Consider the following 288,358-nt stretch of genomic DNA (forward strand, 5'->3'; position numbering starts at 1 on the left):
CAGTAATATCCTGTCATACAACATTGAAATCTTTATATAACAAACGCAGTGAATTGTGTCACACAATTGTCTGATGACCCTTCAACAGTTATTACTCTTCAACCATCATGATCTTGGATAATTTCACTCACCTCAACACTGAACTGATTCCACAACCTACTGCCTCAGACTCTACAACTCATGTTCTCAGTATTACTTATTTGTTTGCTTGTCTGTCAGTCTATCTATCTATATTTATTTGTCATCTGCTTTTTATTGTATTTGCACAGTTTGTTTTTATTTGCATGTTGGTTGTTTGTCAGTCTTTGTGTGTAGTTTATCATTGTATCTATTGTATCTCTTTATTCTACTGTGAATGCTTGCAAGAAAATGAATCTTGGGGTAGCATATGGTGACATTAATAATATGGTACTTTGGTAATAAATGTACTTTGAACTTTGATTAGCTTGATTAACTTCCACAAAGACTTAAGGTAAAGGGTAACACAAGGAGCAGCTTAGTCAGGGTCAAGACTAAGGGAAGTCATCCTAGTTAGAATAGAAAGTAGTCTAAAGGGGTGAAGGTGAATAGCCTGAAGTCGTGGTACATATTGGTATCTGGCAGATGAATGTGTGGCTGAGGAATTGCTGCAGGGGCAGTGTTTCAGGCTGGTTAGCACTATGCTTTACAGTACCAGCGACTCAGGTTCAATTCCCGCAGTCTCTGGGAGGAGTTTGTGTTTTCTCTCTGTGACCACATGGGTTTCCTCCGGATACAATGGTTTCCTCCCACAGACCAAAGATATACCAGTTAGTAGCTAATTGGTTATTGTAAATTGTCCTGTGATCAGGCTAGGGTTAAATTGGAGGTTGCTGGTCAGCATGGTTCGAAGGGCCAGAAGGGCCTATTCGATGTTGTATCTCAATAAATTAAAAACAAAATATCGATTTTTGACACATGAACTTGAGGGGGCAGATACTTGCGGGCAGATTTGCTAGAGATGATGGAGAGAGTTTCAACTACCTTGGCAGGGGAGTGCAAACTGGAATGATAGGGCTGAGGATGGGGCAGCTGGTATACAATTAGATGCAGTGTGTAGGGTGAGACTATGATTAAGGACAGGCAGATGATAGGGCACAATTGCAGTCAGTGGGAGCAGCTGAAGTGTAAATTGGGGCAAAATCAAAAAGGGTGATGAATACTAGACTGAAGGTGTTATACTTGAATGCATGCAGTATACAGAATCAGGTCGTGCAGCCAGAGATTGTCAGATACAACGTCGTGGGCATCACTGAGTCGTGGTTGAAAGAAATTGGGAGCTGAACATCCAAGGATACACATTGTATCAAAAGGACAGGAAGGTAAGCAGAGGGGATGGGGCGGCTCTGTCGACATAAAATGAAAACAAATCCTTAGAACGAGCTGACATAGGATTGGAAGATGTAGAATCTATGTGGGTAGAGTTAAGAAACTGCAAGGGTAAAAAGACCTTGATGGGAATTATATACAGACCTCCAAACAGCAGCTAGGATGTGAGGTACAAGTTACAACAGGAGATAGAAAAAGCATGTAGAAAGGGCAATGTTATGGTAATCATGAGAAGTTTCAATATGCAGGTAGGTAGACTAGGAAAATCAGATTGGTGCTGGATCCCAAAAGAGGGAATATGTAGAATGCCTATGAGATCAATTTTTAGAACAGCTTGTAGTTGAGCCCTCTAGGGAAAAGACTAGTCTGGACTGGGTGTTGTGTAATGAACCTGATTTGATTAGGGAGCTTAAGGTAAAGGAACCTTAAGAGACAATGATCATAACATGATAGACTTCACCCTGCAGTTAGAGAGGGAAAAGCTAAAGTCAGATGTATCAGTTTCATGTGGAGTAAAGGGAATTACAGAGGCATAAGAGAGGAGCTGGCTAAAGTTGATTGAATGGAGACACTAGCAGTGATGATGACAGAATGGCTGGAGTTTCAGGGAGAAATTTGGAAGATGCGAGATAGATACATACCAGAGAAAAAAAAGTATTCAAAAGGGATAATGAGGCATCCATGGCTGACAAAGGAAGTAAAAGACAGCATAAAAGCAAAAGAGAGGGCATATATATAGCAAAAATGAGAGAGAAGTTAAAGGACTGAGAAGCTTTTAAAAACCAACAAAAGGCAACAAAAAAGCCATAAGGAGAGAAAAGATGAAATATGAAGGTAAACCAGTCAATAATATGAAAGTTTTTTCAGATATATAAAAGAGGTATGGTTCTGGAAGAGGTACATAGCTGAAGAGATTGTGGAGACATTTTTAGTGATCTTTCAAGAATCACTAGATTGGTTCTGGAAACTTGGAACATTATAAAAGTCATTCCACTCTTCAAGAATGGAGGGAGACAGGAGAAAGAAAATTATAGGCCAGTTAACTTGACTTCACTGGTTGGAAAGATGTTGAAATGTTGAAAGGCCTAGACAGAGTAAATGTGGAAAGGATTTTTCCCATGGTGGGGAGTCTAGGACAAGAGGGCATAGCCTCGGGATAGAGAGACATCCATTTAAAACAGAGATGCAGAGAAATTTCTTCATTCAAAGGCTGGTGAATTTGTGGAATTTGCTACCACAGGCAGCTGGGGAGGCCAGGTCGTTGGGAGTATAAAAGGCAGAGATTGATAGATTCCTGATTGGTCATGGCATCAAAGGTTATGGGGAGAAGGCTGGGGAGAGGAGAAAAGGATCAGACTTGATGAGTCAAACAGCCTAATTCTGCTCCTATGCCTTATGGTCTTATTACTAAAGATGAGGTTTCGAGATAGTTCAAGGCACATGATAAAATGGGCCGAAGTCAGCATGGTTTCCTTAAGGGGAAATCTTGCCTGACAAATCTTTTGGAATTCTTTGAGAAAATAAGAAGCAGGATAGACAAAGGAGAGTCAGTGGATGTTGTTTACTTGGATGTTCAGAAGGCCTTTGACAAGGTGCCACACATGAGGCTGCTAAACAAGATAAGAGCTCATGGTATTATAGGAAAGATACTAACATGTATAGAGCAATGGCTGATTTGCAGGAGGTAAAGCGTGGGAATAAAGCGAAATTTTTCTGGTTGGCTGCCAGTGACTAGCGGTGTTCCAAAGAGGTCTGTGTTGGGACCGATTCTTATTACATTACTGTATATGTCAATGATTTGGATGATGGAATTTGTGGCCAAATTTGTGAATGAAACAAAGAAAGGTGGAGGGGCAGGGAATGTTGAGGAAGCCGGGAGTCTGCAGAAGGACTTAGACAGGTTGGGAGAATTAGCAAAAAAAGTGGCAAATGGAATACAATGTAGGAAAGTTTATGGTCATGCACTTTGGTAAAGGAATAACGGCATAAACTATTTTCTAAATGGGAAGAAAATTCAAAAAAACCAGAGCTGCAAAGGGAGTGGGAGAAGGAAGTCTGAGAATCGGAACGGGAGTGCGGAGGAAGCCATTTACGAATTTTTCTTTTTTTTCCCATCGGCGTTCAGAGAGGCGGGACTGCGCAGGCGTGTGACGTCGGGCAGTGAAGCGCGGAAGATTTAAAAGGACAGAAATCCTGCTTCGGATTTAATTTGGAGAAGGAAGTCTGAGAATCAGAGCGGGAGGGCGGAGGAAGCCATTTTTGAATTTTTCGTTTTTTTTTCCATCGGCGTTCGGAGAGGTGGGACTGGCGCAGGTGTGTGACGTCGGGCAGTGAAGCGCGGAAGATTTTAAAGGAACACAGCCTCATATAGCAGGCAGCGTAGTTTGCGGGCGGCGGAGTGAGCCGGGAGCAGAGTGAAGGCTTAAGGGCTTCGGCTCGACGGGCTTAGGCAGAAATGGGCGAGGCAAGGCAGGTTTGATATTCATTTTTTGTTGTTATTTGAGGAGAGGGGCAGTATGAGTGTGAGGGCAGTTTGTTGTTCTCGGTGCCGGATGTGGGAAGCCCTAGAGTCTCCAAGCCTCCCGGACGTTCACATCTGCGCCAGGTGCGCCGAGATGCAGCTCCTAAGGGACCGCGTTAGGAAACTGGAGCTGCAGCTCGATGACCTTCGTCTGGTCAGGGAGAGTGAGGAGTTGATAGAGAGGAGTTACAGGCAGGTGGTCACACCAGGGCCACGGGAGGCAGACAAGTGGGTCACGGTTAGGAGGGGGAAGGGGAAGAGTCAGGTAATAGAGAGTACCCCGGTGGCTGTGCCCCATGACAATAGGTACTCCTGTTTGAGTACTGTTGGGGGGGGAGACAGCTTACCCGGGGGAAGCGACAGTGGCTGTGCCTCTGGCACAGAGTCCGGCCCTGTAGCTCAGAAGGCTAGGGAAAGGAAGAGGAGGGCAGTTGTAATAGGGGACTCGATAGTAAGGGGTCAGATAGGCGATTCTGTGGACGCAGTCCAGAGACCTGGATGGTAGTTTGCCTCCTTGGTGCCAGGGTCCGGGATATTTCTGATCGCGTCCAAGATATCCTGAAGTGGGAGGGTGAGGAGCCAGAGGTCGTGGTACATATACGTAGCAATGACATAGGTAGGAAGAGGGAAGAGGTCCTGAAAGGAGAATATAGGGAGTTAGGAAGGGAGTTGAGAAAAAGGACTGCAAAGGTAGTAATCTCGGGATTACTGCCTGTGCCATGCGACAGTGAGAGTAGGAATGCAATGAGGTGGAGGATAAATGCGTGGCTGAGGGATTGGAGGAGGGGGCAGGGATTCAAGTTTTTGGATCATTGGGACCTCTTTTGGCGCAGGTGTGACCTGTACAAAAAGGACGGGTTACACTTGAATCCTAGGGGGACCAATATCCTGGTGGGGAGATTTGCGAGGGCTACTGAGGTGACTTTAAACTAGAATGGTTGGGGGGGTGGGAATCAAATTAAAGAGACTAGGAGAGAGGAGGTTAGTTCACAACAGGGGGATGGGAACAAGTGCAGAGAGACAGAGGGGTGTAAAATAAGGGTAGAAGCAAAAAGTAGTAAGGTGAAAAGTAAAAGTGGCAGGCAGGCAAATCCAGGGCAAAAATCAAAAAGGGCCACTTTTCAACATAATTGTATAAGGGCTGAGAATGTTGTAAAAGCGAGCCTGAAGGCTTTGTGTGTCAATGCAAGGAGTATTCATTACAAGGTGGATGAATTAAAAGTGCAGATTGTTATTAATGAATATGATATAGTTGGGATCACAGAGACATGGCTCCAGGGTGACCAAGGATGGGAGCTCAACATTCAGGGATATTCAATATTCAGGAGGGATAGACATGAAAGAAAAGGAGGTGGGGTAGCATTGCTGGTTAGAGAGGAGATTAACGCAATAGAAAGGAAGGACATTAGCCGGGAGGATGTGGAATCGATATGGGTAGAGCTGCATAACACTAAGGGGCAGAAAACGCTGGTGGGAGTTGTGTACAGGCCACCTAACAGTAGTAGTGAGGTTGGGGATGGTATTAAACAGGAAATTAGAAATGCGTGCAATAAAGGAACAGCAGTTATAATGGGTGACTTCAATCTACATACAGATTGGGTGAACCAAATTGGTAAGGGTGCTGAGGAAGAGGATTTCTTGGAATGTATGCGGGATGGTTTTTTGAACCAACATGTCGAAGAACGAACTAGAGAGCAGGCTATTCTAGACTGGGTATTGAGCAATGAGGAAGGGTTAATTAGCAATCTTGTCGTGAGAGGCCCCTTGGGTAAGAGTGACCATAATATGGTGGAATTCTTCATTAAAATGGAGAGTGACATAGTTAATTCAGAAACAAAGGTTCTGAACTTAAAGAAGGGTAACTTTGAAGGTATGAGATGTGAATTAGCTAAGATAGACTGGCAAATGACACTTAAAGGGTTGACGGTGGATATGCAATGGCAAGCATTTAAAGATCGCATGGATGAACTACAACAATTGTTCATCCCAGTTTGGCAAAAGAATAACTCAGGGAAGGTAGTGCACCCATGGCTGACAAGGGAAATTAGGGATTGCATCAATTCCAAAGAAGAAGCATATAAATTAGCCAGAAAAAGTGGCTCACCTGAGGACTGGGAGAAATTCAGAGTCCAGCAGAGGAGGACAAAGGGCTTAATTAGGAAAGGGAAAAAAGATTATGAGAGAAAACTGGCAGGGAACATAAAAACTGACTGTAAAAGCTTTTATAGATATGTGAAAAGAAAAAGATTGGTTAAGACAAATGTAGGTCCCCTACAGACAGAAACAGGTGAATTGATTATGGGGAGCAAGGACATGCAGACCAATTGAATAACTACTTTGGTTCTGTCTTCACTAAGGAGGACATAAATAATCTTCTGGAAATAGTAGGGGACAGAGGGTCCAGCGAGATGGAGGAACTGAGCGAAATACATGTTAGTAGGGAAGTGGTGTTAGGTAAATTGAAGGGATTAAAGGCAGATAAATCCCCAGGGTCAGAAGGTCTGCATCCCAGAGTGCTTAAGGAAGTAGCCCAAGAAGTAGCGGATGCATTAGTGATAATTTTTCAAAACTCTTTAGATTCTGGACTAGTTCCTGAGGATTGGAGGGTGGCTAATGTAACCCCGCTTTTTAAAAAAGGAGGGAGAGAGAAACTGAGGAATTATAGACCGGTTAGCCTAACATCGGTGGTGGGGAAAATGCTAGAGTCAGTTATCAGAGATGTGATAACAGCACATTTGGAAAGCGGTGAAATCATTGGACAAAGTCAGCATGGATTTATGAAAGGAAAATCATGCCTGACGAATCTCATAGAATTTTTTGAGGATGTAACTAGTAGAGTGGATAGGGGAGAACCAGTGGATATGGTATATTTGGATTTTCAAAAGGCTTTTGACAAGGTCCCACACAAGAGATTAGTGTGCAAACTTAAAGCACATGGTATTGGAGGTAAGGTATTGATGTGGATAGAGAATTGGTTGGCAGACAGGAAGCAAAGAGTGGGAGTAAACGGGACCTTTTCAGAATGGCAGGCAGTGATTAGTGGGGTACCACAAGGCTCAGTGCTGGGACCCCAGTTGCTTACAATATATATTAATGACTTAGATGAGGGAATTAAATGCAGCATCTTCATGACACGAAGCTGGGCGGCAGTGTTAGCTGTGGGAGGATGCTAAGAGGATGCAGGGTGACTTGGATAGGTTAGGTGAGTGGGCAAATTCATGGCAGATGCAATTTAATGTGGATAAATGTGAGGTTATCCACTTTGGTGGCAAAAACAGGAAAACAGATTATTATCTGAATGGTGGCTGATTAGGAAATGGGGAGGTGCAACGAGACCTGGGTGGCATTATACACCAGTCATTGAAAGTGGGCATGCAGGTACAGCAGGCGGTGAAAAGGGCGAATGATATGCTGGCATTCATAGCAAGAGGATTCGAGTACAGGAGCAGGGAGGTACTACTGCAGTTGTACAAGGCCTTGGTGAGACCACATCTGGAGTACTGTGTGCAGTTTTGGTCCCTAATCTGAGGAAAGACAGCCTTGCCATAGAGGGAGTACAAAGAAGGTTCACCAGATTGATTCCTGGGATGGCAGGACTTTCATATGATGAAAGACTGGATCAACTAGGCTTATACTCTCTGGAATTTAGAAGAGTGAGGGGGATCTTATTGAAACATATAAAATCCTAAAGGGATTGGACAGGCTAGATGCAGGAAGATTGTTCCCGATGTTGGGGAAGGCCAGAACAAGGGGTCACAGTTTGAGGATAAAGGGGAAGCCTTTTAGGACTGAGATTAGGAAAAACTTCTTCACACAGAGAGTGGTGAACCTGTGCAATTCTCTGCCACAGGAAACAGTTGAGGCCAGTTGATTGGCTATATTTAAGAGGGAGTTAGATATGGCCCTTGTGGCTAGGGGGATCAGGGGGTATGGAGGGAAGGCTGGTACAGGGTTCTGAGTTGGATGATCAGCTATGATCATACTGAATGGCGGTGCAGGCTCGAAGGGCCGAATGGCCTACTCTTGCACCTATTTTCTATGTTTCTATGTTTCTATGAGTGGGGAGTCCTGGTGCAGGATTCCTGAAAAGTTAACTTGCAGGCTGGGTCAGTAGTGAGAAAGGCAAATGCAATGTTAGCATTCATTTTAAGAGGACTAGAATATAAACTGGGTGGTGGGGCGGATACCAGAGGAGGTATAAGTTGCTCCTTCCCTCCGCTAGCCTGCAGGCCACCCTTGGACAAGGTGTAGTACCTGCTTAGTCCCCTGTTCAGGGTCATGTGAAGCCATGAGAACAGGTAGTGGATGGTCGTATGAGCAGCTGGTGCAAATCACAAGTTATAGTCATAGTCATAGTCACAGTCATAGTCATACTTTATTGATCCCGGGGGAAATTGGTTTTCGTTAAGTTGCACCATACATAATAAATAGTAATAGAACCATAAATAGTTAAATAGTAATATGTAAATTATGCCAGGAAATAAGTCCAGGACCAGCCTATCGGCTCAGGGTGTCTGACCCTCCAAGGGAGGAGTTGTAAAGTTTGATGGCCACAGGCAGGAATGACTTCCTATGACGCTCTGTGTTGCATCTTGGTGGAATGAGTCTCTGGCTGAATGTACTCCTGTGCCCAACCAGTACATTATGTAGTGGATGGGAGACATTGTCCAAGATGGCATGCAACTTGGACAGCATCCTCTTTTCAGACACCACCGTCAGAGAGTCCAGTTCCATCCCCACAACATCAGTGGCCTTATGAATGAGTTTGTTGATTCTGTTGGTGTCTGCTACCCTCAGCCTGCTGCCCCAGCACACAACAGCAAACATGATCGCACTGGCCACCACAGACTCGTAGGACATCCTCAGCGTCGTCCAGCAGATGTTAAAGGACCCCAGTCTCCTCAGGAAATAGAGACGGCTCTGACCCTTCCTGTAGACAGCCTCAATGTTCTTTGACCAGTCCAGTTTATTGTCAATTCGTATCCTCAGGTATTTGTAATCCTCCACCATGTCCACACTGATCCCCTGGATGGAAACAGGGGTCACCGGTACCTTAGCTCTCCTCAGGTCTACCACCAGCTCCTTAGTCTTTTTCACATTAAGCTGCAGATAATTCTGCTCACACCATGTGACAAAGTTTCCTACCATAGCCCTGTACTCAGCCTCATCTCCCTTGCTGATGCATCCAACTATGGCAGAGTCATCAGAAAACTTCTGAAGATGACAAGACTCTGTGCAGTAGTTGAAGTCCGAGGTGTAAATGGTGAAGAGAAAGGGAGACAAGACAGTCCCCTGTGGAGCCCCAGTGCTGCTGATCACTCTGTCGGACACACAGTGTTGCAAGCACACGTACTGTGGTCTGCCAGTCAGGTAATCAAGAATCCATGACACCAGGGAAGCATCCACCTGCATCGCTGTCAGCTTCTCCCCCAGCAGAGCAGGGCGGATGGTGTTGAACGCACTGGAGAAGTCAAAAAACATGACCCTCACAGTGCTCGCTGGCTTGTCCAGGTGGGTGTAAACACGGTTTAGCAGGAAGACGATGGCATCCTCAACTCCTAGTCGGGGCTGGTAGGCGAACTGGAGGGGATCTAAGTGTGGCCTGACCATAGGCCGGAGCAGCTCCAGAACAAGTCTCTCCAGGGTCTTCATGATGTGGGAGGTCAATGCCACCGGTCTGTAGTCATTGAGGCCGCTGGGGCGCAGCGTTTTCAGTTGATTCTGTGACCACTGGTGCAAGGCAGGCAATCTCTGAAGAGTATTGATAATGGCTGGTGTCACCCATCTTGTAAAGACACACACTGCCCAGAAGAAAGCAATGGCAAGCCATTTCTGTAGAAAAATTTGCCAAGAACAATCACGATCCTGGGACCATGATCGCCCATGTCATACGACATGGAACATAATGATGATGATGATATAAAAGTAAGGATGTAATGTTGAGAGTTTATAAAGCATTGGTCAGACCACACTTGGAGTATTGTGAGCAGTTTTGGGCCTCTTATCTAATAAAAGATGTTCTGGCATTAGAGAGAGTCCGGAGTAGGTTCATGAGAATGATTGCGGGAATGAAAGGGTGTGTTTGATGGCTCTGGGCCTGCACTCACTGAAGTTTAGAAGAATGAGGGGAGATCTCATTGAAACATATTGAATATTGAAAGGCCTATATAGAGTAGATATGGAAAGAATATTTCCAATAATGGAGGAGCCTAGGACCAGAGGGCAGAGACTCAGAATATAGAGATGTCCATTTAGTACAGAGATGAGGAGGAATTTCTTTAACCACAGAGTGGTGAATCTGTGGAATTCATTGCCACAGATGGCTGTGGAGGCCAAGTCACTGGATATATTTAAAGCAGAGGTTGACCAGTTCTTGATTAGTCAGGGCACCAAAGGTTATGGGGAGAAGTCAGGAGACTGGGTTTGAGAGGGAAAATAAATCAGCCATGATGGAATGGCAGGGGGGACACAATGGTTCGAATGGTGTAATTCTTCCCCTGTGCCTTATGGTTGTATGGTCTTAAAAGGCATATGGTCTTGTGGTCTTAAGTACATGCTAATGGAAACTGTATGTTTGTACTGGCTGAGCCTCGTTCCATGTAGTTTGACTGATTCTGTGAATAAGAGTGCCAAATCTAGAAAAGGTGCTTAAAATAACCATCACCAATGGTGTGGAACACACAGTAACAAACATAATGAAAAAAAAATCAATATTAATTTTAAAGCTTTATCTGCTGTAAAAGGTTTTTTTTCCATTAGAGATTCACCGCTTGTTAGAAAAAAGATCATTCTTATAGGTCATGATTTGTCACCAGATTAACAGCAACATAAATGCCACTTTGTGAAAATCTAAAACTACAGATGTTGAAAATCTGAAATCGAAACAGACACTGTTGGAGAGACAGATTCAGTGTTTCTGGTTGAAGGCTCTTCATCAGAACAAAAATATTGAGAAAACAAGTTAGTTCAAAGTTGCAGAGTGTGTGGGGGAGGAACGGAAGGGACATAGGGAATATCTCTGATAGGCTGAGGCCAAGGTTGCCATGGCGACATGTTGTTTAGGAAACAGTATGGTTGATAGAATAATGAGGATTGTATGAGAGAAGAAAAAAAACACAAAGGGGCATGTAAAAACTCTGAAATGCAGGCCAGATCATTGCACAAAACTGAAAAAAAATCCAAGTGTTGGAAATGCTGAGGATCAGGCTGTGTCTCTGAAAACACACGAAACTAAGTTAGTTGGGAAGATTTAAACTTCTTTAGGGTAGCATCCCTGGAAGAGACTTCGCGGGGTCGTAACCCAATCACAAACAAGAGAAAATTTGCAGATGCTGGAAATCCAAGCAATGCATAAAATCTCAGCCCAAAACGTCGACTGTACACTTTTCCATAGATGCTGCCTGGCCTGCTGAGTTCCTCCAGCATTTGTGTGTGTTGCCTGGATTTCCAACATCTGTAGATTTTCTCTTGTTTGTGATTGGAAAGTAAGTTACTTACAGATTGATAACCTTACAGCAAAATTGGCCAATTCTGATAGAAACAGAGAAAGTAGGTTGCTATAATAGATGCTGCCTGACCTGCTGAATTCCTCCAGAATTTTGTGTCTGTTGCTCAGGATTTCCAACATCTGCAGGATCCCTTGTGTTTGTGGGTTGGTATAATTGTTTAATCTGATATTGAATCAGCATCAGAAGCATTATTGCTGACTTATAAGATGTGAAATTTGTTGTTTTGTGCCAGCCATTCAGTGCAAAGACCTAAGGTTACTATAAATTACTAAAAATTACAAAAAAAGAAATAAATAGTGCAAAAGAAAGGGAACGACAAGGTAGTGTTCATGGACCTTCTTGAAGGCTGTCACATGCTGAATGGAAGATGAGATGCTGTTCCTCAAATATTAGAGGCCATAGACAGTTAAGTCAGAGTGGGAGTGGGATGGAGGATTAGTGACAGACAATCAGAAGCCCAGGGTTGTTCCTATTGATTGGGTGAAGGTACTCTGCAATATAGGCACCGAATCTGTATTTGGTTTCCCCAGTATTGAGGAGTTCACATCGTGAGCGCCAAATGCAACACACAAGATTAGAAGGAGTACAGATGAACTGAAGAGCAGCTGGATGGTGGGAAGGGAAGAGATAAAAGGAAATGTATTTGCATGGGAAGCTTCCATGAAATGGGGAGTTCTTGGGGCAAAGAAAAAGCAGTATTGGGAATCAGGATGGGAACCAAACCCTTTGGAATGTTGAATAAGAGGTAAGAGGAAGATATGATTGGTACTGGAATCTGTTATGATAGTGGAAGTTGAGGAGGGTGGTTTATTGAATATAGAGGCTAGTGAGATGGAAAATGAGAAGCAGGGCAGCTGTCTCCTTGCTCTGACCAGGTGCAGAGTGGATGACAGCAGTGATATGGAAAATACATGAAATGCTGTCAAGGGCTCTATCTCTTATGTTAAATCGGAATCCATGGAGATCAGGAGGAAGGGAAACCTCTGACAATGATGGAGGAACTGGGAGAATGGAATGACATCTCTACAGGAGGCAAGTGTAGTTTCATGTAAACAACTTGCCTGTGTAGACATAGCACAGAAAGTTCCAGTGAGAGCAGGTGGACAGGTAACGTTGGTTGTCCAAAGGTTGCTGTCCAAACTGTACCACCTTCCATCTGTGTAAAGCTGGCATCTTACTACTCTTTTATATTGCAAATTTGTTTGTATATTTACTTTCTCTTTCTCACTTCCTACAATCAAACCTTTCAATGTCAAAGTTCTTTATATGGGATAAACGTAGACAGTCCATAAAATTGCTTCGTTTATTTCAGTCCATATCCATTTTAAATACCGCCTGCCAGCTCCCTGGCATTCAAATTCATTGTTATGCCACTTCAGTCACATCCCTCAAGAACATAATTATTGTTGGATATTTTTTAAAAATGTTAACTTTAAAATGTTTCTTTTTAACTTAACTTTTCTGCCTCCTTTCTCTTTCTCTCTCTTAATCCGCACTCTTCATTTGATTTTTCTTGATGTATCTCTTTCAACATCGAATTCACTTGTTCTATTCCAGACTTCTTTTCCAATCCTTACAATGTTCACTTCACAATGCTAACATTTAGTGGTTAAGGAAATAGTAGCTTGTCTTGTCCATGCAATTCAAACATTCTGATTCACATACTGTGTTGTTATCTATATACACTCAGTGGTGACTTTATTAAGTACCTCCTATACCTGATAAAGTGGTCACTGAGTGTGTGTTTGTGGTCTTCTGCTGCTGTATCCCATCCACTTCGAGGTTCAACATGTTGTGCATTCAGAGATGCTCTTCTGCACACCACTGTTGTAACACGTGATTATTTGAGTTACTGTCGCCTTCCTGTCAGCTTGAACCAGTCTGGCCATTCTCTGACCTCTCTCATTAACAAGGTGTTTTCGCTCACAGAATTGCTGCTTACTGGATTTTTAAAATGTTTTTCACACCATTCTCTGTAAACTCTAGAGACTGTTGTGCGTGAAAATCCCAGGAGATAGGCAGATTCTGAGATACTCAAGCCACCCCATTTGCCACCAATAATCATTCCATGGTCAAAGTTACTTAGGTCACATTTCTTCCCCTTTTTGATATTTGGTCTGAAGAACAACTGAACCTCTTGACCATGTCTGCATGCTTTTATGCATTGAGTATCCTCCTCCATGTGATTGGCTGAATAGAGTTTTGCATTAATGAGCTGGTGTATAGGTGTACATAATAAAGTGGCCACTGAGAGTATATTCATTCAAAGGATGTCAACTTTGCCCGGTGAGCCAAAATTCAGATGCTTGTTGCCTTTGAGAGGTTGTCGGGAGTTGTGTTCTTGAACTGCTGTATTCACTGAGAGGTGGGTATACCCACAATGCTGTTAGGGAGAGAGTTCCAGGATTTTGACCCAGTGAAGGTGAAGGAATGTCTATTTTCAAGTCAGGATGGTGTGCGACTTGTACAACAGCCTCTATATGGTGGTGTTCCCATGCTTTTGCTTTTGATGGCTTTGACCTTCTCGCTTGTATGTAAAGAGTCATGTAAAACCTGTAAAAACTGCAATGTACAAGTCTAACTACAGGCAGATGCCATCAGATCTCCTGCTGGAGGTAAAATATGCTCAGATCTTTTGTAATGTTGCTAAAATCTTAACTGAATTCTTGCTTATTTCTATTGGAAGAGGTACAGTTGACGTTTCGGGCAGAGATCTTTCGTCAGGACTAACTGAAAGAAGAGATAGTAAGAGATTTGAAAGTGGGAGGGGGAGGGGGAGATCCAAAATGATAGCAGATGACAGGAGGGGGAGGGATGGAGCCAAGAGCTGGACAGTTGATTGGCAAAAGGGATATGAGAGGATCATGGGACAGGAGGCCTTGGGGGAAAGAAAGGGGGAGGGGGGAATCACCTGTCCAGCTCTTGGCTCCATCCCTCCCCCTCCTGTCTTCTCCTATCATTTTGGATCTCCCCCTCCCCCTCCCACTTTCAAATCTCTTACTAGCTCTTTTTTCAGTTAGTCCTGACGAAAGGTCTCGGCCCGAAACGTCGACTGTACCTCTTCCTAGAGATGCTGCCTGGCCTGCTGCGTTCACCAGCAACTTTTATGTGTGTTGCTTGAAATTCCAGCATCTGCAGATTTCCTCGTGTCTTGCTTATTTCATTTATTTATACTTCCTGTTTATAGTTGCAAGAGATTCTGCAGATGCTGGAAATCTTGAGCACCGACACAAAATGCTGGAGGAACTCAGCAAGTCAGGCAACACCTATAGAGGGGAATGAACAGTCACTGTTTCGGGCCAAGACCCTTCGTCAGGACTCAGAAGGAAAGGGGCAAAAGTCAAAATAAAAAAGGAAGCCATCCATGTTAATTCCCACACCAACATGTCTGTCCATGTTCTCCTGCCACGATGAGGCCAAATGCAGGTTAGAGCACACCTCATATTCCGTCTGAGTAGTCTCCAACCTGATGATATGAATATTGATTTATCTAACTTCTGGTAACCACTCCCATGTTCCCTGCCCCACTTTTTGCTGCCTCCATTCTGGTTGCCCTTTCAACCCTTCTCTTTTCCTCCCCTGCACTTGTGACCTGTCCACTATCTCCCTCAGGTTCCCACCTCCTTCCCTTTATTTCTAACTCTCTTATCAGACTTGTTCTTATTTAGCTTTTCCACCTATCACCTCCCAGCTTCTTACTTCACCCACCCCTTCCAAACCCACCCATCTTGCCCCTCACCTGGTCTCACCTATCACCTGCCAGCTTACCCCCATCTTCTTATTCTTGCTTCTGCCCCCTTCCTTTCCAGTCATGATGAAAGATCTCAGCTGGAAACATCAACTGTTTTTTTTAACCTCTCCGTAGGTGCTCCCTGATTTGCTGAGTTCTTCCAGCACTTTGTATGGATTTATTTGTCAGGTACGCATCAAAATAGCGAAGCATTGACACATACAGTGAAATGTGTCATTGTCGTCAATGGCAAACACAATGTGAGGACGTGCTGAGGGCAGACTGAAGATGTTGCTGTGCTTCAGGTGCCAACATAGCATGCCCACAACTTACTAACCCTTATTAACCCATACATCTTTGGAATATAGGAGGAAACCGGAGCACCCAGAGGAAACCCACGTAGTCATAGGGAGATTGTCCAGCGGTGGGAATTGAACCCCGATTTCAGGCACTGTAAGTTGATACACTAGCTGCTGCGCTACTATACTGCTAAACTGTGGTGACTGGAGTTTTGCTAGTTGGGTCAAGAACTGTATGGTTGAAGGAAAGTAGCTGTTCCTGAACCTGGTGGTGTGGGGCTCTCCCAGATAAAACTAGGAATGGCAATAACTGAAGAGCAAAAAAACTTCAGAAGCTGAAAATGTGAGAGAGAACCAGAAAATGCTGTAAATGCTCAGCAAGTCAGGCAGCATCTGTGCAGGGAGAAGCAAGTTAAAATTTTATGTCAGTGCTGCAATTGTAAGATACAAAACAGAACAGTTGCTAGAAATTTGAAGAAAATAGAATGTTGGAAATACACACACAGCAGACTATTTTTGCATTTGTAGAGAAGGAGAAGTGGATTTAACATTACAGATTGTTAGGTTAGCACCATACAGTACTTCACCTGTTTCCATGACAACTGGAGCTTCAAGAAGCAGAGGCAAAGGTGTGCAGTTGGCAACTTGAGCGTATAGAAGAGAATTGAGAGGAAATTCCAAAGGACAATACTGGCCGAAGTCAACCAAGGAGAGAAGCTCAATACAAGAGGGGGAAGCAGAGTCCAGGGAATGTATCCAGCAGATACATTCTTTGCAGAATGTAATAACTTTGTGAAACATAGGCATTCAGAAGACAGTGAGTTTCTTGGTGAGAGTGTGCTGACTGGTCAGGGATAAAGTAATGTCTTCAGCCTGAACTTTACAGTCATTGGGAGAAGTCGGTCAGAAGTTCATGCACAGAAGATCTGTAAGATTGGGCTCTCTTCCTGGGAGTTCTGGTTATAGATCCAAATACCTTTGCAGGGGCACGTATTCAGCAATATAAGACCATAAGCCCATAGAACATAGGAACAGAATTAGGCCTTTCAACCCACTGAGTCTGCTCTGCCATTCCATTATGGTTGATCCCAGATCCCATTCAATCCCATACACCTGCCATCTCGATGTGGGGATTGATGACCTTTCATCAAAAGTGTCCAACTTTGACTCAAATTGCAATTAAAAACCTGATGAATGTGAAGTACCTGGAGCCTACATTGGATTTCGCTGCAATTTCACAGAAATCCAAGTGGCATGGGATCGAGAATTAAAATGTTAGGCACCTGGAATGGGATAAGCCATTCATCACTGACAGCAAACTCATCCAAAGATTCTGATGAAGGATCTTCAACCTGAAACATTTCCACAGATGCTGCTTGATGGGCTGAGTTCTTCCAGCATTTTTCTTCTTATTTCAAAGATTTCACTGATCCTCTAGAAATATGAGAGCATCATTTAGACTGACAATTAAGAGGAATTCTGATGGAGTTCTGTGGTGATGGAAGTGCATTTTTCAAATCCAATATTAAACTGCTGCGCTGCCTTCTCTCTCAGAAGGGGAAAAAACAACACAAAGAGAGTAATATGTCCATTAGACCATAAGATATAAGACATAGGAGCAGAATCTCCCAGTGGCCACACATTTTAATTCCACATCCCATTCCCATTCTGATATGTCTATCCACAGCCTCCTCTACTGTCAAGATGAAGCCACACTCAGGTTGGAGGAACAACACCTTATTTTCCGTCTGGGTAGCCTCCACCCTGAACATTGACTTCTCAAACTTCCGCTAATGCCCCACCTCCCCCTCGTACCCCATCCATTATTTATTTATATACACACATTCTTTCTCTCTCTCTCCTTTTTCTCCCTCTGTCCCTCTCACTATACTCCTTGCCCATCCTCTGGGCTTCCCTCCTCCCCTTTTCCTTCTTCCCGGACCTCCTGTCCCATGATCCTCTCATATCCCCTTTGCCAATCACCTGTCCAGCTCTTGGCTCCATCCCTCCCCCTCCTGTCTTCTCTATCATTTTGGATCTCCCCCTCCCACTTTCAAATTTCTTACTAACTCTTCCTTCAGTTAGTCCTGACGAAGGCTCTCTGCCCAAAACGTCGACTGTACCTCTTTCTAGAGATGCTGCCTGGCCTGCTGCGTTCACCAGCAACTTTGATGTGTGTTGCTTGAATTTCCAGCATCTGCAGAATTCCTCATGTAGGAGCAGAATTACCCCATTCTCCTGCCTTCTCCCCATAGCCTTCAACACCCTTATTAATCAAGAACCTATCAACCTCCACTTTAAATATACCCAATGAATTGCCCTCCTCAGCTGCCTGTGGCAATGAATTCCACAGATTCGCCACCCTCTGGCTAAATAAATACCTCATCTCTGCTCTAAAGGGAATTCCTTCTATTCTGAAGTTGTGCCTTCTGTTCCTAGATTCTCCCACATTATGGTAAACACAAGCGATTCTGCAGATACTGGAAATCCAGAATAACACACACACAAAATGCTGGAGGAACTCAGCAGGTCAGGCAGCATCTGTGATGGAAAGAAATAAACAGTCAACGTTTTGGGCTGGTTAAGTTCATGTCATTTATGACATTGCTAAATGTGGGAGCTTGGTATGCATAAAATTGGCCGCTCTTTCTGGATTTGTTACATTCCAATATCTCTTGCAGTTGCTGGTAAATGTTTCCTGACTCCTCTCTTCCTTCCATTCTCCACCTCACCCCTATTTCCCCACAAGCCGAACAAGTAAGAAACAGTCTCACTCAAGGCAGAAAAAATTATGCCGTCTATGCCATTTGAATGATTACTCTGGGATTGAAGCAGTTAGCTACAGCTTGGATATTGACTGCTCATGACAGGAACTCGCCCTAGTTTACCACCAAATATCATTGAACAAGCCGAGGGCTAAATGGTTCGTTGCTATTCTCGTTTCTCAATTCCTCTTTAGGCATCGACACTGCTGGTGCGGCTACGACTGATGAGAACATAGAACATTACAGCGCTTCGGCCCACCTTTTAACATACAGTATTCGTAGATCAATCTAACCATTCCCTCTTACCTAACCCTCCAATTTCTATCATCCTTGAGCCTATCTAAGAGTTTCTTAAATGTCCCTAATGTATCTGAATCTACCAGCACACCAGGCAGGGCAATTCTATTTTGAAATAAAATTTCCAACATTTTTCCCTTCTTTCCTTCTTTACCGTCCATTTTAAATCTCCAGTTTTGAAATTATCCCAAACAACAGGTGTTTAAACTGCAAATTCCTAAACACGAAAACCACACGCGCCGGTAAACTCACAGCCCCTGTCGTCGTGAATGGAACTACTCTGATAATCTGCTGTGAGCGAAGAGGGAAGATACTTGGAACGACGAATCTCTCTTAGTGCAGAGAGGTCAATCAAACACCACAACATGTTTAAAATATATTTATTTTAACCTACAGAGAAGTATTTCAAATATGTACCAATTCTCCCACTCGAATTTTCGTCAATACTGCGGTAAAAAATCCAAAACAAAATGAACAGATGATTTTTCTAAATGAACTGCTTTTTTAAAAACATCCCAACAGTGACAATGCCTCTCATTGTTTTTTTAAAGGGCCACGGTCCTTGTCGACAAAGTGATGAGCTGCATTTTTTTTTGGCAAGTGGACAAAGATTAATTTTCTGACGATAAAATATGCAAAGAACCCATAATATATTAACAGTTTTGACAAGCGACCTAAATCCGAACATGAATATGGTTTTAATGCTCTACTCTTTATTTAACAATAATTGGTTGAGGAAAATTATGATTTAAATAAATTCTTTAAAGCGGAAATGCTTCTTTAAAAGAGGGATTGCTATCCAGAACAGTCTTGGAAATCCCTGATGTAAACAAACCGCCCACTTGTAATCAGGATGCCGAAGATGGCAGCGCGCTGCCCAAACGAGCTGTACAAAGCAGAGCTTTTGCCAGAAAACTGGTGTGCAAGCAACTCGCTGAGTTAATATTTCACCTGCCGATCTGAGTAGCCACTGGGACTGTCATCATCAGCGAGATACATTTTAAAGGTAAATTACTATCAGAGAAAATAATGTTGCCAGTGTGGAACTGGGATGGAAAGGATACAAAGAGAACCTCTTGGTAACATGTCATGAATTGATACTGTAGTGTAGAGGTTTGCGCCACCACGTGGTGCTTCTGCGGGGAGTGAAATCGCAACATTGTTCAGTTTGGTGTAAGTTACAAAGAGAACAGCCTGGGTAGAAGTGAGACAAGCACAACCAGATGGGGTCCCAGGATCGACCAACAACACGTGAGTGCAACCTTTCGCGCACACACCCACACAGACACGAACAGCGGGTTAGAACAACAATCAATCTCTCTTTCTATCTTTCGTCCTTCACACTTATGGCACAAACACTCAGCCATATTTTTTTTCGTCTTCCTCTCTCGTTTGGACCCCGATTTAATTATTGCTCCGGCTGCTTAAACTGTGCTTTCTGACATTTACTCAGCTAGTTAATAGGTTTACTTGACAATCGTGTTTTAAAAATCAGCAACATTTTTTCTTGCCTTGTCTTACTGTTCGAAGCGAGATGCTGGGCTGGACGGGAACAAGTGCGCAGGCGTTTACATACGCCGAGAAAATCAGGCTGATTCCGTGCAGTGGCGAGCAGCCAGCTTTAATATTTTCTCAAGTCTGGTTTAGTATAGATTACTCTGCGGGATTTCTCGATTCGGAAATCCAAATATTTAAAGGAGCAATTTAGTGTTTTTTTAAAAAAAAATCGGTTGTTAATGTAAGTCATTTCTTTTCAACAATTAAGAAACTTTAGATAAATTCGAGCTTTACCTTTTTTATTTTTGACGTCGCAATGATTAAAAAAATTGGCAAACAGTGCGGCTTTATATAAATTTTACTTTGTAAAAGTTCCAAGATCATAAACGTGCATGCTTCACTTAATAATGAGCTCCCCACACTATTGTAATCCTGAAGAAAATGTTTACATTTTTAAATTGAAGAACATACCCTATTGATCTTGCATCTAATGGTTGAAATGATCGATAGAACGCAGAGCGCAATTGATGTCAATAAATGCCATAAACACTAGTCGGCCCCGCGGGGTTTATCCTGGAGATGTTTTCTTGACTTGCATCCAATTCCACATTCAATATCGTCATGAGTATGAATTTACTACCTTATCTGAGTATTAAAGAATGTTCCAGATTTGAGCTCTGATCTACTGTGCTGAAGAAAGATTTACATTTAGCTAGCACCTTCAATGCACCTCTCAGGATTGAAGCAAGTTTACACCCATGAGTAAGGTTATTAATACAAAAAGCACACCAGTCAATTTATGAACAGCAGGTTCTCATAGATTATAATGTAATAATGATAAAAATAATCCATCTTTCAGTAATGTCTAATAATAAATCACTGCTTCCCTTCTGTGGTCTCTTGTGTGAACACAACACCAGAAATCACATTGCTCTTTTGAACTAATGCAATAGGGTTGCTTACTACATTCAAACTGAGAGTTGATCTGACCTCGATCTTGCATCTTGTCTAGAGGGCATTAACTCAGCCCTGCATGAATGATGGCCTAGAACTTTGTGCTTGGGCCTCCAGGGTGGGGCTGAATTTTAGAACTCTGATTCTCATGGAGCCTCAGCTGATAATGGATATCCTTGAGGGTTAGGAGTGTTGTCATTTGCCTTCGTACCATGGTGTGTAGTATTTCCGAGTTCTGATTGCTATCAAAGTTCAAAGTTAAAAGTAAATTTTATTATAAAAGTACATATATACTACCATATACAACCCTGAGATTCATTTTCCTGTGGCATACTCAGCAAATGTATAGAAGAGTAACTATAACAGAATCAATGAAAGATCAACCAGAGTGCAGAAGACAACAAACTGCGCAAATGGAAATATAAATAAATAATGAGAACATAAGATAATAAGATAAAGAGACCTTAAAGTGAGATCATTGGTTGTGGGAACATCTCAATGGATGGGCAAGTGAGTGTAGTTAACCCCTTTTGTTCAAGAGCCTGATGGTTGAGGGGTAGTAACTGTTCTTGAACCTGGTGGTGTGAGTTCTGAGGCTTTTGTACCTTCTACCTGATGGCACCAGTGAGAAAAGAGCATGGCCTGGGTGGTGAGGATCTCTGATGCTGCTTTCTTATGGCAGTGTTTCATATAGATGTGCTCAATAGTTGGGAGGTGCTCTGCCCTGCTAACTGTGCTTGTGAGCGTATATGTTCAACTCTGCACACTCTTCACTTAGGCTCAAGATTCATTGTGATGACCTCTCTGTAAGATGGGCAGCTGCTGATAGGACGCTACCCATTCAACTATGTCTCATTATAGGTCAGCCACGCAGGAATGGAGAGGTTGAAATGGCTTGTTTTCCATTGTTTAGCTGGCATATTGTTGTTTCTTGTGGTGTTCTGCTAAACATCGCGAACATGTTATGTTGGTGCTGGAATTCTTTTGATTGTGTTGGTTGTTAAGTCAAATGACACATTTCATTCTATGTTTCAATGTACTGTACATGTGATAAATTAATGAATCTAAACCTGGAAAAAAATGGCAGGAGTGTCTTGAGATTTTAAAAAAGAGCTGTGCTTTCACAATGTGAACTTCACTGGGAAAACCAGTACTTATTACCTGTCTTTAATTGCTCCTGAGAAAGTGTTGGTGAGCTGCCCTGTTGGACTATTATGATCTATGACACAAGAGATTCTGTAACTGCTGGAAATCTTGGAAGCACACGCACAAGATGCTGGAGGAACTTAGCAGGTCAGGCAGCATCAATGGAAGGATATAAACAGTTGATGTTTTGGGCCAAGACCCTTCTTCGGTGCTTTATCTTAGCTTGAAATGTTGACCGTTTGTTCTGCTCCATAGATGATGGTGACCTGCTGAGTTCCTCCAGCATTTTATGTATTCTGCTATAATCTATATAGTAAGGGGACCTGTACCGTGCTGTTGGGGATGGAGTTCTGGGATTTAGACCTACCTATGAAAAAATTACTATATATTTTCCACTTAGGATGGTGTGTGGCTTGGACTTATCACTGGTTGTTGGTGAGATTTCCAGCTGTCTATTCTCCTCTTCCTTCTGGGAGATAATTTCAAAGAAATCTTATTGAGTTCCATTCTGTAGATGGTTTACGTATTGTTATTGGTGCAGAAAATGTGCAACTTTAGAATAGACTGGGTACTATACAAGTGAGCTGCTTTGTCCCAGATGGTGATGAGTTTTGCTTTAGAGTTTTTGGAGCTGCATTCCATTCTTATCTTGTTTCTTTTAGCTATTGGAAAAACTTTGTAGGGTCAGGAAGTGAGTCATTCATTGCAGGATTCTCAGTGCTTGTCCTGCTGTCATAGCTGCATTATTTATGTAATGTCCAATTAAGTTTCTAGTCAGTGATAAACACACATTAGAAAACAAACCCTTTGTCTCCAATCCTGCAACCAGAGATCAGTTGCCAATCCAGCAGTATATGCTCTAGAGTTGTAGAAACTGGCTCTTTGGCCCATCTAGCTGACACCAACCATCGACCACTGATTTGCACTAATCCTACATTAATCTTTTTTTTAAGCTTCTCTCTGTATTTGCATAAACACTGCCCCCAATTCTACCACCCAACTGCACACCAGCGACAATTTACAGTGGCCAAATATCTCGCACTTTTGAGACTTTGGAGAAATCTGTGCCACAGGGGGAAGGTGCAAACCCCAAACAGACAGTACCCGAAATCAGGATTGAACCTGAATCTCTGAAGCTGTGAGGCAGTGGCTCTACTAACTGTGCCTTGGATGGGGATTGGCAGTTAAGCACCTTAAGTTTACTTAATAATATACACTCAATGGCCACCTTATTAGTTACTTCCTGTACCTAATAAAGCGGCCGCTGAGTGTATGTTTGTTGTCTTCTACTGCTGTAGTCCATCCACTTCAAGGTTCAATGTGGTGTGCATTCAGATGCTCTTCTACACACCACTAAGGTAACGCGAGGTTATCTGAGTTACAGTTGCCTTGCCATCAGCTGGAACCAGTCTGTCCGTTCTCCTCTGATTTCTGTCATTAACAAGGCATTTTCACTCACAGAACTGCAGCTCACTGGATGTTTTTTGTTTCCCGCATCCTTCTCTGTAAGCTCGTGCAGTCCCCGGTAAGCCTCAGGCTCGCTCAGCTCGCTTCCGACGAGAGGGAGCAGCCTTTGGCTCTGCCAAGCTGGGTAATCGAGTTTGTGTGGATGCTGTGTGATGTACCCCACCCCGCCAAATAACAGACAATACACCATATGCGATTAAATGATTACACTTTATAGATTTCACTGGAACTATGTAATTAATAGAGATAAAATATAAAAGGAAAGTAAAAGGCGCCAAACTTATCAAAGTTCAAGCACTTTGTGCACAACAGTTGGAGCTCAATTAACGGAGTCCTCTTTCTACCATTCGGTCCCCTCCGACCCCCTCGGATCAACCATGGTGGTTGACCAGACGCTCCACACGAGTCTGCCTTCGTCTCCTCTCCTCACCGAAGACCCTGGGCCTTGGACTCCCGCTCGGGATCCGTCCCGCTGCCCAGTTTACAGCATCACGTCTCCTCTCTCTGCCCCCATCTGCCTCAAAGCCCGTGGAAAAACAAGTTTACAGACACACAAGAAAGAGTAACATCTATCCCAATTGAAAACAACAGGAATTCTGCAGATGCTGGAAATTCAAGCAACACACATAAAAGTTGCTGGTGAACGCAGCAGGCCAGGCAGCATCTTTAGGAAGAGGTGCAGTCGACGTTTCAGGCCGAGACCAGTCCTGACGAAGGGTCTCGGCCTGAAACGTCGACTGCACCTCTTCCTAGAGATGCTGCCTGGCCTGCTGCGTTCACCAGCAACTTTTATCTATCCCAATTGGTTTGTTCCCTCTCTTATCAATAATATAATCTAAACAAGCTGCGAAAGAGAAGCAGTTTCTCAGCAGCTAACGTAACAAAGAAGCCATTTTATTGTAACACAACAAAGAAGCCTTTTTCATTAGTCTTAGCAGTAACATAAAAGAAGAAACCCCTTGCACTCGTTATGCATGAAAATCCCAGGAGATCAGCAGTTTCTGAGATACTCAAACCACCCCATCTGGCACCAACAATTATTCCATGGTCAAAGTCACTTAGGTCACACTTCTCCCCCATTCTGATGTTTGGTGTGAACAACAACTGAACCTCTATATACAAAACAAACAACCAAACCTCTTGAATATTTTCCATGCTTTTATGCATTGAGTTGCTGTCACATGATTGGCTGAACTGATATTTACAGGTGTACCTGATAATGTGGTCACTGAGTGTAATTTTTAACTTATAATTTGCAGAGTTCATATGGCTAATGTGCAACTGAGAATGAGACGAGCATCATAACTACACTTGTAGCAGTAAATTTACCAATTTATATTCACTACAAAAGAGACTAATTGATTCAGCCACTGAGTAGCGAGGAACTTCTGCATTGTTAGAGTTGCTGCTGTCTTTTGCGTGAAGCTCTGTCTCCCCTCTCAGATGTATATTATAAGGATAATTCTGCTGGCGTCCCAGATGATATTCCTCGATCAGTGCCACGAAAATGGATGATCTGGTCATTTATCTCAGTTATGTTCTGTCTCTTTAATGGGCTGATAATGTGCCTGCAGAGCATAGAGTGCACTTCAGAAAGATCTACCTGGCTGTGACAACTTGGCATGTTGTAGAACGTGAACAATCTGTTTTTTAAAAAAAAAATAATAATAGTTCATTAGATCTTTCATAGCAGTGTCTATTAGATCAGTTTTTTTTTGTGCTTATGTCTTTGAGTAATTCCTGTGTTAGGTGAATAAGACCACAATACCATAAATCATAGGAGCAGAATTAGGCCATTCTGCCCATCGTCTGCTCCGCCTTCCAATCATGGTTGGTTTATTATCCCTCTCAACCCCATTCTCCTGCCTTCTCCCCATAACTTTTGACACCCTGATTAATCAAGAACCTATCAAACTCTGCTTTCATATACCCAATGATTTGGTCTCCACAGATTCATCACCCTCTGGCTAAAGAAATTCCTCCTCTTCTCTGTTCTAAAGGTATTCTGAGGCTGTGCCCTCTGGTCCTGAACTCCCCCACTATAAGAAACATCCTCCCCACAGCTGCTCTATCTAGGCCTTTCAATATTCAAATAAGGAAGTGTTGAATGATTCTCATGTTAGGCAAAAAGGGATATGTTGAATAATTCTCATATCAGGTTAATGGGGAAGGGTTGAAAAATTCTAAGGCTATCTCGGAGTATAATTTTTATCTCTCTTGAACTTGCATGAGAATTGCTTATCTTCTTGATAACTTTGTGCACATGTATATTATATTTAATTTATGTTTATGTGAACTTGTGTTTGTCCTTGCCTTGTAACGTATTGTGATGCTGCTGCAAAGAGCTTATTTTTATGGCATTTATACTCTGTGCATGTATTTTTAATGAGAATACTTAACCCAAACTTTGAATAATTCTCATATTAGGCAAAAGGTGGAGGTTTCAGTGGTCAATTAACAGCACATTCTATGCACAGTAATTGCATTTCATAAGCAATTAATTAGCTGTAAGGTGCTTTGAGAATGAACTGAAGCCGTCGAAAACCTTCCTCATTCACCTAACATGAAATTACATTCAGTGGCCACTTTATCAGGTACCTCCTGTAACTAATCCAGTGGGTCCTCTTGTACCTAATAGAATGCATGTTTATGGTTTTCAGCTGCTGTGGCCCATCCACTTCAAGGTTCGATGTGTTGTGCATTCAGAGATGCTCTTCTGCACATCACTGTTGTAATGCATGGTTATTTGAGTTACTGTCACCTTCCTGTCAGTCAGCTTGAACCAGTCTGTCCATTCTCCTCTGACCTCTCTTGTAAACAAGGCATTACAGCCCAGAGAACTGCTGCTCACTCTTTTTTTTTTGCATCATTCTCTGTAAACTCTAGAGACTATTGTGTGTGAAAATCCCAGGAGATCAGCAGTTTATGAGATACTCAAACCACCCCGTCTGGCACCATTAATCATTCTATGGTGAAAGTCACTTAGATCACATTTCTTCCTCATTCTGATGATTGGTCTGAACAACACTGAAGCTCTAGACCACGTCTGCATGCTTTTATGCATTGAGTTGCTGCTACGTGATTGGGAGACCACACTTGGAGTATTGTGTGCAGTTTTGGGCTCCTTATTTTAAAAAGGGTATACTGATATTGGAGAGCGTTCAGAGGAGATTCACAAGAATGATTCCAGCAGTGAAAGTGCTACTGTATGAGGAACATCTGGCAGCTCTTGGACTGTATTCCCTGGAGTTCAGGGAAATGAGGGGGAATCTCATAGAAACATTCCAAATGTTAAAAGGCCTGAACAGACTAGATATGGCAAAATTATTTCCCATGGTAGGGGATTCTAGGACAAGAGGGCATGACTTCAGGATTGAAGGACGTCCATTTAGAACAGAGATGTGGAGAAATTACTTTAGTCAGAGGGTGGTAAATCTGTGGATTTTTTTTGCCACAAGCAGCTGTTGAGGCCAAGTCATTGGGTGCATTTAAGGCAGAGATAAATAGGTTCATGATTAGCCAGAGCATCAAAGGGTACGGGGAGAATGCAGGGGAGTAGGAATGACTGGAAGAATTGGATCAACCCGTGACTGAATGGCAGAGCAGTCTCAATGGGCCGAATAGCCTACTTTTTCTCCTATATCTTATGGTCTTATTTGCATTAACGGGCAGGTGTACAGGTGTACCTAATAAAGTGTCCACTGAGTGCATGTCTTGATGAAGGATCTCAGTTCAAAACGTCGACTGTTTATTCCCCTCCATAGGTGCTGCCTGAGCTGCTGAGTTTCTCCAGCATTTTGTTTGTGTTGCTCTGGATTTCCAGATTCTGCAGAACCTCGTGTGTTGAATGACGTCTTCAACCATAAAAGGCATTGTAAATAAACCAGTATTGAACTTTCTTTAGCAACAGACACAAAATGCTGGAAGGACTCCGAGGTCAGGCAGCATCCAGGGATAGCTCTGAACTGATTCCACATCCTACAGACTCGCTTTCAAATAAATAATGCTGAGAGCATTAGTTATAGAGTCATTGGAAGGGAGTACATAGCTTGTAAAATCAGTTCAGTGTTGAGGTGAGTGGGGTTACCTACATTTGTTCAGGTGCCCGATGGTTGAAGGGTAATAACTGTTCCAGAAGTCGAAGGCTCCTGTACCTTCTTCGCAATGGCAGCAGTGAGATGAGAGAATGGCCTGGATGGTGGGGCTTCTTGAAAATGGATGCTGCTTTCTTGTGGCAGTGTTCTTCATAGATGTGCTCGATGGTGGAGAGGGCTTTTCCTGTTATGGACTGGGTTGTATTCACCACTTTTTGTAGTTTATTCCATTCTTGGGCATGGCGTTTCCATACCAAGCCATGATGCAACCAGTCAGGAAAATTTTCTCTATGCATCTATAGAAGGTTGGCAAAGTTTTAGATGACTTTCCAAATCTGCACGCTTCTAAGAAAGTAAAGGCGTTGCTGTGACTTCTTTGTGATGAGACTTGCGTGCCTGGTCCCAGGACAGATCCTCTGATATGATAGCACCAAGGAATTTAAAGTTACTGACCTCCAATTCCTTAATGAGGACCGGCTCTTGGGCCTCCAGTTTCTTCCGTCTGTACTCAGTAAGCAATTCTTTACATATGTACCACACCACTGCCCTACCTCCCTCACACTATCTTCCATCATTAACTCCAAAAGATGTTGTAGGTTAGTTACAATGTAACTTGTTGGGCAGCAATCCAGCTAGATAGGGTAAAACATCAGCTTTTAGCTTCACCTGCCCAGAATATGATTGGACAAAGTAGAAAATTAGCAGTTAAACCAATGCTGTTGCATTATCAATGTGCAGGCTGAGTTAAATTGCTTGAAGGTGTGAATGTAAATCTTCAGCAGTGACTCTGCATACCTCTTCAGTTGCTTGTTCCGTGCAGTGAGCTCTATTTTTATACAGTAGTTAGTCCTGGATAGATGCCCTAATCCTGATATTGTTGGTTAAAGGCATGTAACTTTTTTATTATTGCTCTTTACAATAGACAATAGATGATAGGTGCAGGAGTAGGCCATTTGGCCCTTCGAGCCAGCCGCCATTCACTGTGATCATGGCTGATCATCCACAATCAGTATCCATTTCCTGCCTTATCCCCATAACCTTTGATTCCGCTATCTTTAAGAGCTCTATCCATCTCTTTCTTGAAAGCATCCAGAGACTTGGCCTCCACAGCCTTCTGGGGCAGAGCATTCCATATATCCACCACTCTCTGGGTGAAAAAGTTTTTCCTCAACTCCGTTCTAAATGGCCTACCCCTTATTCTTAAACTGTGGCCTCTGGTTCTGGACTCACCCATCAACGAGAACATGCTTTCTGCCTCCAGCGTGTCCAATCCCTTAATAATCTTATATGTTTCAATAAGATCCCCTCTCAGCCTTCTAAATTCCAAGCCCAGTCGCTCCAATCTTTCGACATATGACAGTCCCGCCATCCCGGGAATTAACCTTGTGAACCTACGCTGCACTCCCTCAATAGCAAGAATGTCCTTCCTCGAATTTGGAGACCAAAACTGCATACAGTACTCCAGGTGTGGTCTCACCAGGGCCCTGTACAGCTGCAGAAGGACCTCTTTGCTCTTATATTCAATTCCCCTTGTTATGAAGGCCAGCATGCCATTAGCTTTCTTCACTGCCTGCTGTACTTGCGTGCTTGCTTTCAGTGACTGATGTACAAGAACACCTAGATCTCGTTGTACTTCCCCTTTTCCTAACTTGACTCCATTTAGATAATAATCTGCCTTCCTGTTCTTACTACCAAAGTGGATAACCTCACATTTATCCACGTTGAACTGCATCTGCCCACTCACCCAGCCTGTCCAAGTCACCCTGCATTCTCATAACATCCTCCTCACATTTCACGCTGCCACCCAGCTTTGTGTCATCGGCAAATTTGCTAATGTTACTTTTAATTCCCTCATCTAAATCATTAATATATATTGTAAACAGCTGCGGTCCCAGCACTGAACCTTGCGGTACCCCACTGGTCACCGCCTGCCATTCTGAAAGGGACCCATTAATCACTACTCTTTGTTTTCTGTCAGCCAGCCAATTTTCAATCCATGTCAGTACTCTGCCCCCAATACCATGTGCCCTAATTTTGCCCATTAATCTCCTTTGTGGGACTTTATCAGACTTTACAGCTGGCAGATTTTGACTATAACTCAATCTGAAATTCATGGGCCTTTTGAGCAAATCATCTAATCCACTAGGACCATTTATCAGTCACTGGTACAAACTGGTGTCCAGGGATTACTATTCTGAATTTGTTTACATTAAAACTTTGAATAAATACTTCAGCTTTTTAATGAAGTTTTTAGGCAGTTGTTTCCAGTTGCGTTATACATCTTGGGGTGTAGTGTACCAGTAAGCACTCTTGACTGGGATGTAATGCTAAGGCTTTAGAAGGCATTGGTCAAACCACTCTTGCCATTGTGAGCAGTTTTGGGCCCTTGTCTAAGAAAGGCATTGGAGAGGGCCCAGAGGAGATCCATGAGAATGATTCCTTTCAGGAAAGAAAGGGTTGAACGCATGAGGAATGTTCGATGGATATTGAAAGGCCTAGTAGACTTGGAGAGAATATTTCCCATCGTGAGGGAGTCTTGAACCAGACGGCTCAGCCTCAGAATGCAGGGACATCCCTTAAGAGCAGAGAAACTGAAGAATTTCTTTAGCCAGATGGTGGTGAATCAATGGAATTCATTCCACAGATGACTATGGAGGCCAAGTCATTGGGTATATTTAAAGCAGAGGTTGATAGGTTCTTGATTTTTAAAGGTTACAGGGAGAAGGCAGGAGAATGAGGTTGAGAGGGATCATAAATCAGCTGTGATAGAATGGTGGAGCAAACTCGATGGGCTGAATGACCTAATTCTGCTCCTATGTTTTATGATCGTGTGGACTTGACAACTCTCACGCCAGTGAAAATGGTCTTTGCTTCTGCAGTCGGATTTATCATCAGCAAGTATTTGCCACACACTTCATTAAACTCGAAGACTGATATCAAATTTGAAGATGTGTGAAGGAAAAGATGAGAATTTAAGCTAGTGGGGATTCAAATAAGATGGGAAGGTTTGAGGGTCAGCATGACACAGAGGAAAAGGGAAATGCTAATCTTGTTTGCAGTTCAGTCACCAGATGGGCAGCTGAGGAGAAGGGTGAGAGTGTAACCAAAGTGTTGGAGAACTGTGATCTGGAAATGAATATTCAGATTCTCTCAGCTAGTTGTTCACCTGTCCTATCCCTCTCACCACTCTTTTTATCCATCTGTCAATCATCCTCTCCCCAACTGGTTCCACCTATCACTGACAGTGATTATTATCCCTAGAAACCGACAATCTTCCCTCTACCCTCTTTGTGCTGCTGCAGGGTCTTCACCTGGCTATATTTTGACAGACTGCATCTCTGTCTGGTATGTGAGGTGGAGTGGGGGTACTGTACAGGATTGAAAGAAGCTACAGGAACTTGTAAAATTAGTCTGCTCCATCTTGGGTATCAGCCCCTGTAGTATCCAAGACATCTTCAAGGAGCGGTGCCTCAAAGGCAGCGTCCATTATTAAGGACCCCCAGCACCCAGGACATGCCCTTTTCTCACTGTTACTATTAAGTAGGAGGTATAGAAGCCTGAAGGCACACACTCAGCGGTTCAGGAACAGCTTCTTCTCCTCTGCCATCCGATTCCTAAATGGACATTAAACCCATGAACAACAGGAATTCTGCAGATGCTGGAAATTCAAGCAACACACATCAGAGTTGCTGGTGAACGCAGCAGGCCAGTCAGCATCTGTAGAAAGAGGTGCAGGCGATGTTTCAGGCCGAGACCCTTCGTCAAGACCCATGAACACTACTTCACTTTTATTATTATTTCTGTTTTTGCAATATTTGAATATAACTAATATATATATATATATATATATACTTAATGTAACTCATTTTTTCCTATAATTATCATGTATTGCATTGTACTGCTGCTGCTAAATTAACAACTTTTGCGACATATGCTGGTGATATTAAACCTGATTCTGAAATATTGACTTGTACTATTTGACCCAGTGTTCTGTATTTGGTTTCAGTTTCTAGCATCTGCAGTCTTTTTGGCCTTCCCTCAAATAGTGATTTCTACTTCAGATGGCTAGGGAGGCAAAGAGTGGAGGGAAACAGACAAAGTGCATTAAACAAAGCAACAGGATGCCTTTGATGAAGATGCTGAGTTTTTCTTTCAAACATATTGGCTGAACGTGGGGCAGGAGGAGACCATTTGGCCCCTCAAGTGTGCACAGTTAATCAATTAGATTACAGACAATCCTGTGCTTCGCTTCATCTGAAAGTTTTGGTTCTTCACCAAACAACACACACAAAATTCTGGAGGAACTTAGCAGGTGAGCCAACGTCTGTGGAGAAGAATAAAGAGTCAACATTTCGGGCTGAGACCCTTCATCAGGACACTAAAGGAAGGGGGCAGAAGGCAGTTGGGGGGAGGGGAAGTTGTACAAGCTGGCAGGTGATAGGTGAGACCAGCTGAGGGGGGAGGTGGGTTGGGATGGAGGAGGAAGAAGTATAAAGCTAGAAGGGGATCGATAGAAGAGATAAAGGACCAAAGAAGAAGGAATCTGACAGGAGAAGACATGGGATAAAGGGAAGGAGGAGGGGCACCAAAGGGAGGTGATGGATAGTTGAGGAGGTGAGAGGGTAACCATCATGGGGAACGGTAAAAGAGAGAAAAGAGGAGTTGGGGCAGGAAGTAGCAGGGAGAGATTATGGAAGTTTGAGAAATAGATGTTCATGCCATCAAGTTGGAGGCTATCCAGGTGGAATGTGAAGTGTTGCTCCTCCAACCTGAGTTTGGCCTCAGTGTGACAGTAGAGGAGGCCATGGACAGATATGATGTTGCAGGAATAGGAAGTCAAATTGAAATGAGTGGGCACCGGGAGATCCTGGCTGTTGTGAAGTTCTTTACCTTGCCTTGTTGTTAAGTGACAGTAACTTAGTAACCTATAATTACAATTGTTCTGTCAGAACTGTACTGCAATACCCAGTTTTTGGAGGCATCCCACAGACAGTCACTGGTTCTACTACACTGCAAACGATGTGAAAGAAATATGATTTATTAGAATAAAGCCACAAATTTAATGGGGTGACATTGTCTTAAGTCACTGGGCAGTGTGCCAATGGTATCTTGTCAAGCAATGGTCTGCCTTAGAGTGATTAGTTTACGGTAAAACTGAACAAACTATAAAACAACATTAAAAAAAATTCAGACAGGCAGGTTGAGTTAAAAATTCTTGGAATTATTATCTATGAATCGGTATGTGACTTTATAACGTTGGGAACTTTTTGCTTGACGTTCCTGCACCCTGTTTATAGAATAACCCTACACTGTAACAGATGTGGAGAGTTCTTTGTATAGCATTTGGTTCAGTGCCATTTTTAAAAATTCAGACATGGAATATAGATGTTGGGAATGCTGGCATTTATTTGTCCATCCCTTGTTGACCCTGAAGTTAAAAGTCAACCGCTACTCTCACATATAGGCCCGACTGGCACTGTCTCAAGAAGGTAATATCGATCATCAAAAGATCCCCACCATCCGGGCAGCTACCATCAGGCAGGAGATACTGAAACTGAAGTCCAACACCACCGGGTTTAAGGACAGCTACATCCACTCAGTTTTTGAACTGACTGGCATAAACCTAATCATAGGTTTAGCTGCACTCTGGCCACTTTGATCACTTTGCACTAAAATGGGCTTTTACTGAATTGTTTTTTTTCTTGTTAAGATTGTGCATAATTTTGGCAGATGGAGCTCAATGCAGATAAGTGGGAAGTGGTTCATTTTGGTAGGTCAAATTTGAAAGCAGAATATAATATAAATGGTAAGACTCTTGGCAGTGTGGAGGATCTGAGAGATCTTGGGGTCCGTGTCCATAGGACACTCAAAGCTGCTGTGCAGGTTGACAGTGTTGTTAAGAAGGCATATGGTGTGTTGGCCTTCATCAACTGTGGGATTGAGTTCAAGAGCCATGAGAGCTCTATAAGCTATACAAGACCTTGATCAGACCCCACTTGGAGCACTGTGTTCAGTTCTGGTCACCTCACTACAGGAAGGATGTGGATACTATAGAGAGAGTGCAGATTGGAGGGTGTACCTTATGAGAATATGATGAGTGAACTTGGCCTTTTCTCCTTGGAGTTTTGGAGGATGAGAGGTGGCCTGATAGAGGTGTATAAGATGATGAGAGGCATCGATCGTGTGGATAGCCAGAGGCTTTTCCCAGGGCTGAAATGGCTAACACGAGGGGGCATAGTTTTAAGGTGCTTGGAAATGGATACAGAGGGGACGTCAGGGGTAAGTTTTTCACACAGAAAGTGGTGGATGCGTGGAATGCACTGCTGGTAGCAGTGGTGGAAGCGAATACAATAGGGTCTTTTAAGGGTCTCTTGGATAGGTACATGGAGCTTGGCAAAATAGAGGGCTATGCGGTTGGCAAATTCTAGGCAATTTCTAGAGTTGTTTACATGGTCGGCACAACATTGGGCCGAAGGGCCTGTAAAGTGTTGTAGATTTCTATGTTCTATGCTAATGTATGTTTTTCTTATGAATATTGTTTATATGATTCTGTGTGCCTGTGATGATGCTGCTGCTGTAGGGTTTTCATTGCACCTGTGCAGACATGTATTTCTGCATCTGACAGTGAACTCAACTCTGACTTTGACTGGGTAAGAACAGACTTCCTCCAGGAGGAAGTGAACCAGATGGGTTTTTATGACATTTATGTAGATTCATGAGTATTGATATCGAGGTGAGGTTTAGGGAGCTGTTGCCAGAGAAGTATAGGTATTTAACTCCAGCATACTCTGTAGGTCAAAGTCAAAAGTAAATTTATTATCAGAGTACGTACATGTCACCATATACAACTCATTTATGAAAAACTATACACAACAAAAACTGACAAGCAGCCAATAAGCAAAATAAGAAAAATAGTGCAATTAATAAAAAAGTTAAAGTGAGAACTTGTGTTGTAGAGTCCTTGAAGGTGAGTCTATAGGTTATGGAGTCAGTTCAGCGTTGAGGTGATGAGAATTGTCCACGTTCGTTCAGGAGCTTGATGGTTGTAGGGTAATAACTGTTCCTGAATCTGGTGGTGTGGGACCTAAGGCTTCTTACTCTACATCCTGCCCAATTATAGTACTGAATGAGGGCACGGCCTGGATGACTGGGGTGCTTGATAATAGGTGCAGCACTTTTTGTAAGTGTGCTCAGTGACGGGGAGGGCTTTGCATGTGATAGACTGTGCTGTAGCCACTGTATGCCAGTGGGGTTGGGAAGGAAGGCTTGGGAGGTTGACAGGCTGTCAGTCAAGCAGTTTGATTTGCTTGGAAGTCTTGACGGCCGGTGGCATTGCACTTGTCTTACTTTAGCAGTGGATCACCTCTTGCACTACCATGGACTTGTCCTTTTTGTTGCACAGATGTCTATTTGTACACTTTTTTTTCACTTCACTTTCTGATACAGGGCCTTGTAAAAGTATTCAGCCCCCAACCCTTTGTTCGCATAAATGTGTATTACAACCAGGGATTTTGATCAACTTAACTGAGAACTTTTATTTGTGAATCACATGCTCTTTATTTCATAGCAGAGCCCCCCCAAAACAGGGAAAATTGGAAAGAATGAAAAAAAAATTAAAAACTGTAATGGCAGCATTCATCTTCCTTTCAATTCTAACCAGACTTCCAGTCCCTGCTTGTAATACTCATCTATGCGAACAAAGGGTTGTGGGCCGAATACTTTTTCAAGGCATTGGATAAATGATAAATATTTACGTTCTGCGTGTTGTCTGAACCTATGCACCTGTAATCTGCTGGAAGTCAATTTTTCATTGTACCTGCATCTCACTGTACTTGCGCGCATGACAATTGATCCAGGCAAGTGGAGAGTTCTCCACTGTGCTCTTGATTCCACCGCAGGCTCAGGATACTCGACCTCTGACCTGTGTTGCTATTGATGTAGTCCCCACCATTTATACCGGGATATTAATGGTGGGAACTTAGTGATGATGGTGCTATTGCTGAGGTAAGGAATGAATAGTTAGAAACTCTGTTGCTGGAGATAATTATTACCTGGCACTTTTATGGAGCTAAAAGAACATAGAACATTACAGTACAGGCCCTGTGGCCCACAATGTACCGACCTTAATAACCTACTCTAAGATCAATCTAACCTTTCCCTCCTACATAGCAATCCATTTTTCTATCATCCATGTGACCCTTAAATGCCTCTAATGTATCTGCCTCTGCAATGTTACTTGTCACTTATTAGTCTGTGCCTGACTGTTGTCCAGGTCTTGCTATGTGCAGGCATGGGCTACCTCATTTGCTGGGAAGCTGTTAGTTTAATTAATTATTGTGCGATAATCAGTGAACATCCCTACTTCGTTAGTCAGGGGATTGAGTTCTGATGCCGCAAGTTAATGTTACAGCTCTGTAAGGTTCTGGTTGGACCACACTTGGAGTGTTGTGTTCAGTTCTGGTTCCCTCATTGTTGGGGAAAGATGTGGAAGCTTCAGAGATAGTACCAAGGAGATTTACCAGGATGATGCCTGGATTAGACTGTGTACCTACATCTATTGATGCTATATCTTATGAGGATAGGTTGAGTGAGCTAGGACTTTTCACTTTGGAGTGAAGGAGGATGAGTGGTGGCTTGATAGAGGTGTACAAGATAAGAGGCATAGATCGAGTAGGCAGCCAGAGATTTTCCCCCAGGGCAGAAATAGTTAATACAAGGGTGCATAACTAAGGTGTTGGAGGAATGTTATGATGAGGTTGTATAAGGCTGGAATGTTATGATGAGGTTGTATAAGGCATTGGTGAGGCTGAATCTGGAGTATTGTGTTCAGTTTTGGTCACCAAATTACAGGAAGGATATAAATAAGGTTGAAAGAGTGCAGAGAAGGTTTACAAGGATGTTGCTAGGACTTGAGAAACTCAGTTACAGAGAAAAGTTGAATAGGTTAGGACTTTATTCCCTGGAGCGTAGAAGAATGAGGGGAGATTTGATAGAGGTATATAAAATTATGATGGGTATAGATAGAGTGAATGCAAGCAGGCTTTTTCCACTGAGGCAAGGGGAGAAAAAAACCAGAGGACATAGGTTAAGGGTGAAGGGGGAAAAGTTTAAAGGGAACATTAGCGGGGGGGGGGCTTCTTCACACAGAGAGTGGTGGGAGTATGGAATGAGCTGCCAGACGAGGTGATTAATGCGGGTTCTTTTTTAACATTTAAGAATAAATTGGACAGATGCATGGATGGGAAGTGTATGGAGGGATATGGTCCGTGTGCAGGTCAGTGGGACTAGGCAGAAAATGGTTCGGCACAGCCAAGAAGGGCCAAAAGGCCTGTTTCTGTGCTGTAGTTTCTGTGGTTCTATGGAAAGTATAGGGGGGGGGATGTCAGGTAGGTTTTTTATACAGAGTGATTGGTGCGTGGAACCATTGGACTCTTAGATTTGGCGCATAGATGGAAGAAAAATGGAGGGCTATGCAGGAGGAAAGGGTTAGATTGATCTTGGAGCAGGTTAAAAGGTCGGCACAACATCATGGGCCGAAGGGCCTGTGCTCTGTTATACTGTACAATGTTCTGTGTTCTGACTTTGCGATAGAAGAAAGGTCATTCAGCTGCTGCTTCTCCTCAGCAACTGAAGATGGTTGTGCCTAGGACACTGTCTTGAGTAATTTCTGTAGAGATTTTCTGGGTCTGAACTGACAAGCTTCTGCCAATGACAACTGTCAATGCCACTTACAGTCCAAACACTCAAAGCCCCACCTTACTGAGCACCAAGAACTCAAAGGCAGCAAGGCTTTCAGAACCCACTGAAGGAACACCATGAATCCTTGTATGACAACGGTGAGCTGGCTGTAATTTGGAAGAGGAGTCACAAAGGCACTAAGCCTGAGATCTTTAATATTCTGACTAAATGGAAGGTGGCGATTTGCAGATGTTTGATGATCTGCATACAATCTAGTTGCTGGGAAGGCAAATGCTTTTTGGTGCTCAATCTGTGCTACTCCAATTTGCAAATAGAAATGTTTCAAAGAGAAGAAATAACTTGGCTCATCATAGCTCTGCCCAGTCTTTGAACTATGTATCCAATTAGTCACACACCCTGCCGTTTCTCCTCAGTGTTCCAATGTTTTCCTTTTCAAGTTTAACAACCAACCTTGACATCTCAGTCGTGATGAGCAGATGAATTCCTAAACTGTACGCTGGAAAGAAAAAGAACAAGCATCTCTCACTTCCAATCCATCAGACTATTCCTTTAGGGCTTTGAAATTTTAAATTAAATGCAATTAATTTGCCACGCCTGAGCACTGCAGAATTCTGTCATTTGATGATCAATAAAATAATTATTTATAATTGACTATTGGGAAAAACCCTAAATGAACAAAAGGTAGATAATAACACTGGGGGAAAAAAAAGGTGGGTGTTTTTCCTTTCTCTACAACTCAGGTGCCTGGGAACCCAATTATTGCCCTGTTTAAGGGCAAGTAACAGGGTTAAGTTCTCTCTCTGAATCTGAGTCTCGTTTGTTCTTGTATTATCTATTAACCCATCAACGGTAAGAGCATAGAAGCTATTCAACCTCTCAGGCCATGAGATCAGGGATTGGGAGAACTGTTCATTGTACAGTAGACATCCTTTAAATAGTTCAAATTCTCTGTGAATTGGCTGCTTCAGAAAAGAACCTGGTCAGCGTTCTACAGAAGAGACTGAGAGAAAAAGAGACAAAGACAAGCACTCCACTCGAATTCAATCCCAATCGGAATGCGTAAATATTCTCACTACATTGGGTTTGAGTAGGACAGGTTAGTAGTGACTGAAGGTGACTGCAAGACCCCTTTGGACATAGGTAATATAACATTCTGCAAGTCCGGTGCATCAGTCCATTGGCGAGACTGATGGTGCTTGGCCTCAGTTGTTGCGTGGACCAGGCCCCCATGCCACGGCGTTGCCTGTTGCAGCCACTAGAGGGGAGGAGGCGCTGGAAGCAGTGTGGGAGAGGACAGAGGCGTGGTGGGAGTGCTGGAATCTGTGCTGGTCCCTGCAGGCCAGCTCTGCTGTCCAGTGTTCACTCCCTGGAAGACAAGCAGGATTACCTTCATCTGTGACTGACCCAGCTGAGAACAGGCTCTATGCTTGTTCTTGAAGAAACATGGCTCCAGGACAACATCCCATCCACTATCAACCTTCAGTCCATGTCACTCAGGGACTTGTGTTGATATTATTTTGTGACTGCATGTGCTCTCATAACTATACGTGCTGTGTGTGACTGAATGTACTGTATTTTGCACCTTGGATACAGAGGAACGTTGTTTCATTTGACTGTATTCCTGTGTATGGTTAAATGGCAAATCTAAACTTGAGCAGTTTGATCCTGGGGTCAGTGCAAGCTCCTATTTCCTTTCTGTTACACCCCACCCCCCGCCATCACCGCCACTACAACACTTTCATCAGGTTCAATGCATTGGCACCCTTATCTTTGCTTTTATTACGTGTAGGCCTGTTTAAATTAATACAAAAACAGCAAATGCTGGAAGAATGTCATGAGGGTGTAGATGCATTGATGCTCGCAGTCTTTTTCCCAGGGTAGGGGAATCAAGAACTAGAACACATAAGTTTAAGGTGGGAAGGAAGAGGTTTTATCAGAATGTATGGGGCAATGTTTTTTTTTTGCCCATAGGGTGGTCCAGGAATGGAATGAGCTGCCAGAGGAAGTGGTATCTAAAAGGCACCAGGATAGGTATATGACCTCCAAGAGGTCCACAACCTTGTCATAGGGTTTGGAGGCTTGCGTGCCTCAATGACTCGGAGAGCTATGTTGGCTGGAGTCAGGGATTTATGCTTTGGCGCTTGGTAGGGTTGCCCGTGCAAAATAGGTCAAAAGGTAGAGGCCAGACTAAGAGTGGTCCACCAATCCTCCAGGTTTGGAGGTTCAGCTCAGGGCTAACAACCCTGACTGGTCAAACAAAACTGTTACAGAAACAGCAATGAAGAATCCTTCTACATCTGTGTGCGACGGTATTCCTGGGTCTCCACCCGAGACTTGCATGATTGACAGTAAACCAAAAGGAAGCTACTGACACGATGAAGGAAGCATGAACGCTGCCAGAGATGGAGGACCTTCAGTGCTGCCCTAAACAGGCAAAAGAAGAAGAAGACAAATATATGGATAGGAAAGGTTCAGAGGGGTATGGACCAAATAAAGGCAAACAAGACTAGCTAAGATGGGAACCTTGGTCGGCATGTAGCAGTTTGTGGTGAAGAGTTTATTTCTATGCTGCATGAGTCTATGAATCTATAACTAATGCCATACCTGTGGAAAGCAAAAAGCAGTTAATATTTTGTGTCCAAAGACTAGACTATCTACATTATTTTATCTGCAGTTTTATTATTCCCCATTGTTTAAATGAATGGCAGACCTTGATATAAGATACGAGAAACTGATTTCATTGGCAGAAGGGTCGGTAATCGGAGGGCAGAACTTGAGACAACAGAACCAGTGTGCTGAATTACTGTGGTCTAGAATACGAAGGGAGGTGGAAGATTTAATGGAGATCAGAAACTACAAATGCCAGAAATCAAAAAGTAAAAACTGAAAACGCTGGAAACACTCAGCAGGTCAGCGAGCATCGGTGGAAAGAGAAACAGAGTTAATGTTTCAGGTTGAGGAAGACCAATCATATCTGGGTAACAGAGAAAATGTTAGGTTAAAATTGCAGAGAGGGTGGGGGAGGGCTCGTTTGGGAAAAGGGAACATCTAGATCTAATGAGCACTTGTATGTTTCTTTGTTGATTTTTGTTCTCTCTCCCTCTCTTTCATCAACACCTTATCACCATGGCAACTCCAGACTCATGCTACCAGGGATGTATCCTTTTTGATGGATGTGCTAATCTTATTGAAACATATAAGATCCTAGAGATTGATTTTGAGAGGTTTTGAGAGGTTTCAACACGTAGGAGAGTCTTGAACAAGGGGCACAACTGCAAGATGGGGGACAGAGATGGTCATTTATAAAACTGTGGTGTGTAGAAATTTCTTCTTGCAAAGGGCGGTGAATCTCTGGAGCTCTCTATGCTGGCTGGTTTTGGTGGCTTGATCTGTGGAAGGATTTAAAGAGGAGATGGATACATTTTTGGAAGGTCAGTGATTCCACTGGTGGACCAGGCTAGAGGGACCAAGTGGCCTACTCCTGCTCCAGGTTTTGTTGTGTTCTTATGATACGGAACTACATTGGTATGGAGTGCCACTGTTGCATAGAGTTTATAGAGCCAGCGTCCCTGGTTCAATTCCTGCCGCTGCCTGTAGAAGTTTGTACGTTCTCCCTGTGACTGTGTGGGTTTCAACTGGCTTCCCCAGTTTTCTCCCACATCCCAAAGATGAATTGGTCCCATGGGTGTAATTGGACGGCGCAGGCTCCGTGAGCCAGAAGAGCCTGTTATCATGCTGTACTTCTAAATAAAGTAAAATTAAAACTGGCCAGTTCTGACACAGAAAAAAATGTTACCTGAAAATGTTGAATTTATTATTGTGTCTGGAAGGTTACAAAGTGCTCAGATGGAAAATGCGATGCTGTTCTATATTTACATTGGGCCTTGTTATATAAGGGGAACACAAGAGATTCTGGAAATCTTGAGCTTCCTTTTCCTTTCATCCCTCCCAAATGACCTCCCTCCTGGCACTTATCCTTGCAAGCATGACAAGTGCAGCGGCTGCCCCTACACCTCCTCCCTCACCACCATTCAGAGTCCTAAACAGTCCTTCCAGGCGAGGCGACACTTCACCTCCTCTGTCGGGGTCGTCTATGGTATTCGGTGCTCCTGGTGCAGCATCTTCTACAGCAGTGAGACCTGGTGCAGACTGGGGGACTGTTTTGTCGGGTACCCTCACTCTGTCCGCCACAAAAGAGAGGATCTCCAGTGGCTACCCATTTCAATTCGACTTTCTATTCCCATCCTGACATATTCTCCAACCTGATGGCATGAATAGCGATTTCTCTAACTTCTGATAGTTTCTCCCCCTCCCTCTTTCTCCCTTTTTCCATTCCCCATTCTGGTTACCTTCTCCGCCCTTCTCTTTTCCTCACCTACCCATCACTTCCTTCCCTTTCTTCCATGGTCCACTGTCCTCTCCCATTAGATTACTTTTTTCTCAGCCATTTATCCTTTCCAGCTATTCTTTCCCAGCTTCTCATATCATCCCTCCTCCCCCACACACCCACCTTTTTCTCCCCTCACCTGATCACACCTATCACCAGGAGCCTATATCCTCCTCCCCCACCCCCACCTGCTTTCTGTAGCTTCCTAGTCCTGATGAAGGGTCTCGGCCTGAAACACTAACTGCTTATTCCCCTCCTTAGATCCTGCCTGACATGCTGAGTTCCTTCAGTATTTTGTGTTGTATGAGGGGAGCGGTTGATTTACTTGGAAGAGCGGACTAGGGAGTTGCAAAGGAAACTTCCCCTTCAGAAGGCTGAAAGGGGAAGGGAGGGGAGGATGTGCCCATTTGGTCTATCATCCTAACAATGACTTCCTTTCTTGTTTAATCCTTCACAAACTCTCAAGCACAGCTGGTTACATTAACCCTGCCACCCTCTTCCCACTCCTTCCTCATGATAGCAGAGAATTCAGCTGCTCTTGATTCCTGTCTCTGACACTCCTTCAGAGCTTCACTTCCTTCTCCTCCTCCTTGTCTCCGTCAGCATCCGATTTCTCAGGCTCTACTTGGCTCCACTTCCATCTAGATCAATGTATGTGTAAAATTACTAACTATGTTCAGTCACTTTAGTGCTTTGGAGTTTCAGTGTGCGAGAAATGACTCATTTAAAATTTCTAACTAGAAAGTGAAAGTGCAGTAGGAATATATTCATAGCGACTGAAACCACAGTCAATATCAAAGCCTGAGCCAGGCCTTCTGCAGTGAAAAGCATTTGCTTATTTTTATACTAAAGCACACAGAAGGTTTGAAAATCTTGAACATAAACATTCCACAGTTTTTGTACAGATCGATCACCAAGTTAAGGGTAACTACAAATAGTTTGAGTTTTCGGATTAGGTCTTAATGTCAGAATGGGAAATCAGTGGAAAGGTTCGTTTTTAATCATCACAAAGAGAAAGAAATTGTCAGTGAGGTCAAACAGAAGCTGAATCTCTGCTGATCCTGGTTAACCCTTTTGTTACCAAAGGATTTTACTTTTAACTTCAGGAACCTCAATCTTGTGCAAAATTTTGGTTATGCAGAGTAAGGGAGTAAATCAGACAAGGTCGTGTATGGTTAATAAGAAATCCAAATTGTAAAGGATTTTGTTCTGATTAGTAATTGTTCATAGAAGAAAGGGAGGTGTGGAGGCCGGTTGGAGAGTAGGAGGAAGAAAAGAGGAATCAATTAGAACATACAGTACAGCATAGTACAGGCCCTTTGATCCACGATGTTGTGCCAACCTTTTAACCTACTCTAAGATCAATCTAACCCTTCCCTCCTACAGAGCCCTCCATTTCTCTATCATCCATGTGCCTATCTCAGACATCCCACCCTGCAAAAATTCATTTCAGGGAGGTAGCACCATCAATTTGCGGGAGACTCGCAGAACTTCCGGGAGAGGTGGGATGTCTGCAATAGAGTAGCTCCTTAGCAGCCAGCCAGCTAGTTTAAATAACGTTAGCTATGCTAATGAATGAATGACACCTGTTAAACTCACCTCAACATGTCTTTTACAGTCTTAACCCACCATGGGCAACAGAAAAGTCATTGTTGCAAACAGCGCAGTGAGCAACACTGTCATTATTTTGACCCCTATTAGGCAGGGGTACACTTTAGTGTAGTCTGGGGTGATGTACGTTTTATATATTTTTTTGGAACACTGCCATGGTGTGCGCTCGCTCTCTCTCTTTCGTGGTCGCTCTTTCTCTCGCTCGCGCACTCTCTCGTGGTCGCTCTTGCGCTTTCTCTTTTGCTTTCTCTCTCATTCTCACGCTCTCTCGCTCGCTCGCTCGCTCTCAAAAAGATCAATTTCCAGGACATTGTATATAATTTGCGGGCATCAGGGAGCCACTATTAATAAGCGGGAGACTCCCGGAACTTCTGGGAGAGGTGGGATGTCTGCTATCTAAGAGTTTCATGAAAGTCCCCTGCCTCTACCTCAACCCCTAATCCACACACTCAGTACTCTCTGTGTTTAAAAACTTGACCTCTGACATCCCCTGCTATATTTTCCTCCAATCACCTTAAAATTGTGCCCCTCACATTATCCATTTCCACCCTGGGGAAAAGTCTCTGGCTGTCCACTCTATCCCTCTTATCATCTTGTACACCTTTATCAAGTCACCTCTCATCGTACTTCGCTCCAAAGAGAACAGGTCTAGCTCACTCAGCCTATCCTCATGAGACATGCTCTCTAATCCAGGCAGCATCCTGGTCAATCCCCCCTGCATCTTCTCTAAAGCTTCCACATCCTTCCTATAATGAAGCAGCAGGGTAAAATACACCAAGATAACATCATAGGCTCATTGGGAGGATATTTAATATGTGCCTTCTGTCATTTGAAGATAGATATATGAAGATGTTGAAATGTTTCCTGGAGCACATCGCTAGGTTGTGGAAGGATAGGATGAGAGTGAACCAAACAAAGCAGATGTACAATTTTCGCCCTGGAAAGGAAAGAGTTAAAAGCAGCAGGCTGCTTTATGAGCCTTGCTTTCAATTTGAATCTCGAGAGACTGGCACATTACTGAGGGGAAGCTCCACCATTAGGTCTCCCAGTCTTAAAATGGGATGCTGCTGTCCCATAGCTCACGAGACTCTGGTCCGATCCTGTCTCTTTTTCCCTGTGGCTGCATGGGTTTCCTTTGGCTGATCCGGTTTTCACCCACATCCCAAAGACATGTGGACTGGTAGGTTGATTGGCCAGTGTCATTTGCCTCTAGTGTCTGGGTGAGTGATAGAACCTGGAGAAATTGGTGGGAATGTGGGGAAAATAAAATGGGATTAATGTGCTTGATAATCAGGATGGACTCGATGGGCTGAAGAGCCTGTTTCCATCTCGTAGGACTTTATATCCCTAAAATGAGTCTCCGTCTCTCTCTCTCTCGGGCACAACGGGAAGATCTGGAACCACAAGAGACTGCAGATGCTGGAATTTGGAAAAACCTCCAACAGATTTTTTTGTTTCTAAGGAAAGACCTCATTGTCTAGGTTTGTAGTAGGGAAGGACAAAGAGGTATCCTGGTCAACATACTTCCCTCAATGAGCTACATCCTAAGTTCTAAAGTAGTTCATTCTAGTTATGGGAGCTTGCTGTGTATAAATATGGTGCTGTATTTCCATTGAGCATTAGGTTGGACAGACTAGCCTTGTATCCATGGAGCTTAGAAGGCTGAATACTGAACTGTATAAGCTTTTGAGGGGTCTTGATGGACTCCGTGTGGACAAGATGTTTCTTGTAGGGGAGTCTAAGATTAGCTTTATTTGTCACATGGACATTGAAGCATGTGGTGAAATGCGTCTACAGTTAGAGATCACTCTTTCGAAATGAGGATTTGTCAATTTAAGGCGATGGTGGCCTTCTCAGTCAATAGACTGTGAGGCTTTGGAAGTCTGTCTTTAAATGGAAGCAAGGTATTTGAATATATTTAAGGTGGTGGTAATTAGATTCTTGATAAGCAATGAATGAAAGATCACTGGGTTTGAGTGTTGAGATCGCAGTTGGATCAGCCAAGAACGTTAATTTGCGGAGGATCCTAGGGGAGGGTGGGGGTAATCTGGGAGGATGGGAAGGAGGTTCTGTGGTTTGTATAACAACTGCAACTATGCTTCAAAGTTACATCATTCAGTGACTCTCAAAGTCAGCATGAACATCAATTTCTAACTTCTGGTAATTTCTACCTTCTCCCCTTTCTTTTTTTCCATTCCCCATTCTGGCTCCCTTCTCACCCCTTCTCTTCACGCTGCCCATCAGTTTCCTCTGGTGCCCCTCTTCCTTCCCTTTCTCCTGTGGTCCACGGTCCTCTCCTATCAGATTCCTTCTTCTTTAGCCCTTTACGTCATCCACCTATCACCTTCCGGCTTCTCACTTCACCCCTCCCTCACCCACCCCTTTTCCCTCTCGTCTGGTCCGATCTCTCACCTGCCAGACTTGCACTCCTTCCCATCCCCTTCCCTCACTTTATTATTTTGGCCTCTTCCCCATTCCTTTTCTGTCCTGATGAAGGGCTTCAGTCCAAAATGTTAACAGTTTATTCCCCTCCATGACCTGCCGAGTTCCTTCAGCATTTTGTGTGTTACTCTGAATTTCCAGCATCTGAAGAATCTCTTGTGTACATCAATGAGTGAGACACTAATTGTCTGAATGTTCTGTTAAATATGATACTTATTTTCTGCTTGAATAAATGGGCAATGATACATTTTTATCTCACTTGTAACAGTTTCCCGATGACTGCCTACTATGGATTCTTACAACTTCGAAGAAGATATCAGTATACTGACACAAGAAGGACTGCATGATGAGGAGGACTGGGTTGACACCCCCAATACAGACCTGACTGGAGAGGAGCACTCCGCTTCCCACTTTGCCCTGATCACTGCCTACAACGATATCAAACAGAGGTTGATTGGGATGGAAAGGGACAACTCCACTTTGAAGAGGAAACTCAGACAGTATGATCTCAAGGTAAAACTTCGCATCAAATTTTGTTCCTGGTAAAGCTGAGATGTGTCCCAGTCCTACCTTGGAAAGTGACTCTGACTGGAAATTTCTCTGTGGAGAGGATGTTTCATACAGTTGGGAGTCTAGGACCAGAGGACACAGCCTCAGAATAGAAGGACGCCCCTTTAGAACGGAAGAATTTCTTTAGCCAGATAGTGCTGAGCCTGTGGAATTCACCCACAGATGGCTGTGGAGGCCAAATCATTGGGTATATTTAAAGTGGAGGTTGATTGGTTCTTGATTAGTCAGGGCGTCAAGGAGAAGGCAGGAGAATGGGGTTGAGAGGGATAATAAATCAGCCACAATTGAATGGCAGAGCAGACTCAATGAACCAAATGCCCTAATTCTATGTATTATTGCCATAATAAAGTCTGGCATTCCCCTATGGTTCTGTGTGAAGCTGCAGGGTGCTGATGCCCTAAGATGCTAGGTGTGCAGAGAAGTACTAGATGGAAGAATTGCATCTCCCAGCAGCTGAGAGCTGTGATATCCCTCCAGAGGAGGAGAACTTAAGGAGGCACTGCTTCAAGTAGTGAAAACGGCTCGGGCAGGTTTGTTCTTGAGTAAAGGATGCGAATGGGTTCCACATATGTCTTCCAGTCAGTGGGAAATGGTCAGGAGTCCCCTAGCAATAAAGAACAAATAATCCACCCTTTAAAGGGGCGATACCTGGGCTGTAGTGCTCTCTGACTCTTACCACGGTGATGTGGTGCAGTGCAGTGGTTACGTTTCAGGGCCAGCAGTCAGAGTTCAGCTCACTGATCCAATTACTAGTGAAATTAAGTCCAAATAACAATAAATAAATGACAAAAAGTAGCGGCAACCACAAATGGACTGAATAAAGAACAAATGCCACTGATCCAGATAAAGCTTTAAGGAATGCCGTTGTGGGATGTAACAACCTCAAAGACATGAAATTGATGAATTACTGGTTTCTGTACAAGTATAAAAATGGTTTGTTTTGAGCTGTAAGATTGAAGCTCTTTACCAGCAACTTAACATATGGAGGTAGGCTTTCCTTTGCAAGTAATAAGAATGCGTATAATTTGATCCACTCTGAATTGCTTGTAGTTTGTTCCTGTTAGAAGACCTAGCTGAACGGTAGATTACAGGTAAACTGGTTTATTATTGTTGAATGTAACTGAGATGCATTGGAAAACTTTTGCATGCCAACCATATCTGGACGCGTGTGGAAATACATGGTTTTGACCCAGAATATTGACAAATCATCTCCTCACTTAGATGCTGCTCAACCTGCTGAGTTCCTCCTGCAGATTGTCAGTAGTTTGGATGGGCATCTTGATCAGCATGAACAAGATGAGCCGATGGGGTGTTTCCATGCTATATTACTAGTGAGGATCTTGGCGATTGAAGGGATGACTTGCAGCAGACTGTAAAGCTTGAGCATGTAGATATTAAGAAAGAGGATGTGCTGGAGCTTTTGGAAAGCATCAAGTTGGATAAGTCACCAGGACTGGATAGGATGTACCCCAGGCTACTGTGGGAAGCGAGGGAGGAGATTGCTGAGCCTCTGGTGATGATCTTTGAATCATCAATGGGGACAGGAGAGGTCCCAGAGGATTGGAGGGTTGTGGATGTTGTTCCCTTATTCAAGAAAGGGAGTAGGGATAGCCCAGGAAATTATAGACCAGTGAGTCTTACTTCAGTGGTTGGTAAGTTGATGGAGAAGATCCTGAGAGGCAGGATTTATGAACATTTGGAGAGGCATAATATGATTAGGAATAGTCAGTGTGGCTTTGTCAAAGGCAGGTCGTGCCTTATGAGCCTGATTGAATTTTTTTTTTGAGGATGTTACTAAACACGTTGATGAAGGTAGAGCTGTAGATGTCGTGTATATGGATTTTAGCAAGGCATTTGATAAGGTACCCCATGTAAGACTTATTGAGAAAGTAAGGAGGCATGGGATCCAAGGGCACATTGCTTTGTGGATCCAGAACTGGCTTGTTCACAGAAGGCAAAGAGTGGTTGTAGACGGGTCATATTCTGCATGCAGGCCAGTGACCAGTGGTGTGCCTCAGGAATCTGTTCTGGGACCCCTACTCTTCGTGATTTTTATAAATGACCTGGATGAGGAAGTGGAGGGATGGGTTAGTAAATTTGCTGATGACACAAAGGTTGGGGGTGTTGTGGATAGTGTGGAGGGCTGTCGGAGGTTACAGCGGGACATTGATAGGATGCAAAACTGGGCTGAGAAGTGGCAGATGGAGTTCAACCCAGATAAGTGTGAGGTGGTTCATTTTGGTAGGTCAAATATGATGGCAGAATATAGCAATAATGGCAAGACCTTGGCGCTGTGGAGGATCAGAGGGATCTTGGGGTCAGAATCCAGTGGACACTCAAAGCTGCTACGCAGGTTGACTCTGTGGTTAAGAAGACATACAGTGCATTGGCCTTCATCAATTGTGGAATTGAGTTTAGGAGCCGAGAGGTAATGTTGCAGCTATATAGGACCCTGGTCAGACCCCACTTGGAGCACTGTGCTCAGTTCTGGTCGCCTCACTGCAGGAAGGACGTGGAAACCATAGAAAGGGTGCAGAGGAGATCTACAAGGATGTTGCTTGAATTGGGGACCATGCCCTATGAGAATAGGTTGAGTGAACTCGGCCTTTTCTCCTTGGAGCGACGGAGGATGAGAGGTGACCTGATAGAGGTGTACAAGATAATGAGAGCCATTGATCGTGTGGATAGTCAGAGGCTTTTTCCCAGGGCTGAAATGGCTAGCATAAGAGGGCATAGATTTAAGGTGCTTGGAAGTAGGTACAGAGGAGATGTCAGGGGTAAGTTTTTTACGCAGAGAGTGGTGAGTGCATGGAATGGGCTGTTGGCGGCAGAGATGGAGGTGGAAACAATAGGGTCTTTTAATAGATTCCTGGATGGATACATGGAGCTTAGACAAATAGGGGGCTATGGGTAAGCCTAGGTAGTTCTAAGGTAAGGACATGTTCAGCACAGCTTTGTGGGCCGAAGGGCCTGTATTGTGCTGTAGGTTTTCTATGTTTCTATTACTCTGTGACTCTATCTTCACTCTCCTGTTCTCAGTTCCATAGCAGTTAATAAATAAGGGGATACAAGATATGATAAATTTGATGGAAAGACGCATTGCTTTTAAGAGAAAATATTTCAAAGTCCATTGTGCACGTCAATTTATATTGAATTGATTTGATCTGGTTTCAAGGTTTGAACGTCTGGGAAAAATTGGTAATAGGACAGTAAAATTAATGGAGTGAATCACCAGCTCCACTTAGTGCATGTGTAGTGTATTCACACCTCTGTCCTCCATGTGGAGCTGCTTAACACAGAGATTTCAACCTTCCTGCTTCATCAAAAAGTTCCTTGAATAAAATTGGAATCCACTGAGCTACAACTGAAGCAGTGAGCAAGCAGGGGAGTTTGTACTCGTATCTAAATATAGCACAGTGTGAGAGAATAGGTTACAGTGTGAGCATGTGAAAGTGGGTCAGTTCTTGTACTCTTCAATCATCTCAGATGTGAGGGAAGCCCAGCAAATGTGGGCAGTCAGCCAAACGGAAATTTAGGTTGAAGTAGGTAAGGTAAGAAAGAATTAGCAGAGGTTTTTGGGGACTGGGATAACAATAAAAACACCCAAACAGAAATGTTTTAATTTACAGGTATATTCTTGTGTGAACAGCCAAAAGGTGCTTATGGCCACCTGTTAATGTTGCTTCAGATTATAACATTAAAATTGTCAGAGTCTATTTTCAAACTGTGCTTATTAATCAATAACAAACTTCACAGCAGAATCACCAATACCTGCCTTATTTTCTGATCTCCCAATTGATACTCATATCCCTGAATAAATAGGGCTTTTGGTATCTCTGTATCCTCCTTCAGCTCGCTAACTTTTCCAAATGCTCTCTTGTTTCTCAATCCTGGACTTTTGTATGACCCTACTCATTTGTCTGAACGTTGCTGTCTGTTCCTTCATCTGTCCAGGACTTAAACTCTCGAATTGCAACTTTAAATCATTCATAAGGCATTTGTCAGATTGCACTTGGAGTACTGTGAACAGTTTGGATCCTTCTTACCTAAGAAAAGATGTGCTGGCATTGGAGAGGGTCCAGAGGAGGTTCATGAGAATGATCCCAGGAATGAAAGGGTTAATGTATGAGGAATGGTTGACTGCTCTGGGCTTGTACCTGCTGGACTTCAGGAGAATTAGGGGGATCTCATTGAAACAATCAAGATGGCGCTGGCAATGCGGTGATGTTGTGTGGACAGCTAACAAAACTACTAACAATTCTACTAATATACTTTTTCTGGACTGTGGTCACTACAATCCGCAAGCTGTAATTTCCCTTTGGGGGTTGTGCTTTTAAACCATTTGTATTGCCTGGTTTTTTTGTGGTAACCTGAAGGATTTGGCGAACTGGTCTCTCAAGAATGCAGGTACGGCTGTGGCACCCATTGCTGGAGCGTCCTTGGGGCTGGATTGAAACTTCGGGCTAGATTGATGCAGTGGGGCCCAGACCTGAGCAGAAAATGAACTGACTTTTAGCCAATTCAAACACTAAGGCAGGATAAGAGAATTAAGGCATGAAGGCCGAGGGTGAAGGTTGAGCCAGAATTCACCTCACTACTCTGTGAGGCTTTACTGGCCTCAGCATTGAACTGGCTCCGTGGCTGCGGGCCCACTTTCGCCAACTCTCCCATTCACGTCCTGTGTATTATTTGTTTACCTTTTTATTGTTTGCACGATTTGTTCTTTCTTTGTTCGCACATTAGATGTTTGACAGTAATGATATGCGGGACTTTCGTGAATTCTATTAGGTTTCTTTGTTCTGTGGCTGCTGTAGAAGGAGATGAATCTCAAGGTTGTAAAAGGTTGTACTTTGAACTATAAAATATTGAAAGGCCTAGACAGAGTGGATGTGGAGTGGATGTTTCTATAGTAGAGGAGTCTAGGGTGTGAGGGCACAGCCTCAGAACACAAGGATGTCCCTTTAGAGCAGAGATGCTCTTCAGGACCCTTACAAATGCCAGCACCTCTTTTCTTAGGTAAGGAGGCCAAAACTGCTCATAATAAACCAGGTGCTGCCTGATCAATGCCTTATAAAGCCTCAGTATTGTATCCTTGCTTTTATCGTCTAGTCTCTCAAAATGCATGCTAACTTTGTATTTGACTTCCTTACCACTGACTCAATCTGGAAGTTACCCTTTAGGGCAGCGGACCCCAACCAGGCAGCAAAGTGTGTGCTACCAGGCCGCGAGGAAACAATATGATTTGGCGATATGAAACGATATCAGTCAGCTGCACCTTTCCTCATTCCTTGTCATGCACTGTTGAACTTGAACACCACCCCCCCCCCCCCCACCGTCATCCAGTCTGCAAGAATATTGTCAATAGTAAACCGGTCTGCGGTGCAAAAAAGGGTTGGGGACCCCTGCTTTAGGGAATCCTGCATAGGTACTCCCAAGGTCCCTTTGCACCTCTGAATTCTGAGTTTTCTCCCCATTTATAAAATAGTCTACACTTTTATTCCTTTTACCACAAGTGAATGACAACATACTTCCCTATACTATATTCCATCTGCCACTTCTTTGTCCATTCTCCTAAGTCCCTCTGCAGACTCCCTGCTTCCTCAACAGTACCTGCCCCTCCACCTATCTTTGTATCGTCTGTAAACCCGGCCACAAAGCCATCAATTCCATCATCCAAATCATTGACATATAACGTGAAAAGGAGCCGCCTCTGCACCGACCTCTGTGAACACCACTAGCCATGGCAGCCAACCAGAAAAGGCCTCCTTTGTTCCCACTGTTTGCCTCCTACCAGTCAGCCAATCTTCTATCCATACTGATACCTTTTCGTAAAACCATAGGCTCTTAACGTGTTAAGCAGCATCATGTGTGGGACCTTGTCAAAAGCCTTCTGAAAATCCAAATAAACAACATTCACTGACTCTCCTTTGTCTATCCTGCCTTTTGTTTCCTCACAGAATTCTAACAGATTTGACAGGCAGGATTTCTCCTCTAGACAACTGTGCTGACTTTGGCCCACTTTTCCATGTGCCTCCAAGTACCTGAAACTTCATCACAAATAATGGGATCCAACATCTTCCCAACCCCTGAAGTCAGGCTAACTGGCCTATAATTTCCTTTCTTCTGCCTCCCTTCCTTTTTAAAGAGTGGAGTGACATTTACAATTTTCCAGTCCTCCAGAGCCATTCCAGAATCTAGTGATTCTTGAAGGATCTTTACTAATGCCTCCACAATCTCTTCAGCTATGTCTTTCAGAAACCTGTGGTGTACATCATCTGGTCCAGGTGACTTGCCTTCATTCAGACCTTTCAGTTTCCCAAGCACCTTTTCCCTAGTAATAGCAACTTCTGCCCCCTGACACTGTTGAATTTCTGGCATACTGCTAGTGTTTTCCACAGTGAAGACTAATGCAAAATAGTTAAGTTTGTCTGCCATTTCTTTGTCTCCCATTACTACCTCTCCAGCATCATTTTCCAGAAGTTCTATATCCACTTTCACCTTTCTTTTTCTCTATATATAATCATCCCACTGACTGCAATTTTGCCCTATCATCTGTCTGTCCTTTCTCACAATCTCACTACACACTGCATATGCTCATGTACCAACTGCCCCACCCTCTACCTATCACTCTGGTTCCCATTCCCTTGCCAAATTAGTTTGAACACTCCCTAGCAGCTCTAGCAAACCTGCCCATGAGGATATTGGTTCTCCTCAGGTTTAGATGTAACCTGTCCTTTTTGTACAGGTCATACCTTCCGCTGAAGAGATCCCAATGATCCAGAAATCTGAACCCCTCCCCCCCCCCCCGTGCCAGTTCCTTAGCCACACACTCATAGACATAGTCATACTTTATTGATCCCAGGGGGAAATTGGTTTACGTTACAGTTGCACCATAAATAATAAATAGTAGTAGAACCATAAATAATTAAATAGTAATATGTAAATTATGCCAGGAAATAAGTCCAGGACCAGCCTATCGGCTCAGGGTGTCTGACCCTCCAAGGGAGGAGTTGTAAAGTTTGATGGCCACAGGCAGGAATGACTTCCTATGGCTCTGTGCTGCATCTTGGAGGAATGAGTCTCTGGCTGAATGTACTCCTGTGCCCACCCAGTACATTATGTAGTGGATGGGAGACATTGACCAATATGGCATGCAACTTAGACAGCATCCTCTTTTCAGACACCACCGTGAGAGAGTCCAGTTCCATCCCCACAACATCACTGGCCTTACAAATAAGTTTGTTGATGCTGTTGGTGTCTGCTACCCTCAGCCTGCTGCCCCAGCACACAACAGCAAACATGATAGCACTGGCCACCACAGACTCGTAGAACATCCTCAGCATCATCCGGCAGATGTTAAAGGACCTCAGTCTCCTCAGGAAATAGAGACGGCTCTGACCCTTCTTGTAGACAGCCTCGGTGTTCTTTGACCAGTCCAGTTTATTGTCAATACGTATCCCCAGGTATTTGTAATCCTCCACCATGTTCACACTGACCCCCTGGATGGAAACAGGGGTCACCGGTACCTTGGCTCTCCTCAGGTCTACCACCAGCTCCTTAGTCTGCCAAATCATCCTATTCTTACCTTCACTGGAACATGGCACAGGCAGTAATCCAGAGATTACTACTCATAAGTCCTGCTTTTCAGCTTTCTACCTATAATTTCTCTTCAGGACCTAATTTTCCTATGTATGTCGTTGGTATCAAATGTACCGCAATTTCTGGCTGTTCACTTTCCCCGATGCTATGGACCTGATCTGAGACCTCCCTGACCCTGGCACCTGGGAAGCAACATACCATCTGGGTGTCTCTTACATCTACAACATCTCCTGCTTTTCTAACTATTACTACTGCACAGCTCTTCTCCCCCCTTCCCTTTGAGTCACTGAGTACCAGAGACCTAGTCACATGTAGGTTGACTCCCCCTCCCCCAACAGTATCCAAAGTGGTATACAGTGGACTCTGATTAATTGGGACACATCAAGACCCAATTAATTTTGGCCCAATTAAACTGCTGCTCCAATTAACTGAAGTTCATGGAGACAGCTAAAAAGGACAAATTACTGTTCAACTGAGCAACAAATAACGTATTTAAATGAAATACAGAATAAGTTGGAACACTACCAATACTACTACAGTACTATAAAACTGTGTATTAGTTCCTAATAATTATTGATGGAGGAATTCATCCACTGTACACTAGAGCATTCTTTAGATTGACTGTAAATGAACAAAATCAGCGCAGACACCTAATGCAGATAATCGACTGCCTTCATACAATGCTATCAATGATTGCATCCTCCAAATCTTCATTTTCATTGTAATATTCAAGATGATTGTCGATATCTTCCAATTCTTCATAATTCCTAACTTGCTGAAGTAGTGAAATCGTTTTATTTTTACTCACAGCCATTTCCGGACTCTCCAAGCCTGAATGCTTGAAACCGCAGTGAGCGAAACAGTTCTGAGGTGTCTTATTCTTATTTTTTTCCAACTATCAGTGACAAAAATCACTGCTTTTTGAACACAAACACACGCAAGTGATGCTATTTAAAAACAGTTTGCTCTAAGCACAGTCTGACGCTGGTTAGAAACTGTTTATCACCAGTCTCCTGCTTCAATTAAGCGGCATAGTGTCCTAAATAAACTAAGAGAATCCCGGCTATTTTCTCAATTTGTTTTTGTTCTTTAAGAGTTGTCCCAAATAGGTGGCTTATCCAATTAGCCAATGGCTTAGTTTACCGGCATTCACTGTACTTATTATTGAGGGGAATCGCCTCAGGGGTAATCTGCATTGGCTGCCTATTCCCTTTACCTCTTCTGAAAGTCACCCAGCTACCTGCCCCCTGAAACTTAGGGATGACTACCTCCTGTACCTCCTGTCTATCACCTGCTCATTTTCCTGTATGAGCTGAAGGTTATTGAGCTACAGCTCCAGTTCCTTTATATGGTGTCCAAAGAACTCCAGCTTGATGCACCTCATGCAGCTGTAGTTATCAGGGAGACTGGAGGTCTCCCAGCATTCCCACAGCTGACATGAAGAACATACTACGAACCCTGGGCCCATTCTTCCTGCACTACCTATGTACTAAATACACAAAGGAAAAAAAAAACTTATTAGAAACTTACTTACAACTTTCACCCCTTTCTCACCTAAGCCTCTTGAGCTAAAGTCTGACCACTCTAACACTGGCCCACTCCAACAATAGCTATTCCCAAAATGGCTGTTCCTCTTATACCTCACCTTTTTTTAAAAATTGGCCTGAAAAGTCCCGAAAGGCCCTGAGCTCTTTTTAAACCTCGTGCTGTCTCTCCCACAAGTGAGTGCTCATGATGATTGAAGGCCGCCGTAAAAGAACAGAGCTGAGGAGGAATTTCTTTAGCCTGAGGATGGTGACCTGTGGAATGCATTGCCACCTGTGGAGTCCAGGTCGCTGGGTATATTTAGAGTGGAGGTTGATCAGTTGTTGATTAGTAAAGGTGTCAAAGATCATGGAGAGAAGGCAGGAGAATAGGGTTGAGAGGGATAATAAATCAGCTATGATAGAATGGTGGAGCAGAGCTGATGGGCTGAATGGCCTAATTATGCTCCCTTGTCTTACAGTTTATGGCTTTATGACCCCACCCTGTGTCTTATCATCTGGGATCTTTGAAACTTAGGAAAACCTAGTCATCTGTCCTAAGAAGATCAGGGATGTTGGCCTCAAATGTTCTGCTCAGCAGTTGTTCTTCAAATCACATTTCCACACAGGTGGTTATTGCATTGCTTCTTGTGTGAGCTTGATATATGTAAATTGGCATTTCATACATTATAATAATGACTACCTTTCAAATGGCCATGAAACAATTTAACATGTTCTAAAAAAAGGAGTCAGAATGGCATGTAAATGTAGTTCTTAACATGTTCTTGTGTCAAACCTTGATTGAAAGGGTTGGATTTTTAGAGGGAAGTGTAAAATCTGGAAGAGAAGGTGAAGAGGTGGATAAGTTGGGGGATGGGTTCCTCAGCAGAGTACAAGATAGGTGATGGTGGGATGAATGAAGGGGCAGGGTGATGTGTAAGTGATCAAGGTACAGGGAATTAGATGTGGAGAAGGAGTTTTGTAGGCCATACCCTCACTTCAATGCTCACAGGTCTGATAGAGCAACTTACTTTAGGAGAAGGAATACTAATATAGGACTGAACTGCATGGCTTAGGAAGGGAGTGACTAGATCGTCTATCTTTGCCTGATTGTTGGGCAAAATGTGACACTAGGACGATAGTTGAGATGTTTTTGCTGAAGTCTCCTGAGTGTGATTTTAAACCTACAACTCCCCCCTACAGGCATAGAACTGTTCCTAGCTAAGCCATACTTTAGTAGCACAACTCAGCTAAATCTGAGTGACAGAGAGGAACAAAGAAGGAGGGTGGACAGTGTGTGAAGAATTCTCTTTCAGATGTCTGTGGATGTTCAGTAAACCAACCAAAAGTATTTTGGACAACGAGACATTGGGGTTGAACGCTATAGCAGCCGAGATCTTACTGAATAATGGATCTAGCCTGAGGATCTGATTGGCTGATGGACTCTATTCCTTTATTTTGTTTATTTCCCAGTTTTCCTTCTCCAATGAATGCGGGGATGATCGGAAATCACCCCAAGGCCTACTCGACATCATTCTGCTGCGCAATGAGAACAGACGTCTGAGGGAACAGCTGGGCCATCTCAGGAATCAGGTTCGGGCTTTATTTTTGCTTGCTTTTCTCTTCAACCAACTGGCGCAAGTTTAAGTTGAGGAGGAAGAGGTGTGGATGGGATCTAAGGAAGAATAGTTACACCAAGAAAATGGTTGGAATCAATGCAGATTTATGCAAAGACTGGTGGAGGGGCAAGTAGTGTTCCATTCTCCTGACTTCTCTCTGTAGCACATACAAAATGCTAGAGGAGCACAGCAGGTCAGGTCAGCATTTATGGAGAGAAATAAGCAGTTGACATTTTGGGCTGAGACTGTTTCCTTCCATAGGTTGTATCTGAGCTGATGAGTTCCTCGAGCATTTTGTGTGTGTGTGTGTGTGTGTGTGTTTTGTTGCTTTTCTTTCAGGAGCTTGTATTTTATGTGGAACCCTGTAATTAAATTGACCTCTGCTGTTGTTTCTCCTGGAGGGGCAGTCCAGATCCTAACCAAAATCTCTATTGCGAATATTTCCCTCAATGCACTATTCAACCAGAATCGCGGAACCATGGGTGTGCCTTTTGCACTAGGGCTGCTGTGGTTAATGATGCTGGCTCACAGTGGGCAAAAAATGTTGGCCCACCCAGAGTAATGCATACAAAACGCTGCAGGAATTCAGTAGGTCAGTCAGCATCTATGGAGAGGGATAAATAGTCGATGTTTTGGACTGAGAGCCTTCGTTGGGACTGGAAAGGAAGGGGGAAGAAACCAGAATAAGAAGGTGGGGGGATGGGAATGAGTAGAACTTGGCGGGTGATAGGTGAGATCAGGTGAGGTAGAAGTGAGTGGTTTGGGGAGGGAGGATGAAGTGAGAAGCTGGGAGGTGATAGGTAGAAGGGCTGAAGAAGAAGGAATCTGATAGGAGAGGACAGAGGAACATGGAAGGAGGAGGGGCATCGGGGGAGATGATGAGCAGGTGAGAAGAAGAGAAGGGGTGTGTGGGTAACCAGAATGGAGACCAGAAAAATAACGAAGGGGGTAGGAAGGAGAGACTACCAGAAGTTGGAGAAATTAATGATCATGCCATCAGGTTGGAGGCTACCCAGATGGAATATGAGGTGTTGCTACTCCAACCTGAGTTTGGCCTCATCAGGGTAGTAGGCCATTTATCGTGAATGCTGATGAAAGGTCTCAGTCTGAACCATTCATCTCCATAGATGCTGCCTGACCTGCTGAGTTACCCCAGCATTTTGTGTGTTACTCTAAAATAGGGTGGCACGGTAGCATAGTAGTTAGCACAGTGCTTTACAGTACAGCCAAGCCGGGTTCAATTACTGCCGCCGCCTGAAAGGTTCTCCCTGTGACCGCATGGGTTTCCTCTGGGTGCTCCGGTTTCCACCCACAGTCCAAAGACATACCAGTTGGTAGGTTAATTGGTCATTGTAAATTGTCCTCTGATTAGGCTAGGGTTAAATGGGGGATTGCTGGGCAGTGTGGCTCGAAGGACTGGAAGGGCCTAATCTGCACTGAATCTCAATAAGTAAATAAAAATCAATAAATAAATCTTGCGCTTCAATATTATAATAAAGGAAATATTAGATTCAGTACTGTACCACATAACTGGCCAATCCTCTCGTGTAGGTAGATTCCCTTGTGTATTTCATCAATTATACGATGACTTTTAATGAATTTTCAGCTTCAAGACAGCAAAGAGAGGGAGGATCACCTGGATGAGGTCATTCAAGCCTATGAAAAGATACGTTTGGAGAAAGAGGACTTGAATCACCAGCTGGAAGAAATGGTACATCAATCCCTCTAATTCAATGTAGCGACTGATTGATGGCTTTGCGTCTGAGTGAGTTAATACTCCTGTCACTTTCTGGTTGGGTTAATTGGCAGCAGGCCTCCAGAGAGCTGCCACTGTCTACTTAAGTAACGATGGCCTTTCACAATTATCTGCAAAGGTTGCTATCAAAATAAGGATAAACTAGTGTGGCATTGTATTACTGTACAGCGAGACCAATCAACTTATTGGAGTTATTTTGAAGTAACATAGAGGAACACCGAACTGATTCCACAACCAATGGACTCACTTTCAAGGACTCTACTACTCATGTTCTCCATTTATTTCTTATTCATTTAATTTTATTTATCGTTATTATTATTATTACTTTTTTTGTATTTGCACTGTTTGTCTTTTGCATATTGGTTCTTTATTTGTCTTTGTAGTTTTTCATTGAGTCTACTGTTTTTCTTTGTATCCACTGTGAATGCCCACAAGAAAATGAATCTCAGGGTAGGATATGGTGGCATATAGGTACTTTGATAATAAATATACGTTGAATGGGTACATGCACTGTAATTAGATGCTGCATAAAAGATTATAGGGGAAAATAAAAGTTCATCTAGGAGGTAGAAAATTGGCTGGCTAATACAAATCATATTTGGCATAAATGTTTTTTTTCCTCTAGTTGGCAAGATGTAATGAGTGGTGTACTCCAGGGATTAGTGCTTGGACCTCAACTTTTACTCCTTCATTATGTGCTGTGTTGTTATGTGGGCGATCATGGTCGTTCCATGACCATGATTGTTCTTGGAAAATTTTTCAACAGAAGTGGTTTGCCATTGTCTTCTTCTGGGCAGTGACTTTCCAAGATGGGTGACCCCAGCCATTATCAATACTCTTCAAAGCTTGTGTGCCTGGTGTCAGTGTTTGCATAGCCAGGACTTGTGAGATGCACCACCTGGTCCCATGGCTTCACTTGATCCTGATCGTGGGTGGGGGGTGGGCCTAAGCAGGTGTTACACCTTGTCCAAGGGTGACCTGCAGGCTAGCAGCAATTATTATTATTATTAATATCAATAACTCAGATGAAGGTGCCAAAAGTTATTGAATTTGCTGATGGTACAAAGCTAGCTCGGAAAATAAATTGTGAAAAAATGGGAGGCCACAGAGGGATGATGATAGGTTAAATGACATGATAAAGCTCTGGCAGATGTAAAAGTAATGTGGCAAAAAGTGAAATTGTTCATTTTGGCACACAAAATTGAAAAAATATATAAAATGTTGAGAGATTGAAGAGCTCAAGATACTGAACAATCTGGGTAACCAAGTGTATGGTTCTAAAAAATAAAGCAATAAATAATTAGCACCAAAATCCAATCCAAAGTTCAAAGTAAATTTATTGTCAAAGTACATATATATCACCATATACAACTCTGCGATTCATTTTCTTTCGGGCATACTCAATAAATCCATAGAGTAGTAACCATAACAGAATCAATGAAAGACCACACCAACGTGGGTGTTCAACCAGTATACAAAAGACAACAAACTGTGCAAGTACAAAAAGAAAGAAATAATAATAATAAATAAATAAGCGGTAAATATTGAGAGCACTAGTGACCCAGATTAAATTCTGCAGCTGTCCGTACGGAGTTTGTCCGCTCTCTCTGTGACCGCATGGGTTTCCTCTGGGTGCTCTGGTTTCCTCCCATATTCCAAAGATGTACGGGTTCGGGTTAGTAAGCTGTGGGCATGCTATATTGGCGCCAGAAGCACAGTGACACTTGCAGGCTGCCTCCAGCACATCCTCGGACTGTGTTCCAAAGATGCAGGTGTTAGTAGGTTAATTGGTCACGTGGGTGTAATTGGATGGTGCGGGCGCGTTGGCTCTGAACGGCCTGTTACTGTGCTATACCTCCTAAATAAATAAAATAAGTACTCAACAGAATGTCATTTATTGCTCAAGGAAATGAATGCAAAGGCTCAGAGGTTGCTCTTCCATTGTCTAACTCTTTGATGAAACCACACCTGGAGTACTGTTGTCTTATTTAAGGAATGCTGTGAATGTTTTGGAAGTAATCCAAAGGAGCTGCACTAGACTTGTACCTAGAATGGCTGGGTTGTCTGATGAAGAACGGTTGCACAGGCTGGTTTTGTATCATCAGAAGATTTGAATTACAGAACGGTGCAGAAATAGACCCTCTCAGGCAACATTGTCTTGCTGACAGGATGTCCATCACATTTACCCACATAGGCCTCTTCTATTCGAGTACCTGTCAAGTACCTCTGAACTGTTGTAGTTGAATCTGCCTCCACTGCTTCCTTCCGTAGCTCTTTCCAACTATTCACCTTCCTCTGTGTGGAAAACCCTACTCTACAGATCTTCTTTAAGCTTCTACCCTCTCACTTTAACCCTGTGCCTTCTAGTTCTAGACTTCCTTGCCCTGAACAAAGATTCCAACAATCTAGGCCCCTTATAAATTTATAAACATCTACATGGTGACTCCAGTGCCTCCTGCATCTGATTGAGAATAAACCCAGCCAATCCAATTTTGCCTTGTAACTACATCCCTCCATTCCAGACAACTTTCTGGTGAAACTCTTCTGCATTCTCTTTACCGCATTCTTTCTATCGTGTGATGACCAGAACTATACACAATACTCCAAGTGTGGTCTAATCCATGTTTTTTATACAGTAACTGCAACATGATTTTTTTATTATCTCTGTTCATCGCATGTACATCAAAACAGTGAAATGCATTGTTTTTTTTTCTTCAACGACTGACACAATCCAAATATGTGCTGGGGGCAGCCCACAAGTATTGCCATGCTTCTGGCACCAACACAACTTATGAACCCTAACCCTAACCCATACGTTTTCAGAATGTGGGAGGAAACTGGAGCACCTGGATACGGGGAGGCTGTACAAACTCCTTCCAGACAGTGGCGGGAATTAAAACCTGATTGCTGGTGCTGTATATTATTGCACTAACTGCTGTGTCCCAAGTCTTGTACTCAAAGCCTCATTTTATGAAGGCAAGCGCATTGAATGCCTTGTTTACTGCCATGCCCACCTGTGTTGCCACATTCATGGACTTGCACCACAGTGCCTCTCTGTATATCAGTGCCTGTCATTTGCTTGGCACGTCCTAGCAGAATGTGGAAGGGCATTAGATGAATGTGAAGGGATGTTGCTGAAACGTGCAAGATGCTAAGCAGTCTTAACAGGGCCAGTGTAAAGAACATGTTTCCGTTGTAGAAGAATCTAGAACCAGGAACTACTGTTTATAAATAAGCCCTGCTCCATTAAAGATAATGATGACGCAAAACCTTAGAGGGTGTGAGACTTTGGGAATTATTTCCCTCAAAAGACAGTTGTTGGATGTAGAACCTTTGAATACTTCTAAGGCAGACGAGATAGATTTATAATGTGCGTTATCTTACAGAGGTGTATAAAATCATGAGGGGCATGGATAAAATGAGGTCACACTACCTTTTTCCCCCAGAGGTGGGGAATGAGAAATAAAGGGCTTAGATTTAAGGCGTGAAGGGAATGATTTAATAGGAACCTGAGGGGCAAGTTTTTTTACCCAGGAGATGATCAGTATATGGAATAAGCTGCTGAAACAAAGTGGCTGAGGCAGGTACATTAACAACATTCAAAAGGCATTGGGTCACGGGGGGACGTAGGCCAAACGTAGGCAAATGGGATTAGCTTAGATAGGAATCTTGTTTGGCATGGACCACTTGAGCTGAAGGGTCTGTTTCAGTGCTATATGACTCTATGATTTTATAAGAGTGCAGCTATACTAAAACCATGGGGAAAGTTGTATCACCAGACGGAGAAACAGCAGTGTTCGAGCTCCTAGCTGGTGTGCTGCAAGGAGACACTCTGGCACCCTACATCTTTATAATCGTCCCTGATTACGCTCTACGTCAAGCTACCACAGATCATGACAAGCTTGGTTTTACCATACAACCAGGACAAACCTAAAGGGTCAGACCAGTTACGCTCACAGATCTCGATTTTGCAGATGACATAGTCCTGCTCTCTAACCAGATGGAGGAAGCATAGCAGCTACTGACAAAAGTGGAAATTGAGTGCAATAAAGTTGGACTTCACGTAAATGCTAAAAGGACAGAGTACATGGTGTTTAACTGCGACGAAGGTACTCTCAAGACCGTAAAGAATGATACCATTAAGAAAGTCTTTGACTTCAAGTACCTCGGGTCAAGAATGATGAGTTCAGAGAAGGACATAAAGATACGGAAGGCGCCGGCGTGGAGGGTTAGGAGCGACATGAAGGAAATCTGGAAGTCGAACCTGACCAGAGGGCTTAAAAAGAGGATCTTCATAGCAGTCATAGAGTCCATCCTCGCGTACGGTTGCGAGACGTGGACACTCAACAAGACTATGTGAAAGTCTCTAGGTGGTTGCTATACACGAATGCTCCGGATGGCTCTTGACGTGAGTTGGCAATAGCACGTGACGAACGTCGAGTTCTATGACAACCTACCGATGCTCACCACTAAAATCAAAGCGAGAAGACTGCAACTAGCGAGGCACTGTCTATGCCACCCCGAGCTACCTGCCAGCCTAGTCATCATATGGGAGCCCAAGCATGTGAGGATGAACCCTGGGCACCCTCCCAAGACTATGGTCAACACGCTCCTAGAAGACATTGGCGCGGCTAATGTAAAACAATTGAACACACTGATGAGGGAGAAGTGGAGAGTCCTTCAACGTGCCTGACACCAGCCCCCTAGGCCTGAGTCGACGTAGTAGTAGATTTTATAAGCAAGAGAATGAAGAAACACTGTGGGTAGATGGAAATGGTGAATAGAGTTTAAAATCAGATCAGCCACAATCTTATTGAATGGCTCAACAGCCTGAATGGTCATGTGGTCTACTCCTGACTTCATTTGTCTCTAGTCAGTGTCCCTCTTTTTTTTTATATGGAGTCACAGAGTCATAGAGCACTACAGCACAGAACCAGGCTCTATAGCCTGTCTAGTCTGTGCTGACCTGATCTTCTGCCTAGTCCCATCTACCCGCACCCAGAACATAGCCCTCCATACCTTTCTCATCCATGTACCTATCCGAACTTCTCTTCAATGTCGAAATCGGACCCACATTCACCACTTACGCTGGCAGCTCGTTCCACACTCGCACCAGCCTCTGAGTGAAGAAGTTCACCCTTAAATATTTCACCTTTCCCCCTTAACCTATAACCTCTACTTCCAGTCTCACCCAACTTCAGTGGAAAAGCCTACTCGCACTTACCCTATCTATAATTTTGTGTACTTCTATCAAATTTCCCTACTCTCCAGGGAATACAGTCCTAACCTATTTAGCCTTTCTCTGTTACTCAGGTCCTCAAGTCCTGGCAACATCCTTGTAATCTTTTTCTGCACTGTTTCGATCTTAGTGGACATCTTTTCTGTAGGTAGGTGACCAGAACTGCACACAATACTCCAAATTTAGGCCTCACCAATGTCTTGTATAACTTCAACATAACATCCCTACCCCTGTACTCAATACTTTGACTTGTTTCAGTCATAGGACATACGCATTGCTAGCAAGGTCTAATTTATTGCCCACTCCTCTTTGTTCTTGACCTGTAAAGCCAGATAAACCGTTTTAAAGTTCCGTATACAGCCAGACTTCGTAAGAATAGCAGATTTTCTTTCCAGAATGACATTAGTGAGGTGGGTTGAGTTTTCTCAGGAGCCTGGTAATTTCATTATTATTACTACTATTTTCATAATAAAACATAACTATCATTGCCAAGTTGTTATTTCAGAAGTTATTTGAATAATTCAGACTAAATTTTGAATTGCATTGCCTGATTGACAATCCAGCCCTCTGAGCTGCTAATCTAATGTCATCTCAATGCCATCATATCCCACTAAGGAGATGGTTAACATGTTGAGATAAAGATCTTGAGCAGCTGGTGCTCTTTCCACTATTCTTAGTTTAATTTATTTGCAGTATTCATAGTTTATCAAGGATCAACTACAACTCATGTTTTCAATATTATTTATTATTATTATTACTGTTATTTTCTTCTCAGCTCAAGCTGGTAAAACCTGAAGTACGGGCATAGCCAAGCACACTCATTTATTAATTGATAAGAAATTTCGGACTATTCTAGTAGTGTTTAGTATTGTGGCTCTCTGAAGATTTGCATAAATATTACAATGTAGGCCTAATTTTTAATGTTATTGTGTAGTGCCTTTGGGATGATACCAGTTGTAGATATCACTATTGGGACAATTTATATGCTGTTCATATTCCAAAGTCTTTCAATTTCCTCTTTTAATTAAGCATATTTCTGGTGTTTTTCACTTATTGATTTCTGTATGTTGTGTGTTTGGAATGGTTATATCTATTAAGTGAGCTGTTCTTGCTTGTTTATCCTGTATTATTATATCTGGATGTTTATTATGGAGTAATAACAGATCAGTCCTTATATATTTGTGGGACTCTGACTCTAAAACTGGATCAGGCTTGTATTTATAGTAAGGTGTGGTTCCTTTTATGAGCTTGTATTTTAAAACAAGTTTCTGGTGAATGACGTTTGCCGCTTCATTGTGCCTGTGTTAAATAATCAGATTGAGTTAAACTGCTGCAGGATCCTGTAATGTGTTGGAGAGTTTCTAGTTTCTCTTGGCATTTTTCTGAATTTATTGTCTTGAATTTCTTGGTGTTTATTATGTATTTTTGACAATTTTTTGTGATAATAATGACAAATATTTTTGTACTTGCACAGTTTATTTTGTGCACATTGGTTGGTTGTGTATGGTTTTTCATTGATTCTATTGTGTTTCTTTGTTCTACTGTGAATGCCTGCAAGAAAATGAATTTCTGGGTTGTATATGGTGACATATATGTACTTTGATAATAAATTTACTTTGAACTTTACTTGGCATATACATTTACATGTAATAGGAAATTGATGTGATGTGTTGGTGCTGCACGCACCCAAAAACAACAGCCTTCAACAATTACACAGAATGAAGGATTACATAAAAATAAAGTTAGGAGTACTGATAGGGAATAAAATGTACCTAAATACATTAATGCCAGCATGCATTTACAATGTCACCAGCATTATAAAAAGTGGTTTAATGTATATAGTGGCATCTTGTGTTTATAATATAGCACAGTGATGGGGGGGGGGGTTAAATTTATTATCAAAGTAAATAAATGTCACGATATACTACCCTGAGCTTCATTTTGTTGCTGACATTCACACTAGAACAAAGAAATACAATAGAATCAATGAAAAACTATATACAAAGATGGAAAACAACTAATGTGCAGAAGAAGACAGATGGTGCAAATGCAACAACAATAATAAAAATCATAACTAATTAATAAATAATATTGAGAACATGAGTTGTAGAGTCCTTGAAAGTGAGTAGACTGGGGGGGGGGGGAGGTGTTATATTGTTGTTTCCAATCCCTGACACCAGTGCATGTGAAAAACAGTTTTCTCTTTTTTCTGGGTCTATTTTTAGTAGTTGATGCCCAGAGGGTGTTTCTGAGCAATAGTTTCAAAGTGTAACACATGCTTCCTGTGATCACAGGGCACGCTGGGATTTTAAGATAACCTGCTTCAACAGTTCAGCCCATGAGCTTGTCAGAGCTGTTGTGCTGAATCTAGCTGACCCTGAGGCAACAGAGGCTGTAAAAATAATGCATCTGTTGTCAAGCTGAAGTCAGTTTCTCTGCTTACCAGCCTGTAATTTCCATTTAGACCTTTTGAACTGACTGTGTTAAGGGTTCTGTACAACACTTTGATTGTTGATTTCTTTTGAGATGACACAGTTTAAGGGTGCAGTGGAAGTTATTCCTGAAATCCTAAGGGATGTTAAAAAAGGTTCCAGTCTCCAACATATCTTCCGCTAAGAGACGAAGTTTACTTTAATATGAAGGTTTTCCGTAGTGATCTTCACTAAGGAAATTGATGTGGACGTAGTTTCTTGACACTGGTCTATACTGTGTGAAATGCTGATTTGTATTTTTGTTAAGTTTGACTTCCCCTGACAGTTTAGTGAGTACACAGAAGGTATGTGTTTCTCCTTTGCCTCTGTGGCTTCTCAAATGGTGGATGGGTCCACTGTGGGCCAGGTCGAGCTCACAGGATGGGCGTGGGGGTCACTTATGCACACCCGCTAGAGTATTAAAATACTCAGTGTATTCTTTGTTGGGGTAGTGGTGGAGGCAGATACGACAGAGGCATTACAGCATGAGAGAATGAGGCAGAAGGGATTAGTTTAAATAAGCATTTAATCACTGTATTGCTTTCATTAATTTGGCAGAACATCATGGAGGGGAAGGACCTGTTCCTATTTTTGTCTCTGTTTAGGGGTACAGCACGGTAACGGGCTCTTTGTGTCCAATGAACTTTTGCCACCCAATTTCACCCTTGTGACCAACTAACCTGTCCATTTTTGGAAAGTGGGAGGAAAACCAGAGCACACAAACACCTAACAGACAGCGGCGGGAATTGAACCTGGGCCACTGTAAAAGCAGTACACTAACTGCTATGCTACCATACCACCTCTATGTTCCCAGGTGCTTCTTCATCAGTTTGAGCTGCCCTTTGCTGGTAATGTATTTCAATGAGTCAGGAAGGATGTTATGTCCTTTCAGAGGGTTTGAGAAAGTCCTCAGGACTTTTTATTTCTTGCCAAAATGGAACTTGGAGTAGAGTGCTTTCTTCAGCAATCTGGTGTCTAGTGTGCAGGTCATACAGCCTGGCTGTTGGAATAGATTGAGGGTGATCAGAGCTTCAGTGGTGTGGTTGTTGGTCTGGGAGCAGGTGCTGACTTTGGTTTGCCTACGCTATTGAAAGAACTTTGGTGGAATTTCGCCAGTCAGTTGTAGTGATAGAATTGTGACAGGCCCTTCGGCCAACTGGTCTGCGCAACCATGATGCCCCATTTAACCACCTATACCTAGTAAAGTGGCCACTGGGTGTATGCTCATGGTCTTCTGCTGCTGTAGCCCATCCACTTCAAGGTTCAACATGTTGTGCATTCAGAGATGCTCTTCTGCACACTGTTGTAACGTGTGGTTATTTGAGTTTCTGTCACCTTCCTGTCAGCTTGAACCAGTCTGACCATTCTCCTCTGACTTCTCTCATTAACAAGGCACTTTTGTCCATGGAACTGTTGTTCACTGGATTCTTTTTTTTTGTTGTTTTTCATAACTATTCTCTGTAAACTCCAGAGATTGATGTGTGTGAAAATTCCAGGAGATCAGCAGTTTCTGAGATACTCAAACCACAGTGTACCCACAGCTCTGTCCGCCAGAGGAAGCAGGATCTCTCCGTGGCCACACATTTTAATTCCACGTCCCATTCCCATTCTGATATGTCAGTCCATGGCCTCCTCTACTGTCGAGATGAAGCCATGCTTAGGTTGGAGGAACAACACCTTGTATTCCGTCTGGGTAGCCTCCAACCTGATGGCATGAATTTTGATTTCTCTTACTTCCGTTAATGCCCCTCTTCCCCTTCTTACCCCATCCCTAAATTTATTTATTTATTTATCTATCTATCTATCTCTCTTTACCTCTCACAATAACTCCTTGCCTGTTTTCCATCTTCCTCTGGTGCTCCTTTCCCCCTTTCTTTCTTCCAAGGCTTTCCGTCCCATGATCCTCCCCCTTCTCCAGCCTTGTATCCCTTTTGCCAATCAACTTTCCAGCTCTTAGCTCCATCCCTCCCCCTCCTGTCTTCTCCTATCATTTTGGATCTCCCTCTCCCCCTCCCACTTTCAAATCTCTTACTATCTCTTTTTTACGTTAGTCCTGACGAAGGGTCTCAACCTGAAATGTTGACTGTACTTCTTCCTATAGATGCTGCCTGGCCTGCTGCGTTCCACCAGCATTTTGTGTGTGTTGCTTGAATTTCCAGCATCTGCAGATTTCCTCGTGTTTGCTATCTTTAATCAGTCCATGTCTATCCAAATACTCATATACCTTCAAACTCATAATACCTTCCAATAACTTTCCCACTACTGATGTCAGGCTCAGTGGCCAATAATTCCCTGGCTTATTTTTAGAGCCTTTCTTGAACAGCGGAACAACATTGGCTATCCTCTAATTGTCTGGTACCTCACCTGTCACTAATGATGATCTAAATATCTCTGCTAAAGTGCCCAGCAATTTTTGCATTTGCGTTTTGCAGGGTCCACCTTGTTAGGCCCTGGGGATTATCTACTCTAATCTGTATGGGGTCCATGAAGTTGCTGTCACTTTGCGTCTCGTCTGTAGACTCTGAATCCATCTCCTGAGTAAATACAGATGCAAAAAAAAAAAGTATTTAAGATCTTGGCCCATCTCTTTTGGCTCCACATATGGATTACCATTCTGATCTTCCAGAGGACCAATTCTGTCCTTTGCAATCCTTTTGCTCTTAACATATCTGTAGAATCTCTTGGGATTATCTGTCACCTTGACTGCTAGGGCAACCTCTTGCCTTCTTTTAGTCCTCCAGATTTCTTTCTAAAGTGTTCTCTTGCATTTCTTATACTACATAAGCACCTGATTTGTTCTTGCCTTCCTATACCTGCTATGCACCTCTTTTTTTTTTCCCTTAACCAGGGCCACAGTATCTCTTGTAAACCAAAGTTCCTTACACCTGTTATCTTTACCTTTTATTCTGACAGGCACATATCAGTTTTGTACTCTCAAAATTTCACTTTTGAAGGCCTCCTACTTACCAAGTGCACTTTTGCCGGATCCTTTCTGATATTATTAAAATTGACCTTTCTCCAATTTAGAATCTCAACCCACTGACCAGACTTATCTTTTTGCATATTTACTTTGAAACTAATGACGTTGTGATCACTAGATGCAAAGTGTTCATCTACACAATCTTCTGTCACCTGCCCTGTCTCATTCCCTAATAGTAGATCCACTATCGCACTTTCTCTCATTGGGACTTCTACACACTGATGAAGCAAACTTTCCTGAACGCATTTGACAAACTCTATTCCATCTAGCCCTTTTACAGTGTGGAAGTCCCAGTCAATATTTGGAAAGTTAAAAATCACCTGTTTAACAACCTTATGTTTTTTGCAACAGTCTGTGATCTCTCTGCAAATTTGTTCCTCTAAATCCCTGGGACTGTTGGGTGGTCTGTAATATAGCCCCATTAATATGATCATACCTTTCTTATTTTTCAGTTCCACCCATAGTGCCTCACTGGATGGGATCTCCAGTCTGTCCTGACTGAGCACTGCTGTGACATTTTCCCTGCCTAGTAACACCACCCCTCCCTCCTTTAATCCCTATCTCTCTGTTGCATCCAAAACAACTGAACCCCAGAATACTGAACTGCCAGTCCTGCCCCTCCTGCAACCAAGTCTCACTAATAGTTACAATATCATAATTCCATATGTTGATCCATGCCCTGAGCTCATCTGCCTTTCCTACAATACTACTTGCATTGAAATATATGCAGCTTAGAACATTAGTCCCACCACGCTCAACCATTTGATTCCTGTTTTTGTCAGAGGTCCTAACAACATCAGTCTCTACAACCTCCCCACTGTCTGTTCTGGTGCTCTGGTCCCCATTCCTCTGCGGCTCTAGTTTAAAGCCCACCATGCAGCATTAGCAAACCTTCCCACTAAAATATTAGACACCTTCCAGTTCAGGTGCAAACTGTCTCTTCTGTACAGGTCCCACCTTCCCTGGAAGAGAGCCCAATGATCCAAAAATCTTATGCCCTCCCTCCAACATGAACTCCTTAACACATGTTAAACTGTATAATCTTCCTAGTTCTGGTCTCACTGGCATGTAGCACAGGTAGCAATCCTGAGATCACAACTCTTGAGGTCCTGAACTTTAACTTTAACTCCCTGAACTCACTTTGCAGGACCTCATCACCCTTCTGACCCATGTCATTGGTACCAACATGGACCACAACCTCTGGCTGTTCCCCCTCCCACTTGAGAATGCTGAGGACTTGATCTGAGATGTCCCGGACCCTGGCACCCCAGAGGCAACATATTATCTGGGAATCTCGTGCTCATCCACAAAACCTCCTTTCCCTATCCCTTATCACCACAGCTCGCCTCTTCTCCCCCCTTTCCTTCTGAGTCGCAGAGTCAGACTCAGTGCCAGAGACTTTCCTCTGTTAGGCCAAACCCCCCTCCCCCCAACAGTATCCAAAGTAGCATACCTGTTGTTGACGGGGGTGACCACAGGGGTACTCTGCACTGGCTCTTTAACCCCTTTCCCCTTCATGACTGTCACCCAGTCTCTTGTGTCCTGCACCTCTCTATATGTTCTGTCTATCACCTGCTCAGCCTCCTGAATGATCCGGAGCGCATCCAGTTCCAGCTCCAACTGCTTAATGCAGAGTGTTAGAAGCAGTAGCTGGCTGCACTTCTCTTCAGGTGTAATCATCAGGGACATTGGAGGCCTCCCTGCTTTCCCACGTCCCGCAAGAAGAGTATTCCACCATCTTGCCTGACATTCTCACTGTTCTAACTGAGCAACTATAAAGAAGGACAAACAATAAACTGTGAGTGGGGCTGCTTTTTTGCCTTCTCTCACTGAAGCCTCAAAGAGCTCAAGCCTAAAGAACCTTCAGTCTAACTCCGGCTGCTCTGCTTGCCCCTGCCTTATTTTAACTTGTACTTGCCAATCGATCCTGAACGCCGATTGGCTGCTGCTCAAAGCTCCAAACTGCTGCAAATCACTGCCTTTACTACTCAATTGGCGAACCGGAGTGAGCGACGTTTCCTCAGGCTTCTGATCTCCGATTGGCCGGCTGCTGAAAGCTCCAAACTGCCGCAAATCACTGCCTTTTGTACTCAATTGGTAAAACTGAGTGAATTACATCTTCTTGGGTCTCTGCTGTCCAATTTGCTGCTGCTCAAAGCTCCAAACTGCCGCGAGTCGCTGCCTTTTCTACTCATTCGGTGAACCTGAGTGAACTACATTCTCTTGGGCTTCCGATCTCTCCAATGGGCGCTGCTCAAATTATTATTTTACTATCATTATTATTATTGATGGTGGCAGGGTGGAGATACATCTCTAACGAAGGAGGTGTAAGGCGCTCCTTCCCTCCACTAGCCTGCAGATCGCTCTTGAGCAAGGTGTAGCGCCTGCTTAGCTCCCAGATCAAGGTCACATGAAGCCATGGGAGAAGGTGGTGGAAGGTTGTCTAAGCAGCTGGTGCACATCACAACTACATGGTTATGCACTGACACAAGTAGACAATGTCTGAAGAGTGTTGATAATGGCTGGGGTCACCCATCTTGTTAAGACGCTGCCCAAAAGAAGGCAATAGAAAGCCACTTATGTCAAAACTTTTACTAAGAGCAATCTATCATACAGATGGAAGACCATAATCACCCCCGTCATACGACATGGCACATAACGATATTATTATTTGATTTTTTTTTGTATTTGTAGTTTGTCTTTTGCACATTGGTTGTTTGTCCATCTTTGTTGGAATTTTTCATTGATTCTGTTGTATTTCTTTGGTTTACTGTGAATGCCCACAAGAAAATGAATCTCAGGGTTGGTATATATGATGATATATATACATACTTTGATCATAAATTTAGAGTCCTGATGAAAGGTCTCAGCCCAAAACGTCGACTGTTTACTCTTTTCCATAGATGCTGCCTGACCTGCTGAGTTCCTCCAGCATTTTGTGTGCGTTGTTTGGATTTCCAGCATCTGCAGCATCTCTTGTGTTTATAATAATTTTTTTTGAACTTTGAAATTTGGACAATATTGTAAATAAACAAGGGTGTTATGCAACCAACTAAGATGCAGCATCATTTTCCTGATGGTTTTCTCCCCCACAGTCAGTCCTGGTGGAAGATCACGTCTCGACAATTCGGAGGCTGGAACAGGCTCTGAGACTGAGGGACAGTTCCGTCCAGATCCTCAGCGACCAGCTCCAGGAGAAGGATGAGCAGATTATACAGCTGAGCCCACTGCCTGGTGGCCCTCATGGTGAGCGCCATCGTCTGTCCATTTATGGAGACACAGGGGTCCAGCTCCAAGGTCTATCGGGAAGAACAGTCAGCAGTTGTGAGGGGTGATGTGCACTGACCGACAGCTGGGGCTCTAAGGGAGTCAGTACCCACTTGGAACTTGCTCTTTGTTTAGAGAATGAGTAGACTGAGAGTTGACCCAACAGTAGGCTTAATAACTGTGAATTTTAAGTTTCCACTTGTAAGAGGAGTCATTCAAAAATCCATTGGGGAATTCAGAAGATACTAGGAAGACTATGAAACTCACCTCCACAGGCAGTGCATGGTGTGAATAAGGGGAAAGCTGAACAATATATGAGTAAAACAGAGATAATGCAATTAGATGGGGAAGGATGGGAGAAGGCTAGAGCAGAGTATGAATGGACTGCTTCAACCCTTTCTGTGCGATATTTTCCATTTAATTCATTACCAGACCATCACTTGGAACAAACGTTGGGGATAGGTGATAAGACATAGGAGCAGAATTAGGCCATTCAACCCAGAGAGTCTGCTCGGCCATTCCATCATGGCTGATTTATTATCCCTCTCGACTCTTTTCTCCTGCCTTCTCCCCATAACCTTTGACACCCTGACTAATCACGAACCTATCAAACTCTGCTTTAAATATACTCAGTGATTTGGCCTCTACAGTCATCATGGCAATAAATTCCACAGATTCACCAGCCTTTAGCTAAAGAAATTCCTCCTCACCTCACCTCTGTTCTAAATAGACATCCTTCTAGTCTGAGTCTGTGCACTCTGGTCCTAGACTCTCACACCATAGGAAACATCCTTTCCACATCCACTCTATCCAGGCCTTTCAATATTTGATAGCTTTTGAAGAGATCTCCCCTCATTCTTCTAAACTCCAGTGAGTACAGGCCCAGAGCCATCAAACATACCTCACATGTTAACCCCTTCATTCCTGGAATCATTTTTGCAAGCCTCCTCTTGACCTCTCCAATGCCAGCATATCCCCTTTTAGATAAGGAACCCAAAACTCCAAGTGCGGTCTGACCAATACCTTATAAAGCCTCAGCATCACATCCTTGCTCTTGTATTCTAGACCTTTTGCAATAAATGCAAACATTGCTTTTGTCTTCCTTATCACCAACTCAACCTGCAGGTTAACCTTTAGGGAGTCCAGCACAAGGACTCCCAAGTCACTTTGCATCTCTGAATTTTGAACTTTCTCCCTGTTTAGAAAATAATCTAAGCCTTTATTCCTTCCACCGAGGTACAGGCTCATATACTTCCATGCACTGTATTCCATCTGCCACTTTGCCCATTCTCCCAATCAGTCTAAGTTCTTCTGCAGACTCACAGCTTTGCCAACACTACCTGCCCCTCCACCTCTCTTTGTATCATCTACAAAGTTGGCCACAAAGCTGTCAGTTCCATCATCCAAATCATTGACTGCTTGTGTCTTCCACAGTGAAGACAGATGCAAAATACTTTTTATGTTCATTTGCTATTTCTTTGTCCCTCATTACTACCTATCCAGCGTCATTTTCCAGCAGCCTGATATCCACTCCCTCCTTTTTTAAAATTCTTGATATATCTGAAAAAACTTTTGGTATCCTCTTTTATATTATTAGTTAGCATACCTTCACATTTCATCTTTTCTGTGCATATGGTTTTTAGTTGCCTTCTGTTGATTTTTGCTTTTTCACTCTCTTTGACTTCGCTCGTCAGCCATGGTTGCCCTGTCTTCCTTTTAAAATACTTTTTCATCTTTGGGATGTACAGTGTTTACCCTGCATCTTCCAATCCCCCCCTGAAACTCCAGCCACTGCTGTTCTGCCGTCATCCCTGATAGTGTTGCCTTCGAGTCAGCTTTGGCCAGCTCCTCTCTCATGCCTCTATTATTCCCTTTACTCTACTGTAATACTCATACATCTGACTTTAGTTTCTCCCTCTCAAAGTGCAGGGTGTAATCTATCATATTATGATTACTGTCTCCTAAGGGTTCCTTTACCTTAAGCTCTCTAATCAAATCTGATTCATTACACAACACCCAATCTAGAATTGCCTTTCTCCTGGTGGACACAACCACAACCTGCTCTAAAAAGCCATTTTATAGGCATCTACAAATTTCCTCTCTTGGGATCCAGCACCAACCTGATTTTCTCCATGCACCTGTAAACTGAAATCCCCCATGACTATTATAATATTGCCATTATTGCATGCCTTTTCTATCACCCATTGTAATTTATGTCCCACATTCTGGCTACTGTTTGGAGACCTGTATATAACACCCATCATTGTCTTTTTACCCTTCCAGTTTCTTACGTCTACCCACAAGGTTTCTTCGTCTTCTGATCCTATGTTACCTCTTTCTAAGGATTTGATTTCATTTTTTTATCAACAGAGCCACTCCAACCTCTCTGTCCTTTCGATATAATGTGTATCTTTGGATGTTGATCTCCCAACTCTGATCTCAATGATGCCCACAACTGCATACCTGCTAATCTGTCACTGTGCTACAAGATCATCTACCTTATTCCGTACACTGTGTGCATTCAAATATAACACCTTCAGTCCTGTACTCATCGCCCTTTTCAACTTTGTCCCCATGTTGCACTTTAACTCATCCCACTGACTGCAATGTTGCCCTGTAATCTGTCTGTCCTTCCTCAGTCTCACTGAGCATGGCATCTACTTGTATAGCAACTACCCCATCCTCAGCCCTATCACTCTGGTTCCCATCCCCCTACCAAATTACTTTAAACCCTCCCCAACAGCTCTAACAAATTTGCCTGCAAGTATATTGGTCCCTCTTGGGTTCAGCTGTAACCCATCCATTTAGTACAGGACATACCTTCCCCAGAAGCGATCTGTATTTGCTCCATATTGTTCATTTTCCAGGATTGGGGTGGGAAGCATATTAGTTGCCTGTGATGTGAATAATTTGCATGAGTAGAACTAACTGCTGCCATGCAGTGGTTGAGCTCCATTTGTTTTTTTAATAGTATCTGGCTCCAGTTCCAGCTCACTCCAATACTCCCCATATAGTTATGTTCCAGCATATACAGTCACAAAATAATACTAGCGCAAGTCCCTGAGTGGCATGGCCTGAAGATGGATGGTGCATAGAATGTTGTCCTAGAGCCGTGTTTCTGCAAGAACAAGCATGCAGCAGTTCTTCATCTCACTCTGGGTACTCTTCTCCCCTCTGACCTTAAACTTGTGTCCTCTATATCTAGAGTCCCAGGTCCTGGGAAACAGATTCTGACTATTTGTGCTTGTTTAAGAATCTCTCCTCATAACTACAGCCCATATTCAAGGAAACATCCTGATGAATCTTTTCTGCAGTCTTTCTATTGCTACCCTATTACTTCCTTTCTGTAGTGTGGTGGCTGGTAGAAGACTCTATAGTATGGTCTAACTAACATTTTGTTCAACTGCCACGCTTCTGGCGCCAACATAGCATGCGCACAACTTATTAACCCTAACCTGTACATCTTTGGAATATGGGAGGAAACCGAAGCACGTGGAGGAAACCCACACCGTTACGAGGAGAACGTACAAACTCCTTACGGACAGCGCCGGGAATTGAACCCGGATTGCTTGCGCTAATCGCTATGTTACTGTGCTGAATGGTACTTGTCAAGATGTTTAATTGTTGTTGCCATTCCTGCCTCCGTCACCTCCTCTCATGGCTCTTTATGCACCAATAACTCCTTAACACTAAGTGGCCACTTTATGAGTTACCTCCTGTACCTAATAAAGTGGCCACTGAGTGTATGTTCGTGATCATCTGCTGCTGTAGCCCATCCGCTAGAAGATTCGATACATTGTGTGTTCAGAGATATTCTTCTGCACACCACTGTTGTAGCATGTGATTATTTGAGTTACTGTCGCCTTCCTGTCAGCTTGAACCAGTCTGACCATTCTCCTCTGACCTCTCTCATTAAGAAGGCATTTTGGTCCATTCACTGGATTTTTTTTGTTTTTCACACCATCCTCTGTAAACTCTAGAGACTGTTGTGCATGAAAATCCCAGGACAGCAGCAGTTTCTGAGATACTCAAACCACTCCATCTGGCACCAACAATCATTCCATGGTTAAAGTCACTTAGATCACATTTCTTCCCCATTCTGATGTTTGGTCTGAACAGCTGAACCTCTTGACCATGTCTGCATGCTTTTTTTGCATTGAGGTGCTGTCATATGATTCGTTAATTAGATACTGTATTTGCATTAACGAGCTGGTGTACAAGTATACCCAATAATATGGCCACTGAGTGTAGATTCTGTTTGTAACTAGCTTCAACAGATGTGTGTGGTGTTTAGGAACTGGGTTGTTTTGGACTCTAAAGGTCTGCCTTTGCACTGCAGTGCTGGAGAGCCCACGGCATCAGCAGAGCTTGCGGGACCCAGGCCGGCAACTGGATGAGCAGCAGGTTCAACTTCTGCAGGACGAGGTGGACGAGCTGCAGAGGAAGCTGCGTAATTGCCAGTGGAGGGAGGGGCAGTACAAGGAGGAATGTGACCGTCTCCAATCGCAGCTGAGCCAGCGCAGTCTGCAGGAGAGCTGTGCGCAGGTCAGTAGATCCTTTCACAAAGAGCTGAGTAGTACGTAACAGGACGGCAGCGGTTTCAGCCCAGTCCCTGTTGTGCTAACCTTCTCCCGTGAAAGACCTTCACCAGCATCTGGGGCTTTTAGATCAGAGAGCGAGTCCACGTGTTAAACAGCTTCCGAGCAGGAATATGATTGCTGGTTCTTTTCTCTAATGGGTCCAGTACTGAATCTGAATCCGAATCAGATTTATTATCACTGATTTAAAAACAAAAATAGTGAAGTAATGTTCATGGATCATGGTCTGTTCAGAAATCTGATGGCAGAGGGGGAAGAAGCTGTTCGTAAAACATTGAGTGTTTGTCTTCAGGATCCTGTACCTCCTCTCCAATGGTAGTAATAAGAAGAGAGCGTGTCCTGGTTGTGGGGATCCTTAATGATGGATGCTGCCTTTTTGAGGCATCACCTTTGATCCTACCACCAAACATATCTTTGCCTTCGCCCTCTCTTCGTGTTTCCCTTGTCCAGTCATCCCTCCTTACTAATCTCCCTCCTGGCACTTACCCTTGCAAGTGGCCAAATTGCTGCACCTGCCCATTCACCTCTTCCCTCCTCTTCATTCAAGGTCCCAAACGGTATTTCCAGGTGAGGCAACACTTCACCAGTGAATCTGCTGGGGTCACCTATTGTGTTCGGTGCTCCCGATGTGTCCTCCTCTACATCGGTGAGACCTGTCGTAAACTGGGGGACTGCTTTGTCGAGCATCTCCGCCCCATCTGCCGAAAGCAGAACTTCCTGGTGGCCAAACACTTTAATTCCCATTCCCATTCCTGTTCCAAAATGTTGGTCAGTGGCCTTGTCTTGTGTCACGATGAGGCCACCCTCAGTGTGCAGGAGCAATACTTCATATTCTGTCTGGGTAGCCTCCAAACTGATGGCACGAATATTGATTTTACCTTCCAGTTTAAAAAAAAAATTCCTTCCCCCACCTCTCTTCTTGTCTTGCTCACCTGCACCCTCTCCCCGGTCCCCTCCTCCTTTCCGTCCTTCCCCGGTCCTCTCCTCCCCTATCAGACTCCGTCCTCGCCAGCCCTTTACCTTTCCCACCCACCTGGCTTCACCTATCACCTTCTAGCTATCCTCCCCCCCACTCCCCCCACCATTTTATTCTGTCATGTTCCCCCTTCCTTTCCTGTCCTGAGGGAGGGTCTCAGCCCAAAACCTCAACTGTTTTTCATTTCCATAGATGCTGAGTTCCTCCAGCATTTTGTGTGTGTGACCTTTTGAAGATGTCCTCAGTGGTGAGGAGGCTGGTGTCCATGATGTAGCTGGCTGAGTCTACGACCCTCTGTGGCTTTTTCTGATCACGTGAAGTGGCCCCTCCATACCAGACGGAGATGCAACCAGTTAGAAATTTGCTAGAGACTTCGGTGACAAGCCAAATCTTCTCAAGCTCCTAATTGAATATATCTGCTGGCATGCCTTCATTATAATTACGTCAATATGTTGGACACAGAAACCAGCCCCAGTCCCTGTTGCATTAAGCTTTTGCCATGAGAGACTTTCAGCAACGTTTGGGGTTGTTAGTTCAGAGAGCAAGTCTACAGATTGGGCAGCTTCTGTAAGTAGTTCCCAGCAGGAGCCTGGAGATTGGTCCTTTTCACTCATGGATTAGATTAGATTCAACTTTATTGTCATTGTGCCAAGTACAGATACAAAACCAATGAAATGCATTTAGCATCTGACCAGAAATGCAAAGAATAGTGTTCAGTACTGGTTAAATTATTGGGCGGAAATTCAAAGGTCTGCCCCACTAATCTGCGGATACGAGTTAGATTCCTACTGTAGAAACTGAGGAAATTATATTCAAATGATAATCTGGAATGAAATAATAAATTACGGTGATCCCAAACCTGTTGAATTGTTATTAAAATCCATCCCTACTTTCCTTCAGGAAAATAAATCTGCCTTAACCGTATATGAGTTCAGAGCCCTGGCCATGCCTTGACTATCTGTACGTGACCTAAACAGCCACTTGGGTTCAGGAGCAATCAGAAATGGATTATAATATTAGTCATTCAAATGACAATTACATTTAATGAATAAGTAAAGATACAGCTTACATATTGTGAAATATAACCACACCTCTGGTTGTTCCTTTTTCTATGTGTTGAAATCTTAGTAAATCTCAAGGAGGCTGAGATATTTTCTTGTCTCCCAGAATATATGCCTGTGGCTGAATCTCGGGTCAAAGGAATAGAAGTGGGCTAAAATGTGCAGGCTTTTGATGCTGTTGCAAGGGAGCAGGAATAAATTTCTACCCTAGGATAATCAGCTCAATAACGGGAGATGCGTGTTGCAGTTTAACTACAGACAAAGTTGTGGGCCTTGTGAGCAGCATTCGAAACAAGGTGGTGCTGATCTGTCCCAAGAACCGCCCGTCATGATTGTCACACCCAGAAATTGGAAAGAGGAATTCGACTGACCAAACAGTCTAAGACAAAGGATTGTCTTCCCGTCAGTTTGTTTTTTTAAAAAAAATTATGGTCCTCCTTCTCCCCTGCAGGAGCTGAACTGTGACCTTCATGACACAGAATGGATAAACAGTACGGAAGAAGAGCAGTAAGTATTCCATCAAACGCGTCGGTGACCTGCGTGAATTACTGTTTTACTATGCGTTGCGTTTTTTTACCTCCTCTCTGTAGTGTTCTGCCGTTCAATGTCTAGAAGTTAAACCAAGCCTTGGTTTTAAGTTTAATTTTTCTTTTAAAATCCCTCCACTGACCTCCTCCTTCCCTAAATCCATCAGCATACGGATATATCTGTGCTCATCTATTCTGGTCCCTTGACCACCCTCGGGTTTAGTCACTCCACCACCAGTAACTGTGTCTCCTGCTACCACAGTGATTTCAAAGTTCAAAGAAAACTTACTATCAAAGTGCACATATGTTCCATATACTACCTTGAGATTCATTTTCTTGCAGACATTAACAGGAGCAAAATGCAACAGGATTTACAGAAAGCTATATGTAAACAAAGACTGACAAACAACCAACATGCAAGATAAGACAGACTGCAAATAATAATAAAAAAATCTTTTGGGAGCACAGTAGTGTATCAGTTAGCGTAAAGCTATTATAGCACCAGTAATCCAGGTTCAGTTATCGCCACCGTCTGTTAGGAGCTTATATGTTCTTCCCCTGACCATGTGGGTTTCCTCCCATATTCCAAGGATGTACGGGTTAGTATGTTAATTGGTCACATGGGTGCAATTGGGCAGCATAGGCTTGATGGGCCAAAAGGGCCTATTACCATTTGTATCTCTAATTAAACTTGAAAGCGAGTCTGTTGGTCCTTGAATCAGTAGTGGTGCTTGAAGTTGCCCATGCCAGTTTAGGAACACTCATTTTCTGGCTACTGAGTAGAGACAAAACCCTAATAGCCTCCTGCTTCCTCCTGAACCTCTCCAGGCCTTGTCTCATTGTCCTCCAGCAACATCAGCTATCTCCTGCTGGTGTGGTGGTGCAGTGGAGCCTCCACGTTGACCTGTGAGGTACTACAGAGCACCCTCAGACTGAGGCAGTCCCTGAGCCTCGCCTTCAGGATACCACTGGCATTTGCCACTTCTCCCCTGCTCGTTTGTCGGCTGCGATATCAGTGCCGAGCAGCTGTGGTTGGAGAGCCCACTGGAGCAAGATGCTAGGGAAGTGATGGGTAGCCCGTGTCTCACGGGATCGATTCCACAAATGAGCCAGCTGCCAAAAATATCCATCAGTGCAGACTCCTTTATCGTGCATGAGCCGTCTGTTTTAGTGAACAAAGCAACAGGCAACAGCAAATTCTCCTGGGTACTTGGAAGAACCTGCATGAGGAAGGAATGGAAACCTTTTGTTGTGGATGGAAAAGTACCAGTTGTTAACTAGAACCTTTGGGGCCTCTCTGAACATAGAACATTACAGCACAGTACAGGCCCTTTGGCCCATGACGTTGTGCCAACCCTTTAACCTACTTTAAGATCAATTTAAACCCTCCCACATCATTCTTCATTTCTCTTTCATCTATGTGCCTATCTAAGAGTATCTTAAATGTATCTGCCTCTACCACCAACCCTAACAGCATGTTCCACACTTAGCACTCTCTGTGTAAAAGAACCTACCTTTGTCATTCCCCCCTATACTTTCCTCCAAACACCTTAAAGTTATTCCCTCTTTTTATCAGCCATCTCTGCTCTGGGGAAAAGGTGCTGGCTATCTACTATATCAATGCCCCTTATTGCCTTATACACCTCTGTCATATCACCTCTCATCCTCCTTCACTCCAAAGAGAAAAGCTTGCCCAACCTTTCCTCCAGATCACTCCTTATTTTCCTTCCTTTGGGCTGCTTGCTTTATTGTGCTTTCTAATGGATGCAGAACTCTGATATGGCTGTGTTACACATATTTGGTGTGAAATGCCTTGGGATGTTTTGCTGTCAGTGAATTCAGAATCTGCTTTATTGTCACTGACATATGTTATGAAATGTGCTGTTTTGTGGCAGCAGTACAGTGAAATACATTAAAAAATTACTATAAGTTGCAATAAGAAATATAAATGTAAATTTAAAAAGACCAAAAAAGTGGATGATGTTCATGGTACAATCTCGATCACTACAGTTTAGCAACATCTTGACTACTATGAACAGTCTGCACTAAAATGGACTCTTTTTTTTTCTAATTGTGTTTGTTCTTGTAAAAATTGTGTATAATTTATGGTTAACCTGTTTTCCTTGTGGATGTTTCCACTTGCATAAACAGGGCAGCATTGTGAGAATCATGTTTTTTGATTTCTTAAGTGCCTTCAATACCATACAGCCCTCATTGCTGGGGGAGAAGCTCCATTCAATGCAGGTTGGCACTTCCATTGTATCCTGGATAATGGACTATCTGACTGGCAGACCACAGTTTGTGTGGCTTCAGAGCTGTGTGTCAGACATGGCTATAAGCAGCACTGGGGCCCCAGAGGGGACTGTATTGGCTCCCTTCCTGTTTACCCTATATACCTCAGACTTTAGCTACAACACTGAGTCATGTCATCTGCAGAAATTCTCTGATGACTCAGCAATAGTTGGGTGTATAAAGGGAGGATGGAGGATGAATACCTCTTTCCTGGTGGAGGACTTTGTCAAATGGTGCAAGCTGAATCATCAACAGCTCAACATCTGTAATACAAAGGAGATGGTGATGGACTTTAGGAGGACTAAGCCTGCACTGCTCCCTGTTACTATTGATGGTGAGGACGTGGGTGTGATGAGGACCTACAGATACCTGGGGGTGCACCTGGATGATAGACTTGAGTGGAGCACCAACACAGAGGCCGTGTACAAGAAGGGCCAGAGTCACCTCTACTTCCTGAGGAGACTGAGGTCCTTTGGAGAATGCAGGCCTCTCCTTCACATGTTCTACCAGTCTGTTGTTGCCACTACAACCCTCTTTGCAGTGGTGTGCTGGGGCAATGGCATCATCACGGGTGATGCCAACAGGCTCAATAAACTGATTAGAAAGGCTGGCTCTGGTACAGGAGTCAAACTGGGCACACTGGAGGCTGTGGTAGAACAAAGGACCCTACAGAAAATCCTGTCAATTCTGGACAATGTTTCATACCCTCTGCATGCCATCTTGGCTGAACAGAGGAGCATGTTCTAAGACATAATAGACTAAGACAACTGTGCTGCTCTAAGGAGCGTTATATGGGGTCATTCTTACCCTCGGCCATTAGGCTCTATAATGAGTCAACGTATATCTGGGGAAGTGATAACCCCCCCCCCCCCGTTAGACTGTTTGAGGTAACTTATTTTTTATTCTTTCTTCTCCTCTAATATTAGTATATCTGTGTGCTTGTAATGCTACTGTGACACTGTGATTTCCTTTGGAATCAATAAAGTGTCTATCTATCTACCTATCTATCTCTATGATGTCATGTGCCTGTGATGCTGCTGTAAATAAGTTTTTCATTCCACTTGTGCATGTCAGAATTAGATTTAATATCACTGGCATATGTCATGACATTTGTCATTTTTCTGCAGCAGTACAGTGCAATGCATAATAAAGATAACTATAAATTACAATCAGAAATGCATAGCGCAACTAGAGAGCGAAGGTAGTGTTCATAGGTTCATTGTCCGTTTAGAAATCTGATGACGGAGGGTGAAGAAGCCGTTCCTAAAATGTTGAGTGCGTGTCTTCAGGCTCCTGAACCTCCTCTCTGATGGTGGCAATGAGAAGAGGGCATGTCCTGAAGAGTGAGGGTCTTTAATGATGGATAAATCCAAATTGTTGGATCTGTTGCTCCAGATTCCAGCATCTGCAGTATGTGGTGTCTCCTTTAATTTGTTGCTTGAGGGTGTGATTGGCAGCTTGTTGTTCCAAGGCACACCTGGAGGTGCAGTGGGCCTCTGGCAAGCCACACCTACTGCCCACACCAGTGAGGGAGAAGGCACAACACTGAGAGGAGCAGCGGCATGTTATCACTGCAAGTGTGGCTGTGACAGGGTGCAGAGGAGATTTACCAGGATTAGAGAGCTACGGATTTTATGAAGACAGGCTGAGCGAGCTATGGATTTTCTCCTTGGAGCATTATAGGATGAGAGATGATTTGATGGAGGTGTACAATATGATAAGGGGTATAGATTGAATGAACAGCCAAATACTTTTTCCCAGGGTGGAAACGGCCCGTATGAGCGGGCATATTTTTAAGAACATCGGAAGAAAGCATGCGGGGCGGGGGGGATGTCAGATGTAAGTGTTTTGTTTTACACAGAGAATGGTGAGCGCATGTCATGAGCTGCCAGGGGTGGTGGTAGGGCAGACACGTGAGGGACATTTAAGGCACTCTTAGATAGGCACATGGATGAAGGAAAAATGGAAGGGAATAATTAGATTGATCTTCGAGTAGGTTAAAAGATCACCATAACATTGTGGGCCAAAAGGCCTGTTCTGTATTCTACTGTTCTATGTTTCTATGAGTGATCTGTTCATCAGTGTCTAGTGCCCCCTTGTGACTACATTGTTTTACTGCAGCTCATCCCAATATTTTTTCTTCTCTATTTAGAGATACAGTAGTCACAGGACCTACCGGCCCAACAAGCCTGCGCTGTCCTATTACACCCACGTGACCCACTAATCCATATGACTTTGGATTGTGGGAGGAAACCGGAGCACCCGGTGGAAACCCACGCAGTCACGGGGAGAATGTACAGACTCCTTGCAGGCAGTGGCAGAAATGAACCTGGGTCACCGGCATTGAAATGGCGTTACGCTAACTGCTATGCCACCATGCCACCCTAAATGACGTAATAAATTCTCTGAGGCAGGTTAAATAATACAATATTAACACCACAGTGCGCAAATTTAGCACTAGTGAGTTATCTGATAGCTTCAATCAGACAATTGAAAATTAAGAACCTTTGGGAATACCTGGCACTAAATGGCTGCAATTTATGCATTATCTTGCTGATACTAGGATCCTAGAGAGATTTTGTTTAAAAACTGCCAGTTTTTTTTTTTCCTGAGTGCAGCCCTGTAAATTATAAAACAGATGTGGTCCTGTCTTAAATAGTGGTTCTGAATTTAAAGCTGGTATTAAAATAAGTCCCACTACAGAGATTTGATAACAAAAGGTCAGGTTGACACTGAGGGACCTTTCAGATGCTATGATAGGTTGAGGACACAGTGAGTATAAAAGGTGGTACTTATTTTGAGGTAGAGCATAAGAGATTTCCCCATTATTTGAGCCAGTGTTATTCCTCGGTCTGTATCACTGATAACCAGGTGACTTAAAGATTAAAGATTAGCTTTATTTGTCACATGTACGTCAAAGCATCGAACCATGCAGTGAAATGTGTCGTTTGCATCAACGACTAACACGGTCCGAGCATGTGCTGTGCAACTGTGTTCTCGTGTTTCTGGTGCCAACATGCAACAGGAAACCAAAGCACCCGGAGGAAACCACACAGTCACAGGGAGAACGTGCAACCTCTTCACAGACAGTGGCAGGGTTGAACCGGGGTCACTGGCACTCTAATATCGGTATGCTAACCACTACGCTGCCACGCTACTTTGTTCACTGCCCCTTGGGAGCTTGCTGTGTGGAAACTGTTTGCCCTTTCGGCTCATTACTATCTCGACAGGCAAGGAGTTATGGGGGTGAAGTTGGCATCCTGCTGCTCCACCGCATGTCTGAGGCTAGTGCCGACCTCCGACTGTCCTTACAAGCCAGCAACAGCCCAGCGTGGAGAGGGGCACACTGAGTGTACCTGGCAGCCGGTCAAGCCTGCTGACTGCTCTTGGCACACCAGTGAGGGAGAGAGCACATGGTGACTGTGGTCAAGTGTCGATGAAGGACAGTATCAATTGAGTGATAAGTAGTGGCCCAGAGACACTGAAGTGACTTCTAGTACTGTTCCTCACAAAAGTGCCATCAAAGCTTTCAAACCCAACTAAATAGTGTGCCCTTAGCTTAACATCCCATCGAAAAGTCACCCCCTATGGTACTCAGCATCAACAGAAGTTTTTGTGATCAAGCTTTCAATTCAGAATCACCAGTCGTCTATCATGAGTGCAGTATTATAGTTGGGTTAACAGACCCTGGCTGGTGAGTCCACACACATATTGTCACTGATCCGTCGCTGCGGATGAAACTGCCCAGCACTGCCAACGCCCAGACAGGCTGCAACAGTCCAAGATGGCAGCTCACTGCCACCTTCTGCAGGCTGTAAATGCTGGCGATGCTGATGACAATTTTTCTTTTAAATTCATTTCCCCCCCCCCCCCCACCACCCCAGTAGCTCTGCACAGTCCTTATCAGCTAAATATTTAGAGTAACACGCACAAAATGCTGGAGAAACTCAGCAGGTCAGGTAGAATCGATGGAAAGGAATAAACAGTCAATATTTCGGCTGCCTGACCTGCTGAGTTCCTCCAGCATTTTGTGTGACTCTGGAGTTCCGGCATCTGTAGAACCTTTTGTGTTTTTTGAATTAAAGATCTGGTTGTTCAACCCCCAAGTTGCCTTTGAAAAGGCAATGATGAGTCTCCTTAAACCATTTCAGTTCTTTTTTAATATATAAAGATTTATTCAAAGGATTACAATGTCAATCGAAATCAGGTTTATTATCACTGACATACTGTATGGTTATGAAATTTGTTTTATGGCAGCAGTACAGTGCAATACAAAAAATTGCTATAAGATACAATATGAAATATAAAACAAACCTGTAGTGCGAAAAGGGAGCAAAATGGTGAGGTAGTCTTTATCAGTTCATGGATCATTCAGAAACCTGAATGGAAGAAGCGGTTCCTAAAGCATTGGGCGGGTGTCTTCAGGCTCCTGTACCTCTTCCCTGATGGTAGCAACGAGAAGAGGGCATGTCCTGGATAGTGAAGGCCCTTAGTGCTGAATGCCACCTTTTTAATGCCTGGTAACGCACTAAAGGCTGCAAGAACTCAGCAGGTCAGTCAGCATCTATGGAGAGGAATAAACGGTCAACATATCGAGCCACGATCCTGCATCGGGACTGGAAAGGAAGGGGGAAGAAGCCAGAATAAGGAGCTGGGGGAGGGGGAGGAGTATAAGCTGGGAGGTGATAGGCAGCAAAGGTAAAAGACTGAAGAAGAAGGAATCTGATAGGAGAAGAGAGTGGACCACAAATTAAAATGTGGTTATTACTGTTCACAAAACACTTGAGCCCTGAGGGGCCATCACTTCCCGGTTCTTTAGTTGAAAGTTCTCTGATCAGGCTGTAGTAGAGGGAGCTCTACCTTTTATACCCTACATAAATGCAGGACAGGCATTCTCAAGGCACTGTTGGATCCGGAGACCTTAATTCAAAGGTTCTTCACAAATCAAGAATGAGGATTAAAACTGGGTGGTTACAGTCATTTTGTCAAGGTTACAAGGACAAAGAACAAATAAAGAACAGAAGTCGTAGTCGTCTCATACTTAGTCTAGAGATAAAAGCACATTCCATTGAGCAGACGTAACCTATGAAATAGCCAGATTCAAGTGGCATGACACTTGCTGCAGAAACACTGAGAAGCTTCTAGAAATTACACAAGCAGCTATACTACGATTACGAAGGTGCATAATTTTAAGGTGATTGGAGGTAATTATAGGGGGATGCTAGAGGTTTTTTACACACGGTGGTGAGTGCATGGAACATGCTACCAGGTGTGGTGTTAGAGGCAGATACATTAGGGAATTTTAAGAAATATTTATTGAGGTACATGGATTGTGGAAAAATGGAGGGCTTTGTAGAAGGGAAGGGTTAGATTGATCTTAGAGAAGGTTAGTTGGTTGGCATAACATCATGTGCTGAAGGGCCTATACTATGCAGTAATGTTCTATGTTCTATTTGCTAGAAAATGTACTGAACAATTGTATGTATATATAGGTGATTACATAAAAATTATAAGCAAGTATAGGAAAGTTGAACGACAAGAAATATATTAGAAAAATAATAACAATTGTACATCCTAATCTAGAATGGCGCACTGAAAAGGGGAACTCGCAAGTGATGGTGTTCCCATGTGCCTATTGCTGTTGGTCTTGGCGGAGCCTGTAACCGAGTTGGAAATAACCACTGTTGTGATGACTGGACATTGCGGGCAAGAAGTGATAGACTGGAGGTGTTGGGATTGTGCTTTTTCTACTTCTTCTGAGACTGGTGGGTGGCTGAGATATTTTTGAAATGAAATGACTTGTGGGGAGAGGGGGTCAGGAGAGAGAGCTTTGCACTCTAACAAGTCTGTGATCTTTCAGTTCTCTACTCACTCATACTCTTCTTCCTCTTGTGGTGAAAGTTGCTGTAAGGGTTTTAAGATGACAGATGAAAACCTTGTGGCTGTTTTCAGGATTAGTGATTGTTCCCCCAATAAACTCGGCAAAAATTTTGTTTTGGGCAACCCAGGAGGAGCAGGCTGTGATATTAGTCTTGAAAAGTGAAGGGGCAGTGGGAGAGAAGGACCAATATCTTTATCAAACTTTTAAAAAAAAACACAAACTCTTCCAGTGGTGTGAGGAGGAAGGGAGGAGCTGTGATTGCAGAGAGCTTGTGATTCTGACCCAGTCCGGGCAGCAACGGGTTCAGGTAGGTCAGTGTGACTTTCAGTGCTGTCATTCAGGGCGCTTTAGGGAAGGGGCGAGAGTCGGGATCCGCCCTGAAATGGGGGAGGGTGTATTAAATGGGAGAAACCACAAAGAAAGGTGGCAGCTTGCCAGGCTGAGGTTGACTGGAGCAGTCTGTAAAGCAGCTGACAACGTTGCTGTTAATGAACATTAGCTGTGGCCATCTAGTACAGCGTCAAGTTTGATCCACTCTCCGCTGGAGTTGTGGAAAGCAGAGATTGAGATGCACAGATTCCAAGTGGGAATGAGTGGGTAAACTGGTGGTGGTGCGTCTCACCTGTGAAGTGGAAACTGAGCTTTTGATCACTGGTTTTGACTGGTGGTTTGACTTTATCTGTGACATTAGTGATGAACAGTGGTTCTTTGAAAGATGTGTCAGACTTTCCCACTCTCACTACAGACCCTCACTCTTTCCTCTAGGTCTTTGCTTGCATTCCTGCCAAAGTCTCCCACACTTTTTCTTCAGGCTCCCTTCCATTCCCAAGACAGCTCCTTCCTGTCCCCCTCTCTCCCCAGATCTACCTAGCCAATACAAATCCTACGCCAGCCCACTCCAGACCCCTACCCACATCTTTGCCCTTGAACATCATTGCACTTCCTCTGCAGATCAACCTCACCCTCTCTCCAGATCCTTCCACACCTCTTTCAGATCCCTCTCCCACAGCCTACCGACTCTCCTGCAAAACCCTCCCCCACTGTGCCTATGGCTTCTTACCCTCACTCTCACTCTCTCACACTCCTTCAAATCGTCCCTTGTACTCTCCACACACCTCACTCTCCTTCAGTGATTGGATGCTTTCCCTCAATGACCAGATGCTCCTCAGTGATTGGCTACTATCCCTCAGTGATTGAATGCTCCTCAGTGATTGGATACTGTCCCTCAGTGACTGGATGTTCCTCAGCTTTTGCCATGAGATGCCTTCAAGTTTGAATTTGCTTCTGTGGACCAGAAGCCTTATTCTGATTGGTTGAATTGCTGGACATTTTGGGAAATCTGATCATTTGGCTATCCTTCTCCTACCTGTATACAGGCAGAGGCTAAAGAGCAAGGCAAGAGATAAGGACAACGAAGAGGTGGTTGTGGGAGGCAGAGGAGTGGCTATGGGATTGCTTCAAATTGGTGGACTGGGCTGTGTTCAGGAATCATCAGTGGATCTGAATAAGTACACAACGGTTGTCACGGACTTTATAAAAACAGTTGTAGACAAGTGTATCCCCATAAAATCATTCAGAGTCTTTTCCAACCAGAAGTCCTGGATGAACCAGGAGATCCGCAGTCTGCTAAGAGCCAGCTCAGCAGTGTTCAGGTCTGGTGACCAAGTAAGACACAAGGTCCTGGCATAATCACAGGAAAGCCATCTCACAGGTGAAGTGGCAATTCTCCTCTCCAATTTGCCTACTGGCACAACAGGTCCATAGTCGATGACATCTCATTGGCTCTTCACTTAACCCTGGAGCATCTGGACAGCAAAGATTTGTACATCAGGATGCTCTTTATTGACTACAGTACTTGACTACAGACTCTTCAATACTGTCAGCCCTTAAAACCAATCAATAAGCTTCAAGACTTTGGCCTCAATAGCTTCTTGAGGAATTGGATCCCTGATTTCCTGAGTTGCAGACCCCAGTCAGTTTGGATTGGCAACAGCATCTCCTCCACAATCTCCATCAGCACAGGTGAACCACAAGGCTGTGTGTTTAGCCCCCTGCTCTACTCGCTTTACACTCATGACTGTGAGGCTAAGCGCAGCTCCAATGCCATATTTAAGTTTGCTGATGACATCACTGTCATTGGCTGAATCTAAGGTGGTGACGAATCAGCATATAGGAGGGGGATTGAAAATCTGGCTGAGTGGTGCCACAACTACAACCTTTCATTCAACGTCAGCAAGACCAAGGAGTTGATTATTGACTCCTGGAGAAGGATATCAGAGCTCCAGGAGCCAGTTCTCATCAATGGAACAAAGGTGGAGAGGGTCAGCAACTTTAAATTCCTCAGTGTTATCATTTCAGAGGATCTGTCCTGGGCCCAGTGCGTAAGTGCAGTTATGGAAAAAGCACAGCAGTGCCTCTACTTCCTTAGGCATTTGTGGAAAATTTGGCATGACATCTAAAACTTTGACAGACTTCTATAGATGTGTGGTGGAGAGTATATTGACTGGCTGCATCACAGCCTGGTATGCCCTTGAATGGAAAATCCTACAAAATGTAGTGGACATGGCCCAGTCCATCACGGATGAAGTCCTCCCCACCATTGAGCACATCTGCATGGAGTGCTGTCGCAGGAAAGCAGCATCCATCATCAGGGACCCCCACCTCCCAGCTCATGCTCTCTTCTCTCAGCTGCCATCGGGAAGGAGGTACAGGAGCCTCGGGACTCACACCACCGGGTTTGTGAGCAGTTAACATCAGAGTCAGGTTTATTATCACTAAGGTTTGTCATGAAATTTGTGGCAGCAGTACAGTCAAACACATAAAATATGCTATAAATTATAAAAGAAATATATAAAAATAGATACATTAGCAGTGCAAAAAGTGAGTAAAAATAGTGAGGTAGTGTTTATGGGTTCATTTTTCCTTCAGAAATCTGATGGTGGAGGGAAAGAAGCCATTCTTAAAACTTTGAGTGTGTGTCTTCAGGCTCCTGTGCCTCCTCCCTGATGGTAGCACGTCCTGGGTGGTGGTGGCAGCAGTAAATCAGAGAGAAGTCCTGAGAAAGGTCTCAGCTCAAAACATCGACTGTTTATTCATTTCCACGGACGTTGCCTGGCCTGCTGAGTTCCTCCAGCATTTTGTGTGTGTTGCTCTGGATTTGCAGCATCTACAGCGCCTCTTGTGTTTACGACAACAGCAAACAGCTGCGTGCTCTGCCTTGTGCCTACCTGCTGCAAGGTTCACTTGTTTATGCCAAATATCTGACACAGAGGAAGTTATGACCGATGATAATGTGTGGAGTGTAATATCTATTAACAGAGCATTTCAATTTGAGTCATTAAGGCTGAAAAACATGAATTTCTCAAAGAACTGCAGAAGCTGGAAATTTAAAATAAAAATAGAAAATGCCAGAAACAATATGCAGGTCGGGCCACATCTGTAGAAAGAGAAACAGAGTTAATACTTCAGGATAAAGACCCCTCATCAGAACTGGGATGGAGACAGAAAAATCCTGTTACGCTGCGTGAAAGGTGGGAAAAGAGTGATGTCTGTGATGGGGGCAAAAGCTGGGGTGACCATGAAGGTAAAGTGGAAACAAGGTTATCTGTTCAGCCAATGTGTGTGAGCAGTTATAGAGTGCGAACATAGACAAAAGAATGTAAGAGTTGTGAAATGCAGAACAGGAAGACATGCCCAGCAGGTCAGTGGAATCTTTTTGAAGGTGGCACAAAGTGAAGAGAGTGATCTGTTGGCACATTCTTCCCTCCCCTCCTCTTTCAGTCTTTTGCAGGTTCAGCTCCCTCTGCAATTCCCTGCTGCATTCTTCCATTCCCACCAACCACTTCCTTCCTACCACACCTTTGCTTGCAATCGCAGGTGATGCAACATTTGCCCCTTTACCTCTCCCCTTCCCGCCATTAAGTTACTCACGATCTATTTGGTAGGGCAGGCCTGAGGAGCTATGTGGTTAACTTCTCCTCCTGTTTCTTATATTCTTAGGGATGCCTGGCAAGTTGGTAACCCAATGTTGATTAGATCTGTTCATTGAGTTGGCTTTTATTTTAAGAGTATGGACCTGTATTTTCTGACCTTGTGCGATATTAATGCACGATAACACGGATTTAACTGCCACAGCTTGTATTTATTGCCCAACCCTAGTTCCTTTTGAATAGAGAGGCTTGATGGTCCATTTTTGACATAAATCTCAACCACACCAGTAGGATCAGACTGCGAATGAATTGGGTATTTCCTTCTCAAGTCATCTTTGTTTCAGCAAACTGGATCCAATCCTGACTTTGGATGCCGTCTGTGTGTGTGTGGTAACGTCACCGATTGAGGTTCGATTCCCGCTGGAATTTGTGCGGTGTTTTTACGTTCTCCCGTGACCGCATGGGTTTCCACCGGATGCTCTGGTTTCCTCCCACATTCCGAAGACATACAAGTTAGGGTTAGTAAGTTGTGGTCATGGTATGCTGGCACCAACATTGGCTATGTTTCTGAATTTTGGTGTTTACCTCTTATGTTTACTGTAGGCTGTGGTGAGGTGTATAATTTAAAACTGTTTCTCCATTTATTGTAATTGCATCCTAATAACACTTGAAGGAGCCGATGAGCTTGAATTGCATACAGCAGGAAGCTTCAACATCCTGTAATCGCTGATCGAGTCAGGATGCACTCAGAAAGAGGTCACAGCTTTCTGTTCCTACAATTAATAGTGACCATCCTTAACGACTCAGAACATGTACAGGAATAACAGGGCACAAAACAGGCCATTTGGCCCAGCCTCTTCATGCCAGCCTTTTTACTCCATTTAAGGGCATTACAGTAGCGTAGTAGTTAGCTATCGGGATTCAATTCCTGCCACTCTCTGTAAGGAATTGTACGTTACCTCCATGACGATGTGGGTTTCCTCTTGGTTCTCCAGCTTCCTTCCGGATCCCAAAGAGGTACAGGTTCGGGTTAGTGAGTTGTGGGCATGCTATGTTGGCACTGGAAGCATGGCGACACTTGTGACCCCCCCCCGCCCAAGAACATCCTTGAACTGTGTTGGTATTTGAAACAAGTAACCCATTTCACTGTATGTTTTGATGTTTCGATATGCATGTGACAAATAAAGTGAATCTTTATCTTTAATTTCCCAGCTTCCCTCATTTAAATGGCCCTCCATTCCCATCTCCCTTATATTCTCATCCAGTGTCCCCTAATATACCTCTACACTCAGTGGCCACTTTATTGAGTACACCTGTTCATTATTAATGCAAATATCTAATCAGCCAATCATGTAGCAGCATCTCAATGCATAAGAGCATACAGGCATGGTCAAGAGGTTCAATTGCAGTTCAGATCAAACATCAGAGTGAGGGAGAAATGTGATAGTCATAGTCATACTTTATTGATCCCGAGGGAAATTGGTTTTCGTTACAATTGCACCATAAATAATTAAATAGTAATAAAACCATAAATAATTAAACAGTAATATGTAAATTATGCCAGGAAATAAGTCCAGGACCAGCATATTGGCTCAGGGTGTCTGACCCTCCAAGGGAGGAGTTGTAAAGTTTGATGGCCACAGGCAGGAATGACTTCCTATGACGCTCTGTGTTGCATCTCGGTGGGATGAGTCTCTGGCTGAATGTACTCCTGTGCCCACCCAGTACATTATGTAGTGGATGGGAGACATTGTCCAAGATGGCATGTAACTTGGACAGCATCCTAAGTGACAGATCCTAGACAGGATCTAAATGACTTTCACCGTAGAATGGTTGCTGGTGCCAGACTGGGTGGTTTGAGTATCTCTGAAACTGCTGATTTCCTGGGATTTTCAGACTCAACGGTGTCTAGAGGTTACAGAGAATGGATGCAATAAACAAAAAAAAACATCCAGTGAGTGGCAATTCTGTGGGTAAAAATACCTTGTTAATGAGAGAGGTCAGAGGAGAATGGCCAGACAAGAAGGTGACAGTAACTCAAATAGCCATGTATCACAACAGTGGTGTGCATTTCTGAAAACATAACATGTCAACGTTGAAGTGGATGGCTACAGCAGCAGAAGACCATGAATGTACACTCAGTGGCCACTTTATTAAGTACAGGAGGTAAAGTGGCCACTGAATGTATGTTAAATACTTCACCCTCTTCCTGTGACAGTTGGTTCCACATAGAACAGGCATAGAGTCAGAGAAAAGTACAGCACAGAATCAAGCCCTTCGGCCCATCTAGAACCATTTAAACTGCCTACTCCCATCGACCTGCACTGGGGCCATAGCCCTCTATACCCCTACCATCCATGTATCTATCCAAACTTCTCTTAAACCACTTGTGCGGGCAGCTTGTTCCACACTCTCACGGCCCTCTGAGTGAAGAAGCTTCCCCTCATGTTCCTCTTAAACGTTTCTTTCACCTTTCACCCTTAACCCATGACATCTGGTTGTAGTCCCACCCAACCTCAGTGGAAAAACAAACAACAGGAATTCTGCAGATGCTGGAAATTCAAGCAACATACATCAAAGTTGCTGGTGAACGCAGCAGGCCAAGCAGCATCTATAGGAAGAGGTGCAGTCGACGTTTCAGGCCGAGACCCTTCGTCAGGACGAAGGGTCTCGGCCTGAAACGTCGACTGCACCTCTTCCTATAGATGCTGCTTGGCCTGCTGCGTTCACCAGCAACTTTGATGTATGTTGCTCAGTGGAAAAAGCCTGCTTGCACTGATTTATCTATACCCCTCAATTTAGTATACCTCTATCAAACCTCCTCTCAATCTTCTACGTTCTAGAGAATACAGTCCTAACCTATTCATTCTTACTGCATAACTCAGGTCGTCCAGACCTGGTAACATCCTTGTAAATTTTCTCTGTACTCTTTCAACCTTACTTACATCTTTCTTGTAGGTAGGTGACCAAAACTGCACACAATACTCCAAATTAGGCCTCATTGGCGTCTTATAAACTTCAACATGACCTCTCCCAATGTGCCAGAAGCTCTCGTTCAACCCTATCTACCTGTGATGCCACTTTCAATGAATTAAAGACTGGTATTCCCAGATCCCTTTCTTCTACCGCACTCTTCAGTGCCCTACCATTCATTGTGTGAGACTTATCCTGGTTGGTCCTATCGAGGAGCAACACTTGCACTTGTCTGCATTAAATTCCATCTTCCATCTTTCATCCCATGTTTCCAGCTGGTCCAGATGCTGCTGCAAGCCGTGGTAGTCTTCCTCGCTGTCCAATGCGCCCCCAATCTTGGTGTCATCTACAACTTTGTGCATCCTTGCAGCTCTTTAGTTGGCAAAGATTCTTCTGGTTTCTACAGAAGATTTCTTGGTGAATATTTTATAATGAGACTGTCCATTCATGCTTTTCCCTACAAGTGGAAACATTCCTTTGGCTCCCACTTGTGTCAAAATCTTAGTAGTTTCAAAAAACACTCAACTTTCTATTTCCTGAAGAAAGGAGGACCCCGCTGTTGAACATAAGATGAGAAGATCTAGTTCCTTTAACAAGCTTGTGGTGTGCAATGTTTACTTGATCCACATTTATTTTACTCACACCCTTGATGGAATGTACAGACTGGGGAAGTGTCTCTGCCTTCGGTTACCCTGATCCCGAGCTCTGGAATTCCTTCGAGAGCCTCTCCACCTCACTAAATTGTCTATTTTCCCTCTTTGACTGCTCTTTCGGTTATCTTTCTTCTGTTGCCTTAATATCAAATATTATTTATGATAACTTGAAGCCTTTTGACATTAGTATGTTAAATGTTTCATATACTGTAAATCTTGGCTATTGTTGCATGTGCAATGTGCAGGCAAAAGGAAACAGCGAGTGTTTACTTTCCTCCATAGATGCTGCCTGACATGCTGAGTTCCTCTGGCATTTTGTGTGTGTGTACCTCAAGATTTGAAGCATATACAGAATCTCTTGTGTCTAAGATTTCCTTTAATTGTTATTCAAATTCCAATGGGAAATCTTGGGAACCTGCATGGAACTTTAAATTCCTGTTTGCCTGAACTTAAGAGTTTGTCATTCTGTCATTGAGTTTTGAGGCAATTTTTTTCTTGTTGGCAACTCCCAGTTCATGGGTTTTGGTATGCAGAGAGGCAGTGGTGGACATTAAGCAACTTAGCCAATGTTACAACCCTTTCATTGATATTAAAAGACGCAAATGGTCGGACTTACCAATATACATTCCATGCTGAAAATGTTCAGTGCATATAATCATTCATCATTTCTAGTATATTGTAATTTTTTGCATAGTTAGAGACTGCTACACCTTTTACAAGGGTCAGAGTGCTCATCTAATGACTAGTATTGATATATCTTAGTGTTTCGGATCCCTTTAATGTACTATGGGGAGGCACAGTAAGGTGGCAGTTGGCATTCTGCCAGCTGCACCATCTGGGTTCGATTCCCATTGCTGTCTGTAAGGTGATTGTATATTCTTCTCGTTACCACATGGGTTTCCTCTGGATGTTCTGGTTTCTTCCCACAGTCTAAAGGAGTACGATTAGGGTGAGTTGTGGGCATGCTATGTTGGCATGGCGACACTTGCAAGCATCCCAGCATAGTCCTCACTGATTTGATTTGATGCATTCCACTGTATGTTTTGACGTACGTGGGCAAATAAAGCTAATCTTTAATTGTTATTGCTGTGTAATTGGGGGAAACTCAGTAGCCAAGCAGCCACAACAAAATGACAGGGGACAGTTAATCTCTTTGTGTAATGTTGATTGAAATCTTTGCCCGAGATGCTGAAGAGAATGACACGCTGCTTCAAAGGGTTCCCAAGGAGCATGTTGTGTCATCTGAAAGAGCAGAGAGTAACTGAATTTAACATCTCAGCTGAAGCCTAGTATATATCTGTCAGTGCAGCACTCCCTCACTTCTGCAGTGGTATGGTAGCATTGAGGATAAAGATTAAAGATTAGCTTTGTCTGTCACATGTACATCAGAACATTGAAACATGCAGTGAAATGCATTGTTTGTGCCAACGACCGGTACAGTCCATGGATGTGCTGAGGGAAGCTGCAAGTGTCACCACACTTCTAGCACCAACGTAGCTTACCTACGGCTTACTATGTTCTTGGAATGTGGGAGGAACCCCGAGCACCCGGAGGAAACCCACGCATTCATGGGAAGAATGTACGAGCTCCTTACGGAAAGCAGCAGGAATTAGCTTAATGTGTCACGTATGTTGAAAAATCGAAACAATCCTAGGGTGGCACTGTAGTGTAACAGTGAGCAGAACGCTATTGTTTCTGCCTGGTTTCGAACCAGAGGTTTTCGCATGTTAGGTGAATGTGCCAACCACTACTCCATAGAAATGCTGACGTAAAGGGGGTTTGAGGATCAATACATCAAACCAAGCCCAAAATGTATGGTCAATCATCTGCTCCTATGCTACTTAGGGTGATAAGGTATCCCTATCTCTGTCTGTCTCCATAAAATCCTTTGAATTTATTAGTAGGATAAACAAACCACTTTCACCAACATAAACCTTCACACTCACCTCCCACCATCTTGCTCCATCTGCCTCTCATTTTAAATGTTTTTTTTCACAGCCTGCCTCGATCTCTTATCCAGCTGCCACTGTCTACCAGCATTCCCCTACCTAGCATGGCCTGCCCGTCGTCTTTCAACCGTCATCGGTCCACCAATCTCCTGGAAGCCCAGTTTGAACTGTGAAAGGAGCATACTAGTCCTAAGCTGTCCACCTGTCAGATAGCCCCTGCCCACACCGTCTGCAGAACCCACATTTGGTCAATCAGCTACTTCAGACAGAACTGGAGGGAAAGTAAATCTTTGTATTAAGAGCCATCTCTCAATGAAAGCAGGTGTTACTGAAGGGTCGACCAAAGAAATTGTTCCTGGATCCGTATCAGAGGAGTGGGGTTTTGATCGTTGCTTAAACCCTCTCAGGTTTGGTAGAATCAGAATCATGTCTATTATCACTGAGGTATGTGATGAAGTTTTGTAGCTGCAGTACAATGCAAGACATAGAAATTGCTGTAAATGACAATAAAAAGGTATTTAAAAAATTGCAAATAGAGAGCAAAATAGTGTTTTATGGGTTTGTGGACCGTTCAGAAATCTGATGGCAGAGGGGAAGACGCTGTTCCTAAAATGTGTCTGTGTCTTCAGGCTCCTGTAACCCCTCCCTAGCGGCAGTAATGAGAAGAAGGTAGTGATGAGAATGCGAAGATACTATGTGGTGAGGAAAGATTTGTCCCGTGTGTGAGGTCAGGCCCATAGTGACAGCAAACAAGGCACTTGATTCAAGGCCATCAGCGATGGACAATAAATGTCAGGGGCACTTTTCCCTCTGAGCAAATAATCGTTGTGCTCAAGACTGTGCTGTTGGGGCCCCAAGCTTGCTTGGAGTCAAAGGCACCATTGACTAAACCAGGGCTGATGCAGGTGGATGGCTGGCAGCGTGGTCAGAGCTGCCTTGCGTAACACACTGCAGGTCATTGCCAGTTTTCATGGCTGGCTATGTGCGGAGAGTTGCTTCATGTGGTAATCAAGCCGCTGGCCACGTCCTTTGCTCTCCACACCCAACTCACCGGTGCAAGTATCTTGTGGCACTGATCTGTGGTCAGTCGCTGTGTGTGTTGCAGCATGGGTCGGGGTACTCTCTGTGAGCAGCTGTAGCTTGAGAGCGAGGATTTGAGAAGCGATGAAGAAAGTTCAGTGAAAACACCAGCTTTAGTTTGACCACAAATGCAATGAAACCTTCTGGCGGAAGAGCACACAGCAAGGTAGACTGGAAGCAAATGCAATGTATTGCCTGCTGTGGTATGTATCAAACTGATTTACTTAACCAGATAACTTCTCAGCTACATTTTAAAGAAACAGTAAATAATCAATTACTGGTGCCAAAGCTCAGTGGATAACAATGTCTCCTCTCGCAGTGACAGGGTTGAAGAGTGGTTTAAGTCCTTTGCAAAGAATCCAGGCAAGTAACACTGGACAACAAATTTTTTCAAAAATGTTGCTTCCTCAGAATTTTTTATTTGTTTATGATAGACCGCTTGAAGCTGAACACAAATATAATTTCAGACTCAAACAACAGGAATTCTGCAGATGCTGGAAATTCAAGCAACACACATCAAAGTTGCTGGTGAACGCAGCAGGCCAAGCAGCATCTATAGGAAGAGGCGCAGTCGACGTTTCAGGCCGAGACCCTTCGTCAGGACTAACTGAAGGAAGAGTGAGTAAGGGATCTCCCCCTCCCCCTCCAGCTTTCAAATCCCTTACTCACTCTTCCTTCAGTTAGTCCTGACGAAGGGTCTCGGCCTGAAACGTCGACTGCGCCTCTTCCTATAGATGCTGCTTACTAAGCTAAAATGATTTGTTGATGATTTTCATTTGTACTCAGTGTCTGAAGCTTCTCGCTTTAGTGTCCAACAATAATTAGCCGGCATCGATGGATTCCGGTTGCCCTGATACCATTTCTCCATGACCGCAATGTTCTGGTGAAACCTTTCACCGTGCTCGTCACTGACAACGCCAAGATTTACAGGGAAGAAGTCTAAATGGGAATGCAGAAAGTGAATCTTTACATGTTGCATTTCATAGTTTTGTATGCTTGAAGCATGTTGTTAACCAGGGGCATGCAGTTTAGTGCTCTGTAGTTTAGTTGCCAAGAAACTTTTCACCAACATCTTGAATGCCTTCCATGCGATTTTCTCCAGTCCCACTAGAAGTTCTTCAAATTGGCTGTCATTGATAACCTGCTTGATTTGTGGACCAACAAAAATGCCTGCCTTAATCTTGGCATCAGTTACTCTGAATTGAATTATGAATTGAAATAAAAACTATAGGCAATTTTTAAAAAAATAGTGTATGATAGGGAAATTTCATGGTGATTTGTATGAGCAGCAGCCCAAAATCCATAAGATATGCCCAAAAGTTCAGGAAGCAAAATCTTTTTGTCCAGAGTAATTAGACCATGAGACATTGGAGCAGAATTGGTGCATTCAGTTTATCATGTCTGCTCTGCCATTCAATCATGGCTGATCTGTTTTCCCTCTCCATCCCATTCTCCCACCTTCTCTCCATAACCTTTGAATCCTTTATTAACTAAGTACCTATCAACCTCCACTTTAAATATACTCAGATATAATCCTATTGCAAGTCACTGAATGCAGATTTGGGTTTGAGAGCGACAGATTTTGAGACAATAAGGGGTTAGAGTCCCTGAGGCAAATGGTGGAAATGGTGCCAAGTGCCAAGAGGCTTACTCCTGTTTCTAGTTCTCAACCAAGGTGCTGCCTACCCTCTTAGAAAGAAAGATGAGCTTTATTTACCACATGTACATCACAACATACAGTGAAATGCATCTTTTGCGTCAAATCAAATCAGTGAGGTTGTGCTGGGCAGCCAATAAGTGTCACCATGCACCCAGCACCAACAGAACATGATCACAACTCACCCGTACGTCTTTGGAATGTGGGAGGAAACCAGAGCACCTAGAGGGAAACCCACATGGTCACGGGGAATAGCGTATAAACTCTTTACAGAGAGTGGTGGGAATCAAACTCCGATCTTCTAGCTGGCACTGTAAAGTGATAGGTGGCTGTAAATAACAATTAAAAATTCCCAAGTGGTACCTTGAAGATTGCCAAGGGTGTTCTTCTCTGTGGCCTGACCCAGAGGTGGGAGCTGACATCGCTAAAGCAAGGTATTTGTCACTGTCATCACTGCTCATGGTGTCTTGCTGTGTGAAAAATTCCTCTGAATACATCTGGCTATGGAACCCTTTGGCATGTGTTGAGGCAGTAAACAGACAAGAAGGGCAAGTCCTCCTTGACGACCTGGTACGGTGTGAGTGCCTCGTGCAGCTGCAGCTGTGCGTACCATTTCTGTTGGTGCAGTCAATGCCGCTGCAAGTGTTTGGACGAAGTCAGTGGACTTCAGTCCACCCAACATAGGGCACAGCACTCAGAAAGTTAATGGTGGGAGTCATGTGGATCAAGTGAGTTCAGATCTAAAGCTGCAAAAGGTCCAAGAGATAATGATCTTCGTGTGGGTCTATTTCATTTACACTCTCCTCTGGCTAAGTATTTGGTATGAGCTGGCTCCCAGGCAGCACAGGGTGAGCTACAGTTACTCACAGGAGCCCAACCCAGGCCAATTCCAACACCGCCCGCTGCTTGCGGGGTTGATTTGAGTGCGGAGAGCAAATGTCAAAGCTTCAGCTTTTGTTCCCTTCTCGCTGACTACATCCCACACCCCAGTGCTACCATTGAAAACAGCTTTTTCCGCAGCTGTGATATCATCATGTTCCTCCCATTATCTGGTGAAAACCCCATTGACACTTTGTAACCTCTGCACTTGTCTACCCCCACATACCCAGCCTCTTTTGTTTGGCTCTCTATAACCTTGCCAGCCAAAATTCTGCTACCTGTATCTTATAAACTCCGCCTCCTGTTGCTGTGATGTCCACTCACCTACTTTGACTTCTGGTCAAGCAACAGCTCTCCTCTTTAGTTTCAAATCTGTCCATGATCTTACCTCCTCCATGATCTCTAATCTCCTCTGGATCTGTAACACTCTAAGGCATCAGTGTTTTTCCTGCTTCTGGACTCTTGATTAGATTATCCAAATTCTAATCACTGAACCAGTGGGGATGATGGCCTCAGCTGCCAAGGTCCTAAGCTCCAGGGTTCATAGAACATAGAACAGTGCAGCACAGTATGGGCCCCTTGGCCCACGATGTTGTTCAAAGTTCAAAGTAAATTTTATTATCAGAGTACATACATGTAACCACATACAACTCTGAGATTCACTTTTCTGTGGGCATTCTCAGCAAATCTATAGAACAGTAACTGTAAACAGGATCAATGAACAACAAACTGTGCAGATGCAGATATAAATAAATAGCAATAAATAACAAGATAAAGAATCCTTATAGTGAGACCATCGGTTGTGGGAACACCAGAAATAGAATGAGTGTAGTTATCCCCTTTTGTTCAAGAGCCTGATGGTGGAAGGGTAGTTGCTGTTCTTGAACCTGGTGGTGCGAGTCCTGAGGCTCTTGTATCTCTACCTGATGGCAACAACAAGAAAAGAGCATGGCCTGGGTGGTGAGGATCTTTGATGGATGCTGCTTTTCTTAAAGCAACGCTTCATGTAGATGCGCTCAATGGTTGGGAGGGTTTTACCCTTGATGTACTGGGCTGAATCCACTACGTTTTCCGCTCAAAGGTACTGGTGATCCCGAACCAGGCTGTGATGCAGCCAGTCAATACACTTTCCACCACACATCTATAGAAGCTTGTCAAGGTTTTTGATGAGATGTAGCGACCTATACCAACCTACTCCACTCCCTTCTTTGTCTCTCCACCTTTCTATTGTCCTTTGTTATCATCCATCCTAGCATCTGCTAGTGTGGCTTGTTTAACGATGCTCTTCTGAAGGGTTTTGGAACTGCTTTGATATATTGTGTGTGTTTCTATTGGCCTCCTTGATGTTTAGGAGTGATTCAGTGAAGGAGAGTCTTTCTGTGTGGTATGGCTCAGAAAATTCCAAGCACAGGAAGGGAGGATTTACCTCTTAAAGTACATTCCCCACAACATATTGAACACAAATTCACATCTGTTTCACCAAGAGGCGATGAAAATATATTGAAGTGAAAGCTCACTTTATCAGTGATGGATGTGAAACTTCAGAGCATCTGATAATAGATGTGAACAAAAAAAAACAATTCATTTATGAAGATTTGCACTGTGACCCTTCAGCGGTTGATATGCTGCTCAGAAGTATCAGTTTAGCAGAAGCAAAATGCCAAGTAAGTGTTCCAATGCCCCATTTACTGAGGTGTGACATTCATGACATTCATGGTTTTAGTGGGGCTTTATATCCTTGCCATGCTTAGCAAGCAAGGAACTACATTTCAAACCAATTCACTGCACATGAAGTCGATTGGAACAATTGTAAGGAACATACATTTTTTTAAAAAAATCTACAGGATTTTATATTTGAAAAGTGCTCCTTTTACCTAACTCTGAGGCATACTCAGCTGGTGTTTAATGTAGTTCATCTAAAAAGTCAGAATGCTGGGCAAGACAAAAGTTGGCTTATAGTCTCGTAGGCACTGACCAGCGTATGCACAAGTTCAGTCAGCTGCAGGAGCTCAAGACCACACCCTGAGCAAAGCACCATTGTTTTATTTTAAACTAGGGGCACATCTCTGCTTTCTCTCAGTGCAGTAGGGCTCAGCTTGCTAGGTCCATTCCACATTCATCTTTATTCACTTAGATTCAAATACCTTCTGTTTACCAAGTCCCTGTAGAACTGAGCATACATTAGAGCACTTAGCTATTTTAAGTTGCACTGTGGTATTCATACTGAAAGAAGAAAAAAAAACTTGTACTTTCAATAACCTTCAGGGGCTTGAGCAAAGACTGCTTCTGAAGAGGTACTTTAAACATGCAAATATTGTGTACAGGCATGTGGTCTTTAATGCGCTTAATGGCAGTAGTTGGATCTGAGGCCACAACTCTGTTGATAGCCATAAACACAAGAGATTCTGCAGATATTGGAAATCCAAAGCAACACACACACAAAATGCTGGAGGAGCTCAGTAGGTCAGGCAGCATCTACAGAGAGGAATAAACAGTTAATGTTTTGGGTTGAGACCCTTCTCAGCCTGAAACGTCAACTAATTGTTCTTCTCCATAGATGCTGCCTGACCTGCTGAGTTCCTCCGGCATTTTGTGTATGCTACTCTGTTGAAAGCTACATCTCCATTCTGCACAGCCCTGCCATCTGCAGAATGTGTTTTATACCAGGGATGTTTTGTACTGTAAATGTTTACAATGGCTGCTTTGTGACAGCACATTTTGTGAAATGAGTTTGTCTTTCTACTTGTTAAATTTACACTTACAGAACATGTATTTATTTACAAAATAAAAATGTTAAAAAAATATGGCAGGTATATTTGCATAGCAAGCTCCAGAAAGCAAAATTATCTGCCGATAGCCAAGTAGCACACACAAAATGCTGGAGGAACTCAGCAGGCTAGACAACAGTAAACAGTTGATGTCTTGGGCTGAGACCTTTCACCAGGTCTTTTCCATAGATGCTGCCTGACCTGCTGAGTTCCTCCAGCATTTTGTGTGTGTTGCTTGGATTTCCAGTATCTGCAGATTTTTTTCTTGCTGCTGATAGCCATGTAATCAGTTTTTACTGACTTTTATCAGGAATAAATATTGACCAGGATTCTTCTGCCTGTCTTTGAATTAATGCCACAATCATCTTAAGGCCACGTGGTCTAACAGTTCCTTCCGAAATGCCGATTACGACACTCCCGATGTAATGGCGCAGGCTGGACCTGGTTCCTGAGGCCCATCTGTTCACAGCTACGAAGGTCCAGAGGGCGTTAATCCTGCAAGACCTGCTCAGTTTCTCCGGCATTTCGTGTGTTGCTCTGAATTTCCAGCCTCTGTAGAATCTCTTGTGTAAATATTGATAGGCCTAGATAGAATGGACTTGGAGAGGAAGTTACCAATAGTGGGAGAGTGTAGGACCAGAGGGCACGGTCTCAGAATACAAGGACATCCCTTTGGAAAAGAAACGAGGACTCCTTTTAGTCAGAAGTTGGCGAATCTGTGGAATTCATTACCACAGATGGCTGTGGAGGCCCCGACATTGAGTATAGTATATTTTAAACAAAGGTTGATAGTTTCCTGATTAGTAAGGGTGTCAAAGGTTACAGGGAAAGACAGGAGAATGGGGTTGAGAGTAAAAATAAATCAGCCATGCTCAAATGGTGGAGCAGACTTGATGGCTGAATGGCCTCTCCTGCTCCTGTGTCTCATGGTTATATGGCAACTGGCAAAGGGTATGCCTTGCTGGAGCATGCACATCTACTTACTACAGGGCCACTGTTGGGGATGTGGGCATTAAATCACAGAATCTCAGGGACTGACAGCACAGATGGAAACCATTGAGCTTTAACCGATCCCTCTCTGCAGCTTCTGGTCTGAAGCTTTGTAACTCTGCTCCAGAAAGCAGCCTGAAGGCAGAGGCAGTCAGGTGAGCTTTCACACGTCTGTCAATCACTTTCAACTCTCACTGGTGAGACTTATCACCTTCCATGAGTGTGAATATCAACAACACCTGCAGTTGTCTAGAAAGCGTCCCATTCTGTTGCTTAAACCGCCTCTGTGTATTTCTATTGTGATGAACTTTTATCCTGGATAGGAGTTTGCTGAGAGAACACCACAAGGACTTTGGAATACATCAAGCCTTCATCAACAAGGACTGGATGGCTTTGTGATTGGTCTGTACACTACATCCTTGGCAATTTTCCTTTATGTCGCCTTTATCAGAGACAATTTTGTGTTAATTATGTGACAGTTATCCATTTTGGGTATGTGGTCTCATTAGTAAGAAGCAGCATTTACTTCACACCGCTAGTTGTGCCCATGGAGATGGTGTTAATCTGTTAATGTGGGCGCCATAGTAGCATAGTGGTTTGCATGATGCTATTACAGCTCGGGGCATTCCAGAGATTGGTGTTCAATTCCGATGCGGTCTGTAAGGAGTTTGTACATTCTCCCCGTGAGTCACATGGGCTTCCGCCCACAGTCCAAAGTAGTTTAATTGGTCATTATAAATTGTCCTGTCATTAGGCCACTGTTAAATAGTTGGGTTGCTGGCTCGTTAGGCTGGAAGGGCCTGTTCTGTGCTGTATCTCAAAATCAAAAAGTGCTTTTTTAAAAATGCAACTCAATCCAAAAAATGAAAGAAGCAAAAAATTACAGAAGCAAATCTTTCGGTTCAACAGAGTCTGGAAATTCCAGTCTTTTCTGTGACCCTGACCTATCCTCCACCACTGTGTTTGCTTCTTAGCTGCCTCCTCAGTTCCGTTAAGGGTGGGCAATAAATGCCAGTGGCACCTCATGCACAAACAATAACAATTAATTCAGATTATTCTGCATTTTACTTCTTTTGTTGCAAGATAAACCAATTCCTTTCTGGCTCAAACTAAGAAGCGACAGTTAGGTTTATTTCATTTGCTTGCGCAAATTAGTGGCCATGTTGAGAGCAGGGGTGAGGGTGTGGAGAGAGAGAGAGGGGTTCCACACGCCTGGCACTGGTCTAGGTAAAGCAGAATGAGCCTGTGACAGAGGAAGTTTCCATTTTGCAGCCTTTCACACAATCTGCCTGTTAAACTGCTCACAATGCATGCAACGCGCACAGTACCTAATCGTCAGAAACACAGCGACAGCCTGTGGATCTAGAATAATATTTTTTATCGATAAATAGTGATGGAAAGGTTGCTCTGCAAGCTGCAGTGGTTACTGTTACATGCCCAAGAGAAGATTTTACCAGCCTTACAGAAAGAGAGGAAAAAAAAGAAGTGGGGGGGGGGAGAGGAGGAAGAATTAAAAATGTATTTGTCTCTAAAACGGCATCCCCCCCTCCCTGTGAAATTTCACATTGCACTTTAGATGGTGTTACTGACAAGAGCAAGTCAAGTCATACAGTACTTGCCTTTGTAGATATACTGTAACATTCTTCTAACTAAAACCTATCCTTTTACGCAACATCCAACACCAGTATTTTAGAAAGAATGAAATCAGCCTGAAGGAACACTTCAGCAAGAGTCTTTTCAAGGCATTCTAAAACACTTAAAGCTTTATCATGATTCAAAATCCAAGATCCTCTCTAAATAAATAAAAATTCTTCAGTGCATGACTGTAAATGAGAACAAGATGATTATCACTCTGCATCCAATTCACCATAAGAAATAGACACAATAAGTATAAAATGCACAATAAGTATAACTATAACAGCAATCCTATAAATCACAATGTAGAAGTAAAGTGGCAGAGCATTGGGGGCGGGAGATGAAAGCTGCTGGAGGAACCGTGAAGAGGAGTGGCTGATGTGTATGTAGTGGTGATGGGGTGGGTTAATGGAGGTATTGATTAGCCTGACGGCTTGGAGTAAGCAACTGTTTTTGAGTCTCGTGGTCCTGGTGAGGATGGTGCATAGCTTGTTCCTTGATGGGAGTGGGACAAACAGTCCATGAGCAGGGTGGGCATAATCCTTCATGATATTGCTGGCGTGTTTACAATGGCCAATTAACCTGCTAACTTGCACGCCTTTGGGATGAGGGAGAAACAGGCGCATCCGGAGGAAGCCTGCGTAGTCACGGAATGACAGTGCTGGAGGACAGGTTTGAACCTGAATCTCTGACGCTGTGAGGAGGCAGCTCTACCATCTTTGCCAGCCATTCTGAGCTGACTACGGTAGCACTTTGCCAACGCTATGAGAGGTTGTAAATTTGTAACAGAATTGTGCTACAGATGCACAAAATTGCAATTTTAAACATTAATGGCTCTCAGGCTATGCATCAAAACTAGTTGAAAGAAAACTTTGGACCAACATCATGGCACACTGCCTCATCAGGTAGAATCTGCTGCCTCACGCTTGTCAGGGACCTGGGGTCAATCCTGACCTTGGGTGCTGTCTCTTTGTACCATGTGGGTTTCCCCCAGGTGCTCCACTTTCCTCCCACGTGCCCAAAGACTTGCAGGTTGAAGGGTTAATGGGCCGCTGTAAACTGCATCTTGTGTGTAGCCCCGTTGGTGAGTAGTAGAATCTGGGGATTGAAGGGAATGTGCAGAGAATAAAATGGGATTAGTGTAGGATTAATATCTAAGTCAAAAATCAAAGTGAATTTATTGTCAGAGTGTGTATATGTTACCATATACAACCCTGAGATTCATTTTCTTTCAGGCATTTACAGGGGAAAAAGGAATTTATGAAAACTACACATAAAGAAAGTCTGACAAATAATCAATGTGCAAGTAAAAACAAATTGTGCGAATAGCACAACGGTGTGCCAAACTAATTAAATTAGGAATCAAATGTCCAACTAAACTAATCTCCATATCCTTCCATTTCCCTCGTGTTCATGTGCCTATCTAAACGTCTCTTAAAAGACCCTTTAAGTGTCTCTTAAACATAAAAAAAAATGTATAGTACTGAGAAGATGAGTTGCAGAGTCCTATTCAGTGAGTCTGCAGGTTGTGGAATCAGTTCAGATTTGTGGTGTTTGAAGTTATCCACGTGGTTCAGGGGCCTGATGGTTGTAGGGTAATTGTTCCTGAGCCTGGTGATGCAGGATCTAAGGCTTTTGTACTTCTGGCCTGACGGTAGTAGTGAGATGTAAATGGTGCTTGATGACTAGCATGGACTCGGTGAGCCGAAGGGCCTGTTTCCATGCTGTATCTATCTATAACCTTTCATATCCTCAGAATATCTTAAAGATTTGTACAAATCTGTTTTGCTGTAGGAACTGACAGCCAATTTATATACCAGAAACTCTCACAATCACTAACAAGAGCCACATAATCATATAGACATTGACACTGGTTGAATGTCAGCCTAGACACCAAAAACATTCTTCATTGAAATGGTTCCAGGCTCTTTATGTTCATCTGTGAAGGCAGACATTGCTTTTATGTCACATTTTACCCAAACAGTGGAAACTCCAACAGTCCCTCGGTGGAAGAATTAGCCTGAATTTTACACTGACTTCTGGGCTCCAGCTTACGTTTTTGTGACTGATGAACCAGATTCAATTTCCGTGTTCAAGAATCTTGTGTTTAAAATTTGAAAGGTGCCTGGAGTTAAGTCACAATGCAGCTATCCTAGAAAACCTTAGACTGCATCACAATGAAATTTACAGCAATGGCTTGTAAGTCAATGGTTACTATGAGTTTGAGAGGGAGGTGAGAAAGTTAAAATTCAAAGAAAAATCCTTACAAATATTACCTTATGAAGTGCTGGTCATCATTAAAAGCTGAAACCAGGTTATTTATTTTGGTAATTGTTGACTAAGCCAATTGAATAATTTTATTAACCTAACTTTGGGAGAATGGTCCTGTGCTTTTCAAGCTACTGCACTTTTGAGTTGGTATGGGTTTGCAACAATATGCACTGACAGCGCATTCTGTCCCATTAAACCAAGGATGTTAATTTCCTCAGAGGGCGTATTTTGTGCAATGTGAGAAACTCCTAATACCCACTATTGCACTGCCTTTGAAGATTCAACACTTCACAAAGTAGCTACCATTTTTTGTGCTTGTAGAAAACTGTACATAAGCAATTTGTATTAAAAACATAATCCTGCCCGTTCAACTTGTATTAAAAACACAAACCTGTACACGCCAGCCATAGCTTCAGTCGGAACGCCATCAGCCCTCAGTTAAAAGTTTCTGGGTTTGAGTGCCTCTGCAAAAGGCTGAGAACAAAAAAAATCAAAAAGTAGTATCTTAGTGCTCCAGTGTCTTGCCTGCTGTTCTTCACATGTTAAGCCAAGGTTCTGCCATCTCATGCAAATGTAAAAAATTCCAAATGGATTTCAAAGAAAGCAAGAGACCCTTCTCTCAACTTTACAGTAAAGGAGAGCTGTTGGTTGAAATTTGGCGCATTTTCTACATTACAACCACTCTTAGGTAGTACTTCACAAGCTGTGAAGTCCTTTGTAATGATGCTAAAGTTGCTATCTAAATGCAAGATATAGCCTGTAGAAATTCACTTCTTTGAAAATACAAACCCACCTTTCTGTAGCTGTGAGAATGAAATAGGTGTGAATTACAATCCACATAAACATCTTGCTTGAAAACTTTATGAATATTAAAATATTATTTAAACATTAAAAACTGTTAGACTTAGTTTAAAGCTTCATTACCTAATTACTAAAATCTCAGTTTCATGAATCCAAGACACAATATAAAACACTAAATGTCTTATTTATTGCTCTATTATTCTATGGCTTTAAGCAATTTAGTGTGGGAGTATTTTTTTAAATAAAATGTTCTCGCTTTTATTTTTGCAACAAGTATGCAAGCTGCCCCGCTTTAGGTGTTAGTTGGCTCTTCCTGTATCACTGTGTTGGTCTTTGTGGTTATCAAGACCATCTGAAATAATGAGATAGATATCAGAAACATTTCCCTTAATTTACACCTTTCAATATAGGATTAGACCGAGGCGCCGTCCCTGTTATGAGAATTCATCATAAAATGTTTTATCTTTTCAAGTCCCACTCTCAGTGCTTTCTGCATGTGTGAGGGAGTCTGTGTGTGAATAAATTTATATACAAAACACTTTTTACACTTAACATGCTTATATCATTTTCAGCATAAACTCTAGGAAGATGCATCATCAATGTTGACTCCCTACAGATGAGACATTAATCAGAAACTCCTACCTGCCCTCTCAAGTGTATGTAAAAAGATCCCAAAATTCTATTCACAGGAGGGCAGGATTTATCCATTTCAAAAAAATAATCAGCTTATCTGGCCAATAACTTTAGATAGGCACATGAATGTGAAGGAAATAGAAAAATATGGACATTGTGTAGGCAGAAAGGATTAGTTTAGTTAGCAATTTGATTACTAATTTAATTGGTTTAGCACAGCATTGTGGGCTGAAGGGGCTGTTCCTGTGCTGTACTGTTCTGTGTTCTATAACTTGTAGCTATTGTTAGACATTGGATGATAAATAACAGTCCATAGTATAATCCATAATCAATCCATACAACCCCATAAGCTTAGTCATCTGATAATAAAACCATGTCCACTTCTCTACCCAATCCCCATATTTCCTTACTGTCTAAATATCCATAGTTTTCAGCTATGAATATATCCAACTGCTCTTAGAGACAGGAAATTTCACAGATTCATCACATTCTAACTATGTTTCCTCATGTATGAATCTTCAGCCAGTGGAAGTTACTCAGTGTGTATATGCTCAATCCTAATAGGAACCTTGTATGTTCTAATCAAATTACTTCTCATTCGTCTAAGTCTTGTGAAAGTCAATCAATTTTACTCTGTGCTGTTCAGCATTGGACTTGGGTCTTACACCAAGAATCAGCCTTGTGAACATAACTGCCTCTCAAGCTGCAGCAAAACTCCTGCATCTTCTGAGAATCTGAATCAATATGTTTAATATCATTTTCTGTACACAAGAGGAAAGGAGAACAAAGTAATTGTTACTCTGGATCCGATGCAGCAGAAAAAAACCCCACAAAGGATAAAGAACACGCTAATATTATTAAAAACACAACAAATATAAATACATAAGATAGCTTATATATACAGATTGATTGTCTGTCCATAAAGTGATGCTAGGCACGGGAGTGTCTACACACAAGGTGACTCTGACAAGAAATGATAAAGCAATGGTGGTTGGGGGTCTGGAGGGGGAAGTTAGTGGGTGGACATGTTGATCAGCCTTACTGCTTGGGGAATGTAGCTATATTTAAGTCTGGTGGTGCTGGTGTGGATGCTACGTAGCCTCCTCCCTGATGGGAGTGGGACAAACAGTGTGTGAGCAGGGTGAGTGGGATCCTTCATGATGTTACTGGCCCTTTTCCGGCACCTTTCTGCATATACATCCTTGATGGTGGGTAGGCTGATGCCAGTGATGCGATGGGCAGTTTTGGCTATCCGTTGTAGAGTCTTCCTGACCACCACAGTGAGTTTCCTTACTGTGCAGTGATGCAGCACGTTAGGATGCTCTCCACTGCACGTTTGTAGAATGACGTGAGTATGGACAGTATGCATATCTTTGGGCACGTGGGAGGAAAGTGGAGCACCTAGGGGAAACCCATATGGTTCGAGGAGAGAGCACCCAAGGTCAGGATTGAACCCAGGTTCCTGACAACCATGAGGCAGCAGATTCTACCAGACGTGGCAGTGTGCCATGATGTTGAGATCCAAATCTTTCTTTCAACTAGTTTTGATGCATAGCCTGAGAGCCATTAATGGAAGTCCTCAGGAAGCAGAGGTGTTGGTGAACTTTCCTGACTGTGTAGGCTGTGTTCTGGGACCATGTTGTGTGTGATGTGCACTCCCAGGGGCTTGAAACTGCTGGCAGTTTCCACTGCTCTGCCACCTATTTAAAGTGAGTGGTAGGAGTTCTGAAGTCAACAACCATCTCCCTTGTCTTCACAATCACAATCGAGTTTATTAGCACTTACATATGTTGTGAAATTAGTTGTTTTGTGGCAGCAGTACAGTGCAAGACATAAAATAATACTGTAAGCTACCATAACAAAGTAAATGAACAATGCAAGCGAGGAATAGCGAGGTAGTATTGTGGGCAGCTTGAATTGCTGCTGATTGAATTTCCTGCTCTTCGTGAATCAGCACACTAAGACTCCACTATGTACTAATTTCTTCCCACCAACATGGATAACCTTGCCGTTTCCCTCTAACCTTTCTTAACGTACTTTGCACGGTCTTGCGTTGTATGGGCAGTAATCGTGGATAATTATACACTGTGCTTTCATCTGAGCTGACAAAATTGGAATTGGTTTATTATTGTCACATGCACAGAAGTACAATGAAAAGCTTGTCTTGCATACTGTTCATACAGTTCAGATCATTACACAGTGTGTTGAGGTTGAACAAGGTAGAACAATGACAATGCAGAATGAAGTGTAACAGCTACAAAGAAAGTGCAGTGCCGGGTAAGTGCAAGATCATAACAAGGTAGATTGTGAGGTCAAGAGTCTATCTTATTTCAATAGTGGACTGTTCAATAGTCTTATATCAGCAGGGTAGAAGCTGTCCTAGAGCCTGGAGCTTTCAGGCTTTTGTATCTTCTGCTAGATAGGAGAGGGGAGAAGAGGGAATGAGCAGGGTGGATGGGGTTTTTCATGATGCTAGCTACTTTACCGAGGCAGTGAGAGGTAGAGGTAGTCCATGAGGCGGGGGTGGGGGGGGGGGGTAATGTGGTCACAGCTCAGCATGATGTGCCAAGCTGTGACCACAACTCTCTGTAGTTTCTAGCAGTCATGGGCAGAGCGGTTGCTGTGCCAATCAGTGGTGCATCTGGATTGGCTGCTTTTTTTTATGGTACATGCCAAATTTCTTTAGCCTCATGAGGAAGTGGAGGTGTTGTGAGCTTTCTCGACCATGGCATCTATATAGTTGAACTAGGACACACTGTTAGTGATGTTCACTCCTGGGAACTTGAAACTCTCAAGCCTCTCAATCTCAGCACCATTGATGTAGACCGGAGAGTGTGCACCACCCTCCTTCCTGAAGTCAATGACCAGCTCTTTTGTTTTGCTGACATTGATTGTTGTCATGACATCATGCCACTAATCTCTCTATCGCCTTTGTAATCCAACTCATCAATATTTATGGCTCACTACCATGGCGTCATCTGCAAATGTTTAGATGGCGCTAGAGCAGAATCCAGCGACACCATCAGAGAGTAGAATGGGGGTGGGGGGGGCAGTTGAGGACACAACCTTGCAGAGCACCAGTGGAGAGAATAATTGTGGTGGAGGTGTTGCTGCCTTTCCTTACTGATTGCGGTAGATTAGTCAGTAAATCCAGAAACCAGTTGCAGGAATTATCGTACTGAAGGTGGAGCAGTAATCCAGAAGCATTTGATTGTTTCTAGGTTCTTAAACAGATATTGTGAGCTGATTGACTGTTATGTTACCTATATTGTAACATTGATTACACTTCAAAATGCACTTCAGTGAAAAGATTCTTCGGATGTGCTCATACTGTGAAGGACGCTTGATTAATGTAAGTCTTTGATGATCTCAGCTGGAGTAGTGCTGCCGCCCCTGCACGCGCGTTGTAGAACAATTCATACAGAAAGGCTTAAGCAGCATTCGTGGAGGTAAAGGAATATTGCAGGGTATCGACTTGAAATGAGGAGAATTCCTTTCCCACCACTGACTCCTCCAGCAGATTCCAGCACCTTTACTTACTTGCATCAACAATTCAGACATGTTTAGTTCGTCGTAATCAAGTAACCCTTTAGAATCATAGAGCGTGGAGACAGGCCTTTATCCCTTCAAGTTCATGTTTACCATCAACTGTCCATTTGCGCTAATCTGACATTGGTCCATAAGACCATAAGATTTAGGAGCAGAAGTAGGCCATTCAGCCCATCAAGTCTGCTCCGCCATTCAATCATGGGCTGATCCACTTCACCCAGTCATCCCCACTCCCCTGTTTTCACCCCATACCCTTTGATGCCCTGGCTAATCAAGAACCTATCAACATCTGCCTTAAATGCACCCAATGACTTGGCCTCCACAGCTACTCGTGGCAACAAATTCCACAGATTTACCACCCTCTGACTACAGCAATTTCTCCGCACCTCAGTTCTAAAAGGGCGTCCTTCAATCCTGAAGTCATGCCCTCTTGTCTTAGAATCCCCTACCATGGGAAATAACTTTGCCATATCTAATCTGTTCAGGCCTTTTAACATTTGGAATGTTTCTACGAGATCCACCATTTCATGCTCTCCATGTTCTCATTTACTCCCAGATTCTACCACTCACCTAGAGGCAACTTAGAGTGGCCAGTTGAATTTACCGACCTGATAATCATTGGGATGTAGGAGGAATCCCACACAGTAACAGGGAGAATGTGCAAAATCCTTCCAGACAGCAGTGGAGGTCAGGATTCAACCTAGGTCACTCACCAAGCCATGGTTCTGTTATTTCTGACATTCAAAAGGCCTTAGAAGGCCTTGCCTTAAGAGGGATTAAAAAAACATTTCCTCTGTATATTTGCTATTCCTTGGTGCCATTCAGTATTCCCAGAACTGAAGCAGCCAGGTTTGGGTGAGGGCATGAACTGCGTGAGCAGGGAATGCCTTTACAACTGCCCTAATGTCAGACCGGCTCACACAGGAGAACACATAGTAGTCCTCATTGAGGGGTCAGTGGTGGAAAGAGTGAGCGGTACTAAATTCCACAGCATCAGCATCTCAGAGGATCTATCGTGGGCCCAACGTGCTTATGCGATCATGAAGAAGGCACACCAATGGCTATACCTCATCAGGAGTTGAGGAGACTTGGCATGTCACCAAAGACTCCAACACATTTTTACAGATGTACCATGGAGAGCGTTCTGACTGGTTGCATTGCCACCTGGTATGAAGACTCCAATGCAAGCATCGAAAGAAGCTGCCAGAAGGTTGTAGACTCTGCCAGCTCAATTTTGGGCATAGCCTCTCAAACATCAAGGACTTCTTCAGAAGTCTATGCCTCAAAAAGACACCATTCATCATTAAGGCTCACCATCCGGGACTTGCCTTCTTCTCATTACTAAGGAGGTACAGAAGCCTGAAGGCGCACACTCAGTAAGTTAGGAACAGCTTCTTTCCCTCTGTCATCAGATTTATGAATGCTCCATAACTCATGAGCATAACCTCACTATTCCTCTTTTGTACTATTTACTTTTGATTGAATCATAGTAATTTTCATGTCTTGCACTGTACTGCTGCCACAAAATAACAAATTTCAAGACGTACTGTATGCCAATGATAATAAGCCTGATTCTGATTCTGACTGGCTGGTAGGCACTCAGTGGTTGGGCTTGTCAATGGAGAATTCCAGCTTTCTGAGATATCTATGTGTAGCTGTAGCTGGTGGACGTGTCATCACCAAGTACTGAAAATGTTCAGCAGATCAGGCAGCATCTGTGAAAAATGAAATAGGGTTAATATTTCAGTCATTTCATTGTTTTTATCATCAGTCCTGATGAAAGGTCATTAATGTGAAACATCAATCCTGCACAGATGCTGAGTATTTCTAGCATTTTCAGTTTTTATTTCAGATTTTCAGTCTGTACAGGATTTTGATTTTGGATAAAAATTGTTGTTTGTCTCAGTTAAAAGTTCAGTATAAGCTGGCCGGTGGTGTAGTATCATCCACACCAGACTTTGAGGCAAGTGGTCCCTGGTTCGAATCCAGCCGGTCCCATGCACACTTTCCATCCATGCTAGGCTGAACATTGAGCTAGCATCTCAGCCTCGTAAAATACAGACAAACATACTAAAGAAAAGGCAAAGTTGCCACCCAATGCACCACAAGGCCTGGAAAGGAACAAGTAACAACAAAAGTTCAATATGGTGCTTTATCAAAATCTGTTCCACTGATTTCCATTTCAGAAACTGAGTACAATATGTATTTGATATTCAATGCAGGCAGGCAAAGATGAATTTAAATTGTAATTCTCTCAAGAAAGTTTTGACCAAAATGAGAAATGAAATAAATGCTTTTGATGCCCATAGGAACAAATGAGTTTGCAGGACCTAGTGACCCAGCAATGAGAGAGAACCAGTTACTTATCAGCCAAAATACAGTTGTTAACAGCAATCATAATGCAAGTGGTCCTTTGGGTTTTCCAACCCAAAAGCATCCAATAAAATAACATGTTGGTATTTTTTATCATATGTCCAAGATACAGTGAAAAGCTTGTCTTGCATACTGTTCATACAGATCAAATCATGACACCGTGCATTCATCTAGAATAAGATAAAACACTAACAATACAGGATAAAGTTACTGAGAAGCTACCGAAAAGTTCAGTGCAGGCAAATGATGAAGTGCAAGATCATAATGTTGTAGATGGTGAGGCCAAGAGTCCATCTTATCGTATATGAGGTTGGTTCAAGATAACTAGGATAGCAGCTGCTGGTACATGCTTTCAGGCGTTTGTATCTTCTGCCTGATGGGAGAGGAGGGAAGAGGGGATGTCTTGGGTGCCTGGGGTCTTTGATTATGCTGGCTGCTTTACCAAGGCAGTGAGAACTGTCAACAAAGTCCATAGAGGGGAGGCTGGTTTCTGTGATGTACTATATGTACCTGTATGTTTAAGATAATAGTTCAACTAGTTAGAGGGCTTTCAGGTAAACCATGAAATGGAGGGGCTTTCTGTCAGTTCAGGTCAATGTTCTTCCAGCGGAACTTAAGAAATAATTTAAAATCTCACTGTTGGTTGTAGGTCTTCCTGTGGAGAAAGAATGACATTATTTTCTACTTCACCCAGAGTGTTTGAGTTATTTCTGAACAGGTGCACTAATCTTCTGACAGATATTTCCTTGCTATCTTGTGTAGCATGCAATGAAAGTGTGAGTTTGTCGGTCTTCTTCCTTCCTTCTTTCTTATCAGATGCTCTACAAAAGGCAACTCTTTCTGTCATGAAGGTTCCTTCTATGCAGTGTTTCCAAAAAAAAACATGGATATTTTCACTCTTAATCAAAGCAGTGAACAGGGAGAGCCTAGATCCTTGCAAACAGATTTAAAGTTAGGCTTTCTGTGCAAAAGAGTTTGGTTAGTACATCCCTTAGGCTGGGCTTCACCAAATGGTCCTGCACATGTGTAACTTTTCTAGTTTCTCATACAACACTTGGTGGGGTTACTAACTTTGGGCCAATTTATAACATATCACATGTATAGGTGCAACCACTTGAAAGTTAGCAGACACGTTCTTTGTACCTTCACTGTAAGATTTAATTTCACACCTAGATTTTTTTATAGTGTGAAAGACACTTTCCTAGCCATGCCATTGAACTTCCTGTCTGCTTTGGCTATTCTAGAGATTAATGGGAGAAATCTATTGGAAAATACCCAATGTGACAATGAGATGTACAATTGCATTATCTAGAACGTTTGTCTGGGCAACTCCCAGAGAAATCGCAGGCCATTATTTCTATAGGCAAGATGGAAGTAAGAAGACTTCTGAGTTATATTAACAAAGATTTAAAAAAGCGGTAAAATCTGTTGAAATTGAAATCAAATTTACTTGATAGAAGCCTTTGTTGGGACTTCTTGCTGGAATGAATGAAAAGCAACTTTACATGTGTACAACTTGTGCTGTAGGTGATTAGAAAGCGTTGGGACTTTGTGCAGGCAGCTTTACATTCTGGATAACTTTATCTGATCCATGAACCATTATTGTTAACATATTGAGGCAGAATTTTGACCACATTTGCTTGCAACATATCAGCTGTGTGTTTGTTCTTCTCTGCTTCAGAAATTCAGCTACCGCCCATCAATTGCAATAGGAATGAATTTCTGAAGTGGACTGCAGTATTCATCTGCACTCTGATATTCTTTCAGTTGGGACAATCAAAGAAGAACTTTAACATTGGCTTTAGGTGCTTGGATGATGCCAGTTTTAATGAATCATTTCCTCGCCAGCCTAGAGGCTGGACTGGTGGAAGTTCTAGCCCTAATGCAACATCAAAAGTCACAGAAGAAATTTCAAACATGGGACATCCTTTCTTTAAGAAATCATTACTGTGGTTTTTCTTCTCATTCAGGGTGTTATACTGAGCCTGCATGGTTCAGAGATGCAGCTGCACTTGTGCACTGCCCATGAGCTGGCATGGAGATGAGGGAGAAAGAGGAGGTGATGGGGGCCACTATCACAGTTAGTGGGGCCCGGTGGTCTAGAGGGGGCACTGGAACATTTAAGTGACTTAAGGTGCATGAAAAATTTATTGGAAAACATCCAATGTGCAGGCAGGCAGTTGAGCAAGTCAATCTCATCGTGCCAATACTAAGAAATCTTCCTCACTTTAATAGAGACCTTCACCTCTACCAAGCATGCTATTAGATTGGAGTTAACGGACAGTATGTAAATACTGGTTCACAGAAGCCTTGATCTTTGCACTGGTTGCCTGCAAGAATTGATTTTCCCAATAATAATTTCATGGCCAGATATTTTTACGTATTGCAGGGGCAGACACTTCCACCTCGTCTAACTGTGAGTTAATTAAGAAGGTCATGACCTTTTGATTTAGGTAACTTGCGCACCGTGTTTCAATTGCTAGTCTTGAACACTCCTTTGCTCAGTTGGGCAAAGGCTGTGGTAACACACTGTCAGGGCTGAGAACTTTGCACTGGTGTTAGTTATCACGAGCTATGGAAAGCAATCCACATTTTCCCAAGTCTTCTTGTGGATATGGTGTTGTGCAGCCAAGGCAGGTCGCTAGATCTTTTATCTTTTGGATGTTTAATGTCAGGCCCATCCTTTCTTGTCATTCACCGAAGGGGTTCACAATGATTTGGAATTTAGCTTACAAAGGTGCACAGGTACAGGCTGTAAGCTGGTGGCTGAGGTTGTTCGTTGAGTAGAGACAATGCCATTTGAACAGTTCCTCATAATTTGAATCTAATGCTTGTTAAGATGTGGTGCAGTATGAAGATACGATAAGTTAAAACTTTATTTATCCCAAAAGAAATTATTGTTGCAAGGTTTCTCCATCAGAATATATACTTTGAAATACAAAATGTAAGCATTGAGGTGTGAAAAAAATACAAAATATGCATTAAAAAGTTAAAGTGCAGAATACAGATGTGCAATGAAACTATATACTTACATACGTAAGGAGGAGCAGTTGTAGAGTTTTATAGCCACAGGGAGAAAGGATCTCCTGTGGCATTCGGTTATGCTCCTCGGTGGAATCAGTCTGTTACTAAAGGTGCTCCTCTGTTTGTCATGGAGGGGGTGAGAGGGATTGTCCATAACGCTCCGTAACTTCTGCCACATCCTCCTCTCAGACACAACCACGGATTCAGATTCAGCCTCCTCTCAGATTCAGATTCATTTATTTATCATTTGTCCATCAAAACATACAGTGAAAGGTGTCTTTTGCATTTTCAATCAAGACAGTGAAAGATGTGCTGACGGCAACTTATCTTGAAGATTGACAGCATTTTAGAAATGACCAGGAATGTAAATTTTTAAAAAAATTAAAAAATAGATGTTGGTAATATAAAACAAAAATAGAAAACGCTGGAAGTACACAGCAAAGCTGGCAGCATCTGTGGATGGAGAAGCAAAGGGTCAAGGACTTACTTATCCAACCTAGGGACTTACAGAATTTTATATTTTACCATTAACTCTTTCTCTGCTAACTTTCCTCATTCAGCTAATCTTCCCTTCTGACTGCTCCAGTCCTGGCATCATCCTTGCAAAGCTCCTCTGTATCTACTGGGAGGACAATTCCTTAACATTTTGGGCAGCATTCCTGCTATGGCCTGTTAGTGTATTACAAGATAAGGTTAGCTTTACTTGTCACACGTACAAGCTGTGAACTGCATCGTTTGTGTCAAATCAAATCAATGAGGACGTGCTGGGGGCAGCACACAAGTGTCGCTGAGCTTCTGGCTACAACATAGCATGCCACAATTTTACTAACCCTAATCTGTACATTTTTGGAATGTGGGAGGACATTGGAACACCCGATAGAAATCCGATTATTTGCTTTAAATCCCCAGATAGGTTAATTCACCTAAAATGCAAATTGCTATGTAATGACTTAGGCTGACTAGGAACATGGGAGTATTTTTTCTTCAAAATGGTCAGTGTTACACTCTTCAACCTATCACATAGGTTTGTGGTTACGGGGGGAAGGCAAGAGAATGGGGTTGAGAGGCATAATATATCAGCCATGATGGAATGGTGGAGCAGACTCATTGGGCCAGCCTAATTCTGCTCCTATGTCATGGTCTTATAGCCTTTTGATCTTATGATCTTTAGAAAACTCACAAAAACAGGTAGGAAATAAATCACAAGTGTTCTAAATGAAAATTATGGTAGCATGGATCTGCTTTTATAAATATCTGCAAGCACAAACAGTTGAGCTTTCAGGTCACGATGATCTTTTGCAAAATCACCAGTACTATTATCTTACATTGTGCTGACAGCATGTGAAATTCTATTTGCAGTCTTAACCAATGAAAAATAACTTGTGCAAAGAATGTAATATACAAATTAATGTTATTCCTCACTGTCAACATCCTGCAAGATCTCTACTTGTTTCATTGTTCTAAGTATGCCCAGGTTAAACATGATTTATTTTCACAACTTGTTTCTGTGTAACAGCTGTCAGTAATGGCTGTGGTTTCAAAAGAATGTACTCAGCAATTTTGCTTGCAAATTGCAATTGTGTTTGATTTCTGAAGGAAGTAACCTGACCGGTATCCGGTTATGTTTCAAGCCATTTCTTCCCTTGAAGAGCACCTATACATAAAAATCTATTTGTTTTCTGCTCCCCATCCCATCCTTGTTTAAGATGATGATGAGGGCAGGGATTGAGAGATTGGAAAATACTCATTTGCAGATTAGCTCTAAACGCAGGGAAGATTAGGGAGTCAAGTAGGATGGAGTTTAACAACAACTTCTTACATTTACATAGCGCCATTATGAAACATTCCAAGGGGATTCACAAAAGAGATGTTTAGTAAAAGACTTTAAGACTATAAGAAATAGGAGCAGAATTAGGCCATTTGGCCAATATAGTCTGCTTCGTCATTCCATCATGGCTGATTTATTATCCCTCTCAATCCTGTTCTCCTGCCTTCTCCCTGTAACCGTTGATGCCCTTACTAATCAAGGACCTATCAACCGCTGCTTTGAATATACCCAATGATTTGACCCCCACAGACATCTGTGGCAATGAATTCCACAGATTAACCTCCCTCTAGCTAAATGAATTCCTCCTTTTCTCTGTTCTAAAGTCACGTCCTTCTATTCTGAGACTGTGTCCTCTGGTCTTAGACTCCCCCACTATAGAAAATTAGATGGTGAGTCAAAGATGCAGATATTTGGATTGATGTCCTAAACTTGAATGACAGCAATAAATTTTTTGAGAAGCCAGCGACTGATGGGAGAGAGAGCTGGGGAGAAGGTAGGGAAGTCCAGCCCAACCACCAAAGGTGGGTGGAAAGAGTATTAAAGAGGTATGATCGGGTGCACAATCTGTGTGATGTCAGATGTGCTGGGTTATTTTTTTCAGCTTAGTTCATTATTAAGAACTTGCAGGCTGGACAGTTACCAATTCCTAGATATTCATCCCAGGTTGCTGGGTCTAGATCCCTATACTCTGAAATCTAATGGCATCAAAGTTAATAAAACCATTAAAAATACTCACCACTACTTGCAGAAATAGATTTGTATACCACAGCAACAAGCCGTGATGTCCAGATGATCTGTGCCATTGACTTACTCCACACACAAACTTCACCCTTTCCGCTTCTTCCTTCTGCATTGTTCTGGTTTTCTCTTAATTACACCCATGTCTCTGCTGCCAGTGCAGCGAGTTCTTAGTGCTCCCTGGTTGAAGAGATTTGATCTGAATTCTTTCATGGCTTCATCGGAGATCATCTTCTTAATTTTAGACTTACTCGCATCTTGATGAAAACTGTGGCTTGTGGGTTTGAGGTAGTGCTGAGCGAGTGTTGCTTTGGCAGAAGTGCCATGTTACAGATGAGATGGTAAACCAAGTCTGATGTTTCAACTCGAGGTTTTAAGATCCTGTTACGGTATGCAAAATGGAGCAGGATTGTCTGGTGTGTGACCAATTATTCTTCATTGACAATCATCATTAAAGATGTTAACTGCTTTTACCATCAGGTACATCACTCTGGTTTGTGTCCGAAGCACCTTGGGGACCCTGTCCTTCGAGGAGAATGCAACAGAGTTTTTAGGTTGTTGTGTTTTAGTTAATGGAGTAATGAGGGAGTATGGTAGTGTCGCAGTTGGCGTAGCATTTTACGGCGCCAGTAACATGGGTTCAATTCCCACTGCTGTCTTACTTACTTACTGGTGTTTAGGGCAGAAATGAAGGTCCTCCATCCCTGGTGATGTTCAGGGCTTCCTTCATCATGTCAGTAGCTTCTTCTTGGTTTTGACTACTTTCAGTCATGCAAGTCCCTGCTAGAGACCCAGGAATACCGTCGCACTCAGGCGTAGAAGGATTCTTCATTGCTGTTTCCATAATAATTTTGTTTTACCAATCAGGGTTGTTAGCCCGGAGCTGAGCCCCCGAATCCGGAGAACCGGTTAGGCTGGCCTCTGGTGTGTTTGGCATGGGTGGCCTTACCAAGAGCCAAAGCATAAAATCCTGCCAACGTTGCCCTCCAGGTCATTGAGGCATGCAAGCCTCCAAACCCAATGACAAGGTTGTGGTCCTCTTGGAAGCAACTGCTGTCTGTAAGTAGTACGTATGTTCAACCCGTGACCGCGTGGGTTTCCTCCAAGTGCTCTGGTTTCCTCCCACGTTCCAAAGATGTACGGGTTAGTAGGTTAGTTGGTCACATGGGTGTAATTGGATGGTGTTGTCTTGTTGGGCTGGAAAAGCCTGTTACCATGCTGTATCTCTACATAAAAAAACTTAAAATCATGACTTCTTGAGAGTCCAGTGGGAGGTTTGAATGTAAACCCAATTTGAAAATTATTTGTTTCTTCGTCTAAGGCATTCCCTCATGGTTGAGGATGGCTTGCTTCCATTCCACGTCTGTGGGTTCTAGTACAGCTAGGGAGTCTGATGTGCAATCTATTCACTCTTCTACAGGTGGCACTTGATGGGATGGAAGGTTTGATCCATCCGCTGTTTGTGTATCACAGAGACTGAGATGCTCAATGCCCTCCGAGACAATCCTCTTCCATTTTGACTTATTGGTAATTGCTTTATTATTGTCACATATTTTCATGCAGTGAAAAAGCTTTGTTTTACATGCCACCATACAGACCGTTTCAGAACATCAGTACATAGCGATAGCGCAAAGGGAGAACCACTAACAGAATATAGAGTAGAGTGGTAGAGTTACAGAGAACCTGCAGTGCATGTAGATAATAAGGTGCAAAGGCCAGGCCAAGGTAGACTGTGAGGTCTAGAGTTTGTGTTTATCATACAAGAGGTCCATGTGATAGCTTGTAATAGCAGTATAGGAGCTAGCTTTGAGCTTGTTGGTGCACATTTTCAGGTTTTTGTGTCTTTTGCCCAATGAGGGAGGCGAGAGAAGAAAATAACCAGTGTGAGGGGCCTTTGATTATGTTGGCTGCTTTCCCGAGACAGCAAGAAGTGTAAACAGAATGCGTGGGCGCTAGCTGGCCCTTGACCAAGGGTTCCCACAAGCTGATATGTCAGAATTTTCCTGGATCATCTGCTGGTCACGTATTGCCAGGCGATAGCTGTCCCCACCTACTGAGTGAGTTTTCTGCCATTATCCCGGTTGCAGTGCACATCCCAATCCAGCAGAAGTCAAATCTGGCACCGGAGGTACTGGGCACTGTGATCAACAGTCACAAGACAGCACAACCTGATCATCAGAGGCAACTTCAACCAGGCTAACTTGAAGGAGTCTCTGTCCGAGCTACGACCAATGTATCACCAGAGGAGCTTGACCACTGTAACATTGCCATCAAGAATGCTTACCGTACCATTCCACAAGTGCAGAGACTGAGGGCCTCAGCACCAGTAGTGAGTTCAGCGAAGGGAGGCAGAGGAGCACGTACAGGACTGCGTGGAATCATGGACTGACCGTATTCAGCAATTCATCTTTGGATCCAAATGAATAAGCCATGACCATTGTCAACTTCACCAGGACCTGCATGGATGAATGTGTGCCTTCGAGAACTTATGAACATATCGAAAGGATGAACCTGGAGACTGGCATTCAAAACCAGGGAATCCAGAATCTCACAGTAGGTCCAGGTATGACCGACAGAAGGCCATGCTGAGAGCAAAGGGCAATTCTGAATGAGGCTAGAAGCAGAATCGGATGCACAACAGCTCTGGCAGGGTTTGCATGCGATTACGTCCCACAGGATGAAACCTAATGGCGTTAATGGCAATGATGCTTCACTCCCTGATGAGCTCAGTGGCTCTTATGCATACTTTGAAAGTGAGAATAAAACGACGTCTGTACAAATTCCCACAGCGTCTGGCAAGTCTGTGATCTCTGTCTCGGAGACTGATGTCAGAACGCCCTCACAAGGGCCACGTCCTGATCGTGTACCTGGCCGGCTACTGGAAACTTGTGCTAGCCATCTCACGGAAGTGTTCAAGGACACCTTCAATCTCTCACTGCTACAGTTGGAGGGAAAAGTGACATCCATCACTGAGGACCTTCACCATCTGCGGCATACTCTCCTCTCGTTACTACCGTTTAGGAGGAGGTAGAAGAGTCTGAAGACCCATGCACAATGATTCAGGAATGGCCTCTTCCAGTCCACAGTCAGATTTCTGAATAGTCCATAGACTACCTTGCTATTCCTTTTTTGGCACTATTTATTAGTTGTAGTTTATAGTAATTGTATGACTTGCACGATAGTGCTACTGCAAAACAACACTTTTCATGATATACAAGTCAGTGATAGTAAATTTGAATCTGATTCTGAGATATCAAGAACTTTGTTGCAGGATATTCTGTGGTTACTGGAGATCTCTTGTTGTACACTGCCTCCAGTTGAGCAGCAGAACTTGTGTTCAAAGGCCTAAGACTCAAATCCAGTGCTGAAGCTCATGGTTTCCCAAACCGCAGAGATCCCAGCTGTCCTAGATGAGGATAGCTTACAGCAGGCTCCTCAAAACTCTGGAGTGGTGCTTCAAATGATACTGATTTAGAGTCAGATTAATTTATTTATCATGCGTACATCAAAATATGCGTCATTTACATTCACAACCGACACGACCTAAGGATACAAATGTCACCACATGTTCTGGTGCTCAGAAAGCTCAGCAGAACAACAGAAACAACAACATCAGCAAAAAAACGACAACAACAAGATAAACTCCTTTCCCACCCACCCACCCACCCACTCACTCACACAGATGGGCTTCCAACACCAGGTCAGGCCCCACCCAGAGCCCTTGGCTCCAAACTTTCAGACTCACAGACATCGGGCCCCCAACTTCCAGTCCCTGGCCCAGACTCGGAGCCACTGACTTCTGGAAATGCCGACCCAGGGGCTTTGATATTTGGGATTTGACCTCCACACTCATTGATCACGGGACATTGGATTCCGGGTCTTGACCTCCAGACTCGCATGGAAAATCAAACACAGACCTGGAGCATAATAAATCGTAATTACTGCACTTTTATCAATTCTAAGCAGAATCAAATCTTCCAAATCCTCCAAATCCAAAAACCACAAGACCATAAGACATAGGAGCAGAATTAGGCTATTCAGCCCATCGTCTGTTGTGTGTTGCATCATGGCTGATTTATGACCCCTCTCAACTCCATTCTCCTGCTTTCTCTCTGTAACCTTTGACACCCTTACTGATCAAGAACCTATCAACCTCCACTTTTAATTTACCAATGACTTGTCCTCTACAGCTGTCTGTTGCAATGAACACCACAGATTTACCACCTTCTGGCTAAAGAAGTGGCAGGATAGGTGAACTAATGTCAGTGTGGTTTCCCGCCATGCCTAAGATTGAGGCTCTTATTGTGTTCATCCGGCTCCAAAGGATGGTCTATGCTGTCTGCTTGCTTGACACCAGAGCAGGTGAATTAATGAACAACAGAGCAGTACTTGGCTTCAACTGTACGCCTAGTGAAATTCTGAACTTGATTGTTTTCCTCAAGAAATCAAACTAACAAAGGTTTCTGCCCTCAACAAATTATTCATAAAACATAATTATTTTCCCTTCATATGGTGCAATAAAATATTGTATTTGTATAGAACTTTTAATACGCAAATTTCTTCACAAGAATATTGATCAAAGAAAATTTGAGACCACCCACTTCAGATATTAGAGCGTGCAAACAGTAACTAGGTCAAGGAGCAGATATTAAAATGACTTAAAAGAGGATCTAAAAACAGAGGGCAGAGCACCATAGAGTTGTGCAGCACAATTTTGCTCCTTTTCACACTTTTTAAATATTTCTTATTGTAACTTACAGTAATTTTTATTTATTGCATTGTACTGCTGTTGTAAAACAGCAAGTTTCACAACATATGAGGGGTGATTGATAAGTTCGTGGCCTAAGGTAGAAGGAGTCAATTTTAGAAGACCCAGCACATTTATTTTTCCTACATTTACACACTTAGTCCAGCGGTCGTGGAGCATACGGATCCCTTCTTTGTAGAAGTTGGCGCCTTGGACCTCCAGAAAGTGGGCCACAGCAGGGGTGATTGATAAGCTCGTGGCCTAAGGTAGAAGGAGATGAGTCCCAATCCACCACATAATGGACAATGTCTCCCATCCACTACATAATGTACTGGGTGGGCACAGGAGTACATTCAGCCAGAGACTCATTCCACCGAGATGCAACACTGAGCGTCATAGGAAGTTATTCCTCCCTGTGGCCATCAAACTCTACAACTCCTCCCTTGGAGGGTCAGACACCCTGAGCCAATAGGCTGGTCCTGGACTTATTTCCTGGCATAATTTACATATTACTATTTAATTATTTATGGTTTTATTACTATTTAATTATTTATGGTGCAACTGTAACGAAAACCAATTTCCCTCGGGATCAATAAAGTATGACTATAATTATGAGTATGACTATTAACTTCAAACTTTCTGCATAATCACTCAAAGAGTTGACCTGCACGTGCATGTAATGAGAGCTGTATAACTTATCTCCTTCTACCTCAGGCCACGGACTTATCAATCACCCCTGCTGTGGACCACCTGGAGGTCCAAGACACACTTGTTACTTGCACGTGCAGTTCAACTCTTTGAGTGATAATGCAGAAAGTTTGAAGTTAATAACTTGTCCTTCTACCTTAGGCCACGAACTTATCAATCACCCCTGCTGTGGACCACTTCTACAAAGAAGGGATCTGTATGGTCCACGACCACTGGACTAAGTGTGCACATGTTGAAGGGGACCAAAAAATAAATGTGCTGGGTTTTCTAAAATTGACTCCTTCTACCATAGGCTAAGAACTTATCAATCACCCCTTGTATGTCAACGATTTTAAACCTGATTCAGAAAGGAGCCTTTTCAGTCCACTTGTCCATGCAGACTGTGGGGCCTGTCGGCACTAATCCCATTTGCCTGTATGAGGTCCATATCCCTGCCTTATCTAAGTAGCTTCCCAGATACCTTTTCAATGTATCTGTCTCCACTTGCTTCAATATTCACTACCCTCTGTGCAAAAAACATACTGCTTAGATCTCCAACAACAGGAATTCTGCAGATGCTGGAAATTCAAGCAACATACATCAAAGTTGCTGGTGAACGCAGCAGGCCAAGCAGCATCTATAGGAAGAGGCGCAGTCGACGTTTCAGGCCGAGACTCTTCCTATAGATGCTGCTTGGCCTGCTGCGTTCACCAGCAACTTTGATGTATGCTGCTTAGATCTCCTTTGATTTTCTCCCTCTCTCCTTAAACATGTATTCCTAAGGTATGGACACTCCTACCTGGGAAAAAGATTCCGTTGATAATATCTAAGCCTCTCATAGAATCATCGAACACTACAGCACAGAAGCAGGCCCTTTGGGCCATCTAGTCTGTGCCAGACTATTAACTTGCCTGGTCCCATCGACCTGCATCCTGGGCCATAGCCCTCCATGCATACCCATCCCATCCATGTACCTGTCTAAACTTCTTTTAACGGTTGAAATCAAACCTGGATCCACCATTTCTGCTGACCTCTGGTTCTAGTCTCGCCCAATCTCAGTGGACTCCTCCCTCATTGGTGTACTGTCAAACATACCTTTACCTCCCCCCTCTCTCCACTTTCCGCAGGGGATGCTCCCTCTGTGATTCCCTTGTCCATTCATCCCTCCCCATTAATCTCGCTCCCTGCAAGTGGCCAAAGTGTTACACTTGCCCATACACCTCCTCCCTTATCTCCATTCAGGGCCCCAAACAGTCCTTGCCGGTGAGACAACACTTCACCTGTGAATATTCTGGGTTCGTCTATTGTGTCCGTCCTCTACATTGGTGAGACCTGTTGTAAATTGGGGTCCGCTTGGTCGAGCACCTCCGCTCCATCTGCCAATAGTGGAATTCCTCGGTGGCCAAACTTTTTAATTCTGGTCCCCATTCCCATTGCGACATGTCAGTCCATGGCCTCCTCTTGTGCCAAGAGGAGGCCACCCTCAGGGTGCAGGAATAACACCTTATATTCTGTCTGGGCAGCCTTCAGCCTGAAGGCATGAATATTGATTTCTCCTTCTGGCATTTCCCCATCCCCATCCCCCCTTTTTGTATTCCCTACTCTGGCCTCTTACCTCTTCTTACCTGCTTATCACCCTGCCCTGTGTTCCTTCCTTCTTCCCTTTCTTCTATGGGTCCACTCTCCTCCCCTATCAGACTCCGTCCTCGCCAGCCCTTTACCTTTCCCACCCACCTGGTTTCATCTATCACCTTCTAGCTATCCTCCCCCACCTCCCTCCACCTTTTTATTCTGGCATCTTCCCCCTTCCTTTCCTGTCCTGAAGAAAGGACTTGGCCTGAAATGTTGGCTGTTTAATTTCCACAGATGCTGCCTGACCTGCTGAGTCCCTCCAGCTTTTTGTGTGCATTGCTCAGTAGAAAAAGCCTGCTTGCATTTACCCTATCTGTACCCCTCATAATTTTGTATACTTCTATCAAAGAGTCAATGATTTAAAATAAATTTATTATCAAAGTACATATATGTCATCATATACAACCCTGAGATTTGTTTTCTTGCGGGCATACACAGTGAATACAAGACACACAATACAATCAATGAAAGACCGCACCCAACAGGATGGACAGACAGACAACCCATGTGTAAAAGATAACAAACTGTGCAATTATATATAGAAAGCAAAATAATAATAATAATAAATAAGTAATAAATATTGAGAACATGAGATGAAAAGTCTTTGAAAGTGAGTTCCTAGGTTGGGGTGAGTGAAGTTGAGTGAAGTTATCCCCTCTGGTTCAAGAGCCTGATGGTTGACGGGTAATAACTGTTCCTGAACCTGGTGGTGTGAGTCCTGAGGCTACTGTACCTTCTTCCTGATGGCAGCAGCGAGAAGAGAGCATGGGTAGGGGAGGGGGCGTTCCTTGAAGATGAATGCTATTTTCCTGTGACAGCGCTCTGTGTAGATGTGTTCAGTGGTGGGGAGAGCTTCACCTGTGATGGACTGGGCTGTATCCATTACTTTTTGTAGGCTTTTTGTTTCAAGGGTATTGATGTTTCCATATCAGGCTGAGATGCAGCCAGTCAATATACTCTCCACGGTGCATCTACAGGAGTTTGTCGAAGTTTTAGATGGCTTGCCAAGTCTTCACAAACTTCTACAAAACTAGAGGCACTGCCGTGCTTTCTTCACAATGGCATTTGCGTGCTGGACCCAGGACAGATTCTCTGAAATGATAACTTCGAGGAATTTAAAGTTGCTGACCTTTGATCCCTTGATGAAGACTGGTTCATGGACTTCCGGTTTCCTCCTCCTGAAGTCAATAATCATCTTCTTGGTCTTGCTGACATTGTGTGAAAGGTTACTGTGACATAATTCAGCCAGGTTTTTGTTCTCGCTCCTGTATGCTGATCCATCACCACCTTTGATTCAGCTATTGACAGTGGTATCATCAGCAAACTTGAACATGGCATTGGAGCCGTGCTTACGCACAGTCGTGAGTGTAAAGCGAGTAGAGCAGGGGGCTAAGCACACATCTTTGTGGCGCTCCTGTGCTGATGGAGATTGTGGAGATGCTGTTGCCAATCCAAACTAACTGAGGTCTGCAAGTGAGAAAATCGAGGATCCAGTTGCATGAGGAGGTATTGAGGCCAGGGTCCTGAAGCTTATTGATTAGTTTTTAGGGGATGATAGTATTGAATGCTGAACTGTAGTGAATGAAGAGCATCCTGATTTATGCATCTTTGCTGTCCAGATGTTCCAGGGTTGAGCGAAGAGCCAATGAAATGACATCTGCTGTGGACCTGTTGTGCCGGTAGGCAAACTGGAGTGGATCTAAGTTGTTTGTCAGGCTGGAGTTGATATGTTTCATCACCAGCCTCTCAAAGCACTTCATCATAGTGGACAATAGTCACTGAGGCAGGTTACCACGTTCCTCTTAGGCACTGGTATAATTGAAGCCTGTTTGAAGCAAGTAGTTACCTCAGACTGCTGAAGTGAGAGGTTAAAGATCCCAGTGAGCATGCCAGCCAGTTGATCAGCACAGGTCTTTAGTCCTCGGCCAGGTACGCTGTCTGAGCCAAGTACTTTCAGTGGGTTCACCCTCCTGAAAGGTGCTCCCATGTTTGCCTCAGAGACTGAAATCACAGTGTCATCAGGGGCTGTGAGAGTTCATGAGGGTGCCTCCATGTTTTGATGATCAATGCAAACATAAAACATCTTGAGCTCATCGGGCAGTGAAGAGGTGGTTGCAGGAGAGAGAGGATTGCTTTGAGTCGGTGGACTGGACCGTATTCAAGGGCTGTGCAGAGTATCTGAACGAATATGCAACGGTTGTCATCAACTTGATAAGAACAGTCGTAGACAAGTCTGTCCCCACAAAATCTCCCCTCATTCTCCTCCGCTCCGGGGAATAAAGTCCTAATCTATTTAACCATCCCCTACAACTCAGATCCTCGAGGCCCTGCAATTTTCTTTGTTCTCTGTAAACCTTATTGATCTCAGAATTTTATAACCTCTATAATGTCAATTTACATTCCTGTGAGGATAAACCCAGCCTATTTGATCTCCAGAAGTTTACAAGGGGAATATCAGAGCAGCTGACGGTAAATCTATCTGTGGTGGACTGATGAGAATCAGACCAGAATGGGAGCAGCTCGGAGGAGCTTGAACTGCTGGAGGAAGTTACAGAGGAAGGGAGGAGGCTGAGAAGAGGTTTCAAAAACAATGTGAAAAATTTAGCTGGGTCTGGTATTACCATCTCTAAACACTAAAGACGTGGAGGAAACTTACTAAAATATATTGTGCACCATCTTCGAAATGTAGATGAAATTGAGATGACCATACAATAGCATCTCTTGCATTTACATCAACTGTTGTTATTGTCTTGAATTCATATAAATAGACTCAGTGGCCACTTCATTAAGTACAGGAGGCACCTTCTAAAGTGGCCTCTGAGTGTACATTTGTCATTAAACTTCAAAACTTGCTTGTGTGTTCATGCCTAAGCAAGTGCCAATCTTGGAAGGGGAGCTGAAGCGGTTGGTAACTAGGAGCTCAGGATGACTATTCCAGACTGACCATAGGTGTATTGTGAAGCGGTTACTCGGTCTTGCCAATGTAGAGTATTCACAGGCATCCCTTCCAACCCTGTCTACTGCATTTGATGCTCCCAGTGTGGCCTCCCCTACGAGGAACATTAGGATGCTACATAATTTATGTGGGATATTTATGTAAATGCACAGGAAGTGAAAATAATGAATTAATTGGAGTATTAATTTTAAATTAATTGAAATTGGACTATTTATTAATTAATAAAATGCATGGCTATGTGGGAGGGAAGGGTTAGATTGATCTTGGAGTAGGTTAAAGGGTCAGCACAACATTGTGGTATGAAGGGCCTGTTCTGTGCTGTAATGTTCTTTGATCTATGTTTAATCTGTTCAATTAAATAGAATGACACTTAAATAGAAGTTTTTCAAGCGCCTTGTCCTTTGAGGCAACACTTCTGATTACTGGAAATAGCAACGTCTAATACACACAGATACAATATCTAATACCCACCCTTCAGAAGAGCTAATGGCTGCCCTGTAGCAGTGAGGGAGGGAGCAAAAAATTCTTAGCTTTCCTCACAGTGATCACCTGTCTTAAACTGGCTGAAGAGATGTTGATTTTTCACAGATGCATGTGAAAGATCCCATGAGCTTTCAGAAGAGTGATGAGATTCTCCCCAAATTTCTGGTTTTTAATTATCTCTCAGTGAACATTTCCCAGCCACTGTTTGTGAGAGGTTGCTGTGTTTCTTGCATTGCAATGCTGAGAGAATGTAAGAATTAGAAGCAGGAGTAGACAATTTCATCCCTTATGCCTGCTCTTCATTACGGTAGTGTAGCGGTTAGCGCAACGCCATTACAGCTCGGGGTGTCGGAGTTCAGAGTTCAATCCCAGCAGCCTCTGCAAGGAGTCTCTGTATTTCCATCCTGTGGAATGCGGGGGTTTCCTCTGGGTGCTCTGATTTCCTCCCACAGTCCAATGACCTACTGGGTAGGTTAATTGGTCATTGTAAATTGTCCTGTGATTAAGTTAGGGTTAAATTGAAGTTGTTGGAGGTTGCTGGGCAGCGCGGTTCGAAGGACAAGAAGGGCCTAATCTGCACTGTGTCTTTAAATAAATAAAAATAAAAATCAATATGATTATACCTGATTTCTTACTTCACCACCACTTTCCTGCGATGCTCCCATATCCTGAGACTACCTAAATATCAAATATCCAGCAATTTTTGTTTTGGGTTTTACAACGAAGGAGACCAATCAGACCATTGAGCTCGCAGAGCAGTATCATTAATTCCATTCTCCCACTTGCTTCCCAGTAAACCACTCTCTGTTGTGTATCCATTGCTGCCCCAATCCCCCAATTACATGAGGGGAAAGTTACAGCAGCCAAAGAAACTCCTTGGGATGTGGGAGGAAGCTGGAGCACACGTGGTCATAAGGAGAACGTGAAAGCTCCACGTGGACGTTATGGGCAGTCAGGACTGAACCTGGACCATTGAAGTTGTGTGTCAGCAGGTTTACTAGCTTGTAATTGGGCACCACCATGGCACAGCTAGTTCAGTGCCAGAGTCCCAGGGTCAATCATGACCTTCGTTACTGTCTGTGTGGAGTTTGCATGTTTCCTTCTGACCACACTGGCTTCCTCCATATGGTCTGGTTTTAGACCACAAGGCCATAAGACATAGGAGCAGAATTAGGCCATTTGGCCCATTAAGACTTCTCCCCCATTTCATTTCAGCTGATTTATTATCCGTCTCAACCCCATTCTCCTGCCTTCTCCCCATAACCTTTGATGTCCTTACTAATCAAGAACATATTAACCTCCACTTTCACCACCCTCCTCATCTCTGTTCTAAAGGGATGTCCCAGTATTCTAAAGTCTCTGGTCCTAGACTTCCCCACTATAGGAAACGCTCTCCACATCCACTCTATCTCAGCCTTTCAATACTCAGTAGGTTTCAATGAGATCCTCCTTCATTCTTCTAAACTCTAGTGAGTACAGGCCTAGATCCATCAGATGCACCTCATACATTAACCCTTTCATTCCCCAGATCATTCTCACAAACCTCCTCAGAACCCTCTCCAATGCCAGCCTTTCTTAGATAAGGAGCCTAAAACTGCTCACAATACTCTAAGTACAGTCTGACCAATGCCTTATAAAGCCTCAGCATTACAATCTTGCTTTTCTATTCTAGTCCTCTTGAAATGAATGCTAACATTGCATTTACCAAGATAAGCTTTAGGGAATCCTGCACAAGGACTCCCAAATGCCCAAGCTGTGTGGATTGCAAGATGCAATGGCCATTCTAAATTGCCCTTGGTGGTAGGATCTACAGGGGATTGATAGGAATGTAGGGATTACTGTGTGGATGGTTGATAGCTGGTACAGGCTTGATGGATCAAAGGGCCTGTTGCTGTGCTCTATCTCTAAGACTTCATTGCACTGTGCCATTCCAGTGACCAAGTTTTCACAACCCACTTGGGGAGAGAATTCCAGAGATTCACTGTCCTCACTTTCCTGTATGTGAAGAACTCTCCTTTGTCCTCAGTCCAAAACAGCAGACCCCTTTGTTTTGAGGCTGTGATCCCCGTTTCTAGACACCCTAGAAACATAGTTCCTGCAACTATGCTGACAGACCCCTTAACAGTTCTGCTATTTTTTTTATGAGATTGTCACTCATACTTCTCAATTCAGGAGAGTTTATTTTGAAACACACATTAACCAATTTTCTGAGAATCGAGTTGTTTCAGAAATCAGCACGGATGCAAAATCTCCTTACCAATGGCCACAAAACAAAGAAACCCAATAGAACCCATTTTAAAAAAGGACCGTCAAACAATGTGCAGGAAAAAAAAATCAAGTGGTACAAACGATTGAAGCAAGCAAAAAACATTCAGAACTGAAGTTCACAAAAGTGAGTCTACAGCAATGAAGCCGATCATCACTGCAGGCAATTCAGGAGACTATTAGTTGCAGGCCAGGGCCTCCATTCAGCACAGAGGTGAGTAAACCTCGTGGAGCAGCCTGCTGAATATTGGCCTGTCCCTCGCCTATGGCCCTGATACCCTAACCTTTTCAATTCGGCCCGGCGTTTAAATTGGTCAAACCTCGGGTCTTTCCTTGCTCTTAGGCTGGGCCTGGGCCCTGCCGTCTTGACTCTGCTTCGCCTCGGTACTGCTGCATCAAATCACCTCCAAGTCCACTTCAGCAATGGCCCAACATTGGCTCACTCCCTGCTCTCAGGCCCAGGCCTCGCCGCCACGATTTGGCCTGTACCTGCCACGCTGCAACCGTTCTGCACCTTTAGTTCACACTGCAAAAATACCAGGTTGCACAGGCAGTTCGAAAGCTAAACTCTGAAAGGAAAGTTAAAGGCTACTAATTCCGGTGATCATATCTGAGAAAAAGTGTGATTAATACAGTAATTGACAGTTTTGCTTGTTTTGTATGCTACCAGCAAATCATTGCTGCGCTTCACCAGTGCCATCTTACACCGTTCATCTGTAAATCTATTCATCTGGTAGATAGCCCTATTTGCATAATCATTTCACATTTGACAGTCCCCCCCATCAAAGGGATCAATTCTTGAACCTTTGAGTTGTGAGGTCTTGAAATTCACGGCAGAAATGCAAGTATGAAATCACTGCCAAGAAATTTGAAATAAACCAATGAATTCAAAGTCTATAGCTGAAAACTGAAAGTATGGTATTTCAATATCTATTTTCTGGAATGATTTGCATTTCACAAAAGTAAAACAATATATAGTGAGGCATGGCTAAATATTTTCCTTGACATGTGTCAACATTTTTTGATTTGGGGCAAGAAGGCTGTGAGTAAACAATTAAGGATTTCTGGAGCGAAGGCAGTTTTACTACTTGGGGTAAAAGAGGGGCAAGACTGCGCAGGCGCGTGACGTCAGCCAGTAGAGCGGGACAAGTTTAAAAAGAAGACTGCCATATCCAGCAGGCAGCAGAGTGATAGGGCTTTGTCTCAATGGGCTTAGGCGGTAACGAGGCGAGGTAGGTCTACCTGTGTTAATTGTGGAAAGGAAGTAGTATGTGCTTGAGGCTGGTGTTCTGTGCTTGGTGTCAGATGTGGGAGGTCCTGGAGTCTCCTAGCTTCCCGGACAGCCATATCTGCACCCAGTGTGTTGAGCTGCAGCTCCTCAGGGACCGCGTTAGGGAACTGGAGATGCAGCTCGATGACCTTTGTCTGGTCAGGGTGAGCGGGGAGGTAATAGAGAGGAAGTGGTCACACCAGGGCTACAGGAGACAGACAAGTGGGTAACAATCAGGAGGGGGAAGGGGAAGAGTCAGGTACTAGAGAGTACCCCTGTGGCTGTACCCCTTGACAATAAGTACTCCTGTTTGAGTACTGTTGGGGGAGACGGCCTACTTGAGGGAAGCAACAGTGGCCGTGCCTCTGGCACAGAGTCTGGCCCTGTAGCTCAGAAGGGTAGGGAAAGGAAGAGGAGGGCAGTAGTGATAGGAGACTCTATAGTTAGGGGGTCAGACAGGCGATTCTGTGGATGCAGGAAAGAAACTCGGATGGTAGTTTGCCTCCCAGGTGCCAAGATCCGAGATGTTTCAGATCGCATACAAAATATCCTGCAGTGGGTGGGGGAGCAGCCAGAGGTTGTGGCACATATTGGTACCAACGACACAGGTAGGAAAAGGGAGGAGGTCCTGAAAAAAGACTACGGGGAGTTAGGAAGGAAGTTGAGAAGCAGGACCACAAAGGTAGTAATCTTGGGATCACTGCCTGTGCCACACGACAGTAAGTACAGGAATAGAATGAGGTGGAGGATAAATATGTGGCTGAGGGATTGGAGATGGGGGCAGGGATCCAGATTTCTGGATCATTGGGACCTCTTTTGGGGCAGGTGTGACCTGTACAAAAAGGACGGGTTGCACTTGAATCCCAGGATTCCAATATCCTAGCGGAGAGGTTTGCTAATGCTACTGGGGAGAGTTTAAACTAGAATTGTTGGTGGGTGGGAACTGAACTGAAGAGACTGGGGAAGAGGAGGTTGGCTCACAAATAGAGAAAGCTTGGAGACAGTGTGTGAGGGAGGATAGGCAGGTGATGGAGAAGGGACGAGCTCAGATGGACGGTTTGAGATGTGTCCATTTTAACGCAAGGAGTATTGTGAACAAAGCGGATGAGCTTAGAGCGTGGATCAGTACTTGGAGCTATGATGTGGTGGCCATTACAGAGACTTGGATGGCTCAGGGACAGGAATAGTTACTTCAAGTTCCAGGTTTTAGATGTTTCAGAAAGGATAGGGAGGGAGGCAAAAGAGGTGGGGGCGTAGCACTGTTGATCAGAGATAGTGTCACAGCTGCAGAAAAGGTGGACACTATGGAGGGATTGTCTACGGAGTCTCTGTGGGTGGAGGTTAGGAACAGGAAGGGGTCAATAACTTTACTGGGTGTTTTTTATAGGCCCCTCAATAGTAACAGGGATATTGAGGAGCAGATAGGGAAACAGATCCTGGAAAGGTGTAATAATAACAGAGTTGTCATGATGGGAGATTTTAATTTTCCAAATATCGATTGGCATCTCTTTGGAGCAAGGGGTTTAGATGGGGTGGAGTTTGTTAGGTTTGTTCAGGAAGGTTTCTTGACACAATATGTAGATAAGCCAACAAGAGGAGAGACTGTACTTGATTTGGTATTGGGAAATGAACCTGGTCAGGTGTCAGATCTCTCAGTGGGAGAGCATTTTGGAGATAGTGATCATAATTCTATCTCCTTTACAATAGCATTGGAGAGAGATAGGAACAGACAAGTTAGAAAAGTGTTTAATTGGAGTACGGGGAATTATGAGGCTATCAGGCAGGAAATTGGAGGCTTAAATTGGAAACAGATGTTCTCAGGGAAAGGTACGGAAGAAATGTGGCAAATGTTCAGGGGATATTAGTGTGGAGTTCTGCATAGGTATGTTCCAATGAGACAGGGAAGTTATGGTTGGGTACAGGAACCATGGTGTACAAAGGCTGTAATAAATGTAGTCAAGAAGAAAGGAAAAGCTTACGAAAGGTTCAGAGAGCTAGGTAATGTTAGAGATCTAGAAGATTATAAGGCTAACAGGAAGGAGTTTAAAAAGGAAATTAGGAGAGCCAGAAGGGGCCATGAGAAGGCCTTGGTGGGCAGGATTAAGGAAAACCCCAAGGCATTCTACAAGTATGTGAAGAGCAAGAGGATAAGACATGAAAGAATAGGACCTATCAAGTGTGACAGTGGGAAAGTGTGTATGGAACCGGAGGAAATAGCAGGAGTACTTAATGAATACTTTACTACAGTATTCACTATGGAAAAGGATCTTGGTGATTGTAGTGCTGACTTGCAGCAGTCTGAAAAGCTTGAGCATGTAGATATTAAGAAAGAGGATGTGCTGGAGCTTTTGGAAAGCATCAAGTTGGATAAGTCGCCGGGACCGGATGAGATGTACCCCAGGCTACTGTAGGAGGCGAGGGAGGAGATTGCTGAGCCTCTGGTGATGATCTTTGAATCATCAATGGGGATGGGAGAGGTTCCGGAGGATTGGAGGGTTGTGGATGTTGTTCCTTTATTTAAGAAAGGGAGTAGAGATAGCCCAGGAAATTTTCGACCAGTGAGTCTTACTTCTGTCTTACCTCAGCCCTGACGAAGGGTCTCGGCCCGAAACATCAACTGTGCTTCTTCCTATGGATGCTGTCTGGCCTGCTGCGTTCCACTAGCATTTTGTGAGTCTTACTTCAGTGATTGGTAAGTTGATGGAGAAGATCCTGAGAGGCAGGATTTATGAACATTTGGAGAGGCATAATATGATTAGGAATAGTCAGCATGGCTTTGTCAAAGGCAGGTCATGCCTTACGAGCCTGATCGAATTTTCTGAGGATGTGACTAAACACATTGATGAAGGTAGAGCAGTATATGGATTTCAGCAAGGCATCTGATAAGGTACCCCATGCAAGGCCTATTGAGAAAGTAAGGAGGCATGGGATCCAAGGGGACTTTGCTTTGTGGATCCAGAACTGGCTTGCCACAGAAGGCAAAGAGTGGTTATAGACAGGTCATATTCTGCATGGAGGTCAGTGACCAGTGGTGTGCCTCAGGGATCTGTTCTGGGACCCTTACTCTTTGTGATTTTTATAAATGACCTGGATGAGGAAGTGGAGGGATGGGTTAGTAAGTTTGCTGATGACACAAAGGTTGGGGGTGTTGTGGATAGTGTGGAGGGCTGTCAGAGGTTACAGCGCGACATCGATAGGATGCAAAACTGGGCTGAGAAGTGGAGTTCAACCCAGATAAGTGTGAAGTTGTTCATTTTGGTAGGTCAAATATGATGGCAAAATGTAGCATTAATGGTAAGACTCTTGGCAGTGTGGAGGATAGAGGGATCTTGGGGTCCAAGTCCATAGGACGCTCAAAGCAGTTGTGCAGGTTGACTCTGTGGTTAAGGAGGCATACGGTGCATTGGCCTTCATTAATAATGAATTTAATGTTGCAGCTATATAGGACCCTGGTCAGACCCCACTTGGAGCACTGTGCTCAGTTCTGGTCGCCTCACTACAGGAAGGATGTGGAAGCTATAGAAAGGGTGCAGAGGAGATTTACAAGGATGTTGCCTGGATTGGGGAGCGTGCCTTATGAAAACAGGTTGAGTGAACTCGGCCTTTTCTCCTTGGAGCGACGGAGGATGAGAGGGGACCAGATAGAGGTGTGTAAGATGATGAGAGGCATTGATCGTGTGGATAGTCAGAGGCTTTTTCCCAGGGCTGAAATGGTTGCCACAAGAGGGCACAGGTTTAAGGTGCTTGGAAGTAGGTACAAAGGAGATGTCAGGGGTAAGTTTTTTACACAGAGAGTGGTCAATGCGTGGAATGGGCTGCCAGCGGCGGTGATGGAGGCAGAAACGATAGAGTCTTTTAAGAGACTTTTGGATAGGTACATGGAGCTTAGAAAAATAGAGGGCTGTGGGTAAGTCTAATAATTTATAAGGTAGGGACAAGTTCAGCACAACTTTGAGGGCCAAAGGGCCTGTATCGTGCTGTAGGTTTTCTATGTTTCTAAACCCTGTCAGGTAGATGCGGCATGTCACCTAAAACTTTGATAAACTTCTATAGATGCACGAAATGGCAGCAAAAAGTGATGAATATGGCCCAGTCCACCACAGGCAAAACCCTCCCGCCATTGAGCACATTAAGTTGGAGTACTACCACAAGAAAGCAGCATCCATTATTAAGGACGCCCACCATCCAGGCCATGCTCTCTTCTTGCTACTGCCATCAGGCAGGAGGTACAGGAGCCTTAGGTTCACCAGGTTCAGGAAGAATAATTACCCCTCAACCATCAGGCTTCTGAACTGGTGTGGATAACTTCACTCACTACAACTTTGAACTGTTTCTACAATCTGTGGACTCCCTTTCATGGCCTGTACAACTCATGTTCTCAATATTATTTATTTATTTGCATAATTTGTCTTCTTTCATTTTGCCAAGCTGGCTCTGGTGATATAGAGCGACATATATCCAAGCATATTCAAGATGGCATTGGCGATATATGGCGATGTTTTACGAGCAGCTTTCAAAACTACTAACTATTCTACTAAATATACTTTTTCTGGACTACAATCACTGCAATCTGCAGCCTGCACTTTCCCTTTGGGAGTTGTGCTTTTGAACCGTCTGAACAATCTGGCATTTTTGCCGTAACCTGAAGGATTCAGCAAACTGGGCTCTCGAAAATGCAGGTAGAGCCACATCAGCCATTACTGGAGCAGACTTTGGGCCAGACTGAGACTTCGGGCTGGATTGCGGCAGGGCCCAGGCCTGAGAGTGAAAAATGAACCGATGTTCAGCCAACGTAAGTGCCAAGCTAGATTTAACAAATTTAAGGTGTCAAGGTGTTCAGCTCACTACTTTGTGTCAGCTAGGGTCCCCCACCTGAGTTTGTCCTGTCTGACTCGTCTCCTTGTCTTCTCGTGACTGCCATCCGGTGCGAGGTAAACGAGTCTTGACCAGTTGCACTGGCCTCAGTGCTGAACTGGCTCTGTGGCTGTGGACTCACTTTTGGGAACTCACAGTTCATATTCTCTGGGTTATTTGCTTACTTTTTTGTTGTTTGCATGGTTTGTTCTATTTTTGCACGTTGGATGTTTGACAATCTTTGTTTTGTGGGCTTGTTTTTGTGGATTCTATTGTTTTTCTTTGTTTTGTGGGTATGTGCAAGAAGATGAATCTCAGGGTTGTATATGGTAACACATATGTACTTTGATAATAAATTTTCATTGACTTTAACTTTGACTTTCAGTGAAATCTATTCTGTCAGCAGTGAAAATTAGCACTGGAGTGCAAATGTGGTAGATGTGGATTGGGGTGAGCTTGATTTGGAATGGAAAACAAGAATTCGTCCTCGCTCCATTTTGAATCTAAATCAAGTCGGGCTCTGATTCCTGCGGTTATGCTGAAATTGTTATCATCGGTGTAAGGCTGTAAATAATGGAACAAAAATAAAATTGCAAACGTATTGGAGAGATGAGTGTAACGATTATATTTTGGTGGGTAGATCAAGAAAGTAGCAGGGCAGGCATAAATCTGAAGGGATATTGCAAGCCACACTAATTGTTCAAGTCTTGCATGGGAACAGTGGAGATGTTCCTCTTGGCCAGTCTATTTGTTTATTCACAGATACTACATGGCAACAGACCGTTCCAGGCCAACGAGCCCACGCTGTCCGATTACCCCATGTGACCAATTAACCTACTATTCCATGTGTCTTTGGAAAGTGGGAAGAAACCGCAACAGCTGGAGGGAACCAACGTGGTCACGGGGAGAACACACTAACTCCTTTCAGATAGTCTTTAATTATTATTTTACCAAAGGTGTTTAAAATGGGGGCATCAAGTAGCCATTCCGAGTGTTCCTGGGAAATGGTTTATAGACAAGCTTCATCCCACACGCACTAGAATTGTCATTGTGAAGGTCATCGCCAGCTTAGAGAAATTGACCGAACATTGATAAGGAATTGTGTCCAGGAACACAGTTTTCCAGCAGTGGAGGGCATTAGCTCACAGAGGAAAGGATTAATTTGACCAATTCCAAAAAAAAAGTCCATGTTGAATTTTGTCAAAGGTTGCAGATTCTGGAAGTCTGAAGTGAAAGCAAAAAATCCTGGAAACACCAGTATGCATGGAAAGTGAAAAAGAGTTTAAGTTTCAGTTTTAAAGCCCCTCATCAGAACTGGAAAAGAAAGAAAGCTGAAGCAAAGGGCAATATTTCAGAGAAAAGTCAGTTTAATAGAGTGAGAAAATTAGTCATCAAACCAAACCAGTGAGTAAATACAATACTTAGAGGTTGAAACAGTCCAAGTCTGTGTTCCAGAAAGGCACTTGAGTTTGTATCAGAAATATTCATATAAATTAATAGATCACAGCAAGAAACACTTCTGAAGATACTGAAGGAACGTATGATAATGAATTTATTCCAAGCATAAATACAGAATCAACAATTCTTCAAGCACTACAAAATAATTCTGAATCTAATACATGACTGAGAAGGTTGAACAGTCTAAGGAATCCATTCAGTATGCTGAATTTTTAATGACTGCGCATCACCAGACATCCCACCTCTCCCGGAAGTTCTGGGAGTCTCCCGCATATTGATAGTGGCTCCCTGACATTCGGAAATTATATACAATATCCCGGAAATCGATTTTCATTAGAGGGAGAGGGAGAGCGAGCATCCTGATTGGTCTCTCTTCGTGCTAAATAGACCTATCAGTTTTCTCTGTGGGCGGGCTTTACAGTCGACCTCAAAAATAATGACGGTGTTGCTCGCTGCACTGTTTGCAACAGTGACTTTTCTATTGCCCATGGTGGGTTAAAATGTAAAAGACATGTTGAGGTGAGTTTAACAGATGTCATTTGTTCATTAGCATAGCTAACGTTATTTAAACTAGCTGGCCGGCTACTAAGGAGCTACTCTATTGATGTCCTACGTGATGAGGCCAAACTCCCTGTAGACTTGCTTAAAGTTGTAATAGAATAAACATGATAATATAATATAATATAAGTACATATTTCTGCATATACCCAACTTGGTTTACAGATTAGACAAAATCACTAAACAAAGTATTACATACACCCTTGGAGGTCGACCGGGGGTTGGGGGGGGGGGGGTTCTACCTCCCTGAAATGAGTGTTTGCAGGGTGGGTTGTCTGCATCACCCTGAAAAGTATTGACACATCTTTTCTTCAAAGAGAGAAAGTCGTGTAGTGTATAACTTTGTGTATCATCGTGCAAACAAGATGTGATCAGGGAAGGTAAGAATGTAATCTTGTATTCAGTAGAATGTAAGCCCCATTTGAAGTGTAGTAACACACACAAAATGCAGGAGGAACTCAGCAGGTCGGGCATCACCTACGGAAAAGAGTAAATGGTCGGCATTTTGGGCTGAAACCCTCCATCAGGATCATTTGAAGTAGGTCTCTTGCTATTAGAGCATAATAAGTAACCTAATTTGAATCTCTGAAATCTAGCACTGCCAGTGGTCTAGCTTACAAACACAAAATGCTGGTGGAACGCAGCAGGCCAGGCAGCATCTATAGGAAGAGGTACAGATTTCGGGCCGAGACCCTTCGTCAGGGCTAGTGTCTAGCTTAGTGCACATTGTAGCTGCTGTATGAAGGAAAGTAGCAGGGAACAGTAAGATCCTACAGATAACAATGAGATAATACAAGACTGTGGATTAAGGGATACATGTTGGCCATAACTGTCCTGCTCTTATTTAATTATTCAAGGCAAATATTTGGAGATAGCTGAGGAGGTAGATGGCGACTTTGTTTTTTGTCCTGTTGGAAAGATCCTGACAATACAGCAGCCTCTCAGCACTGCTCTGAGACGGTTGCATAGTTTATGTGGTTACAGAGTGGCAAGTGAATATCCAATGCCTGAAAGGTAAAGGTTAGTTATATTTGTCATGTGTAGATTGAAGCATACATTGAAACGCGTTGCTTTGCATCAATGGCCAACACGGTCTGAGGATTGTGCTGGAGGGCAGCCTGCAAGTGCAACATAGCAGAATGTGGGAAGAAACTGGAGCACCTGGAGGAAATGTACTCAGTCACAGAAGAACAAACAAACTGCAGCGGGAATTGAACCCCAATTGGTGATCGCTGGTACTGTAAAGCAATTGTGCTAACCATTATGTGTTGTGCATCCGAATCCGAGTCCAACACCGAACCACGACTAGAAGACAATCTCAAATATACCTGACTGGATCTAGGTTCCTTCTCCATCTCTCCTCCCCCCGCAGAATGTGAATGAAAATTTGAGGCAATGCAATATTTTTCTAGGTCTGCAAAGTTACTGTTTGATTTTGACTTGTAATTCTTAAATCCATGCAGTGTTGACAAGTGGGAAAGACTAGCAAGCTCAAGCTCAGTGGATAGCATAGGCAGAGGCATGGGTATCAGAAGTGGCTAAGGGGATTAGATCTGTTTTTGTTAGAGTTTAGATCAATGAGTGATGCTCGTATGGAGACATACAGTATAAGATCCTGAAGGATCAAGACAGAATAGATGTTGAGATTTTTCCACTGATGGGAGAATCTATAATGAGGGGACTTTATTACAAGATTAGAGGGGGATCATTTGAAGAGGAAGAAGAGCCACAGTAGCATGGACTTTGGAGTTCAATTCCAGTGTCATTCTGTAAGGAGCCTCTGTACATCCTCCCTGGGGAATGCGTGGGTTTCCCCTGGGTGCTCCGGTTTCCTCCCACAGTCCAAAGATGAACCAGATAGGTGAATTGGTCATTGTAAGCAGTCCCGCGATGAGGTTCGAGTTAATCAGGGTTGTGGGGTTGCTGGGCCGGTGTGGCTCAGAGGGCCAGAAGGGCCTACCCAATGCTGTACCGCAAAATAAAATAAATCAATAAAAATTTTGATAGATCAGGGTATTGAGGACTATGGAGAGTGAGCACAAAAGAGAAGGTGGGTCAGGGGCATGTCAGCCACAAGCATATTATTTACTCCTGCTCCTTTTTCGTTATATTCTTCAGCAAGAACACAGATGTGGACGGTGATCTTCTCATGTAATTCAAAACATAGGAAGATCCTTTCCCCTATCCCTGTACGAAAGAAAAATATCAACAGCATAATAAGATAGAGGCAAGTAAATAGTTTCCACTGGTAGGCGAGGCAAGACCTGGGGATGTTACTTCAGGATTTGATTTAGGACAGAGATGAGGAAAAACTGCTTTTCCCAGAAAGTGGAGTTCTCTACCAGGGAAGCAACCTCATTCAATTTATCTAAGACACAGTTGGATAGATTTTTGCATAGTAAGGGAGTTAAGGGCTATGGGAAAAGTTAGGCAGGTGGAGCTGAGTCCATGGTCAGATCAGCCATGATTTTAGTGAATGGCAGAGCAGGCTCGATGGGCCTGATGGCCTACAGTACTTCTGCTCCTATTTCTTATGTTCAGATGTTCTTACGAATCAAGTGCATTCTGGATGGAGATATTTACGATATTCATCAGTAATGAGAATTTTGGCATTCATTGCTGAAAAAGAAATTAGTAAATTGGTTCATTATTGTCATTTATACCATGAAAAGCTTTATTTTGCATGCCATCTACATAATCATTTAATCGCATCAGTACATTGAGATGGTAAAAGAGGAAACTATATAACAGAATGCAGAATAAAGTGTTACAATTACAAAGAAAGTGCAGCTAAAGCAGACAATAAGGTGCAAGGTCCCCTTTGATCCTCTCAATTTTTAGCCTCCTGAGGAAGTAGTGGTGCTGGTGCACATTTTTGCCTGTGGTGTTTACATGATTGGATCAGGACAGGCTCTTGAAAATATTTGCATTTCTACAGTGTTAGTTGCAACCTCAAGAATACACCACCTATGAAATCTTATTACTGTTACAGGACTAGCTTATGCACAGTAAGCTCCCATAAACAGCAATTAAATATATTAAATAAAGCAGAAATCGTTGGAAGCTAACTGAAGGTTAGGCAACAAATGTGAACAGATGAACAAAGCTAATAGCAGTGTTCACTATGTTTCTCCCTCCACAAATGCTGCCTGACCCATTGAGTGTTTTCAGTAACTTCTGTTTTATTTCAGGTTTCCAACATCTGCCGTGTTTTGGTTTTAAATTAAATGAAAGATCTGGCTTTACGATGTAGGTGGCTGCTAGGGAGATAATGCTCTAAAATAGCGCATGCCAACTTTCATGTTCACTTGTGAGGATACGTCATAGGTGCTCAATGGCTGGCACAGACTTGATGGGCTGAAGGGTCTGTTTTATTGCTGCATCTTACTGTGACTCTATGTCTGAGGAGATGGCACCTCCAGCAATGTGGAACTCTCTCAGTACAACACAGGAGAGTCAGTGTCCATATAAATATCTGCCCCAGGAACTGAGCGGGCCAAGCAGCATCTGTGGAGGGAAATGGACAGTGGACATTTTAAGGTCAAGACCCTTCATCTGGACTGAGAGATAGGAGGGAGAATCCCTTCAGTTCAGATAAGGGTTTCAACCCAAAATGTCAACTGTCCATTTCGTCCTATGGATGCTACCCGACCCACTGAGTTCATCCGGCAGCACGATTTCGTTTTGCTCCCGATTCCACCATCTGCATTCTCATGTTTCCAATGATGCCAAAAGTAGGGTGAAAGTAGGACTGAGCTTGGGAGAGTCCGGTTTATTACCACTGACATATATTGTGATAGTTGTTACTTTGGGGCAGCAGTACAGTGCATTACATAAAATATGCTTTAAGCTACCATAAGAAATATGAAAAACATAGACAGGTAAAGAAATAGTGCAAAAAGAGAGTACAATAGGAATAATGAGGTATTGTCCATGGGCTCATGGACCGTTCGGTAATCTGATTGCAGAGGGGAATAAGCTGTTCCTAAAACATTGGGTGTTGGTCTTTTTTTTTTGGCGTGTGCCTGCATGCATGCGAGTCTGTGCGTCTGCGTGTGCGTGCATACGTCCGTGATGATATCTTTTTCATGGCTTTTACAAGGCGTGGAGCGAGAGAGAGAGACTGTGTGGCGCGCCACTCTTCACACAACCGTTTTCGCAGTATTTTCCCTTTTATTTTTACGAGGTCGAGTTGCGATCTCGACACTCAACCCGGCACAGATGGAAAGTGGACGCGGGAGCGGACCTGACTAGTTTTGAACCCGGGAACCTCCGCTCCCGGGTCCGGCGCCGATGTTGTTGCGCCACCAGCCGGCCTGGGTGTTTGTCTTTAGCATCTGCATCTTCTCCCTGACGGTAGCAATAAAAAGAGGGCATGGTTGGTGAGGATCCTTAATGACAGATGCCACCCTCTTGAGGCATCGCCTTTTCAAGATGTCCTTGATGCTGGGGAGGCTAGTGGCCATGATGGAGCCAGCAGAGTCTACGAGCCTCTGCAGCTTTTTCTGATCCTGTGCAGTGGCCCCTCTGTACCAGACAGTGATGTACCCAGTCAGAATGCTCTCCATGGTACATCTGTAGAAGTTTGCTAGAGCCGTTGGTGGCATATCAAATCTCATCAAGCTCCTTAAGAGCCAAGAATAGATCCTCTGAGATGCTGACGTCCAGAAACTTGAAGCTGCTCACCTTTTCCACACCTTTGGCCCACAATGTTATGTCAAACTAATTTAGCTAATGACACCTCATTTTGGGTGAAGGAAGGGGCGGCTTTTTAAAATGATTCATAGGATGTGGTCAATGCTGTCTATGCCAAGATATATTACCTGTCCCTAACTGTCCTTGAGTAAGTATAGGTGAACTGCCTTCTTGAGCTGCTAGAATATTCTTATATTTCAAAAGTAAAATTTATTCATGATAAAAACTATACACAAAAGGGAGATATAGTGCAAAACTTTTATATTCACGGCCATTACGTTCAGTAGCATTAACTTATTTTGGGAAGGAAACCTATCGCTATTGCCAGTCATGTGATTCCCCGGGGTGATGCACCCTTTCAATGTTTGAGGGGCTTCCCCACTCTGACTCAGCCACTTCATATGCGGTTGTGAGAGGAGCCTCGACTGTTGTCCTTTCTCACAGAGCCACATTGGCTGCACCGAGCTTCAACATCCCTCAACACGATTCCTGCAGCCTGGAATGTGCCGGTCGGCAGCATTCCCTTCCGGTCATCTTGCTGCGCCCAAAGTTCAAAGTAGATTTATTATCAAAGACGTCTATGTTACCATACACTACCTTGAGATTTGTTTCCTTGCAGGCATTTTACCGGAAAAAAATGAATTACAATAGAAATTATGAGAAACTATACATAAACAAAGACTGACAAACAACCAACGTGCAAAAAAAGGCAAACTGTGCAAATAAATACAACGATATTGAGAGCATGAAGAGTCCTTGAAAGGTAGACCAGCAAGTTTCGGGCAAACCAAAGGGTGTATTTAACTGAGTTGATCTCCTTCCAGCGGCACTTGGGTGTCTGAATTGGTGGTCTCACACAATGAGGATCCATGTGGTGAAAGTACTTCCTCAGTGTTGTTAGACGGAGTACCAGCGTTTAGGTCCCGCAGCGATAGAGGAGTGGTGATACAATTTCCAAGTCAGGATGATATGGGACTTTCTTTTTCTTTCCATATAGTGGAAGTGTGGGTTTGGGAGGAGCTGTTCAAGAAAACCTGGTGAGTCTATAGACTGTACACACTGTGGTGACTATATAGATGAGGGAGTGGATGTTTAAGTTGGTGCCAGTCCGGTGACCTCCCAGTCCAGTGAAATCTATCTGGTTTCAAGCTTCTAATTAGTGCAATAATCTCACTTTGAAAATAGGTTGTTCAAATTCCGATTTCAGATTCAAATTTAGATTTATTTATCGTCAGTACATTGAAACATACAGTGAAACGGTAACAACCAATGGTCGCCTGGACTCTCAGACATAAGATCTCCAACCTCCAGCCCTGGTCTGCACTCACAAACATTGTACCTCTGCCCTCCAGACAAGCCAGCCTAGGGGCTTTGATCACTTGAATCAAGTATGATGTTCTCTTAAGGGGATGTCTGTTCGTGATTCCCTTAATGGAGTATGCCTGTGCATGACTTAACACGGGGAAGCTGATGCATAGGCAGCCACGTGGTCCTTGACAGATTGGGGTCAGGGTCCAGTGGCGTTGAATGCAAGGTGATTGGGGACCCTTCACTGTTACAGTCTTCCTCTGCCTTCACTGTCATTGCAATGTCTCATCATCTTCTACCAGCTCCACCGTTGAGGTCTTGGTTGGATCGCTCTTTGTCTGGGACCTCCTCCTTGATCTTCCCACCTTGAGTGACCCTACCAGGAGCTAAGCACCAGATGGCTAAACTACATGCAGCATCGTTCTCGGGATTTTGGACTTGACGAGCCTCTCCACTACAATAAGGTGACGATCCTTGCAGAAGCCTACATTACTATATGTGCAAGATCTTTAGTTTCTGTTACCTTAAGAATGCTAAGGATGGTGGGGTATTGTGAGAGGCACTGTATGAATTATCCTTCGGTGGCATTATGTTGAAGGGAGAGGAGTATGGCAGGATCTTCCAGATCTATTTATTTTATTTAGAGATGCAGCATGGAACAGGCCCTTCCAGCTGCACTGCCCAGCAATCCGCCAATTTAATCCCAGCGTAATCACGGGACAATTTACAATGACCAATAAACCTACGAACCAGTACATCTTTGGACTGTGGGAGGAAACCGGACCACCCGGAGTAAACCCACGCGCACCCGGGAAGGAACGTACAGACTTGCGCTGGAATTGAACCCTGAACTCCAGCATCCTGAGCTGTAACAGCGTTGCGCTAACCGCAACGCTACCGTGGCGCCCCTAGCAAATTTCTACAGGTGTATTGTGGAGAGCATTCTGAACTAGGGTCACGTCACTGTCGGGAACGGAGAGGCCATGGCACAGGATTGGAAAAAGCTGCAGAAGGTTGTAAACTCAGCTAGCTTCATGATGGGCACTAGCCTCCCCAGCATCGATAAAGCTGATAATAAACTTGATTCGGGTTCTGATATGATTCTCTAAAGGGATAGAGGGTTTAAATTTGCATGGGTACACTTTTAATCTAGGTGAAGGTCTTTTGTTTTCCACATCTGAAGGATGAGGAGTCAAATCTGACCCACAACAGAAACCCACTGTCTGGGGCATGATTAGTAACAGAGACAATGATAAGTACAGCGTGTTAGAGACAGCCATGAACGAATGACTCATTCTCAATTTCTTCTAAACATGTTGGATTCTTTGAAACATTTTCAGAAGCTAGGCACCTACTGTTCCTTCCAGTACTGATTTGCTTTTTTCATCACAGTGTTTAAATTAATGCAAGGACCTTACAAATTTAACCTCAACCAGCCACAGTGCTGTTCCTACTTGCAGGAACCAATAGAGAGGCAGAAATGGAAACAAGATGAGATTAGAGTCAAAATTGCTCATGGATTCATTTGTTAAAATGCATACCTTAAAACCAATAATGTCATTGATTTTTTAAAAATCAGAAATCAAATTTATTCGCCATATACATTTACATGTATTAGAAATTTGCTGCAGTGGGTTGGTCAGTGCACGACAAGCAACAGAATTATATAAAAATAAAGTTGGAGGTTTAAGTACAGATATGGAATAAAATGTACATAAATACATAAATACCAGCATGTATTTATAATGTAAAGAGCATTATAAAATGTGGTTTATCACGTTTGTGGTGCAGTGATGCGGGTGATAGATAGAGGGGGTGGGGGTGGGGTCTAACTTGAATGGTTGATCAGAACAACTGCCTAATAACTACTTTTAAGATAGCGTGAATAATGGAAATGGCATCTAAAATTTCTCTGTAACTTCCACCACCTCCAACGGGATCCCACCACTAAGCACATCTTTCCCTCCCCATCTCCTTCTGCATACCACAGGGATCGCTCCCTACACGACTCTCTTGTCCATTCGTCCCCCCCATCCCTTCCCACTGATCTCCCTCCTGGCACTTATCCTTGTAAGCGGAACAAGTGCTACACATGCCCTTACACTTCCTCCCTTACCACCATTCAGGGCCCCAGACAGTCCTTCCAGGAGAGGCGACACTTCACCTGTGAGTCGGCTGGGGTGATATACTGCGTCCGGTGCTCCCGAAGTGGCCTTCTATATATTGGTGAGACCCGGCGCAGGCTGGGAGACCATTTTGCTGAACACCTACGCTCTGTCCGCCAGAGAAAGCAGGATCTCCCAGTGGCCACACATTTTAATTCCACGTCCCATTCCCATTCTGACATGTCTATCCACGGCCTCCTCTACTGTAAAGATGAAGCCACACTCAGGTTGGAGGAACAACACCTTATATTCTGCCTGGGTAACCTCCAACCTGGTGGCATGAACATTGACTTCTCAAACTTCTGCTAATGCCCCTCCTCCCCCTCGTACCCCACCCATTATTTATTTGTTTGTTTGTTTGTTTATTTATTTATTTATTTATTTATTTCCCCTCCCTTTTTCTCTCTCTCTCTCTCTTTTCTTCCCCCTGTCCCTCTGACTATACCCCTTGCCCATCCTCTGGGTTCCCCCCCTCCCCCTTTTCCTTCTCCCTGGGCCTCCTGTCCCATGATCCTCTCATATCCCTTTTGCCAATCACCTGTCCAGCTCTTGGCTCCATCCCTCCCCCTCCTGTCTTCTCCTATCATTTTGGATCTCCCCCTCCAACTTCCAAATCCCTTACTCACTCTTCCTTCAGTTAGTCCTGACGAAGGGTCTCAGCCCGAAATGTCGACTGTACCTCTTCCTAGTGATGCTGCCTGGCCTGCTGCGTTCACCAGCAACTTTGATGTGTGTTGCTTGAATTTCCAGCATCTGCAGAATTCCTGTTGTGACTGTTAGGGAAATTAATTTGCTGAGGAAATTCAATTAGAGTTGGTCACTAATAAATTGGACACGGACTTTGAAGTGACTAGGGAATACCTTTACAGTATTCATGAATAAGTGAAGAATGACTCACCAATGGTGTGATTGTTAAATCTTCCAAAGAACAATAGTCACAGCCTTTTTTACACATGCGGACAGAAAGTCAATTACATCAGTCAGAGTTAAAATATATTCATTCCTGTGTGTCTTATCAATTCCCACAAAAATGCCAGAGTGTATCTTTTCTGCCCACAACACACAGCAATAGGTTGTTAAACATCCTTGAGTAGATTATTGCAAGTGTGCTGAGAACCCAGTCTGAATGGTGACTCTTTATTTATGATATATAGAAGGTTCATTAAATCCTTAGATCCAGTAAGTCGTTAAAGAACAAAAGTATAATTTGTTTTATATGTTAGTACCTGACAGGTGAAGGAAAAACCAGTATACTTTTTTAATTGTCAGAAACTTGACAGTCCACAAGGTCCTCTCTACAATTTACAACTATTACTGCCTTCATCTTGTTTACGCAGCTGGGCTGTGCACTAAGGCCAGCACTAGGCATGTTGTTAGTTAAAGGAAGACAGAGTGTTAACAACACAGATATTTTAACCCTTTATTCAGAATTTTCTTCCCCCATTACCTTCCCAATAACTCCTGGAATCCATACCTGCTCAAAATGGGGAAGGAGCATTTTTGCAAAGGCATTGAGCACATCAAGTCTTGAAAAGATGAAATAGTCAAAGTCGAGTTTATTGTCATTTGCACAAGTACTCGTAGGAACAATTTAATTGCAGCAGCTTTATGGGCACATAGCATCACAAAAGATATATATATACTTCATTGGGTATTATTTAAAGCAGAGATTGATAGGTTCTTGATTAGTCAGGGTGTCAACGGAGAAGGCAGGAGAATGTGGTTGAGTGAGATAATAAATCAGCCATGATGGAATGGCAGAGCACACTTGATGGGCTGAATGGCCTAATTCTGCTCCTATCTCTTATGCTCTCTTATTATCAGCATTCACAAGAAAAACATAAATTATACACAATTTTTACAAGAAAGAACACAATTTGAACAAGCAAAAATGCGAAGTTCCTTTCAGTACGAAGTGATCAAAGTGATCACAGTGTTGATAAACTATAGTGATCAGGGTTATACCAGTTAGATCAGGAATTGAATGACTGAAGGAAAGTAGCTGTTCTTGAACCTGGTGTTATGGAACTTCAGGCTCCCGTACCTCCTGCCTGGCGGTACAGAGGTACACCCACCCCATCAAGGGCCTTTTACTCAACCAAGAGCAGATTATGTGAATCCCACATGGATCTGCTGAGCTACCTTGGAGCCGAACTAGCGCAAATAAATTATCACTAATCCCAACTGATTGCCAAGAAGTAGGCACATCAGTGTAGCTGTAACTCATTTGAAATTTTCTCTCCTTTTGCTAGATTTGCACACTACAAGTCGTTTTTGCAAAGGACCTTTCTGGCGATTTATATTTCCATGTCGTTCAGCGTTAAAAGTGAAGATCAAGAGAAACCATTTTGTTTCCCTATTTGGCCAAACCTTTGGAAGCATGTTTATTTCAGGAGGTAGGAAGGTACAGGAGTCTTAGGTCCTACACCACCAGATTCAGGAACAGTTATTACCCTTCACCATCAAGTTTCTGAACCAACATAAATAACTTCATTCACATCAATACAGAGCTGAATTTCACAACCTATGGACTCACTTTCAAGAACTTTACAACTCATTTTTCTATATTATTTATTTATTATTATTTTGTTTTCTTTTTGTATTTGCACAATTTGTTGTCTTTTGCACATTGGTTGTTTGTCTTTGTGTGTAGTTTTTCATTGATTCTATTGTGCTTCTTTGTATTTACTGTGAATGCCCGCAAGAAAATGAACCTCAGGGTTGTACATGGTGACATATATGTGTACTTTGATGATAAATTTGCTGTGAACTTTGAACTTTAGAAAATGAACCTTCCTTATTCCTAGTTAAATTAAATTAAATACCGACTTGCATTTATGCAAACTTAAATGCATACTTACATTATGACTATAAATGCAGACTTGACTATAAGTTGTATTTATGTAGCACCTCTCATGACTTCAAAGTATGCCAGAGTTAACAAATTACTGATGAAGTGAAGTAGCTATTATAAGAATCACGGCAGCCATTTTGCACACAGCAAATGGACAATGAGAAAATAATGCGCTGATTTGCAATGGGTGAAGCATAAATATTGGGATAACATCCCTGTTCTTTTAATATCTGCTTAAGGGCACCAATGGAGCCATGGCTTGATGCATTAACCAAAAAACAATGCAGTACTCCCTCGGTACTCCCTAGTAATCTGTAGTACACAGTAATCTCTAGGACCAGAATAGAAGGATGTCTTTTAAAGCAGAGATAAGGAGGAATTTCTTTAGGCAGAGGGTGCTGAATCATTGAATTCATCGCCACAGATGGCTACGGAGGCCAAATCACTTGGGTATATTTAAAGAGGAGTTTGATAGGTTCTTGATTAGTAAGGGTGTCAAAGATTATGGGGAGAAAGCCAAAGAATGGGGTTTGATAGGAATAATAAATCAGCCATGATGAACTGGTGGAGCAGACTCGATGGGCCGAATAGCCCAATTCTGCTCCTATGTCTTATGATGTAGTTCTTCTCTGCTCTGAGTCTCCAGAGTAATATTTTGATTACACCAATAAAATGTCATAAAATCAGTAAATTAAGTAATTTTTCACCTATAATTATATTGTTTGGAGAATTAAGTTTGCTTAAAAATAGAACCAAGACACATTTACTGTTTAAATTGTACCCTGAAAAAATGTATTGGCAGAGATATAAATAGTATTCAATCTTCTTCTAAATGATTCTAACAAACGACTGTAGAATTCACATGGGTTGCAGTGCCAACAAATGTGTGAATACAAATGATAGAGATTTAGTTACAGAATAAAACTGAAAATAAAACTAAAAAGGTGAACCAGTTAAAATTGTACTGAGTGTATTACTCTCTGTATGATTGAGAATGTGGCCAGCTCAAAAACAAGCCTCTCAATTTGAGTAGATTTATTCTTAAGCATTTTTGCATAGTCCTCAATCTCAGTCACAAGTCTCTGCTTCTTGGTCTGTCAGAGGTTCTGGAATGTTGAATAGACCATTTGTTCCTGCTTAATGTAAATTAAAGAAGAATATAGTTCTATTTCTGTTGAAACTAACTTCTTTCCACTTAGGCACTTAGTAAAAACCAACTATATTTGGCTATGGTAAAGAAGGAAACCACATGCAAAACTTTAAAAAATATATTGAGGATATACCCTTAGTGGCCACTTTGTTAGGTACCTCTTGTGCCTGATTAAGTGACCACTGAATGTATGTTCATAGTCCTCTACTGCTGTAGTCCATCCATTTCAAGGTTTGACGTGTTGTGCATCCAGAGATGCTCTTCTGCACCCCACTGTTGTAACACCTGGTTATTTGAGTTATTGTCACCTTCCTGTCAGCTTGAACCAGTCTGGCCATTCCCCTCTGACCTCTATCATTAATAAGGCATTTTCGCCAACAGAACTGCCACTTACTGGATGTTTTTTTCCTGCACCATTCTCTGTAAACTCTAGAGACTGTCGTGCATGAAAATCCCAGAAGGTCAGCAGTTTCTGAGATACTCAAACCACCCCATGTGACACCAACAATCATTCCACAGTCAAAGTCACTTAGATCACATTTCTTCCTCATTCTGATGTTTGGTCTGAACAACAATTGAACTTCTTGACCATGTCTGCATGCTTTTATGCACTGAGCTGCTGCCATATGATTGGCTGAGTAGATATTTGCATTAACGAGCAGGTATACCTAATAAAGTAGCCACTGAGTGTATTTACACTGAATTTTATTTCTGTTAAAATAATCTTTTTTCCATCCAGGCACTTAGTAGAAACCAAATACATTTGTCTCTGGTGAGGAAAGAAAAATATTAAGGGTATGGAATTAGTGCAGGAAAGTGGTGCTGAGATAAAGGATCTCACTGAATGGTGGAACAGGTAAGAGGGACTGAATGGCCTCCACCTACTTCTGTTACTTGTAGAACATAGAATGTTGCAGGTTATTCTGACACTTTTAACCGACTCTCAGATAAATGTAACCCTTCCCTCGTATATAATCCTCCATTTTTCTATCACGTTATCTCTCTATGTTAATCTTTAAGCAGTCAAACAACATTGTTTTTCTGGTACAATATAGCTTTTGTTTATCTCCAAATATTTTTATGTTTGAATATCCAATTTATTTATTTTGCTGCATTGCTTCTCACTGTAGGTCTAACCTTAGACCTCTGCTTTGAATTTCTTGTGATTTTTCTCACTATATTTTTTTCTTAATAATTTTGCACTCCCTCTTTTCCAGCAAGTGGCGACAAATGGAAGTTCATTTAATCACCAGCCACTTCTGTGTATTTATTTGGCTCATTGGGGTTTTGTTGGAAGCAACAATAATCCCTTCAGATGCGAATTGGACAATTGGCATCAGAAAGTGAGTTAATCTGGTCCAACAGCTGGAGATTTGTGTAAAATTTTAGAGAAGAACATGTGTCATTATGTCTCTGCTTGCATAAACTCTTCAGTCACAATGAGTTTTCCTGGTATTATAATTGATTGTTCTATTTAGTCAAGAGCTCCATTAATTACCAGGGTGGTAGAAAGGGGATCGAGGTGGACTATTATTGAGTAGTTCTGTGTTTATGTTAGTAACTCCACACGACCACATCTGAGGTCACGACTGAACCCAGGTCTATGGTGCTGTAATTGGTTTATTATTGTCACAGGTACTGAGTGCGATGAAAAACTTTGTTTTGCATGCCATCCGCCAGATCATTTCCAATTATAAGTACGTTGAGGTAGAACAAGGGAAAGCAATAACAGAATGCAGAATGGAGTGTTAGAATACAGAGAAAGTACAGGTCGGGTAGACAATATGGTGCAACGACCACAATGGGGTAGACAGTGAGGCCAAAGAATTCATCTGTTAGATGAATTCACCCCTCTTTCTATTAGAGTTTATGGAGGGAAGGCAGGTTTTTCTGATGAACTGCGTAGAGTCCATAGCTCTCTGTATTTTCTTGCAGTATTGGGCAGAGCAGTTGCCAGACCAAACGTGGTATATATGGATAGAATGCTTTCTATGGTACTCCTATAAAAACTGGTGAGGGTCAACGACATCATGCCGAGTGTGATTTGTAAAATGTTGATGAATCAAAGAAGAAAGTAAAGGGAAACAATCAGTAGTCTTGTTCTTCTCCAAAATGTTGGAGGAACTCAGGAGGTCAGACAGCATCTATGGAGAACAATAAAGGGCTGATGCTTTAGGCCAAGAGAAGGGTCTTAGTACAAAATATCAGCTCTTTATTCCTCTCCACTCCTGACCTGCTGAGTTCCTCCTGCATTTTGTGTGTGTTTCTGAAGATTTCCAGCACCTACAGAATCTCTTGTGTTTACGATTTGTCCACGTTCTCCTACAGCACCTTTTGCATATATTTCAGGACATCTAGTAGCACTCTGAAGCCAATGATATCCCTTTGAACTGTCGTCAAAGCTATGTGTGGGGCACAGCAGCCAGCTTACTTGCATCAGGCTTCCACAGGCACCAGTGTGATAGCGCCCACATTATCTGCATTAGAGAGCTTGGGTTTGGGAGAATAATTGTTGACCATGACTGGGGAGTACTGCAATCTGAAACTCCTGAGAATTAATCATTTCAAAGAGGACGTTGGGAAAAGTCGTGACTTAGACAGAAGTATTATGACCCGGTGGAGAGGGGAATCTACAGGTGAGAGTATATGGCTTGTTCATTGAGGACGGAACATAGGGCCAAGCACCCTCCTGGAGAACAGGGGAAGAAAATGGAAAAACACAATTCAACCAACAGACACAAAATTAAATAAAAATCTGCATGTGTGAAAGTTTCCCATCAGAAGAACACCTGCTGCCAAACAGCTGCTCAGAGTCTGGCATGTGAATTAATTTGGAGAATAATGAAGGTGAGAAAATGCAAATTGTCACTGTTTTCTTCTTTATGAGCTCGATAGAACAGACTTGTACTTACTGAATATCCCTATATCCTTCTCAACAGCGCTTTCCCAAAGTGTATAAGTACCCCGTGATCCAAGCCTTCTCCCTCTCCTACACTCCATGAGCTCTTGTTAGGTGGACTATGACAAGGCACAAGACATTTGTGGGGGAGAATCACAAGATGGTACTTTGATCACTTGGAGTAAATTTGGATCTAAGTCTCTTCTGACTCACCGGTACTTTTGACAGTTCGGCATTCCTTCATTGCATCATCTGCATCAAGAGCAAGAATGGAATGACAATCCCTGTGCTGTTCTGAGGGAGTGCTACAGTGTCTGAGGTGCAGATTTTCTCGTGAGATGTCAGACAGAGACCCTGTCTTCCTTTTCAGGTGGATTTAAGATTTCTTAATCCGGAAATGAGGAGCAGGATAGCAGGAGAAGGCCATTCGTCCCACTGAATCTGCTCAACCATTCAAAGAGATCATGGCTGGTCATCCAAAGTCCATTCCCTCTTCCTGGCCTATCTCTGTATCCCTTGATCTCCTTGGCCATTAATACTAGATCAGCTTATTATTGAATGAGCTCCCCTCTTACCCCTTCTCTCGTCCTCACCTGCCCACCGCCTCCCTTTGATGCCCCTCCTCCTTCCCATTCTCCCATGATCCACTCTCCTCTCCTCTCAGATTCTTTCCTTTTCAGCCTTTCACCTCTTCCACCTATCACCTCCAACCTTTTCATTTCATCCCTCCCTCCCTCCACCTTATTCTGTCTTCTTCCCTCTTCCTTTCGAGTTTTGATGAAGGGTATTGGCCTGAAATGTAGACTTTTTTCCCCTCTCCGTAAATGCTGCCTGACCTGCTGAGTTCCTCCACTATTTTGTGTGTGTTGCTATTGATTTCCAGCATCTTCAAAGTTCAAAGTACATTTATTATCAAAGTGAGTATATGTCACCATATACAACCCTGAGATTCAATTCCCTGTGGGCATAATCAGCAAATCTGTAGAATAGTAACTATAACAAGGTCAATGAATGATCATCCAGAGAGATCTGCAGAATCTCTTGAGTTTATTGAATGAGTTGGCATCAATTGCATGTTGTGATGGAGGTCCTTATGCACCATCCTGAAGAACCGGGGTGTCTGTGCCAATATGTCTTATGAGGAAAGGTTGAATGAGCTAGGGCTTTTCTCTTTGGAGTGAAGGAGGATGAGAGGTAACTTGATAGAGGTGTGTAAGGTTATAAAAGGCATATATGGACTGGAGAGCCAGCGCCTTTTTCCCAGGGAGGTGATGACTAATACTAGAGGACATCATTTAAGGTGAGTTGAGGAAAATTTAGTGGAGATTTCAGAGGTATGGTTTTTTTTTTACAAAGTGTGGTAGGTGCATGGAATGCACTGTCAGGGGGGTGGTGGTAGAGGCTAAAACATTGGGGACATTTAAAAGACTCTTAGATAGGCATATGGACACTAGAAAAATTGTGGTTTATGGAATGTGTAGGAAGGAAGGGTTAGATTGGTCATGTAGTATGTTTATATAAGGGTCTGTACTGCATTGTACTGTTCAATGTTCTATATCTATTTTATTATGCATCTTGCCTTGTTCCCTGCATTCCAAAAATGAGCATCTGAAACATAAAGGGATTCTCACGTCAAGTTTATTGTCATGTGCACAAGTACGGTAAGGTACAGGTTGCTTGTAGCAACATCACAGGAATACAAGAGCAGACAGCGCACATGTATAATATATATTCTAATTTATACAAAGCAGTGAAGAGAGAATGATAGTGAAACAGGAACTTAGTGCAAAAGAAGACAAAATCAAAGACAAGTCCATGGTTATGCAAGAAGTAGGGTTAGTGTTGGGCAGTTCAAGGACTTGATGGTTGAATAGCCTCCTCTGGGTCACAGTAAGTAAGAAGGATTTCTGATCAAAAGACTCGGTCCTCTGTTAACTGTTGTAGGATCTATACTGAAATGAGACATAGCAAGCTGAGAAGGACCTTTGAGCTTGTCTCGTCAACCCAACCCATCTATTCTCCCCCTCACCTGGGCTCAGCTATCACCCGCCAGCTTGTACGCCATCCTCACTCCACCACCCACCTTTTTATCCTGTCTTCCTTTCGATGAAGGGTCTTACTCCGAGACATCGACTGTTTATTCCCTTCTATAGATGCTGCCTGACTTGCTGGTTTCCTTCAGCATTTTGTGTTGCTCAAGATCTGCAGAATCTCTTGTGTCAACAGACCTGGCTGATCTGAAATTTAGCTGAACCTACATGCTTTTGTTACAGAGCTTTAATATGCCTTCAATTATCAATTTCAGTTATAAAATATTCAGTTGTTCTCCCAACCTCAATAATTCAGTGTTGGCATGAGAGTTTCTGATTACCTCCAACGTTTGTGTGAGAAGAGCTCACTGTTACCACCCAAACCTATTGAACGTGGATTTACTTTCCCAGACACAAAGTGCGACATTGATGTTCTCATCAAACAAGACCCATTTGAAAGTTAAGTTCTAAAGTTTAAGCGCAGCACATTTAGACCCAGAATATAAAACTTAGTATTAGATTACAAATTGCTGTCACGGTTAGTGTAGAAAAGGTCAAATTATGACCACAGGTATTTTGATTTAAATCAGCGGTGTTGGTGGTTGAGGGAGGGAGGTAGGAACATCCTACTGATCTATCTGAGGAAACAACTGCAAATTTCCATGACTCGCCAGTGACAGCCATTGTTTTTTTTTAATTTCAAAAATAACTTTTGAACCCTGCAATGTCTTTCGCTAATACAGGCACCTACATGAAATTATTAAGAGGAAAAGTTGTGTGGGGGGTAGTTTCATTTTTATCCATTCTACAGTTAGGAAAGATGCCTGTTTCTGAAAAGGCTATCTGAATTAGAAAGGGCCTGTGCTTCGGTAGCGAAACCACCGGCAGATGGTTTAACACCGTGGCGGCCTTTCACTAATTTTGTAATTTAAGATGATTTCTGCATTATAGTTCTTTATTTTCCCTTTTGTATCATCATGATGTACTTAATCTTGGTAATATCTGTCTGAGTGGTAAGCAAACAACAGCTTCTCACTGTATCTCAGTAGATGTGATAAGAATAAACCAATTACTAAAAGAGGGCTCCAAAATGTTAACACGAGGAATTCTGCAGATGCTGGAAATTCAAGCAACACACATTAAAGTTGCTGGTGAACGCAGCAGGCCAGGCAGCATCTCTAGGAAGAGGTACAGTCGACGTTTCGGGCCGAGACCCAGGCCTGAAATGTTGACTGTACCTCTTCCTAGAGATGCTGCCGGGCCTGCTGCGTTCACCAGCAACTTTGATGTGTGTTCCAAAATGTTAATGTACTGTATCTGTGAATTAGTGTACTGCCTTTGAACTTCAGCGGTAACTCAAAGCGTTGTGAAATGTATTGAATATTTAGATTCTTACCTCAATCACCTCAGTGAATACACAGTCAAAAGGACAATACAGCAAGTATTAATATTGCCCTTAAAGTAGAAGAAAGGAAAAACCTGCTTATTTATAGTATGTCAGGTTGTGCTGGATTTGATCTTCCTGCATGCAGAGCCCAAATGTGCTGTCCTGCTGAAACTGAGAGGTGGCATATGAGGCAGAGAGGACTCTGAGCAGTGATTTGGCCTAAATTACTGTATCCTGAGGTCAAAGCCCCTGACAAACTCTACTCAGGTAGATTTCAATAATTGAACTAAGTAATAAAAATTTTAAAAAATAATTACAAATGAAATACAAGCAAATAAAAAAACATTGTATTGTAATTACAATAGTACAATAAAATTTATATATTACAATGTAATATAAATTTGATTATATAAAATTATTACATGTGCAATTAATATTAATATAAAATTGCTATGAAATTATTGTGCATAAATTTATACAAAATAATACATTATAAATTGGTAAATTGGTTTATTATTGTCACATGTACCGAGATATGGTGATATACTTATCTCGCATATTGTTCATACAAATCGTTTAATTACAACAGCGCATTCAGGTAGTACAAGGGGAAAACAATAACAATGCAGAATAAAGTCTTACAGTTACAGAGAAGGTGCACTGCAGGCAGAAAATAAGGTCCTAACAAGGTAGATTAAGACTCCATCTTATCATACTAGGGAGCCATACAAGAGTCTTATAACAGTGAGATAGAGGTTGTCTATGAGTTGGGTGGTGTGTGCTTTCAGGCATTTGTATCTTCTGCCCAATATATATTTGTATATTGTGATTAAATTTAAGTAAAACTTTGTAATAAAATTACAATGCATTGCAATGAAAACATTACAAGCAGCATGACAAAAATAGCCAAATAAATAATGTTACTTTTTAAAATTTCAGAAATGTAGTTTATTCATGATACAAAGCAAGAAACATTGACAAAAAACCCCTTTGTATTCATGGTCAGTACATTCAGTAGTGTAAACTTTATCACAACAGCTGACCAACAAGCACCATGACTCACTAGGCTGGTGGTGAGAGGTGTCCTCCTTTGAGCTTTCCCCTAAAGACAACATATCACCCCCAACATACACTGCCTTGGGACGGTAGAAGCGGGGAATAAAACATAACTCAGCTCTTTGCAGATTGTGGATTTGCTAAGAGGGTGTGGAGATGGATGTAGGAGTCCATGTCCTTGTTCATGCCCAGCGGCCGTGTAATAGATCTAATCTACAGGTTGTTCCTGGGGGCGCACACTGAGGCAGACATCAAGCGCTGCTGGAAAGTCGACGGACACCCTTTGGTCTGCTCGAGACTTGTTGGTCTTCCAGCACGGCAAGATATCAGTAAGGGAATGCTGCCAATTGGCTCTTTCCTGGCTGCTGGTGTACATGCTGTAGTGGTTTAGCCTGTAGTGGGCAGAGATCGCTGGGGAAGGCCATTCGAACAATCACGTATTTCCTTTTTATTTCAAAAATAGACTTCATTTATGATTAATAAAAAATATAAAAGGAAAAACAGTTCAAAAACCTTTAAATTCTTCATCAGTACATTATGTTAGTATAAACTTTAAAGGGAGAGAGAGAAAAAGCACAAACAGGCATAGCACCATTGCTGTGACGTGACCCCTGAAATGATACCCATTGTTTAAGGGGCAACCCCACACAATTCCTGCCCTTAGCGAAAGGAGCCTAGACTGTGGTCCCTCCCCACAGGACATTAGCATTGAGGGGAAGGACCACAGCACATCCCTCACTCTTGGCTTAGCAGTGTTTAGCATGGGCTGGGAAGTCTGATCTGCCAGTCGGCAGCATTTCCCTACAGACATCTCATAGTGCTGGAAGACCATTCGAACAATAAAAAAAATACAATAAAATGAATTTCTCCAGCACTCTCTCCCGCAAGATCAATTAAAAGAATAGGGTTACTGGTTGGATGCTGGCCCTCTTTACCATAAGGCTGAGGGTCAGCGGTGAAGTGCACCTTGAACCTCCTCAGCCTGATGGTGTCCTGGTATTTGGCTTAGCAGTGTTTCGCATGGGCAGGAAAGTCAGATATGCCAGTATCTGATAGTTGGTATGTTTGGCTGAAGACCAAGCCAAGCTGAGGTTTGAGCAATTATTCCTTACGATTGTTCAGTCAGCTTGATTTCATTTTCCTTTCTTTTGCAGTATATATTTATTTTATAATTTATAATTATGCCTTTGTGCTGTACTCCTGTCACAAAACAACTAACTTCACGTCATCTAAGACAGCGACGAGCCTGATATAAGCCTGACTCCGATTCTGATTTGGGCCTGACATTATGATTTAAATATATGTGAATCGCTGTTAAATTCTGCTTAACGTCACTTCTGCAAAGTGCCTTTGGGAGCTTTACTGTGTTAAAGGTGCTACATGAATGAAAGTTTTTAAATTTAACGGCTTGCATGTTTGCAATACGACTCATTGCCCTGTATAGCCAATATAGGTAATGTAGGAGTCCATCTGGTCAGCTCACTGCAGTAAAGAGGAGGTGCAAATCCACATGTCAATCACTCAGAGTTGGTGATGTCATGAGGCTAATTTATCAAAGTGGATTTCAAAGCCATGCCTAACCTTTTAAATCATATAACCCCTCCTTCCCTCTCACCCAAATCCCTCTTCACATGATTCTCTTGTTGTGGGAACCTTTCCGCTCAGAGACCCAGGACTTCTGCCACCAACTCCATCCAAGTACTAATTTCCCGAGACTTGTTAAGGATGATAGGAATTGGATCTTGCTGGTGGTTGCTAATAGAAAAGCATTATGATTCTTACCCACATAATTCCTCCTGCTAGATAAGTAAGAAATAATGGGAAAGGCTAAGTGTTTTTGCTGGAATAAAAGGTTTCCATTACGGCTGAGATCCTGCATCAGAAGGATAACCTATTCTGTTCCTGTGGACATAAGTTACGGCTCAGCCTCCCAAGTTGGAAAGTAATTAGTGTTGGTTTGTAAACTCAAGCTCTCCTCAAAAAGAATACATAACCCAGCACCGAGTGGGTGCTGCCTGGTCAGAGCATCAGTCATTTGGATGAAACATTAAATGTCTAATTCCTTGACCAAATGCAAAAGGTCCCTTAGTAGAGAAAAGGAAGGGTGTTATCCCCAATATACTGAATGATATTTATCTCTTAACCAATGTCAAATTGCATCATCTTGTTTTTATCACATTTTTGTTGATGAGACTTCTTGCTTACTTACTGCCCGTTACGCCACTGGCGCTTAAGACAGCAGTGAAGGTCCTCCATCTCTGGCAGAGTTCAGGGCTTCTTTCATCATGCCAGTAGCTTGGTTTCTCTGCTGTCAGTCATGCAAGTTCTGGGTGGAGACTCAGGAATATCATCGTACTCAGATGTAGAAGGATTCTTCATTGTTGTTTCTGTAATGATTTTATTTGACCAGTCAGGGTTGTTAGCCCTGAGCTAAAGCCCTGAACCTGGAGGACCAGTGGACCACTCTTAGTCTGGCCTCTACCCTTTCACTTGTTTGGCGAAGGTGACCCAACCAAGGGCCAAAGCACTTCAGAGGGACTTCATTTCTCCAAGCTGATGACATGAACATTGATTTCTCTAACTTCTAGTAACTACTCTCTCTTCCCCACCTTTTTCCCTTATCCAACTAGCTCCATCTCTTTCCCCTCCTCTGCTTCTTGATCTGGCAATCATTCCCATTCCTCCTTCGAGTTTCCCTCCTCACCTCCTTCTCTTTATTCCATGCTTCACCTTCTTCTCCTATCAGATTCAACCTTCCAGTCCTGATGAAGGACTTTGAATTGAAATGTCAACTGTCCACTTTCCTCTATAGATGCTGCTGGACCCACTAAGTTCCTGCAGCATCTTGTGTGTTGTTCCAGATATCTGCAGTCTCTCTGGTCTATTCAGCGTCATGTAGAGCTTCTGGGCTAATGTAAACCCATGAAGAGCATTACATAAATGAAGATCTTTTCTCCTATTTTTATGCCAATTGGCCTGTATTTATTTCTATTCATTCACTGTGGCTTTCCAGTATTGACTACAAATTGATATTTAATTAAGAAGTTAAGTTGTGATGGGCGTCACATTGCTGTGGGTGTCATTTGCTATAGTTAGGTTAACCATCTCTCTAGATGACAAATGTTATGACTGTGAGTTGTACTCCCCAATGTTTCACCTTGTACGTGGGTCTCAGGATAAGCACCCACCTGGTCCATGAACAATTTCAGCCCTAAGCTTTAGGTTTCCATTTTTTTTTTGAGTGAAATAATATGAAGTAGTTTTCCAAAGTCTTGATTTATAACTAATAAAGCCTATTTCACACAAAAAAACATCCACTCTGTCCATCACAAAAGGCATTTTTCCCCCGGTGGCCACCCATTTCTATTTGACTTCCCATTCCCATTCTGACATGTTGGTCCATGGTCAGGTTGGAGGAGCAGCGCCTCAAATTCTGTCGGAGTAGCCTCCAACCTGATGGCATGAGCAGCAACATCTCTAACGTCTGGTAATTTCTCCCCCCATATTTTCTCTCTTTTTTCCATTTCCCATTCTGGTTCCCCTCTCATCCCCTCTCTGTGACCCACCTGCCCATTACTACCCTCTGGTGTTCCTCCTCCTTCCCTTTCTTTCATGGTCCTCCGTCCTCTTCTATCAAATTTTTTCTTCTTCAGCCCTTACCTCTTTGACCAAATACCTCCTAGCTTCTTACCTCCCCATCCCCTCCTCCCCCACCAACCCACCTTCTCCTCACCTGGTCTCACCTATCACCTGCCAGTTTGTACTTTTTCCTCTTCTCCCACCTTCTTATTCTTGCTTCTGCCCACTTCCTTTCCAGTCCTGATGAAGGGTCTTAGCTTAAATGTTGACCATTTATTCCCATTGATAGATGCTGCCTAACTTGCTGAGTTCCTCCACCATTTTGTATGTGGAAACCCAGCACCTTCAGAATATCTTGTGATTACGAAATACATTTTTCTAGTTTACTTGGCTTTTCATGCCCTTTTCACAAGAAAGTCAAAAATAAGACACTTTGCCCTATTTGCAAAGTGAAAAGCACTCCCTGGGAGTGCTATTATGTAGTGAAGGTCCTGTATGTACATGCACTTCATGTAAGTATCAAACTTGGCTATGTCAGCTATGGTTCTTCTGGTCTGAAACCAAAACAGAGAAGGTTAGAAACACCCAACAGGTTAGGCAGTATCTGTGTAGAAAGAAGCAAAGTTGCAGTTTCAGGTCAAAGATCTTTCATCAGAACTGGAGAATTGAGCAAACAAGCAATTTTTAAGTTTTTGACAGGGGGCACAGTGGAGAGACCAGGTGATATTTGAGATAAGATGGATATTAAGGCAGTTCCAATGCAAAGTCATTGACCTGAAACATTGACTTCACTTGTTTCTTCCCAAATACTGCCTGATCCGCTGATTACTCTTTTCCATAGATGCTGCCCGGCCTGCTGATCTCCCCTAGCATTTTGTATATGTTGCTTGGATTTCCAACATCTGCAGATTTTCTCTTGTTTGACTATTCTGGCTTTTTGTTTTTGTTCCAATATCAAACATGTATTTTTTCTGAGATAATATGTAACTAAGGCTTTGTCCCCTCCCTTAAGACCATAAGACCATATGACATAGGAGCAGAATTAGGCTATTTGGCCTATCAAGTCTACTCTGCCATTTGATCATGGCTGATTTATTTTCCCTCTCAACCCCATTCTCCTGCCTTCGCCCTGTAACCTTTGACACCCTTCCTCATCATGAACCTCTCAACTTCTGCTTTACTTATATCTGACGATTTAGCCTCCACTGCTGTCTGTGGCAATGAATTCCTTAGATTCACTACCCACTAGCTGAAGAAATTTCTCTTCATCTCTGTTTTAAAAGGATGTCCTTCTGTTCTGAGGCTGTCTTCTCTGGTTCTAGAATCTCCCACGGTTGGAAACATGCTCTCTACCTCTACTAGGTTTTGCAATATTCAGTACGTTTCATTGAAATTCCCCCCCTCATTCTTCTAAACTCCGGTGAGTATAGGCCCAGAGCCATCAAACTCACCTTGTATGTTAACTGGTTCATTCCCGGGATCATTCTTGTGAACTCTTCTGGACCCTCTCCAATGCCAACACATTCTGCTCACAGTACTCCAAATGCGATCTGACCTACGCCTTATAAAGCCTCAGCATTACAGCCTTGTTTTTATAATCTAGTCCTCTGGAAATGAATGCTAACATTCTATTTGCCTTCCTCACAGCCAACTCAACATGCAAGTTAACTTTTGGGGGAATCATGCTCTGGGACTCCAAAGTCTCATTGCACCCCCGATTCCTTGGTGATATTTTGATGAAGAGCATTGGTGTTATCCCTTGCATCCTGGCCAAAATACAGCCCTCATTCAACAGAGCCAAAATAAGATTACCTCTGTATGGTATGTACTAGCTGCGTGCCAGTTGACTACTTGGTAGAAGCAATCATACCCTTTATTGTGAACTGCTTAGGGCCATCATTATAATTAGAATACAACTATGACTCATGCCAACAAGTGGTTCTGGAAACCTGCCAACTCTCCTGTTTACCTGCACGAGTCACGCATCTCACACATAATCTCGATACTCCAGAAGTCATCTGCTGGATGTGGTATTTTAACTTGAGGTGCAAAAATAATTGTTAATTGAGAAGATGTACGTAATTTATTGACCAATTCCCCTCCATCCCTCCTCCAATTACCCCACTTTCCTCAAGAGGTTGGTGTAAGAATCATTGAAGTCCAGTTTCACTAAAGATCCAATAACCTTTATGTGTGCAATCAGATTTTTCTCTATTCATTTACAGGATGTGGGTAAATCATCCTGAATTTCATTTGCAGTAGTTTGATAAGTATTTTCAAAGAGGGTGTCTCATCTGGCAGGAGGTACAGGGAGCCTTAGGTCTCACGCCATCAGGGTCTGGTTATTACCCTTGCGGGAGGGTTTGCTGGAGCTGTTGGGGAGGGTTTGAACTAATTTGGTAGGGGGATAGGAACCAGAATGATAGGGCTGAGGATAGGGATGTTGGTTTACAAGCGAGGCAGTGTGTAGTGAGACTGCGAGGAAGGACAGGCAGATGATAGAGCAAAATTAAAGTCATTGGGTTGGTTGTAGTGAAACAAGGGTGACAAATACAGGACTGAAGGAACACACACAAAATGCTGGTGGAACGCAGCAGGCCAGGCAGCATCTATAGGAAGAAGTATAGTTGACATTTCGGGCCGAGACCCTTCGTCAGGACTCACTGAAAGAAGAGATAGTAAGAGATTTGAAAGTGGGAGGGGGAGTGGAGATCCAAAATGATAGGAGAAGACAGGAGGGGGAGGGATGGAGCTAAGAGCTGGAAAGTTGATTGGCAAAAGGGATACAGAGCTGGAGAAGGGGGAGGATCATGAGACGGGAGGCCTAGGGAGAAAGAAAGGGGGAGGGGAGCCCAGAGGAAGATGGAGGGCAGGCAAGGAGTGATTGTGAGAGGGACAGAGAGAGAAGAAGGGGGGGGGGAAGGAAGAATAATAAATAAATAAGGGATGGGGTAAGAAGAGGAGGAGGGGCATTAACAGAAGTTAGAGAAATCAATGTTCATGCCATCAGGTTGGAGGCTACCCAGACGGAATATAAGGTGTTGTTCCTCCAACCTGAGCGTGGCTTCATCTTGACAGTAGCTGCTCTGGTTGAGTGTCGAGCTCGCAACTCGGCCTCGTAAAAATAAAACTGCGCTGTGAGAAGGACATGGGGGACCACTCACAGAATCTTTCCTCCAAGACAACCACCTGAAAAAGTGGTCGCCGAGGCTCTGGCAGAGTATGGCACACAAAAAAAACTCTGGATTAGCAATTGTGTTAATGAACTGGATATGATCAGGGAGCTTAATGTAATGAAACCCTTAGGTAAAAGTGATCATAATATGATAGAATTCATCCTGCAATTTGAGAGGGAGAAGCTAAAGTTGGATGTATCAGTACTACAGCAGAGTAAAGGGAATTACAGAGCTGGTCAAAGTTGATTGAAAGGGGACACTAGCAGGGATGATGGCAGAGCAGCAATGACGGGTGTTTCTGGGAGCAATTCAGAAGGCACGGGATAGATACATCCCAAAGAAGAAGTATTCTAAAGGGAGGATGAGGCAATGGCTGACAAGGGAAGTCAAAGACAGCATTAAAGCAAAAGAGAGGGCATATAATATAACAAAATTTAATGGGAAGTTAGAGGACTGGGAAATTTTAAAAAACAACAGAAGGCAACTAAAAAAACCACAAGGAGGGAAAAGATGAAATATGAATGTAGGTTAGCCAATAATATCAAAAATGATACCAAAAGTATTTTCAGATATATAAAGAACAAAAGAGGGGTGAGAGTAGATATTAGACCGCAGGGAAATGATGCTGGAGAGGTAGTAATGTGGGACAAGGAAATGGTGGAGGAACTGAATAAGTATTTTACATCAGTCTTCACTGTGGAAGACACTGATAGTATGCTGGAATCCGAGAGTATCAAGGGGCAGAAGTAAGTGAAGTTGCCATTACTGGGCTGCTTGGGAAACTGAAGGGTAGGTAAGTCACCTGAACTGGATGGACTACACCCCAGATTTCTGAAAGGGGTGGCTGAAGAGATTGTGGAGGCGTTAATAATGATCTTTCAATAATTACTAGATTCTGGAATGGTTCTGGAAGACTGAAAAATTGCGAATGTCACTCCACTCTTCAAGAAGGGAGGGAGGCAGAAGAAAGGAAACTATAGGCCAGTTAGCCTGACTTCAGTGTTCGGGAAGATGTTGAAGTCAATTGTTAAGGATGTGGTTTCAGGGTTCTTGGAGGCACATGACAAAATAGACCAAAGTCAATATGGTTTCTTTAAGGGAAAATCTTGCCGAACAAATCTCTTGGAATTTTTTGATGAAATAGGATAGACAAAGGAGAATCAGTGGATGTTGTGTACTTGGATTTTCAGAAGGCCTTTGGCAAAGTGCCGCACGTGAGGCTGCTACACAAGCTTTGAGCCCATAGTATTACAGAAAAGGTACTAGCATGTATAGAGCATTGGCTGATTGACAGGAGGCAAAGAGTGGGAATAAAGGGATCCTTTTTGGATTTCTGCTTGTGACTAGTGGTGTTCCACAGTAGTCTGTGTTGAGACTAGAAGGAATAAAAGTATAGACTATTTTCTAAATGGGGAGAGATTTTTTTAAAAGGGGTTTAGTAGTCCTTGTACTATTAAAGGTTAATTTTCAGGTTGAATCTGTGGTGAGGAAGGCAAATGTAATGTTCGCATTCATTTCAAGTGGTCTAGAATATAATAAAAGCAAGGATGTAATGCTGAGGCTTTCTAAGGCACTGATGAGGCCTCGCTTGGAGTATTGTGAGCAGTTTTGGGCCCCTTATTTAAGAAAAGGATGTGCTGACATTGGAGAGGGTCCAGAGGAGATTCACGAGAATTATTCCAGGAATGAAAGGGTTATCATATTAGCAGCCATTGAAGGCTCTGGGTCTGTACTCACAGGAATTTAGAAGAATGGGGTGGGGGGGGTGGAGCTCATTGACACCCATTGAATATTGAAAGGCCTAGAAAGAATGGTTGTGAAGAGGAAGAAGAGGTGGGGGAGGCTCAGACCAGGGGGCACAGCCTCAAAATAGAGGGATGTCCATTTAGAATGGAGATGAGGAGGAATTTCTTTAGCCAGAGTGTGGTGAATCTGTGGAATTCATTGCCATAGAGAGCTGTGGAGGCCAGGTCACTGGGTGCATTTATGGCAGAGGTTGATAGGTTCTTGATTAGTCAGTGCATGAGAAGAAATGGGGAGAAGGCAGGAGAATGGGAATGAAGGGGAGAATGGATCAGCCATGATGAAATGGCAGAGCAGACTCAATGGGCCAAATGGCCTAATTCTGCTCCTGTGTCTTATGCTCTTATGGTCTTCAACCATCAGCTCCTAAACTGCCATGGATAACTTCACTCACCTCAACACTAAACTGGTTCCACAACCTACAGACTCACTTTCAAGGACTTTAGATGATAGATATTTAATTCATCCCAAAGGGAATTACAGTGTCACAGTAGCATTACAAGTGCACAGATATAAATATTAGAAGAGAAGTAAAGAAATAAACAATAGTAAAATATAATTAAAAAAATAAGTTACCACAAACAGTGTAACAGGAGGGGGGTAATCACTTCCCTGGCTATAGGTTGACTCATTATAGAGCCTAATGGCCGAGGATCGAATGGCCTCATATAGTGCGCTTTGGAGCAGCGCTGTTCTCTGAGTCTATTTAACTGTTAAATATGTATATTATATTATTGCACAATGCACCTTCTTTTTCACATTGGTTTTTTACCAGTCTTTATTTACATACAGTTTTTCATAAATTTTTTTGTATTTCATTTTCCTGTAAATGCCTGCAAGGAAACGAATCTCGAGGTCTTGTATGGTGACATATGCATACTTTGATATTAAATTTAGTTTGATTTTAATTTGAACAGATTGAGTAGAGGTACCAGAAGGCTCAAGGACAGCTTCTATTTTGCTGTGGCAGGACCCTTGAACTGACCTCCTGTACAAAATGATGTACTCTTGTTCTCTGAATTGATGTTGTTTCTTTATTTATCTCCCAGCCCTGCATTTTCTCTTTAACTGTAATACTGTCTTCTCCATCTTGTATTTTTTCTTCCTTTTGTACTACCTTGATGTAATAATTTGTATGGATGGTATGTGACCAAAAGCTTTTCACAGCATGTTGGTACATAAGCCATTGCCAATGCCCGGGATGGCAAACCAGAGTTTCTTAGTTCATGCATGAAATGAAATGAATATTAAATTCGGAATCTACCAAGCTGTGGTTTGTTTCAAAGGCACTACTCTGATGACATTTCCACCACCATGACATTCACTTTGCCAATTTTACCATTAAATATTGTTGTAAAGAAATAATCACAAATAGCAACAGTGGGAAGTTAGGTCGGTGATGATTACATGCTGAAGATTGTTTGTATTCATTATAAACACAAGAGATCCTACAGATGATGGAAATCTTGAGCAACACACACAAAATGCTGGAGGAACTTGGCAAGTTAGGCAGCATCAATGAAGGGGAATAAGCAGTTGATGTTTCGGGTTGACGTCCTCATGTAGCGCCTTGACCCAAAATGTTGGCTGTTAATTTTTTAATATATACAGTATTTTATTAATCTATGGAAAGAGAAAAATGTTGTCAAGTCTTTAGATTGGACTGAGAAAAGAACAAGAAGACTTGGAATTAAGCTTACTATGCATAAGTACCTGTTTATTTTCCCAGAAGTCCTGAGGATACTATGGCTTGATGTTTAAAATTATTTCTGTTTTTGCACAACTATTCTTAATTTAACTAGTTAATATGCATATATATACCTACTGTAATCCTTTTATTTATTTACTTATTCATCTGTATTTATCATGTATTGCATTGTACGGCTGCCACAAAGTTAACAAATTTCATGACATATGCCGGTAATATTAAACCTGATTCTGATTCTCATTTTAGCCAATTCCAAGGATATCAAAGTCAGTGTTATGTTGGAAGTATTGCAGGTGTCCCTGGAGCTCTGAAATAAACCCATATTATATTCATTTCACAAGTTTACGATGAGCGTCATGAGATCTCAGGCTCAGCTGATTGCTAAGTTTCTCAGGTATTGCTGACAGCCATCAGAAGACAAAGTTTTCTTTCAGAACTGTACAGTGAAGCAATGACACTGATCAAACCCACTGTTCTTTAAGCCTCCTCCCTCCCACCTGCATCTTCCAACATGGCAGCTTTGCAGCCACTGAGGTGGGTGTTGAGCTGCTGTTTAAAGTCTATTACTTGCAATGCCTTAAAGTATTTAGGTAACCAGAAAACATAATGCGCACTTACTGGATTTCCAAAGCCACCTCCTCAATGGGATGAGCGGGTGGTTTAACCAACAGGAAATACCTGTGTTAAAACAATGGGGAAACAAAAAGTATATCAACACAATAAACATCTCACGGATTCTTGAGAATTTGGACAAAACAGGTTTTAATTTTGAAAAGAAAAAAATTTAAATGTTAAGAAATCTAAACTTATATGTTTATAGAACAAGGTCTCAGCAATCAAGCAATATTTCCGTGCAACCTCCTGATATTGTAATTTTTTCATAAAATACTTAGTTTTTGTCAACATAGTCAGACACAATAAAAAGCTAATTATTCCTATTTATTTAGTCTTATATAGATTTAGAGCTTTTAAATCATTGTGTCTACACCATAGGTACACATATATGCTGTTAAATGTTGAATATTCACTTTTGTTCATTTTTTATACTACTTCACGTGTACTCCTTTAAAAACTCTTACATGCAACTTTTATCATTAGCATTAAGTATACAAAATAACAATTTTGGACATAACACATTTTTAATTCTAAAGAGACAATTACTTTAATAAATCAACTGTTTTGGAGGAACAGATTGTAAGCATATTAATTTAAAACAAAGAAAGTGCCACCTGACAGTGGTGACTGAGACCTAATTACAACAAACAATTCCAATGTTTTCACCACTCAAGTCAATGCTCCTTGCTTAACAACTTTACTTAACAATTTGGTACAACAAATAACAACTTGTCATGTACATTTTATCCTTCTGTAAATGTTAACAACAACCATAAACAGCAAAATAAAAACTACTGTACAACTGCAACATTAAAGCATAAACATCAGAAAACACATCAGGAACTAAAAAAAAAATTCCATCCATTTCTGGGCTTGAAAATCTTTGAGGTCCATGACTTCAGCAGACAGGTGGTAGATCTCCCTTGTCCTGCTTGCATGACCCGGTGATGATGGCTCCATCAGTTTGACCAGAATATTTTCAACTGGTACGAAGCATATATCCTTTCCACCTGGTTTTGGATGGAAGCGTGTGTTGGGCCCATGCGGATGGAAAAACTCCACCTGAACATCTTGATTATGAGCATCCACAGTGACAGCCCTTTGCTGACCACCAATTTTGGTCATAAATGACTGCAAGCCAATCTCCACAATTAATGACACCAGCAGATATATCTGTTGTATTTCAAGATTGCTCTCGTCAGTTTGTTCCTATCTTTTATTATCTCTTGAAGTTTATTTATCAAAGGTTTCATCTCTCTCAAGTATCTTGCTCTTGTTTTCTTTCTTTCCCTTTTCCCTACTATAGACTGCCTACTGCGAGCTGGCTCCTGTGTAGTCTGATCCAGTGGACTATCTGGGGGAGTTTCTGGGCGATCTGGGTCCTTTCTCTTACGCTCTCTTGACTCTTGCTGTCTACGTTTCCACGCCTTTCTCTTACTCCTCTTTTCCCTTTCATTCAAATCACTGATAGTTTTTATCTTCCAATCCTCTACTCTCTTCTTCCATCTTTGCTTTTCCTTTCTCAGGTATTCCTCCTTTAACTCGGGCTCACTATATATTTTCTCTCTCCACTTTTTTTGGTATTCCCTGTTTCTTCTCCTTCGCTCCTCCACTGATAGCTGCTGCCTAGCCATAACTTCCTAAAATACATAAAAGGAAGGTCAGAATTTAATGAAATCACTATGAAATTGTGCAAAATTACTATGAATTCAATTAAGTTTAATTTGATGAAATTTTATAAAATGATTATGAAATGGTGCAACTAAATTCATTTATGGTTTTAGTCATTGGGGATACATATAGTAAGGAAATATTGTAGGCCTGTGTGTGGAAGAAATAAAGGGGAAAATATGTATATTAGAAATGAAGAGGTTAATGAAACAGTACAAGCCATATTACTATTTATTGTGATCATAGATTACATTCAAGCCTCCATTGAGGAAGATTTGGATGTTTTTGTCAACACCGTCAAACCACGTGTAACCACCGTCAGACAGAAAACCTGACGGCGTTGACGTCCAACAGTAGTGACAAAAACACACTTTTTTATATGACATGCATGAGTTGTATATAAGAGCCATCTTGTTTTTCCTCTGTTGCTAGCTGCCTCTGGCCTCTACTTAAAATGCATAAATTTATGACATAATTTAAAATAATTCTTTCTATACATAGAAACATAGAAAATAGGTGCGGGAGTAGGCCATTCGGCCCCTTCGAGCCTGCACCGCCATTTATTATGATCATGGCTGATCATCCAACTCAGAACCCTGCACCAGCCTTCCCTCCATACCCCCTGACCCCTGTAGCCACAAGGGCCATATCTAACTCCCTCTTAAATATAGCCAATGAACTGGCCTCAACAGTTTGCTGTGGCAGAGAATTCCACAGATTCACCACTCTCTGTGTGAAGAAGTTTTTCCTAATCTCGGTCCTAAAAGGCTTCCCCTCTATCCTCAAACTGTGACCCCTCGTTCTGGACCTCCCCAACATCGGGAACAATCTTCCTGCATCTAGCCTGTCCAATCCCTTTAGGATTTTATACGTTTCAATCAGATCCCCCCTCAATCTTCTAAATTCCAACGAGTACAAGCCCAGTTCATCCAGTCTTTCTTCATATGAAAGTCCTGCCATCCCAGGAATCAATCTGGTGAACCTTCTTTGTACTCCCTCTATGGCAAGGATGCCTTTCCTCAGATTAGGGGACCAAAACTGCACACAATACTCCAGGTGTGGTCTCACCAAGGCCTTGTACAACTGCAGTAGTACCTCCCTGCTCCTGTACTCGAATCCTCTCGCTATAAATGCCAGCATACCATTCGCCTTTTTCACCGCCTGCTGTACCTGCATGCCCACTTTCAATGACTGGTGTATAATGACACCCAGGTCTCGTTGCACCTCCCCTTTTCCTAGTCGGCCACCATTCAGATAATAATCTGTTTTCCTATTTTTGCCACCAAAATGGATAACTTCACATTTACAAAAGAGACAGTGTTGACACGTCATGATCATGACAGTAGCAACATCAATAAGTATGTAAAAATTATTGAAAAAAATAGCAAACTTACAGGAGCTTGTTTGACCTTGTTGCATTTAGCAGATGTGGAGGGTGGAAAGGGGATCCTCAGGAATATAGTTGACCATGTGGTTGCCCGATTTTATTACTTTTTTTTATATAAATGTCTGATGGTGTTGACAAAAACTTGGGACACATTTTGAGCAACCACAAAATAAGAGTAAATATTGTTGAAAATCCACTGCTTTTGGTTTTAAAGAGCTTTTTCACTCTACTCTTTCATCTGGCATATATATTATACATTTTAAATGAACTTTTCACACTTTTTTATCAAATTGAAATGATAATCTCTTATCTGAGGACAACTGATTTTGTAGGTACTGGGCTATCATATAATCATATAATTTATAAAATTAAAAACAAACATATGAAAAAATGTTGCATTTGTGCAAAAGACCCTCAGATGATCAACCCTGATTATTTTAAATAAGAAAATGTTATTCATGTTCAACAGAATTAGCACTTTCCTTAGTGGGACATGTTTTTGCCTAAGTCTCAAGAATCAGTAATCTACTTTCAAACATCACCAAATGGATTATGAAAGCTCAAATATGTGCTGTGGTTTAGCATTCTGGAGCAAGCTAGAGCAGGAGTTAAGAAGACAGTGTTTTATGTTGGTTAATATGATAGTCTTGGTACACTAGCTTTCCAGATAGCAGGGAAGATAAGAATGTGAGAAGGTAGAGCAAGAGTAGTCCACTTAGTCCTTCAGGCCTGTCTCACCTTTCATTCCTATCATGGCTGATCTCACCCAGAGCCCACATTTCCCTCATCTTACAAAAATGTATCTACTTCCTCTTTCAATACTCCTAATGATCCATAGTCCACAATATTCCATTGGACATAGGAACAGAATTAGGTCTGCTCTGCCATTCCGTCTTGGCTGATTTAGTATCCCTCTCGGCCCCATTTTCCTGCCTTCTCCCTGTAACTTTTGATTCCCTTGCTCATGAATAACCTATCAACCTCCACTATGAACATACTCAATGACTTGGACTCCACAGCTGTCTGTGGCAATGAATTCCACAGATTCACCACCCTCTGGCTAAAGAAATTCCTCCTCAACTCTGTTCTAAAGGGATGACCTTCTATTCTGAGGCTGTGCTCTCTGGCCCTTGACTCGCCCACTATAGGAAACATTCTCTCCACATCCACATATTAATCAATATTTGATAGGTTTCAATGAGATTCCACCCCACCCCCCATTCTTCCAGGATAGAGAATTCCAGGGATCTGTCACCCTTTGTGAGAGGAAGTTCCAACACCACAGTTTTAACTGACTACCCCCTAAACTACCACAACTAGGAACATGTCAACATTTCAAAGTTCAAAATAAATTTATTATTAATGTATACGTCACCATATCCAACCCTGAAATTCATTTTCTTGCACCCAACAGGGCAGACGAACAACCCATATGCAAAAGACAACAAACTGTGCAAATACAAAAGAGAGGGAAAAAAAACTAAACAATAGATATCAAGAATATAAGATGAAGATTCTTTGAAAGTGAGTCCATGGGTTGTGGGAACAGTTCACTAATGGGGCAAGTGACGTTGAATGCAGTTATTCCCACTGGTTCAAGAGCCTTATGGTTGAGAGGTAGTAATTATTCCTGAACCTGGCGGTGAGTCCTGAGGCTCCCATTCCTTCTTCCTGATGGTGGCAGCAAGAAAAGAGCGTGACCTGGGAGGTGGGAGTCCCTGATAATGGATGCTGCTTTGCTTTGACAGCACTTCATATAGGTTTGCTGAATGGAGGGGAGGGCTTTACCCGTGATGGACTGGGCCATATCCACTGCTTTTTGCAGGATTTTCCATTTGAAGCATTGGTGTTTCCATACCAGGCTGTGATGCAACCAGTCAATATACTGTCCCACCACACATCTATAGATGTTTGTCCTCTGAAATGATAACATCAAGGAATTTAATGTTGCTGACCCTCTCCACCTCTGATCCCCCAGTGAGGTCTGGCTCATGGGCCTCCGGTTTCCTTCTGCTGAAGTCAATAATCAGCTCCTGGGTCTCGCTGGCATTGAGTGAGAGGTTGTTGTGGCACCACTCAGCCAGATTTTCAATCTCCCTCCAATATGCTGATTTGTCACCCCTTTTGGTTCGGCCAATGTCAGTGGTGTTGTCAGCAAACTTGAATGTGGCATTGGAGCTGTGCTTAACCTCACAGTCATATGTATAAAGCCAGTAGAGCAGAGGGTTAAGCTCACAGGCTTGTGCTGATGGAGATTGTGGAGAAGATGTTGTTGTCAATCCAAACTGACTGGGGTCTGCAAGTGAGGAAATTGAGGATCCAATTGCACATCATGAATCCAATCCAATTACCCTCGCATTTCTCCCCTAGGATCTTGTATATTTCAGTAAAATCACCCTAAGGTTAGGTTATGTACTGACAAGAGCAAAGTTTCTCTATTAGCAGATAATAATGGGCTAAATGTCCAAGCTTCAAATAGCACCAGCTAAAGTGTTAAGCAATATTATTTCAAAAAAAAGCTTCACTCTGCTCTGCATTCTAATTCTCTCGTGGGGTATGAGCATGACTGGCAAGGACCAGAAGTTAACATCTGGGGCTTAATTGTCCTCAAGGCGATGGATCTGAGTTACTCTCTTGAAATGCCGCAATTGTGGCACCTTGAGATTAGAAGAGGTGCCTCAAGAAGATGCATCAATCTTCAAGGGCTCTCACCATCTGAGACCTGCCCTTTCTCATTACTACCATCACGGAGATGGTACAGGAGCCAGAAGACACTCACTCAACATTTTAGGAACAACTTCTTCCCCTCTGCCATCAGGTTTTAGAATGGTCCGTGAACCATGAACACTACCTCACTATTCTGCTGTCTTTGTGCACTAATTTTTTTTTTGTATATTCCTTATTGTAACTTAATAGTAATTTTTCTGTATTGCACTGAAAAGCAAGATGTTTCACAGCATGTGAAACCTGATTCTGATTCTGATTCTGCTGATGAAGACATCCCCACAGCGCTCTGAGGTCCCATTAAAAAAAATGATTATGTTTAGCCTCGCTTCGTCTGGCGCAGGGCGCCATGAGGTGTAGTCACAAGGGACCATTGTGGGAACCCTGAACTGCACATGCATAGCCACACTTCAAATAAAGTAACTCATTCACCCAGAGGTTAACAAAGATGCAATGTTTTTATTAAGTCAGACCTGCAAACAAATCCAATCTTTCAATACATTTGGTATAAAAATAGATTTTATAGAAATATAATTTATATTATAATTAATGTTATAGGCATATAGGGAGAAAGCCTATTTATTTATTTTATTTCTTATTGTAACTTAAGGCACTATTTCATATCTTATACTGTACTGCTGCCACAAAACAACAAATTTCACAACATGTGTCAGTGACAATAAACCTGATTCTGATTTTGATGCTGAGACACAAGTTCAGCGATTATTGTATTACTTGCAAAGTAGGTTTGAGGGGCTATTTGTTTTGTTCTTGCTCCTATTTTCCTTAATATTGAATTTACTGCCATTTATTGTCATTCATGCATTCTGTACATGCCTGGGGAAAGGGGTTGGAATGTGGTATTAGATTAGGTGAATTTTATTCCATAACTAAACAAGCTCACAGTCTTATTAAAGCCTGTGGATTCATGCATTGGCTTATTCTCAGCTTTCTGAGGTTATTAACGCAATATGGGACTGCAGAGCTATTCTCAATATATTAACACAATATATGACTATAGGGGCAATGGTATACGGACTACAGAGCATGTCTAGTGATATAGGTCTTTGTAGGTTACATCATAGAGTTTCAGCACCAGTCTCTTCATTCTGACTGCCCATTCCCTGTTTTTAATTTTCTCGATCTATTTTAAGTGAGGGAGTAGAAAATTTATAGACTCACCTTAACACATCTGATGCTGGTATATGGAAACAAGATTTACAGCCCATTATCAGATGCATTAACTTCGACTAAGAATCAAAAAGCCAGTTTAGGTCTGCTCAACATGTTATTGTGGAGTCTGACTTTAAGTTAATAAGCTCTTTTCAGAATTAATATTGTTTTTCCAATAATGTAGGTTTCCATTATTTTCTCTGAAATCCTGAGTTATTTCACTCATCCCAGATAGTACCAGTCCTGTAAAAGAAGTCTGAATCTATCCTGCCACTGCTGTGTATTACAAAGAGGATGCTATAGTGTTAGAGCAACTTAACCAACCGGCAAGACCCTAATCACTACAATTTAGCAACACTATGACCACATTAATCACTCTGCAAAAAAAAGGACTTTTTGTTCTAATTGTGCTCTTCCACGTAAAAATTGTGAACTATTTATGTTTATGGTTTTTCTTGAACCATGCTATGTGCTTGTGATACATCTAGAGTTAAAAATACACTTGGACTAAGATGTTAACTGTCCTGTGCTATCACCAGTGGGATCATCAGTTGATCTGCCACCTGTCTTCAGGAGTTTCGGCCCGCTTATGATCAAGACTCTCTCGAGGTGGTGGGCCAGCAGTGCTAAAGCACCACCTCCCACTGGAGAGCTTAAAAACTTGGCATCTGCCTCTATCAGAGTTGTTGGTCACTTCCATCCAACAGACAGTCTGCTCTTCAGGTGTCTATGCAACTACTGAAGGGTTTGCAAAAGATGTATACACTGTCTGACTATCCGCCCCTCTGGACATACTTGGTCCACACCCATGCTGATCCTTTCTCTGCTGCCTCAGCTACAGCCCTGCTGGTTGACTTGATCTCTCTTCTAGTGAAGTCAAGGTCACGCAGCCACTTCTGGAGAGTGAACGCAATAAACTCACGGCAGCCTACTTCAAATGGATAGCATGAGACCTTCCACCCTCTGTCTCTGCACTCTGATCTTAACTCTGCATACTTGGTTAACTTGCACTCATGGGCTTCATCAATGTTGTCTTCCCAGGGGACTGTGAGTTCACCAACAACCACTTCTCCACTGGTGTCAGACCATACGATTATATCTGGACGCAATGTGGTGAAAGCTATTTGCTCCGGAAAACTGCCTTTCCTGTCCAGGTCGGCCTTGACACACCAATCTTGACTTTGATATTTGGGAAAGTACTGTGACACAGCCAGTGGAGCTACTGCATCTCCCCTCTAGGGTCCTGTGTTCAGTCCTGATCTCTAGTACTGTCTGTGTGAAATTTGAACATTCACCCTGTGGCTGCATGGTTTTCCTCTGGGTACTGCAGTTTCTTCCCAACTGCTAGAGATGTATGGATTGGTTAAATGGCTGCAATAAATTGCCCATAGTGTAGATAGGTAGTAGAATTGATGGGAATAGGTGACAAACAAAGGCAATGGGGGAATGGGATTCCTCTGTGTGTTGCCATTGACTGAAGGTCCTCTTTCATTGTCCCTAGGAAATAAGTGGACATGATTGTAAGCCCATCTGTCTACTTATGGTTCAAGCAGTTTAAAAAAAGTCTTATGCGTGAATCACCCAAGGCAGTAATTTTTCACTGTTCTGAGCAACGTTATGTCGAAACGAACAGAGTAACTGGACATTCATCTCATGTTCTTTTCTGGGTTCTTTCTTTATGCAAAGTGAGTTGGCGATGCTCCCAATGTAATATTTGCAACTCAGAAGTAAATCACAGTAGGTGGGCGTCATAGGTTTGGTGGTACTATGTTCTCTTAGAAGTCAAAAGATCACGGGTGTGCCGCTATGGATGGTATTTCAGTACTGTGGAAGCGAAATCATGCTTGCCCAATGTATTTGAGATGCTTGAAGTTCTAGGTACTGTGATTAAAGATATATATCTGAGCCTGTGTGCCAATGATGCTGCTGCAAGCAAATTTTTCATTGTTTCTCACCATACTTGTCGATACGGTAGTAAGCACAGCTTGGCTTAAGGGGAAATGGTAGATATACCAGTCTTAGATTTGTGGAAGCCACACTATGTTGAGAATACAAACTCACTGTGGGAAGTTTTTTTTCAAAGATAAAAGATTTGGCTAAAATGAATCAAAGAATAGACATAAATAGGCTTGTTCTGAGTGGCAAGATGTGCTACAGGGATTAGTAGTAGGATACTAACATTTTACAATGTATTTTAATGATTTGGATGAAAGCAACACATGAATGCTTGCTAAATTTGCTGATGCCGTCATTCGAGACAGAAAAGTAAATTGTGAAGAGAACATTTGGAAGTTAGCAAGGCACATTGATAGGTTATGTGAGCTGACACAGATTAGCAAATGGAATTTAAGTGTGAAATGTCCTACCTTGAGAAGAAGAATATAAAAGAAATATATAACTAGAGAAAGCCTTCAGATATACATTGCACATTTAGACAGAGACGTAATGTAAGGATTTTTACTTCTCATGTTTATGAAGGATGTGAGTAATAAAGTCAATTCAATTCAGTTCAATTCAATTCAATACAGAGATCTCTGTATGTTCTGGTGCATGATTCTAGAAAGGCTGGTACGGGGATAAGAAAGCTAATAGAATCTTCTTTATTGCTGTGGAATTGAATACAATTATGTTTCGGTTATACAAAGCATCAGTGAGAGGTTATCTGGAGTGCTGTATACAGTACTAGCTTTCTTATTTAAGGAAGGATGTTAATATGTTACAAGCATCTCTCTTCTTGCTACCGCTATTAGGCCTTAGGTCCCACACCACCAGGTTCAGGAACAGTTATTGACCTTCAACCATCAGGCTTCTGAACCAGCACAAATAACTTCATTCACCACAACTCTGAGCTGACTCTACAACCTACAGACTCACTTTCAAGGGCTCCACAAATCAATATTATTTCATTTCTTTAAAAAATTATTTGCGTGATTTGTCTTTCGTACATTGGTTGTTGCGAGTCTCTTGTTACTTATATCTCTTTATTTTCCTGTAACTACCTACAAGAAAATGAATTTCACGGTAGTATATAGTGACATATACATATCTTGTTATAAATTTACTTTGAATTTGGCAGTTCAGGTGAAGTTTACATGATGCCGAGGTAGATCCTAGGATTCACTGGGACACATCATCAGTGATGTAACCTGGGGTCATCGGGTGTTTTGGGTCTTTCAACATCAGACGCTCTCACCCAGGTGACCCAGCCAGGGTTGATCAGGCCCCAGTTTGTGTCCCAGCGGCATTGGTCCACAGGTCACGTCTCTTGATCTGTAGCCGTCCAGAGGCTCGCTCAGCAACCTCTGTGACGGTCCTGATGGCTCTTGTCTTTGCAGCCCCTGTAAAGCCAAGGAGAGAGTAGGTTCTGCAAAGAAAATTATCCTCTGGAATGGTGAAGTTTTATTATGAGGAAATAATAAAACCCCAGGTTAGGCTTGTATCTGCTGGAATTTAGTCAAGGGGAATAAAATTAAAAGTATAGGTCCTGAGAAATCTTGACAGGGTGTCTGTGGAGAGGGTGTTCTTGTGGGAGAATCTAAGACAAAGGGTCACCCATTTCAAGCAGATAAGAGGCAAAATTATTTTCTCTCAGTGAGACATGAGCCTTTGGAGGTCTCTTTCTGAAAGGATAGTGGAAGCAGAATCCTTGATCATTTTTAAGGGAGGGGTAAATAGATATTTAACACACAAAGGGATGAAAGGTTACCTGAGGTAGATAGAAAAGCAAATTGAAGTTTCAGTCAGATCAGCCATGCCTTTTTTGTATGGTGCTCAAAGTTTGAAGGGTCTACTCCTGCTCATAAGTCGTGCGCCTCTCTGTAATTTTGAATGAAATAGTAAATCAAAGTCCTCTCATGCAATGTCAAAGTGCAAAAAATTCAAAGTCAATGTATTATCAAATTACATATATGTCACCATGTACTATTCTGAGATCCATTTTCCTTCAGGCATTCACAGTAGAACAAAGAAATACAATAGAATCAGTCAAACACTGCACACAAACAAAGACAGACAAACAACCAATGTGCAAAAGAAGGCAACCTGTGCAAATACGGGAAAAAGGAGATAATAAATAAATAAATAATGCTGAGAACATGAGTTGTAGACTCCTTGAAAGTGAGTCCATAGGTTGTGGAATCAGTTCAGTGTTGAGGTGACTGAAGTTATCCACACTGGTTCAGGAGTCTGATGGTTGAAGGGTAATAACTGTTCCTGAACTTGATGGTGTGGGACACAAGGCTCCTGTACAACCTGCCCAGTAGCAGCACCAAGAAGAAAGCATGGCCTAGATACCTTGGCACCATTTAAAGAATGACTCACAGGGCCCTGGGAAGATTCATCTCAGGAGCAATTACAGTGGAGCATGGTTATTTCTCATTTATATCATTGTGATTTGTGGGACCTTGCTATGTGTGAAATGGACAAAGCGTTCCCCTACCTTACCATGCAGCTCAGAATTGTTTAATTGACTGAAATGTGCTTCGAGCTGTTATCAAAGACTAAAGAAATACAAATACTTTCTTTCAAGGCATTTGGCAAACGTTTTAGATTTGTTTGCCAAAATACGCAACACAATGATCTAGCTGGCATCAAAGCATTTCATTACAGGATAGAAATTACCAACTCTGTCACTCTCAATATGAACATTTAACGTCTCTCACACCAAAAGCCCGTCTGTGCGATTTTGACACAGGCTCTTGCATTTTAAGCCTGTGTCTGAATAGTGAGCAACAGCTAAATCTTGTCTAAACACACTGGCAGATGCAATATTGATCATTGCATCAAACAAATTTAAGTTGTAAGTTAAAATTAATTAGTTAAATCAATACTTACCAAGATCAAGTTTGTTGTCATTCAATCGTACACATGTATAAAACTAAGCAAAGCGAAGTTCCTCTGGGCAAAGGTGCGGAACGCAGTACGTATTTCACATGCAGCACATAAAGTAATATTAACAGATTTTAAAAATTGTGCAAATGTACAAAGGAGGCATGGTAGTGTGGTGGTTAGCTCAACGCTTTACAGTACCAGTGACCTGGGTTCAATTCCCACTGCTGCCTGTAAGGAGTTTGTACGTCCTTCCCGTGACTGCGTGGGTTTCCTCCCACAGTCTGAAGAAGTACCGGTTGGTAGGTTAATCGGTCGTTGTAAATTGCCTTCTGATTAGGCTGGGGTTAAATCGGTGGTTGCTGGGCACTGCAGCTCGAAGGGCCAGAAGGGCCTGTTCTGTGCTGTGCCTCAACAAATAAATAATTAAATAAAGTTGACGTAAAGTGCATATATGATATATAGTTAAACATACAACAGTGCAATGCTACTGGTTTTATTACATAAGTAATATGTACTGGGTGGGAGCAAGGTGTTCGGCAGTCTCACAGCCTGGGGGAAGAAGTTGTTCTTATACAGTGGTACCTTCTGCTTGATGGTAGAAGGTTAAAGAGATTGTGAGACGGATGCTCTTGTAATTGCTTCTCTGAGGAAGGCAGCAAGCCATTTATTTGAACTGGCATGCCATTAAATTAATGGGATAAGACCAGAGATGTGTTGAGCATTTTCATCCCAGCACTTTTGCCCCTCTTTCAACAGAGGAGCACAAACGTTTGAAGATATAGTCCCCGTGAGCCTCTTTAATAACTGGATTTGACAAATTATTCACTCTAAGCGTGTTCAAAGCTGAATAAATGGTAGAGTTTTATTGTAATAACCATTCATGATTATTGGAAGTGGTAGAGATAGAGATCAGAAAAAACGGAAAACAGTTGAAATAAAAATAATCTGTGGGTGTGTTGTGAGTGGTTTATTGAGGCCTGTTTAAACTAAAGTAAGAAAAGCATCCAGCTTTCTTATAAATCTCACCACAAGAGCTTATCTTTTATCATTTGAAATCTCTCTCTCCAATTTCATTTCCTTGAGGTACTGACTAGCGATGGGGTTTGTTTCCATACGCCCCCTCTGGCAAACTCACCACACCCACCATCCCCCAGTGTTACTTCAGTTTCAGAGGCAAAGGATGATGCATTACACTATTGCCTGGAAATTCCTAACAGGTTTCCTCAGACCTGCCAGCCAACTTATCCAAGAAGGATACTTCACTTGAGCTCCATCTGATACTCAACCCAAATATGCACACGGTGGTAGAATCTCAGGAATTCACTGCCACAGTTGCTTGGGGAGGCTGGAGCATTAAAGAGTTTAAGGTGGAGGTAGATAAAGTTTTGGAAGATCAAGGAGTTGATTGCTATGAGATATGACGCAGAGGAGTGAAAGCCTGCAAGAAAATTAATCTCAGGGTCGTGTATGGTGACATATGCAGTGTATACTTTGATAATAAATTGACTTTGAACTTCGAGTTGCGCCTGGTATTGATCAGCCAGATAGCCTACTTCTGCTCCTTTTTCTCTGTGTTCTTGAGCTCCTACCAGAGTCCCATTGACGGAAGTCAGGAGAGAAGCCTGGATTAAATCCTCCTCCCACTCAGGCCCCGCATCGACTGAGCTTATCTTGTTCAGCGGAGACTGCGTACTAGAGTTGAGGCCAGCTGGAGTCATTCAGTAGCTTTACCCACTAAGTGACAACACACTTGTCCTTGAGGTAGTTGGTTCAAATTCCCCTCCAGATCTATGAAGGCAAAGGTTAGATGGATCCAGCCAGTACGATATACCAAGAGAGTGTTGCACCATTTTTAAACCAGGGACACTTTTGCCCATCACATGGATATTAAAGATAGAATAGGAACTTTGAAGGTTAGGAAGTTTCGTGGATAATATCCGACTTATAAATAATTTCCTTCCGCATTCCCTCCAAGGATTCAACTTCAAAAGAACTTCATTGGCTGGAAACTGTTTCAGCACGTCCAAAGAATAATGAAAATTGTTTCCTAATTAAGAAAACATTGAGGCTTTCTCTTTAAAGTGTTGCTATTTTTTATGAAGTGTGGTTAACAGATATGATGGCTTTTTTGTTGGTCATGGAAGCCATGTAGCTTAAAAATGATTTTTCTCAAAATGACACTATCTGCAAAAACAAAAGTGATAATATTTGAGATAACTTTCTGCGTCAGGCTTTATTTCTTGCTTGAAGGGGGAAGTTCTTTTACATGTTTCTCCTAGGGACTTTCCACAAACAAGGCTCCAGTAACATAACCAGCCAGTGGTTGGCAGTGTTACCAGTCCTTTTGTTGACCTTCGTATAACAGTCTAGCCTGATCACCATTTAAACTATGTCCTGCTGGCTCATCCTTGAATGGGTTAAATAGTAGCCATTCAGAGCACCTGATTGCATTTCTTCCCCATGCTTTGTGGGGCCTTAACTCTATTCCTGTGGTGTAGTTTCTCATCTGTGTGGACTTGGGCGATAGGAGTCTTTAGCCTTGGGTTGCTATGACGAGGCCCAGCCCTGCGCTCACTGACCCTTCTTCACTTTCTCCTTTCAGGGAAAGGCTGCTGATGGCCTACAGTGAGCTAGCCCAGGAGTTCTGCCACCTGCGCCGTCTGACCGAGGCCCAGACCGAGATCCTAACAAGGCTCTCTGAGGAACAAGCAACGAATAACGGTAAATAGCAAATGTGCACAAATGGGGGTTTGGGGTCTGGAAGGGATGTGGGGACGGTGCAGAAAGCAGCTTGCTCATAGAAGCTGTTCAATTGATTATGACTGACCTTGTATCTCAAATTCATATTCTCACATTCTCCTCACGTCACTCTGCCTTTGGTATCTAAAAATCTATCGATCATTCTCCTTAAATATATTCAGTGACTTGGCCACCACAGCCTTCTATAATAGAGAATTAGATCTACTATTCCTGTTGAATTTGCTAAACTGGAATCCAATCACTGATTATTTTTGTCCCGTGTATTTTTTATGTCATTGCCTCCTGCACTTTGCTAATGGCCGCCTTCCACCCAACCTCCTCTTACCCCACCCAACATCCCACCTCGTCTGGTCCCATAGGTGTAAGTGTCTTGGCTAACATTCCTGAGTGTTATATTGAACCCACAGAACTGCCGCTTTCTGGATGATTTTTAGCTTTCGTACCACTCTCTGTAAACACTAGAGATTGTTCTGTGTGAAAATTCCAGGTGATCAGCAGTTTCTGAGATACTCAAACCATCCCTGGTCAGGCACCAACAATCATTCCAGGGTCAGAGTTATTTAGATCACATAACTTCTCCATTCTGTTGTTTGGTCTGAACAACAATTGAACCTCTTGACCATGCCCGCCTACCTGCTTTTATGCATTGAGTTACTGCCACACGATTGATGTGGGTTGGGGCGCTTCGGCGAAGAATGGTTATGTGGCCTGCAGTCGGCTAGCAGTGCAGCGCTAAACTGAGCGAAACGGAATACTACCGGGCTCCCGGTTTGATCTTTGTTGTTCACTCGCCCTTTGCCATTTGTGTGGTTTGTTCTTTTATTGTGCATTGGGTTTTTGATGTTTTCTGGAACGGGTTCCATGATGTTTCTTTGTTTTATAGCTGCTTGCAGGAGGATGCATATCAGAGTTGTATTCTGTATACATACTTTGGTAATAAATATACTTTGAATTTTTGATTTGGCATTTGCGTTAATGAGCAGCTGTACATAATAAAGTGACCACTGAGTGTATGTTCTATGTATATGGATTATGATGTATTTGTTTTTTCTCTTTCTTTTCCACTTCTCTCATTGCCCATCTGCCTGAGCATCTTCAAATTTTGAATTTCCTCACCCAGGATTTTTCCTTTAGTTGTTAAAGAGTGAAAATGTAACAACCATGAATATTGGGTTATACCAGCATTCAATGAAAGAACAAAAGCAAAGCAGCCAAAAGAGATTGCAAGTGCTAGAATCTGGAACAATAAATAGTCTGCTGCAGGAATTCAGGTCCTGATGCAGGTTCTGATCTGAAAAATTGACAATTCTTTCCCCCTACAGTTGCTGACCAAGTTATCTCTAATGTAATGGAAGTATCCCATTTCTGAATGGACAATATGTGAAGTTTTTCTTTTTAGAATTAAATTTAATCTATCTATAAATCAAAAGCAATAACAAAAAATGTTGTTGGTTTTATATCCTGCCTGGTGACCCTTCAGTGAATCATTTCTTGAACTAAAACAAAAGCCTGCAAATCAAAGGAGAAAAAACACAGACGTTGGAAATCTAAAATAAAAACACAAAATGCCGGATATCATGTGAAACACTAATCACTGAAGTTTAGCAACTTTGACTCAAGGACTCTATATGTTTTCAGTATTATTTATTATTATTATTTGTGTTTTTATATAATTGCACAGTTTTTCTTCTTAAGCACATTGGTATTAGTTCTCCGTTGTGTGTCGTTTTTTTCATTGATTCTACAGTGTTTCTTTCTACCCTGAATGTCTGCAAGAAAATGAATCTCGAGGTAGTATATGGTGACATTTATATACTTTGATAATAAATTTACTTTGAACTTTGACCACTTTGATCAGTTTGCACTAAAAGGGACTTTAAAAAAAATTTTCTAATTGTATTCTTTCTTGTAAAATTGATGTATAATTTGTTACGTTTGTGAACGCTGCTTATCTAATGCCATGTGCCTGTGATGCTGCTCCCTGTAAGTTTTTTATTGCACCTGTGCATAAATGTACTTGTGCATATAAACTCAATCCTATGAGATCCTTACAAGAGGAGCAAACAACAAGTAACGGTAAATAGCACATGTGCATAAATGGGGGGTTAGAGATTGATGGGGGTTGAGGAAGGTAATAAACTCAATTTGACTTTGGCTTTGAATACTCAGCAGGCCAGGCCACATCTGTGGAATAAGGACCAATAGATGAAGTCCTGATGTAGGATCTTGGCCCGAAATGTCATCTGTTTATTGCTCTCCATAAATCCTGCTGAGATCCTCCAGCATCTTGTGTGTGTTGCTCTTGTTAAGGATAGGTGCTGCTGCTCTTTCTATCGACTTTCTGAGTATTTCCAGTTGTTGTTATATTAGACAGAAGGTTTGGTTAGGATGTCCTTATCCAAATACTATTTGTCAATTTAAGAAGCTCTTTGTTCCCTTCTGATAAGTGCCTTTGTTGTCTAGAATTGAAATTTTCCATCAGCCATTTCTCAGCTGATGAAAATTTTTCTGCCCACTTTAACTGGCTACCCTGCCATTGATGGTTCACATTCCCCATTCTGTTTCTTTCTCATGTTCCTCAATGAATATGTGAGGCTTAAGCTGAGGTTCAATGACTGATGACTGGCCTCTAACTTACAAGGTGGCAGGTTCAAAGCCAAAGTCAAAGTTAAGTTTATTATCAAAGTACATATGTATATGTTACCACAACTACCTTAAGATTCATTTTCTTGCAGACATTTGCAAGAAAATAAAGAAATGCAGTAAAATTTATTTTTAAAAAACTATACATAAACAAAGACTCACAAACAGCCAATGTGCCAAAGAAGACAAGTTGTGCAAATAAAGAAGTGAATAAGACCATAAGACAAATGTGCATTTGGCACATCTAAGTCTGCTCATCATGGCGGATTTATTATTCTTCTCAACCCCACCCTCCTTCATTCTCCCAATTAAAAATATCTGATTCTTTCTCATCTCTATTCTAAATGGATGGTCCAATATTCTGAGCCTGTGCCCCCTGGTCCTAGACTCCTCCACATCCGCTCTATCTTGGCCTTTCAATATTCAATAGGTTTCAATGAGATCCGCCCCTCCCCCGCCCCCGCACACCTCTTTCTTCTAAATTCCAGCAAGTGCAGGCCCAAAGCCATCAAACATTCCTCATATGTTAACTCTTTCATCCCCGGAACTTCCTCTGAACCCTCTCAATACCAGCACACCTTTTCTTTTGGGGCTTTTGGGGATAAAAAGCCCCAAACTGCTCACAATACTCCTGGCACTGAGTCTGGTACTGTGGCTCAGAAGAGAAGAGAGGTGAAGAGGACTGCAGTGGTGATAGGAGATTCTGTGGATGCGATAGAGACAACCGAATGGTATGTTGCCTCCCAGGTGCCAGGATCCGGGATGTCTTGGAGCAGATCCACGGCATTCTAAAGGGGAAAGGGGGGCAACCGGAAGACTTGGTACATGTTGGCACCAATGACATAGGTAGACAAGGTGAGGAGGTCCTGAAGAGAGATTTTAGGGGACTAGGTAGAAAGCTGAGAAACAGGATCTCCTGAGTAGTAATCTTTCGATTGCTGCCTGTGCCACACGCCACCGAAGGTAAGAATAGGGTAATTTGGCAGGTGACTGTGTGGCTGAGGAACTGGTGCAGAGGGCAGGGGTTCAGATTTCTGGTTCATTGGGATCTCTTCTGGGGAGGGTATGACTTGTCGAAAAGGGAAGGGTTAAAGCTGAACCTGAGGGGGACTTATATCCTTGCAGGCAGGTTTGCTAGAACTGTTTGGAAGGATTTAAACTAGTTTGGCAGGGGGATGGGAACCAGAGTGATAGGGGTGAAGATGGGGCAGTTGGTTTATAAACAGAGTCAGTGTGCAGTGGGACTGCTAGCAAGGACAGGCTAATGATAGGGCAATGTTGCAGTCAGTGGGATGAGTTGCAATGTAAAAGGGGGATCAAGTTGAAAAGGGTGATAAATACAGAACTGAAGGTGTTATATTTGAATGCACGCAGTATACAGAATAAGTAGATGAATTTGTAGGACAGTTGGAGATTAGCAGGTATGATGTTGTGGGCATCACTGAAACGTGGCTGAAAGAAGACGATAGTTGGGAACTTAACATCCAAGGATGCACATTGTATCGAAAGGACAGGAAGTAGTCAGAGGGGGTGGGGTGGCTGTGTTGGTAAAAAATGAAATCAAATCCTGAGAAAGAGGTGACATAGGATTGGAAGATGTAGACTCGTTGTGGGTAGAGTTAAGGAACTACAAGGGTAAAAAGACTCTGATGGGAGTTATATATAGTAGCAAAGATGTGGGCTACAAGTTACGATGGGAGGTAAAAAATGCATGTCAAAAAGTCAATGTTACAATAGTCATGGGGGACTTCAATATGCAGGTAGATTGGGAAAATCAGGATCCCAAGAAGGGAATTTCTAGAATGTCCACAAGATGGCTTTTTAGAGCAGATCGTGACTGAGCCCACTAGGGGATCAACTATTCTGGATTGGGTGTTGTGCAATAAACCAGATATGATTAGGGAGCTTAGGTAACAGTGATAATAATATGATAGAATTCATCTTGCAATTTGAGAGGGAGAAGATAAAGTTAAATGTATCAGTATTACAGTGGAGTAAAGGGAATTCCAGAGGCACGAGAGAGGAGTGGGCCCAAGTTGATTGGAAGGGGACACCAATGGGGATGACGACAGAACAGCAATGGCTGAAATTTCTGGGAACAATTCGAAAGGTGTAGGGTAGATACATCCCGAAGAAAAAGAAGTATTCTAAAGGCAGGATAGGGTGCCACAACTGTGACTGATAAGGGAACATAAGAACATAAGAAGTAGGAGCAGGAGTAGCCCATCTGGCCTGCTGAGCCTGCTCCGTCATTCAATAAGATCATGGCTGATCTGGCCAGGGACTCATTGCCACCTACCCGACTTTTCCCCGTGTAACCCTCAGGTTTGGCCAGCATGTGTTCATCTAGGGGAAGACAGCCTCTGGCCCAGCCAAACTGAGAAATCTTGTTTGTGTGGATGCTGCGTGATGTGTTGCCCGGTTACAAATCCGAACCGCAAAATATCAGACAGTACACTGTATGCAATTAAACGATTGAACTTTATAAATCTTAATCTGGCTATAGGGTTAGTGAAGAAAATAAAAATAAAAAGGGCCCAATTTAATGAAACAGTCTAATGTGCACGCTGGAGTTCACAGATTTGTCCATTCGTTCCCCATCGACCTCCTCCGAGCGTCACTGACCGTCAGACCCTCGGTCCGAGTCCACTCCGTCCAGCAGTCTACCAATTCTTTCCATCCGCGTCTTCGCTCTTCATCTCTCGCTGACCAAAACACCGCAGAATCCCTGCTGCCAGCACCACAAGAGAGAACAACAACCTCTCATTGGATAGTGCACATTCCAAAGCCCCTATTATCTCTAGTCATAACCCAAACATTGCTGCTACAGAGAAACAATTACCTTAGCAGTGAAACATCATGGAGAGGCCATTACATTAGCAGTGAAACCTTGCAGCGCGTTACACCCATAACCCTTAATTCCCCTACTATGCAAAAACGTATCCAACCTTGTCTTAAATATATTTACTGAGGTAGCCTCCACTGCTTCATTGGGCAGAGAATTCCACAGACCCACCACTCTCTGGGAAAAGCAGTTCCTTCTTACCTTCATCCTAAATCTACTCCCCCGAATCTTGAGGCTATGTCCCCTAGTTCTGGTCTCACCTACAGGTGGAAAAAACTTTCCTGCTTCTATCTTATCTATCCCTTTCATAACTTTATATGTTTCTATCAGATCTCCCTTCATTCTTCTGAATTCCAGTGAGTACTGTCCCAGGTGACTCAATCCCTCCTCATAGTCTAACCCCCTCATCTCTGGAATCAACCTGGCGAACCTCCTCTGCACCACCTCCAAAGCCAGTATATCCTCCCTCAAGTAAGGAGACCAAAACTACATGCAGTACTCCAGGTGCAGCCTCACCAGTACACTGTACAGTCGCAGCATAACCTCCCTGCTCTTCAATTCAATCCCTCTAGCAATGAAGGCCAGCATTCCATTTGCCTTCTTGATAGTCTGCTGCACCTGCAAACCAACCTTTTGTGATTCATGCACAAGCACTCCCAAGTCCTTCTGTACAACAGCATGCTGCAGTCTTTTACCAAAGCCAATATAAAAGCCAAAAAGAGGTAATATAATACAGCAAAAATTAGTGGGAAGTTAGAGGATTGGGAAGCTCTTAAAAACCAACAGAAAGCAACTAAAAATGTCGTAAAGAGGGAAAAGAGGGAATATGAAGGTAAGTTAGCCGGTAATATTAACTAGGATACCTAAAGTTTCTTCAGATATATAAAGAGTAAAAGAGAGGTGAGGGTAGATATCAGACCACTGCAAAACAATGCTGGAGAGGTAGTAATGGGGGATAAGGAAATGGCAGATGAACTGAATAAGTATTTTGCGTCAGTCTTCACTATGAAAGACACTAGCAGTACATCGGAAGTTCAAGAGTGTTCAGAGGCAGAAGTGAGTGAAATTGCCACTACTAGGGAGAAGGTGCTTGGGAAGCTGAAAGGTCTGAAGGTAGATAAGTCACCTGGACCAGATGGTCTACACCCAGGTTCTGAAAGAGGTAGCTGAAGAGCTTGTGGAGGCATTAGTAATGATCTTTCAAAAATCACTAGAGTCTGGAACGGTTCTGGAGAACTGGAAAATTGCAAATGTCACTCCATTCTTCAAGAAGGGAGAGAGGCAGAAGAAAAGAAATTATAGGCCAGGTAGTTGGTTCTCAGTGGTTGGGAAGATGTTAGAGTCGATTCTTAAGGATGTGGTTTAAGGTTACTTGGAGGTACATGATAAAATAAGTCTAAGTCAGCAGGCCTATTTTGGTTAGTCAGGGCATCAAAAGTTACAGGAAGAAGGCAGGAGAATGGGGTTGAGAGGTATAATAAATCAGCCATGATGGAATGGCGGAGCAGACCCGATAGGCTGAATGGCCTAATTTTGCTCCTATGTTTTATTGTTGAATGGACTGTGCAGAAGTTTGGGGCAGAGGGGAAGAAGCTGTCTTCAAAGCATTGAGACTGTGATCGCAGGCTCCTGTACCTCCTCCCTGATGGTAGTAATGAGAAGAGACCACGTCTCGGACAGTGAGGGTCCCTAATGATGGATGCCACGTTCTTGAGGCACTGCCTTTTGAAGACGTCCTCGATGGTGGGGGGGATAGTACCTGTGATGGAGCTGGCTGGGTCCACAAGCTTCTGCTCCTTTTTCTGTGCATTGGAGCTTCCACACCAGGTGGTGATGCAACCAATCAGAATGCTCTCCATGGTACATCTGTAGCATGGGGATGTGGAAGGGCCTCTGAGCCTAAAACTTAAACGCCGTCGGTTTCTTCCAAAATGCTGACAAATTCTGTTTACGTTGTAAATACATTTATTCAAATTTTATTCCATATCTGTACTTTAACTTTATTTTTATGTAATTCTTCGTTCTTTATAATTGTTGAATGTTGTTGTTTTTTGCTGCATGTCACACCAACACACCACAGCAAATTTCCAATACATATGAATTTCTATGGTGAATAAAGTTGATCCTTCATCCTTTCCTCTGATGTTTTTTATTCTTAATGATCCTTTACTGAATATGTGGTGTTTTTCTGGGGAGCTTTCTTGAAGTCATGCAAGCACAAAGTACAAATGCACATTCTTCCCTGTTTCTTTCTTTCAACAATATTTTTATTAATTTTATATATAAGAACACAGAGTACAAGAAAAAATGTATCAATACATTATACTAAATCGCATATAAAGACTCCTTACCCTATATTCATACAGATTAATTAATCCGTAGCATTGAAATATAGTCATTTTATATATTTAAAAAAATCTAACCCACTACCAAGACCGAAGCTGATTAGTAAAGAAAAAGAGGAAAAAAAAATTAGTCATCATCCGTGCTTTAACAGCAAATCAAAGGTTTTGAGAATAATTCAAAAAAGGTCCCCACAATGTTTGAAAATCTTGGCTAGATTCAGAGATTGAACATCGAATCTTCTCTAAATTTAAACATGATATCACATCATGTAACCATTGGGCGTGAATAGGAGGGGCCGCATCTTTCCATTTAAGCAAGAGCGGTCGGCCGTAAGAGAAATAAAAGCCAAAATGTTCGAGTCAGATGACTCCAAAATAATATCTCTCGATTAATGTAATATAACCAAAATGTAAGATTTCTTATATTGACTGCCCAATAATAAAATCTAAAGTTTGGTAAGGCTAATCCTCCATCCTTTTTATCTTTCTGAGGATGAATTAAATCTAGAACGCTTATTCTTCCATATATAAGAAGATATAATAGAGTCAAGAGAATCAAAGAAAGAATTAGGAATAAAAACAGGCAATGCCTGAAAAAGATATATGAATTTAGGAAATATATTCATTTTAATAGAGTTAATTCGGCCAATCAGCGATAACGAAAGAGGCGACCAATTTGATAGTATCCTTTTTACGTGATTCAATAGGGTAAGAAAATTTTCTTTAAATAGATTCTTATAGTTTTTAGTGATTGTTACGCCTAAGTAGGTAAAATTCCCTGTTTCTGAATGGTTTTAACACCTTCAGTCTGTTGTTTTGTTCTCCCAGTCCTTCTCCAGTCCTCAGTTTACATGAAGCCAGATGCCTTCTCCAGCTACCCCAGGAGCACAAGGCATCCTCTCCAAGCCAGCTTCCAAAGCCGCCGCAGTTACTCTGAAGTCAGCGACGCCAAGGTGTACCACCACACAATGCCATCTCGACTGGAGGATGAACAGACCTTGTCCAGGCACAGGCAGTACCTCCCCAGCGACTACCTGAAGGTGCCCGACAACGCAGATGATGGCCCATATGACGGACAGCTGGAGTCCGATAATGAGGATTGGATGACCCATAGTCCTCCCGGCACGTTGGACAAGGGAGTGAGGAGCACTTCCTCCTGCACAGCGCTTCCCATCCCGGACAACCCCACGGGCAGGAATTCTACTGAGTATTCCAGATCTGAGCATGCTCAGTCCTGGCCATCCATCAATGTAAGTCCACACTTTGATTATCCATGTCAGCCTCGAGGTAACATTGTACAATCTTCACTGGGTATTAGTTGTGGATGTAACATAGTGATGTGGTCACTCACTTCTCCAGTCTTCATTCTTTTTCAGTCTGGCTTAAATTCAGAGAAGTAGCTGTAAATTGTAGGAACAAACACAAAATGAGGGAGGAACTCAGCAGGTCAGGCAGAATCTATGGAGAGGAATAAAGATTTCATGTTTCAGGCTGAAACCCTTCATCAGGACAGAAAGGAAGGAGGAAACATCCAGAATAAAAAAGGTGGGGGCAGGGGAAGGAGCACCAGCTAGCAGGTGATAGGTGAAACCATGTGAGGGGGAAGGTAGGTGGAGGAGGGGAGGTAAAGTGAGAAGCTGGAGGGGGGTGATAGGTGGAAGAGGCAAAGGACTAAAGAAGAAGGAATCTGACAGGAGAGGAGAGTGGACCATGGGAGAAAGGGAAGGAGAGGCACTAAAGGGAGGTGAAGGGCAGGTGAAGAGAACAGAAGAGGTGGGGGGGGAGAGGGTATAAGGGAAATTGTACATATTTCTTTAGTTGAGTCAAGCAAAAAAAAAGTGAAGTGAGCATCTGATGGAAGTTTTCAAAGTTGTGAAAGGTGTGGACAGGATGAGTACTGAAAGGTTGAACCCACTCATTAATGTATTGGTAATAAACTGAAGATTGAAGAATATCACTGGTCAAATGAACTGTGAGATCAAAGTGGAAGGAATGAAGATTCAACAGAGTCTCGCTATTTTCTTGACACCATTCAGCCAATGTTTACATGTTACAACTGATTGAGGAATTTTGGGATGCAAATTACATTCATGCAAATAGTGTTTTAAATCCAGTGCATGGAAGTGTTGTAACTTCATCAACACATTTCCCCACTTAATATTAATTTGCATAGCACCACAGAAACTATAAAATCTAAGTAATTCTTTTGAATCCACAGAGTTTTAAAAAGTGGAGTGTAAATTGGAAAGACTATTGGGAATAGGGAGGAGGATAGGAGGGATGGGACTTTTCCTGAAGAAAATCCAGCACCTCTATGGTGGGCTGAATAAATGTGAGTTTATTCCAACAGCCTCTGTAAACCAACATCTGTTAGTAAAACTAACCTGGAAAATGGTCAGACAGCTTCAATGAGGGGGAGTTGTTCTGACCTCAAGGTTTAAGCAGAGTAGAAGTTGAGTGGATAATCAGATTTGTACTAGGAGCTTGGGGAGGTGGTTAGGTGTGTGCAGGAGGAACTGAGTTGGTGAGAAGGAGGTGGAAAAGAGACAGAGGGTTAGAGAATTTAGTGTTCATGCCACTGAATTGTAGACTACCCAGGTGGAATATGAGGTGCATTTCTTCATATCTGGTTAGCATCACTCTGGAGAACAAGGACATATAGGTTGGTGTGGGGTCATTGCATCCACCATTGCTGTCTCTCATAGGGTTACCATTATAAGGAACGTCTGGCAGCTCTTGGGCTGTATTCCCTGGAGTTCAGGAGAATGAGGGGGGATCTCATAGAAACATTCTGAATGTTAAAAAGGCTGAACAGATTAGATATGGCAAAGTTATTTCCCATGGTAGGGGAGCCTAGGACAAGAGGACATGACTTTAGGGTTGAAGGACGTCCACTGAGAGCAGAGATGCAGAGAAATTACTGTAGTCAGAGGGTGGTAAATCTGTGGAATTTTTTGCCTTGAGCGGCTGTGGAGGCCAAGTCACTGGGTGTATTTAAGGCAGAGATAAATAGGTTCTTGATTAGCCAGGGCATCAAAAGGCATGGGGTGAAGGCAGGGGAGTGGGGATAACTGGAAGAGTTGGATCTGCCCATGATTGAATGGCAGAGCAGTCTCGATGGGCTGAATAGCCTAATTCTGCTCCTATGTCTTATGGTCTTATTTTAGCTCCCTCTCCATTGCTACACAGATCATTCTCACCCTGTTTCTTTCCCCTTCTCCAGCCACTCCATCTGCCCATCATCACCCATATACTCCTGTTGCATCCCCATCTCCCACTGTTCCCATCTACCCATCCCAATCTTTGGTTCCATGCTCCACCTTCCTTTCCTATTCTATTCCATCATCTGCAGCCCTTTGTCACCTCCCTGCTTCTGTCACTATCTCGCTTTTCTTTTCCGCACCTGACTCCAACCACCAATCACCCCTCCTCAACTGGATCCACCTATGCTCACCAGCTCCTGCTTCCTCTCTTCCCCTCCCCCACCCACCTCCTTATACGGGCCATCAGCCTCTTACTCTATCAGTCCAGCTGAAGAGTCTCAGCCCAAAATGTTGACTGACCATTTCCATCTACAAATGCCATTTCACCTGCTGAGTTCTTCCAGCAGTTTGTTTTTTTGCTCCGCTCTCTGGGCGAAAATGGATAACACAACGAGGCATAAAATTAAGGTGATTGGAGGAAAGTACAAGGGGGATGTCACAGGTGGGTTTTTACACAGAAAGTGGTAGTGCTGTGGTTCCTTAAGGTTGTTATAGCCGGGGTTGGTAATGGGGATAAGCTCCCACTGCCTATTAAATGCTCCCAATGGTGTGCACCTCAAATAGCCTCTGACAGCCAAGTCCAGCTCCTGGCCTTCTCATGTAGCTTAGCAACTGACCCTAGTGGAACCATTTCTACTGACAGAACAAGGGGTAAAGGTGGGTTACTGGTGCCTTAAAACCAGTTGCTTTGGACAGATGGGGCTCATCAGCTCTACTAGGAGAAGGAAAACTCTGATCTCAAACCTCCACTACCTTGCGGCTATACCCATTCATGGGGAAGGCTTCGGGAGTAAACCCCGAGGGAAAAATCCGGAGCTGAGTCCCTAAGGCAGTCCTACATTGAGTTCAGTGCTGACTGGCAACTCCTGCGACACTGCTGGTACTAAACTGTATGGGTCTCTGCCTTTCCTTTGGATACATTCATCAGCTGCATGGAGAATGGCAGCCTGCTGCACAGGCAACAGCTTGCTCTCCATATCGGACTGCCCTTACTGGCGTATCATAGACAGCTATGTTGACCCCGACCAACAGAGGGCCTCAAAAACGTCGGGGTGTGGAACACGCTGCCAGGGTAGAGGCAGACTCATTAGGAACATTTAAAAGACTCCTAGATAGGCACATGGATGAAAGAAAAATGGAGAGCTATGTGGGAGGAAAGGGTTAGATTGACCTTAGAGTAGGTTAGACAGTCAGAATCAGGTTTAATATCACTGACACATTGTATATCATGAAATGTGTTGTGTTGCAGTAGCAATACAGTGCAATACATAAAAATTACTATAAGTTACAATAAAAACATATAAAACTTCTAATTTAAATAAGTAATGCAAAAAGAGATAAAAAGTAATGAGGTAGTGTTCGTGGGTTGGTTCATTGTCTGATCAGCAATTTGAAAGTGGAGGGGAAGAAGCTGTTCCTAAAATGTTGAGTGTATGCCTTCAGACTCCTTTACTTCTTCCCTGATGGTAGCAATGAGAAGAAGGTATGTCCTAGGTGATGGGGGCCATTAAGGCCGCCATTTTGAGGTATTGCCTTTTGAAGAAGCCCTCGATGTTGGGAAGGCTAGTGCCCACAATGGAGCTGTCTGTGTTTGCAACCCTCCACAGCTTTTTCCTCTTCTGTGCAGTGGCAACTCCATACCAGGCAGTGATGCAACCAGCTGGCACAACACTATGGGCTGAAGAGCCTGTATTGTTCTATGATAATATATATTGTTGCGTGCTTCACATAAATGAAATTTCCATCCTTATTTGTGATATGATGGCTAGAAACCTATATAAAGTATAACAACTGAACCACTGAAGTCTTGTTGCTTTTCTCTGCCCAGCTCTGGATGGAAACAGGAGACTCAGACATGAGGAACTGTCCACTGTGTCAATTGGCCTTCCCCATCAATTACCCGGACGACGCTCTCATAAAACACATTGATACCCATCTGGAAAACAGCAAGATCTGACCAATAGGCTCTGTGCTGAATCACGGAAGGACTGAAGCAAGCTAAGAAGTGAAACAAATGCTCTTGAAAGCTGGTCAAGATAATGAAGAGTGATCACATTTTCTACTTGCTGATTTCTTTTGTTACAGTTGGGGTTGGGTGCAGTGTTGGATGAGACAATAGAGCAAGAGACAGAGGAACGAGGATTAATGTTGAATAGATGTACTATTGAGTGAAGACCATTCCCAATTCGAGGGAGGAAGCTTGAAATCTTTTGATTAGCAAGTGTTAAGCAGGCCAATTGATATGTCTTCCAGTACAATCAGTTTACTTCCAAAAGCTAAATACTTGAACATTGATCATTCGGAACGTACTTGTGTGGAAAGTGATAACTAAAGATTACACATTGGGGAGAGTAGGGAATGGACCTTAAATTGTCAACCCATTCTTCAACAGAACAAACTGAGTTAGCATAACACACCACAGGATCAGCCTTCCTGTGGAGAAAATCACACCGTATGGTTATCTTCCAGTTACCAAAGTATAACTAGAAAATAACTATCAGTGAGTCAGGAGATACAGAAGCTGATCCATAGCATGGTATTCAGAAGGTGCAGGATGTGTGTGGGCTTTCTACTAATGTACATTTATAGCCCATTGATCATCAAAATGCAAATTATATTTATGATATTACACATCTTAATGTAGCACAGTAGAAAAATAAAACTAATTTCACATTAATATTGGCATTTACATGATATAAAGTCATATAATGTCATCGCACGCATGCCTTTCATTCACATCTCTTCGTACTTAAACATTTATGCTGGCCAGTGTACCTTCAGTGTTGTGAGTTACCTCAACCCTACTCAATGTAGTGGAAATTTTAAATATCCCGGGTTTACACTAACACATGGCCGCATATTTACACACACACACACACGCATGCGTGTGCACATGTGCATATTTACACACATACACACACACACACGCGCATGCATACACACACACACACACACACACACACACACACACACACACAGTGAAACGTTCTATCAAGTCATCACTTGCAGCAGACTGAATCTCCATTGTTCCAAAGATCCTAGTGAGTGACAGCAGGGAGTGATATTCTAATACTGGGATTTGTACTGGGCACGATCTCAACGAGATCATGAAATTTTATATTCTCTGTGTATGTGTGTATATAAAATAAAAATCTTACATCTGCTATTTTTTTCCATCACAGTTTTTTTTTAATGCACACATTTAGAATAGGAAATATTTTTACGAAGCTGTCATCCCATGCTGGTCCAAACCTCTATTTCAATCTCTATTTCAACCACCATGGTAATGTGATGCATTTATAGCTTAACAACTTTAACACAGGAAATTATATTAAAAATGTGGTCTAAGGAATATATATTAGAAAGTAACATGTGAATTAACTTTTATCTGTGTATCTAGGTATAGACGTTAGGTAAATATATACAGTACAGTATATATATAAAATCAGGACTAAGTTAGAATCTACCTTTCATTTCCATTTGGCTAGAAGAGTTTCACCAATTGTTAAACGGATCAAGAAAGCTAAGAAAATACACTCAGTGGCCACTTTATTAGGTACACCTCCACAACTGCATATTAATGCAAATATCTATTTAGCCAATCATGTGGCAACAACTCAATGCATAAAAGCATGCAGATATGGCTGTTGCTCAGACCAAACATCAGAATGGGGAAGAAATGTGATCTAAGTAACTTAGACCATGGAATGATTGTTGGTGCCAGATGGGGTGGTTTGAGTATCTCAGAAACTGCTGATCCCCCGGGATTTTCACACAGAACAGTCTCCAGAGTTTACAGAAAATGGTGTGAGAAACAAAAAAACATCCATTGAGCGACAGTTTTGTGGGTGGATATACCTTGTTAATGAGAGAGGTCAGAGGAGAATGGCCTGACTGGTTCAAGCTGACAGGAAGGCAACGGTAACTCAAGTAACCACGTGTTATAACAGTGGTGTTCAGAAGAGCATCTCTGAATGCACAACATGTCGAACCTTGAAGAGGATGGGCTACAGCAGCAGAAGACAGGAGGTAACTAATAAGGTGGCCTCTGAGTGTAAATCTTGCAGCTTTCCGAAACACTTTCTTCCAAGGCAGTATTAATCTTGAAGAACTGTGTATGGCCCAAACAGGCTCCTGACAGGAAACCAGCCAGGAAGAACTGGTAAGATTCACAGCAGGGCAATGAAATGGAATGCTGCAAGAAAGTGAGCAAGAACTACACCCGGGAAAAATGGCAAGTGAGGGTGTGTTGGCTGGCAGAAAGCCGGAAGACCTAAAGCCAAATCAAGAGGCTCCAACATTATCATTGAACATGTGATAGCTAGGTTCCTGAGATTGCATTGCAGTCAATAGCATCCACCCAGCCAACTGTTGTTTCCTATAATATATGCGAGAGTGTGAGAGGCTTAAAATTTGAACAGTTGGCTGCCTTCGCAATTCTCATCTTCCGCTCAACCACCAAATGTTGCTGTTAGGGTTTCTGTCTTCCGTGCCCCCTGGGGAATTTTACCATTCACTTTGCATCTTGCACTCTGCAAGCTAAATTTTTTACTGTCCACTTTGTTACCTCCGCAACTTGCATCTTAATTTTCTGCTGTCAAGTGGATTGGCGTCACTCGTTGAGAAAATAGGCATGATGCATGATTTGGGTGCAACGTGAAAAGATAGTGTCTAGTGATATAGAGCATTTTGACCACACATGATGCAGCTGTTTATGTTTTGTGCATGTGAGATTGCAATGCTTGTTGAATTGAACTGACAGTGTGGCTATGACCAGGATGAGAAACCTAGTGATACTTTATCAACTGACGTAGAGAGCCAGTTATTTTATTTTATTTTATTTGGCGATATAATGCCGAACAGCACCTTCTGGCCAACCACCTCTACTGCCCAGCAACCCACCTATTTAAACCTAGCCTAATTACAGGACAATTTACAATGACCAATTAAACTACTACCCGGTATGTCCTTGGACTGTGGGAGGGAACTGGAGCGCATAACTGAATCTAATAACCTTGTAAAATGACATGAGGACCACGTGCTGTGTATTTTGTTAACTTTAGCCATCACTTTTTTTGACAATTTGCCCCTGTGTTATCAATTATCTTCAAGTAAGGTTCTGCAATTATTTTTCCAAAATTATTACTTATGTCTGTGATATGCTATTATTAAAACAGGTGGGTAGCAATGGAAAATTCCAGTGTAGATTTAGCAAGTTCTATCACTTTTGGTAAATGAATTCTATTGATTCTTCACAATGTTCTCCATTGATTTTTGGATAGCGAGGAATGGAAATTGGATTCACTCATTCTTGAAAGGATTTGTGCTGATGAGTTTCAGATGGTTTGTTTTGTCATTTTAATGATAATTATTACTTTGTCATCAATACCATTGATTTGATGTGGGAAATGTAGAACAGAGGGAGTTGAAGAGTCCACTCACTGTTTAATGTTCTATGTACTCTTCAGCATTCAGCAGAAAAAAATAGCTTAAACCTCAACCAGTCTATTCAATGTCATCTTCCTCCTGTTTGATGCTCACCTGACAAAGATATTATCATTGCCATCATGAATATATTTGCGTGCATTACACTGCTTGTTTTTTGAAATGGAAGTCTACGTAGGAGGGAAGGGTTAAATTGATCTTAGAGTAGGTTAAAAGGTCAGCACAACATCATGGACTGAAGGGTCTGTACTGTTCTCTGTTCTATGAAAAGAGGAAAAGGAACACTACATTCATATTAATATTTAATACAGAGGACACAGTCCACCAGAGAGACAAACCCATGGTCCCCTGGGATCAACGGCTGCCTACTACTAATATTTAGTATAAAGACCAATACTTAATCATCATTCTCCTAACTCTTTAGAGATCTCTGTGATGTTAGGATGCTATGTGTTGTTCTTGAGTTATTTCCAGATGTCAGGGGGATGACCATCTACCAGAGGATACACTAGTGTGATCCCATTTGGATTGTCACTCTCTGTGTCACGAACAGTTTCCTCTTTTAGTGCATCTTCCCTCCCACAACTCTGTTCACCACCAGCAACAAACGAGATGCTGGAGGAATTCAGTGGATCAGGCAGCATCCATGGAGGGAAATGGTCAGTCAATGTTTTGGGTCAAGACCCTTCATCTTGACCTGAGATGCTGACTACCCATTTTGCTTCATAGGTGCTACCTGGCCAGCACCTTGTCTGCTGCTCCAGATTCCAGAGGTGTGATCCCTTGTGGCACTGGTCATTGCTAATTTGTACATCATGGGAATTGTATGCCAGTAATGGGAGATCCATATGGACCTTCTGGAAACACCCATCCGCTTTTACTAACTAGTTCTTAACACCATACAGTCCAATAATTCCATAAGTCTTATCATCAGCAGTGCTAAGCCTGGTCCCCAGTGACATTTATTTATTTTTATTTTTTATTTATAAATACAGCGCGGAACAGGCCCTTCTGGTCAAATGAGACACACCGCCATCAAACCACCTATTTAACACCAGCCTAATCACAGGACGATTTGACAATGACCAACTAACCTACTAACCATTGCATCTTTGGATTATAGGAGAAAAACAGAGTACATGGAGAAAACCCGCATGGGAGAATGTACAAAATCTTTAGGGATTGCACCGGAATTGGACTCTGGCCTCCAATGCCCTGAGCTCTAATCGTGTTGCTACCATGGCACCCTGTGAGAATATGGTTTGTTATAGAAAGTAAACCAGAACTCAGGAACTTAAACGAGGTGGAGTAGTTATTTTGATGTCTCCTTCCAAGTGCTTGTGCAGTTGGTACAGGCCTTGTGATCTCATTAATGACATCATCAACATATTTATTTAACCAACGCCTACGACTTCCAGTTTCCATTTCCTCTGACCGACTGTGTACCTGCCCTTTTACGATACACAGTATCGCTGTTATTCTGCCGAGAAGAAGATGGATGCAGGATTGACTTGACTAAAATATCACACTTGCTGAGTGACAACACAATCTCAAAAACTAAAAATTTGCAACCATGCGTGCTGAGCCAAGTTTTCACCTCCACCCCCACCCCCCATTGGGATGGGAAATAAGAAGTGTTGTTTTAATGAGACTTTCTCCTGGCTTTTACAATAGGCTTCCACTAATCACTATAGAAGCATACAGCATCACTTGTATTCTTTAGTCAATATTGCTGCTTCCGGGAACATTTCCAATGTAAAGCATGTTTTTAATAGGTAAATAATAAATGTTTTATTATTGCCAGATGCATCAAGATATACTGAAAAACATTGTTTTGCATGCTATCCATATTGGTCCTTTCATCGCATCAATACAATGACATACTACAAAGGGGAACAGAATGCAGAATACAGTGTTAGAATTACAGAGAAAGTGCAGTGCAGGAAGATAGGTTAGGTGCAGAAGCCATAACAAGGTGAATTGAGAGGGTCTCGGTCTGAAATGTCGACTGTTCACTCTCTTCCATAGATGCTGCCTGGCCCGCTGAGTTCCTCCAGCATTTTGGGTGTATTACTTTGATTTCCAGCATCTGCAGGTTTTCTCTTGTTTGTGATTTGACAAATGAACCTAGTAACTCATACATTTTTGGAAAGTTGGAGGAAACGAGCACCTGGAGAATGTACAAACTCACCCTTCCCTTGGGACAGCAGGCTAGCGTACATTTAACACAATCACTTTATAGAGCCAGTGATCACTGATCGGGGTTCAATTCCGGCCACGGTCTGTAGGGAGTTTGTACATTCTACCTGTGACCACATGGGTTTCCTCCCACATTCCAAAGACGTACAGGTTAGGGTTAGTAAGTCGTGAGCATACTATGTGGGCAGCGGGAGCATGGCAACACTTGCAGGCTGCCCTCATTGATTTGATTTGATTCAAACAATGCAATTCACTCTATGTCTCAATGTACATGTGACAAGTAAAGCCAATCTTCTAAAAATCTTTAACTCTTTACAGACAGAAGCAGATTTGAACCCAGCTCTCTGGTGCTGTAATAGTGTTAGGTTAACCATCTTTATTGTATAACCAAGAATCTCGTAACAGCAGGATAGGAGTCGTCCTTGAGTCTGGTGAAATAAATTTTCAAGCATTTGTATCTTCTGCTCAATGGAAGGGGGAGAAGAGAGAACGTATGGGGAGGATAGGGTCTTTGAGTTGGCAGCTTTCCTGAGGCAGTGGGAAATGCCCATTGAGTCAATGGAGGAGAAGCTGGTTTTTGTCATGGACTAGGCTGTGTTCGCAACAATTTGCAATATCTTAGGGTTCTGGACAGAGCAGTTGTCATACAAAGCCTTGATCAAAGCTCAAAGTAAATTTATTGTCGAAGTACATACATGTGACCATATACTGCCCTGAGATTCATTCTCTTGTGGGCATTCATTGTAGATACCAAGAAACACAATAGAATCAATGAAAAACTACACTCACGAAAGCTGCTTTTCCAAGTGTGAGAAATTCCTTAGAAATAGATTTGTATAACAAAGATAGAGACCATTCTGCCTCTTGAGACACGTTCCACCAGTCAGTTAGATTATATCAGAACCATGCCTGACTTTTACATGTAGAAATCCTTGGTACCGAACAAAAATCTTTAGTCATAGTCATAGTCATAGTCGTACTTTATTGATCCCGGGGGAAATTGGATTTCGTTACAGTTGCACCATAAAGAATAAATAGTAATAGAACCATAAATAGTTAAATAGTAATATGTAAATTATGCCAGTAAATTATGAAATAAGTGCAGGACCAGCCTATTGGCTCAGGGTGTCTGACCCTCCAAGGGAGGAGTTGTAAAGTTTGATGGCCACAGGCAGGAATGACTTCCTATGACGCTCTGTGCTGCATCTCGGTGGAATTTCACTCTTTCATTCGAATTTCACTCTTATTACCTTTTGTGGGTGAGAGTTCATATTGCAACTGCTCTATGTATAGGCATACACAAATATGCTCAGTATTATCAAATCTTGCCTGCTGAGTAAAAGCTTATTACAAAATGATCTGCTTTGGTTTCTAAAATGTAGAGGAGTCCACATTGTTAACACTGAATGCACACAAAACTGGAAAAAATATAAGTGGAGTGTGATTGGTTTCAACTTGATCTCCAGAGTGTTGACTATGAGGGACTGGTAGCATAATGTTATTGATTGCTAAAGGGCAGGTGGTTAGAGTCTCTCCTTTTGGGGATGGCTATTGCTTGGCACTTTTGTGGTCTAAATGTTATTTGTAAAAGATATCCTTTCACATGTGGAACAAAGTCTATTTATCAATAGGTTTAGAAATATTTAATTAATAAAATTTAAATTATTTTATAAAGGTAGGATTAATATTTTAGTGCCTGTTATAGACTTTCTTTCTCAAAGAGAAACTACAAATATAATCCAAGGATAATAATTTTTAAAGATACATCCTTTAATAACTGGTTTTCTCAAGCAATATAGTTACAGACAGGTTTATACAGCACATTACTTATGAGTTGCATTCAGGGGTTGCTTTTTTTTGTTGACATTTATGGAATATTCCAAAGATGCTGTACAAGTGGAAGGAAAGCAATGTACAGCGACGAAAGTTAATGTATAACTAGGTATATATTAAATTTATATTGCAAAAATAATTAGGAACAGGACTTGTTCAAAACACCCCAAAAACCTTACACAATTTGTTTTTCCCTTCCCAATCCTCAATTTACTAGTGAAACCCTTTTTTTTTTTATCACAGAGTAACATTTTGCAGTGTCTTTACACTTTGGGTGAAAATTTTCAGTCTGGTATTCTGTCTAAATTCCAGTGCTTCAGGATCAGCTTGAAAACATCAATTGCCCTAGCCCCATCCATCTTGAAGGTCAATGTCTTGTCAGAAGTTGAGCTACACGGGAGGACTGGGACTTCCAACACTTTGCTTCGCTCTCAGCAAGAGCTCGGTGAGCTACAGTGCCTGGGACTCCTCAGCCTAGTTCACACATCATAGCGTCATCATGTTTTGTTACATTTGTGACAGGATCCTGACTCAGAACAACAAGCAAAGGAACAAAAACTTTCTATCACACTTCTTCCACTCAAATTATGCCCCGGGACGGAAAGAGAAGTCTTTTAAATGAAGTCCACTTCCTGATTGCTCTTTGCATTGTTCTTAAGAAGAAAAAGAAGACAATATATATCATGGAGAAACAGAGTACTGTGACTGCTACTGAATACACATGAGTATGCATATTGAAATATGTAAGAATCTTGGAGCACAGGACAGGGTAGATGCCAGATATTTCCACAGGTGGAAAGAATCTTGAACATGGGGTAATTAGTAATTGGCTCATGTGCCAAGAAAGAGGGAAAAGCCTCTGTGTGAATGCCATGCACGCAGATCACTCTGCTTAAATACAAGAATGATTTTTCTCTGTTCCTGTGATTGCAGTATGCCATATATAAGGCTAATTTCAAAAAGTGTGATGTTTGCGCAAAGTTTGTTGCCATTAACATCTCTTCAGCAAATTAAACAGTCCATATCTGTATGCATTGAGCTACAGGTAACAATCAGACCTGGGGTAATTTGTAGCAAATAACATTCAGACCACAAAAGTGCCAGGCAATAGCCATCCCCAACAGGAGTGACTTCAGCCACCTGGCCTTTAGCAATCAATAACTTTATGCTACCAGTCCCTCATAGTCAACACCCTGGAGATCATGTTGAAACCAATCGCACTCCACTTATATTTCTTCCAACTTTGTGTGCGTTCAGTGTTAACAATGTTGTCTCCTCTACATTTTAGAAACCAAAGCAGATCATTTTTTAAATTATGTGTTTTAACTCTGTGAGCATTACGCTGAGTTTCTCATTGCCTGCCTTTTTAATTCTCCATCCCACTCTGTAAGCTCCTGCATTATTATAATGAGGCCCAAAGCAAGCCTGAGGAACAGCACCTCATCTTCTGTATGAGCACATTGGAGCATTAACCTCTATATTGAATTTTACAACTTCAGGGGTACTAGTATTCTCCACCTGCATTAGACCTGGCCACTTCTGCTGTAAGCTACCGATCGGTGAAACTGGTCACTTCTTCTCTCTTCAATAGTGTGCCCAATAATTTGTTTTGGATTCTTGCTCCTTAACTATTCCCCAATAACCCATCAACTGGGCGTGCTCTGCAACTTATCCTTATAGCAACACTAACCACACCCTATTACAGATATCCCTTCGAGCGTAGGAGATTGAGAGGTGATTTTACAGTAGTGTATAAAATCATGAGGGACATAGAAAGGATGAATACACTCAGTCTTTTTCTCATGGTTGGGGTATCAAGAACGAGGGGTCATGGATTTAAGGTGAGAGGGAAAAGAATTAATAGGAACCAGAGCACCAGAATTTTGTTATCTATGTGGAATGAGCTGCCAGAGGAAGTGATTGAGGCAGGTACAAAAATAACTTTTCAAAGACAGTTGGACAGATACATGGATTGAAAAGGTAATGGGCTAAATGCTGGCAAATGCATCTAGCTCAGACAGGACATCTTGGTCAGCATGGACCTGTTGGGCAAATGGGCATGTTCCCATGCTGTATAACTCTATGACTCTAGGACTCTATCTTCCTTTTGTCCTATTCACTTGTCCTCACATCCTCTGCAACTTAAAACTCACCACCAAATTCTGAAGGGCAACAAGGGACAGGTAGTGAAGATCAGCTTGAGATAATGATGAATATAAAGATTGGCTTTATTTGTCACTTGAAACATACAGTGCATTGCTTTGTGTCAATGACCAACACAGCCCAAGGACGTGCCCTAGCAACCTGCAAGTATCACCATGCTTCCTGATATGTTCTGTAACTCCCAAAAAATGAAACTAATTGGAAGAAAAACAAGGAGCCGGAAGATAAACGTGTGTACTTTGTTTTTTTTTACTTCAGCAAGATATGTGTTTATGACTTAGTAGTGTGATGACGTATGGCATTCACATACTTTTACATATAACCTGTAATGAATTACTTAAATGAACAAGAATACTTAAACTATATATCTACAATCTTAAATACACAACACTCTTCTCTGCTTAGCTATAAACTCCAACTCAACATAGAATGCATTTCAACATATACAGTACACACACACACACACACACACACACACACACACACACAGTGCCTTGAAAAAGTATTCAATAATAAATGAGTATGACAACCAGGCGTTTTGTCAATTTAATTGAGAATTTTTATTTGTGAATTACATACTCCTTTTTTCACAGTGGAGGCCAAAAAACAGGGAAAAGTGTAAAGCATGAAAAACTAAAAATTAAAAACCTGAAATGTCAACAGTTCAGAAGTATTCATTTCCACACCACCCCCCCCCCCGCCGCTTTGCTCAGTGCTTAGTTGAACCACTTCTCGCAGCTATTATAGCCAGTAGTCTTTTTGGATGTGTCTCTATTAGCTTTGCACAACATGATGGGGCAAGATGCGCCCATTCTTAAAAAGGACCGTAAATATGACACATCCTTCGGTTTTGAGGCATCCAATACTGCTGGAATTTTCTCAGCCGCTTGTGTAATACTTGTGCATCAATGGTAAGTGATTGTTTTAAAGAATTCACACTTGTTGCATTATGCTCTAAACCCATAATATTCTAATCCTTTTGACACTGTCTTGAGATTGCAGAGATATTCAGAATCAGGGTTAATATCACCGACATATGTCATGAAATTTGTTGTCTTTGCGGCAGCTGTACAAGGTAACACATAATACAGGTTGACCTTCACTAATCCGACTACCTGTAATCCGGTTCTTTTGCTAATCCAGCACTGATTATGCTTAATGTGATCCTTCTGTAATTCGGCATTTGCACTAATCCGGCACTCCTCAGGTCCCAATGGTGCCACATTAGTGAAGGTCGACCTGTATTAGAGAAAAAATCGGATGGCAGAGGGGAAGAAGCTGTTGCTGAATTGTTGATTGTGTGCCTTCAGGCTCCTGTACCTCCTTCCTGACGGTAGCAATGAGAACAGGGCATGTCCTTGGTGATGAGAGTCCTTAATAATGGATGCTGCCTATTTGAGGCATCGCTGGATGTCCTGGGTACTATGGAGGCTAGTGCCTGCGATGGAGCTGACAAAGTTCCTAGCCATCCTTACCGGTAACAATGAAGTTATCCAGGTAACACCAAGTTCCTGTGCAGCCTTGCAGCACCTGGCCCATAGCTTGCTGCCAGAGTGCAGGTGCAGATACTACTCCAAAAATAAGCTCATTAAAGTGATAAAGCCTTTTGTGAGTGTTTATGGTGAGAAACACTTTGGACTCTTCTTCCATCTCCATCTGTAGGTAGGCCTCAGCTAAATTTACTTTGCTGAAGTGTTTCCTCCAGAAAGGTTTGCAAATATATCCGCTATCCTTGGCAGAGGTTATTGATCTACTTTCAGTACTGGGTTGATGGTGACCTTAAAGTCACCACAAATCCTGACAGAGTCATTCTTCTTGGCTACTGGGGCCACTGGCATTGTCCATGGGCTCCACTCAAACTTAGAAAGAATTCCTTCAGCCTACATATGATCTAGCTCACTGGCTAATTTATCATGGATGGTATAAAGAACCGGATGGGCTTTGTAAAACTTGGGTGTGGAATTTTCATTTAACACTATTTTACCCTTGGGCACGTGGCCAAGTGGTTAAGGCATTGGACTAGCGACCTGAAGGTCGTGAGTTCAAGCCCCAGCCGAGGCAACGTGTTGTGTCCTTGAGCAAGGCACTTAATCACACATTGCTCTGCGACGACACCGGTGCCAAGCTGTATGGGTCCTAATGCCCTTCCCTTGGACAACATTGGTGTCATGGAGAGGGGAGACTTGCAGCATGGGCAACTGCTGGTCTTCCATACAACCTTGCCCAGGCCTGCGCCCTGAAGAGTGAAGACTTTCCAGGTGCAGATCCATGGTCTCGCAAGACCCTTGATATGTTTGAGTTTTCCAACGCCATACTTGAGCACTGCTATGGCATCATCTGGTACCTTTCTTAATTCACTTTCAGCTGACTCTTTTGCAGGGGATGTAACATGCAAATTGTGGATGGATTTCCAATCAAGTTGTAGTTGTCTCAGCCAATCACATCCCCACAATGCTGGCTCTCCTGTTTTTACCACATACAAGCCTAATGTGGCTTGTTGGTTGTTGTATTTCACTGCTATGAACGTCATTCCCACATGAGTTATCTTTTCTCTGGTATGTTCTTCATTGGATAACAGCAGGCCTCAGTTCAATATCTTTGGGATGCTGTTCAGTGGAATAACTGAAGTAGTCGAGCCAGTGTCTAATTTGCTGTTCACCTCGGATATAAACCATGTTGTTTGTCTGTTGTTAGTTTTCACATTGTGAATCTCAAGACTACCAAAGCTTGTGTCACTCTCATCATTATCAGAGTTTTCATCAACAGCATGCAGATTAGTGTTCTTTTTGAAACTGTAGCTTGACTTTTTAGTTTTTTTCTCTATCCTGTGCAGATTATTTATTTCTGTCTGCCAGTCATACTCTTTGTATGTGTCCTACTTTGTTGCATTTTCTGCAAGTTTCGCCTTTAAACCTGCATTGGTCTGGTGTATGTGAGACCCTGCCACAACGGTAACACAATTTGTTTGGCCAGGCTGCTTTCTGTTTGGACATTGGAATTTTGTTCCTCCTCATCTTTCATTCCTGACTGCATCTCAATAGCATCTGTCTGCTGCTTTCATTGATACAGCAATTTCTACTGCTCTTTTAAATGTGAATTGTGCTTCAGTCAGGAGCCATTTCTGAATGTTTTCTTGTAAGATTCCACAAACTAAATGATCTCTCAGTGCATCACTAGGCCCATCACTGAACAGACCATTTCTTCAATCCAGCCACATACATTGAGTTGGACTCCCATTCCTTTTGGTTCCACTTATGAAACCTAAAGCATTCTGCAACTGGGTTTTGGTTCTAAATGGTCCTGCATTACTTTCATGATATCAGCAAAGCTCATTTCGGCTGGTTTGGTTGGAGCAGTTAAACTTCTTAGCAAACTGCATACCTTTAAACCCAATGCACTTAGCATCATTGGCTATTTCACTTGCTTCAAAATACAGCTCAATTCACTTCATCTCCTCTTATGAAGAGAGCATGCTGCATTTAAAAAATAAAATACAAATGTCTCGCTGCTCTGTTTTTTTAAAACTCAAACATCCTGCTGCACTTCAACAGATATGTAAATATTTTGGGTCTGTTTTAAACTTCCTCATCGCCACTGTTATGTTCTGTAACTCCAAAACATAAAACTAATTGGAAAAAAAACAAGAAACCAGGAGATAAATTGTGTACTTCATTTTTTACTTTAGCAAGATGCACACTTATGATGAGGTGGCATGATGACATATGCCATTCATATACTTTTACGTATAACTCGTAATTAATTATTTAAACAAACAAGAATGCTTAATCAAATAATATATTCACAACATTACTGAAATATTAAGTACACGACCCTTCTGGGAGTAAGCTGAAGCACCCAGAGGAATTCCATGTGCCTACGGGGAGAACGTACAACTTCCTAACAGATAGCAGCAGAATTGAACCTGGGTCGTTGGCGTTGTAATAATGTTATGCTAACCGTTATACTAACACACCACCTTGTAATGTGTTTTGTCAATAAAGTCAATCTCAAAAAAAATTAACAAAATACAATGTCAAAAGAAACCACCTCCAAAATATGTGTTGAAGAAACTGACGATCTTGATCTTATTTCCAAAGAGTTGATGAAGAAGGACATTTAATAAGTAAGGTGCATTATATTACAGCCACTGAAATGCTAAAACACATCTGGGTACCACCTCTGAACTATAATTGTTTTGACAATTGTGTTAATGTTATGCTAACCAAAGACTCAACAACTCAGCCACGTTACTCTGAACATTTTCTCACTACAGAAAGTAACAATCTGCTGATACATTTTAGAGATCATATCACAATATTATGAGGGGTTTAACCTATCAGAATTGCAGGTTCTGTCGCTGGGCGAATATCACAGGGGCTGTCATTGGAAGTGAGCAGTCGGTCCTATGGTGGAACACCTGACTTCTTTCCAGTTTTTTAAATTGAAGATTGATAATAAGGTAAATCTTTATCTAATTGTGTTTTTCATCTGGATTTGTTTCATTTGTTTTCCAGTCTGATGAAGAGTAACATCAGAATATGGATTTTCCCTCAATACCAAGAAGGGCTTCACTGCTCAAACTAAAATGTCTTTGAGTTTATTTTGTCATGTCCATTGACCATAATTGGAAAGTTATTACATTTTACACAAAGTAATTTGGAATATTGATGTAGTGGTTGAAAGCGTGCATGTGTCCTGAGGGGGTAGCCCACAAGTGTTACCACACATTCCCGTGCCGCATAGCATGTCCACAATGTTCAGGACAGCACAAGCAACAACAAGAGACCAGTAGCAACGAAACGACAGCAAAACAAGCTCCCTTTAAGATCACTCCTCAGCCTCCTACATTCCAGTGAGAATAAATCCAGATTTTGCAACGTCTTCTTATAAGTAACGCCTTTCATTCCAGATGACATCCTGGTGAATCGTTTCTAATGCTACTGCATCCTTCTTGTAGTGTGGTGATTGAAATGAGATGCAATATTCCAAGTACAACCTGATCGATGTTTTGCATGGCGGCAGTGAACTCGGCCTTTTCTCCTTGGAGTGATGGAGGATGAGAGGTGACCTGATAGAGGTGTATAAGATGATGAGAGGCATTGGTCATGTGGATACTCAGAGGCTTTTTCCCAGGGCTGAAATAGCTAACGTGAGGACACAGTTTTAAGGTGCTTGGAAGCGGGTACAGAGGAGATGTCAGAGGTAAGTTTTTTACACAGAGAATGATGAGTGCATAGAATGCACTGCCGGCGACGGTGGTGGAGGTGGATGCAATAGGGTCTTTTAAGGGACTCTGGGATAGGTACATGGAGCTTAGAAAAATAGAGGGCTATGGGTAACCCTAGATAATTTCTAAAGTAAATACAAGTTCGGCACAGCTTTGTGGACCGAAGGGCCTGTATTGTGCTGTAGGTTTTCTATGTTTCTATGTTTCTATCCCAACTCTTATACTTAATGACTCAGCTAACAATTGCAAGCATACTTAATGCCTTCTTGGCCACAATATGCAGGGAGCTGTGAACATGCACCCTAAGGTCTTCCTGTGCATCAACACTTCCAAGGCCCCTACCATTTGCTGCATTTGTCCTGTTAGTATGTGATGTCTAAAGCACATTCTTCAGCAATTGTCAGCATTGAATTGCATCTGCCACTGCTCTGCCTAACTTTCAAAATGATTTACATCCCTCTGTACCTTTTTACACTCTTCTTTATGATTTGGTACTGTACCAAGCTTTGTGGTGTCAGCAAACTTGCTTAATCAGCCCAACTGCATTCTCATCCAGACCAGCCAGCTCTATCTCAGGTGTAACCCTCCGCGCCCCCCACCTGTTCGCCGGCTAGGACATCTTCAAGAGACTGTACCTCAAGAAGGCAGCATCCATCACGAAGGACCCTCATCACTTGAGACAAACTCAAAATGCTCCAGCATTTAATGTGTGAATCAGAATCAGCTTTATTAGCACTGACATATGTTATAGAAATTGCTGTTTTGTGACAGCAGTACAGTGCAATACCTAAAAAATACTATAAATTACAATAATAAATATACACAACACATAAATAGTGCAAAAAGAGCACCAAATAGTGCGGTGTTCATGGGTTCCTGGACTGTTCATAAATCTGATGGCGGAGGGAAAGAAGCTGTTCCTAAACATTGAGTGTATGTCCTGTACCTCCTCATTGATGATAGTAATGAAAAGAAGGCACGTCCTGGATGGCAAAGGTCCTTCATGATGGATGCAGCCTTTTTGAGCCATTACCTCTTGAAGATGTTCTCAATGAAGGGGGAGACTGGTGCCCACCATGGAGTTGGCTTAGTCTATAAAACCTCTGCAGCTTTTTCCTGATTCTGTGTAATGGCACCTCCATCCCTGGTGGTGATGCAACCAATCGGAATGCTCTCCACGGTGTATCTATAGAAATTTGCTAGTCTTGGTGACATACCAAGTCTCCTCAAACAGTGACTATAAACCTGATTTGGAATCTGATCCATGTCGTTAATGTGCGTGGCAGATAGCCTTGGTCCCAGCACTGAGCCCTGCTGTAAATCACTGGTTACACACTTGCACTCAGTGAAACACCCCTTGACCACTACTCTCGGTCTCCTATCAGCAAGCCAATTTTGGTTCCAGTTTGCAACACAATTGTAACAACTCCTTGTAACCTACAAGACAAGATAAAATTGAGAAGATCTTAGTGCATAAAAGCTGTGGACCTTCCAGTGTAGATTGAACAGTTATTGTCCCAGTGTTTTACAAACAGCTTCTTCCCTTCCACCATCAGTGGTCCATAAACCCATAGATATTACCTCATTACTCATCTTTAGGACTATTTAGTTATTTTAGTAATTATAATAATTTTTATGTCTTACACTCTACTGCTGCTGCAAGCAACAAATTTCATAACGTGTCATTGATGCTAAACCTGATTCTGATTTTGTTAACTTTGTAATGTGTAAATTCCTTTGATCAGAGTTTCATCAGATGCGTAGTTGAAAGATCACTGATCTTTCTGTGGAGATCAAGAGAATCTTGCCACTGCTAGTTCTTACTACTCTTGCTCTGCTACTGATTACCCTGTAATCATACAGCACATCCAACACCTCCCCCCCCGACCTTCCTTCACTCTTCTGAACTCCCTTCCTTCTTCACACCATCTCGCCTTCCCCCAAGCTCTCCACCCCACTGCCCTCTTCTGAAAGGGTCTTCACCTGAAGCCTCAGCTGTCCATTTCCCTCCACTGACACTGCCTGGCCCATTGAGTTCCTTTCATCATTTTGTTTGCTGCTTTTCTAGACTCACGTTCAGAATATCAAAAAGTGTTTTACAGTCAGTGAGGTAGTTGGATGCATAGTCACTGTGGTATGGGAGGAAATAGACCAGCCTTATATAAGCACGATCAGATCTCATTAACATCCACCAGATAATAAGCAGATAATCCAAAATACTTTCTGTGATGTTGGTTGAGATGTGAAAGTTGGCCAGGGCACTCCAGGTGAATGATCACGGTTCTCCTTTGCTCAAGTTCAAGTTTATTGTCATCTGATTATACAACCAAATGAAACAATGTCCCTCCGGACCACCATGCACCCACAAAATGCACATCACACACAGCACGTAAAACAAAGTATTACCACAAATAAGTTAACAAAAGATTTTTTAAAACTCTAGTGCTTACTACAATTAAAATATAATTCAAAATCCATGTAGTGCACAGCAGAGGTAAACAGTAGATCAGCTCCAGTATGAAGGAGAAAACAGATCTCTTACATTTACCCCAGAGGACACAGTCACATACAAATAAAGTAGTGCCTATCCCCAAAAAAATCTCCAGTTCATTTTTCACTCATCTCTTCTGCTTTTTAACTTTAGAGGTATTGTGCACTCTAAGCCATGGCCTTTTATAAGATTTAACAGATGTTTGGAAAGGTACATGGATGAGGGGGTGATGAAAGACTATGGTCTGAGTACAAAGAGATGGAATTAGGCAGAAGAAAAGGGGATAACTACACTCATTCCATTACTGGTGCTCCCACAATCAATGGTCTCACTTTAAGGGCTCTTTATCATGTTATTTCATGTTATTTCAAACTTGTTATTCATTGCATTTTATTTATATTTGCATTTGCGCAGCTTGTTGTTCATTGATCCTGTTTACAGTTACTGTTCTATAGATTTGTTAAGTATGCCTGCAGAAAAAGAATCTCAGGGTTGTATGTGGTTACATGTATGTACTCTGATGATAAATTTTACTTTGTACTTTGGAGACCAGCATGGCATGGACTAGATGGGCTGAAGAGCCTGTTTCAGTGCTGTAGTACTCTATCACTCTATGATTATACCTTAGAAACCTTAAGTGTAATAACTAATATTCAGCTCACCTTTCATAATATTATTACCTTCTTCAAAGTTCAAAGTGAAAAGTTCAAAATAAATATATTATCAAAGTATGTATATGTTATCATATACTACTTTGGGATGTATTTCTGTGTAGGCATTTATAAGAAAAATAAATAAATACAATAGAATTTTATTAAAAACTATACATAAACAAAGACTAAACAAACAACCAATGTGCTAAAGAAGACAAACTGTCCAAATAAAAATAATCGCAAGTGTGAGTTGTGAAGAGCCCTTGAAAGTGAGTCTGTGGGTTGTAGAATCAGCTCAGAGTTGTGGTGAGTGAAGTTATTCACACTCGTTCAGGAGCCTGATAGCTGTAGGGTAATAACTATTCCTGAACTTGGTGGTGTGGGAGCTGAGGTGTACATCCGGCCCAATGGTGGTTGCGAGAAGACAGGGTGGCCTGGATGGTGGGTATTCTTGATTACAAACAGGAGAAAATCTGCAAATTCTCCCCTTCCTGAAGAAGGGTCTCAGCCTGAAATGCCAACTGTTTACTCTTTTCCTTAGATGCTGCTTGGCCTGCTGAGTTCCTCCAGCATTTTGTGCGTGTGACTTCGAGCATGCTTGATGATGAATGCTACTTTGTTGTGGCAGCGCTCCATGTAAATTGAGATTGAAAGGAGTGGAGCAAACATTCATCTCCAAGAACTTGTTTTGAAGTCACAAGGAGCCATCTGTACCTGCAAATGACTGAGATGATTCATTAAACTAAGGGATTGTGCATTGACGCCTTTGTGTAATCTTTGGAGTCGGGATGTGGTTTATGCATAGATTTAGTATCTTATAGGGCTGTCCATTTTACCACAGAATATTTAAGCATACTCAGTGATTCAAAAGCTACCAAATTCACAACTGAAACAACAGCAAACTCTCACAGTAAGTGCATGATTATGTTGCCAGCTAAATGCAATGAGTCACATAAAATTATAATTAAAAACAACTCTTGTTGTTGGTTCAATCATTGGTGTGATTACCAGATGATTGAACCAATCAGCTCCATCCCATGGTGTTTGTGGTGTCATTATTATCCAATCAAGTACACCACAAGGATTACTTCAGGAAGTTTGTCCCAACACACCTGATACAATTAGGTCACATTTTCTGGTGGCCAAATGACACGGTGCATTGTGGGTGAACAGCACAGGTATGGCAATTGGCTCATTAATAAAACAATACGGAGTCATTGAGTCATACAACATAGAATCAGTTCCTTCAGCCTGACTGGTCTAAGCCAACCAAGAGCTAGTCCTAGTTATCCACAATTGGCCCATATTCCCTTAAAATGTTCCTGTCCAATTGTATATATTGTCATAGTTATAGATCAGGAGTTCCCAACCTTGGGTCCACTGACTTCTTGCTTAATAGTATTTGTCCACGGCATAAGACAGGTTGGGAACCCCTGTTAGAGTTATAGAGCAATGCAACACTGAACCAGGCCCTTCAGCCCATCTTGCCTATGCCAAACTGTTATTCTGCCCAGTCCCATCGACTCACACCTGCACCATAGCCCTCCATGCCCTTCCCATCCATGCACTTGCCCAAATCTCCTTTCCTTGTCCTTTCTTAAATGTTGCGATCAAACCCACATCCACCACTTCAATTGCATTATTGAGTTGTATTTTCATTATCATTACCTCCAGTTCTGGAATATCCTAATCATGATACAATGTGCAAAAACTGTAAGGACAGACTGTAATGTGTAAGGTCAGTCAAAGTGATTACAGACCAGCCATGATCTAATTGAAAGGCAAAGTATACTGCCTGGCTCACTGGAATCCCTACATTCCACAAAGCCGTCGGAATTTTCTTGCTTTCCTGCTTCTTGTTTTTTGGCAGTCACTTGTGCCTGTGCGTTTGGGTCTGTATACACACTGTCGCTTGCGTAGGAGCCCGTGCATCTTTTCTCCGCTTCCATGTGCCCATTCAACTCATGTTATTATACTTCCTGATGATTTAACACAAACTTCATCCCAGCTGGTGCCGAATTCTCACATCACTGGGTGTGACTGCTATTACAACAGTACCTTTGAGGGGGTAGATGCAGGCGGTGTCAGATGGGGTGCTAATGGGAATCATTTCAATAGGATCATTATCACAAACAAGTGTCACATTCGTTGTTGGTGCTCGGCTGCAGAGCCGACTGTTCCATATGGAACACCTGACTGCCCTCATTTTCAGAGATCTAAAGATGCCTGATGAAAGCAGATTAATTAACCATGTGAGGTGGTATCCTTTTCATAATCTTAAATGGGAAATTATGGATCTCAGAGTGTTTCTTTACATGTATAAGTGGAATTGATGGGTTTGACAATCTCTACTCTTGTACACATTTGTTAAGCTCACCCTTGCTCTCAGAGGCTGGTTTTGAAGTGATCTATTGCAATGAATCATAGTCATAGAACACAGAAACAGGCCTTTGGCCCAGCTAGTCCACCCCCAACTGTTATCCTGCCTAGTCCCATTGACCCGTGCCTGGACCAGAGCCCACTGTACCCCTCCCATCCACGTACTTATCCAAACTCCTCTTAAATGTTGAAACCGAACCTGTGTCCACCACTTCTGTTGGCAGCTCGTTTCACACTCAAACCACCCTCTGAGTGAAGAAATTCCTTCTCAGGTGCCCATTAAACATTTCACCTTTCACCTCTAACCTATGATCTCTAGTTCTATGTTTCACCCAATCTCAGTGGAGGTAAACCTGCTTGTATTAATTCTACCTTTGGCCCTCATAATTTTGTATACCCCTATCAAATCACCCCTCCAGGGATAGAGACCTTAACTATTCAACCTTTCCCCATAACTCATGTCGTCAAGTCCCAGCAATATCCTTTGTAATTCCTTCAATCTTATTGATAGCTTTCCTGTAGGTAGGTGACCAGAACTGCACACAATACTCCAAGTCTTATACAAGTTTAACATAACATCCCATCCACTGTACTCTATACTTTGATTTATGAAGGCCTCTATGCCAGAAGTTCTCTTTATGACTCTATCTACATATGCCTCCACTTTCAAAGAATTATGGATCTGTATTCCCAGATCCTTCTGTTCTACCACACTCCCTAGTGCTGTACTATCCACTGTGTAAGTACTACCTTAAAGCTGAAGAAATTAGATCCATACTCTTTGGAGTTTAGAAGAATGAAGGGTGATTTTATTATAGTACGTAAGCTGTTTGAACGTTTAGATACTCCTACAGTGGAGAGTCTCCAATGCGACAGTGAATTAATACTGAGCAGGAATTTCTTCTCTGAGCCTGGTGAATCTGGAATGATCTACCCAGGAATGCTAGCCACGATGCTACAGTACCAGATATTTGATGATAGTTCAAGTTACTGAGATGGCACAGTGGCGTAGCAAGTGGCATAACGCTTCTCAAAACCAGCAATCAGGTTCAATGACTGCGCTGTCTGTAAAGAGTTTGTACGTTCTCCCCATAACCACATGGCTTTCCTCCAGGTGCTCTGGTTTCCACCTCCATTTTGAAGACATATGGGTTCGGGTTAGTAAGTTGTGGGTGTGGTGATATCACGTGTCACGTGTAAGAATGTGATTGGACAGAGTCGGGAGCATGTGCAGAAAGGACAGAATGATCTAGAAACTGTATGTTAAAGATGTGCTTGCTGTTTGCTGTTGTAAATAAACGTTCTAGTTTTAATTCTTCCAGAATATGGTTTGTTCTTAGTAACCCACGGAACGTGTAAAGAACACAGCATGGTGTCAGAAGTCGGTCTGGAAGAATAATTTGTTTCGCTAACATGGGAGAAGCGAAAATAATCGAAAAAAAAGAGTGCAAACTCTTTCGTTGTTTGCTAACAGCTTTAAAAATGGAAGTTTTGCAACCCCCATTGACGCTTCAGCTGACTGGAAATGTAGCTGAAAACTGGAAAAGATTTAAACGGTGTTTTGAAATTTATTTATCGGCAATCAGAGCAGATAATAAAATGGAGAAAACGAAAGCTGCGATTCTACTCTGCGTGATCGAGGATGATGCAATTGAAGTATATAACCATTTTACTTTTGAGAATGGAGATAATTTGAATCTAAAAACGATAATCCACAAGTTTGAAGCATTTTGTATACTGAAGCGCAATGTGACGTATGAAAGGTACAAATTCTTTACCTGTCGGCAGAAAGCTGGTCAAACAATTGATCAATTTGTTACGGAATTGAGAAATCACAGTAAAACATGCAAGTTTGCAGAGCTGACTGACTGGCTCATTAAAGACAGAATTGTTTGCGGCTTTCTGGATAATGCTCTGAGAGAAAGACTCTTAAGAGAACCAGACGTGAATTTAGAAAGAAAAAAACTTTGTGATTGCTGTGGGGGGGGGGGGGGGGGTAATCACCAACCTAAAAAATGTCCAGCGTATGGAAAAATGTGCAATCACTGTGGTAAGAATAAACATTTTTCATGCAGTTGCAGAAGTAGAAAGGAAATAAAACATGTAAATACAGTGCTTGAAAATGAACGTGAGGAGTTTCATATTGATGTGCTTTGTGAAAATAAACAAAGTAAGAATGACTGGACTATGCCATTGCAAGTGAACCAAAACATTATTCTGTTTAAATTGGATACTGGAGCACAAGTAAATGTTCTTGCAGAATCTGAGTTTAATGCATTAAAGCCAAGACCAAAGTTACATCAGACAAACATAAAAGTGACTGGGTATTCAGGTGCAGACATTCCAGTTAAAGGAACATGTGTGGCAAAAGTATCACACAAAAATATGGTGCACTTGCTTTCATTTGTGGTCGTGCCTAAGAAAGTACAGTCAATACTGGGTTTATCTGCCTGTGAGAGACTGAATTTGGTAAAAAGAGTATTAGTCCTGGACAGTGATACAGAGTCAGAATACAGTGGACAGAGGCCAAACTTGCCGGTACAGTACAACACGGATCTGAAGCCAAAGAGTGACAAGAATCAGGATCCAACTGAAGAAGTGAAAGCACAAGTGACGGAATTGAGAAGTTTTATTGAAATGATGATGTCTCAGCATAAAAAAGAGATTACACAGTTAATGAATGAATTGCGATTTCTTCTCAAAGACCTCAACAAAGAGCCAACTTCAGAGTTTCAGTTAACTGATGCAGACCAGATGAAACATGAAAATAACAACTAAACACAAGAATTGTGTGAACTATTTTGAAGGTCTACTCGTGTTCATAAATCTCCAGAGAGACTGATAGAGACATGTTAAATTATGCATTTGTTTTGATTAATGTTGCTAATTGTTTTTCTTTTTAAGGAAAGGAAGATGTGGCGATATCACATGTCACATGTAAGAATGTGATTGAACAGAGTCGGGAGCATGCACAGAAATGACAGAATGATCTAGAAACTGTATGTTAAAGACATGCTTGCTGTTGCAAATAAACGTTCTAGTTTTAATTCTTCCAGACTATGATTTGTTCTTAGTAACCCACGGTATGTGTAAAGAACACAAGAGTGGGCATGCTATGTTGGCGCCGGAAGCATAGCGACGCTTGCTGACTGCCCCCAGCGCAATCCGTAGACTGTGCTGGTCATTGAAGTAAATGACGCATTTCACTGTATGTTTCAGTGTATCAAAGAACATGTGACAAGTAAAGCCAATCGTACTTTATTTCTGAAACAGCTCCTACACCAAGATAACATCCTTAACAGCACACACACGAAAAATGCTGGTAAATGCAGCAGGCCAGGCAGCATCTATAGGAAGAGGTACAGTCGACGTTTCGGGCTAAAAGAAGAGCTAGTAAGAGATGTGAAAGTGGGAGGGGGAGGGGGAGATGCGAAATGATAGGAGAAGACAGGAGGGGGAGGAATGGAGCCAAGAGCTGGAAAGTTGATTGGCAAAAGGGTTACCAGGCTGGAGAAAGGAGAGGATCATGGGATGGGAAGCCTGGGGAGAAAGAAAGGGGGAGGAGTTTCAACCCTCAAGGCCTCCAACCACCTACTTTATTCAGTACCTCCTGTACCTATTAAAGTGGCCATGGTCTTCTGCTGCTGTAACCCATCCTCTTCAAGGTTCAACATGTTGTGGGTTTAGAGATGCTTTTCTGTGCACCACTGATGTAACACATGGTTACTTGAGTTACTGTCACCTTGAACCAGTCTGGCCATTCTCCTCTGACTTCTCTTATTAAAACAGGCATTTCTGCCCTCAGAACTGCCACTCACTGGACGTTTTTTGTGTTTTGCACCATTCTCTGTAAACTTTAGAAAATTCCGCAAAAATCCCAAGAGATTAGCAGTTTCTGAGATATCAAGCCGCCCCATCTGGCACCAACAACTATTCTACAGACAAAGTCACTTTAGACCATAAGACCATAAGACATAGGAGCAGAATTAGGCTATTTGGCCCATAAAGTCTGCTCCTCCATTCAATCATGGCTGATTGCTTTTTCCCCTCCTCAGCCTCACTTACCGGCCTTTTCCCTGTAACCTTTGATATTATTTCCAATCAAGAACTTATCAAGCTCTGCCTAAAGTACACCAAATGACCTGGTCTCCACAGCTGCCTGTGGTAATAAATTTCACAAATTCACCACTCTCTGGCTAAAGAAATTTCTCCACATCTCTGTTTAAAATGGACACCCCTCTAGCCTGAGGCTGTGCGGGAAACATCCTTTCCACAGCTACTCTGTCTAGGCCTTTCAACATTCAAAAGGTTTCAATGAGATTCCCCCCTTCATCCTTCTAACTTCTAGCGAATACAGACCCAGAGCTATCAACCGTTCCTCATATGATAACCCTTTCATTCCCGGAATCATCCTTGTGAAACTCTCTGAACCCTCTCCAATGCCAGCACAACTTTTCTTAGATGAGGTGCCCAGATCTGTTCACAATACTCAAGGTGAGACCTCATCAGTGCCTTAGAATTCTTCCAGAATATCCCTGCTCTTGTATTCTAGTCCTCTTGAAATGAATGCTAACATTGCATTTGCCTTCCTCACCACCGACTCAACCTGCAAGTTAACCTTTAGGGTGTTCTGCACAAGGACTCCCAAGTCCCTCTGCATCTCAGATTTTTGGATTTTCTCCCCATTTAGAAAATAGTCCACACATTTATTTCTACTACCAAAGTGCATGACCATGCATTTTCCAACATTGCATTTAATTTGTCACTCTCTGGCCTATTCTCCTAATTTGTTTAAGTCCTTCTGCAGCCCACCTGTTTCCTCAACATTACCTGTCCCTCCACTAATCTTCATATCATCTGCAAAAGTAGCAACAAAGCCATCTATTCCATCATCTAAACCATTGATATACAGCATGAAAAGAAGAGGTCCCTACACTGACCCCTGCAACCTTCCTGTGGAATATCTTCCCAATTCTGATGTTTGGTCTGATCCAGAACTGAACTAACCTCTTGACCATGTCTGCATTGAGATACCGCCCATGATCAGCTGGTTAGATATTTGTATTATTGAACTTTATAAAGTGGCCATTGTAAAGTGTCCACTGAGTGTTTGCATCAATATTATGTAGAACATAAAGATAATTGCTCTTTAAATGTTCTCACCCCTTTAGGTTAATTTACTGTGGTGGTGTTGCACCTGTTTTTGGTGAGGAAAGTTCCAGAAAAATCAAAATCGAGTTTATTGTCTTCTGCATGAGTACCATGTATGCACAAGTGTAATGATAAATGTACTTGCAGCATGATAAGCACAGCACAGGCACATAGCCTTAGAGACACAGCACTCACAAGAATAACATGAATTAATCATAAACGACCACAATTTTACAAGAAGGAACACAATTAGAGCAAAGAAAAACAAAGTTCATTGGAGTGCAGGTGGTCAAAGTTGTTATACTGAGGGTTCTTCAACCAATCTGCAAACCCTAAACACAAGAGGTTCTGCCGATGCTGGAAATCTTGAACAACACACACAAAATGCTGGAGGAACTCAGCAAGTCGAGCCTCATCTATGGAGGGGTATAAACAGCCGATGTTTCAGGTCGATATCTTTCATTAACCACAGTGTCTACTTTTTAGCTTCTGTATGCCAAGGCCTCGTTCTAAAACTCTGCTGAGGTCTTGTCGTTCCCTGTGTCTGCAAAGTCACCTGAAATTTGCAAGTGTCAGGAACACTGAATTCCTCCCAGCATCTTGTTTGGTGTTGCGGATACTTGTCAAAAGTCATAGGGTCCACTGAGTCTGTGTTGACCATCAAGTTCAAGTTCCAGTTGAATTTTACTGTCATTCAACCATACACGTGTATACAGCGAAACAGAACAGCATTCCAAGGTGCAAAATACGGTACAAATATCACATACAGCACGTAAGATAATGTTAACACAATAATATTAACAGATAATAAATATATTCTGTTGAGGTACATGTTAACATGAAATGCATACAGTATGTGACATATAGTTAAATATACAACCGTATACTGGAACTGGTACTGACATGAATAATGTGTACTGGGTGGTAGCAGGATGTTCAGAACTCTCACAGCCTGGGGGAAGAAGCTGTTACCCAGACAAACCATTCTTGTTAGGACAGTCTAAAATGCCTGATGAAAGTAGATTAATCAACCACCTGTTTACAGTAATCCTAAATTAATCCAATTCTATTCTCCCCATCTCCCATCAACTCCTCTCCCCTTACCAAATTCAAATACTCATCTCCACATTAGGATGAATTTACAGTGGCCAATTCACCTGCCACTTCTTCCAATAAGAAAGATAAAAATCAGTAAAGAAAATATCCAAGTGTCTTTGCAAATGGACTGTCCTTCCAGATCTGGTGTTAAGTGGCTGCACTTCACCAGGGTTCTGGTTGAGCTAAGTCGTACTCATCCGACAGCGTCAGTCACTTGCATTGAATATGGTGTTCTCCTCAGGGGTTGTCTATTAATGGTCCTCAGGCGGCTGTGGAGGCTGATCCAGGATGTTAGGGCGGATTCTCCATGAATGTCTATGCCTGACCTTGTTTAATGTAGGGAGGCTGATGCACGGGCAACCACCACATGATCCTCGACAGAGGAAATTTCTTCAGCCAGGTGGTGAACCTGTGGAATTCAGTGCCACACATGGCTATGGAGGCCAAGTCATCGAGTATATTTAAAGTGGGGTGTTGATAGTTTCTGGATTAGCAAGGGCACCAAGGGTTACGAGGATAAGGCAGGAGAATATGGATGAGAGGGATAGTAAATCAGCCATGATGGAATGGCAGAGCAGACTAAATGGATTGAATGACCTAATTCTGCTCCTACATCTTATGGTCTTATAGATCAGCTCCACTGTTGAGGTCTTGGTAACATAAGTGGAACATACTCCAGTATCTTCTATCTGCTTTAGCCAAGCAAAGCTCTTAAGCGATCCTTCTGCAGTGGCATCTGTTCCTCTGACATGACCTCATATGTCTGCAAGTCTGAGAGTCCACTGGAGGTCGGAGATGGCCTGCCCTGGGTTTGGAGGACAGTCTGTGTGTGTGTGTGTTGGTGGGCGGGAGGAATGGGGTTTGTTTTGCTGTTGTTCTGTTGTGGCTGTTGTTGTTTGTGTTGCTCTGTGAACATTGTGGCCATGTTGTGTTGGTGCCAGAATGTGTGACAACACTTGTGTGCTGCCCCCAGCACATCCTTAGGTTGTGTTGGTTTCTAACACAGAAGATGTATTTCACTGTAAGTTTCCATGAGACCATAAGACATAGGAGCAGAATTAGGCCATTCAGCCCATCAAATCTACTCCACCATTCCATCATGGCTGATCCCAGATCCCACTCAACACTATAGGCCTGGCTTCTCACCATAACCTTTGATGCCCTGACCAATCAGGAAACTATCAACTTTCACTTTAAGTACACCCACGGTCTTGGCCTCCACAGTTGTCTGTGGCAGAGCATTTCACAGATTCACCACTCTCTGGTTAAAAAAAATTCCTCCTTACTTCTAACAGGTCACCCCTCAATTTTGAGGCTATGCCCTCTAGTTCTGGATACACCCACCATAGGAAACATCCTCTCCACATCCACCTTATCTAGTTCTTTCAACGTTCGGTGGTATTCAATGAGATTTCCCCCACATTCTTATAAGTTCCAGTGAATACAGGCCCAAAGCTGCCAAATGCTCCTCATACGTTAACCCTTTCATTCCTTAAATCATCCTTATGAACCTCCTCTGGACATTCTCCAAGAACAATACATCCTTTCTGAGATAAGGGCCCCAAACTGTTGACAATACTCCAAGTGCGGCCTGACTAGTGTCTTATAAAGGCTCAGCGTTATCTCATTGTTTTTATATTCTATTCCCCTTGAAATAAATGCCAACATTGCATTTGTCTTCTCTACCACAGACTCAACCCGTAAATTAACCTTCTGGGAGTCTTGAACAAGGATTCCTAAGTCCCTTTACACCACTGATGATTAAATTTTCTCCCCATTTAGATAATAGTCTGGATTTTTGTTCCTTTTACCAAAATGCATTACTGTACATTTCCCAACACTGTATTCCATCTGCCACTTTTTTGCCCATTCTTCCAATTTGTCTAACTCTTTCTGCAATCGCATTGCTTCCTCAGCACTACCTACCCCTCCACCTATCTTAGTATCATCCGCAAACTTTTCCACAAAGCCATCAATTCCATTATCTAAATCACTGACAAACAATGTGAAAAGTAGCGGTTCCAATACTGACTTCTGAGGAATACCACTAATTACTAGCAGCCAACCAGAAAAGGCCTCCTTTATTCCCACTCGCTGCCTCCTGCCTGCCTGTCAGCCATTTCTCTATCCGTGCCAGTATCTTTCCTGTAATGCCATGTTTATCTTGTTAAGCAGCCTTATGTGTGGCACCTTATTAAATGCCTTCTGAAAATGCAAATAAATGACATCCACTGCCTCTCCTTTGTCCACCCTGCTTGTTACTTACTCGAAGAACAAATTTGTCAGGCAAGATTTCTCTTCACAGAAACTATGCTGACTTTGACTTATTTTATCATTAATCCCCAAGTACCTCAAAACCTCTTCCTTAATAATGCACTGCAACACTTTGCCAACCACTGGGGTTCGACTAACTGGCCTATAATTTCCTTTCTTTTGTCTTCCTCCCTTCTTAAAGAAAGGAGTGACATTTGCAATTTTCCACTCCTCTGGGACCATGCCGGAATCAAGTGATTCTTGAAAGATCATGACCAATGCATCTACTATCTCTTCAGCAACCTCTTTCAGAACTCTGGGATGTAGTCCATCTGGTCCAGATGACTTATTCACCTTAAGACCTTTGAGATTGCACCTAGCACTTTTTTCCTTTGTAATAACTGACACTCACTCCTGCACTCTGATACTCACGGACGTCTGGCACACTGCTAGTGTCTTCCACAGTGAAGACAGATGCAAAGAATTCATCTGCCATTTCTTTGTCCCCCATTGCTACCTCACCAGCATCATTTTCCAGTGGTCCAATATCAACTCTCAGCTCCCTTTTACTCTTCATATAACTGAAAAAACTTTTATTATCCTGCTTTATATTATTGGCTAGTTTGCCCTCATATTTCATCTTTTTCCTTCTTATAGCTTTTGTAGTTGTCTTTTGTTGGATCTTAAAAGCTACCCAATCATCTAACTTCCCACTCACTTTTGCTACCTTATATGCCCTTTCCTTGGCTTTTATGCAGTCCTTAACTTCCCTTGTCAGCCACAGTTGCCTACCCTTGCCATTTGAGAACTTCTTCTGTGGGACATATCTAACCTGTACCCTGTGAATTATTCCCAGAAACTTCATCCATCTCTGCCCTGCCGTCATCCCTGCCAGTATCCTCCTCCAATCCACCTGGGCAAGCTCCTCTCTCATGCTCCTGTAATTTCCTTTATTCCATTGTGATACTGATACATGTGAGTTATGCTTCTCCCTCTCAAATTGCAGTATGAATTTAATCATGTTATGGTCACTGTCTCTGAAGGGTTCCTTTACCTTAAGCTCCCGAATAAAATCTGGATTATTACACAACACCCAATCTAAGATTGCCTTTCCCTGAGTAGGCTCAAGCACAAACTGCTCTAAAAAATCATCTCGTAGGCATTCCCTCTCTTGCGATCCGACACCAACCTGATTTTCCCAATCCCCTTGCATATTGAGGTCCCCCATTACAATTGCGACATTAACGTATTACATGCCCTTTTCTTCTCCCTTTGCAATCCGAACCTCACATCTTGGCTACTATTTGAAAGCCTATATATGATTCCCATAAAGTTTTTATTTACCCTTGCAGTTTCTTAACTACACCAACAAAGATTCAACATTCTCTGACCCTATGTCACCTCTTTCTAAAGATGTAATTTCATCTCTTACCAACAGAGCCACACCACTGCTTATGCCTTCCTGCCTGCCATTTTGATACAAAGTATATCCTATGATATTAAGCTCCCAACTATGGGCTTATTTCAGCTACGACTCAGTGATGCCCACAACATCATATTGACCAATCTCTAATTGCGCCACGAGTTTGTCCACCTTATTCCAAATGCTACGTGTATTTAAATACAGCACCTTCGGTCCTGCATTCTTCGCCCTTTTGAATTTTGCCTCTGTGGTACAATTTAACTCTTTGCTCTATCTACATTTGTACCCAGTCATTGGCTTGTCCTTCCTTACATTCATGTTACACCCATCATCTACTTGTAAACCTGCTGGCTCATCCTCAGCTCTATCATACTGGTTCCCATCCCCTGCCATACCACCTGGTACCACCTAGCCACTCCCAACAGCACTAGTAAACCTCCCCACAAGAATATTGGTCCCTCTCAGATTCAAGTACAACCCGTCCCTTTTGTACAGGTCCCACCTGCCCCAGAAGAGGTCCCAATTATCCAGAAATCTGAATCTCTGCCCCCATCTCCAATCCCTCAGCCACACATTTATCCTCCACCTCATTCTATTCCTGTACTTACTGTCACATGGCACAGGCAGTAATTCCGAGATTACTACCCTTGAGGTCCTGCTTCTCAACTTCCTTCCTAACTCCTTGTGTTCTGTTTTCAATCAGGTTTATTATCATCGGCATATGTCGTGAGATTTGTTAACTTAGCAGCAGCAGTTCAATGCAATACATTATACAGAAGAGAAAAAACAAATAAATGAATAAATAAGTAAATCAATTACAGTATATGAATATTGACTAGATTAAAAATCATGCAAAAACAGAAATAATATATATTAATAAGTTGGGTAGTGTTCACGGGTTCAATGTCCATTTAGGAATCGGATGGCAGAGGGAAGAAGCTGTTCCTGAATCACTGAGTGTGTGCCTTCAGGCTTCTGTACCTCCTTCCTGATGGTAACAGTGAGAAAAGGGCACATCCTGGGTGGTTAATAATGGACACTGCCTTTCTGAGACACCGCTTCTTGAAGATGTCCTGGGTACTTTGTAAGCTAGTACCCAAGATGGAGCCAACTAAATTTACAACCCTCTGTACCTTCTTTCAGTCCTTTTGTAGCCTCCACGCCCACACCCCCCACCCCCATTACCAGACAGTGATGCAGCCTGTCAGAAAGCTCTCCACGGTTCATCTATAGACATTTTTGAGTGTTTTTGTTGACATACAAAATCTCTTCAAACTCCTAATGAAGTACAGTCGCTGTCTTGCCTTCCTTATAACTACATCGATATGTTGGGACCAGGTTATATCCTCAGAGATCTTGACACCCAGGAACTTGAAGCTGCTCACTCTCTCCACTTCTGATCCCTCTATGAGGATTGGTATGTGTTCCTTCGTCTTACCCTTCCTGAAGTCCACAATCAGCTCTTCTGTCTTACTGACATTGAGTGCCAGGTTGTTACTGTGACACCACTCCACTAGTTGGCATATCTCACTCCTGTACGCCCTCTCGTCACCACCTGAGATTCTACCAACAATGGTTGTATCGTCAGCAAATTTATAGATGATATTTGAGCTATGCCTAGCCACACAGTATTTCAGGAGAAGAGCAGTGAGCTAACCACACACCCCTGAGGTACACCAGTGTTGATCATCAGTGAGGAGGCGATGTTATCACCAATCTGCACAGATTGTGGTCTTCTGGATAGGAAGTTGAGGATCCAATTGCAGAGAGAGGTACAGAGACCCAAGTTCTGTAACTTCTCAATCAGGATTGTGGGAATGATAGTGTTAAATGCTGAGCTACAGTCGATGAACAGCATCCAAATATAAGTGTTTATATTGGCAGGACCTCCTCCCTTTTTCCACCTATGTCGTTGGTACCAACACGTACTTCTGGCTGCTCACCCTCCCTTTTCAGGATATCGTGGACACGTTCAAGAACATCGCGGACACTGGCACCTGGGAGGCAAACTACCATTCGTGTTTCTCTTTTGCCTTCACAGAATCACCTATCTGTCCCCCTGACTTTCGAGTCTCCTTTACTGCTGCGCTCCTCTTCAGTTCCCTGCCCTCTTGAGCCACAGGGCCAGACTCAGTGCCAGAGGCACAGCCACCGTTGCTATGCCCAGGTAGTACTTATTGTTAAGGGGGATGGCCACAGGGGTGCTCTCCACATCCTGACGTTTTCCCTGCCCTCTCTTGACAGTCACCCATTTATCTGTCTCCTATAGCCTCGGGGTGACTTCCTCCCAGTAGCTCCTGTCTATCAGCTCCTCTTTTTCCCTAACAAGCCGAAGGTAATTGAGCTGCAGCTCCAGTTCCCTAACACGTCACTAAGGAGTTGCAACTCAATGCACATTGTGCAGATGTGGCCATTCGGGAGGATGGAAGTCTCCTGGAAATCCCGCATCTGACACCCAGAATACTGGCCCTGTGGACATACCCCCTGTTCATACAAGAGTTAAATAAGAAAAATAAATAGGAAATAAACTTACCTACTTACCTTGTCTCCGCCTGTTCTCACTGAAGCTTGCTGAGCCAAAGCCTTACCACTCTGACTCAGACCACTCCAACCATGACCGCTCCGCTAATGGAACCTCTCTCTTATGGAGACTGGGTTTTCAAGCTCCACTCCGGACCTGCGCGGGAATGCTTCTACTGTGGCTGTACTGCTGTCCAATCAAAAAAATGCTTCGATGTATATGTGATAAGTAAATGAATCTGAACCTGATTATAATATGAGATGTACTGTTGATTGAGTCATTTTTGCCTTCCGTATGTCTGGGGTTGGTCTGATGTGTCTTCAGTATCTAGTGATGGCATGTCTTCTTTTTGCTGCCTGCTGATAGCTTTTGGCATCACTGGTTTTAGCAGCTCACATTTCTCACTCTTGTCACTTATACAAATTAGCTAGATTGTCAGCAATAATAATATATTCATACAATAAGGAAATAGGCCTTTCAGGCACTGAGTCTATGATGATTATCATTATCAGCTGCGCATTAACAGTAGGAGTTTGTACATTCTCACCATGACCCCGTGGGTTTCCTCCAGGTGCTCTGGTTTCCTCCCACAGTCCAAAGACGTACTGCTTGTTAGGTTATTAGGTGATTGTAAATTGTCCCTCGATTAGGCTAGGGTTAAACCGGGGTTGCTGGGTGGCACAGCTCGAAGGGCTGGGAGGTCCCCTTCCACGCTGTATTTCAATAAGTAATCCTACATTTATCCCATTACATGGAATATAGAGTGTAAAGCAAACAGCGCAGGAACAGCGGCTCACAATGTTGTGCTGAATCAGCTAAATTGTTAATCAAAGGTCCAGCTAAACTAATCCCTATGCCTACCCAAAGCCCATATCCTTCTATTTCCCGTTTAAGGACCTGTTGAATGCTTGTATCATATTTGCCACCAGCAGCACTCCAGGTGCCCACCATTCTGTATAAACAATCTGCCCCCCACATCGCCTTTGAATTCACCCCTCTCACCTCAAATGCATGCCCTCTGGTATTAGACTTTTTAACTCTGGGAAAAACAATACTGGCTGTCTACTCTATCTATGCTTCTCATAGTCTTAGGAGCCTCTAACGGATCTCTCCTCAGCCTCCGACACTCCAGAGAAAGTTTATCCAAACTTTCCTTATGCTCTCTAATCCAGGCAGCATCCTGGCAAATCTCTTCTGCACCCTCTCCAAAGCCTCAACATCCTTCTAATAATGGGTGACCAGAACTGAATCCAATTCAAAGTCAAAGGCAAAGTAAAATTTGTTATCAAATTACGCATTGAGATTCATTTTCTTGCAGGCATTTACAGGAAAATAAAGAAATACAATAGAATTTATGAAAAACTACATAACTAAAGATTAATAAACAATCAATGTGCAAAAGACAAATTGTACAAATAAAAAAAGTACTGATGAGAACATAGAACATAGAACATAGAACATAGAATAGTACAGCACAGTACAGGCCCTTCGGCCCACAATGTTGTGCCGACCCTCAAACCCTGCCTCCCATATAACCCCCCACCTTAAATTCCTCCATATACCTGTCTAGTAGTCTCTTAAACTTCACTAGTGTATCTGCCTCCACCACTGACTCAGGCAGTGCATTCCACGCACCAACCACTCTCTGAGTAAAAAACCTTCCTCTAATATCCCCCTTGAACTTCCCACCCCTTACCTTAAAGCCATGTCCTCTTGTATTGAGCAGTGGTGCCCTGGGGAAGAGGCGCTGGCTATCCACTCTATCTATTCCTCTTATTATCTTGTACACCTCTATCTTGTCTCCTCTCATCCCGCTCCTCTCCAAAGAGTAAAGCCCTAGCTCCCTTAATCTCTGGTCATAATGCATACTTTCTAAACCAGGCAGCATCCTAGTAAATCTCCCCTGTACCCTTTCCAATGCTTCCACATCCTTCCTATAGTGAGGTGACCAGAACTGGACACAGTACTCCAAGTGTGGCCTAACCAGAGTTTTATAGACCTGCATCATTACATCGCGACTCTTAAACTCTATCCTTCGACTTATGAAAGCTAACACCCCATAAGCTTTCTTAACTACCTTATCCACCTGTGAGGCAACTTTCAGGGATCTGTGGACATGTACCCCGAGATCCCTCTGCTCCTCCACACTACCAAGTATATTGCCATTTACTTTGTACTCTGCCTTGGAGTTTGTCCTTCCAAAGTGTACCACCTCACACTTCTCCGGGTTGAACTCCATCTGCCACTTCTCAGCCCACTTCTGCATCCTATCAATGTCTCTCTGCAATCTTTGACAATCCTCTACACTATCTATAACACCACCAACCTTTGTGTCATCTGCAAACTTGACAACCCCCCCTTCTACCCCCACATCCAGGTTGTTAATAAAAATCACGAAAAGTAGAGGTCCCAGAACAGATTCTTGTGGGACACCACTAGTCACAATCCTCCAATCTGAATGTACTCCCTCCACCACCACCCTCTGCCTTCTGCAGGCAAGCCAATTCTGAATCCACCTGGCCAAACTTCCCTGGATCCCATGCCTTCTAACTTTCTGAATAAGCCTACCGTGTGGAACCTTGTGAAATGCCTTACTAAAATCCATATAGATCACATCCACTGCACTACCCTCATCTATATGCCTGGTCACCTCCTCAAAGAACTCTATCAGACTTGGTAGACACGATCTGCCCTGAGACATGAGTTGTAAAGAGTCCTTGAAAGCAAATTTGTAGGTTGTGGAATCAATTCAGTATTGTGGTGAGTGAAGTTATCCACACCAGTTCATTAGCCTGATGGTTTTAGGGTAATAAATGTTCCTGAACCCGATGGTGTAGGACTTAAGGCTTCTATGCTTCCTGCCTGATGGTAGTAGCGAGAAGAGGGTATGGTCTGAATTGTGTGGGTCCTTGATGGAAGATGTTGCTTTCCTGTGACAGCGTTCCCATGTAAATGGGCTCAATGATGGGGATGGCTTTGCCCGTGATGGACTGGACTGTATCCACCAGCTTCTGTAGAAGAATTCTGTACTCCCATGAACTCCTCTCAGATGCTGCCACTCTACCCATGTACTTGGCCAGTTTGAGTGACCAATAACCTGCCAACCTGCATGTTTTTGGGATGTGGGAACAAACCAGAGCACACAGTCACAGGGAGATATGCAGACTTCACATAGAGTGTCCCCAATGTCAGGACTGAACCCGGGACCCTGGCGCAGAGGGCAGCAGCATCATTAACTGTGCCAGAGTGCTGATGTACTTTCTGCATCTTTTAGATTAGATTTTAAGGTTTTTCTACTTGATTTTAAAGCTCCTAATGTTCTGGGAACGGAGTACATCACAGGATCGTTTTCATTTTATAATCTTCCTCAAGGTCTCAGGTCTTCTTCTGCCAGTCTCTTAAATTTAAACAATCTCCCTCAAAAGACAATTGACAGGTCCGCTTTATTGATCTACACTCCTAAACTGTGGAACGTAATATCTATAACCATAAATGATATAGACTCAGTTGAGACTTTTTAATGCCAACTCAAAACCTGTTTATTTAACTTTGCTTTTAACTGACATCATTTTTGTCTTTTACTTTCATGTAAAGCACTTTGAACTGCAGTACATCGTTTGTATGAGAAGTGCTCTATAAATAAGTTTTTCTTATTATTATTCTTACTGATGTACTGTAAATCTAACTGCAATATCAAGGCTCTATAAAGAACAACATTCTTTAAATTAGAATAACTGAGGCTTGTATAGTTTCACATAAAACGTAAAACATTACTGCACAGTACAGGCCCTTTGGCCCACAATGTTGTGCTGACCCTTTAACCTACTCATGTAGCCCTCCATTTTGCTTTCATTCAGTGCCTACCTAAGAGTTTTTTAAGTGTCCCAAATGTATCTGCCTCCACATCTAAACTAGTGTTAAGTTTGAATTTTTTTGTGTTCACATGTGTCATAGGAAATGGAACATTTTATTTATTAAGCCTGCATTGGCTTCTGGAAAGCAGCTGTGAGTGGATCTTGAGTCAATTACTCCTGATTTATTGAATTATCTGAATGTAAATACAAGGGCTGTCATAGTGAGAATCTGAACTCATGCCAGTGCATTAATTGTGCTGACATCTGGATTATGAGGTCAGTAATATAACCACAGTGTCACCAGTTGGATTTTCCTTTCAATGGGAGGTTTCCTCTCCTCTGTAACAGTGCAAAATACAAGCTGCAGAGGCCAGGAACCCACTCATTATTGTTACGTTGTTAGTGTTGTGCTTGTGCCTGGCTTTTGTGCTGCTTATTTTGATCTTCAGCGGACAGCAATAAGCTCAGCTTGGCATGTCATTCTAGTTCTTCACGAGCAGAATTATATCAAGTGTTGCCAAAGGAGCAAAGGTTGCTATAATTGCTGCATTCTTAAGATCTGAGGGTAATATCCTCATCTTGCATAACCTGATGGAAGGATATGGTTCTCCATCTTCTTTACCAGGTGCAAGTCACCACTTCACAATCCAGAGACAAGCAAGCAGGAGGCATGCTGACAAGTGAGCCCCCACCACCCCACATGTTTAGGAGTAAGTGGCCTCTTTCTGTGCAGTGACACCTACAATATTGTACCACTCCCAGCCAGCCACCAGGAGGCATGCAAGAGCAACCTGCTGATCGCCTGTGGAACAATGGAGGCTCAAGACAGCACCGCATCATTCCCGATATCTCTGAGGACCGGAATTTTTGGAGGACCGATAACACAGCGTTAACCATCCCACCTCATTAACCCACTCACTGTTCTCTTTCTTCATTAGTGGACCAGGGATGTTTTGGGTATGACACAGAAGGCGACGTAGGTAGGAAAAGGGAAGAGGTCCTGAAAAAAGACTGCAGAGGGTTAGGAAGGAAGTTGAGAAGCAGGACCTCAAAGGTAGTAATCTCGGGATTACTGCCTGTGCCACGTGACAGTGAGTATAGGAATAGAATGAGGTGGAGGATAAATATGTGGCTGAGGAATTGGAGATGGGGGCAGGGATTCAGATTTCTGGATCATTGGGAACTCTTTTGGGGCAGGTGTGACCTGTACAAAAAGGACGGGTTGCACTTGAATCCCAGGGGTCCAATATCCTGGTGGGGAGGTTTGCTAATGCTACTGGGGAGAGTTTAAACTAGAATTGTTGGGGGGTGGGAACCGAACTGAAGAGACTGGGGAAGAGGTGGTTGGCTCACAAATAGAGAAAGCTTGGAGACAGTGTATGAGGGAGGATAGGCAGGTGATGGAGAAGGGACGCGCTCAGACCGAAGGTTTGAGATGTGACTATTTTAACACAAGGAGTATTGTGAACAAAGCGGATGAGCTTAGAGCGTGGACCGGTACTTGGAGCTATGATGTGGTGGCCATTACAGAGACTTGGATGGCTCAGGGACAGGAATGATTACTTCCAGTGCCGGGTTTTAGATGTTTCAGAAAGGACAGGGAGGGGGGCAAAAGAGGTGGGGGCGTGGCACTGTTGATCAGAGATAGTGTCACGGCTGCAGAAAAGGAGGAACTCATGGAGGGATTGTCTACGGAGTCTCTGTGGGTGGAAGTTAGGAACAGGAAGGGGTCAATAACTTTACTTGGTGTTTTTTATAGGCCCCTCAATAGTAACAGGGATATTGAGGAGCAGATCGGAAAACAGATCCTGGAAAGGTGTAATAATAACAGAGTTGTCGTGATGGGAGATTTTAATTTTCCAAATATCGATTGGCATCTCCCTAGAGCAAGGGGTTTAGATGAGTTGGAGTTTGTTAGGTGTGTTCAGGAAGGTTTCTTGACACAATATGTAGATAAGCCTACAAGAGGAGAGACTGTACTTGATTTGGTATTGAGAAATGAACCTGGTCGGGTGTCAGATCTCTCAGTGGGAGAGTATTTTGGAGATAGTGATCATAATTCTATCTTCTTTACAATAACATTGGAGAGAGATAGGAACAGATAAGTTAGAAAAGCGTTTAATTGGAGTAAGGGGAAATATGAGGCTATCAGGCAGGAAATTGGAGGCTTAAATTGGAAACAGATGTTCTCAGGGAAAAGTATGGAAGAAATGTGGCAAATATTCAGGGGATATTAGTGTGGAGTTCTGCATAGGTACACTCCAATGAAACAGGGAAGTTACGGTAGGGTACAGGGACTGTGGTGTACAAAGGCTGCAATAAATCTAGTCAAGAAGAAAAGAAAAGCTTACAAAAGGTTCAGAGAGCTAGGTAATGTTAGAGACCTAGAAAATTATAAGGCTAATAGTAACGAGCTTAAGAAGGAAATTAGGGGAGCCAAAAGGGGCCATGAGAAGGCTTTGGTGGGCAGGATTAAGGAAAACCCCAAGGCATTCTACAAGTATGTGAAGAGCAAGAGGATAAGACGTGAAAGAATAGGACCTATCAAGTGTGACAATGGGAAAGTATGTATGGAACCGGAGGAAATAGCAGAGGTACTTAATGAATACTTTACTACAGTATTCACTATGGAAAAGGATCTTGGTGATTGTAGTGCTGACTTGCAGCAGACTGAAAAGCTTGAGCATGTAGATATTAAGAAAGAGGATGTGCTGGAGCTTTTGGAAAGCATCAAGTTGGATAAGTTGCCAGGACCGGATGAGATGTACCCCAGGCTACTGTGGGAGGTGAGGAAGGAGATTACTGAGTCTCTGGCAATAACCTTTGCATCATCAACGGGGACGGGAGGGGTTCCGGAGGATTGGAAGGTTGCGAATGTTGTTCCCTTATTCAAGAAAGGGAGTAGAGATAGCCCAGGAAATTATAGACCAGTGAGTCTTACTTCAGTGGTTGGTAAGTTGTTGGAGAAGATCCTGAGAAGCAGGATTTATGAACATTTGGACAGGTATAATCTGATTAGGAATAGTCAGAATGGTTTTGTCAAGGGCAGGTCATGCCTTACGAGCCTGATTGAATTTTTTGAGAATGTGACTAACCACATTGATGAAGGAAGAGCAGTATATGGATTTCAGCAAGGCACTTGATAAGGTACTCCATATAAGACTTATTGAGAAAGTAAGGAGGCATGAGATCCAAGGGAACATTGCTTTGTGGATCCAGAACTGGCTTTCACACAGAAGGCAAAGAGTGGTTGTAGACGGGTCATATTCTGCATGGAGGTCGGTGACCAGTGGTGTGCCTCAGGGATCTGTTCTGGGACCCCTACTCTTCGTGATTTTTATAAATGACCTGGATGAGGAAGTGGAGGGATGGGTTAGTAACTTTGCTGATGACACAAAGGTTAAAGGTGTTGTGGATAGTGTGGAGGGCTGTCAGAGGTTACAGCGGGACATTGATAGGATGCAAAACTGGGCTGAGAAGTGGCAGATGGAGTTCAACCCAGATAAGTGTGAAGTGGTTCATTTTGGTAGGTCAAATATGATGGCAGAATATAGTATTAATGGTAAGACTCTTGGCAGTGTGGAGGATCAGAGGGATCTTGCGGTCCGAGTCCATAGGACACTCAAAGCAGCTGCGCAGGTTGACTCTGTGGTTAAGAAGGGGTACGGTGTATTGGCCTTCATCAATCGTGGAATTGAATTTGGGAGCTGAGAGGTAATGTTGCAGCTATATAGGACCCTGGTCAGACCCCACTTGGAGTACTGTGCTCAGTTCTGGTCACCTCACTACAGGAAGGATGTGGAAGCCATAGAAAGGGTGCAGAGGAGATTTACAAGGATGTTGCCTGGATTGGGGAGCATGCCTTATGAAAACAGGTTGAGTGAACTTGGCCTTTTCTCCTTGGAGTGACGGAGGATGAGAGGTGACCTGATAGAGGTGTATAAGATGATGAGAGGCATTGATCGTGTGGATAGTCAGAGGCTATTTCCCAGGGCTGAAATGGTTGCCACAAGAGGGCACAGTTTTAAGGTGCTGGGGAGTAGGTACAGAGGAGACATCAGGCGTACGTTTTTTACTCAAAGAGTGGTGAGTGCATTGCATGGGCTGCCAGTAACGGTGGTGGAGGCGGATACAATAGGGTCTCTTTAGAGACTTTAGATAGGTACATGGAGCTTAGTAAAATAGAGGGCTATAGGTAAGCCTAGTAATTTCTAAGGTAGGGACATGTTCGGCACAACCCTGTGGGCCAAAGGGCCTGTATTGTGTTGTAGGTTTTCTATGTTTTCTATGGAAGGTGTGGGTATGATCGGACAGATGGGTGGAGCGATTCACACATCCATCTCAGTTTGACAGTGCCTTCAGGTTTTATGTGGCAAGTCACAGTGTCACCTCATTTCAAAACCGAACAGTGAGATAAATGTCCTTGAAACTCAGTGGCCCGTGGAAACCCCCCAACCCCACACACTCCTCATCCCAAGAAGGCTCCTTGACTTCAACCACAAGCAACCAACGGGTGGAGCCCATTGCAGAATAAAGCTTCCAAATGTTGCCCTTCTGTACCTTACATTTAGCGTGTCCTTGCAGCGCAGTTCTTTCACCCACGTAGTCCAACACTGTGAGGCTTTTCACTGAATTACTTCTCTTTCTTTACAATGACAAATAGTTCCCACTGAAGCAACGAACAATCATCTTAAGGCATCTTCAAAAGGCGACATTTATCATTAAGGACTCTTACCGTCCAGGACATACCCTCTTCTCATTGCTACTATCAGGGAGGTGGTAAAGGAGTGTGAAGGCACACACTTAACATTTTAAGAACAACTTCTTCCCCTCTGCCATTATATTTCAGAACAGACCACGAACCCATGAACATCACCTCAGGTTTTACTCTCTTTTTGCACTATTTGTTTATTTTTAAATTTCTTATTGTAACTTATAGTATTTTTTTATATATTGCACTGTAGGACTGCCGCAAAACAACAAATTTCACGGCATAAGTCAGTGATAATAAACCTGAAACAGCCCAAAACGTACTTTTCTCCCTAGATGCTGCCTGGCCTGCTGAGCTCCCCCAGCATTTTGTGTGTGTTTCTCGGATTTCCAGCATCTGCAGATTTTCTCTTGCTTGTGATAATAAACCTGATTCTGATTCTGGTTCTGAATTCAGTGGGTTGATCGCTTGTTGTTCCAGACTGCAGCATTTGCAGTCTCTTGTGTCGCTGTACCCACTGAAAGATGTACACGCAGAGTGAAAGCAGCCAAGGTTTACTGGAGTAATTCCCGGGATGGCGTCATTGTCCTGTGAGGAGAAATTATGAATTGTGCCTTCCTTCTTCAGAGTTTAAAGAATGAGAGATGATCTCATGGAAATATACAGAATTCATCGAGGCTCAACTGCTTATATGCAGAAATAATGTTTCTGCTGACTAGGAATTATTAAAGTTATACAGAAGCAAGGATCAGAGTCCCAGAATAAAGGGTTATCCAGTCAAGGCTGAACTGAGAAGAAATTGCTTCATTTGGAGGGTGCTGAGTCCTCACAATTTCCTACCCAATTGGTTGTCAGGCTTAAGAGCTAAGGACAGAAATCAATAGATTTTTGGATCATAATAATATCAAAGGATATAAAGTTAGGTGAAGAAAATAGTTGTGGGGTAAATTATCAGTGACAATCTCCTTCAGTGGTGGACCAGGCCTGTGAGACTGAATAACAATGTCTACTTCTACTTCTAGTATTCTTATGTAGTTACAAACACAAGAGATTCTGCAGATGCTGGAAATCCAGAATAACACATATGAAATGCTGGAGGAACTCAGCAGCATCTATGGAGAGGAATAAACTGTCAACGTTTCAATCAAGGGTCTCGGCTCAAAATGTCAACTGCTTATTCCTCTCTATAGATGCTGCCTGACCTGCAGAGCTCCTTCAGCATTTTGTGCGCGTTATTCTGATGTAGTTATACTTTTATCTTACAGGAACTGTGGCGTCGTAAGTTGTTGGCAATGACCTGAACATCTGGGTTACCAGCAACTTGTACGACTTGGCCACCGGAGGCCGTGCTGAAGGATGAGCTGGCTATTTTGAGGCTTCAAGGTCTTTCATATCAAACTGAATGGATTTGAGATGTAAAACACGAGTGCAAGCAGCATGTTGTTGACGGAATTAATTGATGTTACAATTAACAGGTCAGACCAATGCTTTATAGACCTCCTACATCCTGTGGTATCCAGCTAAGGACCTGATGGGTGGGGAGGAGTCTCTTTGAATAACCCTTTCCCGTATGAGTTTTGAGTCCAGCATATGAATGCAAAAGGTCAGACTTATTTTTGTACCCTCCTTCCGTAGCAAAGGTCAAGTGGATGATTCATCTTGGCCTCCCCCAATCTCTGGCCAATTTGATTCGCACCATATAACATCAAGGAAGAAAAATCTTCAGTGCACAGGACATTGCAGTGGCTGCAGTACTGAATCCATGGTGTAGGTTTATTATTGTCACATGTACCAAGTAACAGTGAAAAGCTTGTCTTCAATACTGTGCATACAGATCAGTTCATTTCACAGTGTACTGGGGAAGAACAAGATAAAGCAATAGCAATGCAGAATAAAGTGCAAAAAACCATAGCACCATACGACCATAAGATATAAGAGCAGAATTAGGCCATTTGGCCCATCGAGTCTGCTCTGCCATTTCATCATGGCTGATCCACTTTTCCTCTCAGCCCCAATCTCCTGCCTTCTCCCTGTATCCCTTCATGCCCTGAACAATCAACCTCTGCCTTAAATACACCCTATGACTTCGCCTCCACAGCCACCTGTGGCAACAAATTCCACAGATTCACCACTTTAAAAAAGTGCAGCGCAGTAAACAATAAAGTGCAAGATCGTAACGAGGTCAAGACTGTTAGGCTAAAAGTCTATTTTATCGTACAAGAGGTCCATGTAAGAGTCTGATAACAGTGGGATAGAAGGTGTTTTTGAATCGGGTGGTATGTGCTTTTGGACTTTTGCCTGACGTGAGAGGAGAAAGAGAGAATGTACGGGATGGGTGGGATTTTTGATTATGCTAGCTGCCTTACTGAGGCAGCGAGATGTATAGACAGAGAGTCAGAGTACTCACTTTGTTGCGTGTCTCACTCACTGACGATCTTGCAATGAGCCTGGAGTCCCCCAGTTCCAGTTCCTGGGTGTTCTACTGATCCTTTTACCAAGTTATTGAGTTCCTAGTGTTCCACTAGAATAGACCTTTTACTGAGTTATCAGGTGCTAGGTGTTTTGTCGATCCCTTCTACCAGGTAAATGTATGAGTGAAAATGTACTGATCTCTTTGGAGAAGGCAGCGTCCATCACTAAAGACCACTAGCAGACGGGACATGCCTTCTTCTCATTACTAATATCAGGGAGAAGGTACAGGAATCTGAAGACACACATTCAGCGTTTTTGGAACAGCTTCTACCCCTCCGATATCAGTGCGTGGACCATGAACACCACCTCGTTATTCCTTCTTTGCATTTATTTTTGCAACTTACAGTAATTTTTATGTCTGGTATTATACTGCTGCCACAAAACAACAAATTTCATCATATATGTCAGTGATAATAAACTTGATTCTGATTCTAAAGAGCAAAGTACAAGTCAGTGGTTAAAATCAAAGGCTGTGATCATGTGAAAATAACCTGAGCTGACGACTTTGCTTCAACCACCATCTATAAACATAGAAAGGAGACACTGGAGGCTGCAGATGCTGGAATCTTGAGCAAGAATCTGCTGCGCGAACTCAGTGGGTTGTGCAACATTTGTAGGAGGAAGGAACTGACAATTCCTTTCCCCTTACAGATTCTGCTCAACCCGCTGAGTTCCTCCAGCAGATTATTGGAGGTTTGAGAGCATGGAAATAAAGGAGCTAGGAGCAGCAGTAGGCCAGTTTGCTCCTCCTTATATTATTGTGCTGAAATAAGATCAGAAACCAGACCACAAACGTTGCTTCCTCTGGTTTACAAGCAAATGAAAACCAATATGAATGCAGGATTTGGTTACTATGAGAATGCTAAATGTGTTAAATGCAATCTGAACTTGTAAGCAGCCTCCCACTTCCATCTAACACTCCGATCTATCAATGCCTCATTCAACTAGTAATGTAAATTTTGCCTGTCACTGCTAGAAGGTGATGTTGTCTCTTGAATTCTCTGGGGGGTTTACAGCATGGAGGTGTCACACACCTGCCAAGGATTTCCTGAGTGCCCGCAACATATTTATTCTCAACAAGTTTGGCTGCACTGATCAGGAAACTGACAAACTTGTCTCCTTGGAGACTCAAGACACTGCAGATGCTGGGGTCTGGAGCAACACACAGGATGCTTCAGTGGGTTAGGCAGCATCGGTAGAGAGGAATCGACAGTCAACATTTCCGATCGAGACTTTCATCTGGATTCCGGTTTGTCATCATCATCAAATTCAACACCTTGGAGATAGCATGTTCCACAGACCAGGATACTTTAAGGTTCAACTAAATGAGTGCAATAAATCAGTGTTTGAGTGAAGAAACCACTGTTAGTTCCATTCTCCAGAACCAGGGAGGCTTAGCTTCAAAAATAGTGCTGCTACCTACTTTTTCACTTCAATTTGTGGGCATCCATGGGAAGGCTAGTTTTTATTTTCCACCCATAATTGCCCCAAGAAATTAGTGGGTTAAACTGCTATATTGCAGTGTGATCTATAATGTGAGAACTACCAGATGCAAAAAGTGGCAAACATTACACATTTGGGACAGCTGCAAACATTGATGTCATGTGTTCTGAGAGATATGATCATGGAAGCTGCTCCTATGACTATCTCAACCCACACTCCATTAGGTTTGTAAATGGCAGATCTTATGAGAAAGGGGGGAAGGAAAGGATAGATGTAGACTATTTTTATTACATGATCTCTTCTTGCTGCTGTCACTGGGAAGGAGATACAGGAGCCTTAGATCCCATACCACCAGGTTCAGGAACAGTTATTACCCTACAGACCTCAGCCTCCTGAACCGGCCTGTACAACTTCACTCACCTCAATACTGAACTGATTCCACAGCCTATGCGGAACGCAACAGGCCAGACAGCATCTCTAGGAAGAGGTACAGTCGACGTTTCAGGCCGAGACCCTTCGTCAGGACTAACTGAAAGAAGAGCTAGTAAGAGATTTGAAAGTGGGAGGGGGAGGGGGAGATCCGAAATGATAGGAGAAGACAGGAGGGGGAGGGATGGAGCGAAGAGCTGGACAGGTGATAGGCAAAAGGGATATGAGAGGATCATGGGACAGGAGGCCTAGGGAGAAAGAAAAGGGGGAGGGGGGAAGCCCAGAGGGTGGGCAAGGGGTATGGTGAGAGGGACAGAGGGAGAAAAAGGAGAGAGAGAAAAAGAATGTGTGTATATAAATAAATAATGGATGGGGTACGAGGAGCAGATGGGGCATTAACGGAAGTTTGAGAAGTCAACGTTCATGCCATCAGGTTGGAGACTACCCAGATGGAATATAAGGTGTTGTTCCTTCAACCTGAGTGTGGCTTCATCTTGACAGTAGAGGAGGCCGTGGATAGACATGTCAGAATGGGAATGGGATGTGGAATTAACATGTGTGGCCACTGGGAGATCCTGCTTTCTCTGGCGGACAGAGCGTAGGTGTTCAGCAGAACAAGTGCTACACATGCCCTTATGCTTCCTCTCTCACTATCATTCAGGGCCCCAGACAGTCCTTCCAGGTGAGGTGACACTTCACCTGTGAGTCGGCTGGGGTGATATACTGCGTCCGGTGCTCCCGATGTGGCCTTTTATATATTGGTGAGACCCGACGCAGACTGGGAGATTGTTCTGCTGAACACCTACGCTCTGTCCTCCAGAGAAAGCAGGATCTCCCAGTGGCCACACATTTTAATTCCACATCCCATTCCCATTCTGATATGTCTATCCACGGCCTCCTCTACTGTCAAGATGAAGCCACACTCAGGTTGGAGGAATAACACCTTATATTCCATCTGGGTAGCCTCCAACCTGATGGCATGAACATTGACTTCTCAAACTTCCGCTAATGCTCCACCTCCCCCTCGTACCCCATCCGTTATTTATTTATATACACACATTCTTTTTCTCTCTCTCCTTTTTCTCCCTCTATTCCTCTCACTATACCCCTTGCCCATCCTCTGGGCTTCCCCCCTCCCCCTTTCCTTCTCCCTGGGCCTCCTGTCCCATGATCCTCTCATATCCCCTTTGCCAATCACCTGTCCAGCTCTTGGCTCCATCCCTCCCCCTCCTGTCTTCTCCTATCATTTTGGATCTCCCCCTCCCCCTCCCCCTCCCCCTTCCACTTTCAAATCTCTTACTATCTCTTCTTTCAGTTAGTCCTTTCAAAGGGTCTCGGCCCGAAACATCGACTGTACCTCTTCCTGGAGATGCTGCCTGGCCTGCTGCGTTCACCAGCAACTTTTATGTGTGTTGCTTGAAATTCCAGCATCTGCAGATTTCCTCGTGTTTGTCAGAACCTATGGACTCACTTTCAAGGACTCGCGAACTCCTGTTCTCAATATCTATTTATTTATTTATTTATTTATTTATTTATTATTACTTGTGTTTTTTGTATTTACATAGTTTGCTATTTTTGCCATTGGTTGTTTGTCCATCTTTCCTTGTGCGTAGTTTTTTATTGATTCTATTATGTTTCTTTGTATCTAGTGTGAATGCCTGCAAGAAAATAATTCTCAGGGTAGTATATGGTGAAATATACAGTATATACTTTAACTTACTTTAAACTTTGAATTTTGAGCTGCTTAGCCCCCATGAACTATTTGCACCACTCAATTAAATACATCCCAATTCACTTTATTAGTTCAGCGCCTTGATGCTTTTACCTAGCATAGATCAATTGATTGCAATCTTGAGGTGTCCAATTGTCCCAGCACCTGAAGGAAGCCCGTTGGGGCAGAGAACTGTAGATTTCTGCCAAGCTTGGTTTCCTCCTCACTGTCCTAAATGAACAAATTGAGGTTTCAAAATGTTGTCCACTCTTTCCTCCTGCTCTCATCAGAGCACTATCTCTTTCACCCCTTTGTTTTCCATTTACAGGACGATAGTGAAGATTCTCCCACTGTGTCCTGTGGGGAGGGAATTCCATTGTTTAAAAACTCTGTGGTAATGAAGGAACATTGATTCATTTTCAAGTCAAGAGGGGTCCCACAGGGTGGAAGTGATCCCAAAGATCTGCTGCTCTTCTCTCACCACCTGGAAGAAGTTGTGGGGTTGGAAGATGCTGACAGAGCAACCTATGTGAATAGCTGTTATCTATTTTGCAGTTGCTTCTGGTGGAGGAGGCAGAGAATGTTTAGATTGATGGCTGCTTTGTTCTGGATGACGTCAGTCACAGTCATAACAACATGAAAACAGGCCCTTTGGCTACTGACTTCACACTGGCCATCACCAATCCCTTCTAGTTCTCCACAAATTCCCCTTCAGTTGGCCATGCACACACCAGGGGCAAGTTATAGTAGCCAGCTTATCTATCAACCTGCACATCTTAGCGATGTGGTAGGAAACCGGTGCACTTGGAGGAAGTCAATGACGTTACTGGCACAGCGTGCAAACTCACGCAGATAATGTTGGGGGTTAGGATTGAACCTGGATCTATTACAAGGACCACTGTACTGTCCTGATGATGAAATAAAATCATAGATACAAACATATTGAGGTATGCTTAAGAGTGCTTGAGTAAGAGTATACTTCCTTTATGCTGCGTATAGTGTTTAGTAAAGGTGTGCTATTCTGCAAAAGTGGTAGAATTGAAATATATTTACATAACTAGACTTGAAACTAACAGTCTACAGCAAAGACCAGATAACAATCTCAGTAACAGGGTCAATCAATACCATGATCAAAAGGAACAAACAATCTTATCAGCCTGAGCCCACATCGCACACAAGATGGGTGGGGGCTTTAAAATTTCATAACATAATGTACCTTATGAAATTAAGTCAAGCAGTCTTATCAGCTGTCAACTGTGCTACTAGCTGTATCAGCAACATTGTTAGACTTGATGGCAGGAACTTAGAATCCGCCAACCATCAGCCCACAACAGAAATGGCTTTAATTCAGGAGGTGTGGTAGTGCCTTGGTTAGGTCAGTCGGGTTGAAACCCAAATGGCTGGAGGCATGAGTTCAAATCCCAGCATGGGGGACAGGACACTTATGTTTGGATAATTATTTAAAAGAAATGACATCCTCAGTAATAAGAACAGTCTGAAGGACAAGCAGAAAGAGAAGCAGTTAACATTTCAAACCCGGTACCCTTTGCAGTAAAGGTTCAAAGCACATTGAGGTGAGATATCCATTGGCCTATATAAAAAACCCTCAATACAATGGCAGAGGCAGACAGCTGTGAAATAGAGAGGAGATGGTCTACACAGCTGGATTCCAGAAATGGTCACTATTGGCTTCATCTTCGCTCCCCTCTCCTATCACATTCCTCCCTCTCCAGCCCTTTGCCTTTCCCCCATCCCTTCCCAGTCTCTTACTTCATCTCCCCCTCCCCCACCCACCTGGCTTCACCTGTCTCCTTCTAGCTTGTCTTCCTTCTCCTGCCCCTCCCTTCTTCTTCTGGCATCTTTCCCCTTCCCTTCCAATCCTGGTAAAGGGTCTTAGCCTGAAATGTTGACTGTTTATTCATTTCCATCGATGCTACCTGAGCTGCTGAGTTCCTCCAGCATGTTGTCGCTGTGAATTTCCAGCATCCGCAGAATCTCTTGTGTTTATGTTCTTCCAGGTGTGGCCTGACCCATTGGGTTCATCCAGCAAATGTCATAAAAAGCCATACTGTTCATTAATGTTATTATCTGGTTCCGTATGTTAGTTTCAGACCCTTGACAAGAAAGCCATTCAGTTCAGAGCTGCTAATTTAAATCAATTTATCAAAAATATAATTGGCCCATTTGATACTGGTTGAGTGACTGCTCACCAAAGGGATGAGCACTGTAGTGTAGCAGTTAGCATACTGCTTTGCAGCACCAGGAATTCAAATACTGTCGCTGTCTGTATGAAGTTTGTACATTCTTCCCACGACTGCATGGGCTTCCTCTGGGTGCTCTGGTTTCCTCCCATATTCCAAAGACGTTGTTCCATTATTCAAGAAGGGATCAAGTGATAACCCTGGAAAGTATAGACTGGCGAGTCTCATGTAAGTGGTAGGGAAATTACTGGAGAGAATTCTTCGGGATAGGATTTATGAGCATTTGGAAACCCTTGCCCTAATTAGGGAGAGGCAGCATTACTTTGTGCGGGGCAAGTCAGGTCTTACTAAGTTGGTTGAGTTTTTTAGCAAGGTGACGAGAGAGATTGACGGGGGTAGAGCTGCGGATGTTGTCTGCATGGATTTTAGTAAGGCGTTTGACAAGGTCCCTCATGTGAGGCTCATCCAGAAGATTAAGGTGGTTGGGATCCATGGTGAATTGGCTGCTTGAATTCAGAACTGGCAGAGGGTAGTGGTAAAAGGGCTTTTCCGTCTGGATGTCTGTGGTTAGTGGAGTTCCGCAGGGATCTGTGCTGGAACCTCTGCTCTTTGTGATGTATATAAATGACCTGGATGAAAATGTAGATGGGTGGGTTAGTAAGTTTGCAGATGATACCAAGATTGATGATGTTGTGGATAGCGTAGAAGACGGGCAAAGAATACAGCAGGATATACATAAGTTGCAGGTATAGACAGAGAAATCCAGACAAACATAAAGTGTTGGACCTTGGTAAGCCAAATGTAAAGAGGCTGTTAAATGCAAGATCTTAACAGTGTTGATGAGTAGAGGGATCTTGGGGTCCAAGTTCATAGCTCCCTGAAAGTGGCTGCACAGGTTGATAAGGTGGTTAAGAAGGCATATGGCATACTTGCCTTTACTAGTTGAGACAATGAGTTCAAAAATCAGGACGTTATGTTGCAGCATTTTAAAACTCTAGTTAAGTCACATCTGCGGTATTGTGTACAGTTCTGGTTGCCCAATATAGGAAGCATGTTGATGCTTTGGAGAGGGTGCAGAAGAGATTTACCAGGATGCTGCCTGGATTAGAGGACTGGTCAAACTCCGGTTGTTTTCTCTGGAGTGGGAGAGGCTGTGGGGAGATCTGGTCAAGGTTTGTAAGATTATGAGAGGTGTAGATAGAGTAGACAGACAGTACCCTTTCCCCAGGGTTGAAATATTTAATACCAAAGGGCATACATTGAAGATGAGAGGGGGTAATTTCAAAGGAGATGTGAGGGGCAAGTTTTTTACAGAGGGTGGTGGGTGCCTGGAACGTGCTGCCTAGGGTGGTGGTAGTGGCAGGAACATTAGAGACTTTTAAGACACGTTTAGATGGGCACATGAATGTGCAGGAAATGGAAGGATATCGACATTGTATAGGCAGAAGAGATAAATTTAGTTGGCCATTTGATTACTAATTTGATTGGTTTGGCACAACATTGTGGGCTGAAGAGCTTGTACTGTTCTGTGTTCTACGTTCATGCAGTAAAGGGTTACTAAGCTGTTAGCATGACATGTTGGTGCCAGAAGGTTGTGGACTGGCAAATTTTCTGGGTTATTGGAAATTATATTACACAGCAATATAATCATTTTTGTGTTTAACAGAAGTGTGGAAAATGGGGTATGAATCTGAATAATTTATCTACGAAGAGATGTTCTGGCATTGGAGAGGGTCCAGGGGAGGTTCATGAGAATGAGAGGGTTGTATGAGGAGTGTTTGATGAGTCTGGGCCTGTACTCACTGGAGTTCAGAAGGATGAGGGGGAATCTCATAGAAACCTATCGAATATTGAAAGGCCTAGAGAGGGTGGATGTGGAAAGGACGTTTCCTGTCCTGGGGAGAGTTTTGGAGCAGAGGGCACAGCCTCAGAATAGAGCAGTGCTTCCCAATCTGGGGTCCACAGACCCCTTGGTCAATGGCAAGGCTCCATGGCATAAAAATGGCTGGGGGCCCCTGGAATAGAGGACGTCCCTTTAGTATAGAGATGAGGAGGAATTTCTTTAGCCAGGGGGTGGTGACTCTGTGGAATTCATTGCCACAAATGACTATGGAGGCCAAGTCATTGGGTATATTTAATAGAGAGGCTGATAGGTTTCTCGATCAGTAAAGGCATTAAAAGTTATTGGGAGAAGACAGGTGAATGAGATTGAGAAGTCATAGTCATAGTCATACTTTATTGATCCCAGGGGGAAACTGGTTTTCGTTGCAGTTGGACCATAAATAATAAATAGTAATAGTAATAAATAGTTAAATAGTAATATGTAAATTATGCCAGTAAATTATGAAATAAGTCCAGGACCAGCCTTTCGGCACAGGGTGTCTGACCCTCCAAGGGAGGAGTTGTAAGGTTTGGTGGCCACAGGCAGGAATGACTTCCTATGACGCTCTGTGTTGCATCTCAGAGGAATGAGTCTCGGGCTGAATGTACTCCTGTGCCTACCCAGTACATTATATAGTGGATGGGCGACATTGACCAAGATGGCATGCTACTTGGACAGCATCCTCTTTTCAGACACCACCGTTAGAGAGTCCAGTTCCATCCCCACAACATCACTGGCCTTACGAATGAGTTTGTTGATGCTGTTGGTGTCTGCTACCCTCAGCCTGCTGCCCCAGCACACAACAGCAAACATGATAGCACTGGCCACCACAGACTCGTAGAATATCCTCGGCATCATCCGGCAGATGTTAAAGGACCTCAGTCTCCTCAGGAAATAGAGACGGCTCTGACCCTTCTTGTAGACAGCCTCAGTGTTCTTTGACCAGTCCAGTTTATTGTCAGTTCGTATCCACAGGTATTTGTAATCCTCCACCATGTCCACACTGACCCCCTGGATGGAAACAGGGGTCACCAGTACCTTAGCTCTCCTCAGGTCTACCACCAGCTCCTTAGTCTTTTCCACATTAAGCTGCAGATAATTCTGCTCACACTATGTGACAAAGTTTCCTACAGTAGAAGGATAACAAATCAGCTGTGATGGAATGGTGGAGCAGTCTTGATGGGGCAAATGGTCTAATTCTGCTCCTGTGTCTTATGGTCATATGCTCTATGTTTCAAGGAGTGTGGGAATGGGTCCCCAATGAGTGCAGGAAATATCACCTCTTGAGCCCTGTGGCAAACCAAATAAATTGTATGGTGGATTATTGGACTTCCACTTTAGTAACAAGGAAGCAATGAGTAAATGGCTTAGAAGAGAATTCAGAAAATATTTTTACATGCAAAAAAGAGAGTGGAGGCTGGAACTCTTGATCTTGTTCGATAAGAAAGGCAGAAGGCATCTTATCATCTGTGATGGTGATGCCCTGATGTGGCCAAGGTAGTGCAGTGGATGTAGTGTATATGGATTTCAGTAAGGCACTTGATAAGGTTCCCCATGCGAGGCTCTTTCAGAAAATAATGAAGCATGGGATCCAAGGAGACCTTGCTTTGTGCATCTAGAATTGGCTTGCCCACAGAAGGCAAAGGGTGATTGGAGATGGTTCGTATTCTGCATGGAGGTTGGTGACCAGTGGTGGTCCGCAGGGAGCTGTTCTGGGACCCCTCCTCTTTATGATTTTTATAAATGACCTGGATGAGGAAGTAGAAGGGTGAGTTAGTAAGTTTGCTAATGACAAAAAGTTGAGGGTGTTGTGGATAGTCTGGAGGGTTGTCAGAAGTTACAGCAGGACAGCGATAGGATGCAGAACTGGGCTGAGAAGTGGCAGATGGAGCTCAACCCAGATAAGTGTGAAGTGGTTCATTTTGGTAGGTCAAATTTGAAGACAGAATATAATTTTAATGATAAGACTCTTGGCAGTGTGGAAAATCAACAAGATCTTGGGGTTCGTGTTCATAGGGCACTCAAAGCTGCTGTGCAGGTTGACAGTGTTGCTAAGAAGGCATATGGTGTGTTGGCCTTCATCAGCTGTGAGATTGAGTTCAAAACCCATGAGGTAATGTTACAGCTATATAAGACCTTGGTCAGAACCCACTTAGAGTACTGTGTTCATTTCTGGTCACCTCACTACAGGAAGGATGTGGATACTATAGAGAGAGTGCGGAGGAAATTTACAAGGATGTTGCCTGGATTGGAGAGCATGCCTTATGAGGAATAGATGGAGTGAACTTGGCCTTTTCTCCTTGGAGCAACGAAGGATGAGAGGTGACCTGACAGAGGTGTATAACATGATGAGAAGTATTGATCGTGTGGATAGCCAGAGGCTTTTTCCCAGGGCCAAAATGGCTAACACGAGGGGGCACAGTTTTAAGTGCTTGGAAGTAGGTACTGAGGGGATGTCAGAGGTAAGTTTTTCACACAGAGAGTGGTGGGTGTGTGGAATGCACTGCCAGAAAAGGCGGTAGAGGCGGATACAATAGGATCTTTTAAGAGACTCTTAGATAGGGTTATGGAGCTTAGAAAAATAGAGGACTATGTGGTAGGGAAATTCTAGGCAGTTTCTAGAGTAGGTTACATGGTCAGCACAACATTATGGGCCGAAGGGCCTGTTATGTGCTGTTGATTCTATGTTTGATGTTTATTGATAGATATTGAAGTGACTGACTCTCTGATCCTTAATCTATCTGAGGCCTCCAGATGAGAGAGAGGCTCAATGGCCAGTGTTTCCTTTCCTTTCCACCTGTGCTCTGATTAGCTTTGAAGACAGAGTGGTTTTCCTCAAATTATGCTTCTGCTTGATGGAATAGCAGAGCAAACTTGATCGGCCAAATGACCTAATTCTACTCCACTGGAGATTCCTTTTAAAATGATGTTGGCAAGTTTCACACTCATAAGGAAGAGAAGGGATGGTAAGCTGGACTGTGGTACCATTCTGAGACTCCCCTTTGCTGAAAACATATGGTAATATTTCTCAAAGCAGGCCACATCACACATCACACCAGATCCTGTGCTGAGCCTCATCACACGTTTGCTATTAGAGATAAGGGACTTTCCCTATCCCTCGATGGAGAGTTGTGGAGAGCGTTTTTAAAGTAAGACCTTTACTTTATACTTTATACTTTATTGTCGCCAAACCATTGATACTAGAACGTACAATCTTCACAGTGATATTTGATTCTGCGCTTCCTGCTCCCTGGATTACAAATTGATAGTAAATATTAAAAATTTAAACTATAAATCATAAATAGAAAATAGAAAAATGGGAAGTAAGGTAGTGCAAAAAAACCGAGAGGCAAGTCAGGATATTTGGAGGGTACGGCCCAGTTCCGGGTCAGGATCCGTTCAGCAGTCTTATCACAGTTGGAAAGAAGCTGTTCCCAAATCTGGCCGTACGAGTCTTCAAGCTCCTGAGCCTTTCCCCGGTGGGAAGAGGGACGAAAAGTGTGTTGGCTAGGTAGGTCGTGTCCTTGATTATCCTGGCAGAACTGCTCCGACAGCGTGCGGTGTAAAGTGAGTCCATGGACGGAAGATTGGTTTGTGTGGTGTGCTGCGCCGTGTTCACGATCTTCTGCAGCTTCTTCCGTTCTTGGACAGGACAACTTCCATACCAGGTTGTGATGCACCCTAGAAGAATGCTTTCTACGGTGCATCTATAAAAATTAGTGAGGGTTTTAGGGGACAGGCCAAATTTCTTTAGTTTTCTCAGGAAGTAAAGGCACTGGTGGGCCTTCTTCGCAGTGGACTCTGCTTGGTTGGACCAAGTCAGGTCATTGAACCTTGGGTAGGTTGATAAAACTTCAACTAACTAGTATTGAGTGACAGGCATAACCTTCAATATTGAACTTGATCCTGGCCTTGGCTGCAGTCTGTGTGGAATTTGCACTTTCTCCTTATGACTGTGTAGGTCTTCCCCGGGTGCTCCATCTCACTTCCACATCCCAAAGAGGTGCATGTAGGGAACTGGAGTGCTCCCTATAAATTACTCCTTAAAGAGAATCTAATGGAGCTGGCAGCAAATAAAGAACCAGAGAGAGTTGATGGCAAGGTGTGAGAGAGAATTAGTTCTGGGTATATACAGTAATAAGGAGAGGTGTAAGGTAATAATGAGATTGCTCCTCCTGTGAGTCAGCATGGACCCAATGCTTGAAATGACCTTCTCTGTGTGGGATTAGGGTATAGAATAGTTAATTTTTTTCTAGCATTTTCCTTGTAGTTTAACTTCTCTATGCTTGCTTATAATCACCAATATACATGTAATTATTCAGTAAATTCTCTGGTAATCATAGTATAGATGATTCTGTATTTTTCTAGAAGCTTCTCCATTTTTCTGCAGCAGGTGTTACACCACTTAGTCTGAAGAAAAATAACCCATTCATTATGCAGGGATGGCCTGTAGATTTTTGCCTGAAGACCTTGACTGCTTTGATGTTACATTGCATAGTTTTTTGTTCATAAAATATATCTACAGCTTGAGGCTGTGGTGGATTGAAACTTCTCACACCAGTCATAGACTGTTCTGGTTGCTTCCAGTTAATGGTATATTAAAAGAATTGTGTATTATTTTGATCTCCTTACCTCAGAAAGCACATAAAAAAGCACTGCTGGACTGGCTAAAGGATGGCGGATCTGTTGTTTCAGGAAAAGTTGTGTAGTACAGCAGCCTTAGGCCCCACATCACCAGGTTCAGGAACAGTAATCACCCTACAACCATCAGCCTCCTGATCCAGCGTGGATAATCTCACTCACTTCAACCCTGAACTGACTCCACAACCTACAACACAAAACACGAGGAAATCTGCAGCTGCTGGAAATTCAAGCAACACACACAAAAAATGCTGGTGGAACGCAGCAGGCCAGGCAGCATCTCTAGGAAGAGGTACAGTCGACGTTTCGGGCCGGGACCCTTCATCAGGACTAACTGACAGAAGAGATAGTAAGAGATTTGAAAGTGGGAGGGGGAGGGGGAGATCCAAAATGATAGGAGAAGACAGGAGGGGGAGGGATGGAACCAAGAGCTGGAACGTTGATTGGCAAGGGGGATACGAGGCTGGAGAAGGGAGAGGATCATGGGATGGGAGGCCTAGGGAGAAAGAAAGGGGGGGGGAAGCCAGAGGATGGGCAAGGAGTTATAGTGAGAGGGACAGAGGGAGAAAAAAAGAGAGAAAAAAAAGGGGGGGGAAAGCAAATAATAATAAATAAATTAATAACGGATGGGGTATGAAGGGGAGGTGGGGCATTAATGGAAATTAGAGAAGTCAATGTTCATGCCATCAGGTTGGAGGCTACCCAGACTGAATATAAGGTGTTGTTCCTCCAACCTGAGTGTGGCTTCATCTTTACAGTAGAGGAAGCCGTGGATAGACATATCAGAATGGGAATGGGATGTGGAATTAAAATGTGTGGCCACTGGGAGATCCTGCTTTCTCTGGTGGACAGAGCGTCAACCTACAAACTCACTTTCAAGGACTCTACAACTCGTGTTCTTGGTATTTTTGATTATTTGCATGATTTGTCTTCTTTTGCACATTAGTTGTTAGCTCCAGGAAAGATGCTTCCTCTGGCTGCAGAGTCTGGGACCAAGCGGAACAGTTCCAGATTACTGGCTAGGTTATTTAGAACTGAAATAAGGAGAGAAACTTCATTCAAGGAATGGTGATTATTTGGAATACTCCACCTCAAATGACCATGGAGGCCCAGTCATTGTGTTATTTCAAAGCACAGACTGATAGATTTCTAGACATTAAGTCAATCAAATGATATGAAGCTGGGCTAGGTGATCAACCATGATCCTTAATAAATGGCAGAGTAGATTTGAAGGGACAGATGCTCTCACTCCTATTTCTTAAGTTGTTATGGTGACCCCCAGGACATTGATTATGAGGGACTCAGGAGTAGGGGTTTATTTATTTTATTTAGAGATACAGCATGGTAACAGGCCCTTCCAGCCCAACGAGCCCGTGCTGCCTAACTACTATAAGACCATAAAATATAGGAGCAGGATTAGGCCATTTGGCCCATTGAGTCTGCTCCACCATTTCCCTTCTCCATTCATGCCCTGAATAATCAATAATCTATCAACCTCTGCCTTAAATATACCCAATGACCTGGCCTCCACAGCTGCCTGTGGCAACAAATTCCACAGATTCACCACTCTCTGGCTGAAGAAATTCCTTCCCATCTCCGTTCTAAATGGACGTCCCTCTGTTCTGAGGCTGTGTCCTCTGGTCTTGGACTTCCACACCATAGGAAATGTCCTCTCCACATCCACTCTATCAAGGCCTTTCAACATTTAATAGGTTTCAATGAGACCTCCCCTCATTCTTCTGAATTCCAGTGAGTACAGGCCCAGATCCATCAAACACTCCTCATATAACAAACCTTTCAATCCTGGAATCATTTTTGTGGACCTCCTTACACCCATTTGGCCAATTAACCTACATCTTTGGAAGGTGGGAGGAAACCCACAATGTCACATGGAGAATGTACAAACTGCTTATGGGCTGTGGCAGGAACTGAACCTGGGCTGCGCTACGCTAACTGCTACTCCACCACACCACCTATAATAAGAGCAGGCTATTAAACTCTCTTTTATTGATAATGGTCAATACATGGCCATACTACAAGCTGTTGGCCACTCAATCAACTCAAAATGTAAAATCCTCTTCAATCTCATAAGTTGATGAAATGAATAAAAAAGAAATTTAAGAAACTTTGGGGCTAAGCTGAATAGGACTGGATAAAGTGCTGGGAAGCTGATACCCGATTAACATGAGGTGACAGTGAGCTGGCTGCTTGATTCATTACCGAGGGACACAATGACTCAGCCAGTAGCATCACTGCCTCAGGTCCCTGGTGACCCAGGTTCAGACCTGACCTCAACTGCTGTCTGTGTGAAGTTTGCAAATTCTCACTGTAACCATGCGGGCCCCTCACACATCCCAAAGAGGTGCAGATTGATTGCTTATTTGGCCACAGTTATTGGTCCTGGTGTATAGATCAGTGGTAAAATATGGATTAACCGATGACGACATGGGGAGCATAAAAAAACAGGATTAAATTACAAGAGCCAGTCCATGTTAGGGGGTCGGAGGTGGAGAGGGTCAGTAACTCTAAATTTCTTGGTGTTACCATATCAGAGAATCTGTCCTGGGACCAGCATATGATTGCCAACACAAAGAAGGTACAGCAGCACCTCTACTTTCTTCAAAGTCTGCATAGGTCCGGCAAGTCATCTAAAACTTTGACAAACTCCTATAGATGCACAGTGGTAAGTATCCTGACTGGTTGCATCATGGCCTAGTATGGAAATACTAATGCCCAGGAATGAAAAAGCTAACAAAAAGTGGTGGATACAGCCCAGTCCATCATTGAGCACATTTGCAAGAAGCACTAGCACAAGAAAACAACATCCATCACCAAGGCCATGCTCTCCTCTCACCATTACCATCAGAATGGATGTACTGGATAGTTCGGTCCCACAGCACCAGGTTTGCAAACAGTTATTACCTTACAGCCATCAGTCACCTGAACCAGCATGGGTAACTTCACTCACCTCAATGCTGAATGCATTCCACGTCCTACAGACTCATTTTCATGGCCTACAACTCATTATCATTTACTTTTTTATTATTTGCACAGTTTTGTCTTCCTTTACATGTTTGCTGTTGACTAGTCTTTGTTATTTATAGCTTTTCATAAATTCTATTGTATTTCTTTATTTTCCTGAGAACGCCTGCAAAGAAAACAAATCTCAAAGTAGTATATGGTGGTGTTTACGTACCTTGATAATAAATTTACTTTGAAGTTTTAATTTTCAACTTGGATGATGTGAAGGTTAGTTGGTGGTCAGTGCAGATTTGCTGAGCTGAATGCTGTATCCCTCTGTGACCCTATTCCTTCTGATGAAAGAATTCACTCTATACTACTGTGTAGGAGACTCCAGAATTTACACCCAATGGTGAATGAAGCAGTAATGATGTATTTCCAAGGCATGGTGGCATGCTACTTTGAGGGGAACCTGGAGGTGGTGATGTTTCCAAGATTCTCCTGCTTTTATCCTTCTATGTATAGCAGTCATGGATTTAAAAGACTTTGTCAAAGAGGCGTGCGTTAAGCTGTTGAAAAATCTAACATTGCAATCGTGGATAAGACTGCAATTTTGCTTAAATCCAGATGGGACCAGTTTAAAACAGGACTAATGTGGCAGCTATCTTCGATAAGTGCCTTACAAAGAGAGGACGCATGATAAATAACCAACTCTCACGGAATTGCCTAAGAAGCATTCGTGCCTAGGCCCCAAAGGGAAACTGTTTTCAAACCTCTCCATGGGATATTTAAAATACCATCTGTGAACCTGGCCAGATACACAAGATACCAGTTTAAAATCACACACAGAAAACACTGTCCCTTGGCACTGCTGTGACATGTCCAGCTTTGTCTTTGTCTGGGTCTGTCTAACTCTCTGTCTACATTTCTCACTGCCTCACAGCATAATCAAAAATCCCACCCACCCCGGACATTCTATCCTTACGCCCCTCCCATCGGACAGAAGATACAAATGCCTGAATGCATGCACCACCAGGCTCAAGGACAGATTCTACCCCACTCTTGAATGGATCCTTGTACAATAAGATGGACTCCTGCCCTCACAATCTACCACGCAGGACCTTGCACTGCACTTCTCTGTGACGTAGCACTTTATTCTGCACTCTGTTACTGTTTTACCTTGTACTCGCTCTATGCATCATTGTAATCAATTGATCAGTATGGACTGTATGCAAGACAAGTTTTTCATTGCGTCTCAGTACATGTGACAATAATAAATTTATTTACAAATGTGTTCCTGCCTTTAAACTGAGAATTAAGCTTTCAACCTCCAAGTGAGAAAGTGGGTAAATGAAGTAGAGAGTGTTGTGTATTTAATATTTCAGTAACATTTAAGCAATATTTTAAATACATTGTTTGATTAATAATTCTTTGTTGTTTACAGGATTCATTACATACTATGTGTAAAAGTATGTGAATGGCATACGTCATTACAACATCACGTCATAAGTGCACGGCTCACTAAAAGTAAAAACTAAACGTACACAAGTTATCCTTAGCTTCATGTTTTTCTTTCAATTAGTTTTATGTTTTGGAGTTGGAAAGCATAACAGATAGGACATTGGGAGGGAATGACAGGCGCTCATATGCAATTCCGTCATGGTTGAAGCAGTAATCCGTCGACATCTTTAGTTGAGATTGGGAACTGAATTGAATGGAACTGCATCCCTTAGGCATCAAGACCCATGGAATTAAAAATAAAACAAACTCTTGCTTAACAGCAAAATTACTTCTTAATTAAAAGAAAAGTAATTAACAAGTTTTACATAAATAGAATATGTAATGGGGACGTGTGAAATACAAGTCCCTCATGACAAGTGAGCTAATCTTCACCTGTGTAATATAAATAGATGGTTCCGCTATTTCTTTGCCTAGTTTCGTGTCAAATTTTATACAGTAATTGCCTGCACATTTCCATCCATAAAATATACACTCAGTGGCCACTTTATTAGGTACCTCCTTTACCTAATAAAGTATCCACTGAGTGTACATTCATGACCTTCTGCTGCTGTAGCCCATCCATTACAAGGTTTGATGTGTTCTGCATTCAGAGATGCTCATCTGCACACCACTGTTGTAATGTGTGGTTATTCGAGTATGGTCACCTTCCTAACAGCTGATACCAGTCTGGCCATTCTCCTCTGACTCTTTCATTGACAAGGCATTTTAACCCGCAGAACTGCTGCTCACTGGACATTTATTGTTTTTTAAACCATTCTCTTTAAAATCTAGAGACCGATGTGCGTGAAAATCCCAGGAGATCAGCAGTTTCTGAGATACTCAAACCACCCCATCTGGCATCAACAATCATTCAATGGTCGAGGTCAGTTAGATCACATTTCTTCCCCATTCTGATATTTTTTCGGAACAACAAATGAATCTCTTGACCGTGTCTGCATGCTTTTATGTATTAAGTTGATGCCACATGATTAGCTGATTAGATATTCGTATTAACGAGCAGGTGTACAGGTGTGCCTAATAAAGTGGCCACTGAGTGTAAATCCCTTCGTTATAAAAGGCAGGAGCAGCTAGCCAAATGAGTGCTTGTATATCTGAAGGTTGCCATCAAGGCTCATAATTATGTTATCCTGATCCTGGGTAACCACAGAAAGGTGCGGAGAAAGATGCAAGGGCCTGTGTCACGGTTCATCCTGAGCAGCTACGTGACAGAGGATTCTCTGTCGCTAGGGGACACGCAGAGAGATGGGCATCGAGTGCTGCTGGAGGATCATCAACTCGGTTTGTGGTGCCCTTTGGTCGGCCCGAAACTTGTTGGTCTGCCAGCACATCGAGATGTCCACAGAGAACTGCTGCCAGCTGGCACATTCCAGGCTGCTGGAGTACGTGCTGCTGCCGCAAGGGTTAGGTGGGGGATGCCCACAATATAGGATGCCTCAGCTACTGGATAGTGAGGGTCTGGGTTGGGTGCCCCTCAATCACTGATGTAGTGTATGACCCCATGAGTGGCCAAAGTACTATCGGTTTTAAGGAATCACTAGATAACACATTGCAGAGTTTGTTGCTGTAAATAATTTTTACAAAGTTGATTTTGATAATTAAGAAGCACAGAAATTCAGGAATACCCACTTATTTGGATCTAATGTCAGCACTAATGGTCCTTTAGTTGGCCTTTACCTGATATGGCAGGTAGGACACTTCCAGTTGCCACTTGACACTACAGAAGCAGGAAAAACAATAGCGGAACTATCTACTTCTGTTGCATGGGTGAAGTTTAACTCACGAGTCACCCATGTTGAGGCAGGTATGGCAGCAATATTTAAACGACATTTGGATACATCAGAATCAGACTTAATATCATCGGCATATGTTGTGAAATTTGTTAACTTTACAGCAGCACTACAATGAAATACATGATAAATAAATATAGAGAAAAAACTGAGTTACATTAAGTATATATATATATATATATGTCTATTAAATAGTTAACATAGAACATAGAATAGTACAGCACAGTACAGGCCCTTCGGCCCACAATGTTGTGCCGACCCTCAAACCCTGCCTCCCATATAACCCCCCACCTTAAATTCCTCCATATACCTGTCTAGTAGTCTCTTAAACTTCACTAGTGTATCTGCCTCCACCACTGACTCAGGCAGTGCATTCCACGCACCAACCACTCTCTGAGTAAAAAACCTTCCTCTAATATCCCCCTTGAACTTCCCACCCCTTACCTTAAAGCCATGTCCTCTTGTATTGAGCAGTGGTGCCCTGGGGAAGAGGCGCTGGCTATCCACTCTATCTATTCCTCTTATTATCTTGTACACCTCTATCATGTCTCCTCTCATCCTCCTTCTCTCCAAAGAGTAAAGCCCTAGCTCCCTTAATCTCTGATCATAATCCATACTCTCTAAACCAGGCAGCATCCTGGTAAATCTGCTCTGTACCCTTTCTAATGCTTCCACATCTTTCCTATAGTGAGGTGACCAGAAATGGACACAGTACTCCAAGTGTGGCCTAACCAGAGTTTTATAGAGCTGTATCATTATATCGCGACTCTTAAACTCCATCCCTTGACTTATGAAAGCTAGCACCCCATAAGCTTTCTTAACTACTTTATCCACCTGTGAGGCAACTTTCAGGGATCTGTGGACCTGTACCCCCAGATCCCTCTGCTCCTCCACACTACCAAGTATCCTGCCATTTACTTTGTACTCTGCCTTGGAGTTTGTCCTTCCAAAGTGTACCACCTCACACTTCTCCAGGTTGAACTCCATCTGCCACTTCTCAGCCCACTTCTGCATCTCGTCAATGTCTCTCTGCAATCTTTGACAATCCTCTACACTATCTACAACACCACCAGCCTTTGTGTTGTCTGCAAACTTGCCAACCCACTCTTCTACCCTCACATCCAGGTTGTTAATAAAAATCACGAAAAGTAGAGGTCCCAGAACAGATCCTTGTGGGACACCACTAGTCACAATCCTCCAATATGAATGTACTCCCTCCACCACCACCCTCTGCCTTCTGCAGGCAAGCCAATTCTGAATCCACCTGGCCAAACTTCCCTGGATCCCATGCCTTCTGACTTTCTGAATAAGCCTACGATGTGGAACCTTACTAAAATCCATATAGATCACATCCACTGCACTACCCTCATCTATATGCCTGGTCACCTCCTCGAAGAACTCTATCAGGCTTGTTAGACACAATCTGCCCTTCACAAAGCCATGCTGACTGTCCCTGATCAGACCATGATTCTCTAAATGCCCTGAGATCCTATCTCTAAGAATCTTTTCCAACAGCTTTCCCACCACAGACATAAGGCTCACTGGTCTATAATTACCTGGACTATCCTTACTACCTTTTTTGAACAAGGGGACAACATTCGCCTCCCTCCAATCCTCCAGTACCATTCCCGTGGACAACGAGGACATAAAGATCCTAGCCAGAGGCTCAGCAATCTCTTCCCTCGCCTCGTGGAGCAGCCTGGGGAATATTCCGTCAGGCCCCGGGGACTAATCCGTCCTAATGTATTTTAACAACTCCAACACCTCCTCTCCCTTAATATCAACATGCTCCAGAACGGCAACCTCACTCATATTGTCCTCACCATCATCAAGTTCCCTCTCATTGGTGAATACCGAAGAGAAGTATTCATTGAGGACCTCGCTCACTTCCACAGCCTCCAGGCACATCTTCCCAACTTTATCTCTAATCAGTCCTACCCTCACTCCTGTCATCCTTTTTTTCTTCACATAATTGAAGAATGCCTTGGGGTTTTCCTTTACCCTACTCACCAAGGCCTTCTCATGCCCCCTTCTTGCTCTTCTCAGCCCTTTCTTTAGCTCCTTTCTTGCTTCCCTATATTCCTCAATAGACCCATCTGATCCTTGCTTCCTAAACCTCATGTATGCTGCCTTCTTCCACCTGACTAGATTTTCCACCTCACTTGTCATCCAGGGTTCCTTCACCCTACCATCCTTTATCTTCCTCACCGGGACAAATTTATCCCTAACATCCTGCAAGAGATCTCTAAACATTGACCACATGTCCATAGTACATTTCCCTGCAAAAACATCATCCCAATTCACACCCGCAAGTTCTAGCCTTATAGCCTCATAATTTGCCCTTCCCCAATTAAAAATTTTCCTGTCCTCTCTGATTCTATCCTTTTCCATGATAATGCTAAAGGCCAGGGAGCGATGGTCACTGTCCCCCAGATGCTCACCCACTGAGAGATCTGTGACCTGACCTGGTTCATTATCAAGTACTAGATCTAGTATGGCATTCCCCCTAGTCGGCCTGTCCACATACTGTGACAGGAATCGTCCTGGACACACTTAAACTCTGCCCCATCTAAACCCTTGGAACTAATCAGGTGCCAATCAATATTAGGGAAGTTAAAATAAGCAGTGTAAAAATTAACAGAAATAAATAAGTAGTGAGGTAGTGTTCAAGGGTTCAATGTCAGTTTAGGAATCAGATGGCAGAGGGGAAGAAGCTGTTCCTGAATCACTCAGTGTGAGCCTTCAGGCTTCTGTACCTCCTTCCCGATGGTAACAGTGTGAAAAGGGCATACCCTGGCTGGTGGGGATCCTTCATGATGGACGCTGCCTTCCTAACGCACAGCAACTTGAAGATGTCTTGAATACTATGGAAGCAGGTACCCGAGCTGACTAATTTTACAAGTTTCTGTTGCTTCTTTCAGTCCTGAGCAGTAGCACCCCCCACCACCCGGCCGCCTCCCCATACCAGACAGTGATACAGCCTGTCAGAATGCTTTCCACAGTACATTTGTAGAAGTTTTCGAGTGTTTTAGCTGACAAACCAAATCTCTTCAAACACCTCATGAAGTATAGCCACTCTCTTGCCTTCTTTATAACTACATCGATGTGTTGGGATCAGGTTAGGTCCTCAGAAATCTGGACACCCAGGAACTTGAAACTGCTCACTCTCTCCATTTCTGATCCCTCTATGAGGATTGGTATGTGCTCCTTCGTCTTACCCTTCCTGAAGTCCACAATCAGCTCTTTGGTCTTGCTGATGATGAGTGCCAGATTGTTGGTGCGACACCACTCAACTAACTGGTATATCTCCCGCTCCTTTACGGCCTCTCATCACCATCTGAAATTCTGCCAACAGTGGTTGTATCGTCAGCAAATTTATAGATGCTATTTGAGTTGCGCCTAGCCACACAGTTATGGATGTAGAGAGAGTAGAGCAGTGGGCTACGCACACATCCCTGTGGAGCGCCAGTGTTAATTGTCAGTGAGGTGGAGAAGGAGGGAGGAGAAGATGGCGGTGCGATGCAGTGCGCGGCCACTCCGGTGGTGATGTCTGTTATCTGTCAAGTAGGGTGCCATGCACAATACTGATTTGATGGAGACAGACGTGAGAGAACAGAGGAACATCTGGTGAAACTTCTGAAATGCCTACTTCGCTGCTGCTGCTACTGTGCGATCCAGAATCTCCAGAGGGGAAGGCCCCGAGTCCTCGGCTTTGCCTGTTGCTTGGTGGTTGGGGCGGGGTCAAAGCGCTGGGCAGAAGATGGTGCTCGGTGCTCGGTGTCGGAGGGCTGGTCGGAGGCTCGAAGTTTTCGGACGGACTTAGAGTCCGTTGCGGTCGGGTGCTTCCAATGGTGCTGCATCGGCAAGTTTGCGGCGCTTGGAGGTTCATGGCAGAGAGAGTTTCTCCCTTCTACCGTCTGCATGAGATGATGAGGCTATCGGGACTTTGAGACTTTTTTTTTTACCATGCCCATGGTCTGCTCTTTATCAAATTACGGTATTGCTTTGCACTGTTGTAACTATATGTTATAATTATGTGGTCTTGTCAGTTTTAGTCTTGGTTTGTCTTGTGTTTCTTGTGATATCGTTCTGGAGGAACATTGTATAATTTTTTAATGCATGCATTTCTAATTGACAATAAACGAGGACTGAGTGTCCTCATAATCTAAAAAAAAATCTAAGATGTTATTTCCAATCTGCACAGATTGTGATCTTCTGGTTAGGAAGTCAAGGATCCAGTTGCAGAGGGAGGTATAGACAAATGCTCTGTTGTAATGAACTGATATTTATCAGCAGTATACAAAATACATGGTTTTCTCTGTTCCTTGGTACATATGAAAAATCAACCAATTTCGCAAGTTCTTTTAAAAAAACTATTTATAAAATGGAACTATTTTGGTGGGCACCATGGTCAGCTTGGACGAGTTGGATCTAAGGGCCTGTTTCCATGCTGTGTTATTCTATGACACTTTTAGACTTAATACTCAATGTAAGTTGCTGGGTTGTATTGTTTGATGGCTTATATCTACTCTGCCATTAGTTTATGTTTCTCAGGAAGTTGGCATCCATCATTAAAGTAAATCCTTTGAAAGTAAGTACATGTTCGACACGGCATTGTGGGCCGAAGGTCCTGTATTGTGATGTAGGTTTTATATGTTTCTATGTTTCTATTAAGGACCCTCACACTCCAGGGCATGCCCTCTTCTCATTGCTACCATCAGGGAGGAGGTACAGGAGCTTGAAAACGCACACTCAATGTTTTTGCAACAGCTTCTTCCTCTCGTTCGTCAAATGGTCCATGAAAGCTACCTTACTGTTTTGCTCTCTTTTTGCATTCTTTATTTACTTTTAATACAGTAATAGGGATTTTTATGTGTTCCACTGGACTGCTGCCACAAAGCAATAAATGTCCCAACATATATCAGTGATAATAAACCTGATTCTGATTCATGTTAATGATAATTGGTATAATAATCCAGTGAAGTCATCAGTCCAGATCCTGTGTGCAAAAGATATAAATCTGATTTCTATAAGGATTTACTTCAGGAAAGCCTGACTATTAACACTACCAAATTACTCTACGAAGCTCAAATAGACCATAAGACATAGAAACAGAATTAGGCCATTCAGCCCAACGAGTTTGCTCTGGCTTTCCACCATGGCTGATTTATTAGCCCCCTCAACCCTATTCTCCTGTCTTCTCCCCACAACCTTTGACGCCCTTACTAATCAAGAATCTATCAACCTCCGCTTTAAATGTGCCTGATGACTTGACTTGAACAGTTATTGGTGGCAATGAATTCCACAGATTCACCACTCTCTGGCTAAAGAAATTCCTCTTCATTTCTGTTCTAAGGTCATATTCCTATTCTGAAACTGTGCCCTCTGATCCCCCAATAGCTGCAGTCTGCACCATATGGACTTGCACCTTTCCTGACTTTTCAATGTTTCAAAAGTGCCTGGTAGACAATGGAATAGGCATTCTGAAGTTCATCAATATGTGTGCTAAAGTAACAAAGGGCAGGAGACCTATACCTTTCACTGGGGTCACAATAGCAACAAATAAACCTTTTGCAAACAAGGGAAAATCATGCAGATGCTGGAAATCCGAGCAACACACACAAAATGCTGGAGGAACTCAGCAGGCCAGGTAGAGTCTATGGAAAAGAGTAAAGTTGGCGTTTTGGGCTGAGACCTTACCTTTTGTTTTAATTTTAAATTTTAGAGATACAGTGCGGTAACTGGCACATCCAGCCCAATGAACCCATGCCGCCGATGATCCTATTTACCCGTATGTCTATCGAATGTGGGAAGAAGGTGAAGGTCTGGGAGAAAACCTACGTGGTCATGGGGAGAAGGTGCAAACTCCTTACAGAGATCGGCGGAACTAAATGCAGGTCGCTGGCGCTGTAGAACGTTACGTTGGCTGTGTTGCCCTCTTTTACTTGGGGTTTTTATTCCCAAGGTAAATCTATCAATTACTGTACAAGAGAACATGCATTTAAAATGAGATGGGGGAGGTTTAAAGGGGATGTGCTTGGCAAATGTTTTACACAGAGAGTGGTACATGACTGCATTGCATTTCCTTTTTCCCTATGAATGCCTGCAAGAAAATGTATCTCAAGGTAACATATATGTACTTTGATAATAAATTTACTTTGAACTTTGAACTATTTAACTGTCTGAACCCAGAAAAACAGTGTAATAAAAGATTTTGTTTTTCTCTAGTGTACCACCTCATGCCCAAGTACTAGAATTATAAGAGCAGATTACAGGACACCAATGAGAACAGACACCTCACTATCATTCCTTTCTCTAGCCTGGGGATATTCAAGTCAATTGCCATTCCCCTATTTACCTTCCTGGCTGAGATCATTAACTCAGCACCAACCAGGGGTCGAGCATCCAACATATGGTACAGTGTCACATCACGCAGTATGATTTATCCACTCAGCCATTGCATGACTTACTTAACCTTTCAGAGAAGCTGTAATGTATTTATTCTCTTTCTCTCAAGGCTTCCGCAGGCATTCGAATCACCAGTTTCTCATGCTGGGCCTGCCTTGTTTTGTTAAATGCTACCTGATTCACACCTGATATCGAGGTGTCAATTTCTAAATTATTCATATAAAGAATGATGCATACATTCTTGCAGGCTTTGAGTTGTCACAAGGAGGATTTGCACTGGTTTGCACTTCCTTTCTGAAAAATTATCTTGATAATCATGATAGAGGAACAGAGCTATCATAAGTAGTAAAATGTAAAGCAATGTCTCAGTCAAGAATGATTTGCTTTAAACAATAAGAAGATTTTACTTGTTCTTCTTTGCACAGTGATGAGAGACTCATTAATCTACTTGAGGGGCTGAAGGATTTATTGAACATAACCACCAGTCTCTTATCAGTGCATGAGCAAGTTAGACTAGTACAATTAGGCTCTGTGACTCCATATTACTTTTACCCTAGAGGCGCAAGAGACTGCAGATAACGGAATCTAGAGCAACACAAAAAAAACCCCGCTGGAGGAACTCAGCATGCCAAGCAGCATATGTAGAAAGAAAAGGAAGTTTTGGTTGATGTCCATCACCTACATTGATGAAGGATCTTCTGCTGATCAACTGTCCATATCACTCCATAGATGCTGCCTGACCTGTGGGAGTTCCTCATCTGCGAAAGTGTATTTGGAGTTTTGGAATAAAGGTTGATGGCTGAATTTATTTCTACTTGATTAGTGAGTGTTTTCAAAAATGAAATTATTTGTTATTTGGGATTTCATGCCAATACATAGATTTTCATGGATACTAAAATATCACCTCACCTCACTGTGTCCATCAGCACCAAAGGAAATAAACACACTGACTCTTTGCATTGTTTCCCCATTCTTTAATCTTATTATGTAAGTAAAACATTACATTACCAACAGTTCTGTATCACCAATCCATGTACTCAGAGAAAACACACTCAATGGCCACGTTATTAAGTACTTCCTGTACCCAATAAAGTGGCCACTGAGTGTATGTTCGTGGCCTACTGCTGCTGTAGCCCATCCACGTTAAGGTTCAGCGTGTTGTGCGTTCAGAGATGCTCTCCTGCACACCACTGTTTTAACACATGGTTATTTGAATTACTGCCACCTTCCTGTCAGCTTGAACCAGTCTAGATATTCTCAACGAGATGTTTTCACCCAAAGAACTGCTGCTCACTGGATTTTTTTTTGTTTTTCTGCACCATTCTCCGTAAACTCTAGAGATTATTGTGCACGAAAATCCCAGGAGATCAGCAGTTTCTGAGATACTCGAACCACCCTGTCTGGCACCAACAATCATTCCACAAAGTCCCTTAGATCACATTTCTTCCCCATTCTGATGTCTGGTCTGAACAACAATTAAATCTCTTGACCATGTCAGCATGCTCTTATGCATTAAGTTGCTGTCATATGATTGGCTGATTAGATATTTGCATTAACGAGGTGTACGGGTGTACCTAATAAAGTGGCCACTGAGTGTATACATTGAATGGCTAGGGCTCTCTGTCTTCTGAGAATAACATTTGAACACATCAAAAATCATCTGAAACATTTGCAATGCTAAAGGAGGTGTTATCCTGTTTAAAATGAGGTGATACATCTGTGAAAGGAAACAAAGGGATGTCTGTACAAATGTGCGGAGGATTTAAAGCAAAGATCGAGCTGCTGGAGGTTCTCGGCGGGCCAGGCACCATCTGCAGAGGGACGTGGACAGTCAACATTTTGGATCAAGACCCTTCACACTAATTCACCAGCATTCCTTTCTAAACTTCAGGAATAACGGTTACTTAATTTAAGATGAAAGTTGGAATTGAAACAGGAATGCTATATTTGACTGCTTATAGTTTATAAGCAGTCAAATATAGCAATCCTATTTTCATAATTTGAGAGGGTTCATTGAGAGCGTTAATGGAGGGTCGCGAGAATGATTCCAGGAATGAAAGGGGTATCATATGAGGAGTGTTTGATGGATCTGGGCCTGTACTCACTGGAATTCAGAAGAATGAGGGGGGGGATCTCATTGAAACCTATCGAATGCTGAAAGGCCTTGATAGAGTGGATGTGGAGAGGACATTTCCTATGGTGTGGGAGTCCAAGACCAGAGGACACAGCCTCAGAATAGAGGGACGTCCATTTAGAATGGAGATGGGAAGGAATTTCTTTAGCTGGAGTGTGGTGAATCTGTGGAATTCATTGCCACAGATGGCTGTGGAGGCCAGGTCATTGGGTGTATTTAAGGCAGAGGTTTGCAGGTTCTTGATTAGTAAGGGTCTGAAAGGGGAGAAGACAGGAGAATGGGGTTGAGAGGCTTTCTTCATTTAAAGCCATAAATTAGTGAACAGAATGCCATTAGTTTCAAGACAATAGATAGATTCTTTGTTGATCCCAAAGGAAATTACAGTGTCACAGCAGCATTAGAAGTGCACAGGCACACAAATATACAAATGGAAGTTTGAAAGAGAAGTAAGAAAGAATAAAAAAGTTACCTCAAACAGTCCAACAGGAGGGAGTCATCACTTCCCTGGATATAGGTTGACACATTATAGAGTCTCATGTAGCACTCTTTGGAGCAGCACAGTTGTCTTAGTGTATTACTAAAGGTGCTCCTCTGTTTAGTCAAGGTGGCATGCAGAGAGTGAGAAACAACATCCAGAATTGCCAGGATTTTCCATAGGGTCCTTTGTTCTACCGCAGCCTCAGTGTGTCCATTTTGACTCCTATAACAGAGCCAGCCTTTCTAATCAGTTTATTGAGCCTGTGGGCACAAGCCATGTTAATGTCGTTGTCCCAGAGCACCACTGCATAGAAGATTGTACAGACAACGACAGACTGGTAGAACATGTGAAAGAGAGGCCTGCATACTCCAAAGGACCTCAGTGTCCTCAGGAAGTAGAGGTGACTCTGGCCCTTCTTGTACACGGCCTCTGTGTTGGTGCTCCACTCAAGCCTGTCATCCAGGTGCACCCCCAGGTACTTGTAGGTCCTCATCACGTCCACGTCCTCACCATCAATAGTAACAGGGAGCAGTGCAGGCTTGGTCTTCCTAAAGTCCATCACCATCTCATTTGTCTTACTGATGTTGAGCTGCAGATAACTCAACTTGCACCATTTGACAAAGTTCTCCATCAGGCCCTGTATTCATCCTCCATCCTCCCTTTATACACACAACCATTGCTGAATCATCAGAGAATTTCTACAGATGACATGACTCAGTGTTGTCTCTAAATTCCGAGGTATACAGGGAATTATGGAGAAGGATAGGAATGGTCCTCGGGTGGAGATTCTATATTGGAGAAAGGCTAATTTTGATGGTATCAGCAAGAATCTGGTAAGTGTGGATTGGAAGTCGTCGTTCCCTGGAAAAGGTGTTCTTGGCAAGTGGGAGGTCTTCAAAAGTGACATTTTGAGAGTACAGAGTTTGTATGTTCCTGTTTGAATAAAAGAAAAAGAAATCAGATTTAGGGAACCTTGGTTTTTGAGAGATATTGAGGCGCTGGTGTATAATAAGAAGGTAAATAGCAGGTATAGGCAGAAAGGAACAAATGAGATACAAGAGTATAAGAAATTCAAGAGAACACCAAAGAAGGAAACCCAGAGGGCTAAAAGAAGGCATGATATTTTAAAAGCAAAAGTATTGCAAGGGACGCAATTGGTCCTCTTAAAGATCAGAGTAGTCATCAATGCATGGAGCCGAAAGAGATGGAGAAGATCTTTAATGAATTTTTTGTGTCTGTACTTGCTCAGGAGATGGACACCAAATCTATGGAAGTAAGGCAAAATAAAAGTAATTACAGAGGAGGAGGTGCTTTGTTGAGGCAAATTACTGTAGATAAATCCTCTGCTCTGACAGCAAGTTGTTCGTTATGTCTCCACTTGCACTCTGAAACGGAGACACCTCTTTCTCCCTTATTAGGGAGAGAGAGAGAGAGAGAGCCTGTGGTATGTCGAATACCGGGTGAACTAGTAGTCTCTGGAGTACTGCAAGTCTGTGTCTTTGCTGTTGCTTTGTTGCACGCTTGAGTGCTCGGTGGCGGGTGCCAATTTTTTTTGCCGGTGAGGGAGGGGGGGCGGATTGTTGCTTTGCTGCTGCTTATGCATGGGAGGGAGGGGAGCTGGGGGGAATCTGGGTTTCTAACATTTAACTGTCGTTCATTGTTTGGGGCACTCCTCTGTTTTCGTGGATGGTTGCAAAGAAAAAGTATTTCAGGATCTATATTGTATACATTTTTCTGACATTAAATGTACCTTTGAAACTTTGAAACTTTGAAAGGTGTTCCCTTGGATCCTGTTGTTTTTAGTCTAATTGTGTTCTTTCTTGTAAACATTTTGATTAATTTATAAACATGAGAAAGTCTGCAAATGCTGGAAATCCAAAGCAACACACACAAAATGCTGGAGGAACTCAGCAGGCCAGGCAGCATCTATGGAAATAAATAAACAGCCAATGTTTCAGGCCAAGACCCTTCTTCAGGACTGAGAAGAAAGGGGGAAGATGCCAGAATAAAAAAAGTGGTGAGAGAGGAAGGAGAATAGCTAGAAGGTGTTAGGTGAAGCCAGGCGAGTGGGAAAGGTAAAGGGTTGGTGAAGAAGGAATCTGATAGAAGAGGACCAGAGGAGAAAGGGAAGGAGAGAAGATGATAAACAGGTGAGAAGAGATAAGAGGCCAGAGTGGGGAATAGAAGAACAGGGGAGGGAAGAGGAATTTTTTTACCGGATGGAGACATCAGTATTCATGCCATCAGGTTGGAGGCTATAAGGTGCTGCTCCTTTACCCTGAGGGTGGCCTCTTCGTGGCACATGATGAGGCCATGGACCAACATGTCAGAATGGGAATGGGAATTAGAATTAAGATGTTTGGCCGCCAGGAAGTTCTGATTTTGGCAGATAGAGTGTAGGTGCTCAACAAAATAGTCCCACAATTTAAGACATCTCATTTGTCTAATTTATGTTTTTCTTCTGGATGTTCCTTATATGCCTGTGATGCTGCTGCAAGCAAGTTTTTCAACCTGTGCTTGTGCATATGATTCCATTGATATATTTGTGATGTGAATATTCTGGAAATTATTTATTGATCAGTAAACTGGTACCGTTCCAATTCTGATCACCATTCACTAATCAATAATGTGAATACAGACCAATCAGCAATCTGGCTCTATTCCAGTTAGCATTCATATATCTAGAACTATTCCTATAATGATTCACCAATCAGCAGTTTTATATCAAACAAGAAATCAAAATATTATTCTTCTGTTCTCAACTGAACTTGTTTCAGGGAAGGATGCTGTCAACCACACAAATCTGATGGAAAACCTCCTAAACTAATGAGTTCAGAATGGGATTGAAGCCAGCATCATGATGACTTGTGATCTTCCCGTTCAGATGCACAATGTGAATTGTTAGAGCTGTTATTTTGTTCCAAGTAGGTTTTGTTTGAAATTGGATGTAAGTTGTGTGTTTCAGTTTCTAAATATGATTTAATTTCCTCTTTCAGTTAGATAAACAGAATCAGATGTTGTTTCTGACTTAATTGTGAAGCATTTCATTGTTATATTCTTTGGGCATATTTAAGTCAGCAGTTGATAGGTTCTTGATTAGTAAGAGAGTTAAAGGTTACGGGGAGAAGGCAAGAGAATGGGGTTGAGAGGGAGAGTAAATCAGCCATTGTGGAATGCGGAGCAGACTTAATGGGCCGAATAACCTGATTCTGTTTCTATGTCTTATGGTCATTAAAGTCTTTGCAGGTCCACATTTACATTTTGAGAATTTATTCCCCTATCTGTTATGTTGACTAGAAGATGGCACAGCATAGAACCCGAAAAAAATAAAGCAAAACAATACCTTGACACCTTCTGACAGAAGATTCCTTTAAAAGAGTCGAAGATGTTTAACCAGACCATGTGTGCTAAATTGTATAGCATCACAATCAACAAATTTCAGCAGAAACCAAGCCAAATTTTGGAAATGTTGAGAAAACACTCCATTTCAATTGTCAATTTTCAATTGCACAATTTACAGACACATTTATTTTTTGTGCGTTGCCTGTTTTCAGTGTATTCTGAATGCATACTGCCTTGCATGTACTTCCCCTCTCACATCCTCCAGCTTTCTCAGATGACTCAGTGTGTGGACAAGCATGGTCTAATGTGCAGCAGGCTACACATTAAATCTCTGCCCTGACCATGCTGATTTAAAACTGTATAACTGTGGTTTTGCTTCAGATGTGAGCGAAGGGCCTGGCAACTGGTCAAGGTTCCTCCTGTTGGAAATAGTCCAGATACTGGTGAGAACAGAAATGATCTTCAAAGCAATGTTCCTCTTGAAGAAGCATTCTGACCACACTCACACTCTGGGTGTGCTCTTTGACACTGGAAGACTGAAGGCAAATCATTGGGTATATTTAAAGTGCAGGGTGATCCGTTCTTGTAGATGCCCTCAGTGGTAGGGAGATCTGTACTCATGATGGAACTGGCCAAATGCACCACTTTCTGTACTCAGTAGGAGCAGAATTAGATAAATCGGCCCATCAAGTCTGCTCCATCATATAATCATGGCTGATTTATTTTCGCTCTCAAACCCATTTTCCTGCCTTCTCCCTATAACCCCTGGTGCCCTTACAACCTCTGCTTTGAGTATATCGAAGGACTTAGCCTCCCCAGCTGCCTGCTGCAATGAATTGCACAGTTTTCCCACCCTTTAGCTGAAAAAGTTCCTTCTCACCTCCATTCTAAAGAGACATGCTTCTGTCCCAAGGCAGTGCTCTGTTCCTAGACTCTCCCACAATTGGAAACATCCTCTGCAAGTCCACTCAATCTAGGTCTTTCAATATTTGGGAGGCTTCAATGAGATCCCCCTCCTGCTAAACTCCAGTGAGTACAGGTCCAGAGCCATCAAAAAAAAAAATCCTCATATGTTAACCCTTTCATTTCCAGGATTATTCCTATAAACCTCCTCTGAATCCTCACAGATGCCATCACTTTCTTTCTAAGATACGAGGCCCAAAACTGCTCGCAATACTCCAAGTGTGGTCTGACCAGTGTCTTATAATGCCTCAGCATTACATCCTTGCTTTTATATTCTAGTCTTCTTCAAATGAATGCCTAGTCATATGAGCTGAAGCCCATTGGTTCAGGCAAAGGTGAGCAGATACTACCAGCTAGCACCATCAGTGGCAGTGTCCATCATGTTGTTGATGATTGAGGACACTTTTATTGGACTGTAGTTTATCTCACTGGATTTGTCCTGCTTTTTATGAACAGAGCAACCTCATAAATTCTTCACATGGTTGGATGGATTCCTTTGTTGTAGTTGTACTGGAGCTGCTGGATTGGTTTCAGGAGCATCGGTCTTCAGCACTATACCTGAGACTTTTCTGGCTCTAAAGGCCTTATTGCATCCAATGATCTCAACCATGGCTTGCTGTTACTCAGAATCAACTGAAATGGCTAGAGACCAGCTTCTGTGGTGGTAGCTATCTCAAGAGGAAGCCAAGGTGGATAGTTAGTCATCATCTCTGGCTAAACATGATTATGAGTGTTTCAGCTTTTCCTGATGCTGTCGTATACTGGAGCCTCCTCCCAATAGCTGCTTAATTGTCCAGCACCTTCATAACCAGATGTCGCAGGACTGAATGAGTGAGGCCTCCGTCGGTCAGGGTCGGAGGTTGTGTCCTAGCTGTCTGGATACGCAAGTTTGGGCAGTACGAAACGGAGAGCAAGTAGTTGCCCCTGTAGAAATCTCCCCCCCCTCCACGTATCTGATGAACCCAAAGGAATGGCAGAGACCGATCCAGTTCAGTACCAGTGGCGCCACAGGAGTTGCCAGTCAGTGCTGAGCTCAACATAGGACTGCTTAGGGACTCCAGCTCCGGACTTTTCCCTCGGGGTTTACTCCCGAAGCCTCCCCCATGAGTGGGTACAGCCGCAAGGCAGCGGAAGTTTGAGGTTAGACTTTTCCTTCTCCTAGATGAGATGCCAACCGTGACTGACGAGCCCCATCTGCCTAAAGTGACAAGTTTTAAGGCACCAGTAACCCACCTTTGCCCCTTCTCCTGTCAGTAGAAACAGTTCTGCTGGGCTTAATAGCTAAGCCACACGAGAAGGTCAGGAGCTGGGTTTGGTAATCTGAGGCTATTTGAGTCGCACGCCATTGGGCACATTTATTATGTAGTGGGAGCTTGTCCTCATTACCAGCCCCAGCTATAACAGCCTTAAGGAACCAAGACTACAGAGCTCTAATCCGATCAATTAGTAATGAAGTTGCTTATCTTTACCATAATTTTTACACTGCATGCTGTCGGAGCAGTGCTGCCAGGATAATCAAGGACATGACCCACCCAGCCAACACACTTTTCGTCCCTCTTCCCTCTGGGAGAAGGCTCAGGAACTTGAAGACTCGTACGGCCAGATTTGGGAACAGCTTCTTTCCAACTGTGATAAGACTGCTGAACGGATCCTGACCCGGATCTGGGCCGTAGCCTCCAAATATCCGGACCAGCCTCTCGGTTTTTTTGCATGCCTTACTTTCCATTTTTCTATTTTCTATTTACAATTTATAATTTAATTTTTAATATTTACTAATTTTTACTATTTTAAATATTTTTAATATTTAATATCTGTGATCCAGGGAGTGGGAAGCGCAGAATCAAATATCGCTGTGATGATTGTACGTTCTAGTACCAATTGTTTGGCGACAATAAAGTATAAAGTATAAAGTAATTGCTGGTTAGCACAGATCACCCTATGGTCTCAGTTCAAAGTATCCAATCGCTTCACCTGAGTCCATGCCCCTACTTCAGGACTTACCAGTTTGAGAGACAAACCAGTTTGAGATCAAGGGTCAAGCATTGACCCTTCCAACCTGTCTCAGAGCCTTTCAAGTTCCATTGACATCAATTTCCATTCTTTGAAGCTCTTGTTGATATAGACTGGCCCATTTTGCTCCCCGCACGCCCACCACCTGCTTTCTATCCCTGCATTGACAGAAGTGACCATTGGATTCAGGTTGACGCTGCCACGCATCTGATGGAGACCAAGTCCAGAGTGCAGCCACATTTGGGTGCTCCTTCCTAATTTATGGAGTTCAAAGCTTTTGTAAGGTCGAAAAAATCATTTCTAATGAATGGTCCTGCACCTTGCATTTTTCTTGAAGTTTTCATGTAGTGAATATCTTGTTCACTGTTCCTCTGGATGGACATGTTGTGAATTGGGGAAATATTTTCCCAAAAGTAGACATTAGAAATCATAGACAACTTTTATGCTTCCTAATTACTAATTAAGTCACTAGTTAAATTTACTTTGTCTCTATTTAAGACCATAAGATACAAGACCATCCGTTATAGGAACCAAATTAGGCCATTTGGCCCATTGAGTCTGTTCATCATTCAATCAGGGCTGATTTTTAAAAAGCCCTTCCTCTTGCCTTCTCCCTATGACCTTTAACACACCCTCCCGTCCCTTACCAATCAAGAACCTATCAATCACTGTCATAAATACACCTAATGGCTTAGTCTCAACAGCCCTCTGTGGCAACGAATTCCACAGATTCACCACCATCTGGCGGAAAAAATTCCTCCCCATCTCAGTTGTAAAGGGATGCCATGTTACTTTGAGGCTGGGCAGTCAGAACCTAGACTCTTCTACTAATGGAAACATTCTCTCCATGTGCAACCTATGTTGACCTTTTAAAAATCCTGTAGGTTGCAATGAGATCCCCCATCATTCTTCTGAATTCCATTGAGTACAGACCCAGAGATATCAAATGCTCCTCATATCTAAAGCCATTCATTCCTGGTATCATTCTTATGATCACTCTCTGGACCCCCTCCAGGACGAGCATATCCTTTCTTAGATATCTAACCCCAAAATTGCTCACAATATTCCAAATACTGTCTGACCAAAGCCTGATAAACCCTCAGCAGTATATCGTTGCTTATATATTCCTCTCAAAATGAACTCTAGCATTGCATTTGCCTTCTTTACTACTAACTCAACCTGCAACCTGCAAAGAAGTTGTGGTTTATTTGTTCAAGTGATGTGACTAAACCAGAATTTGTTGCCTGTGCTTGATTGTTCTTGAATTGAATGCCTTGGTGAGCTATTTAAGGAAGCAGTTTACTATGGACCTACGACTACTTCTCCCTGAGTTCCAAAGTCAACTGACTTTCACTCGAGCATTGTGAGACCTGAGATGCCCACAGTTGGGGCAGGGTTCGGACTTACAGTCAGTGGATATTTTATGAGCTACCTTCTGTTCCTAATAAAGATGCTCTTCTGCACACCGCTGTTGTAATGCTTGGTTGTCTGAGCTACTGTCACCTTGAACCAGTCTGGTCATTCTCCTCTGACCACTCTCCTTAGCAATGCTCTTTCGCCCACAGAAGTGCCGCTCACTGGATGCTTTTTTTTTGTTTTTCACACCATTCTCTGCTGTACGGTAATGCAATGGATGACCGATGACACATAGTGTTTATAATAGAAACTGTTTGACATAATTCACAAATACCATCATTGAGCTGTTGCGTTCACTTTAAGAGGTTGTCTGACGTCATGACGTCAGTGTAAGGGAACTAATTTTGGTTTGTTGGTAATAGAAGTAAAAAACTGCGGCTTTTGTTAAGCACATAAAGTGATTCTAGCGTGTTTTATTCACAAAATCCTACACTGGTGCCCTCGACACTCTTGGACAATTCTGAAGTTGCTCGACGACACGTCAACCAATGCAGTTGCTTTGAAGCTGCCGGAGTTTTGGGAGAAGCACACTACTACATGGTTTACGCAGACAGAAGCCCAGATCGTGCCACCAGAAATCACCGAGGACAATACCAAATTTTACCACCTCGTAGCATCGCCAAGTAGTTCCACCACAGCCAGAGTGGTGAGTCTACAAGAGGACCCGGATGAACGTGATAAATAGGTCACTGAAAACTCACCTACTACAGGCTTTTGGACTGTCCGAGTCTGATCATGCTAGACAGTTCCTCTCCTTGCCTGATCTGGGCGAACTACTGGTCCACGTGCTATCTCTCCTGGGAACCACTATCCGTGTTTTATTTTTAAAGAACCTTTTACGCAACAGATGTCTGATCAAGTCCATACAGCGCTCACTAATAGACCCATGAAGGACTATAGGGAGCCAATAGTTTATGCCCAGCCAGGTCTATGCTTTTACCATGTACATTTCGGCATGAATGTCAAGAAGTGCCGACCGCCACACAGTTTCGACAGTGCCAGCATTTTGGGACCTCGGTGGGTTCCAGCTGCCAGGGTCATCTACTGTTCATTACGGACACCCTTTGAGGACAACACTTCCTGTGTGCCATGGCCGCTCGAGTGAGTGTGCTGCCAGTATTGCCCATTATAAGGCAGAGCAATGGACTCCAGCTGGAGGCCGCCAATGACAGCTGGATCCAGGCTTATGGAACGTGACGCGTGACACTCTGCCTCAGTGGGCGATATTACACACGGAACTTTGTCTTGACTAAAGCTGCTAGACCTCTGCTTGGTGCAGATTTCCTGTTCAGCAAACGACTGTTAGTGAATCATAAGAACTGCCAGCCTGTGGACGTAAAGAACTTTGGGCCGTTACCCTGTACCCTCGGTAGGTCCCCAACATTGGCTCTGTCTAGTGCATACATGTGAATTCACTTGCCTGTTGGGCAAATTCCCAAACCTCACCAAGCCCACATTTTCCACTACAGTCACAAAACACGGGGTCAAGCACCACATTTCCACAACTGGCTCACCAGTCCATGCCCTTGCACGTAGACTAGACTCAGAAAAGCTGGCCAGCACTGAGTTTGCCAGCATGGAAAGACCTGGCATTGTACGCAGGTCGAATAGCCTCTGGGCTTCACCCTTCTACATGGTCCCTAAGCCCGATGGTGGTTTCCATCCATATGGCAATTACCGCCTCCTTAACGAGGCCACCACCCCGATCGTTACCCGTTCCCACATATTCAAGGCTTTTAAGCATGTTCAGCTGGAAAGATAATTTTTTGTTGAGGAGACTTAGTCAGGGGCTACCATCAGGTGCCTGTGTGCACTGAGCACGTACCCAAAACTGCTGCCATAACCCTGTTTAGCCTATTTGAGTTTCTGCACATTTCACTTTGACAGAAACATGCAGCACAGACCTTCCAGTGACTAATGGGATCTGTGTTAAAAGACTTAAGGTTTTCTTTCTGTTTACCGCGATGACATACTTGCTGCCAGGGCATCCAAAACCGAACACTGATCACATCTCCGCATACTTTTCAAGCGCCTGATCCATCATGAGCTGATTATTAACCCCGTGAAATGCCAGTTCAGGTTGTCCACTATTGACTTTCTTGGCCACCACAACTCTGCAGAAAGTGCGACACCCCTACCGTCAAAAGTTGCCGCTGTTATGGACTTTCCACTGCCCCGCATTACCAAAGCACAAAGAGTTTTTGGCTACGGTGAATTCTATCACCGTCTCATTCTATGAGCTGCTGAACTTATGCTCCCCTTGTATAGTGTCCTTAAAGGCAGCGCCCCTAATCACATGCTCGAGTGGTCAGCGGACACGACCCACCAAACAAGCTCTTTCAAACATGACCCTACTGGTGCACTCGCTCCCCAGATGCCATAGACTATGCTGTGGATGCCGTGCACGACAGTTGGTTAGAGGCATGTGGCAGCTGCTCGCTTTCTTCAGCTGGCTGCTCCGCATGACCCCCCAACCCCAGATGGGAAGTGCAGCAACTTTTTGACCGCGAGCTTCTTGATCTCTATCTGGCCATCCACCATTTTTATTTTCTAATAGAGGGTCGGCACTTCACAGCGTTCATTGGCCACAAACCCCTCATGCATGTGATGGCCAAAGCGTCAGACCCGTTGGTCTGCACGGCAGCAATGCCACCTAGAATTCATGACAGGCATACAGCACACTGAAGGGAAAAATAATACTGTGGCTAATTGCCTCTCGCAGTCCGCCATCGATGTCATACACATAGGGGTTGACTTTGCCAGCATGGCAGCCGACCCGTCAACCAACCCAGAGGTCCAGGCTTACACGAGAGCATTCGTGGGCCTGCGGTAGGCTGACATCAAGTTCAGGGTCGCAGGAATTTCTCTCCTGTGCGGTGTCTCATCCGGTCACCCTCACCCCATAATGCCTGCAAACCGGAGGCCTAGTGTTTTTAATTCCATTCACGGCCTCTCGCATCCGGACAGGAAGGCTTCACAGAAATTGGCTGCTTTAACGTTTGTGTGGCATGGCCTTAGGAAGGACATGCAAGACTGCAGTGCAACCTGGGTTGTGTGTCAGCAGGAGAAAACTAACCGTCACATTCATGTACCATCAGCACCTTTCGAGGACCCTGAGCTACAGTTTAACCACACCAATGTGGACTTGGTTGGTCCTTTCCCACCTGGTGGTTTTGCACATCTCCTTACAATGGTGTACTGTACCACCAGATGGCCGGAGGTGTCCCTCTAGTATTGACAATGACTGTGGACATGGCTTGGGCATTCATCAATACCTGGCTCGCTCCGCTCAGCACCTCATCTGATGTTTCTTCCGACCGTAGTCCCCAGTGTACATGAGACCTCTGGGCCACAATGGCCCTGAACTTTGTCATTAAATTGCATCACACCATGGCGTATCACCCACAATCCAATGGCCTGTGCAAGCACTTTCACTGATGGGCCTCCCTGATAGACATAATCATCTCCTGTGGGTCCTGCTGGGGCTCAGGACAGCTCCAAAAGAGGACCTGCAATCCCCTGCAGCCGTGTTGGTGTACAGACAGCCACTACAAGTGCCGGATGATTTTGTTCCTGACGCCACAATCTCCTCATCTGTGCCTCAGCAGCATCTGCCTCCCGTGTAAACTCAATTCTTCTACACCTATTCCTGCCTCCCATCAGCACTCTTGGGTTCCTGTTGACCTAACTTCCACCTCGTTTGTTTTTGTCTGCCACGATGCACCTCAATGCCCCATTAAGCTCCCTTACAATGGCCTGTTGCGCATTTTGGAACAGGGCTAAACAACTTTTGGAAGGGTAAACCTGAATGTATTTCAGTAGATCACCTTAAACCGGCCCACCAAAACCTTGATGGTTCCACTATCATTCCCCCTGCATCACAACATGACCATGTGTGTGTCAGCACAACCCTGGATGAGCCAGAGGCACCTGATGTTACTCCAACCAAGGCGCATAGGACCCGAACCGGGTGGTTCGTACGAGCTTTAGGCAAACCCACAATGCGGGTTTTGATGAATTCTAGGGTGCCTGTGTAGGGTAATGTAATAGGTGACAGATGACCACTTACTCTTCAGAATAGACACAAAATGCTGGAGGAACTCAGCAGGGCAGGCAGCATCTGCAGATAAATAGTCAACATTTCGGGCCAAGACCCTTCAGTACCTTCAGCAGCCATGGGCCAGAGATTCCAGTGGTCGATGGGAATAAGGCATTTCTTCAAATTGACTTTGAGCACATGAGTGAATGTTTTCCGCTGTGGTCCCCTACCCATAAACTCCTCCCATTATGGAACTTGGAAAAGAATGTCTATTCTGGGAGCTTGATATAAACAATTCCTGTCCAATATAACGGAGTACAACTTGGACCTTGATAGTGGGATGTTGGGCTAGGAGAAGACACTGATGCTGGTTTGCTCATCCTTCCAGAAAATCTGGAGGATTTTGTGTATGTACAGTGTTAAGTAGCATTTCTACATCGCCTTGACATGAGTTATAAAGGACAACACCATCAGCTGGAGCAAATGGAGACAAATATCTGTGGGCAGAATTGAGGAGGCTCCTGACTGGTGGAGGCATTCACTTTAGTAAGGTTGACAAAGGCTGGTGCTGCTTTCTGCAATTTTCTTGGCATTGTCCCACAGTGAAGGTCATGTTCACTGTGTCTCTGGATGGATGGAATCAACACTGTGATCCGGGGAATGTCTCTTTGATCAGTGGGCTGACTTGATGAGGACAGCAATTTTCCATCCGTTCAGCGACACAAACCCATGGGTCAAGTAAAAGAACAGGCAGGGGTTCTCATATCCACCAGTAAAACAGACAGTGGCATCAGGAAAGGGCAGGGGTGGCAGCATCTGCTTCATGATAAACTCAGTGTGGTGCTCGGACATAGCGGTTTTGTTTCGCTCTTGTTTTCCCAACCTGGGACATCTAATGATTAAGTGCCGTCTGTTCTTACTGTGAGAGTTCTCCATACCTCCTGATTACATACCGCCAAAGGCAGATGTCAAGCTAGCACTCGATGTATTGAGTGCCCTGATTAACAAGCTAGAAATGTCCGACCCTGATAAAACAGGTAATCTCATTTAAAGAGGTTTAGTCATCAAGGAAGGAAAAAGTGACAAGTTGTCCATGACTGGGAATGTGTATCTAATACATTGGCCTCTGATTCAATTGATACAACAGATGCTTACCTGCAAACCTTTCCTTTCACCATGTTACACAGTAGAAAACCTTCTCCTCCTTTGCTTCAGCTTTAAAATATGTGGTTCACATGTGCTGGTATTGGGTCCACAAAGCCCTATCCGATATAGTTATCTATTGGTATCCTCCTAATTGGGAGGTTATATTTTATCCACCTATGCTTCAAGGACTCGCCTACTTCCCTGTCTAGCCCCTATGGGGAGGTTTAGCTGACAATACCCATTGCTTGAGTGGTGGGTCCCACTCTCCCACCAAGAAGGAGATACTTCCAGTTAATGAACTGAAGTGCATCCAACTTCAAAGTGACTGGAGACTGGTTATTGTTTCAAACAAAAAGCTGAGCAAAGAATATTCATTAAAATTTTAACTTTATTACTAACAACTCTGATCCTTCAGGAAGGTCATACTGCTAGGTTCAGCAATAATCCTCATGAGCTTTGGAAAGATCTATCACACACGTAAGGAGCTTCAGCAACTTCAGGAGAAGTAGTCAGAAGTTTGGTCAATATCTCTCGAGGAAGGTTTTACTTTAGTTCAATGAGGGATAACAATATTGATCAGGAATTTAATGTTCTTCTTAGGATAAAGTCATGAATCTTTTATAATACAGAAATAGTAATTGATGAAAATGATCAGCAGGTCTGGCAGTATCTGTTATTAGAGACACACAGTAAAGACAGAGAAGGATAATCTTCTTTTAACTTCTTCATTCATTCACTTAGTCTCACCCTATCAGAGATGCTCCATTTGTTCTACCAATCACCTATCCCCACCCCCCCCCACTCCTCTTTCTGGCAACTGAAAACTAACTTGTTTTCTCTCTTTCCCAGACAAAGAATCACAGGTTTCAACATTAACTCTCTTTTTCTTTCCACAGTTGGACCAAGAAATTGCATCTGCAGTCTTTTTGATTTTCTTTTATTGAAGTCAACCACAACTTGTTTGTAAAATCAGCTAAAATGTCTAATGTCATTAACCCATCACCAGGTTTTGAAGAATCCAGTGAGCACACTAGTGTAAAATCATCTATTTCACATGATCTGGGTGTCAGGAGAAATCACAAAAACAAATCATAAATACAAATGTTCCCTGCCCCCTTTGTGCTATACAGCATGTGATTTGTGCTATATAGCTAATAGCCACAATTACATAACTATGGATAGAATCTAAGTTGCCATATGGAGGTGAGAACAAAATACAATGCAACATCAGATTAGCAAACCACGTCTAGAAGCACCTCTGAAATGTAAGAAAGGCATAACAATCAACATCTTGCCAGGAGTGGTTTCATATGCTGGTCGACGAACTGTGCTTTTACATAATTCATAGTTTATCTTCACCAACACACCGTATAACTTTAATGGAAGAGCAATTACTCTTCTTATGTGTGTTTGCCACATTGTTAAATATTAGAATGTAGATAGAGCAAAGGACAGTACACCACAGGGACTGGTCCTCCAACCTACAAAGTTGTGCCAAACTAATTAAACTAATGATTAAAGATCTAACTAAACTCATCCCTTCTGCCTATAGTATGTCTGTATCTTTCCATTCTCTGCACATTCATGTCAAAGTCAAAGTAAATTTATTTTCAAAGTATGTACAGTATATCAAAAGCTCCTGAACCAGAGTGGATAACTTCACTCACCACAGCAATAAGGTCCCAATGGATTCCACAAACTATGGACTCACTTTCAAGGACTGTACAACTCATGCTCTCAATATTATTTATTACTTATTTACCTATGATTATTATCATGTTTTTCTTTATGTGTTTGCACAATCTGTTGTCTTTTGCACATTGGATATTTGTCTATCTTTGTTCAATGGTTTAGAGAATTTAATATCAGAGAATGTATACAGTATACAACCTGAAATTCTTAGTCTTCACAGACATCCATGAAGCAGGAAAAAACCCAAAGAACCAATGACAGAAACATCAGAACCTCAAATCCTCCTCCCCCTTCCATGCACAAGCAGCAGCATCAATCATCCCTTCCCCTCCCTTCGTGTGTAGTTTTTCATTGATTTTATTGTGTTTCTTTGTATTTTTGTGAATGCCCGCAAGAAAATGAATCTCTGCGTTAGTATATGATGACATGTATGTACTTTGATAGTATATCTACTTTGAACTTTATGTGACGCCATGTACTACCTTGAGAATCATATTCTTGTAGGCATTTAAAGGAAAATCTAACAGCCAATCTAGGAGCCTCTTAAATCCCTCTATCATTGTTTGCCTCCACCACCACCTCTGGGAGTGTATTCCGTGTAAAAAAAACTTGCCCTACACATCTCCTTGCATCTAGTATTAGACATTTTGACCCTGAGATGATCTATGATGTCAAAATTACAGCAAAGAAGCAGGACATTCAGCCCACTTGGACTATACTGATGTTTCTGCATCGTATAAACCTTCTATGCCCTACAATGTACTGCTAGTATTATTGTCTGTCCTTTGAATTTTGTATGTTCATGCAACTTTTCCTAAACCTAGATTATTTACTTCAAATATTCAACATGATAACAGTTTCCATACAATCCAGGTAATGAAGTTTCTCCTAACTTTTTTTTAACGGGATTTATAACAGATTGCCTTCTGCCCTCTGGACTGAATTTCCCCAACTGTGTCCCTTTGACTAGTTCTATGTCAATCATAGACACTGAATGTAGTAGATTCATAACTGGCTTTCTCTTTATTCAATGTGTTGTTCACACCCAGCTAGCTGGCAAGATTTTGGTTATGACTAATTAAAAAAAGAAATTGGAAATCTGAAATAAAAACTGAAAATATATAGTTCAACACCTTAACCTATATTTTCCCTTTAGTGGTAGGGACAGATCCTCTGTGTCTTTTGAATACTCTCCACTTTACTCAGCTTATAGCTTCTAAAGCAGTGTCAGCATAGAAATGTCATTGCACATTGAAATAGCCAACTAAAACAGAACAGAAATGTATATCTACATTTGATTCTTATCGCATTGGAGGCAATATGGTAGCATAGTGGTTTATGCAGCACTTCATACTTCAGGCTGTAAGATTGGGGTTTAATTCCCACCACTGTCTGTAAGCAGTACATTCTCCTTGTGACCCCATTCCAAAGACGTATGGTTAGGGCTAGTGA

General features: G+C 42.8%; 1 protein-coding gene across 3 annotated transcripts; it reads left to right on the forward strand.

The window, feature by feature from the left end:
• The first annotated feature begins 19,301 nt into the window (after positions 1 to 19,301).
• Positions 19,302 to 201,987, forward strand: tbkbp1 (TBK1 binding protein 1). Of its 3 annotated transcripts, none has more exons than XM_063037938.1 (10): positions 19,302 to 19,473; positions 46,033 to 46,277; positions 56,930 to 57,049; positions 58,682 to 58,786; positions 72,617 to 72,767; positions 77,128 to 77,333; positions 79,875 to 79,930; positions 187,576 to 187,694; positions 196,395 to 196,816; positions 200,658 to 201,987. In XM_063037938.1, the coding sequence occupies exons 2-10, from the start codon at positions 46,053 to 46,055 to the stop codon at positions 200,784 to 200,786; spliced, it is 1,533 nt and encodes a 510-aa protein (XP_062894008.1). In that variant the 5' UTR covers positions 19,302 to 19,473; positions 46,033 to 46,052; the 3' UTR covers positions 200,787 to 201,987. The 3 variants fall into 3 exon arrangements, with proteins under 3 accessions (XP_062894008.1, XP_062894007.1, XP_062894009.1); XM_063037937.1 differs by lacking the exon at positions 19,302 to 19,473 and adding an exon at positions 19,597 to 19,718; XM_063037939.1 differs by lacking the exon at positions 19,302 to 19,473 and adding an exon at positions 42,318 to 42,362.
• Positions 201,988 to 288,358: the final 86,371 nt, after the last annotated feature.

The sequence above is a fragment of the Mobula hypostoma genome, chromosome X1 (assembly GCF_963921235.1).
Source record: "Mobula hypostoma chromosome X1, sMobHyp1.1, whole genome shotgun sequence".
In the NCBI taxonomy this organism is placed as follows: Eukaryota; Metazoa; Chordata; class Chondrichthyes; order Myliobatiformes; family Myliobatidae; genus Mobula; species Mobula hypostoma.

What these genes read in the sequence shown, in the direction of transcription:
- tbkbp1 (XM_063037938.1), top strand. Translation starts at nt 46,053, where the DNA reads ATGGATTCTTACAACTTCGAAGAAGATATCAGTATACTGACACAAGAA. An exon ending in AACAGTACGGAAGAAGAGCA is followed by an intron (nt 79,931 to 187,575) that starts GTAAGTATTCCA and finishes TTCTCCTTTCAG; the next exon opens with GGAAAGGCTGCTGATGGCCT. An exon ending in GGAACAAGCAACGAATAACG is followed by an intron (nt 187,695 to 196,394) that starts GTAAATAGCAAA and finishes TTGTTCTCCCAG; the next exon opens with TCCTTCTCCAGTCCTCAGTT.